This window comes from Hydra viridissima, unplaced genomic scaffold, assembly GCF_058129835.1.
Source record: "Hydra viridissima isolate aposymbiotic clone 2 unplaced genomic scaffold, HvirCarnegie_v1 scaffold_12, whole genome shotgun sequence".
Lineage (NCBI taxonomy): Eukaryota > Metazoa > Cnidaria > Hydrozoa > Anthoathecata > Hydridae > Hydra > Hydra viridissima.
The window spans coordinates 1776966-2024214 of NW_028324311.1; the positions used below are offsets into that span (position 1 = coordinate 1776966).

Sequence of the window (247249 nt, forward strand, 5' to 3'; positions counted from 1 at the left end):
CGTGATACTTCTTGAGAGCTTGAGCGGTAGCGCCTATAAATTAACTGTCTGGATCTACCTGAAGATTTGTCTTTGTCTTTCGGAAAAGAGCTAAAAAATACCAAAGTATGGTGCCTGATGGGCTGGATGGATGAGAAGAGAGAGGAATTCGACCCATACATAGCCGAATTGCGTGGGTCTAAGCGAAGCGAGTTGAAAAAACGTCTTTATAGAGTCCTACAAACCGAACAAATATGCGAGTATGTGCCAGCACTTCCAAGAGGGAAAGTCGCTAGGTCTGTCAATCTTAATTTCTCTTTGATCCCTTCCAAAACGATGGCCTATGTAAGGAACACTACAGGTATAGACCTTCATGATGACGTAGAATGGGACATTGATAATGTGAAAGCTGTTAGTAATGCTATAGTCGGGTACTATAAAAACGTTCACACCTGTAATAATGCGTTTCATATTTCGTAGGCACCTCTCATAAACATTTATTTAACCACGCGATGACGTCTATTTTTATTATAGTAATTAATATATGGTACCAAGTTGGTAATTATTATCTTATTTTTATTTATGGATAATTGCCAACTTATGTCAGATTTAGTATAAATAACGTTGTTTCTTAATGAGAATATATGTAAAAAAGTTATAAAAAAGGTGTTGGAATCGGTCTGCCTTAAATTAGTTGAACAAAAAGAAATATTCACTACAGCACCTGGCTGAGCTAGGTGTAAGCCAAGAAATCATAGACTCTAGCAAAAATGTGATCTCAAAGATAGGCATAACCAGCGTCAACATCGATTGAATAAAAAATTGAGTAACCTTGACTCTCTGACATCTAGCAATAGCCCTTGCGTGAGCACTCTGTCAGACCAAGTCAGCTCGATTAACAATTGAGCGCGTGTCGAAGATCCAAACCCAGGTTCCTAATGGCTCTCGTAGAGGTTAGTCATCCAATTAGACACCCGTGGGTCTCTTATACGGTGGCAAGCAAAAATAATGGAAACAGCTGCGATAAATTTTCAGAACCACTTCTTGAACATTGTGGAGGCTGAGTTTCAGTACCACGACAATCTCAAGGCAGCATATGATCAATCCCATATGTTGTAGCAGTCAACTGTAAACACACGCCTAGGACTGATTAACACAGCCCTCGTATTAGTAGGATTCGCCTGCAATCACGTAGACCTAACTACCAAAATCCAGACCTATCAAAACGCTCTAGGTGTCAATGCTGATGCAAACCTAGTATCATTACTCCCGAAGCCTGTTATCATCTATGTCGTACCAGAAGAGATCATTTTGATCCGTGATTATGCGATGGTCTTATAATCCCTAAGAATTCGTGGACTAGCGGCTTCTTTGATCCAATGATTAACTGGTCTGAGGAGATAAAAAAAATTCAAAAATTGGGTCTTTGCGGATCAATTACGAGAGTCTGTACCCTAGCTCTGGTTGGTCCGTTTAAATTTTTATTTTTTGTTTCGCGCTAGACGAATATATCATTCTATGAGATCCCCAACGACGCCGTATGTGGCAACCGTTGTCTTGCATTCTCACATCATCGCTAAGCGTATAGTAATAAGAGAGTTCGGGTTTTTTTGGAAGACTGAGAATGTCTCATTCGGTGCTCATCATCTTGCGGTAAAGAAGGCTCGTCATTACAAAGTCGTCAAATCGAGACTTGGATGCACTCTCAGCTGCAAGGCGAGCGTTGATGTTATCCAACTTCTCGATGCGTTTCTTTTCATACTCTTGCTGTGCTTAGTAAGAGCCTCCATAAGTTTGTTATGCCATTCAATCTTGTCCTTGGTCTCGTTTCCATAGAGCTTTTTTCCCGCGACTTGAATTTCAGTAAAAGTAGCCCCACTCGCGATGGCGCTAAATATAGCCATCCCAATAGGAGCCGCCATTTTGTATGCTATGTTATTTCTTTTCATACTCTTGCTGTGCTTAGTAAGAGCCTCAATAACTTTGTCATGCCGTTCAATCTCGTCCTTGGTCTCGTTTCCATAGAGCTTTTTTCCCGCGACTTGAATTTCAGTAAAAGTAGTCCCACTCGCGATAGTAAAAGTAGCCCCACCTTCGTTAACTTCTTACTGGCGATCTGCGTGTCTTTTGGCCTTTGTATACTATTTTGGAGAAAAAGATTATATAGGCAGTAAGTAGTAAAAAATTGCTAGGGAAGGCTCTAACGCATGATGAAATCAGCAGGATGGATTTAGAGCAGGTGACCGCTATGTACACGGACCACACGGCGAGGATAGGTGGGAGCGTGGGCGTCGGGCTTAGTTTATAGCAACGTCAACATACATGGGACTAGTCAAGAGATTCTTCCCCGTGGGTGATCACGCAGCCTTTAAAAATGATCTCGATAATAACTCAGTATTACAGCACTTTCTATCTGTTCTTTCGGAAGAAGTATACCATCGCTTCGGTTTAGGAATTGGTCTCTAATGATTTATTCACCCAAACCCTTACTTTTAATGATTGGTATGCAGGTAACCGACGGTTCCTCGTTATTCACTTCCGGAGCACTAGCGATCAACATCTTCATAATTCTAGCTTAAAACTGGGAAACACAGGTAGTGGTATAACTATAAAAATAACTTGTACATCGTCTGGAGAAGCGTCTGTCAATGTTAACGTGTTCATCGTCCTTGACGCTATAACGAAGTTTGATGGGGGTTGCTTCATAGGAGCCGCTTCTTAAGAGACAACGTCTCAGAAGCTAGTGCACTTGCATCACCATTGGGGTCGAACCTTGATAATCTTGGGCGCTAACTCACTGGCTACCCTGCCGCTAACCGCTGTAGGACCCTGGGCGCCAACCCATGTATAAACCTGACGGTTCGTCAAGCCATTGGTCCTATCCCTTAATCACTGAGCCAACCTCAGTTGGTCTAAATAGTCTAACCATTGACTCTAACCCCTATCCGCTAGTCCTATTACAACGGGTCTGAAATCCCAAACCGCTAGCCCTATCTCAGCCGGCCTAGAACCGCGTTTATACATCTACTGTCTGTTATCTAAAACATTTTAAAACCAAAATCTATTGCACTTACATTCATATTCGCTAACAACTTAAAATGAAGAGCAATTACAACTTGCTGTAGAACAAATCAAAAAAAGCAAACTATCACTAAGTAAAGTTTCAGAGATATACAACATACCAAAAGCAACTCTTCACAAGCGCGTGCACAATAAAGTCTAATCACATAGTAGAGGTATTGCAGCCATGCTAAGAACAGTGTTTGAAATCGTTCTTGTTTTAGTACTCAGCCGATTTGGCAGAGCGTATACAATAGTTGGAGGTTAATTGGTATCTTCATAGTCATCTATTTCCACCAAACGGTATACCAAGATAAGAATGGTATCAAGGTTTCATCAAACGATGGTGTCATAAATTAAGCGTCAGAGTAGCAGGCAATATTTCGTCTCTCAGGGTTTCTTCTGGTACCGAAGATAAAATAACAAGTTATTTTATTTCACTTCAAAAACAGTTTATTGTAACTAATGTTAGCAATTACATTTCGTGCAGTTTATAAAATTTTCACGAAAATAGATTTTCAGGCGATCAAGGCAAACAGCATATATTTTGCAGGCGTGGTGCTAAACAGCCTTTAAAATTGGTTAGGAAAAATTAAAAAACTAATTACACAGTTAGTAATTGCGTCCGACCTTCCGATACCATTCTGCCACCATTCGTAATTTACAAATCAATATTACGTCTATACAACAACTGGTAAGTAGGGGGACCATCAAACACCATATTTACAACATCCAAGTCAGATTGAATGGAAAAAAAACAATTTATTCAATGGCTTACCAGAGTGTTCATATCAACAATTAAATTGACATCAGGTAATTAGTTTGGTCAAATTGGTCAAATTTACAACTTGAATAACTTAATTTTTTCAACTATAGGTATTTAAACTTTAGTCGTGAACGGACAAGTCACGCATGTTACTTACGATGTTGTATATATTTGTATTGACAAAACATCAGCTTGGTGTGTGGGGGCTCTACAATATATACAATCAGCTTACGTATGTGGGGCTCTTTCACCCCACTTACGTAAACCATTCAGCTTCGTGTATATTGTCACGTTAAAGGAGTTTGGCGAAACTTACTTGCAGAATTTTATGCAGCTACAAATTTTAATAACTTAACAAATAAAAGTTTCATTCAACTACAAGAAAACGTTCTTTAGCTCCGGTGACACATTTATACAAACACAAATACAAAGTAGATTTCAAATTACTGGACAAAAAACATTAAGAGGTGCAAAAAGTGTCGCAGATTTTTTTGTATGTTAAATTTTTTAAAAAGAATTAGTTTTCATTTTATTTTTAATTAATTTAGCTTGATTTTTTTAATATCTTAGTTAAGTGCAATCAAAATTCAGAGGATAACTGTGATGGTCTGAGGACACTCATCCTCTTACATAGTTGCTACGATAAACCTTAGGGTTTTACAAGGTTGTCTTTAATAACGCAGATTTTATGTGAAGTTGATGTGAAGGCAAATTGCAAAAGTTACTCAATTTCTGGTTTTCAATGAGCTTTTTTTGATGACGCATTTGATAATTAAGAAGCAGGTTTTTTTGAAACTATTTACATTTACATTGAGCAAAACCGTGGGACAACTTTTTCATTTAATAGCGACAAAAAATATTTTTCTGGGTTTGATGAAACTGTTCCAACACTTTATTGCGCGTCTTCAAGTATTGTGGTTGATCTGATTACACATGTAAATGGATTTTTAAAACTTTGATTGATGTTAAATTTACTTCTGCGTTATGCTTTTGGCATGCATTCTTGGTCTTATTGCTTCTGCAAACCAAATTCTTTATTTAAAAGAAAATTCATCAACCTCTTTAAGACCAAATTTTCATTAAACTTAAATTAGCTGCTGAAAGCAGGATGCAGTAAATTGGTGAAGATGGTGTTGCCCTTTCAAAATATAATTACAATAAAAATATACTTTTAAAAGGATCACTTATTACAGACCCTTTTTGTAAAAACACCGTTTCACAGTGGAAAATAAAGGTGTGTTTCGGACCAAAAATCGATAACTTTTTTGTTACTAAAAATAGAGATTTGAAAATTTGCACAAATGTAAAGTAGTATATGACGCTTCTAATGAAATACTTTTTGTAAGAATTTTTTTGTAATACAATATTAAAAATAAATAAATAAAAATCAAAAACTTCAAAATTGGCAGTTTAATAATTTACACTTTAACATAATTCTTTACAAATATATGAAAATATCTTAAAGTTATTAGAAACGACGAAAAGTACATAAAATGCTTACCTACTAATTATAGAAATATTTAAAACAGTTTCTAAAGAACAATTTTTAAATAGTTGTTTTTATGAAATAATGTATAGGTATGTTAAAGGTACTATATCATAACTACATAAGGACTTTTAGTTCCTGAAATCAGTTCGTTGACTTTCAAAAGCTGCAGAGTATCTTCATCAAGTTCTTGCACATTTTTGTTATACGGTTTTCTAATGCTGGTGATGTACGGATCGGAAGTGTACAGAAGGGTATGAAATACATCCTCATTTGTAACTGATCGAGAACATTTTCTGGCATGATGAAGGCGAAATTTTTTATAATCCTTATTACGGGATTCTTGCGCATCTTCTGAAAGTTGACCGATAGGAAGTACTGCAAAATGCTTTATGATATTTTCTCCGTGAAGTAAGATTTTGTGTACTGAAGATGGCATATAGTACCATCCATAATTGGTCACATAGATTCGGGCAGTTTCTACAGCATAACTACCAAAACTTTCAGCATTTATCATAACACCTGAGGAGAGAGCTTGCAGAATTATGTAAAATCGCTTAATCAAATTTTCATCCACTCCAGTGATTTCAGCAGAGCAGCTTGCATTGTAAAAAAATCTTCTAGCAGTATTACCGCCATTGGTATTACCACTTACTTGTCTTGGTTTGTCAATGATCAACCCTAGCTCTTCACGAAAACGTTTCTGCACCAAGATCTTCTTCTCTTGCTTTAGCCGTTTTTTTTCTTCATTTGTGGCTGCCCATGTTTGGAAAGAAAGGTTGTAAGAAATATGTAATATCATTTCCATACAACGAATCCAGGCATGTAATGTAGACAATCCGTATTGATACGAACTTTCATTTTCAGGCCTAGAGGCCACTTTAGTCAAATCGTTCATTTGCCGTGGAGTAGCTCCACATATTGTACATGTAGATCCAGAAGGCGTATCCGTTAATACCTGAGCCACTTTTCCATCTATCATTGTTAGAAAAAGCTCATGTTTTACCTGAACACTTTTACCATTTTTATTAATTATAGACGGCCGCAAAAAGTTTATTTGGCTCTTTATTTCATCTACAACGGCTTTAGTTTTCTCGGGAGTCTCTTTGCAAAACTCTATGCATATAGGTCGACAAAAACGAACTGATGAAGGTGCCGGATTTTGCCAAACAACTGCGCCAGTTACTATATCAATTAGTTTGATAGGCACCAAAGAACTAGTAAACAAATTTGCATCAGAAATAAGTTCAGATTCCTGTGGAAGTTTCTGCTTGTATTGGCTTTGGCCAGAGGAACCATCACAGCCCCATTTACTATATAAAAGTAAATGTTTGAATTCAATACTGTACACGGAATCTATAGTCAAAATTCTAGCTACAGTGTGATCCAATAAATCTTGCAGTTCCAGAATTTTCGCATGTGTGTTCGTAATTTCTATTGCAGAAGATGGTGGGTAGCAGGTCTGTTTAATTTCTTGAATTTTACAATATGGTGGGAATATGGAACAGTTTCGTTCATTTGTCACCTTCCTCATGTACAAATATTGTGCTTTTGTTAAATCTAAGTCAATAAACACGCTGAGTGCTTCTTCATCCGTTAGCATATTTTTCTGGCTTGCGTTTTCCATAAAACTCGATATTAAGTTTTTTTTGTCTTTATCAGCCATCCTTAATGATTCCACAAGTTTTGCTTCTGCTTCTTCTCCTATTGAACGCAACGCCTGAAGATATGTATTAAAGATGTGATCAAATCCATATTCCTTAAGTAACATGGTATTTTTTATTTTTTTGCTGGATTCTGACAAATCTCCATAAGACACGCACGGTCTTCCGCGTTTTTCAAAAGAAGTAGTTGGCGTGGAGTCGGTAATTGCCTCTTCTGAGTTAGGTAAAGGTACACAATATTCAGAATCCAACCAATCACTGTTCTTAGATAAAAAAGCATCCTTTTTCCGTGACGCCTGTATCCATCGTTTATTAAACGACGGAATAATGTGCCTTTGAATATCACTAATGATGAAACACAAGTTGTCCTCAGAAAGTTGATAATTTTCTTTTAAAATTATTGACAGTGACTCAACTGTCCTTCCTCCATCAATATAGGAAAGCAATAATTTACGTTTCGAACACTTAAAAGTTGTCATTTTAACAAGTCACAAAAGTAATGTACATAATATTCAATAGTCAAAAGTGTCGGTTTAATTTCCACTGTGAATTTGTTATACTGATATAAATGTTTCAACTCTTTATATATTGGCAGTGTACATTCACCACAAAATGAGTGTAAAAATACAAGAATGCCATGGTATCAATAAAAAATTGATAATAAATTTAAAAACATATACCAAGCTATTGTTATAAATGAACAAAATTTAAAACCACGATAAAAAGCGGTTTTCTGTTTTTTTTACTTTTATCACTTTTTTCTCGATTATTTCGGAAACCGCACGTTTCTGCAACTGATTCTTATACATGTTTTTAATAAACACCAAGGCTACAATACTATATTAAATTTAAAACGTGGGGAAGCGTGGGTAACTGCCAAAAGTCTCAGTGAACTTGAAGAATATTTTTTTTTTTCATTTATTTTATTGTTCAAATAATTACTCCTAAACTGAACCATTTAAGTAAAAATGTATAATTTTCTTAAAATCTCCATAAGATGAGCTTTTCAAAAATGTATAATACTTTATATTTATTCCTAGAAAGTTTTATAAAAAATTAACTTTTAAAGTGATGAAGCGAACAAGTTTGAAATGAACACCGCAAAAGTAATAAACAATAGGGCTTCAAAACTTTTATTTTTACATAAAATTATGTGAAATTCCTGCATTATAGTAATGATTGACCATTAAACTATTGAATAAAACTGAAATATAATGACAGTAGCGACATTAGTAAAAAACATTTATGATATGCTATTGCTCTACAATTTTCCACTGTGCGTTTGTGTGAATTATGTAAATGTAAAAGTAAGCATGAAGGAAGCATTTTTAAATAAGCGATAAACGTTTAACTGTTTGTAAATAATAAATTCTCAGTTATTTTGAGTTATTTGCAATAGGTAAAGTCGCGCTGATATTAGAAATAAAGTTCACCCTGTGTACTCTTTTGGGGAAACCCCTACAAGGAATTTTTTTTTTTTTTTTTTTTTTTTTTTTTTAATTTTATAAATTTGTTTTCATAATTCAACAAAATGGTTGAAAGTTTTCGAGTGAATCTAGTGACATATTTACATTATGATATGCAGGGGTTCAATTTACATTTATATTTTGTGTTATGTACTACTTACAATGACCTGTGTTTTTTTGTAACATTCTTATTAACTATATTATGATTGATTTTTTACATATATATTATTGTTTTTAGCTGTGCTATTTTAAAATACAAATTCTCATACTCGTATGAGAGTGCTCAATGATATGTACAAATAGGGCAATCATTGCAAATAGTAATTCACTAATAAAATTCAATCTCCTAAATAAGATAAAGAAAAGACAAAAGAAAACTATCAGTGATAAATTAATCATATAATAAAAGTAGAACTTTACAAAAACTTATATAGTAAAACCCATAAAGCAGACTTTTAAAAGAGATAAAATATAGACCAAAAAGTTAACATAATTATTTACATGTTCATGGACATATACACATACACACAAATAAAAAATCATCAGATGTACATAGACAAAAAGAAAAAAGTTATAGAAGTAAAGAATGAAGTTAAATGTAACTTTTTAAGGTAGAAATGATAAATTGTCTTTAAGAGAAGACTATTTGACCTTAGGATAAAATCTGTTTTTAGGGTGTTAGGAAGGGTATATGTGTGTGTGTGTGTGTGTGTGTGTGTGTGTGTGTGTGTGTGTGTGTGTGTGTGTGTGTGTGTGTGTGTGTGTGTGTGTGTGTGTGTGTGTAAAAGTTACTAAAGTGACACTGTTTTAATACCTTTTTTTTTTGTTTTTTTTATAGGACCAAAATAAAGAAAATTTTGAAGTGATGTCTGATCTATTGCTTAGTGATAATAATTATCCTGAAATCTCTAGTGATAATGACTTAATTATAAGCCACGGTAAGAACTTTGATCAGTTTTTAAAAAATATATTTAAAAATTAAAGTGCCTGTCTGTCTAAATAGAGAGAACTCTACCAGTTATCTGTAGCTCTTGTAAAAAGACAATTAAAAGTTCCTTAACTAATTCATACTGGTGATTATTTTTATTCTAATCATTTTTATAGTAAAAAAATATTACTTTCCTTGTTCAATTACCAAATAAGACAAAAGTTTCTTGAAACTAGGAGAAAAAATAGCTTTTATAATTGCACTTCATCAAATCTACTTTCTTTAAGTTATAATGAAGATTTATTGTACTTATGTTAATTATATTTAATGTAATCTACTTAAAATGATTGGTAATTTATTACAAACAAATGAAATAATTAGACTCACTTGGGGTTTCCACTTTTAAAACTTTTTCAATGACTTTAAAGAACTTTACCCACATGATTTAGATAAACTAATTAGATAATATTTTCTTAAGCTAGTTCTTTCTGAAATGATTCACATTACTGCTTTCTTCCCTAAAAATGTGTAACATTACAGTCTGTACAATATAATTTTTTTATACTATATCCATAATACTACATTGTATTATATTATATTTGACTTGTTAAGTTTACCTGTATTTGATGCATATGTGTAAAAAAAAAATCAAATTTTTTGTTTTTTCTCTAATTTTTAAGAAAATTAGTGACCGTTAAAATGCTTTTCCCCAAAAATTTAACCAGTTATTTTCAGTTAACTGTGAAAGAAGTAACACACCAAAGAGCTATCAGTAGCAGATACAAAATAGGCACTTAGTTGTCCATTTTGCAATCAAGTGTATCCAGAAATTTGCCATCCAAATCTATAAGTATTTTATACATAGGTTCAAAACTCCTTTGTCTTTAAACTAATTTGGGTGCAATGAGTGTTCAATGAGTTTTCCTGTATTCAAACTAAGCTTTGAAAGAAAAGAAAAAATGGTGCTTAGCTGGGTTGACAATATATTGTTGTAAATACTGTATATTTTACTAATGAATTATAAGTAACATCTATTTTTACATTTTTCTGTTGCTAGCTCCATCAATATTCTCATCATTAAAGAAGATTTAAATTATTTTTCTTTTGCTTCATTTTTGATCCTGATGTTCTTTTTTCTTTTTTCTTTTTTTATCTCTCTGTACTCTAGTATTATTTTCCACCCCCAAATTATGTAGTTAATTTGTCTCAACATACTTTTATAAATTCAATATCAGTATCAATAGTGGCAACTTCCTGGAAGTCTGTGTTCTTAAATCAATATCAAATGTAATTCTGACTCTTCCATTTCATAATATTCTTTGTCACTGTGAGAAAAAAATTTCAGACTTTATGAAAACCTCAATCATTAGGGTAGTGTTAGTGTGTATTAAATCTGGTTTGCATACTATAGTTTGAAAAATCAAATATATTCAAATATATTTAAGGATTGCAAATAAATATAGTTTAAATATGGTAATGAAAATGAAGTTATTGACTTCATCTTGTTCGTAGGATAGTACATCAAATTCAAAGTCAATATGACAGTACATAAAAAGCATCTAGGATAGTACATCAAATGCAAAGTTAATGCTAGATAAAATATATTTTCATTAAAACTGATATGTTTTTGTACAAGTTTAATTCTGTACCATATAGAATCAAGTTTTCATTTCCTCTGTATTTGATAAAACTTTCATTAAAACATAATTACTCATAAACTTGTAAAACTATGAAATCTAAAAAATTAACTCCGGTTAAAACAGATGGTTTAACAGATTTATTTTAAGATATAGAAGTGTTTTAAAATAACCAACTTGGTTTGCCATAGCTTTTTAATTGATTTACCACCAAATATTTCACTATCAAATACATAATCTGTTTTTTTACCCTATGCGTATGTATTTGTTAGTTAAATTATAAATTTAAAAAGTTAAGTTGGGAGATATCAAATTATTATTTTTCTTTTGTTAAAGAAATTCCTTTTGTTGATCAATATCTTTGATATTCTCTGGGTTTTTACTCAGATTTGATAAAATACTAACTTCAAAATGTATGCACTACCTCAAAACTATCTTAGTTTCTGTAAAATATTACAGGAACACTTTGTAAATTAATATGCAGTATTGTAATTGCATGAAAAAATCAATGTTTAGGGGCAGTTTTCACACCTTAACACATATATATATATATGTTGGTGAAATTTTACTTTGAATAAATACCTTTCAATCCCAATAACAGTACTGTAAATCCATATTATTATTAACAAGAAGTAAACATGTAAAATCACTGCATCATATATATATATATATATATATATATATATATATATATATATATATATATATATATATATATATATATATATATATATATATATTAGGGTGGCCCTTATATGATGATAAAAAATTAAATAAGAGCAATGTTAAGTCTGACCATTTTAAATGGTTCCATTTCATACAAAAAAATTATGTGTAAAGTTTCATAAAAAAATATTAATATTTAGAGGTGGCTCAACGCCATCAAAGTTTTCTCATATACGAATTTTTGATGTCTGTGACAGAATTCAGCACATTTTGCCATCAGTTTCATACAGAAAGTTAATTCTAACTACTAAAAACAGTTCTTAATTACAGAGACAAACACAGAAACAATAGAATACACAAAGTTACACATCTTCACTTAGTTGAACTAGTTAATTGTGAAGTAAGGTGGATTTTTTCACATTCGGAAAGTTTGCCCGGTTCTGTTCGATAACCTGCAGAGCATATTGCAGCTGTTCTTCGCTCTTAAATCGGCCAGACTTTGTTGCATCTTGGATCAAGGCAACTCCTCGTTCTGCATGGTCGTTTGTTACTGCCTGGGATTTCACGATTGCCTCTGCAACCTTGAAGTCATCTCTCCTGTTCCATGATTCAGGATCTTCGGCCAGGAATCCATCTGGCATGCCCAGAATAGAAAACAGGTTTCTGCTTCTTTTTGAGACAAAATCAGGAAGCATCTTTTGTTGTACTGTCGCCAAGTCCACCACGACATGTTTCAAAGGTACTTCTTCTCCTTCCTGTTCTAATGATCTTTTAACAATTTCGCATTTCGTAGTGAAATCCACTTCTGGATCGAAGAGGCTGAAAAGGATCAAATCTTCTGACAGGTACCAAAGACGGCCCGCAAGCTTGCATGATGTTGCGGCACCAATATCTTGATCAGGGTAAGCCTGGAGTTGTTGAATAAGTTGTAGATCATTCCTAGCGGCTTTGTAAGCCAGAGGCGCCAAAAACCAGAATGTGATATAAACCTTTGCAAGAAATATGTTCACACGTAGGAGGCCACGAGACTCTCGCAAGGTCAGCTTAAACTGTGATCGAAACAGCCAAACCTTTATACTGTAAATGGCTTTCGCCATCCATCGAGCTTGATGCATTGACCCAGGCGCTCGAAAATTCTTCCAATCTGTAGGCTTTCTTCCTAAAAAGATGAGCATCAGTTTGAGCAGCTCGCGATAGTCATCTCGTGGCTGATGATCTTGCAGCTGCTGTTCACAGAAAACAATGATTACATGTTTGACTTCGGAGAGTTCAGCTGAGGCAACATCATCCGAAAAGGCATCTTCATAACTTTCCTGGTCAAAGGATGACCACTGTGCTTGAAATCGTTTGAAAACGAGTGTTTCCGGAGCTTTACTGGGTCCCATACAGACACAAAAAGCAGCAGCCAATACCAGTTCCATGATGTGATGTCGACAACCAAAGTGCAGTAGAGGCCGCCCTAGTAGCTGTTCGAGAAGAACGCAAGCGCCAGACAGCCGACCGGTGTTGGAAGAGGTTGTATCGAAACACATACCATGGACAAAGTTTTCCAGCTCCCATTTTCGGATAGCATCATAGACTGCTTTGGCCTTGTCTTGTCCAGTGCCTAAAAAGTAATTTATAGTAGTCTTTATTAAAGTTTGTCTGACATGATTTCACATTCACATTTCATAATAATAAATGATTTCGAAATTTATAAAAACATTTAACTAAAATAAAAGTAGGCATATATATTATACCATTATATATTATACCATTATGTATTACCTGCAGGAATCTTTGGAATATCCAAAAGCTTTGTCTTCCCCATTGTTGTGACAAGAATGGGCAACCTATCCACCTTCTCTGTTCCAGTCAGATCTTGCATCAGCTTGCCATCCCAGTGTACTGTAAGAGCAGTATTTGGCTTGAAATGTTGAATGATTCCGGAGGCAATTTGCTGTCGGTGTTTCCGACGGAGTCGTTGGATGGTTGATCTATTCAAAGCGAGTGATTCAGCGTCTTGTCCAAGAGCCCTCGAAGCCTCAACGATGACCATCATAGCAGCCCTGTCGCTCATTTTATTTCTATCAAGCATAGATGCCAGCTGTGGTGAAACAACACTTTGGCGTCCTCGCTTTCGTGATGAAGAAGAAGGAGTAACAGTACTTGCGCTTAGAACTGGATCCTCATCTTCAGGTTCAGACTGACTTTCTTCTGAATCAGCGCTGCTGCTCTCCAACACAGCTTTATCTAGCAAGGTGTTTTTATCAAGTTGAGATCGATGTACTCTCTTTTGCAATATCTGCTTTCTCTCATTCTGCTTTTTTTGTTGTTGAAGCAAAACCTTATCGATTCCGCCCATGCAGCCAGGTCGTCCCTTTTTTCTTTGAGATTCCAGAAAGACCTTATCTTCTTGATTCTCAATTAGCTCCATGGCGTCAGCATGTGCAATGTTGAACAGTTCTTCTATTGCGGCTGAAAATGCGGTTTCATTTGTTTGTTGAGTCTCGGTCTTGCGGCTCTTGTTTTTCTTTAGACTTTTCCACTCGAAGAATAATTGCTCAAGCTTTTTGATGGAATCTTGATGATGCCTGGTTGGAATTTTAGCTCGAAACCAGAAATCTTCAACTTTCTCAATAGCGTGGGTTGCAGCCTTTCGAATATCCTCTTTCAAAACATTGTGGAGATGTAGAAAGTGACCAAGAACCTGCTTCCCTGATGGCAATTTACTACCTTCAATTCTTTCAGCAGGGCTAACAAGATAAATTTGTGAACGCAATGCCATCTGAAAATGCCAAACAGATTTATACTAATCATCATAATATTATAACATAATATTAAACTATGCAGTTTTTGGCATAAACAAATTACAAAATTACACATGCCATTGACATGCCATGCAATAATACAAAACGAAATCTACAGTCATACAGACTCCCTCATATAATTATATATATAACATAATATATTTTATAATTAAATTGACATACTAACCTTTGCTGATTGCTAATATCTGTGATTATTGATAACTATTAAATAGAAATTTTATTTTGATTAATTAACAAACAACAGTAGAAGAAGAAATTTATAATACAAGATGGCTACAAAGAACTAGCACAAGATTTATTTAAATATTATATAAGATGCCCAATAGGTGCTAATATTAAATTATATTACATGTTTAGTTTTGTTTACTGAAAAAAATGACTGAAGAAAATTATGAATTAATAAAATTACTGAGGAAAATTATAAATTATTTATTTAGATATATTGAAGAACATTTTTTTATGCGTTATTACCTTTATATTTATTATAATTTTATATTTAATTACTTTTTAGATTAGTACATTATTGAAACATGATATCTAGTTCAAGTTATTGATTGAAATATATTTATTCATTTAATATTCAAAATCATTTATTGAAAAGAACCTGAAATTTTTTTTCGCCGATTTTGGTATTCTCACAAAACTAAAGCTTAGTTGAGCCACCTCTAAATATTGTTCAATCCTGCTCATATTTGGCCTGAATTATTTTTTTATATATTGGAACTCATCTGAGGGGTCAGACAATGATATTTTAAAACTTCAAAAATAAGGGCCACCCTAATATATATATATATATATATATATATATATATATATATATATATATATATATATATATATATATATATATATATATATATATATATATATATATATGTATGTATATTAGGGCATCCCGTACTTTTCAAAAAACATATTTTTTCATTATAAAATCTTGGCCCCAAGTATTTTTTTGCCTGAACATATATATATTTTAGTTCAGTTTAAAAAAAGTTGATTTTAAAAAGTCTTCATTTGCAAAAATTGGTCTTTTGTTGACCAAAAATATAACTTAATACAAAAAGAGATTTTTTTGCGGAAACAACCAAAAGCCCGAGAAACTTCTTGATAAAATATCAAACACAAAGGGATGTTTCGGGAATATAAATTATTTTGAATATTTGTTTTAAAGCATTTTTCAATACTTTATTTTACTTTTCAGTCATATTGTCATATAGTCGTGATATAAAATATATAATAAGCAATGAGTGGTATAAAAACAAGAAAAAAAGCAAGCACAGTAATGTCCGACTTAATAGGTAATAAAATTGTTGTGAATATAATATTTTCTATATATTATTAATATTATTTTAGTAATGTTACTAAAATAATATTTGTAATACAAAGATAATATTATATTCACGACAATTATATCATATAATGTTATTAATTTATTTTATTACTATTATCATTAGTATTGAATCATGAATACATTTCCTTCTATAAAGTTTTATCATCAACAACATTATGAACAGTAACCATTTTATCAACAATAATAATAAGAGTAATAATAATAATTAATTAAAAACTATATATAGTATGATAATATTTTATCTCCAGGAATAGTAAGAGACTTTATTCCATCTGAGCTACCAACTCTTGGTGCTGTTCTTCGTAAAGCTATACTGCTCAAAGAGTTGTCAGAAAAGAAGATATATCCATTGGATGATTTGATTAGGGAGACAAGATTGGAAGTTGTTAATCAATGGAAAAAAGCAAATTCAGATTTTTCTTCTCCAGTAATATTTACAGATAAGTCCATTGACAGAAAGATCAAAAAAAGTTATTGTGATGTTCAGGATATTTGCCGAAAAAGATTAACCAAAAAGGAAAAAATTGACAACATAATGGATTCTATGTCACGACTGTTTGATATAACTAAATGTAAATGTGAAATTCTTTACTGTAATGAATCAAGTTGTCTGGGATGTGAGAGAAAAGTTCATATTAACTGTAAATGTGAAAAATCAGCAAGGATTCCCTTGATAGAGTTAGAATTTATTCAATCACAAAGAAACAAAAAGGGGGACAAAGCTCAAGTTATGATAGGATCAAAAGATTATAAAGAGGTTAAAAGGAAGCGAAAAGCAATTGAGCGAAGCAGTAAAAAAGAACATAATCTGAAAAAGTTCAAAAAAAAGAAGATGGTAAATAGTTGCTATTTGAAAAAAACATATGATGAGTTTTTGGAAAATTTTACTGACGAAGAAGAGTGGTCAAACAGTGAGTTAGAGTGTTCTTATAACAAAGAAAGTTCTCATGTACTAGATAAAAGCGAGGATATTAAATTAAAGAGAAATTATATGAAGATACAAAATAGAGCTATTGCTGCAATTAGGTATGAAGTTTCAAACACTGCTGCTGCTGCTATTGCTTCAGGATTTTTAAAAGATTTGGTGGAGGCAAAAATTGTCCCAGAATCAGCTATTTATTTGTTATTAGACAAAAACAAAGTGCATAGAGCCAAAGATAAAGTTATGTCAGAGTGTCAGAAATTGGAGAAAATAGATTTAAAAGTGAAGATATTTCTTGCATTCTTTTTGATGGAAGAAGTGACAAAACAAATGTATTGACATTTAATGATGAAACTAAAAAATTTTATCCTTCAGTTCAAAAGGAAGATCACTATACTTTAACTGATGAATATGGTAAATATCTTCATCATTTAACCAAAGAAGAAATACCCAAAAAATCAAAAATTAAACCTGCTGAACATATTGCAAATAAAATATTTCAGTGGTGTAATTTGCATGGGGTAAAAGATAGCTTAAAATTCATTGGTTGTGATAGCACGGCAACAAATACAGGTCATATTGGAGGTGTTATCCATTATTTAGAAACTAGATTAGAAAGAAAATTAGGATGGCTAATATGTTCTCTTCACACAAATGAACTTTGTATTCGACATTTAATAGAAGAGCTTGATGGTAAGACAACCTCAAAGACAGGATTTTCTGGACCCATTGGGAAGTTGCTTACAAAGATTACTGAAATGGAAAGAAATTACAGTTTTAAGCCAATATCTATAGGTCCTGGTCTAATTGAACTTCCTGAAGAAATAGTAAAAGAGTTATCTTCAGATCAGAAATATGCCTATAAAATATGCCAGACAGTAATTAATGGAACTCTTACTGAAGATTTGGCTAACCAAAAACCAGGTACTTTAGTCCATTCAAGGTGGCTCAATACAGGTTCTTCCTTGCTTTTATTGTGGGTAAGCAAGCATGGGTTAGAGGGGGATGACCTAAAAAATCTAGAGTTAATTGTTAAATTTCTTGTATCAGTTTACTTCCCTATGTGGTTCCAAATTAAAGTGAAGCATAGTTGGATAGAAGGGCCACGACACATCTTGAACCAACTCACCCTAATAAAACTTCAAGATGAACTTGTACAAATGATTATTGAAAAGTGTGTGAGATCTTCTGCATGGAATTCTCATTCCGAAATTCTATTGCAAACATTACTCTGCAGCGAAAATAAAATTGAAAGAGAATTTGCTGTTAATAAAATTCTGGAAATTAGAAAAAATTTGGAAATGGGAAATCTAGCTACCAGAACATACAAGCTTCCTTATTTAAACTTGGATGCAACCATATTAACAGAGCTTATAACATGGGAAGAGGCTTATGAACCCATCTTAACCTGTAAAATGAACATAAGTGAGCTAGAAATGATTGTGGATTGTCCTATGGTAGTTCCGTATTTCCCTGTTCACACACAAGGAGTTGAGAGGGCAGTTAAAGAGGTAAAGGGTTTTTCCTTATACTTAATAATATGTTAATCAATAGAAACTTTCAAAAAATCTTCTTAAAATGTGTTTTTTTTTAAGGTAACTGCAGCTTCTGAAACAGTGTTTGGTTTTGAGAGGCGCGATGGATTTATTCGTGCTAGAGCAGAAAATAGAGCAATAATTCCTCGTGTTAACAGCAAGCAGGACCTCATTATAGTTTAACTTATATTTTTTTATCATTTTTAGTATCTCTGATGTAATATATTAGAAAGATAGAGTTATGAGTTTCATTTCAACTTTAACTTGTGTTCATTTGTGTTTTTGCTTTTATGGTGTAAAACAAGCACTTAAGAAATTTTTTATAGGCAAAGGGGGGGGGGGGGGGGGCATGTGCATTACTTCTAAATTTTAAAACTGTTCTCTATTTACTTTAATAAAAAAATGTTAAAACATAAAAAAAAAAATTTTCACCGTCTATATGGGATGTTCTTAGACATCAAATTTTGAAAAATTAAGGCCTGTTTTTGCAAATGATGCATTTATTCTGGTAAAAAAAATTTTGTATTTTCTTAATGTGTGTACCTAATGGCAAAAAAATCCTTAGGGCCAACTTTTTTAACAAATGTTGAAAAGTACGGGATGCCCTAATGTATATGTATATATATATATTCCACTTAGGTATCAAATTGTTGAATAAGACACAAGTTCAAACAACAAAATTTGACAGTGTCAGTATCAAAAATGTAGTTTACAATGAAGATGAGAATAAGTTCATTCTTTTATTGACCAATCAAGGGCTATGTGTATGTTATGAAGATGATAAAGAACAATTCTACCCATATAATATCATTGATTTCATTTACAACAAGATGTTAAAATGTTACGTTGCTGTTTGCTGTGATTTAAAGATCAGAGTATTTAATTACATTATAGATAATAATTTTTTTCATTCAATTAGTTGCACTTATTATTTACTAACTATTTAATGATTTTTTTAAATGCTAAAAATACTGAAGGTTTTTTTTTTAAAAATATTTTTGTTAGTTTCAAATGTCTTAAAAATTTGTTGTTGATTTTTCGTTGATAGATTTACAATAACAAGCTACAAGAGACATACTCTGCCTCATTTAATGGAGCACTTTATAAGTATTTATATTTTTTGCAGCAATATACTAATTTTAATGATTATAACAATATTTTAGTTGTATTAGCAGCAGTGTAAATAGTTAGAATTGCAGTTCATTTTAGGATTGTAAAGTTAGAGTTAGCTTTGTTTTGTGTATTAAAATAAAGTTGCCCTGTTTTTTGCTTCATTTAATTTATTGCATTCCAGAATTTTATATAACGAGTTTACAAATCAGATACTAACATGTGGAAAAGGTGCTCTCACTGTGAGTATGAGTTTTCTACATTTACCTTTTTAATCAAATTAATCTAAAAATAAAAAATTTATTAATTTGAATATGTATTATAAAAAATTTTTATGCAGATATGGGGTTTTCATTCATCCAATACCGCTCTTGCTCCAGAAAGAGTAATTATAGTGAGTTTCTATATGCATATCCAAATATTTTTCTTACTCCAATATTTTTTTATCAATAATTTTACAAATAAGAAAATAGTTTGTTTTTTTTTGTTTGTTTTTATAAAAGTTCTATATGACAATATTTTTTTGTTTCAAGGTTTAGTTTTCAAAAAAAAAAAAGTAATGTTTTTTTTTTATTTCTTTAAAGTAGTAAAATGAGTTTATACTTTTCACTTTTAGGAAAACATTTTCATGACAGATTTAAAGTGTATACATATTGAAAAAACTTCAAGTCAAAATCAACGCTGCTTTGTTGTTTTTCTTAAAGACATATTTATATATGAGTTGATATCCGGACGACGTTTGCATGTACTTAGACAGCTTCATGAGACAGAAATTACAGAAGTTTTATACATGTGTTTTTTAAAGGTATTAGTACAAGGTCAATTTTAGTTTTACATATCAAATAGTAAACAGATATTATCATAATCATCTGTAATCATCTATAATCATAATTTGTTTTTTAAGAATCCTTTAATTGTTTTGAATTTGATGATTTTAAACTTGATTTTTTTTAAATTTATTAACTTAAAAGCTTCTTGTGACTGGTGCTCTGGATGGCACAATAAAAATTTGGAACGAGGTATGGGCTTTATGCTACACATTTGTTTCACATTCATCTGAAATTATTTCTCTGGAGATGTGTCCTTGTGGTCCTTATATCTTATCAGCATCAAAAGATAAAACTTTGCGTGTGTGGGAAATTGGCTCAAAAGAACAGTTGGATTGTGTAGAAATGAATACTAATATTTTGGGTTTGAAAAAGAAAAACGCAACATGTTTCTATTTATTTGATAGCTGCTGCTATCAGCTATGTGAAGTTAAAACTTTGTATTTACCATTTACGGTTCTTGGGTAGGTTGATTTATTTTGATTTAGATTATAATCATTTATAGTATAAGGAATTCATTAGTTATAGCCTATAAGATGTTATTTGTGATAAGTATTGAATAATTTAGGACTGAAACTCATTTGTTGAAAAGTTCTAACAGTGACATAGTAAGTCTTTCTTGGTGTTTATACTGTCTTGGAAAAGTATTTAGGTAAACTAAGCATTTAGGGAATAAATAGACACTCATTAAAAGTATTAAATAAATTAGATAGAACAAACTTCTTCTTATTTTGTGGTTGCAAGAGTAGCTTAGATACTGCATTCCTTACAAAAGGCACAACTGAACATGGCCTCCCTTTAACTTTATTTATTTTAATTTTTAATTTGGTTAAAATTGAAATCTTCAGTTATTTGTGAAGCGGTTTGATGTTTTGTTTTGAAAGTAGTCTTCACTATGTTCTTATCTTCATGTTGCATCTACTCTTCTACCAAAGGTTCCATCTGTAATCAACCAAATTTGTTAGAACTGCTTAATTTTGTATGGCTACACTAAGTCTATGAATATCAAATTTGCAAGAAGTTTCCTATAAAAATAGCCTATAAAAGTTTATGAATTGATGCACACTTTCACAACAGCCTTATGTTTGTTTAACAATAGTGAGAGGTATTTATTAAGTTACAAAGCTGGTTGGCACTCTATAAAGATTCTAAAGTAACAAGTAGACTTGTGTTTCAATAAAGTCTTTTCAAAGAGTTTTTCATGACACTCTATATTATATAGACTACAGATGTTCAAAACATCTACATAATGAAGCAATAAAGAGTATATAATATATTTTTTATATTCTTTATTGCTTCAAATATGTAGATCTTTTAAACTTATAAAGTAAATGTTTTTGTTTTATAAATATAAGAAACTGAAAAAAGCATTTCAAACTTTTTGGAAAAATTTACATTTAGTTGCATGTTCCTTATTTTTGAAAAAATTTGTGTTTAGTTACATATTCCTTATTGTATCTCTAAAGACAACTCCATACAATTGATATGCTCGAAAAAAGGAGTCATTTTAAACATGTTTAAACCTTCATCTGAACAAGTTATTTCTGATGTTGTTTATGTTATTGAAAAAGGTAACTATTTCTACTTTCTTTTTTATAGTATTATGCACATTCATTAAATATATTATCAATTTTATCTAATATCATCACATTTATCTTATATATCATCACATTCATTTTACATCCTGTAATGATAAAATTGTCTTAAAGACTTTAGTTTTCAAAAACTTGCAGATAAGTTAAATCATAAAGATTCATCAGAAAAATTATATTGGTAAATTAGTTTTAGCTTAAATTATTTTTGAATAAGTGTCCATGAATTAAATTACTTATTTAACCTGTTAATGTTTAACTATAACGTTTTATACATACATACGTACATACATACATACATACATACATACATACATACATACATACATACATACATACATACATACATACATACATACATACATACATACATACATACATACATACATACATACATACATACATACATACATACATACATACATACATACATACATACATACATACATACATACATACATACATACATACATACATACATACATACATACATACATACATACATACATACATACATACATACATACATACATACATATATACATACATGCATACATAAGTACATACATACATACATACATGTATGTATGTATGTATGTATGTATGTATGTATGTATGTATGTATGTATGTATGTATGTATGTATGTATGTATGTATGTATGTATGTATGTATGTATGTATGTATGTATGTATGTATGTGTGTATATGTATATGTATATGTATATATATATATATATATATTGTATCTTTATTAAATTTTAAGATATGATGATATTACTTTTAACAAATGGTGAAGTGTTAAAAGTCTCAACAAAAACAAACCCTTGCACACTTGATCAAGAGTGGAAAAATAATACCTCAAGCATTCATCAAATTAATGTTAATATTGGAAGTGTTGAGAGTCTTAAAGGTTTGAATGTTTCTACTTCTTTTTGAAAATCTGTTTTATTATTTGAGAATAAATTTTTTTTATCTACAATTTTTTTTTTCAACTTGTTCGTCCTATTTTTTACATTTTAAAAAGCTGATCACCTAATTAGGTCCTTTTTTTTTCTTTAATGTTCCTTACCCTGAAATAATGAGAAAATTAACACTTAAATTTGCAAAAATAGAAATCTTCCCATTTCAATGGTTTTTTTTTAAACTACCCACTAAAGTTCTGAATTTAAGGTACTTCAATTACTAAATTGCAATAACTAAAAAATTTACTTGCTACTGTGTGACAAATGGTTTTTATGTTATATATGTAGTTGCAAAGAATGTAATATTGTTTTATTTCTACTTTGAAATAATCTCATGTTTTTTAGATGTAAACAATGCTACTTCAATAACAGTATTCAACCATTCTAATGAGGTATTTTGATTTAAAGTTAAAAACTTTAAAATGCATGCTTTTTGTCTTTATTTTCATCATGTTTACTAGCCATTGGTTCTTGAATAATATTGGCAATTTTGTTTTGTATTTGAAGCATGCATTTAACTTTCTATTAAAAGTTGTTGGTGATGGCTTTATATCATTTTCTATTTATTACAAAAACTATGAGTAAGAATTAACAAAAAAAAAAACTTTTTTAATAGGTATGTTTTGTCATCCGTAATAACAAATAGTTCCTTGTTATCAACCAGATCACTCTTTTTCTTATTTTAGCAGAAATATCCAGAAAGGACTTAAAATGTTTTAATGTTTTTTTATTATTTAATTGTCTCAATCTTATGTCTAGTGTAGCAAAAACTCTTGGCTTTATAACCCTTGGACTTGTTGACACTTTCTCTCATTAGCTTGAACTTAAAAAAAAATTTTGACATTTTTTTAACGTAAAAAAAAACAAAAACATTAATGCTTCCATAGCAAAATCAAAAAATGTGCCAACCCTTTGACGCAACTAACTTATCTTACTTTTTTACTTTTAGTTCCCATTTTTTATAATATATGTTCACTATTGGTTTCTAAAAAATCTTTTTTTTATTTTTCTCTGTTACAGAAGTCAAATAAATGTATGGTTATAGCTGGATGTTCAGATGGATGTATCAGCGTCTTTGATTGTTTAAGCATAAGTGGAACTGAAATATGTGTCTATAAAACGGAGGTTTAATAGTTTTAAGCTTTGTATTTTTTTTACAATGAATTTTAAAAAAATGTGTTATTTGATTCATATTTAGTTGATAAAAAGCTTTTGAATTTTTTGAAAAACTTTTTAGATAATTATATGTAGTTAGTAATATAGTCATTTGTTAAAGAGATTAAATTGAAAAAATTAATTTAGGCGCATACCAGTAAAATCAATCTTATTACTTGCAACGTTGCTCTTAATCAATTGGCCACTTCAAGTCTGGGTAATTAAGAATTGTTAAGCTGATAATTTAAACTTTTAATTTTAACTTTAGCTTGTAATTTTTTATAAAAAGTAGACCTTTTGTCACTTTTAAGATTAAAAAGTCAAAGTTAAAAGTTATTTAGTGCCAAAAATTTTGTTTTAGATAACTCTGTAAAAGTATGGAAAATTTTTCCATTTACTGAAGAAATGTTGTCTCCATTACTTACCTTTCCATTACAATTACCTTGTACCCATTTGGAGTATTGTTGCTATGTTTTGTGTATGGTAAATCAAGATCATAATACATTTGCTCTCAAGATTTATGATATCAAAGATACTTTTCATGGTAAAGTCTTTATATTTTTCAAAAATATCCAATTAATTTCTACTTTCTAATCCCCTCCCCTCTTTTTTTTGTTTAAACAAAGTTTTTAACAAGGTATATTTGTAATAGCGTGTTTTTAAAAGAAGGTGTACTTTCCCTATAAAACTGTTTCTGTTTTTTTGTTTTTGTTTGTTTGTTTGTTTTTGTATATTTTTGTAATCAATATCATGTTGTTTAGAAATTTCTTTCAGAATCTTTATGTAAGCATAGCATGTCTCATGCTCATGTTGATAAAATCACAAGTTTAAGTACAAGTCTAGAGCTTCAATTAATTGCAACAACAAGTCTTGATTGCACTGTGAAGATTTGGAATTGCAGCAATAAGTTAATCAGGCCAGTATTTTAATACAGATTTACATATGTGATAACTTGATAATATTCTGTTAAATTAACTAAAATTCATAAATTATTATTTACTTGGTATTGCTAGAAATTAAATTTCAAGTTTTTTACTCATATTTCTATACCATCAGGATTTTGGAACTAAAAAATTTGGCTAGAAGTTTATGTTTTTGCTCTGAACGAGGGGATCTGCTTTTAGGAATTGAGACAAATCTTTGTTACATCTCACATCGCAGTTGTAAGTTAACAAAACTTATGGTTTAAAAATATGTTTACAAGGATATTTATAAGGATCTTAAAAAGATGATTGTTATTTTCAGATTTGCCAAGCAACTACTTAATCAATATATATGGAATGGATCTCTTAAATAATAAAGCTTTATTATCATCACCTTCTAATCACAATGAACTGGATGACTCAAACAGAGACGATCTCTTTTCTTTCAAGAGAACATTCTTTCCGAGCACCCAATTTGCAGATGACATTCCATTAAATGAAGTTCAATTAAATGCAAAAAAAGAAGATGAGAGAATAAAAGAAGAGGTTTTCTAAAATTTAAAAGCACTTTTAGTTGGCCATTTTTAGTTTAATTTACTTAAATGAATGAAATTCATTCAGTTTCAATTTTGTGAGTTGTTTCAACTTCTGTTATTGTTATGTGATGCCCACCTTTTTTATGTTTTGAGAATTATTGAACTTGAGTGTTACTTAACAACCTAAATTGAAAGAAAAAAAAAAACCTGCGCTTATCTTTCTAATGCTCTTTACAATTTTTCATCCAAATAGGACTAATTTGCTACTTCTGTGCATTTCTAAAAAACCATTTTGAAACAGTTATTTTAAGTAACATTTAACTGTTGAATGTAGAATTGAATGCCCTATTGAATTGGGTTTTAAAATTTAAACACTTAATAAACTTTGTTCCAACTTTGAAGAAAACTTCTCAAATTTCGTTCCAATTTTGATGAAGTTGGAAATGAATTAAATTTAATTACCTAATTTAATTTTATTTAACAAATTGATAATTAAGCTAACAGCACAACAACATCAAATATATCCTCTAAAAAAGGCTATAAGTGTGCTACTCATTTTCACACCGTATCTTTTAATTCAAGACATTTGTTTTAAATTGAAAACAGTTGAATAAATTTTTTCAAGAAATCAGTTTCTGGTATTTTATAACAAAATTTAATTTTTTAATTTTTGGTGGATGTTTTATTTTTTAACTTTTTCAACAGTTTAACCTTTTTTAGGAATACATCCTACTAAAGAGTTTAACTAAAGAACTGCATTTATTGAAAGAAGGTCAAATCGAACCTCGTCATAAACGGATGAAAACAGAGTCTGATAAACATCTTGCTTTTGAAAATTACCTAAATATAATATACAACCACATGGGACACAATTTGAGAGCTCTTATAAAAGAAAGTCTTACTGATCTGTTTTTTGCTGAAAAAAATAATGAACCAAATGACAGAATGAAAGAAAAAAATAATAAAAAAAAGTTACTAGTTGCAAGTTTATGTGCGTGGAGAAGTTTACTAAAGAGAAATGAATGTTCTTGCAAAAAAGGTAACTTTGCGTTTCTTTCAGATAAACTGGCAGATAAAGTCCCAAGAATTGATTTATCTTCTAAAGTCTATCCACTCAATGGAGATGTTGCAAGAAATGTGAACCGCATTGTCATCAGTAATTTTTATAATAATTTTGACTTTAATACTGTTTCCATTGCACCAGATGGTCATATACCAAATTCACCAGTTATGACATTATGTAAAAAAACAAAAAAGTATGTGGATTTCCAAGAAGGAAATATAAACTTAGCAACTGACAAACTTCAAGACGAAGTAGCAATAATTTTTGATAAACAGCTGCTGAAAATTTTTGAGGTTTAAACTTTGTAATAATAATGAAAATTTCCTAAAAATATGTTTCAATACTTGTTTTAAGCACTTCATTTTTTTGCTTTATGCCCTTATTTATGTAATTCAATTAAAGATACTGATACATGTCATTTAGAATATTGTATATTTTAAAAATATTCATTAAATAACCACATACACATTGATTTTAACTACTTTTTGTAGGAGCCAAAAAGTTTGAACACGGCAGAAGTTACATTGAATATTTCTTACGTAAAAGAAGAAAGTGTCCAGAACATTGAGCTTTCTGAGACTCATGCTGAGAGTAATAGAAATAGCTTTCCAGATTTTACTCCTGCAACTTCTTCAGATTTAAAGAAAGTTGAGCTTATAACAAAAGTATCAAAACCAATGCTAAAAAAAAAGAGGTATGTTATAATATCATGAATGTTATGATGTCATCAATGAATCATAAATAATGTTGATAAAAATCCTCAAATCTGTTGTTAAATTAAACAAAAAAAAAAAATTTTAATTTTTTTTTGTGTCAAATTAAAATGTCAAGTTAGTAAAAAATCTTGATATCCATGCTGTTAAACTATGTATAAATATTTTGCCAAATTTTTTGAGAAACTATTTTGTTTGTCAAGTGCTGTATAATACTGACTTGTTGATCCCAGTTATGAGAATTTACATGTCTTAGTTATTGCCATCCTTAAAAGAGACTTGATATTAGGGTCAATATTATGAAAGAATTTTTTTTTTTTTCGAATCTTTGAAACATTTTTTAGTTTTAATTTTTTCTCTTTTGAAGAATTAAATCAAAAGAAGTACAAAAGAAAACACTGTATTCTTTTGTTCCTGCTAAAGTTCATTCTGTCCCTTCGTTTGTGATGCAGTTTAGTGATCATTTGTGGTTCAACATTTGTTTTCCAGATTATGAAAAAAAGGTTAGTTTCATTAGTGTTTTGATTTTTTGAAAGTGTATTTATTATTTATATGAAAAGTTTTTTCAGCTTAATTAAGCTTCAGATTATCTTTTCTGCTTTCTATTTTAAGACTTTTCCAAAGGTTCAGACTGTAGCAGATTTTGTAAGGCTTCTCTTAGAACAAATTACAAAACTAAATGCATTTGAAGTCAAGTCAGATTTATTAAAGGTAACTTTTTTTTTCGTTTTATCTTTTGTTAGATGTGGATATAGATTTACATTCTAAATAAATGCCACATTTAAAGCTTGTCATGGCCATACTTACCAAAAGTTATGTAGTTGTTCTTACTAAAGTAATGTAAAGTTTTTAACCTAAACTAGAAATAAAAGAAAAAAATAGTTTGTTTTTCCAGGAATAATGGTCCATACAAAAGTACCTGACCAAATCTTAAAACTAATTACCTTGAAACCTGAAAAAGTATAATTAAAGAAAATTTTTGGGTTTCATAAATGTAATTTGATTATTTTAGATAATAAAAAAAAAACAGTTTTATTGTGTTGCTTGTTTTTGATACCACTTGTCAGACTTGTAAAATTTAAATTGATTTCTTTAAGCTTTTTGATTGTTTTGATTGATTAAAACTTGCTCGGTTTTTACAATGAAACTGTTTTCATACACTGTTGCAGGCAAAACATCCAAAAATATTATTACAAGATAAAATATTTTGTAATAATGTTTCTGAATGTTTTGCCTGCAAAAGTGATAGATATGAATCATGAAGGCAAGTAGTGGTTTGGATATCTGGCAAAATGGCTATTTTAATGAGTCTATGCTGTACATCAATGTTGTTTCTTGCATATAACTTGGTATGCATTTTTTATGCTGTTGACAAAGCATCTGATGCTCATTAACCCTTTGCACTCCAGCTTAGTAACTCATAGAGTACACCATTAACTCCATCACTATATTAGTTACAAGTACATATCTGTGATGTAGAAGAAAAGTGGAGTCCTTGCAATAAAACAAAACATTTCAAACATTTCTTAGCTATTTTTATATTTTGTAAAGAAAGATTCTAACTTATAAAAGAAAAACAAATTTTAGGACCTAAAATTTCTTAAAGTGTGATATCTTTCGAAACAATTTCACATATACATTCGCAGTTTACCGGGGAAAGTATCACAGTATTCCGAAGTTTCATTTCTTTGGCATTTTTCCTGTCTATTGGAACACACGAGACAATCTCTTTCTTGCCTTTTTGCAATATGTGCAGTCTTTTGGTCCATTCTTGTTTCATGTGTTGAAGTGGAAGGTCTTGATCTTTGCAGAACTCACCTACAAGTTGATCAACTAATCTCTTGATGAACTTCAAATGGGACAGTTGTTTTTTGTTTATTTTTTTTTTTAAACACGTACAAAGTCCATGCATTTATGGCAGACCTCCATTCCCCAAAAGAACATTTTCCTTCAGCACTTATGAGATTTTCTTAGGAAACAGAATGATGATGAGTATTGATCTGCACGATCAACACCACCCATTGAAGCTGTGTAGTTAACAGTTTTTGGCTTTTCCACATTTTGTGGATCACCTACTCTTACAAATCTTGTTTTTGTAATGAACCCAGCGCTATCACTGGTGTTTAACAGCACAACCACCCTTTTATCTTTCCAGGACAATATCATTGTTCTTCCCTTTTTGTAAGCGATTTATTTATTTTCACTGAATTTAGGTTTCTTTATTGGATCAAGTATGCCCTTGCTATTGATTTTTATTGTACCTGTTAGATCCCATTTAATTCATTGTATTTTTTCGGCCAGTACAATACTAGTGTAATATCTATCTGTATACATCCCAGCAAGCACATAACGTTGAAACAACGTTGAAACAACGTTGTAACAACGTTGATCAACGTCGATCAACGTTATTTCAACGTTTTTTCAACGTTGTGTGCTAGCAGGGATATGATAACCTTGTGCATCTGGTACGTTCGACATTAAATTGTTATGCAGATGCAATGAACTTCTAGTACTGACAGGCAATTAAGGTTTTAAAAGATTATTGGAGGTAATACTACAATAATGTAGGAGAATATTATACACATAACTAGTTTCTGAGTCAGCCAAAACCTATATGCGTATGCCCCATTTTGTAGGGTTATTCGGTTTGTAGGTTATAAAACTAATTTTACCTTAGAATTTTATTACCAATTCGTTGAAACATATATCTTGTCCAGGTACAAAATATTCTGCAAATTTTGAATTGATATATTCCATAAAATTACTGACCATGAAATTGTATTCTGATGTCTGTTTGTTGCTGATTTACTGTTTTTAAACAACCGTGTCGCCGTGCTCGCGACAGTGGATTTAATCTTAGCATTTTAATGTCGCAAATACGGCGACAGCGGAGGGCAAAGGGTTAAATTTTTTTATCTGTTTTGTTTGACTGATTCCTATATAATGATAATCATCAGACTCTTCAGTTGATTTTGGCACACCTTTTGGCAGATTATTGTAAATCAATCACAACCTTTCTTTTCAAAATATTAAACCATATCACATGTGCGTGATTTCAGATTTTTTAAAAAGGTTCTTGATTAACTTTCTAAAATTTTTTCTTTCCCTTAAAGTTAAAACAAGTTAAAGTATTTTGATATTATAATGCTGCATAAAGAAATTTATAATATGGTCAGATAATTATACATGGATCATTATGACTTTATTTTTACTATATCGCTTTGATGTTGAATTGTCTGACCATTAACATTTTTTAGGCAATTATACATCTTCAATCAGTTGATCCATTTGATAGCAAGCTAATACATTTAGTTAGCAAGATAGTTAATAGTGAGTTGCTCCCATCCAAAGACATGCCATTTGCAACTTCTGAATGGCTTCTTTTTGGGCAGAATTGCATTCAGCTTCTTATTCTTCTAAATGAGATCACTGATATATTGGTTGCCGAGTTAATTGTGCAATGCATTTTGGGTTCCTCCATCACTCGGTAGTCAAATTATCTTTAAAAGCAGGAGAATTCAGCAAATTTTTAAAACCTTTCTAATTTAACTTGAAATAAAATTTGCTATTTTTTATAAAGGCACAAAATGATGAAGAATTTCCAAAACTTAGGAGTTACAGATCGTTACCATTTTTTTGCTAAAGAGCTTTTAACAGCTTTTGATGTTTCTGTAGGTTTGTATTACTAATTATGCATAACTTTTATAGTACTTATTGTGTAAATTTTATAGTATCTATAGTACAATTATATATAGGGTAATTTTTAATACTATATATAGTATAATTTTTATAGTACTTATGGTATAAATTTTATACTAGGGTTTGGAATACCGGACCAAAAATCAAATACCGGTGTTTCGGTATTGAAAATTTATAATCCCGGGATTCCGGTATTAAACCGTTATTATTAGATTTCCTTTAATAATACAAATGAATGAATAATATAATTAAAAAATGGTTTGGCTTTTAAAAAAAGCTATATTAACTTATATAAAGAATAAAAAAACCAAAAACAAAATTCAGTAAAATATTAGTTATATATTAATCATAAGAAAAGGAAGAAAACATAAATATTTAAGGTTTTACTTTTTCTGCAGTTGGTTGTTGATATAAGATCACAGAAAACGTAGATTGTTAAGCAAATTATCTTCTATCCTTGACCAAATTCTGGTGCAGATTAAGCCAGCTACCGAAAAAGCTCTCTCTCTGATTCTACACTGGTTGGTTGAATACTTAGCAAATAATTATATATTAAAGTTAAGTATTTTCCCCTTATGCCATTTGTCTCAAAAAATGACATTTCTTTTTTTATTGAGCATGTGAGATCTTTTTTATTTCGGTCGATTCCACTCTCAGGTAATCTGGTGCAAATTTTTTTTGATATTGCTATCTCCAACTTTTCTTTTAAAGTCAGAGAAATTTCATTTCTTTGATCAACTTCATTATCATCGACATTGAATATTATATTTGTGTCTATTATATTGTTGGCTGAAGTAGATGTTGTTGCTAAAGGTGCAGCTTCATAATGCAAGTTGGCCACACCCAGACGTTGTATCTGTGAAACGATAACTTTTGCGATTGCAACTTTGGTAATGATCGGAAATAATTCATAGTCTCTATCGGTTTCATCATCGCTCGGATTTTCATTGGAGTCTGCATCGTGTAAATATTGCAAAACACTTGAAATTTCTGTTCATCTTTCAAGAATACGTACTTTTAAAGCTGCTTTCAGTTCATAACTTAATGAACATGGATGGCCAGTTATTGATTTCATCATAAATTGAATAGCAGCATCTGCAGATAATAAAGTTGCATCTTGTCGGCAGATTGCTTCAACTGTAAGCTTAATAGAAAGTAAAACTGAAAGGATATTTGACAACATTTCAAACTCTGCATCTGAAAAAAAAAAAAATAGGTGATTTTAAATCTATTAGACTCTTTTTGATGCAATTTTTTAATTTGACAAAACGTTCTATCATAGACACCAAACTATTCCATTGTGTTTTTGAGTCTAAAACCATAAACAATTCTTTTCCGAACTCTTCTTTTACATATTTTTGTAGGACTTTGTCATTTTTTGTAGGCAAAGAGCAAAATATTTTGACCACTTTTTGAGCTTTTTGAATTAATAGAAACGTTTGCTGATGTACCAGAAAAGAAGAATTATCATCATCGTTTTCAGTGAAGATTATGAGTAAACCATTTTCATTTTCATAATCTTCATCAATTAATTCGTCATCATCTGTGGAATTCTGCTCTTTTTCAAATCTGGGTGTAGGAACTGATGTTATGTTGGCATCTTCTTCATTATACAGACTATCCTCATTATTAGGTTTTTTATAGAGTACGCCGATAACAGCCAACTGAATTCCATGCGCTAAACATAGCTGCTGATGTGCTTCGATTAACCTGCCTACCTTTGTCATAACTGCAGCGCCATCAGTGGTAATACCTACAATATTCTTGATCGAAAGCTTAAAATCACTTAACCTATCGTTGACAAGCTCAACACATTTTTCTGCTGGAATTGTTCCAAAAGCACGAATTAATCCTAGATTCCAAAATTCTTTGTCAGAGTGGACATTAATATTTATGTAACGCTTGTAGAACCTCCATGTGTTTTTATTATTTTCTTACACAGTTTGCATTTAGCACACTGTCCTGCTTTTTTTCTTACAAAATGAAACCATGGTGAATTTTTATCATTTGCTTTGGAATGCTCCTCAAAATCTTGAATATTCATATCGGTATAAAAATACAAATTTTCTAAAAGGTAATAAAATGTATAATTTATAATGTATAATTTAACTTACCGTTTGGAATTTTATATAATATTTTAATTTAACTAAAAATAACCAATACCATATATGATATTGGTATATACACTGTCCTCCAAAACATTAGCAACCAAATAAAATAAAAACATTTTCTACTTTGATTACTTATTACAGCAATTTTGTTTTTTTAATTACGCTTTAAATGAAAAAAATGGTTAATGTTACATATAAGAAAAAAGATTTTAACATAACAAGACAACTTGAAAAAAAATAAACGTGAATTTTTGTTTGTATTGGTATTTTAACGCAAAAACGTGGTCCTCCAAAACATTAGCAACTTTTTTAAAACTACCCTAAAAAATGTTAATATCAATAGTTAATGGCATATCCTTTACTTTTTAGGATCAAGGAACATCTTCTCGGCATAGACTCTACGAGTTTATTAATTTTTTCTTGTGTAATCTCATTCCACGTGGTTTCAATAGCATTATATAGCTCATCGGCGTTTTTGAAGGGTCCTTTGTGTTTTAGGGAGAGTTCAACTTGGTACCATAAATTTTCAATCGGGTTGAGATCAGGTGATTGAGCTGGCCATTTCATTACTTTAATTTGATTTGTTTCAAACCATTCTTTAACGAGTTTAGAGGTGTGTTTGGGGTCGTTGTCTTGTTGAAATGTCCATAAAAGAGGCATATTATTATCAGTATGAGGAACCACTTTTTCCTTGAGAATATCACGATAAACATACTGATCCATAATGCCATTTATTCGGTAAATAGGTCCAACTCCACTAAAACCAGAAAAACAACCCCAAACCATTGCACTTTTTCCACCACCGTGCTTGATTGTTCCTCTTGTGTATTTAGGGTCTAAGCGTTTACCTTTAGGTCTACGTACCTTTAAATTTCCATCAGGACCTTTCAAATTGTACTTTGATTCATCGCTCCAGAGTACTCTATTCCAATCATTTATAGTCCAGTCTCTATGAGAATTTGCAAACTCAATTCTAGCTTTTCTATTCTTCTGAGAAATGAAAGGTTTTTTTGCTGCTCTAAAGCTCAAAAGTCCTGAAAGTTGTAACCGTCTACAAACTGTATTTTGAGACACGGAAAGTTTCAGTTTTTTAATAGTATCATTAGCGCTGTCAAAAGGATTTTTTTTAACATGACGAATAATTTTTCGATCGGTGAAACGACATGTTTTGAGTGGTCTTCCGCCCTTATGTTCTGTTTCTAAAGGACTACCTTTATTAAATCGTTTAATTATTCGACATACAATTGACTTGTTAATTGAGTATTTCGTTGCGATTTCCTTTTGTTTGACTCCTTTCTTGTAATCTTTTACGATACGTTCTCGAAAAGCTAAATTATACTTGTTTCCTGCCATTATAATCCAAAACAGCATACATACGCGATCTAAAATTAATATTGTAATAATTGCAACACTCCGTATTCATCTCTGGACAAAAATTAACAATTAGTTGATTCTCATTGGTTAAGTACTAATAATTACAACACAACAGTTCCCTTGGGCATTATTTTCACACTTGTGCTGCTGATTTTCCGTGAGTTTTTGTGAGTAGTTATAAAAAGTTGCTAATGTTTTGGAGGACCACGTTTTTGCGTTAAAATACCAATAAAAACAAAAAAACAAGTTTATTCATTTTCAAGTGGTCTTATTATGTACAAATCTTTTTTCTTATATGTAATATTAAGCATTTTTTGTATTCAAAGCGTTATTAAAAAAATAAAATTGCTGTAATTAGTATTCAAAGTAGAAAAAAAGCATTTTTTTATTTGGTTGCTAATGTTTTGGAGGACAGTGTATATACCCACATTTAATTTTGTACGACGAATTTTGTTTCTATTTATAAGATCAATTAAAATTTTAAACTTTTTGAGCTTTCGAATGGTGAAATTATTTCGATTACCGAAATAGCGGTATTCGACTTTTTTAATACCGGTATTTTGGCTAATGATATATATTAACTAGATGTCTAACTTCACATAAATTCCGTAAGAAAATGTGAAGCAAATTTTTGAAGGTTGTAAAGCCTGTAGCCTCAGCAAAGAAGAAAAATTTCTAGCGATGTTTTGTTTTATTTTTGCTATTCGTTTTTCCGTAATATCTGTTAACCAATCAGATGCTGGTGGCAAAACAAGTTATTATCCAATCATATGCTGGTGGCAAAAAAAATTTGCTTCACTTTTTTTCGGAAGTTAGACATCTAGTTAATATATATCATTGATTTTGGCAACTATAAATTGTTCCATATACCGGGATTCCGGTATCCGGGATCCCGGTATTCCCAACCCTATTTTTTACTATATATAGTATAAATTTTATATTATATATAGTATAAATTTTATACTATATATAGTATAAACTTTATACTATGTATAGTATAATTGTATATATATAGTATGACTTTTAACCATATATGACTTTTAACTATATAGTTTAAGTGTTATATTACTTATATTGTAAATTTTATTAGACTTATCTGCAGGTAATATATATTGTCACTTTTCGAATGTTTATTTACAGACTTGGTTAAAACATCATTTCTAAATAACTCGTAATTAGTTTATAAAAAATTGTTAAACAGTATTTTCCATGCACAAACTCGAGGCTTTAAATTGCAAAATTAGGTCGTAAATGAGGCTGATCAGCGCAGAAGGGCGTATGAAATGTGTTTTTGTTGGTTAAATGAGTGGAGAGATAATTTCAAAAACCGTGCAAATAATTCAACAAACGAAAAGAAAATAAAGTCAAGGTATACAAAGAGTTTCTAAATTTGTCTAAAGAAATTTTTGAATGTTATAAAATTTACATTATTATTATCAATAAAAAGTAACATCGTTATGATCAATGAGTTATCGTCAATTTGATCAATAAATTAGCATCACGATAAATAATTTATTTTGTTAGGGATACAAGATTGAAATCTGCTTTCCATCAAGTAAAAGTTGGTATAATTCTTTGCTTTTCGGTCAATTATTTTATATAAATTACAACTTAAAATATCTTGATATATTACCAATAATAATGATTGATTTTTAGTATAAATTGAGACTTGAATAAAATGATGGCATTGTAAATTTCTTTGAGACATTAACTTTACAATCATTAAGATTCTAATCTCTCTCTCTCTCCTCTCTCTATTCTAAGAAAGGATTTTCCGCTTAGAAAATCAACTTTTTTTCTCAAGTTGAATCCGTAATGCTGATTTTTTTTTTTTGTGAACTTTGGTTGGCATTTTGCTTGTCAATATCTACAATTGAGTTATGGTTCATCACACAAACAAAGCTAAGTTTACAAACTATTAAAATTTATTATCTAATTTCGAAGTCGGTGGTAACTTTAAAAGACCAAACGCCGATTTTTGGTCGTTATAATCGTCCCACTCATTTTACAATCCCTGTAAAAAATTGGGTCTACATTTTCGGTGCCTAATGTTACAGAAAGAGGGAGAAATGAAAGGAGTGCTGGAGTCGTAAGTGCATCTGTTGACTGAAATCAATTGATTCCACGCCATTCAGTATTAATTAAAAATTGCTCAAACTCAAATTTTCTCGGCCTACACCCATACATAAGATTAAATTAGCTCAAGAACTAAAGTGACTTGATTATTTGAAGCGTCAAACTTTCTCAAACTCGTCTATGGAAATGGTTGAAGTCGATCTTGAATTTTATTGAAAAATTATCTAAAGCGATGAAACTCGTTTCTGGCTTGTAGTCGACAAGCAAACTATGCGCTATTAGACAGCTACAAATTCACATGTGCTTCAATGAGTCGTAGTTTTTCGTTTGTGATGATGGTCGCCACCTAATAGTTACATGGAAATCGCTATTAGGACTTGTTGGGATGTTTTAATGTGTTTTAAACTTGCAATAGAGCCACTCGCAATACAGTTGGTTAAAAAATCGAAATATTGAAGTCAAAATTTGGTTAGCGTGTTATCTCAAGAAATGAACCAGTCAATTGGCCGCCTTACTCAAACGATTTAACACCTCTTTTTTCCTTTGGTTGGCATATACAAATGTCAAGGGATAGAAGAAAAGTGTGAGCCGAAACATTAGATGCACTTTTTTTTTTCCTGTCACCAGAGTTGTCTAAAGCAGTAGAGGTATATAATTAGTAATCCAGACGTGTGTCTAGTAGCAAATGCTGTATTAAAAGATTTAAGCCTTTGGACATCAGAAAGTACTTGCTCCCACAGCTTCGTGGGGGCAGAGAGACTCAAAGAAAAAGAATTTTATAAACATGCTGCATAATTGGTTCAAATTACTTTCGCCTGTAGAAACATTGCAAGAAGAACAGTTTCTTTCCCGATAGTAAATTCATTGGTCATGTCATGCTAGAAATTAATAAAACAAATAACATTCCTATCAAACATCAATAAATTAAATTTGTAGGAAATTCTAACTGTGTTTTGGGAAATATTTTGGGAATAGAGTGATTTAAAATTTATTTAAGATAAAGTTGGAAGGTTAAGACAGTGCTGCAAGCTATGAAAGGAAGACTTGAAAATTGTTAAACTATATTAGTTGTATTGCAAAATATGTCACTGATCCAGAAATATTTTTCTTGCAGGATGAATATTTTTCTTTCTAATGAACTTCTTGCCATTCGTCAGTTTTCCTGTGTAATATGATTGGTGCTCGAGCTCACTCAGTTACAAATAGCATCCATGTGTTTGAAAACTCGACTACCGAGCCTGATTCTGCAGCAGTATATTATATCAACTTGATTGACTGGTCCGTTGCTATTGTAACACCACCACCATTGTTGTCAAGTGTTTCGATTTATGTCTTGAAAAGTTGCAGGTTGATGCCTTCAAATGAATGCCACTTCATTTTCAAACAGTTGAACGTTAAAAAAGCAACAATACCAATAACCAGAGTTGCGGAAGTCACTACATAAATTGGTTTTTCAATGAAAAATATCTTAAAAAATTGAATTATAGAAACTTGAGTGCCAATCAAACTTCTTTTAAGAAAACAAATATTGCTACAGTAACGATCTTATTTTAAAATTTTCGAATAATTCCTGACAATTTCACCAAGTTTTTACCTTTAAAATGAATTGAACATAATTTCCATTTTAGGGTTCTATCGAAAATGTTCACTGCAAAGCTGCTTGTGGCAAACGCGCTTTATTTCGACATTTAATGATTTTTTTTTTTTTTTTTCAAGTACTAAATAATGCAAATTTTAATTGTTTTTGTTTACATCACTTATATTTTATTACATAGAAAACAAAAAGGAAGAGTCTCTCGAATGGTGAGTTTTCAATTTTTATTATTGCTGGATGAGCACCAAATATTAAGAAAAAATAAAGGTTTGAAATCATTTCATCGATATTACGCAATTGATAAATTCGGTGTTTTGGCTCCTATTTCTCATTAGATAAATTATTTGATACACATTTCTTATTGGATAAATTATTTGATACACATTTCTTTACTGGGATGAAAAAAAAAAAGAAGTTGTATTGGTAATAGTTTGTATTTCGTATTTTCGACTTGTGGCACCTACTTTACATCATTTGTTTACAAATATATTATATGCTTATTGGGGTGGTCCATAGAAAAGAAATTTATAAAAGCTCCTGATCTTTTCTAATGTTTCGTTATATGAAAAAACACTCATGCACTGTTGTCGAAAATAGGGATATTGACCTTCGAGCTGACCCGAGAATGAGACCCATATGGGATGATAGTGGACCACTCCCAGAGTCCAGAAATTCAAACTTTGAAATCAGGTTACAATATCCGCCAGAGAAAATTGAATTTTCATATTTTGGGTAAAAATTGACTAGCGCCCAAAGCTAAAACCCACATAAGCTTTAACTTAATTTTATTTTTACTAACAAAGAATTTTAGCTTACCTTCAAAGTTTTAATGCTTTTTCACTTGTAGCTTGAGCTAAAATAATGAGTTTTCCCGAAAAAATGAGATAGTTTTCTTGCACTGATGAAAACATGTGATATCAAAAATATTTGCCTTGCATTGTTTACACACATATGCTAATATATAAATTTTATGGATAATTGATAAACCTTTAAAATATCTATGTACATCAAAGTTTACAATAAAGTGGATTTTAAAATCTAGTATATCTAAACTGATAGGTTTTTAATTGAATATCACTTCATATGACACCTTTTGTGTAAGCTTTTTTGTGAGAAATTTTGTTATAAAGATTTTCTTAAAATTCAAAACTTGATAAAATTTGAAACACTCAAGGAAATTTATTGATTTTTTGTGTGAGTACAGAATTATACCACTGCTAACTTTGTACCAAATTTCAGCTCTCCAGCTTTATTGGTTTTAGACTTGTGTGGGTTTTAGCTTTGGGCGCTAGTCAATTTTCACCCAAAATATGAAAATTCAATTTTCTCTGGCGGATATTGTAACCTGATTTCAAAGTTTGAATTTCTGGACTCTGGGAGTGGTCCACTATCATCCCATATGGGTCTCATTCTTGGGTCAGCTCGAAGGTCAATATCCCTATTTTCGACAACAGTGCATGTTGAAGGTTTAGGTAATTTCGAAGTTTAGAGGTTCCCTCAGACGTCTGTTATGTATGTATGTTATGTTTGTTAGTCATATAGCTAAAGTTTAATTTGCAATTATCTAAATCAGTTGTATAAATTTTTTAAAGTTGAATTAGCTTGTGCAGTATGAATACCATGAGTGGTAAAACGTGATGTTTAAAATAGTAATAAATTGCATTCCAGTATAAAATGACCTCTCGAAGTCAAACAATCAGTTGTATACCTAAAGTCTCTGTTTAAAGCATCACTGCCATCTCTGTCTTCTGTAAGAGCTCTGTAGGTACCGGCACCACAATTTAAGCATCTCTAAGATAACCTTTAAAAAACTATAGAAAGATCTCGATATTTGAAGAGTTGATGGGTATTGCTTTTTTCGATCCTGATGTTGTGATGATAACGTAAAATGGTAGAGGCTTTGCACGATAATAGGCTGCAATCAACACAAAATCTCAACCACACTAATATAAGAACAAGTAATCATGTCAATATACCCTGGAGAATTTAATATCGCTAAATACAATACTTGTCGAGAAGTTAAATATTTATGTGAACTTTCTGACACCCGATCCAAAGACACGGATAAATAGAGAGGATTACGTTGCGTTCTTCATAAATTTATCAATCTGCAAGTGGTAAATGACACAGAAGAGCGTGGGTTAGTGTTAGTCCAGGAATTAAATAAACTTATTGCTGTATGATGAAGAGCATTTTGAGTTTCTCCTTCTTGTTGTTGCTGATCATCTCCTCAAGTATGGGAGTTAATTACAACTGGATAAATGTTTCGGTATTACGTGATACTACATAGTGAATTAATTGGCTTTATTGTTTTTCTATATTTCCAAATCTGCTTCATATTTCTTGCTTATGCTATATTGTAATAGGAAGAAAAGTTGTGGTGATTTTAGAAACTTGTTGAATTATGTAATCTCTTAAAGTATCAAACAGAACAACTTGATGAGCTAGGACCTATAAACTTAAGATAAACAAAAATTAATGCTAAGGACCACCCTAGTAGATATAAGTATTTGTTATTTTTAGATAGTGTTATAATTTTTTTTTTTTTAAATGCTCATCTCTTTTAGAAAATTATCTCAGTGCAACTCCTAAGATCTCAATCTTATCTCCTATTGATGTCATTAACTATTTTTGCGAGGTGAAATTCAAAGAACACCTTAAAATAAAGCAAAAAAAGAAAGCTTCACGAAGAATAAAGATAGAGAGGGCACTTTGGTACTGTTAATTATTTTACTCGTTTTAGTCTTGTCTTTTATTCATATCTTTTGAGAATGTGTATTTCAAGATTTTTATCCATATTCATTAACTCTCACTTCCTTACGAAAGCTGCACTAGTTTTCCTCGCGTCGGTGAAGCGCATTATAGCATATGCCATCCTGATAGGGAGACAACATTTTATCGAGGTTGGTTAATTTTTTTTATCTTTTATGCTCGTTTGTTTGACAGCGAAAAGAATGTGTGCTCACTATTTTTGTTGTTAATATTTTACTAGCCTGTGTGAGCACCATGTGCTCACACAGGCTAGTAAAGCTAAAATAAATAGGAAAAAAATTGTATGATACCGATTTATTGGGCTTTCAACAGTTTTTTCATTCTGTAACTATATCCGGTTTCACGACAAAACCCTTTTAGAGGAATACAAACATTAAAATTGCCATTTAAGTCACCTAGAAATGGGAACTCTTGTTCATGGTCCTTCCATAACTGTATTACACTCACCTAAAAAACAAAACAAATTTTACAGCGTCTTTTTCATTGCCAGTAGCCGAGGAAACCAAAATCTTAATCTTGCACCACCAACTACTTTACTATTTTTTTAATTATTATTTGTATTTGCAAATTTAAGTTAAATAAGTACTTTTCATAAAAAAAAAAGCATTCGAAGTATTCTGTCTAAGCTCCGTTCAAAAAATGAATTTTACTTATATCTTGTTTTTGTCATTGTCATAACACTGCTAAAGTACCCTGCTATTCTGCAATTTATTTTAGATTCGTAGTTTTGAAGCATTCAAATAGGCTCAGCTAGTTACTCATAATCAGCTTGATTGCTCACCCTCTCCAAACCTCGGGAGTGGCAATCAGCATCATTAGTTGGGTGTTGATTAATGATTAATTTGTTAGTTTGATGAAAGTTAGACTTTTTCCAAGCAACACTATAGTGATGGATGGAATAGAATTTGTAAGTTTCATTTTCAGCTCCTTACTTTTGATTTATGAAGTCACAAATACCCAGTGATCAGGTCTCTGTTGTTCTCTCCGCCAAATAAATAATTTGCAAAACTGTCTGTTAATTTCTCCGCCAAATGAACTATTTGCAACACAAACTTTGTGGTGGGTATCTTTTTAGCTGGCCATTCATCAGATAACTTGAAAAATAATAATTAGATTTCACTCAAGAATTCAAAACCATCAGTAGTAGATTTTGTTATGTAAAAACTTGTTGTTTGTTGAAGGAAAACAGGTGTTCTCCTAGTTTTCCTCACGTCGTCGAAATTCCAGTGAGTTACGGACAAGGATTAAAAGCTTTACACGAGAAACAATTAAGAAAACCTTGAAAACGCACTTAGTTTAGTTGATGTTTCAGTGGCGATTGCTGCGTCACTGTCATAATTTGCTATTATGTCAAAAATCTACTAGGTTTCTGTGTAGCATACATTTAACTTTGTCTTTTGATTCGCTGTAACCTCATTCAAAAAAATTGCCAAGTAATTTTTTTAAAATTATTTCCTTTTTTCTTTTCCGTATTTGTTTCTGTTGTTTTCGCTATTTAAATACGCACTTACATAAAAAAAACAACAAAAAACCTTCGCTTCGTTTATATAAAATAGCTCTAAATAAATCTAAAATTATGATTGCATGCTTTTTGTAATTTGAGATTAACAGAAAAATCATAGACTGAATTTAAAACTACTGTTTCTCAAAATCGTCATCATGTTCATCGTCTTTTTTTCCTTCTTTTTCTCGCTCCTCTTTATATCGTTCTTCAGGGTTAAACCCAAGTTGAAAGAATACAAAAAGCTGGAATCTAAAACAGGTGAAAACTTCAGACGCTGAAATAAAATGTCATCTCTTCAATAGGATCAAACATTTAATTTCTAAAGGATTCGAATATCTTTAGGAGGATGAAGATAGTTGTATTTTAAAGCACAGTAGGAATGTGATAACATGCGTACTATTTGCAAGGGGGAGGTGATGGTCAAAGTGACCAATCTGAGGTTTAGAATGCAGCATATTACCACCATGAAATCTAATATACTGAATGTATATAACACTAATATATGAACTATCCTTATATTACCGTATTACATGTAACAATATATACAAACTTAGATTTTTAATACGAGAAAATGTCGGTTTCTTATTTTATTTCAAAAGACAGATAAGTTTATGATTAACTGTCAAAAAAAGAAAAAAAGGAAAAATAAACGGAATGAAAACCATTTCTAAAAAAATGTGCTTTGTTTTTTTTATAAATATGAATGACAATTGATGTTTTGTGAAAAAAAAATTGTGCTCCTTACAAAAAAAAATAAAATCAATCGATTTTTCTTTTTTACTAAACGTTTAAGTTGTAAAAAATCGAACTATAAAAATAGCTGAAAACCTCTATAACGTTTTATAAATTCCATTTTCTCCTTCAACTTATAAAATTAGACCAGCTAGATAAAAAATTCCTAACTGTTAAGTTTTATCGAAATTAACAACTTGTCCACTTAGAAAACAAAATTTCACTAAGGGATATCTAAAAAGAATATTCGGATGACTTTCCGCGAATATTTGGATAATTTTTTTCATTCTAAAAGTATTATTTCTAGAGAGAAAAAAAGTTAGTGAATTCATTTATCATATCATCTAACTACTAAATATTTTGATTCTGTTTTTTTACATCTTTTCTCATGAGGCATGTTTAGATATTAGTGAAAAAAACGTTTCCTCCGCGACCGAGTAACCTTGTATAAAAACGTGATATAAGAAGCTTAAGTTTTGATATTTTTACGGAACTTTCATCTTTTTGTGCTGGTTTTGTTATAGATCTATTATAGTATTTTCATATTCAGCCCGGTTAAATCTAAATATTTTAAACAGTAAAACTGAAAAGCGATTTTTTAAGAGAATTATTCAAAAATTAATTATCTCAGTGCCACTCCTAAGATCTCAGTCTTACCTCCTATTGATATTATTAACTATTTTTGCGAGGTGAAATTCAAAGAACACCTTAAAATAAAGCAAAAAAAAAGCTGGAATAAAAAAAAATATTTTAAATAGGAAAAATAAAGAAACATTTTAAATGATTTTCATGCGACTTGTTTTTTAGCCTTAACTTTTCCGGTTAAAACAGATGTAAAAGTTCAAAGCTTGCTTTTTAACATGAACAGATTAAAGCTGAATCCATTCCAAGAAGAGGATAGTGTAATATCGTCAAATGGAGAGATATCTCCTTCGTTTTGTTCAAAAAAATATTTTCTACCCGTTCAATCTTACGTCAATAACTGTGAAGCAGTTAAAGAAAATCAAACCAATTGTAACGCACCACAGCTCAGAAATCAAATCAATTGTAACGCGCCAGAAATCAGCAAGAATCCAAAAAGTTTTCTACTCTTTAAAAGTTTTTCGAAGATGTAACATTTTTATGTAATTATTCTAATTACAGTAGCCAGTTACGTGTGAAATGACTCGTGATGGTTATACATACATATACATGTATGTGTATCTGTATGTATGTATGTATGTATGTATGTATGTATGTATGTATGTATGTATGTATGTATGTATGTATGTATGTATGTATGTATGTATGTATCTATGTATGTATGTATGTATGTATGTATGTATGTATGTATGCATGCATGCATGCATGCATTTATAAACGGGAAATGACATTATGCAAGTGTTTTTGCTATATGTTTTCATTGTAGGCTTTAAAGCGTTAATAACATTTTCGGAAGTTGAATTTAAGCAAATTTTTTAATCTTTCAACTCAATATTCTCCTTTTTTGAGATTTCTTCCGGGGTGCTGCAGAGGCTTTCGTTAATATTCGGTTGTACGGAGTTTTTTAAAATGACCGAGCATTTGCTTTCGAATACTTCACTGGAAGTATTCGATGAGGCGTTATTCTCGTTTAGTTCTTTTGAAACAAGTTGCTTCTCTCTTTCGCAGATTTCAAATCCGTCGTTTAGTGAACTGTCGCCTTCATAACAGCCGTTTGTGTTTACTCTACTCAAAACAGGGCTCGATTGCGAAAGAAGGATTTCTTTGTACTTTTTGTTCGCATTTATTTCTTCACTATTAATTACTGATGCTATGTCTGCAAACTGGCTAGTTGAGCAAATTATTTTCTGAAGTAAGTGGGCCATAGCTTTTCTTAACTCCCGGTTTCTTCGGAAGTAAATAAATGGGTTTACGGACGCGTTTGCGAATCCGCACAATAGGCAAAAGTAGAGAACGCATAGCTTATCGTGGTTGTGTACGTCAAAATCGTATTGAACGAGTTTACAAATTTCGTCGAAAATCGTGAATACTGTCAACGGTGTCCAAGCAAGAAAATAACATGTTACAATAATTACCATTGACTTTGCGACTTTCCAGTGTCGATCAACAAGCTTTTTGTTTTCGTTACTTAAAGTCCTTTTTAAAGTCTTTTCTTTAACAATCCTCCATGATTTGTAGTAACAAATAATCATTACAGACATCAGTATTGTTGACTCGATAATCACTAGATAATAAAAAACTGAGCTAAAGTTTGTAAACATAAAAATTCCAGTTACAGCCGGATACATCGATACTAAAATGGTTAAAATCTTTATTTTACATGGAGTCATGTAAACTGGATAGTTGTTTAATTTTGATAAGTGCATATATCGATCGTAACTGATTAGCGTCAACATGCTCGCAGATGATCCACACATAGTCGTAGCTGAGTACGTCAGTGATAATGATAGGTAACACTTAGTTTCCTCATTCCATTTATGAACTATAACAGCCACTGAAAGCGGTTGAACAAATACACCAGTTAAAAAATCTGTTACTGATAAAAATACCAAAAAACATACGGATCTCGTTTGAAGTTTCGGATTTAATGCCACAGCTAATATAACCAAACTATTTCCGGCTATTGCTATCAGCGCAGTGGATAGGTTTATCAGTAAAAATGCTGTTTCTTCAGCAACAGTTAACGACGGTGACGTTAAGACATTACAGCGTTGCGTTACGTTCATTTTTAACTTGCGCAACTTTACCGTATAAACTCTGATGAAACCATTTCTTTTATTTGGTCAGTTTATGACCAATCTAATAAGAGTTCATCGCATAATGTTCTCACATAAAAGAAACTATAAGGATATGTAAAGTTCGTTTGGTTTTTCTTTGATTATAAGTTTTGCTGTGGTTGGTTAAAAATGCTCAACGTTAAGTTGTGGTTTGATTTTCACACACAGAAGCTCTTTTTTTCTGAAGGCCGATTTGTTCGAAGATCACATGGCTTTAAAGAATGTTATTTGACACGTATCATAAAAAGAAACAAAAAAAAGAAGTTGAAAGCAGCAAAAACAAAAAATGGATTATTTTTATTTGTATATCAAATTTGTATACGAGTGATAATATTCGTCATTTTATTAACAAAATTCGTGTTAAATCCTGTGTTTATTTTCGAAGATTTGGGGTAAAAAATCTGGTTCATTAAAACTTTTTTAAGTAAATGCGATTATTACTTAAAACAAATTAAAAAGGTTTCTTTGTTTTTATTAAATTTTTTTTAAAGATTTTTCGTTGAAAACATGAGAAACAAAAAATTGACGTCTGTTAAAACAAATCAGGCGGTAGCTGGTTACACTGCCTGAGCTAAATCATTTGCAACGAAGTGAAAATAACATTGTATTGACATTTAGAATTACACTCGAAAAGTAGTTGAATTACAAATGCGCGTTTCTGGCCTAACGCAATTAATGCCCTTTTTAAGTGACAAATTAAAATTATATTTTTTATATTTGCTGAATCGGAACAAAACAACAAGTGTTTTCCTACACGTTGTAAGTAAATGACAATTGAAAAAAAAACAAACAATAAATTAGTAATTAGCATATCAAAAAATAAGAAAAATCAAATTGCTTTAACAATAACTAACAATATAATGATAAAATTTAAAAGATAATAATAAAAGCTAAAAAATAGTAAACATGTACCCAAACTAATAAAGCAGGAAATCTGCTCACGATAATATGGCCTCCAAATTGTGGCAATTAATTTAGGAAATTTTCTTTTTAGATTTAAGTATCTTGGTGAGAACTTTGCTTTTAAGAACCGCGTTTTTCACTGTTTTGAAACTTTTGGTAAGTTCACAATAAATCAACCTCCTATTGAATCTTACTTGACGAAATAATTGAATCAGTGTTTTTTAAAAGGGCTGATTTGACATTTTTTTTAAAATTCACTTTTTTGTGTGTTTTGTGTCCTTCTATGATAGCTTCAACAGTTTATGTTAAAAATGTGTTTAAATTTTATCTTCATACAGAAATAAAGCCACCTGAAAGTTTTTGATTTTTTTTAAAAGGCAAATTTGTTTCAAATATGCCCTTTTTAAAAAAATCACTCTCCAGCTGATTCGTATTTTTAGCCGCAATAAGCGGAAAATATAAACAGTTTCGATTTCGGAATATTCGATTTTTTTTAAAAGGGCCAATTTTTCGAAATTTCATTAATTATTAACAAACGAAATGTTATAACAATTATCAAAGTGTACTAAGATATTACTCTTGCATATATTTTTTAAAAATATATTACACAAATTCTGTATATTTAATATTAAAAGATATAAAGAGTTTTTTTTAGTTTTCTCAAGAACGGGTTTTGAGCAAATCAGCCCTTTTAAAAAACACTGATTCATATATATATATATATATATATATATATATATATATATATATATATATATATATATATATATATATATATATATATATATATATATATATATATATATATATATATATATATATATATATATATATATATATATATATATATATATATATATATATATATATATATATATATATGAAGACTCCACGGGAAGAAACGGCAGGGTCACATTTTAAAAGTTTCGACTTTTTACACTTTCTAGCTTTACTAACCATAATAGCATATTTTGTATTTGAATTCAAATCAAATTAATGATTTGATGCATATTTAAAGTTTTTCTAAATTTTCCTAAAACTTCGAAACTTATAAAGGTTTAAAAGTTTAATAATGATTTATCTCAAAATGAAAAAATGTGACCCTGCCGTTTCTTCCCGTGGAGTCTTCATATATATATATATATATATATATATATATATATATATATATATATATATATATATATATATATATATATATATATATATATATATATATATATATATATATATATATATATATATGTATACGTATACACACACATCAGTTTGATTAAGTTTATAAGTTGCAAAATGATTATTTCTTGTTGAAGTAATAAGCTGGAATAATATAAATCTTTTTTTTTTTTTAATGTTGTTTTATTTTATTCATTTTACTTTTTATTTATTTCATTCTATAATTGACAATATTCTAGTTTATTATTTTAATCATTATCTATTGATTGTAATCATTATTTACAATATTTTATTAAAAACTATTTTCATTATTCAAAAAACAAATAAAAACTTCATAATAAATTTTACCAAAAAAACTCTAAGGTTTGCAACAAATCATTAAATCTTATGTATGACTGAAAAAGCGGCCCATTGGTCCTTGATGATTGTCTAACTTCTTCGCTCATATCTATGAGCTCTTAATGACATAATAAAAACAAATACCATTCAAATTTTTAATTAGCTTTAGATCGCCAATCATCGAAGAATATTTAATCACCTAGTAAAATCCATTTTTCAATTTGCAGAGTTTTTCGAGTCTGTCAGAGATGTCTACAAAACAGCAGCGTCCTGAATGTCGCTCCCAAATTTCAAACCGAACTTAAGAAATTTGTGAATAAACTAATAACGTTGTTTAATAACTTTTTTGTAAAAACGAAACATTTCCTACATTTTTATCCTCAATATTAATATCTACGTTAGAATGCCAAAGAATTATTATTATTGTTATTATTCTTATTATTCTTATTCTTCTTATTATTATTATTCTTCTTCTTATTATTATTATTATTGTTATTATTATTATTATTATTATTATTATTATTCTTCTTCTTCTTCTTCTTCTTCTTCTTCTTCTTCTTCTTATTATTATTATTATTATTATTATTATTATTATTATTTCCTTTTAAGATTTACGACACACTTAAGTTAACTCTTACCATTTATATAAACATTTGGTTGTCAGCTTTGCTATATTATCAGTGTAATAAATTTCTTGCAAATTAAAAACTATTTAAAAATAGTGGGCTGATTACCTAAATAAAATATTCATATAGTCAAACTCTTTTTTTTCTTAAAAACCTAACTTATAAAAAATTACATGAAATTTGTTCTCGAAAATGCCAATCTGGCAAGTCAGTTGGTCAAATTGAAGTAATGGTACAAGCTCAAATTCAAACGAGCCTTATTCCATTCAGGGCTCAATTTGCAAAATATTAAAACACCTTTCTGTAATGCACTCGCAAATTTCTACCAATCAGAAGTTAATCGTAAATCAGAAGTTTATCGTAAATCAGAAGTTTATCGTAAATTTCTTCCAATCAGGAGAAAGAACCAATCAGAAAGAACTTCTGATCAAACCTTAAAAAAAGCTTTCAGAAGGAGATCTTTTAAAAAATTGCGCAACTATTTCTTTTTTTTTACCGGAAATTCTACGAAGAAATAAAATAATAAATGACATGACAATAATCATGTAATCTATGACGTAATGATTTTATAGTGCATCACGCTATAAAATCATATAGTGCATCACACTATAAAATCTTTACGTCACATATTATTTATGAACAAACATTCCACTTCGTCCGTGGTAGTTCAAACTCTGTTAATAAGCGACGTTATCGTGCGCAAGCGCAGTTGGATCATGGAATTTTTTGAACTTTTAAAATGGCTAAGTACCCTCGTTACAAAATGAATTTTTACTTAGCGACCAATTTTTCAAAGTCTTTTAACACTTTTTTTTGAGCGGTAAAACTTAAGAGTCTTTCTACTTTTACTTTTATGAATCTTTTAACTTTTTATTACTTTTAAAGAAACTTAGCACTCAATTTTTTTTCTTGTTCAAATTTTACATTTGACATTGTCCTAAATTGACAACATTTTATTTATATTGTTTGTGAAATAAAAATTGTCCTTATGTAAAAAACTTGACTAAATGTTTCTATTAATTTTAAATAAAATCTTTTCCTTTATATGCAGTTTATTGTTGATTTATTAGCTTAATTTACTTCATGAATATAAACACTACGTAATACATAGTGATAAAGTTTGATGGTTATTCACAAGAACTATCCAAAAACAAACCAATAGCAAGAAACTTCTTACACTTCCGGGTTTTTTTGCAATCCGTCCTTCCTTTTGCTTCATTTTCATGAACAACTTTCATGTATTGATGCAATGGTTCATCAGCTGTTTGGCAATTTTTCAATGGTCCACTCTCTCTTTCTCTCTCTCTCCCTCTCTCTCTCTCTCTCTCTCTCTCTCTCTCTCTCTCTATATATATATATATATATATATATATATATATATATATATATATATATATATATATATATATATATATATATATATATATATATATATATATATAAAACGAAGAAACAACAATTATGTATGTTACTTAAAGTTTCATTTCTTTCTTTCTTTCCTTCATGGCGTCAGAGCACACAACAGCAATTTTGTAATTTTCTAACGGTTTTTATATATTTGATTTGTATTTCATGGTTGATGATTGGCGCTAGGCATGAAACTTTAAATACCATACAAACCATATAAACCTGTAAGAGTAAAGAGTGAGAAGAGAAGTAATTAAAATTTAAAAAAAACACCTAAAAAACTGAACAATTTTTGCTATTGGTTTGTCTAAGCAAACGAATAGCAATCAAACCCAATTCAGAAGGTAAAAAATATCAAAATGTAAAAGAAAAATATATGTATGTATGTGTGTGTGTGTGTGTGTATATTTACAACAAGAAAAAATTAAGTGTTAAGATCTAATAAAAGTGTTAACTACTGTAAGAACTCATCTAAATTTAAAAAGGAAAAAAATTAATTTCTACGCTCAGATAATTATATTATGTGCTTATACTTCGAAAAGCGCAGCTTTAAACTTTTATAATCTAACTTATTTGAATCATTTTCTTATGCAACTAAGATATGCTTATTATGATTTCAGTTTTAGAAAGAGTTTAAAATGTTGATTTATATGGAAACATATATAAATAATCAGTCAACATACTAAAAAAATTTGTTGCTACGGGCCGTAGCCATTATTAAAACTTGATTTCATTTAAGTTACTACTGCGCTTGCGTATAATAATTTGTTGCTTCTGAACGACCGTGCGTCCTGTGCTTTTTTTACAAATTCCTTCCTATTAAAAAAAATATTTTTCGTGTTGTGACAACAAAATACTTCGCAACGACTTAACCCACAACGATTTTTAATTTTAAATGCTGAATTCAGCAAGAAACTATGAGTACAAAGAGCCAATAGAAGTTTTAAAAATTTTTTAAGTAAACAAGTTTTTAAACACATCTTTGTGGTTATCACATTTCAAACAGAAGTGTAACCATATTTATTGAAAAGTTTACAAAATACAACGAGAAATTATGATCATAGAAATAGCACGTTAAACAAAAAAAAAAATAGTGCTGCATTAAAGTCAACATCAAAACATTAAAACTTACATTTAAACTTTGTCGGGTAGCCTTTCCCTCAAATCTTAATATTACTCCCACCGTGTTTTACCGTCTTGAGAATATACAATGAGGTTTTTTTCACATTCATTCCTGACTGGAAGTAATTAAACTTTGATCCATCAGTCCTTAAAACGTTTTTCCAAAAGAAAACATGTTTTTTTAGGAAGATTTTTGCCAACCTTAATTGCTTTAGTCGCTTTTGTTTTGAAACAAATGAGTTTCTTCTTCACTATACACCCTCAAAAGCTGGGACAAATGCTTGATACTGTTCTTCAATTTTGGTTTTTATTTCATTAGAAGTTTAAAAAAAGGATGTTTTTTAGTCATCATAACAATTTAGTGATCAATATAGGTTGAAGTTTTTCTTAGCGGTGGCTTTCGAATTATACAATCAATAGTGTTGTATTTTTTAATATCTACGACAGTTTTAAACCAATTTATGACCAAGAAATGACTACGACAATTTTAAACCAAGAAATGTCCACTATATAACATTAAATTTTTTCTTTTTTTTCACAGAGCGATGATCGTTTTATCCTATGTTCAGTGATTATATGGAAATTAAACGTACATTATAAATAATATTTACAATGCATTATTCTAGTGCTTACTTAAGAATTTCATTCAAATACTCCATTTTTTGATGATAAATGGGATTCTCCACTATTATAGACGAAATACAATATTCGTTCAGGAGAAACCGTAGCTATATGCGAGTTCGTGGTTTTGCCAGTCACTTCAGTCCTTTTAGCCACGTGCTTTTAGATTTAATTTAAACAGCTTCAATAGTTTCAACTTTTGTCTTTTTAAATTTCAAAATAATTAAAAGGAATTTAATTCAGAAATGAAGAAAATAAAAAAAAGATGTAGAGATTTTAAAAGAAAGATTCCACTTAATTTGAGCAATAGCAATCAAAATTTATGCGTGAAGGTTTTTGAAACAAAAAAACTTTAAAAATTCTTCAAAGTTTAGTATTTCCAACCGTGTGTTAAATAGACGCTTTTTCGTAGCAACACTACTAACACTACTAACTACGGCAAAAATAACAAGAAACCAAAAAAAAATTTTGACTTTAAATTGATGACTTTTAGGATCTCGGGAAATATCTCGTTGAAGTTTACGTCAGATACTGTTCTTTAACACTGATTTATCAATGAATTTCATATATACATTGATAAACTTGCTTGTTCGCTTCAACGCAAGAGCCTAAAACATTTTAGGCATATGTAGGAAAGAAATGAAAACAAAAGTGTCTTCGAGAGTAAACCTTGCTTGCATCTTTTAACTATTTATTAAGTTCCGTCTTTTTAAAATTAGCTAATGCTATCTTCTATAAATCTTTGCCTACACTTGCAGTTAAACACCTTTTCATACCAATAGGTTATGTAGAAAACATAGTTTTACATTTACATTGTTTACGATAGATATTTAAATAAATCTATAACATAGATATCACTTTATATTTGATCTCAAAACACTGTCCAATGAGTCAAATCTGGTAAACCTGATTTTGATAAGGTAGTGTAAACTTTTTTGTTATATATGTATTTATATTTACATATAAACATAGTCAAATCATAATCTACTGTCACTAAAATTTGTTAGATTTTTAAAATATATATTGCTTACTAAACAATATAAGTATTTACTTGCTTTCTAAGCAATATAGGTATTTGCTTGTTACTAGGAGAGATAGTAGACCATAGGAATTTAATGGCTGTAGTTGGGGATCTTATTGACTTTTCTGGTGACACTACAACAGTCTGTGGTAAATATCTCTTTTTTTGCTTGCTTTTGTGTGTAAATATATATTTTTCTTAATTTCTTGCTTTTTCAGGCAAAATGGTGTATAATATGATTGATTACATACAATAATATATAGTTTGCATGTTTATGTAGCTAATTCAGTCAACAATGAGAAACATCATTCCTCAAGTGTAATTAGTTCTTCAATGAGGCAAGCTTCCAATCCTTTTTTTTTCACAACAGAACATCACTTGCCAAACCATTATTTTGATAGTATTTTACCCGACAATGATGATGAAAGTCCTCCACCTTTGCCTCCAAAGCGATTCCATAATAAAGGAAAGCCTTCTGATGGTGGTGGTGATGGACAAAGCAGTTCTTTAAATAAGGGTGAGGTTACTTAGTTGTGTCTTTTTTTTACTTTTTGAGGTCACTGATTAACATACAAGTTTCTAATATATAGGAATTTTTTAAATTGATATATAAGTTTTTGTTAGCACTAATATTTCATATGAAGTATGATAAAATTGATACTTTCATTGACATTTCAATCATTTTTAATGGAAGGTTATTACTTAATTAAAATTTCCATAGAGTTGTTTTATTTTTAAAGTTTGAACAGAAAGTGTGTGGTTTTTAATATGAAGAACTTTGAGTATAAGTAATCATTAATATATTTTATGCATGTTTATTCTCTTATGAGAAATCTTTAGTGAAAGTGTCAATCATTAACTAAAATTAAATTTCAGAGTTTTTTAGATTTAAAGGCTGGTTTTGATAATTTTTTTGTTTTTTTTTGTTGTTGTTGTTGTTGTTGTTGCTTATGTTTTAACAATTGATGGGTTTGAAGGTTCTGTGTTAATAGAAGCATTAACTTGTAATTCTCTTTAACATGATGTTTTATACTCTCTTTATATATAGTAATAGAGATGAGGACAGTTATTATCTCCATATTGAGGCCTGTGTTTGTAAGGAAGAAATAAATCCCATAATATGCTTTTAAATTAAGCATATGTGCCAGAGTTCTTGAGCTAAAAAGCCAATTATAAGATATTGAATAACCCAATTTTTACCCTAATGTTTATTATCTTAATATTAATATTGAAGCATGCATGAATCTAATTTGTTTCTTTAGATTTAGCCTTTGTTTTTTCATATTAGCTGTACCTTTAATGTCAGTAGAAAATAATTTGGATGATGGTTTGGAAGTTTTTAATTTTATTTATGAAATAAGTTGATTTTATGATTGAGATCTCAATCATAAAGTCAATTTATTTCATAAGTAAAATTAAAAACTTGCATAACCTTGAATAAATTTAAAAATTTGCATAACCTGGAGTATAGTGCCATAGAAAAGTGTCTAAAACTTGGCAACTATATTATGTTTCAAGCCTGCTTAGTCCCACAAACTTTTTGTTGGTATATCAGAAAAGTATAAACACGGTATCAGTCTTTATATCAGCATTAGAAATCAGTAAAATGTTGCATTGATTTTTTTTTTTTTTTGCATACAGTAGCTTGCAAAAGTTTATAAACACCTAACTTTTTGCCTTTTCACTAAAAATGAATGAAACTTTTAACAATTTTTCCTCTAATGTGACTACATAGTATAGTTTACTCAAAAAAGAACTTGTAATGGAAGGAAGAAATTCAAATTTGATTGAAAACATAATCATGCAAAAATTTATAAACAGTTCTTTGCTCCATTAAAAAATATCAAAATTTTATTAAGAAAAACATATTAATATTAAAATCAATTTACTGGAGATAATAATTAATTTAAATTGAATTTAAAATATAATGGAAAAGTCTAAGGAGTTATCATAAGAAAAGAAAACTTTGATAATAGAGTGCTGTAGAGGAGAAGATTCCTTATGAGCAAATTTCTGAGCTTTATGATGTGACTATATCAGTCAGCATACCAGTTAAGAGATGGTACTTCACTTGAAAACAAGCATCATCCAAGCAGGCCAAAGATAACTACAGAACATCAAGACAATTTTGTTAAGACAATCAAAACAAGATGCCCACAATAGTGCTGTTGAAGTAAATGGCATTTTGAGCAAGAATTATGGTGTTACGTGCAGCATAGATCTACAAACGTTGCCTGAACTACCATAATTTGTTTGGTTGTTACCAAGAAACTATTAAAATTGTTAATAACTGCTTAGTCTGAACAAAATTTGCCAAAAATTGTTTGCATTGGAATTCAAAAGAATGCTTAAAAGTCTTATTTAGTGATGAATCAAAGTTTTGCATGTTTGGTAGCAATGGTATCAAATATGTGAGATGTCTGAATGTTAAAAGATTTGTTCCTTAATATCAAATGCCAACAGTTAATTATGAACGTGGCAATATAATAGTTTGGAGATTTTTCAGTCGTGATTCTATTGGTCCATTTCATTGCATTAAAGGTATAATGGATCAGAATTTGTATTTAGATATAATCAAGAATGTTATGCTGCTACATGGAAAGGACAAAATGCCTCATGGTTGGATTTTCCAGTAAAACAATCCAAAGCACAGTTAAAATTCTATCAAATTTTTTTTAATTTGAAAAAAATTCCACTTTTGGACTGGCCTTCTCAAAGCCTAGATTTAGATCCAATAGAACATCTTTGGAAACATCTTGATTGTCAATTGAAGAGTGAAAAACCAACCAATAAAAATGATTTATTCAAGATGCTTTCAGATTGTTGGGGAAATATCCCCATAGATGTTCTTATCAACTTACTTGACTCTGTACTCCCTTTTTTTCAAGCAATATTAAAATCTAGAAGCTACCCGACAATAGTGATGTGGTGTTTAAAAAAATGTAGAGGAACTAGAGGTTATATCTCTTTTTTGAAATTTTTCATTTGTTTATAAAGTTTTGCAGGATTGTTTTCAATAAAATTTGAGTTTCTACCTTCCAATACAAGTTCTAATTTTTTTGAGTAAATAATGCTATATGGTCATGTTAGAGGAACAATTGTTAAAAGTTTTATTCATTATTAGTAAATAGGCAATAAGATATGACAAAAGACTCAAAAAATTTATCTGTTTATAAACTTTTGCATGCTGCTACTACTTTTGCTACTTTAGAATTATCCTCAACTGCTAGATAAGAAACATAAAGATACTTGTCTTCTACAAAACAGGATGTTCCATATACAAGAATAGCAATTTTGGGGGGTACCAATAAGAGAATTCATTAGCATTGCACAATTTAGTTTAACTTTCTCTTTTTCATCAAGGAAAATACTTTTTTTAAAATTTTTCTTAAGCCTCTGAACCTCAAGGAATACCTAATATTTTAAAGGAGGTATAGAGCTTGTACAGTTTGCTTTCCAACTTTATAATTAGTTCATATCCAATAATTTTTCTGTACTTCTAATATGAATTGGGTTCATATCCAGCCAATTTCTAATATATCATAATGACAAAGCAGTCAAAGAGTTTGTTACTCTTTGTGAGAAACACGTTTATTTTTCCTTTATGCTTTCTGTAATAGAAATATAACTTCAGTACCTGGACCTGGGCAGGGAATTAGGGGTTCAGATATGTCTTAAATATCCCATTTTTTAATGTTCTCCTCTATATTAACAATAAATTTATGTAAGAATAAAAATCTGATTTCCAACAATGAAAGTTTAAAGTGTTTTGTTAGGCTTTTGGTGGCATTTCACTCACTAATTAGTAATAATTACTGGAGAGTCTGGCACTTATTAGTTAAAAAATTAAAGTTATAAAAACTGACTTATGAGAAACTGATGTGAGTTTTTACCAAACTTCAATACCAATGTAATATCCAGTGTCAATTTTTAATCATCTTGGTATACCAATACTGATAAATATTTGTGGGACTTAAAATAAATGAAGGGGAAAAAATGAGTGACACTTGTGGTTTTGAAATGATCAACTTTCAAAACTGTTTATGGTAATTTCTTTCAAAATCAAAATGGCCAGACCTTTTTTTTTTTAACTTAAAATTTAAATCAGGTTAACTCACATTATTGGATTATTTGTTGTTTTTCTTTGTTTAAATGCAGGAAACAGTTTGAAACTGTTTTTTAATGACAGAAATTGTTTTCACATCTGTAAAACTTTGTTATTTTAAAAAATCTGATGGTTGTAAGATAACATGGTTTTTTATGTTTACTTGCAAGTGAATAGAAGTTATAATCTGTAATTTTTTTAGGAAAGTGTTTAAGTTAGTTTCTTAATGGTAATGGCTGTGAAATGGTCAATTGAAAAGATTTAAATATGTATTCTATTAAAATATACAGTTGAAAACTTGTAATTGATGAAAAATTTCAGTTTAAATGAAATTAGAAAAATATGTTCAAAGGTAATTTCAGAATTTCCTAGGACAAAATTTCTTAACAATAGCTACTATTCTGTACTAACAACTTCTATGCTTGCCATTTATCTAATCTAATTTGGTATTAGCTCTTACATTCATTTTCCTATTTTTATTTATAAATTTATTTTGTATTTAAAATATAATGCTAGTTAATTTACAAATAATTACAGTTTTTCTATTTTTCTAAATTTTAATTTCCCAGAATCACCAACATTTCTTCGTGTAAATACGTTTTCACCACCTGTTTCATTGAAAAAGTCCTCAAAGACATTTGAAGGTAGCAAAATTAATACAAAAAGAGAAGCTGAAGAATCAAACTGTTCTGAAAAGAAGAATCATTATCAAAGAAGATGTTTGTTATCATTAAATGAAAGCTTTAACAAAAAGACTTTTAAAAGTCACTCTCTAAATGATTTGAGAATAATGAAGTTTAATGATTCACTTATGCCAATGAGATATTTATCAGCTGAGGATCTGCAGTTTTTATCAGGCAAATCACTTCTCCCTTCTTTAAAACGTACTTCTCTTGCTGGTGGTGTTTCTCAGCTAAATAAACCATCACGACCTCCCCCACCGAAAGCAAATCGGTTCTCGTGTCCTCCATCCAAAAATGTTGGAATTACTCAAGATGAAATTTTCTTTGATAGTGTTATGTTTAAAAAAGCTGAAGAGCGAAATGAGGAAGCAAAAGATTTTTTTAAAACCATGGGTGAGCTACGTTCGCTGTTTATCTACACAGACAAAACAACTAATCCTGGATATATTAAAGCTCCGCAGTGTCAAAATCATGCTTTGGCTGGTGCATTATTTACAATCATGGTGCACTTTAACACAAACTCTCAAGTATTAGTTTGTTTATCATCAATCACAACCAAGGAATTAATTGTAAAAGCTTTTAAGTCTTTTAATGCCAGTTTCGATGAATTGGATGTCATATCAGGTCAGTATCTATTGCAGTTTGCTGGCTATTCAATGTATGCTGAAGATAATGTACCAATATGTGACTATGTTCATGTTCAGGAGTCTCTTAAACTTGACAAGCAGTTAGAGGTGTATCTTGTCCAACAAGATCATGTAAATAAAGAACTTGCCCGTAATGAAAATGATGATAAGGATGATTCTAGAGGAATTCACTTTGATCAATTTTTTAACAATAGTAGATCAATTTGTGTAACTGAAGAAGGTTTATCAGTATTTCTTGAAATGTATAATTCTGAAACTGCACGACTGATTCAGGATGTCACACAGACCTACAAGATGCAGTATTTCCCAGAGCGCTTAATACAGGTAGTAAAAGCTATTTCTACTGCTTTGGGTTGTATTGAATCTCTGCAAGTCCAAGATGCTGTTGCTGAATTGTTGTCAATTAAAGGAGGTTTCCAAATGCATTTAAGTACATCATTACAAAGTAATGAATTTCGGAATCCTCTCTATTTTGATTTAATTCGTTTCGAAAAAGCTTTGCTAAAGTTGACATCTGGTGTATACTCATTAATTGAACTTTATTGCAAATCATTTAATACATCATTTTCTCCACGCTTTTATCGTTTTAAAAGTTCAACACCTAGTTGCTTAGAACGCATTGACCCTCGAACAATAACTGACAATTTTGCTATTCGAATTGTGACTGTTCATCGAATCCCTTCAGATTGGAAATCAGAATTTATCGATTTTGAACTGGAAGCATCCTTATATTACGGGGGTAAATTGTTGTGTCCAAAACAAAAAACTTCGTCCTACAATATTGTGCGTTGTTTCTTTGACCATCTAAAAGTATTTGAACTGATAGAATTTGATATCACTGTTAAACAAATCCCTCGCGAAGCAAAGGTTGCTCTTGCATTATTTGGTTGCAACCAGCCAAAACGAGGCTCAGATGGTAAAACAATGTTAGGTTGGGTATCAGCTAATGTTTATGATTATCAGGGGTTTTTACTATCAGGAAGCAAGTTGCTCGGACTTTTATCAAATGCGGAGTTTAACCCTGTAGCAACTTGTGCTACGAGCAACATCGAACACAATGAGACTGTAATTGTAAAGGTAGATTTTCAAATATACCCCACAGAAGTGATCTTTCCAGAGCCCATAATCTTTGATGAAAGTCTGGTGTATGAGACTCATGATCTTTCCCCAAAGGAAATGGAGTTTATTCAAAAGATCGTAAATAAAGATGTGACCAAACTTTCTAAACAAGAGAGACTTGTAATATGGCGTCATCGCTATAGTTTACTTCAATCTCCAAGTACTCTTATTTATATTCTCTCTTCTGCTCCGAGCTGGGATTCAGAATCTGTTAATGACATTCATGTGGTTTTAGCTGTTTGGGGAAAAGTACCTCCAGAAGAAGCTCTCGTTTTTTTACAAGCTGACTTCCCTGATAAAAAAGTACGTGAAACCGCAGTTTTATGGCTGAATGATTTAACAGATGATGACCTCTATGACTATTTACCGGAACTTGTGCAAGCACTTAAATACGAAGCTTACCATAGATCTGCATTAGCTAGCTTCATTATAAAACGAAGTTTATCCAGTCCACGTCTCGCCCACTTTCTATTTTGGCATTTAAAATATTATATAGGAGATATTCAATTTGGTCAACGTTTTAAAATCGTCCTAAGTGGTCTCTTAGGTGCATGCGGAGAAGCAATGCGAAATGATTTGAGCAAACAAGACAAGCTTGTATGCATGTTAACAGATATAGCGAGCAAAATGAAAGATTGTAAAGTTACATCGAGAAAAACTTTTTTGCAAAACGAACTTGAAAAACTGACCCTTGAAGTGAATACTTGTTTTCGTCTACCTATTGAGCCAACTATTCGAGTTTCAAGCGTAATTTCAGAAGACTCTTCTTATTTTAATAGCAATACGCTGCCCTTAAAAGTAGTTTTTAAAAATGCTGATCCAAAAGGCAATAAAATACCATTGATTTTTAAAGTTGGCGATGATCTTCGCAAAGATCTCGTCACAGTGCTAATGTTCCGGGTCATGAACAAGTTTTGGATAAATGAGGGTTTAGACCTTAAAATGTTATTGTATAAGGTCCTACCAACTGGACCTTCAATAGGATTTATTGAAATGGTTCCCGATGCTTCTACATTCAGGGAAATACATATTGAACACGGTTTGACAGGTTCTTTCAAGGAAGATTCTCTTGCTTTATGGCTGCAAAGATACAATACTTCTGAAGTTGAGTATGCGCAGGCAGTCAAGACATTCACAGCTTCGGCAGCAGCTTATTGTGTGGCTACCTACCTATTAGGAATCGGGGATCGTCATAATGATAACATAATGTTGACAAGAAAGGGACATTTATTTCACATTGACTTCAGTAAGTTTATGGGGGCTGTGCAAATGTTTGGTAGTATAAAAAGAGATCGAGTACCTTTCGTTCTTACCCCGGACATGGCTTACGTGATTAATAACGGTTTGGCACCTACACCAAATTTTCAAAAGTTTATAGAATATTGTTGTAATGCTTTCAACTCTATCAGACGGAAAAAAACATTGATTCTTAATCTATTAGGTTTAATGGTGTATTCTGATATCTCTTATCTTTCGACCAAGGAAGACTTGTCATACATTGAGGATGCCTTACAGCCTCATTTAACTGATGATCAAGCTACAACATTTTTTACTAGACTAATTGAAGGTAGTCTATCATCTCGGTCGACTCAATTGAATTTCTTTATTCATAATGTTGCGCAGATTAAAACTTCAGGTGATACTCTGTTACGAACTTCTCGATCGAATCCTCTATTCTCGTTTTCTAATAAAGTGCACAGTGTTGATGAGGACGGCGTATTTACATCAGCTCGCGTTGTTGACTTTCAAAAGCGTTATTTCCCGGATAAGCACTACGTGTTTGTAATCAATACAATTCGTGAGAATGAGAAGTTTCCATCCTTTATATTTCGACGTTATGAAGATTTCCAGGAGCTTCATTCGAAATTAACTTACGCTTTTAATGTATCTACTGCAATAACCCTTCCTGAGTTACCGCCTAAAGTATTGCTCGGGCGTAGTCAGGTTCGTGAGGTTGCTGCTCGACGTCGCGTCGAATTGGATAAGTATTTAGTTGAGTTGTTTTGCATAGAAGAGGCCTGGCGTTCGAACATTGTTCACACGTTTCTATATAGCTATATAAAAGATAAAGAAGAACAGAGACGATTCACAGATTATGTGTACTTGCTTGAACAAGGACAACACTTGTCTAGAATCGGTGGTAAAGTAAAACTGTCCTTGGTTTACAAGAACGATGCCTTCCATATTCTTGTAAGCCACGTAAAAAACTTAATACCTAGACGCATTGAAGGGGTTATTGATTGTTACGTTAAATGCTACCTCTTGCCAGACCCAATGAAATGCACTAAAAGAAAAACGAAAATATGCAGAAAATCGCTAAACCCAACTTTCAACGATATTCTTGTTTACGATTTTCTTCCATTAGAATTACTAAGCAAACGTATTTTGCAGGTTTCAGTTTGGGAACACGATCCTCTAAATATCAACGAGTTTCTAGGCGGTGTAGATATTTATTTGAGTAATTTAGACTTAAGGAAACCTACTTCAGATTGGTTTATATTAACAAACATAAGTTTAGAAGATTGGTCATAACGAAATTTATTTCACACTTAGATCCTCCTATTCTACCCCTCCCCTGCCCACTTCCACTTCTTTTAGTCCCTTTATAATTCTCTCTTGATAAATTCGTATTATTATTAATCTAAGCCTTCACTTAGTTATTTCAAAAACATATTCTAATTAGTAATTTAGGTATAAACGGTGTTTCAATTTAGCCTGTATACATTTTTTTTAATTTTAGCCTGTATACATTTTTTTTTTAATTACACAAATTATTATGGTTTTATATAAAGGATAAGATTTTTAATCTGTTTCCGATTTTTAAATTGATATTTATTTAATTCACTTAATTTAATTCAAATTTGTAAATAACTCAGCATAGATAAAGGATATTTGTAATTTTTGTAAATAAAGAAATAACTTAATATTTATCTATATGGTTATTTCATTTTATGTCACCAATCGAAGATGAGGCTGTAAGAAAAATTTGACTTTGGTATGTATGATGCAAATAGTTTTTCTTTTTCATTATAAAAAAGCCAAAGAGTTGAAATCACGTTGAAAATACTGAAATTTTAACCGGGTTTATTTGAATGTTTCTTTGAAAAATTTCTTTGAAAAATTCTTATTTCTTAAAATAACTCAGGAATTTTTTTTTCTGCATATTTTTAAAACGCTGTTGAAATATTTGAATTGAGCCAACTTATTTCCAGATTCGAAAGGATCAGGTTCTTTTCAGTAAATCTCGAGCTTAACAATGGAAGATTCTTTGGATAGCGAACAAAATCATTTAATTCGTGTTGTGAGAATTTCTGTGGAATCAGTTCTATGTATCTTTTATCCAGCTGATATCCGTCTAGCATTCCATTTTCTAATTCAATGTTCACAGCATTTATGCCATTAAGTTTCATTTAAATAAGAGTGGCCATCTCATCACTAATAAGTTAGCTGAAGTTAGCTTGAGCAAATTTGGATGTTCAATTTTTAAAGTAAAACCTTGAACTAAATGCTTTATCTTAACCACGTCGTTTAACTAAACTAAGATCAGCTTGTAACACAAATTATGAGTTTTAAAAAAATTGAAATCCCTAATTTGAACACATAAAAACAACGTAGAAATATTTTTATGCATAAAGGAAAGATTTACTTCTTTCGCGTTTAAAAAAAGGCAGTAAATTTACTTTACTAGTAAAGCTTTCCACTCGCTTTTTGAAATATTTTATCCTGCTTCTTCTGCAGCTATCGAAAGTTTTATGCTAAAGAACTTTTTAAAGAGTTTACGCTGCAGAACATCTGGAAAGAAAACATCTAAAAAAGTTATAAAATTTAATGTCTCAATTTGCTTAATGATAAACCGCAACTGATTTTTACAGACATTAAAACATGTCTTTTAGTCTGGTGGCTATGAAGTAGCTACAGTTAGGAGAGGATATCTTACTAAAAAATAGATAAATGAAACTAAATGCGGTAAAATGAAAAAGCATTTTCAATCTGAATCTAATGAAGCAGAAGTTTAGATAACAGAGATAAGATCTAGCGCATTGCGTAAACAAATACCACATGTTAGAAATTTATAGGGCTATTCATTAGATTTTTTATTTACAGAGTCATGGATCAGGAAAATTTAACATGAATTTTTTGGTTTGATATATTGCTTCTTTTTTTTTAAATCCAAAAATTTTGTCTTCAAAAAGAAGCAGCAATAATTAAAATTTTGTCAAGTTAAGGATAAAGTACGATGAAATAACTGATTCAACAATTGCACTTCAGAACATTGGACTATTAGATTTAGTGTCAGATATGTTTGTGATATAGTTATTACGCACGTGAATTTTCGAAAGATAGATTTTGAAACTTTTCCAACTCTCCTCGTACTCAAAAGCTCCTCAATGTTTGAACAAAGTCGATATTTGTTGAAAAGTTAAACTGAGATTTATTTTAGAATCACTATTTGCAATGAATCGTGTTAAAAAGAATATTAACAAAAGTCCTTACATACAGTTTAGTAAAATTTTTACTTACACGAAATAAATTTGTAGATTGCTAAGCTATGAGCATTGAGCCAAATAACTGGGGCAATCGTTATTGATGATTTATAATTTATGAGCTACTTGCCTGTTTCGGCTTGAAACGATATTTTGCCGGTTGTAAAAATCCAAAAAGTCTGAGTGTTAGGGCCACATGTGGTGTTTTGCACTTAGAGTTAGGTCATGAGTATACAACGTCGTGTTTATCCCCACAAGTCACAATGTTATTAATCCCAAAAAAAATAAATTTTTTCTTTTTTTTAAAGACAGCAGCTTTGATATAAAACTAAATACTGAGCAAAGTACAGACTTGAAGGAATTTTACATACTGGTTGGATAAAGAACTTGGTAAGACTATACTACACCTATAACTTTATCTCTCCCTATTTCCAGCTCAAATTGTTTCTTTGTAAATATAACAATACTTTACCTTCATATAAGTAGTCAAAACACAAAAAGGATATACGATGGAAATATTTCTAATATCCAATATTGGATCATTTTATATTAGTTTATCATTTGATGTGTGATGAGCCAGGTCTCAGTATATTCACAATAGAGAGTTTACATTTTTTTAACAAGGCATATACCATCCTCCAAAACTCATTTGCTCTTCATTTATTTACTTTCAAATCTAGACCAACATCATTTTAAGGACCTACTTTTTTTTTCTTATCAGAAAAAATGGAATTTCTACATTGTGAAAATTCCAAGACTTGGCTCATCACACATCTTCAAAGATTTTCTTAATTACTATTTTAAAACTGAAAAATTCTTGGAAATTAACAGAATAAAAAGATCTGACATTTACCTAAAAGTACTAACCTCCACAGTATCATTAAAATGATAGCAAAAAAAAAAAAAATAGAGGAAAAGTTAAACAATTCATAAGCAACTGGTATTAGACTAGAATATCAGTTGCTCATGGATGGTTTAACCTTTCAAATAAAAAAATCAGTCTCAAATAACTATATATCACCGAGTCTAGAAACCTTTTTGAAATAAAGAATCCAAGGTGAGAAAAAAAGAAAACAAAAAAATTTTAGCTGTAAAAAATAAGTTTCACTTCATTGTCTTCAGTAAAAAAAAAGCAAAGTTCTTTTTTTCAACCAATAAAATTTATGACAACAAGATGTAGAACAATATTAGCAAAAATAAAGTCAGCAAATGCACGTTCAGCAGATATTCCTTTGAATTCAGATTTGTTGCGAGGATTAGTCTGAACACGTAGACACACTAAATCGAAAGAAAATAAAAGATTTAAAATATAATTCAAGGTTAGTATTTAGTTAGGCAAGTTTATAAAATAAAAAAATTCAAATACTAAATGTTGTCATGGAATTTAATGAGCTCTTGTAAACTAAGCTACAACTGAGTGATAACTAATGGTACAAAAGCTAAAGTTTGATAAGTGCATTTATAGCCTAGCAAAGATTTCTTTTTAGGAGAGAAAATCTAATAACCTCAGAATTCAGGGAACTATTCACTTACTCTTGTATGAAACCTCAAAGCATAACAAGATAATATATTTATATAAAATATATATATAACATAATTAAGAAACAATTCTATAAAACTAGATCATCTAGCAGAAAACAAACCATTTTCTTTTGCCAGCCCTATTTCTGATTATTTCTGGCACTTAAGGAGATTTAACTACACACATATTTGGATTTCATTTTGGACCTTTTTTTAAAATTTTTATTTGGATTATATCTTAAAGTAAGGTGTTAATCTAAGTAGCTTACATTTGACCTGCCATTTATAAACTTTATTTTGAACTCTGTATCTTCACAGTATTTTCATTCTTAATCGATTTTTTTTTTTTTTTTTAAAGTGACTTTCTCTGAGTAAAAAAATATCTACCAACATTAAATGAAAAAAGCTATGTGCAGTAGTAACAGTTATCTGCAGTGATAACAACGATTTTTGTGTAACTAAGACTTATAATTTTCTTTTTAAATTTTTTTTAGAAAACTAATTAAACAAAAACTAAAATAATTTCTTTCTGAAGCAACTTCCACTTTGATACTTTGAGCTAAAAAAAGCTGTAAAAGAAACTGTTTTAACATTGTAGGTATATACAGTTATCAACAGCAGTTAACTGGCTGATACCTTAACAGCAGTTAACTGGCTGATACTTAGCTAGTTACACCATGCACAACTAATTGTAAGAGAAAAAAATAAAACTTTTTACAAAGTTTTCGACTTACCTCCAAGAACAAAAGTTCCTACACAAGATATAAAACCAGATAAAAAAGAATTGAAAGGAAAAGTACCAACTAAGCAGCAGTAAACGAATTGAATGATTCCTGTTAACAAAACGTAAACTAAAAATGAATCTATAATTTTAAGTTTTTGGGGCGTTTTATCATTGTATGCATCATATAGCTTTCTTAAAACAGTAACCAGATTTGCAGCTGCACTCATTGTTGTGCTTTTTCACTCCCAAATCCTTGAAGTTTCTTGACTTGCGGTATTTACAACCTCTATTTGCCACGTCTGTTACGGTATTCTTTCGAAAACTATAGTTCAACGGTTTGTCATGTATACTACTATTCCGCAAATTCTATTTTCATTAAGTAGACTTTCATAGAGGTTTGGTCGCCTATCGTATATGGAATTTCTCAGGGCAAAAAAAAAAGGTCAAAAAGAGATTTACTTAAATAAATATATAAATAAAAAAATGTAAGCATTTTCAGAAACTCATTAAAAAGATAACCCTGTTGACTATTCTACTAGAAAATAACTTCCGGTATTGTACTTGGGGAGAAAAGGTTAAAACTGTTTATTCTAAAGTTTTTTGGGGAGGGAAGGAGAAAATTATGGGAGAAAAAAAGATCAATGGTTCAACTTTCCCCGCACTAATTTAGGCTTGGAAGTAGGAAAGGGCTGAGGAATCAAAGTAGAATTGCATGCATGGGTTTTTTATTTGCCTTCTATTTTATATTGTTGAGACATTCAACAATCATCTCTGTGTTTACATTACTTTTCATTTTCAATTACTAACGAATTATTTCGTAAACGTACCGAAATAAAAATCTGATACCACTAAAAAAAGATGGGGACAAACCCTTCCCCTTATTTACCTCCTCAGCGGACTGTCAACAAATTACAATAGATTAATGAAAAAAGTATTTTATTAAATAAAATCATCACATTTTCCTTAACTAATTATTCTAGCTCCACCATTATGTTCAATATCGCAAAAAAGAAGTTTTAAAGTCAAAAAATATCATTCAAGAAAAATTAAAACGTTGTCTAAAGTGAAGGGATTGTTGGAAATTTCCTCATTTTATTAAAAAAAGATTTATCTAAATATGCAAAACTCTGCATAAATATACAGAACTCTGTATAAATAAGCCGAACTCTGTAAATATGCAGAATGCTGTATACAAATTGTGAGTAAACATTTTATGATTAGAATAAATTTTATCGAACAGTATCTAAAAAAAAAAGACAAAAAAAAAAAAAAAAACAAAAAAAAAACAAAACAAAAAAAAACAAAACAAAAAAAACAACTTCTTTGTGCAGTTTGAATATTTTTTAAAGACTACGTTTTGTGCGAAGAAAAATCATTGTGTTGGTGAATAAGAAAAAACATTGTGTTGGTGAATAAGCCAATGTTTTTTTGTTTTTTGTTTTCCTTCTTGTAAATGTAAGGAAAAAAAAAAAAACATCAAATTTTCATTAAATATAATAGAGGCCAAGGTTTGATGACGACAGTGTAAATACGATAAAATTCGATAACCATCAGAGAACACCAGAGAATTGTCAGAAACTTAACATTGCAAAACCTTAAAAGAATTTTTAATAACTTGGTTAAATAAGCTCAAATATTTACGTGAAAATAAAATAGTAACTTGATCAGGTTTATATAAGGTTATGATAAGATGTTTGGTTCTATCAGCTGGTAGAACCAAACATCTTATTGGGCAAAGAGTGTAAAAGTTGAATGAAAAAAATAGAAATAAAAACAATAGCTAATTGCCTTATAAGAATATAAACCAGTTGCTTTAGAAAGTTATGATAGAACAGTTTAACGCACGCAATTGAAAACGCTCCCCAAACTTATTGAGGTTTAATCTATTTTGCGATAGTGATGAAATAACCAAGAAATGCAAAAGCAACTGACCACTATTTTGCCCGGATAAAACTAAAATCAGTTTACCACTACTTGACTCAAATAAAACGCAAAGTTTTAGATTTAATAGCCCTTCTTAATCAAAACAAAAAAATAATGCAAAATAATTTTTCTAAAACGCTCACAACGTTTTTGGCTATCCACTAATTACTTATAATAAGAGAATGTTCCAGTAAAATCACTCGTTATTTACAAAGAATGTTGCATAAACCTCTAAAATAACACAATTGTTCACTACAAATCAAAAAATTATGTAAAAACTATGGGAAAAATAGTTTCTTTGTTTGAGAACTTCTTAAAATTACAACTTTCCACCAAAACTCCCAAGCTGATTATAATTTAAGATTTTTTAAAATTAGCCTGGACTAAATTTTACTGAAGTAAAACCTAGCCTGAGAACTTTTTTCTATTATTATAAGCTAACCAAGTTTAAAACAAGCACAAAAAGATTTTTTTGTTTCGTTTGTTGTATTTGGTTGGCTTAAAACCGGGAATAAACGTATATCTTTAATGCAATATAAAGGCTTCTTTCAAAATATTAGGAAGAAAACACAGCGAGTGCATTAAAGACTTAACATACCCTTATAGCTTATACTTACGTATTAGAATTGAAGGTATGTGCTTTAATTAAAAAACAAGTTTAATGTCCTTTTACATGTTTTCTCAGCTCGTTCCACTTTCTGTCCTATTTTGGTTAGAAATTTTTTAACACGTTTTGCAAATCGACATGGTCTTTAAAAACTCTTACTTCAATTTACCTATTTCTTGCTTTGCAATCAGAAGCCAAGTGGGATTCTTTAAACATTTGTATATTTTATAAAGAATTTCTCATTTTTTGAAATTTCACTTTTTTCTCAATATTGTCTTTTAGCCAGAAAGTACTTTAATTTTTCTAAAACTGGTCTACAAGAATGTCTAAATGAAAATTAATGATATTCTCTTTCTACAACCTAAAATCGCTATAAAAGAACATTAATTTTGTCTAATAAAAAATTATCTCTTAAAATATTTTTTTGCTATTTCTATAATTGTTTCTATAGTATAAATCATTGGGCCCAAAATGAACGGAATGCGCTAGTATAAAGTGAAAGCCATTTATTAACTCAAAAACACTCTGTGAAGACAAGCCTTAAATTAAAAACATTCACGTACTAATCGCATGACATTTATTAGTGCATTATTTTTGCACGTGACAATAACTTTAACCAATCATAAACCGTATGAATGGAAGGTGGTCTTTTTCTTCATTTTTTTTTTATATAAGTTTCATCACATAAAGTTCATTAAGTCCCAAAGAAAAGGTTAAAAACTTAGAAACTTTGTGGAGATTTCGTGAAAAACGGTATGCTTTTGTTTGATAAAATTGTAAAGTATGTTTCGATGGATTAGGCTTCTAAAATATTTTTCCCGATTTAACCAACATGTGTATAAGTACTTAAAATGAATGAATTATAAAAATCAATATTCTAACATTTCAGAAAGTAACGAACAATTGTTGTTACACATCTTCCAATAAAAAAAGCTAGAGGCGTTTCAGTGACCAAACTTCTTCGTAATGTAAAACCATTTTTAAATATGCATAAACTGTTTTACTAGGTTAATATCAAAAGTTTTATTAAGAACAAACTCAAACACGTCTTTGATTCAATGATAAAAGACTCAAACACCCCTGTAACAGAATGATGAAAGACTCAAACACTCCTCTAATTTATTTGATTAAAATGTTATCTTACTTTAAACACTTAACCTTTTTGTATTGGGTATAATAATTTATAGTTTTTTTTATTTGTGGGTTTTTAACAGTTATTAACTAAAATATAAAGATACATACTAGTTTAAATTTATGGAAGAAACTAATCAAAGGTTTGTGGCTCCATGGGCATCAGGTGAAAATTTGCGCAAAGTTGAATCTGAAGTGCTTATTCCAAATTTAATGAAGAAAAAAGCAAAAGTGCTTTGTCAAGATTATATGAAGGGTGAATCATCTTATGTACTACATTTAAAAAATATGTAGCATTTTAAATTCCCCTGTAATTATAATTAAAATAAAGATAATGAAAATTACAATTTTTATAATTATGGTAGTTCCAATAGTATGAATCTTAATAAATATTTTTTTTGGATCATAAACTTCGGGCATCAATATTTTGACAAATTCAAAATTCTTAATGCGTGGTTTTTACATTTAAATTAATTTTGAGATCTAAGGAATTTATTTTAGCTTTTGATGCTTGCTCAAAAGGGAGAGTGTTTTCTTTAATTTGGTCTTGCAAAGGTGAACTTGAGGCTCTAAGGAAATGCATTACTAATGAGTATGACCTAATAGAACTTCTCTATTTACATTTTTTATACTGTCTTTCTAAATGTTCTCTTTCCTATTCATATTTTAATCACTAAGGTTTTTGAATTGTCCTAAATGTGTCTAAATAATTTAGATTAGAAAAACCTGAGCTGTATTCTGAAGCAAAATTGGAATATTTAAAAGAACGCGACCAATTTCAACAAGAATATGTAGAGACAGGACATTTAAAAAAACAAAAGAAGAAAGAAGCATTGTTTTAATTAGTTTTTTTTGTAAAGAAATTGAAATTGATAAATAGAAAAGAAAGAAAAAAAAGTAAAAAACAAAGTGAAGAAAAGGTGTAAAATGCTTATTTATCTTTGCTGTAGCTGCTCAATTTAAAGTTTGTCTGTCAGTAATTCATCATTTCTTAGAATTAATACAAAAGTTGTGTAAAATTATATATGTTCTTCAAATAGAAATGTTCTTCAAAATAACTTTAAGGAAATTTATTTAGAAAGATTTTTCTAATAGCAAATCTTTGTCATTTAAATGGCTTTTTTAAAGTTGCTCAAGTATTAGCAGCTTGAAAATTTGCAGTTAAGTAAATGTTTTTTTTAAAAAAATTGCTTTTTTTAAATTATTGTCTATATAAAAATCCAATGCACTTTTAGAATTAGTATGATATAAAAGTAGCTGTTGTAATCAAAGTGGTTAGCTATTCACAATGTTTCTACTGCAACTACTGATGCTTGCTTTTTATTTTCCCATATATCTTCTTACACAAAATGGGTTAAGTTTTTTAGAATATAATAGCATCCAAAGACTTTCAGAATGTTCCAGAGACTTTTATTCAAACCATTACAAAGATGCAAATCATAGTATTTCATTAGTTTGAATTTATTAAGGTGAGCAAACTTAATAATTAAAAATGAAAGTCAATAATTACAAATCCTACTTAGATCAAAAATATCTTTTAGACTTTTAAATATTCATTGAATTTTTAATTTTGTATAATTAAACTAGGTCTAATACATTTTAATTGATAAATAAAGTTAGGGTGCATCAAACCCCTCTGAAAAAGGTTCTATCTCCATAGAGATCCCTTGTCATCCACATATGCAGCACAACTCATCAAAAGTCCTAAAGAGTTTGCATCTCGTGTCCATGAAAAGTGACTGCTAGGCAACATTTGGTCCCCAGGAGAAAGTTCTTGATAGTAAAACTAAAGTTTTGAAAGCAAGAAATGAGACAAAAGAAAATGAACAAGTATTATCTTTTTTTGTAGAATAAATAAAAGCTGCAAGGCTAGAAATGGATTTGGAATAAGGTTGGGTATACCACAATTATTATTATCAGATATAACATTGATATTAAAACTAATTTTGCTAGAATAGACTTATGATTTACATTTCCATGATAACCACTGAATCCCACAATTCTGGTTGATGATACTACTAACTGGTTGCTTTCTGTTGCATATTAGTGTATCAGGCATATTATCAAATTTGAACAATATGCAATCATATTGCTGTAATATTTATCTTATACTTGTCTTTCTATATTATCACAAGAAGATAGTTTTATCAATTATCTTGTAAATTAAATAACTGATTGAACCCCCTGGATCAATTCAACTGAATTTCTTTCAATAGTTTAATAGACTAATATGAAAAAATGATGCTACAGATATGAGCTTTTTTCAAAATTGTGAAATTGTGGAGGTTTGATGCATTCTATTTAAGTATAAAATATTATGAAACTAATAAGTCTCTCGCTTATGCAATGGTAATAAGATGGGCTTCCTTTTTTTTCTTTTTTACCTTTGTTTTTTTTTTTGCTGTTATAAAAATTGAATGTTATTCTTATATAACAAATGTTCAAAAATTTCAAAATATTTTTTTTTTTCCAGCAGAAAAATCCTTTAACAGAAGATGTCATTATTATCAAGAGCGTTATTTTATACTCAAAAGAATCACAAACATTGTAGACTTATACGAAAATCAGTGACTTATTCACAAAGAGTATCATCTGCTAATCGAGTAAGAATCTACAGTCTGATTGCTGCTGGCTCATGTGTAACAATAGGCTATGCAGTATGTGTTGTGTTTGCAGCTGAAGAAGAGCCTCAGAAAAAGAAGCTAGTTATTCTTGGTTCAGGCTGGGGTGCTATGAGTTTGTTAAAATCCCTTCAGCCTGGCTTGTATGACATTTCTGTTGTCTCACCAACTAATTATTTTCTTTTCACTCCACTTTTAACTGGAGTTACAGTTGGAAATGTGCAGTCTAGTAGTATTACTGAACCAATTAGAAAGATTATCACAAAAAGATTTAAGAATTCTGGAAAGTTTTATGAAGCAGAATGCACTATGATAGATGTAGAAAATAAAAAAGTGCTATGCCGCGATAACTCAGGTTAATAAGAAATATTTTTCTAGGTAAATGTTAACATCTCAACATACATAACTATTTATGTTGTTTTCTTAATTTTTTTAATTATTATTTCAACTAATTAGCAAGGATCTTGAAATCTTTTATTATGTTTTGTATTGTGCAATTTTATGTTTTTCAGAATTATCTTCCTAATACATTGTTTTTCATGACAAGTAACTTTAGTCAGCCATTGCAGGAACCTATTTTTTTTTTAGCAATCGTAGAAAATCGTGATTTTTTTTTGGACTTTGATTATCTTGTGGTTGCAGTTGGTGCAGAGACTGCAACATTTAATATTAAAGGTGTAAAAGAAAATACACATTTTTTAAAAACAATTAATGATGCGCATGTTATACATGAACATATAATTGACTTGTTTGAAACTGCAGCAATACCTGGTCAATCAGATGAAGAAGTGCAGCGGCTTTTACATTTTGTTGTGGTTGGAGGTGGACCAACAGGTTTTTATATATGTCATGTGTTGAAAAAATTCTTTTTCCTCTTTACTAAAACCAAATTTTGATTGTGGTATAAAAACTATTATAAACAGAATGTAGTTGTTAAGGAGATGACAAAGGAGTTTAATGCTGAGAAGTTAAATTCCAAACTCATGTTTTTTTTAAGGTATTGAGTTTTCTGCACAGCTTTATGATTTTGTAAAAGAGGACCTCCAAAAGTATTACCCAAAACACCTCATTGAAAAAGCACAAATAACACTTATTGATGGACTAAAGAGGGTTCTAAACACATATTCAGAAGAGGTAAGCGGTTTTAGGAAATGAAAAATCTTATTTTAAGATTTACATTTTAGTAAGACATGCTAGACTAGCAATCATTAAATAATTCTATTGATTTATAAGTTGATATTTAATTTTTTCATGTTTATTCTACTGATTCACATTTAAGGCATTTTATTATCAAGTTTCTTTATATTAGATTTTAATATTTTTCTCCAGATAAGCAATTATACAGAAGATCATTTCCGTAAACAAGGTATTAATGTGGTGACAAGTACCTTTGTAACAGGAATTGAAAAGACTCAAATCAATTTACAACTTGCACAAACTAAAAAAGAGAGTGTGATGCCCTATGGGCTTTGTGTATGGTGTGGTGGCATAGCACCAAGAGATATCACAAAAAAAATCATGGCACAGATTCCAGGCCAAACCAATCGGTAAAGTAACAACTGTTGTTTCTGTTTTTTAAAGTTTATAATGAGATTTCTCTTCTATATTTCTCTTCAACTTTTCCCATCTATTTTTCTCTTCAATTTTTCTCCTAATTTTCTCTTATATTTTTTCTTATATTTTTGTTTTTACATATTTGGAACAGTTTTCTAATATAACTTTACAATTACAATAATTGTTATTTTTTATATATTTTTAAATGATTTGATTACAGAATGGGTTTGTTAACTGATGACCATCTGAGAGTTAAAAACACTTCTAACATATTTGCTTTGGGGGATTGTGCAACAATACAATACACCAAAATGTCAGACCATGTTGAAGCGCTGTATAATGATGCTGGTATTTCAACTGATATGACTTTAGAACAATTTGAAGGTTTCAAAACTGTTTTTTTTTTTTTTTTTTTTTTTTTAATAAACTGCTGACTCAAGATAACAGCCAGAGTTATGCACAATATATCTAAACTAACTGAATGAGATTTGTATCCTTAAAGATTTAAAAACAACAAAAAAGAGAGATAAGTAAGAGTTCTAGACTTGTAGAGTTGTAGTGTTGGTATTATTTTAAATTTCTCAGGGCTTATTGAAAAAGGAATGATGAAGTATCCACATCTTTGCCATCACTTTAAAGAGATCAAAAAGTAAATGATTATGTTTCTTAGAAAACCCATCTCTTGTTAATGTTTTGAATCCTTGTGTTTGTTAAGAATTATCATCGTAGTTTTACCTTTAATTGTTTTATATTTGATTGTAGACTCTATGACTCCAGCGCTGTGGAATTGGAGAACGAAGGGAGCGTATCTTTAAAAGATTTTCGTAAACTTGCTAAGATAGTTGACTCAAAAAAAACTTCACTTCCGCCCACAGCTCAAGTGGCAAATCAAGAAGGAGAGTACTTAGGTAAGTTGTTTAGTGATGCAGTTGATGAAATAAACTTTTACACTTTGCAGTTCTAGTTATTAAAATATCACTAATAAAATTTGAATAACCACCTGGATATTGATTGCAATTAAATCAAAGCAATAAAATGAATTTCTTATTGTTATCTCAGGAAAACTCTTCAGCAACTCCAAAGTGATCGAAGACGAAGAAGCGTTGGTTTCTGCTGATCCTTTTCTCTATAACCACATCGGTTCTTTTGCATACATAGGAGAAAACAGAGCTGTTTTAGAGTTACCCATGATAGGGGATTTTAAAGGTTATTCTGCTTTTTGGATGTGGAGGGGGGTCTATGCAAGTAAATGCATAAGTCTACGCATGCGTTGTTTTGTAATATTTGATTGGATGAAATCTTTTCTGTTCGGACGAGATATTTCTCGTACTTAAAGTAAAAAGTTTCTTTGTAATTTGAAGTTCAAAATTTTTTCGCACTTTTTCTCAGTTCTATATTTTTAATTTTATTCAGTTAAAGAATAATATTCGTTCCAGGACACGTGATAAATTTTATATGTACGGTAAATTGTAAAATATGCATATTGAAGGATATTAAAAATATGTTACGTATATCGGAATGTTTTATTTTCGGGACAAAAGAGTTTTTTTAGTACTCATTTTTTGTGAACAGGTGAAAAAGCAATGTCAAGTTTTAGCCCATTAAAAACATTTTTGAAACATCCCCCTTGCACACTAAAGTTTTAAAAGGTGCGTTTACAGACCCAAAAATGTCACTTTTTGAGTACTCGAACTTAAAAATAACTTAAAAAAAAAAAATTTTGAGTTCTCGAACTTAGAAATAGTTATGTAAAAGTTTTTTTCTGAACTCATATGAATCGCAGTATTTATATTATTTGTGGGAGCAATCAAAAGTTTTGTATTTTAATTATTTTTTATGTCTGAAAATGTCATTTTTAAAAAAAAGTTTTTAAATCTTCAATAAAATTTTTGAAGATTAATTATGCTGTAAATAGATAGTTTTCTAGTTTTAAAAGATATTGAGCCATTAATGAATAAAGAAATATTAACTGGTTTGCCATACACTACAAAATATACAAGCTTCCTGATGTCACAGTCTAAAGACTCGACATTTAAAGGCATTCGCTCAAAAATGAAAGGAGATTTTTTAATAGACTTTTTTTTTGTTTCTGATGGTTTAGTTTAGTCTTCGTGTTTTTCTTTGAAATTAGTTTTCTGTACTTATTCAAAATTTTATGAATTCCTCTAAGAGTTTTCTGATGTTTTTCAGAGTTTGACTAATGTTGAGACTCCAGGTTTGTTGTTGACAGGATAAATTTTTTTTAACACAATTACAATTTATATTATAAATTCGTTCATGATTCCTGTTTCACTTAACGTCATGCTCACCTTCGTTTTGGGAAGTTCGGCAGAGCCTTGCTTCCATTAGGTTTTCAGTTCATCATAATTTTCTGTTAACTCTGGCATAAAGTTCTGTTCGATATAAAATATAAAAAGAATTGTAATCGATACTGGGAAATCTTGCTTTTTTAGCATTCAGTTCTTCATTCATAAAATGTTATAATTGAAAAATTTATAAAATTACAAGTAAAACGTTATTTTTTCTTCGTTTCTTCTCAATTTTAATATCGCTCAAGTAAAAATAATGTTTTTCTAATTAACATAGAAATCAATTATACATTGCATAGTTTTAACTTTTTATTAATGCAGATGGCTAAAGGGGGCTCTGTCATACTTAAAGTTTACATCCTCTGAATGAGCTGAAAGTTTTTTTGCATCCAGTAATCTCAGTCAGTTTCTTATCACCTTTAATCATGTAGATTAACAAACACATTTTCTGCACCAACTCTTACTAAAAACCATCTGCATTTCTGCAGATGGTTTTTAGTAAGAGTTGGCATTTTTTTTGTGATTGACAAACTTTTGATCAAAGTTGAAATATTTTATCTTCAATTGAGCTCTTTTTTATCTTTTCTATAAAAAAAAGTTCGTTTTTTTGTTATTTTTTCAAAAAGTAACAACACCACGCAGCTCCACTCCAAAACCGAGTTTAAAAGTTCAATTACGCTTTTAAAACACAACATTTTATATTTGATGATATTTTTTCTAGGAATGAGTATTTCAGTTGAAATCCCAGTTTCAACCCTCAAAAGGGTTTTTATAGAACGTTTGATTATTATTAGGGTATTAATTCCTTTAGCAATATTTTTTCCAATTTTGTAAGCAAAAAGCTTCCAAATTTATTATTTTTTCTCACGATTTCTTACTTTCTCAACTAGACACTCATTTCCGTCGAGATATTATCCATCAAAGTATATGTGACCAGGTTTTCGGGGGAAGTTTTAGCTTTAGTTTCCTTAACAAAAATCCTTAACTTTTCTGAAGAAAGAGTTGTGTGTGGTAGATTGACAAGGAGTTTGAGTATTAATTCTTTCATTTGATAATGGTTTATAAACGACTTGGAATTTTTGACTGAATAAACTCTAACTGGTAACCATTTTGCATTAATACACTTTGATATTTTCTAGGGATATACATATTTTGATTTTTTATTGGTTGAGAATCTGTCTTAATCCAAACCACTTTTAGAACAGAAATCAGCTCAATAACCAATCAATGCCAATCAGGTTTTATCAAATATAAATCATTAAGACTTTTATAATTATACCAACAAAAACAATCATCGAACATTTCTAAAAATTGTCAAACTTTTCAGTTTTCACTTGCTTTAAAAAATGAAGAAAATTTGATTGTTCACAGTCCTTTTACTTCATTAACTATTTTTTTAACTAGCTGTTTATTTTTCCCCATTACAAGTATCATAAATAAAGATGTTTTATCACCTGACCCACTTACTTTTCTGAACAATAACAACTAGGTAGAAAGTAAATGAAACTAGGAAAAAAAAAATTAAAAAGTGACCCGAAAGTTAAAAGAAGTGACCCGAATGACCAACAAAAGCATAAAATAATTTTTGTTCCACTTGTAAAAAGATAATTAACAATGTAAAAGTTTCCTTTGAACAATTTTTTTTCAACAAAATTAAAAACAATGATTAATTTTGTATAATAATATATACCAGAAATGGTAAATGACATATTTTATGTCTGGGAGGGAACATTTTTAAAATTAGAGCAAAAAGAATAGTATTTTCTTCATCAACGAGTAGGTAACTTACCAATGTTATCTGAAGATCAGATAACATTGGTAAGTTACCTACTCGTTGATATTCTTTTTTAAGTAAGCTATTAATAACCTGTTTAACAAGTTTTTTTTAAATTTAAGTTTGTTAGTAATATGTAAACTAAATGCATAAATAGAACATGTATATTTATATTTGATAGGAAATGCACAATTCATACATCTGCGTGGCATAATCGAATCTAATAAGTAATTGGAGAGCAATCAAGTTCGACCCCCTGCGCCGCTAATCACGTTTTCTATACATAAAAGTTTTTTGAGTTTGATTTTTAGTTCTCTATTTTGCGCACCTCAGCCTTTTATAGGTGTTGGTACTTTAGGTAATATTTTTACTATTCCTAATATTAAGATTCATGCTATTCCGCCTCTAAGGCATTCACTGCTCATAGTCTTGACAGAGCAAAACAAACTTGCAAATAACATAAGCAATAAGTAACCAGTTCTACTAGTTTTTTTAGCTTAAATTTATTTCAAAATAAAAAACATTTTCACGCACTTTGATTTTATTTGATAATTTTTATTTTATATGGCTGTTACTTGAACAGAAAGCTCAATAACAGAGCTAAAGTATCGCCACTTTAACGCGATTATTTGAGTTGACCAGGGCATTGGACGTGATACAATAAATCTCGCAATGAACTTAGCAAAGTTTTATTAATATTACATTACATAACTACGGTATAAAGACTTTAATAAAAAAAAAAAATCAACTTTTCTCTCGAGTGAATTAAAGGGCTCAGAACAAAACTTTGTTAAAACTAATGTCTTAATAATAAATAGAAGGTTTTTATAACTTCTGGATATAATTTTTGAATTCAGCATTTAATTGCCAATAAACTTATGAAGTTTTCATAACCTTAAAAAAATATTTTCGTAATATTTTTAGCATTTGCTTAAGGCGTTGCAGGAGGTAACCAGAGGGTGGGTTAATTCTAATAAAAACGGATTTCTCTTCAGATAGAAAAATACACCCTGTTTTAAACGATTTATTTTTCTACTCTTAATCTACATTTGCTAAGCGTATTAAAACCAAAGTATTTTAGTTCATTCAAACATAATTAAAACATTCAAAAAAACACATTTCTTCGATGTTTTTAACAATCATAAAACTTTTTTGTCAAGTATGATAGAGAGTTCTAGAGAGTTCTAGAGAGTTCTTCACCTGCCAGTTCTGCGAGGAAGTCGACATTTGAAATCCAACTATTGATTTGTTTTTGATTTGGCTCCAAAAAACATCTACTTTATTTTTTACAATTAGATTTTTTTTCGATTGTCGCAAGAAAATAAACCAAGAATCCGAAAATTTGATAAACCTTTGACAGGTGCAGGTCGCTCATAACAACTGTAGGTCGCTCATAACAACTGCAGGTTGCTCTCAACAAGTTTAGGTTGCTTTTAACAAGAAATTTTCGAGATTTAAAGTGTTGCATAAACACTTTAAATCTTCGAGATTTTTAATGAAGATGGTGAAGTCATTTTCGAAAATCTTGACGACGATTTAGATGTAAACAATACGTTTTTTTTGAATGTTTTTTAAAAGTGCGAAATTATTTTTAAAACCAAGGAAAACCTAAAAACATTTCGCATACTCTCAACAAGTTTAAAATTTTTTTTTCTAAAAATTTGATAAAAGTTTATATAGCTTAATAGTTATTCAAAGCACATTCATCTTTATGCAACAATATCGGTCAATTTTTCATTACGTAACCAATACGCAATAACTTTAATAGAGCCTTTATTCATCATAACTTTAAACAATATATTTAAAAAATATGTAAAATTTACAAAAAGTTTTTTCGTAACGGAGAGTCAAGTCATGAATGTACCAAGCTGAATTGTGGTTAGTTTAACTTTATTATGGTCATTTTTTGTGTTTTTGCTTTTTTTTCAATGACACTTTTTTAAATTACACTTGTCAATGTTGTGGCGATAACGATTGTTTGCGGATAAGATTTCTTTATCTCCCTTAACATCAAAATAATATGTTAAGAGAGATAAAACAGCTGATAGAAAATTGTTTTCTTTTTGTATTTTTAATTCCAGTTCGTTTAACATGACGTTATAATGACGCATTTCTTTCTTTGGACATTTCTTTAAAAAATGCATAAGCAATTAAGTTTCAAATAGTTGATTTTCTCCACAATGCCGGTTCTCTGAAAAAAACTATGCAATTTTAATTTCTAAGCTAATGATTGGTATCGATTTTAAAAGAAATAATAGTTTTACTGACATTAATTGATTTGTCTCAAAGTGACTGCAGACTAACGTTTAAAAAGAAAAAGAATTTTTCTCCTCATTATTTGAGAAATAGCGTAAATGTGTCGAATGTATTTTATTTTAAATCCTGTGCAAATGAAATCAATTGGTTTACGCATTAACTTTCCGTTCAAAGTATTTGCTGTAATAGCGGTTTACAGCAGGGCTTCAGTTACAAAGTGCAGGTTTGAGTCTTGGTTCCAACACAAATTAAGCGTTAATGCTTTATTTGTGTTGGAAGCAAGACTCACACCTGCACAGTTAATATCTAAAACTAATTCCTGAAAGGAATTAGTTTTAGATATTAAAATTAATAATTTTATTGTTTTTATAAAATTAATAAAATTTTGCTATTTTTAATATTTAAGCTATTTAATTAATTATTTAGTTAAATAATTTAGATAAAAGTGAAATTTAACTGAAATGGAAGCCGTAGATGCAGTGTGGATTATTTTGAGCGCATTCATCATCTTCACAATGCAAACTGGATTTGCTTTATTAGAGTCAGGTAAAATAAAATTTACATAATCTATTGAGATGCAATTGAGGACGATATTTTTTGAACAATCTAAAGTTTTTAACACATAACGCGTTTTAATGAAATTGCAAGTTTGCTGTGCGAGCTTTACAAATTGAACTTGAAAAGAAAACAATAAAAAATTATATTCACATTCGCTTTATCCGCTTTTGGCTTTTCGTTGCGACTTTTTACTGTATTATGGGAGAAAAAATTGGAGAAACGGACCTTTAGTGACATTAGTTTAATCTCTGACATGATCGCTGATATGAAAATGGTTGGTGACATGCTGATGTTAGTTTTAATTCTACAAGAGCAGTTAATGCTGATGTCAAAACACCCACTTAAACGTTGCTTGAAGTTAGCTTACGCTACCATCCAGCGCTGAAACCGAATAGATACCTACACCGCATGGGTTTCCTGGAAGATTGGTGGAGATGCCTTACAATCCAAATAAAAAGTAACAAAACAAGAGTATATGTATAACAATATATAATGATCCAATGAAGTCATTGCATTTGCATTGAGTCATTGCAGTTATATTGTAATTTATGGAAAAAAAAAAAAAAAAAAAATTTAAGAAGAAAAAGAAAAAAGCATAAATAACAAAACCAAAATCAGCTGTTAAACTAAAAGAGGTCAAAAACGTAAGGAAAAGTTCAGAATAGATAAGTTAAACCCAAAAAAGCAGTTAAATCCTGAGGCTTTTGGGGATTTAAACAAATTTGTTAATAAAATAAATGCATCAACTAAAATAATTCTCTAGTCCCCATTCAAAATTGAATGTGGATTGTGCTGCTCTTGTTTACACTATGTTTATTCGTACTAACTATACTATGTTTATTCTACTAACAATCAATTTAACCTACATAATCTCTGCCTGCATGCTTTTTTAATAAGTTTTTTAAAAAAGTCTTTTAAGATGCGAGCTGATTACCATGTAGCTGATGATAAAAAACAAAAAAAAACTTATTTTAAAAACCAGCTGACTTATACACTCTCAAAGGGTGCTTAAGCTGCTCCTGTTTCATTTCTCGGACACACTTACTAAACTTGGTATCTTAAACCAAGCTTGCACTTTCAGACAAGAAATATATATACCAAAAAGCCACACAGCCAATGTATGCAACAGTAACAAATATCCTCTGGAATAACAGATAATTAGCACAGATATTCTAAAGAGCTTCAACTTCAATTAAAATGTCTTGTTTTCAAGATGCAACAGCATAAAAAAGCAATGTATGATAAAACTCACCAGAATTTAAGAACAGTCTTTAAGAACTTGAAGCAGATGTCAATGACCAAAAGGTAAACAAAGGACCCATTTGTTAAATGTAGAATTTATATACAAAAAAATTTAACAACAATTCACCAAAAAGTAATAAAAAATCTTAAAGTTAAACCTGTATGCTCTCAAATTTTTTAATGACATCACTTCGCAAACAGGGCGATTCATAACCAAGGTTTTTTGTGTTTTTTTCAAAAAATGATTTTTTTTTCTTCTGAAAGTTAGGTTTTTTGCCTGATATTGAGGTTTTTAAGAGACAATAGAAAATCAAAACTATTCTAGTTAATCTGAATGCTTTGAGTTGGTTACCATATTGATTAACTTTGATACACACAAAGCACTTTCATGGCAGGGATACACTGATAACAACTTTATTCATTTCTCATTCATATGTTCATACAATTTTTTAAGATAAATTAAAACCTGTAATATAAAAAATATATTTAAAATGTTGGAAATGTAATGTAATTGACTTTGTGAACAAAGTTTTTTCTAAAATTAATTGTATTGTTTTTAATTAAATGTTTGTATTCCTAAAGGCTAACTTACCGGTTTTGGAAAAAATTCCGGAGTAGAAAATAGTAGAAAAACATTTTAATTAAATATTCGATTTGCTTGTCGGAAGCCGTTGTTACAACACGCAAACAAAAGAAAACGTCTTCAGTTGGCAATAACCTAACACCATCTATCGTGGATACTACAGCAATGAAACGGAAAGTTTTCAACTGATGAGTCGAAGTTTGACTTATTAGGTACTAAAAGGCTTTAATATATTTGAAAAAAGATCGGCAAACTCTAAATTCCAAATGTAAAAGACGCTGCGAGGTAATGTTAGTTTGGAATCTTTTTCATTTGCTGCATCTATAAGCAAATTTTTAAATCTAAAATTGTTTAACAATAAATATTTAAGAAAGTAAGTTAGTAGCAAAATGAGAAGCTCTTATATAAAATAAAACAATTTTTTTTTTAAATGAAGTCAAAAAAGCTAAAACCTTTGCTGCATTAGATGAAAATAGGTTTTAGGTTGTGAACTTGAAGTTTGGCACTAAGAATGCAGAGAAAATCATCATCAAGTGAGAGGACAATTTCCTGGAACCCTAGATAAAGAAAATTAACGGAGCATGGGACAAGCAGGTCAATCCACCAGAGACAAGGCAAAAGCAAAAACCATGGGTCCACCCTTTCCAGAAGCTATAGTTGGAGGCAGTGGCATAGATGGATAGGAAGAAGAAGGAGCAACAATAACAGCAGCACCAGTAGCAGCACCAACAGCGAAAGCAATGATAACTGTTTTGGCAAAAATAACGTCCACAATGTTATTAGAGATGTTGTTCAAGGGTTTATTTTCCAAAAAGACAACTTCTCTAAATATACGTCTAAATTAGGTCTAAATTATTCAAAGACCAAACAGACTCAAAAAGCCCTCAAAACCATAATATTGTCTTGACAGTCACCTGATCTCAATCCTATTAAGATTTTGTAGGATAAGCTAGACAGGAAAGTTTGCACGGGATCTCCAACAAATTTGAAAAGTATCCGGAAGTGTTTGAAAGATAGTATGAATAACATATACATATATATATATATATATATATATATATATATATATATATATATATATATATATATATATATATATATATATATATATATACATATATATACATTTATATATATGTATATATATGTTATTCATGCTAAAGGAAGTCACGTTGATGAAAGCATCTGCAATAATAAGCATAAATAAAAGTATTAATGTTGCTTTTTTAACAAAAAAAAATTAGAACTAACTAGCTTAAATGTTATGCAAACCATTGTTAATGAAACTTATTGTTTCTCATATTTTATCTTTTTATTGTACTGTTCTTTATAGTTTATCTTTTATTAACATTAAAACCTTTGACCTAAATGTTTTTGAATAAAAATTTTAGTTAGTAAGATTTCTAAACTTAATCTGGAAGCGGCACTTCATATGATTCAATTTCGGTGAAACATTTTGCGTAGAACTTTTTTTACAAACTTAAATGAGGGGGGGGGGGGGGGGCCGTTGATTGAAAAAAATTTCTTTTAGCCTAACATATATTTATATATACGAGATAAAAGCACTGAACCATTTTGTTCTTGTTACATTTTTCTCTATCTTTCCCTAAATATTACATATAATAAAAATTTTACAAATGTTTTATCTAATCTTCTTTTACCAACCTTTTGATAATGCTTTATTCTAAAAGCCAGAAATCTGAAAGAAAGTATTTCATATTTACATTAGTGCTGGCTGCAATAGAGAGAAAAAATGTTACGTTTACCTCTTGAATTTTGCTTAGTTTGCTTTCGATTCTAGGATTAGTTTCAATGAAAAGCAAGACAAACATCATGGTGAAAAGTGTGTTGGACGTTTGTTTCGGTGGTATAGCATATTGGTTTATCGGGTATGGAATAAGCTTCGGTCTTGATAAAACTGAGAGCAATCCGTTTTCTGGAGACGGACATTTCCTGACTGATGTCGACGTGAAAACCGAAGGCCAAGTTTACACGAAGTTTTTCTTTCAGTTATCATTCGCATCGGCATCCACGACAATTATTTCAGGTAAGAAAAAGTATAAATCTTTATTGCACCAAAATAAATTATTTAATGTTTTGAAACATTAGAAATGTAAATATTCATGAAAATTAATTAATAGTGCTTTTGAAAAACATTTTTTACGAGGGAACACGTCGCAGATCTATATTTAATAGCAATTACTTTTAGACTATTTTATTTTACGCATGATTGATTTTTATCGTCTTTAATTATAAAATTTTCCAAAAAATCTTCAATAACATCATCACTATTTAGCTCAATGATATATTATATATAATAGATGTCTAACTTGCGGGTTTTTTATTGGACGAAAAGTGAAGCCGCTTTTTTTGTTTACAAATTGAATCCGCCATTTGTAATAAGGGCAAAAGCCGACGTGCGAAATAAAAGTTAAAAATGAGTGTTTTGGCCCGAATTAGAAATGACTTCCACGGCTTCACTTTTCGGATCGAAGTTAGACATCTAGTGCATATAATATATCATTGATTTAGCTTTGTAAATCCGAAAAACAAAGTTAAAGTCAGATCAAAAACGTGTAATGAACAAGGTTTGAATAAGTGTTTTTACAAAAAACTCTTGAGTCTTGTCATTTAATTACGAGTACTTTAAATATCTAGAAATAAGATAAAATTATTACAGCTTAAATAAAATTTGTCTTACGTTCCAATTATGGACGTGAAGGGTCCTCATCTGCACGATGGATATCCATCATATCATATCTTGAGAAAAAATAAAAAATGAGTTTTTATAATCTCTCACTGAAATTTGAACCTGGAAGGTACTAAATTACGAAAAATACTTTACAACAGCACTTTGAAATATCTTTTTAAAGGAAAGTTTATTTTCTTTGTAAAAATTTTTTGAAAATGCTGTTGTAAAATATATTTGTAAAATTGTGACGCATGTTAAATTAAATATATCAAATTAAAATTGTCAAGAATATTAAATTGAATAAAATAATGACGTTACAAAATGAAAATAAAATTATGACGTTAAAAATTCTAATGCAAAGTTTTTCATTAAAAAATTGTGTTTTTAAAATTATGTTTTTAAAATTATGCTTTTAATTCTGCAAATCAAAATTGGCAAATTTTCCTGTTATAAAGCACAAATTATATTTGAACACAAAGATAATTTGTGCTTTAAACTCAAAGTTTTTTAAAACACAAAATCAAATATCTCAAAAGTATCTTAAAGAATAATCTTTTTTTTTTTCGCCTTTTACAATGCCTCGGTATCAATTATATTTTTCCTTCAATGATTTTTGAAAGGTATACCTGTCTAGAATGCTTTATCATTTATAGGTTTACATACCTAGAATGCTACTTCGTTATTTATCAGCAAACGTTTTGCCATATGTTATATACTTTTATAATACAAACTATAGAAATAAATTTAAGAAACTATCGTATTATTGTAACGTCAATGATCTTACGATCATTTCTTTTAACAATTAGTAGAAAAAAATTTTTTTGTCCTAAAAACAAAGAACAACAATATACCACATAATCCCTTTTTCTAAAAACATTTTCCAAGAAACTGGTAACTCATTTTGTCATTCTACTCAGTGTCCAATGAAATTTATGGTCCCATCCATGACTTTCCTGAGCATTTAATATTTTTAGTAAATTACGTAAGCTCAATTTCTTCCTACTAGATTAAGTTTCATTTTACAAGAAAATGAATGGAAAATTCGTTAATAGTTACTGCACCTATATTTATAATCTATTAGAATTAACTAAACAATGTAGTTGACCAGTTAATGTACAGTTTTGAAGCATTTTTATTCTTCGAAGCGTTTAGAAGCATTTTTATTCTTTTATTCATTTTAAACTAAAAATTTTTTGTTTAGTAAATATTTTGAATTTTTTTTTATCAAAAAGAACTCTTTTTTTTTTTAATCTTGGTGGGATTTCACTTTTTTAAATTAATGATCTACCACTCGTCTCTCATGTTAAGAAGCTTAAAAAATGACACACATTTTCTAATCTTATTCCTATTGGATTACACTGAATATTCTAAAGTTGTCTTAAGAAAACGATTTCTGAGCTAATCTCTATTGATTTTGCTATGTCTACTTGTGTTTGCAAAGTACTGTTTCCATTTTGATAAATTGAATAACTTACTTTTCCTGAAACGAAGTTGCGTGATTAAAAAAGATTTTTAAAATTTTTAGGGAGATCACATCCGCTGATATTTTTGAAATTCGTTTGTTCGAACATGCAGGGCATAAAACCAGATTGAAATTTGAATATTTTTTCTACTTTTACATAGATGAATGGTCCATCTTAAATTCTGTTACACAATAGAAATAAAATGGATTTTTTAAACATTACCAGGTGCTGTTGCTGAGCGGATTCATCTCTTTGCCTATATCATTATTGTAGTAGTGAACACAGGCATTATATACGTGTTTCCTGCACATTGGATATGGGATAGAAACGGATGGTTATACAAAAAAGGAGTACACGATTTTGCAGGATCAGGTGTTGTTCATATGGCTGGAGGTGCTGCAGCGCTTATAACAGCTTATATTTTAGGTCCCAGATATGGAAAGTTTAACGAACCTAAAAGATGTTACAAGATGTCCAGTGGAGTAAATGTTATTTTGGGAACGTTTTTTCTTTGGTGGGGTTGGATTGGATTTAACTGTGGATCAACTTTTATTGTAAGTAATGGTAAGTTCTAAATTTATCTTTCTTAAAACATAAATCTATTTTCACTAGTCCAAATTGATACTTAACTAACCAAAGTTAAAAAGAGATTTAGTTTTTGATGCAGTGCTCATCCTTGTTAACTTTGTCATCCAAATAATACCACAAGTTTTCAATTGGATTGATATCCAAACTTTGAGCAGACCAACCCAGCAGCAATTTTTTTACTTGTCTAAAGAGATACTTAAATAACCACAGATCAACACTTGTCATTAATTACTTGCCTATTTTCAATTACAGGTTCGCCATTTTGTTCGCCATTTTTAAAATTATTAATTTAGGTTTTACCTAAATTATCAAATTTAAAAATGGCAGACAATTTAAACTTTGAACTTTTTATGATTTTTAAAAATTTTTCTTTTTCTTACTTTTAACTCAAAAATAATTCAATTTTTTAATCTCATTAACCTCTCATTCTTAATCTTTTAACTTCTGATTTAGCAATAAAAATTGAGATGTCAGGAAATTAAGATAAAAAATATTATTGCAATTCAGCAATTGAAAAGTGACATTTTTTAGGTTCGTGGAAAGTTGCCAGCAAGGTTGCTGTGGTAACAATGAATGGCGCAATGGCTGGTGGAGTGTCTGGTGTTCTTTTTTCAATATCTTTAAAAAAAAAACGAAAGTATATGATTGACCTCTCAGAGCTTGTTTCCGGACTATTAGCTGGTGTAGTCTCCATTACAGCTTGCAGTGATGTCATTAGACCGTGGGAGGGCTTATTTATTGGCTTTTGCGGTGGTTTTATTGCAAATGGAGGTAAACTCTACTTACATAAATGTTTTTATATTAAAAAAATTTTTTTTTTTATTAATTAATTTTAGAATCTTAATAAAACATTTTTTTAAAAGAAAAGAGAACCACAACCATATATTTCATGTAACCTATTATTTCAATGTAATCCATTTTATATTTTAATATTTGGTAAATATTTAACATTCATTTTTATAAATTTCATGGTTTCAAAATTGTTATTTTCATATTCTAGATTAAATGTATAATAATCATTAAATATAATATTTAATGATTATTATACATTTAATAAAATTTGGAGCAATATTTTATATTTTATGCATTTACATAGTATCTGATAAATTTTTAATGCACTAACATACCAATTAAGTTATTATATTTAGTATTAGACATTTAATGAAACTAATTTACGTTATTATAAACTTATTGGATTAATAAAGCATCTGTTACATATTTAATGCACTAACATAGCAATTAAGTTGCTGGAAACAATGAAAATTGATGATCCGGTTGGTGCGTTTGGCGTTCATTATGCAGCAGGATTATGGGCCATGGTTGCTACAGGATTTTTTGCTGATATGGGACCTGGTGAAGAATCAATTAAGGGCGGAGTATTCAGAAAAGGGAACGGAGAACTTCTGGCATACAATGTTGTCGCTATAATTGTTATTTCGGTATGGTCAGGAGGAATAAATGGTATAGTGGTAAGCATACTAAATCTGAAATACATTCTGACAAACCTTTTCTTACTAAATCATTAAAAATCCTAGAGAACATTAAAAAAATAATTTCTTTATTTTAGGACTAGTTCTTTCATTTAAAAATTTTATTTTACTACTTTTCTAGTGGAAAAAATATCTTTCTTTATTGTAGTTTTGGATATTAAAGAAAACAATTGGAGTGAGGATGTCGATCGACGAAGAAATTATAGGTGTCGATAAAATTGAACTAAGCGCCTCAAGTGATTACATAGTAAGATATGAAATTGATGAAAATAAAGAGGGTACATCAAGTCACACTAATAACTTTTCAAGTACAATCAACCCTTTTAAAAAAACAGTAAGAAATGCAGTAGACATTACATCGAGAAAAAAAGATGCAAATACAGAAATGGGAAGAATTAATATTTCTCAATTAAATGAGACCTACTTGTAAAATTAAAAAAAACCACAATTATTTTGAATGCACAATCAAATTTTACCAATTTATCTTTAAATGCTTCTTTTTCAACTAAACTCGTTGTAAACTCTCTTTCCAACACTGTTTAGTATTACTTTATATGTTTGGCCCAATCCAACTTTTACAATAAAAAATCTTTTTGTCAACTATGCCTTCATTTTTATTTTAGAAAATCAATGAAAAAGCCCATTTTTCCCATTGTATTGATGTTCTTGTTTAATTTTCCCTTTTTCTTCTTCTTTTTTTCTTCTTCTTCTTCTTCTTCTTCTTCTATTATAGATAATAATAATAAAAAAAAAATGAAGAAGCTGAAAACCAGCAAATTTAGTTCTACAAATGATGGTATAAGCTTCATTAAAAATCACAAACAACAAGCCGCTTTTGTAGGCCGCTTTTCTTACAAGTGGAATGTTTGCAAACTTTCAGCAAGCACGTTCTTTGTTCAAAACGGTTGCTAAATCAGAAATCACGAGATGGTACAAATTCCTCCTGCAAAAAATGCAAGTCTTATGGAATCCACCATCAATGATCTTTTCAAAACTACAAACTGGTAAATCAGTAAACTATTAACCAAAAGGGGAAACATATCACCAAAATCTTCCAACCAATCACAAGCCAGTTACTAAATCTTGCAACCACTCACAAGCTAGTTACTAAATTAACTATGTTCCTCAAATGGTGCAACAGAACTCTTTTTTATTATTTTTAAAAAGGAAGGGTTCTTTACAAAATCACATGCTACGATCAAAATTTATCTTGTATTTCAAGTTAAATTCATAAATTTAACTTCATCAACTACCTAACTTTTTGAACTACCAAACCTTCAACAAGGTCAGATTGCCATCAATCTTATAAAAACACATGCGTTATTACAACATAAAGACCTACAGCATGCGACAAAATTATTCATACCCTATTATAAAGAACTTCATAGCAAAACAAAAACTAAATTCATAGTAAAAATTTCAATAGAAACTAAATAAAAATTTATAATAAAATAAAATTAATAAAATAAACTATAAATTTGTAAAGTTGTTTCTGAAAAAAATGAAAATTATTTAAAAATTTAGGCATTTGGAAGCGTCGAAAGAATTCATACCTCTCAAATTTTTATTATGTATATTCAAGTTTTTTGTTTTATAGTTAATTAAAGTTTAGTGTGAAGTCCTTGGGGATCTATTACTGCTTGCAAGCGACGAGGAATACTATCAATTACTTATTGTAAATAGTTTTGAGGAATATTATGCCAAGCTGACTCCAAAGTTAAAAAGAGATTTTGTTTATTGATAAAATGCTTATCCCTGTTAACTTTTTCATCCAAATAATACCACAAATTTTCAATTGGATTGATATCCAGACTTTGAACAGACCAATGCAGCAGCTCTGTTTCATCTTCTTCGAAATATACTTTAGCAATCTAACTGGTATATTTTAGATCATTGTCTTGTTGGAAGGTATATTGACCCGGTAATCCTAATTAATTGACGGAGAGCATAAGGTTTTATCGTGAAATATTTACATATGCAGCTCCTGGTAATTTTTCTTCAATTTAAACCTAAGTTTTAACTGAAACAGCCCCAAACAAGTACATTACCACTCCCATGTTTGATAATTGCTTTTATAGTTTTTTTGTCTAAGGGTTTTCCCTTAAAAAACTCTATTGCTAAGTATTTTGAACTGTTTTTGCTTTAACAATTTCATTTTCTTTCACAAGAAGATTAAAAACAATAGCTGCATTAATAACTTATTGCAAGCTGATACCAAAGTTTTTTACAGTATCGGACAAAACATGGTGGACAAACTCAAATTTAGAACAAAAGTTGATCAAAAACTAAAAAAAACTAGTAAAACAATTGAACATATTATTTTTTATGTAGTTTATTATGTTGTTAACAAAACTTAAAGCTTTTGAATCATACTAAAAATCACTAAAAAAGTTTTAAAACACATTTTCCCTAACAAACTACATTTTTCTTTGGACAAAACAAGGTGGACATTCAAAAAATTGACTGAAAATTCAAAAAAATTCAAAAATTAACTTATTATTTTTCAAAAAACTTCAAAAGTTAACTTAATATTTGGTAGGACCTCCTTTACTTTTAATTACTTCTTTCATTCTTCGGGGCATAGACGCAATTAATGAGTCAACAATTCTCATATCAATCTCTCGCCAGGCCTTCTCGATTTGTTCAAATAATTCCTCACTGGTCTTCACATTTGCACGCTCAACCTTATTGTCAATTATTTCCCACAAATTTTCTATGGGATTCAAGTCAGGGCTTTGTGCAGGCCACTCCATTATGGTGATATTCTTGTCCTTGAACCATTGTTTTACAATTTTTGACGTATGTTTGGGATCATTATCCTGTTGAAAAATCCATTTTAGGGGCATCTCCCTTTCAGCATGTGGTAACATAACATCTTCCATTATAAATTTGTAAACAAAGCGGTCCATAATTCCATTAATTTTGTGAATAGGACCAGTTCCTAGTGCTGAGAAACAACCCCAAACTATAGCAGACGTTCCATGCTTAACACTCTTCTTGGTATATTTAGTATTGAATCTGGTGTTCTTTGGTCTCCAGACTCGCTTCTTGCCGTCGCTTCCAAAAAGGTTATATTTTGATTCATCACTAAAAAGTATGTTTTTCCACTGGTCTACAGTCCAATTTTGGTGTGCTTTGGCAAACGCAAGTCTTAGCTTTCTATTTTTAAAGGAAGTTAGCGGTTTCTTGGCAGGCATTCGAGAAAACAGTTTTGCTTCGTTTGCTCTTCGTCGCACAGTGCGATTAGAGATTTGTAGTTCAAGTTTTTCGGTTAATTTTGTGGATGACAAAAATGGATCTTTTTTAAGCTCTTTAACAATTATTCGATCTAGTCTTTGTGATGTTTTTCTTAGAAGTCCGCCCCGATGGTTTGTTTTATAGCAGTCACGAGATCCAAATGATTTGACAGTTTTGCTTACAGTCGATTTAGCTATATTATATTTTCTACAAATTTCAGCTTGACGTTTTCCGCTTTTAAAATCTTTAATAATATTTTCACGTAAAACACTTCCTAATTTGTCGTAAGCCATTTTAAGTTGCAATTTACCCCATATATCACGAGTTAAATCTCTTTTTAGTTTAATTGAAAAAATAATTGGCCAGACGTTCCAAAATCTATTTTATTATTTTAGAGTAATGTTAGGATAAAAGTGAAAACAAAAGAATGCGGTAAATTGAATAAAGACAAAGAAATCTTATAAAAAAAGCTTCGTTTTGATTTGTCCACCTTGTTTTGTCCAAGGAAAAATGTAGTTTGTTGAAAAAAATGTGTTATAAATTTTTTTTGTGATTCTTAGTATGATTCAAACGTTTTAAATTTGGTTAAGAACATAATAAACTATTTAAAAATTAATATGTACAATTGTTTTACTAGTTCTTTTTAGTTTTTGATTAACTTTAGTTCTAAATTTGAGTTTGTCCACCATGTTTTGTCCGATACTGTATGTTTGTATTGGTGGAACAAGCAGCTTATTAATCCAACCTTTATTTAGTCAGAAAAATGTCACTCACCAGCCTTGCGCATAAAGCTCGGCTTAATCAAACAACTGGTGAAGGCTATGGATAAATACAACGCAGCCTTTAAGGATCTAGCAAAAGATCTTCTCGTTATCTAGCACTCTTTTTAACCTGCAAGCCATTTATTCTTTGATACCTTTCCGACGAACATGGCTTGCAGTTTAAAGTCAGATGTAACCAAAGTAATGTGACTCTTAAGGTTTTAATTCGATAAAGTTTTTTAAAGACTTAAAGTTTAATATTTTTTCTAATTAACTCAACATCGGAAATAAGTAAAAAGAAAATAAGAAAAAAAGTACACGTAGTGAAAAAATGCAATTATTCGGCTGCCGGTTTAGAACGAGTGCCATATTGGGGAATAAATCCTAGGAAATCTTAAAAGTTTTGAAAAAAGACGGAGGGGTGATTATTTTCGAGGAAACATACCGTTATTAACCTCAATGTTTAGAAAAAGAAGGGACTTAACTGTGATGAACACTATAAAATCGGCCTGAATACGAAATTAAATTTATTTTTTAATGAATCGACAAATTACAAAATTAAAAACAAGATTTAAAGGAAATGAAAATCAAAGGTAAAATAAGGTTGCATTAACATTTCAATGAGCTCTACCAATATAATTTACCAGATCCTTTCATTTAAACACTAAATACTTCTATGCAACATGAAAAGCGTCTAATTAGTTAGACTGTTATTAATAGATTTTAAAGCATTTTAAATCGAGGCGTGTTAAAAACGTCAACTGGCGATATTGGCCCCATGATGGATTATAAAAAAGTAATTAGATTCAAAAAGTTTATGATAATATTGTTAACTGATATTATCGTTGGCCATTTTTTTTTGGGAAATTTTGAAAATTGGGAAACGTACTAAAACAAGTATAACAAAAATAAAAATAAAAAAAAAAAAAAGAAAAAAAATGCTCTTAAAATTAAATCTCTAAAAATTCTCTAAAAATTAATTGTCTCTCTCCTGTTTTCTCTTTGTTAAGTTTTCTTAATTGAAGTTTTGTATCTTTTATCATTAATACCGATAGTATGACACGCGTTTTTTATATGAACGTTGAATATTCGATCTGTCTGATGATTCTGGATTTGGATATCGTACGTAGGGAAATTCTTTTCGAAACACATCATCGATCGCCTCATTTTCCTCCGCTAATTCTTCCTTTTTAAAGCGTGGAGCGTTTCTTTTGTATCCTAACATTCCAACATGCTCTGGTTGATCTGCGGTTTCGTAATTTTTGTAGGAGGAATCTTTTCGGAGAAGATTTTCACTTAAAAACATAAAATTCAGTTTACGTTTTACAGCCGTGAGAGAAAATAGGAAATAAAAACTGTCACAATAATATTTAAAAAAAACCTCAAAATCAAATAGAAAACTGAAACATTGTCTTGTTGAAGTTTTTATTTTACTTTCTTAAACTTAACAAAAGTTCAGTATTAGCTTTGTGCTTTTCTTTTTTTTTTTTTTTGAAGTATAATTGAGGTCATATTGCGAGGGAACTGTAGATAATACAAAAAAAAAACTAATGTCAAAAAGGGTTTCAGCACCCAGAAGTACATCCAGCTGCTGTTCTATCAACATCGTTATTTGTTGGATTGTGTTATCAATCGAACCAGGAATTTACTATGCATATTATGCTGAAGAAACTTTCATTTAAAAATTGAAAAAGTAAGAAATAATTTTAAGCGTAGGAACACCGTTGACCTAGAAACATGCAAAACTCTATTAAAAAAAAAAAAAAAAAAAAAAAAATGGAAAGCAAACATAATATTTGTTACAAAACATAACTATATATAGCTAAGTATATTTTTATAAAAATATAAAAATAAGCGCAAGTTTTTATATTTAATTGCTCTCTAATAATCAAATAACCTTTCAAAATCATCATTCCCATCGTAATCTAAATTCTCATCGTAATCTTCTTCATAAAATGGTTCGGCAAAAACCTAATAAAAAAAGACGTGACGTTTTATTATTAACTATATCAACTATAATTAAAATGGGTTTCTCCAAGAAGATACACACAAAACATCAGCAAAATGAACACAATAGAACTCACCAACGAAAAGCAAATCGTAACAAAAAACAACGTCCAAGACATTTTTATTGTAAACCAGTTGCTTTAATATACAAGTTGCTTGTAATATACAAACTGTTCTGATTAGCACAAGACGAATTGATCAGATGCGTTTTATCTCATCGCATTAGTTATTACACGTTCATCTGGATAGACCGGAACATTTTAAGCCATTTTAATTTAACTCAATTAAAACTTCAATGGACTCTTTTTTTACAATGATCAAAGTTTCCATTAAAAACTCAATTGAAACATAATTGCATACTTATTAAATGCACGACTTTTTTTTTTTTAAAGAACACTTTTTATTATTAACATATATTAACATATATTAACACTTTATAAGACGGAAGAGCAATTACACCAAACTTGCTTTTATTTCTTTTTAAACTTGAAATTTTAATCATTCCTTAAAAAGAACAAAGGCATTGATGAGGTTACTACCAGAGTAGAGACGTGACAGAGGCGTGTGCAAAGTGACGAGTCGTCTTTTTTCGTTTCGTACAACATTAATTTTGTGTCAAAATGTAAAAGTTTTGCCGACGAAACGTTTTAGACTGTCCGCAAGAAACCCTGAGCAATTAGTAAAAATCAAACCTCATCAGTAGTCATTTATTAAATATTTGGTCAGAAAAAGGTAGTCATAAAACTTTTCACTTTTAACGATAAAAGGCTAATAAAATGCGTAAGAAAGTTTGACAAGTTTTAATACGACCTTAAGACATACTTATATTAACCTTCATTCATTATTTGACAGGGGGAGAGGAGTTGTATTCCTTGGAAAGCCTTTTGTTTAGAATTGTTTGTTTTATGTTTTTTAGGGGTTTTTTGTTAAGCGTTTGTTGGTTTCGTTTGTTGGTTTTTGTTGGTTAACTTCTCGTGTTTCCCTTAACTTTTCCTTAATGTGAGTCTCGCCGAATATTTATTCGCGTATGATTCGCGTATGATTCGTGTATGGTTCGTGTATAGTTCGTGTATGCTTCGACCTTTAACACTTTAGATTAGTGCAAGGCTTTCACAATTATGAAATCATTTTATAGTATTTATATACATCATAATGAAAATAGCAGCGATATACTATTTCCTTATTCGAAATATATATTATACATAAAAACATATATAAATATTTATTATTGTATAAATCATTATTTATAAATGCATTTAACAATAACACTTACTGCTCATCCTTCTTGCCTTTTATGGTAAGTGGTTAGTTTTCCCTAATGTTTGATTTAAAGACTTTTATTTACTAAATATATTTAAAAAATATACTTAGTAATTAAATATATTTTTACGTGGGATCAAATTTTTTTAAAAATTTTTCTCACCTAACACCTTTAAACTTTAAATGTCGACTTTGGATATATTCGGAACAGCTTTATAACCTTATCTTCCTCTCCTAAAGATTGTCTTCAAAATATTCTTTCATTTTCTTTCTCTCTCATAATCTGCTTTCTTCTTTAGTCATTTGCGGTCATTAAAAAAAAAAATGTCATGACATGGCCAACTTAAATAAACGGCCTTCTTTCCTGCTTAAATCGAAAAAAAAAAAGGCTAGTTTTAAAAAAAAGTATATTCTGTTGGATGGACAAGCTTCTTAATATATTTTAATTATTGCGTTGTAAATTTTAAATAAGTAAATCCAGCATAGGAGAAAAACTTTTGCGTTTTCTAAATCTTAACATAAACTAAAACTTATATACTTGGTTGTAGCTTCTTTTTATTATTAGACAGTATTTATGGTTAGTTAAAGCTGTGTTGTTGGTTGTACCTCCAATTATATAGGTGAAGTAGTTTCAGTTTTAGGTTTTCCAAAAGGTAATGATTTAAGAAAGCTATGGGTTACATTTGTAAATAGAAATTTCTGGACTGTCACAAAATCATATGTGATCTGTTTAAAACACTTTGAGAAAAAAATTAATACATAAAGACAAAAACAAAACGATTTCGTTTGCAGCATAACCTGAAGCCTGTTCCTTCAATAACCCTGCTAGCATAGCTCTGCTTCTCTTCTAGTTATATCTGAACCAAGAAAATCACCAATTAAAAGAATATTTCAAGAAGATGATGAGCACAGAAAAAGAAAAGTTGTCTTCTATTCTTGAAGAACTGAAAAGTCACCAAAACAAAAAAAAAAAAAAAAGTAAACTTATTCTTCAAATATTCTTCCTTTGGATTGATGTTGCGGTACACATTACTGCAATTTATCATTTATTGCTGAAGGAATTCCCACTCCTCTCTATGTCACTGTTAGGCAAGCTTAAATCAGGTGAAATAGATTCTATGAAAGTTTTGAAGTTGCTACATGAAAATTGGAGCCTATCTGTGAAATGTATTTGCAGCAATGTGCTGAATATTCTGGTGGCAATGTCATCGGGATTAGTGAGGAAAATGAATGTTTTAGAAGCATTGTCTCTTTTATGGTAGTTGGTTTGAAAGAAAATATCTCCTGTGTTGTCAAAGCAATTCCTATTGTAAAATTGAACAGTGACTGGTTAAATTCTGAAATTCTTAACTTGATTCAATTTTAATAAAAAATAGCTTTAATGTTCGAGGTGTTGTTTGTGACAATCATGCTTCAAATGTTTCTTCTTTTACAAAATTACTTGATACACTTGGTGAAAAAAAAGATGGTTTGTTTATTAATAAACTATCACAAAAAGTTTACTTATTCTTTGACACAGTGCATCTGATTAAAAATATTTGAAACAATTTACTAAATAAAAAAAGATTAACTTTTCCAGAACTTAATTTTCAGCTTTCAAAGATGAAATTCATGTTCAATCAGAAAATATTTCATGAATTATTAGAAAAGGACAGTCTGTTGGATAAAAGTTTAAAAAAGCACCAAATATAGATAACAAAGTTGTCCATCCTGGAAAATGGAAGCAAAAGGTCAGTGTTGCCTTAGGTATCTTCCATGAAACTACAGCAGCAGCAATAATTTCAAATTTTCCCAACCGTTTAGATATTGCATCGTTCCTAACTCTATTCAACAAATGGTGGACAGTTACAAAGTCAAAAAATAAGTTTTCTAATAATTGTCTTGGCAATGCTGCTATTATAAATAACAAACCTGTGTTTTTTCAAGCTATACCTGACTGGTTAAACAAATGGAAAAACACAAAAATTTCAAAATTTGAGAGATATACATTTTCTCCTCACATATCATCAAGACTGCAAAGAACTTTATTACTGATTTTTCAAAGTGATCTCTTAGAAAGAAGATATGGACAATACCGTCAAATGAGCGCTGGCAGAATCCTTGTCAGTTTGAAAGATAATATTTATAGTGAGAGTATAATCCACATAAAAAGTTTGATAAAAGAAGGAATTTACATTTTTGAGAATGATATCGATGCTGATGAAGATATTGAGCATATAAACGAGAGTGATCAGGTCAAGGCCAAGTGCAAACCATGTGAGCAAATCACCCTTGGAAAGACAAAGGGCACCACTTCAAGCATCAGATATCATTTTCAGCATAAGCACCCGGAAGAAAATAAAGCAATTCCAGATAAAAGAAAGAACAAAAAAAGCAAAGAAACTTCTACAAAATTCTAACAACAACGCTGAATTCAAAGACACTAATCGTGGTGAGAAGAGGAAGCATGCAGGAGCTACAAACAAGTGCCTTTCTCGTTCACATGATCAGCTTACAAGAGATATGGCAAAGATGGAATGGTTGGCAACTGATAACCTCCCCTTTAACCATGTCAACACACCTGCTTTTTCCAAGATGACGGGCATCATGTGCAAGAAGTACAACGTGAAACACTCTTCTTGCCAAGTACTTTAAAAGTAGTTTAATTGTAGTGTTAAAAATTGTCATTGACATAAGATTTGAACATATTTAACTCAATTACTGACAATAAGTAATTATAATTTCAACCTATTTAACTCAATTACTGACAATAAGTAATTTTAAAATCACTGACGAAAAAATAACGGTCAGGATTTGTTACTCAGGACACTGATAATCAATGTTTTTAGTTTTAAGTCAACGATTTTTTAAATTCTATTTTAGGTACAAACTACAATTGCTGTACCAAGCCATAAAAGTTAACCTTGGTGAAATCTTGGATGAAGAACTGCCTCACTGCAAGCAAGTGACCCTAACGTTGGATCATTGGACCTCTCGCTCTAATGATACTTATTAAGCGACAACCTTGCACTACATCAATAATAAGTTCAATTAAGAAGGTGGGTTCTGGGTGTCAGTCCCTTTACGATACGCCACACTAGCAAAAACATAGCAGAATACCTCCATAAACTAATCGAGTGTAACGAAGCCTTAAACTCAGTCCAGCGTCGAGTTGCTGTAGTTGACCAGACATACAACATGAAAACTGCACTCTCCCTTTCCTTACAAGTGGAATCACAAAACGAAGGTTCAGTTCAATGTGCAGATCACAAATTGAACACGATTTTCAGCAACTCCATTGAAAAGGCAGATGTCTTGAAGTCTTCTATTGATGCCAGGACGAAAGTCACAACCAAGAAACACCACTCTCCTCTTGCACAGCTGCAGCTTCTTACAGAGTGTGAAGCTAACCATTGTGAGTTAGTTAAGGCTCAGAAAATGATTTAAAGTAGTTACGAAACAAATTAAAATAGTTTAATTATTTTAACAAAAAAGTAACAAAACGAATTTGATTGAAATAAGTACTTAAATACATGGTTATCCCTGCCCCGGTCGCTACCCGTTGGAACAGTCATCAGGTGATGATCTCTGAACTCACACAGCTGCAGGAACCACTGGAGCAGTTGAAACAAAACACTCCCGGATGGAAGAATGTGCCAACTGCTGATGAGTTCAACCTTCTGAAAAAAATACTTATGGTCTTGTCATGCTTCAAGGAGACGTCAGAGAGTCATTCAACGGACAAAAAGGTTTTCACAAAATGCTATTTTACATCAGGTTCCTTAGGCGAAAGATCAAACAGGAAAAGGTTTGTGAGGATCCTGATGATCCGATGGTGGAATGGTGCAATGCTCTCAAAGAGAAACTTGACAAGAGATTCCCTAAGAGAAGCATCAAAACAGAAGTATACGCCATGGAAAACTTGTTTGACCCCCTGTTTATAGGTTCATTTCTAAAAAATGCAAACTTCCAAAAACGATATGAGGACGGGGACTTGATCATCAGCAGTGAAAGGGATGCACTGGTGAAAAAGATTATTGAAGAACACACTTCAATAAAAGCTTACCATCATCGTCTTGACAACAAGAAAAACGATGTTAATGCTAAGCTATAAACCAAGAAAAGTACATTGATGAAATCTTAAGAATTCATTTGGACGAGATGGCTTCCCCAATTGGACCTGAAAATGAGCATCAGCACCCTCCATTGGAAAGAGAATTTAAAAGATACTTTGCCTTCTCAAAAGTTTTCCTAGACGTAATTTTTAATTTGAAATAAAAAAAGATTTTAACTGATAATTTGTTATTAGAAGTACATAATATTTCGTCAATAACTGTTGATGATAGTAAACTCACTCGAGCATAAATATTAGTTATTTACTAAAACTTGTGATAACATGCGCTTGTGCTCGTTTTTAAAATTTATTTTTAAAGTTGTGCAAAATTTTTTTTAAGTTTGACCCTCTGGACTGACGGAGATTAAATGAGAAGCATCTACCGTTGCTTGCTAGTCTGGCACGTGCATTCTTGTGTACTCCAGCCACATCATCAAGCTTAGAGAAGGTTTTTTCACAAGCTGGAATGATAATCATCCAAAAAAGAACAAAATTTAAGCCTGACACTGCCCAGAGACTGGCCTTTGTTCAGCTGAACATCCAGAGGCTTTTGCCTTTGGTATCTCATGTTCCTATTGATGACTCGGAAGAAAAAGAAAATACTTAGGTCTTGGATTTAGAGGATGAGACAGATGATGAAGATTAGTTCTTTCGAAATTTTAAAGACAATTTCAATAAAAGGATAACTGTGCTATGTATGTGTATAACATTCTTTAATAGTACATTAGTAACGAATGAGTTTCTAAAAAGAATTTGAAAGTAGTTATCGTAAAAATCATCAGTTTCGAAATTTTATGACAAATTAACGGAAAAGATCGTATCAATTAGTTGATGGTTTTCGTAGTTTTTCCCGGAAATTTCGAGCAAATTAATTGATTTACATAAGCTATGACGAACCTTTCGAGGAAATTACTTGAAGTTGCGAATTAATTGAATCAGTTACTCATCGAAATTTCAATATTACAATTTAATTGACACCGTTCATAGTTGCGTTTGGTTAATTTTACGGACGCACGTAGTTTTATACTTTAATCGTTACGCTCGCAAATACTTCGTAAGTCTTTTCTCTACTTTTTTTTCAACAGTTAAAATTTCCATTAAATTCAATTAAAACATAATTGCATACTTCTAAAAGCGCGCTTTTTTTTTAAAAGTACATTATTATACTTTTTAAAAGAACATTATTATACTTAATTTGGCAGGAATAATTACACCAAGGTCATTTTTATTTATTTATTTTTTTACTTGCTATTATAATGACTAATTAAAAAGAACAAAGGCATTGTTGAGATTTTTACTAGAGTGGTGACTTGAAGAAAAGTCCATAAAGCGAAATAAGCTGCAGCCTTTTTTGCCGATAGAACGTTTTAGGCTGTCCTTTACATTTTTTTTCAGAAACCCGCAACTAGAAAAAAATCAAACCACATCTGCAGCCATTAACTAAATAAATGATTAAAAAAAAATTAGTCTTAAAAAAGTCTTAAAACTTTTCACATTTACAATAAGAAAATTCATAACGAGGCTGATAACACTTCAGAGATGCGTGTTAAAGTTGAACATACACGAAACTTATCAGGTGTACAGAGTTCTAACACGACTCCATACTTATAGTAAAATTCATAAATCATGTGAAGAGGGTGTATTCCAAGGAGAATGTTTTGTTTAGGCTTGTTTTCTGTATGTTTGCCTGAATGTTTTGTATGTTTTTCTGTATGTTTTGTTTAGGCTTGTTTTCTGTATGTTTGCCTGAATGTTCTGTATGTTTTTCTGAATGTTTTGTTTAGGCTTGTTTTCTGTATGTTTGCCTAGGTTCAAGAGTGTGTTGGTTTTTTTTGAATTGGAATTAATGCGTGTGTCTGTCTCGCCGGCGTTTATTTGCGGATATTAAGCTTTCACAATAAAATCACAATATAAATTATGAAGATATGCAAAATACTGATTCGAAATATATATATTACTTAAAAATATATATAAATATATCTATTTACATATATAGCTATATATAAGTATATAAAATTGCAATTCTTACTGCAAATCCTACTTGTATTTAAAAGTTATTCATTAGTTTTCCCAAATATTTAATTCAAATATATTTTTACACAAAATCAAATCTTACAAAAATATGTTCCCTAATTACACCTTTGAAACCCAAACCTTAAGTTTGGACTTTGGAAACATTCACAACATCTTAATAATCTTCTCTTCCTCTCTTAAATCTCTTCTTCAAAATATTTTCTCATTTTCTTTATCTCTAAAATTCTCCTTTATTTTGAAAAACAATCGAGAGTTCAAGCACTCTCGACCGTTTTTTTAAATGTCAGCAGATGCTTCTTAACAAGACATAGATAATAATTTTTACGTAACATCTTTGTCTAGTGTTTTAATTTTTACCACTGAGCCCATGGTTCTCTGAACAGATTTTGTCAATTATCAAAGATTACCGTTTGTCTCTCTCTCGACTCGTTTAGTAAAAACTGCTCTGGACTTGACATAAACTTGTGAATTTAAAACCTAAAGACAATTTATTGACTGCGGTGAATAATTTGGCTATAAATTGTTGTAAAAGTATTATTTATTGCTAATCATTTTATTTTAACCTTATTATTTTATGTAATATTATCAAGTATTTCGAAAAATCTTGCGCAAGTCTTTCGAAAAATCTTGCTTCTTCATTAAAACACTGTGGTTTGACACCGAAGGCAGGAACAAAAAATTCGCGAGTTACTGTTTCGATAAGTTTGTGAACATGTGGGAGGAAGGAGCAGATGAGGTACCAAGTATGTTGCTGCTCTATTTTCATCAAGAAAAATAGACTGGAATCAGAAATATCTAGGAACGGAAACTATATAAACTTTTTAAAATCTTTTGGACAAATAAAATATTTGAAAATGCTCGTCCCTTTGCTAATTTGTCCTTTTTCACTGCATATGAAAATATGGATACGCAGCTGTTTTGATACACAAAATTTAAAAGATGCCAAATTTTTAGTAAACATTTTAAATTTGCCACACCAATCCTAAAGTAAATAATTAATTGTCAAAGCATTTTATTCGATAAACTGTTGCCATTTTCTTCAAAAACAAAGGAGGACGTCTTCTGTGCATATTTTGAGTGCATCTGTAATCTCATTTTAACAAAATTTCAAATAAACGTTTTTAAAAAATACAAATATTCTTATTGATAAGAACTATCGTTCTTTTCGTACTAATAGTAAACTTTTATACATCTTTATGATCCACATTGAACCTTTCATTAAGTTTTGTACAAGTTTCAGTAAAGTTACGACCAGGTTTTTTATTATACTTTATTTCTTTAACAAGCAAGTTTCTTAGCTGCAAATGCAATGCTATTTTTCACAACTGGCTTTTTTATAGATTTACAATTCTTGTCTGCTGTTCCATCAAACATTTTCATGAATATTCTTTAGACTTAAAGCAATATTTTTAATAACCTTATTCTTTTCTTCAGGTTTGAACGTTCTATTCATTTTTTAATAGATTTAGTTTTAATACTACTTAGATGGTTTAGTTTAAACTCATTCGTTTCAAATCTAGCTTCAACATCTGCGGCAATATCTCCGTAAAAATCATCAGTTTCTATTTCGTATTAAATAAACTGTCTGCATTAGTATGTAGTAGTTCTGCTTTATCTGCATATTTACTCTTCATATAACCATAATCAAAGCAAAATGCGTTCTTTTTAAAATCAAGATAGCATATTGCTAAGTATACTGGTTTATTAAATAACAGTTTTGTTTTTTTCATGTATATACTTTCTAGATTCTTATCAATTACATCACGTTTTGAGTTTGCTCTGGCAGCCAGATTTTTTACTTCACCATTGATTAATCTAATTTTAATTCTGTTTTGAATATTTTTTATGGTTTTTTCAAAAACATTTTTAATTAGCTCAAAAAAGTCCTTTTCAAACACGTTTTAGCTAACACTCCTCGAACCATATACTTTTCTCAAACTTTAATCCTCTTTCATACCATATATTTTATGTAACTTTAGTGTCTTATGATGTACAACTCTTTTATTTTCGTTGTTCAAATTAGGTATTGCTTTATCAACTTTACCTATTCTAAATCTTTCAGGGAAAAAAAAACTAAAACAAGTAGAAAAACTAAAAAACTTGAACGCATGTGTAAATCATGTAGCTCTTTTTGATAATTAGAATTTCTTTCTAAAACACAAGTGTGCTCTTGCTATAAATTCAGTTCATCTTTAGTCATCCTTTCTAACTATCTGTAAGTAATTCATTTAATATCGTGATGGAATAAAGACCATCTTGATTGCATATAGATAGAATATAGATTTGGGTGGTTCATCTTTTATTTCCTTCATCTCCCATATATCTATTATTACATTTTGCATACCTCTTAAGATGCTACAGATCTTCTACCTTTATTATATTTTTCAAACATCTGTAACACATCTTTAAGAGCAGCATCCCAAACTAGTTCAGGAGTGATGCAAAACCCTGCAGGATCCAAACTATACGTATCTTTACACAAATATATAAAACTATCCTCAACGTCACTCAAAAATAAAGCATCCGATTTATTATAAACATAAAAGTCTTACAGTTTTACATTTAAATTCTTTCCCCACTTTTTGATCATGTTTAGAATCTTCACCGCGAATAAAACTTAAAAATTATCCCAGAAAATGCTTCTTTTAGAGTAGCATTTTTTGGAATAATTTTCAAGTTTTATTCAATATTAATCAAAATCTCGTTTTCGTAAAAGTAGATCAAATTGTTTACATTCATAGAGTTTTGCAGCAACTTTAAAACTTTTTTTATGAAGGTTTTTTAGAAGACACTGCGAGCTAGCTGGCATAAAACTGAAACTATCAGTTAACTTTAGTTATGTTAGTTAGACATTCTTTTTTACTTATGATAGTTAAAACATAAAACTTCTGTTATATGAAATATAAAATTCATGTTGTTTAGTGCTCTGCAAATTGCTCCTTTGGTACTATAAAACATTTTTTCTTAATTTCATCCAAGACTCTTTTCTATTTGCTTTTGCTTTGCACCAAGACAATTTGAATGCTAATAACTTCTTTCTAACTTTATTGATAAGTAATACTTTTTTTTCTTAATCTATAATTTTACGCATATTCTGTCTTATCTTTTCCCTGATCCTTCTATAATTTGTCAATTTACTTACCACAAAGCAAACTCTTCTTGCGAAAAAAAGCTATCACTAAAGGCCTTTGAAACAATATCGCTAAAAGTGCTCAACATTGCCTCAGCTAATATTTTTATCTTTTCATGTTTCTTAGTCTTTTTAATAACCCTTTTATTAATAAAATCACCTATAATACTCAGAAAATCTAAGCTTTCAATAGGTACTACACACTGGTATACTGCAGCAATAATAGATAATACTCAAACACCAGCAGCACCTAATTTCATAGGTATTCATACACATTGTGTTATAGATATACATATAGAGATGCATGTGTATATGCTGCATCAGTATCACTAATTCCATTTGAAATTTATAATATTTCTTAGTTGTAGAAAAAGGCTGGAGCTGGCCAGCCCTCTTTTTTAACGATGCACTTATCATAAAAGTTCGACCATCGAATGGCAAATGGTTAAAAGTTCGACCATCGAATTTTTAAACATTTGCCATAGAATAATGACCCAATTATCAACCATTTTAGCAACCATAAAGACACGGCCGACCTGAATTCTATGAGCGAATTTTCTTAAACAATTTTATTATTAAAACTTAAAAATAACAGCTTTCTTTTCAGCATAAAATTAGTATACATTTAATGATTTTTTTAAATTAGCGTGTGTAGAGCAGATCCTAATAAAGGGTTGGTTAGGGTTAAATTCGGGCTAGCCCGAAATCGAAATTAAAATTATAGTTTGAGTGGTTTTTTTTATTACATTAATTGAGCTATTTTTACGGATTTTATTAGGTAATTGTATGCAAAACTTATGTAGAGGAGAGTTTTTTAGTGTAAGAGAACATGTAGAATTGAACCGTTGTGTTCGAGAAAGTTGCATGGTTAGAAAATAGATTTGCTTCAAAGATTTTTGTCCGTTCATATAACTTCTAAGTATTGATAGACATTAATCATTGTGATCACTTCTATTTTTGATGAATTATTAAATATAATAATGTTATAATCCTATAATAGCAGCAAAATATTAAAAATGGCTTCAAATATTGAAAGAAGAAAACGTCGTAACCAACTTGATATTTTTATTTCAAGAATAAGAGATAATACAACAATGTAAATAGGTAGCTAACAATCTTAATAATTAAAAAAGTATCAAGGTAATGTTATAAAGCAATTACAGTATAAGGTAAGTATGGGTATTAAGGCCCGGGGGGTAATAAGGCCCACTAATCCAAAGTTAGGGAAAAAATAAATTGTGAAACTTTTTTTCGACATTAAAATATTAGAGTTATCTGGTTTTATCACTGGCAGCAAAAAAAAATCAGCATTTCTTTACCGCGCATTCGACAAAGGTGGGCCTTAATACCCATACTTACCTTATTGTTGCTTTTATCTCATGCTATTTACAGACTGTCAGACAAGAATCTAACTGGCTTTTTTTATCTAAATTTTTGTAACTTTATAAAAAAACTTTTTGTCAAATATATTAACTTTAGAAGAATCTTCAAATTATATGACGTAGGTTGAGCCTGTTACAGAAGAGAAGAATATTGAAATTGGTGAAGATAACTTTGCACGAAAGCAATGAAGGTAAATTAGGATTTCCTTTGTTTAATCTAAATTATTAATTTTTGACACTATTACTCTCCAAACACACTCTACAAAAAAATTGCTGTAATTTTTTTTACAAAATACACTTAGTCAAACTAATTGAACAAACTCATAAATTGCTGTACCTTACAGTGCTAAAAGGCCTACTTAAAAAAAAATTGTTTTTTTCAGGTGAAGTTCCATTAAGAGAAAATCATGAAAGTAAAGAAGAATGCAAGTGTCATTTTTTCATCTCCTTATATAAAGCTGCTATATTTCTGTTTGAGTTTGAGTGAAAACAAAAATCGAATGTCTAAGTCTCCTGTCCCAAATGTAAGTTATTAACAATATCATATTACTTTAATATGATTTTATTCATACATAAATGTATGTTATCAATTGCTAATTTTGATCATTAAAGTAAATGTCATTTTCATTTAATTCTTGTCTGATTGCATGAGAAGATCTCTTAATTTATCTGATGTAAGTAAAAGTTGCTTTTTTGCTGTTTATTGTGATGAGATGATTTATTTGTTCTATATGAATGTGTTTTGTAGCTACATTTTTTTTTAAAGGTTTCCATTTTTCAACTACCTGTATCACCTATCCAGCCAATTGAAAGTTTTTTGAAAATTGGGATCGTTATATATTTTTAGGTACAAAAAAAGTTTGGTTGTGTTTTTTAACTTTTTGATTATTTCTTATAGGTTTCAAGCGTTTCACAGTCAAATATTCAGTCCACAGTCAAATATTCAGTCAATTGTATGCTTTAAACTATTTATTGTTCATGTATAGGTTTTCTTCTAACCTTATCTACATTTATAGTAATACTATTTATATCTAGTTATGTAAGGCTACCATGCTCTAAAAGCTTTAGACGAAGCAGTTATTTAACAAAAATTTTTGGCACATAAAATGAACGGCAGTAGTATTATATTTTAAGTAGTATCCCAATTAACAATAGTACATGGGTCATATATCGGACCCATGTGGGGTGTTTTATGGGCCCTATGTAGGAATCCTATATTTGACCCATAAAAATTTGTCCGCGGTTTATCAACGGGTCCTATATGGGCTAGTCCATATAGTTAGCCCATATTGGATCCAACAAACTCCTATGTTTTTATTTTATTTTTCTTAACAGAGTTTTTCATGGTTTGCCCATATTGGACCCAACAAACTCCTCTTTTCTTTTATTTACTTTGAGCCAAACATAATTTTTTATGGTTACCCCATATTGGACCCAATAAACTCCTATTTTTTTTTATTAACTGTGACCTATATGGCGCATTCGATGGTAGGCCCATATTGGACCCAATAAACTCCTTTTTTTTGGGACCTATATGAAACTTTAGTTTGTCAATCCATATGGATTCCAATATATATTGGTATCAATAAACTACTATGTTAAATATTTAACTTGACCTATAGGTCAAGTTAAATATTTAACAACTAAACTCTTACGTTCTCATATATACATATACATATATATATCTATATATATTAGATAAAAACAATAAATAATATGTTGAGAATAATATATATTTCCTATCAATATAAATATTATATTATACAAAAAAAAGTATGAATAAATTAGAGCTTGTTAGACTGTTTTCTTGCTTCGCCACGCTTAGTTCTATTACCATCTCGATCGCGAGGACCAATAAGCCATTTTTCAAGGGACATTTCGAAATCTTTCATCGTGCATGTCGACGTCAGGTTGTTAAGCTTTAAGGCTTCTATAAAAAATGATACATTTCCAGTAGTTAAAGAATCTTAAATACACAATATTCTCATCGTCTTTGAAAATCTGAACCAGGGCCGGATTAAGCCTTTTTAGTGCCCAAGGCACAAACCCACATCGGTGCCCCCTTCTGCCCGGGGCCCCTGATTTTTCGCTGACTGTGACCGCTGGTATGTTCAATATTATGCAAAGAAAACAGTTGTTAACAAATATATTTGTAGTTTGTACTACTATCACTCATATAAAAACTTCCAATAAAGTATTTCTGAATTAAAATTAATAGTTAATAAACTGAACACGCTTCAATTTGGGATCTGAAATTGAAAAAAGTATGCAAAAAGGTGTAAATAAAAATGATTAAACAATGTAAAACGAAAATGTAATTTACATAAAAATTAAAAAATAATACAAAATAAGGCTAAAAAACAACAAGCTTAAGGTGTAAGCTCCTATAAATAATTCCTTAATATTAGAATCAATAAAAATGATAAAACAAATGATAAAGCGGCTTTAATAATAGTTTCACGTTGTTAATAAAAAAAATATCCTCAAGTGAAGTCGTTAAAGCGCAAAAAAAAAGTCATTAAAGCGCGAAAAAAATAATTAGTTTAAAAAAAAGCTAAATAGAAAAAACCGGCTCATTCATAGCTTAACTTTTAAGCATTCAAGATTTTACCCAACTTGAATGTGAATTTTTATTATAAAGTATTTCTTCATTTTCATAGCACTTGTTCTATTTACAGTTGTTTCTGGACTTAAATTTGTTAAAAAAAAATATTTCTTGAGGACTTGTGGTGCCACCAAACGCTTGGTGCCCGAGGCAAATGTCTTGTTTGCCTAATGGTTAATCCTGGCCTGATCTGAACCATAAGGGTTTTTACTAAACATAACAATAGAGTTCACAATTTTTAAAGCTAAACAAACAAAATTTACATATGCTCAATTGTATTTAATATCTGGCAAAATAGCAGAGAAATATTACCAAAATTTATTTAAAACTATGAATACTCACTATAAATCACTTGAAATAGCTCAGAACCCTTTAACACTTTTTTTGACTGCCCTCGCTGACAATTAAATTGCAGAGCTAAGTTATTGTTAAACAACTGCTGCATCATACGGCGAACAGCTTCGTCGACTTTTCTCCCTCCGATACCGGCTTGAAAGTTAACCTGCAAAACATTTAATCAAACACATTAAGATAATCTAAAAAAGGTTTTTTTAAACAATATAAAAATTAAAAATTTATTATATAGTAGCAAAAATGCATATACAGTTTGTATGAATGATAAATGATATTTACTAAACACCAGAATACTGATATTGCAATCTTAAAATACGATAGACTAAAAATATTATGCTAAAATTAACAAAGCTTAAAGTTCACTATAAAATAGGAAAGAAATATAGATAAGTAGTTGCTTCTACTCATTTATATTGCTTTCCTATTTTATATTGAACTGTAAATTAAACTAATATCTAGGTCATAAGTATTATCTTACAATTATGTTTGCAATATTGATATCTTTTAGCTTCATTTTAATTGCATCAAAAGCTTCCATGGTGTCCATCGGAAATATTATCCCGTCTGGTAAACGTGAAGCCTGCACCATTTTATTCCCTTGACTAAGGATAGCATTTAGCATATTGGTGTGGATAGTCTGGGTTTGCTGAATATCCACACACACTTTCAGTAACTGTACCACCAATCCATGCATTGTTTGATCTTGGTAAAGTGTAAATAATTACTTACATTATCACATATATAGTCTTTTAATCTGAAAAAAACAAAGTAATCAACAACCAATAATCACTTACTAGATATATTACTGCAAGATAATGCACTCTCAATCACTTACTAGATATATTACTGCAAGATAATGCACTCCCAATTTTGTACTGTAAAACATCTAAAATAGTGTTAACTGTACTATAATGCCATAAATCATAAATAATAAAAATCAAATTACTAACAGCTGATTCAGCTTGAGATCAAATACATTAAAAAATATGCAAGGTAGACATCCTTATGAGTTTTTTAAATTATGTAACTCACCAATATTTGAATCTGGTGATGTCGTTGTTACCGTCTTTGACATACAACCTGTTGACGTGTTTGAAAAACGAGTACACTGGGTTGGTGTCATCAATGCTGCTATGTCAAGAGATGAAAATGGTGTTTCATAAGATATAGGCATAATTGGTAAAGTTGTTATTAATGTTGGTGAACTTGACGCCGTAACAGAAAATGGCACAGAAAACAAAGGGGGAAGAATTTGAGTTGTGGCACTAAGTTGAGTTTTCCCAGCTAATTTTTTTTTCTTAAGAGGGAAATAATTAATGTCATTTTCAAATTCCATTTCAGATTCAAAATCTGATGAAATTTTTCTAGTTGCAATCCTAAACAATAAATGTAATTATCACCAAATGTTTTCTAAAATAGTTTAAAAACATTTGAAATTATTCAATTAAAAACTATTACTTACATGGAGTAGGTGGAATTAATACTTACATGGAGTATTAGTTCCACCCACTCCATGTAAGTACTAACTTTAAATTAGTTAAAAATTAATACTTACACAAGCTGGGTGGAACTAATAAATAGAAATAAATGTGATATTAAAAGAATTGAAATAAAGTTAAATTTTGAAAAAGCACAGAAAAAAAAAAAAAAAAAAAAAATGAACGAAAATACCCGATAGCGCGAAAATTTCGGTTCGAGGATCGGGTTTATTACCTGATTTCGGGTAATTTTATTGTCCGAATTATCGGGTAATTTTATTACCCGATTTTCGGGTAACGAAATCGTGTAATAAAACTACCCGTTAATCGGGTACTTCTACGGGTAATACTTGGTTAGTTTAAATCGGGTAATACCCGACCCGGAGGCTTGGATATCGGGTAACTAACATTTTTTTTTGTTCCGTTTGCCCACATTGGTCCCATAAATAAACCAACTATCAAACACACTTATGACCTATATAAGTCAGTCTATAATAGGCCTTATGTGGACTTGCCCACTTCTAAATTTATATATGGGAAGCCCATATTAAAACCAGACCAGTCCCGTAAAGTTGTGCTCACTATTTGTTAATTGTGTTTGCCCATATTGGTCCCGCAAAAAAACCAAACATCAGACACACTTAGGATCGAAGTGAGGTTGACTACAATCGGCTCTAGGTGGGCTTGCTTACGGGGTAACTGATCTTTTTTTAGTAAACATGAATAAGCGAGAAGGAGGGTTGACTGTCTATGAGCACATATCATGGGTGTTCAACAAATTTCTGGCGCATGACTTACAGCAGAAGATTAATAGATCTGAAACATATGGGAAGCAGAAGTTTTTTGATAGCCTGGAAAATCAGCTCAAAAGTGAGTGTAATCTACATCTACTGCGAAAAATTGTACAAACATGAATCCGTCAAAAGTCAAAAGTTTGACTCATGGTGTTTGACTTGAGACAATAAAATGAAGTAAAGCAATCAACATCTTTTTTAATTGAAGATATTTATATTGTCAATAGGACAATATCAAACAACACCATCTCTAATACATGTGAATCTATTTAATTAGATGTAACTATAGTAATTGATTATATAGCTAAAGATTTAAATTAGTATTTATTTACATATTTTTTCTCCTTTTTTTATAACTATTTAAATAATTATAGCTTCAACTCCTTTCTTATTCCCTGGCACCACTTCTAAAGAGATAGAATTGAAAGTAGCACGATTTTTTAAAAACGCCAGAGATCGCTCTGGTGTTTTTAAAAAATCGTGCTGAATGCGGCGCTGGAAGAAAAATCGTGTTGAATGCGGCGCTAGAAGAAAAAGACGCTTGAAGTTTTGATTGAGGAAGAGAATAAAAACGAAGACAATGAAGGAAATGAAGACGACAGTGAAAACAAAAGTCCTTGACAAAAAAAGCGAAAGATTTAGAAATAACTTTTATAATTAAAGATATCATATAATGATGATTTACATAAATATTATTATATAAACTATGTTTAGCTATACTACTCATTCAGGATGAATAGTAAAACATGGTTTTTTTTTTTTTTGAGGTTGCCCTAAAGGGACCCTGAAGTTTTTTTTCAGGCGGGGCATACAATTCAACCATTTGTTTGCGATTACAAAAGAATTCTCAAACTTTTACATTTCAACCATGTGAGCAACCACAAAGACATAGGTACAACTTAAGTATTTTAAACCTTTTTAAAATGGTATGGTAATTCCAACAGAATCATCAAAATTTTTATTTTAACCATATAAGCAACCATAAAGACACGGATAAAATTTAACCATGTATTTGTGATTGCAACAGCATTATCAGGTTTTATGTTGTGAATGAACCTCTCAGCAATGAATTGATTATCGATTATCGGTTATCGACTTGCAACCATCAACAAGTGGCTCACTTTTAAGCATTGCAATTACTAAAAAATTAAAAAGAAAAAATCACTTGAATAATTTTCGTTTTATAGATAGTGAAAAAGGAATTTTCGAGATGTAAATAGACTAAAAAAACAGATTACTTCATGTTAGATGAGAAAGAAATGAGGTCTTGTACTCCTTGTTGGACTTCTTCAGTAGCATTTTCCTAGTGTACCAACAAGATTAAAACTTATAACATCACCTACATGAAGATGATATGTGCTATCGAAAGTGATGAGACTTTTACTAGTGATATGCCATACTTCGTCATTCACTAAGTTCAGCAACTCTACTTGCATTTTTGTTATCATTTTCCACACCCATTCCTAACATTGTATCTGTTGTCATCATCGGATAAACATCAAGTAAAAAGAATTTTAAAAATTCTTTTTCTTTATAATCATAATCAGCAGATTAAAATCTTGCTCATTTAATTATTTTCATACAACTCTACTACATATTGCTATTACAGGTTTATGTTTATTACTAATGTGTCGCTTATTTTGATCTTGTTGAACTTTTCCTAATGAGCTTAAATTTTCCTTTACTGTAGTCAAAGCTTTAAGCTCATTAAAATCCTAAATGATTTGTTTATCGTTGCTTTTAACGGAACTTTTACTTTGTCCAAAGTTGTCTACTTGCATTTTTATTCTGCAAGAAATCATTCAGCGACTCAAAAATTTTTAATCCTCACGTAGATTAAATCTAAATGAATATTTTTTTCCCTCTAAGATGAAACACGTTTTCAAACCCGCATCAATGCTTTCCATTTGCTACTTTACAAGTTTTATCTATAATGTTAAATCCATGTGGCTTCCTCCTTTTACATATCTTTCTAAACTCAAGGATTTGTATGTCTTGACTAACATGATTATAATTGATGTGTCATACACTTTATGGATCATGAGGAAATAGATAAATGAAAGTTAAATTCTCATGTATCGTTTGTTTTGGAAGTTTAAAATATTTTGTGCAAGGTAGATACAGTCCACAATAATTATGTTTTCCACGAGTGTAATAATCCTTACTCTTATTTTGTTTCTCTAACAACCCATCTTCAAAAAAGACAAGACTTATTTTCTGATAATAACTATCCAGGACCTGGAACATCAGAACCTGACTCTAAAAAACTACATTTACAACTCCACAGTTGTTAACTTTCTTTCGCTGTTGCCTCACCTGCATGAACTGTAACACTATATAGACTATTGCTTTATTGTTCTCTAAAAATGTTGATATCCTTTCCTTTGGTAACTTTTCTTCGAAGACTTTCTTTACGGTGCGATACTCTGGCTGATAAAGACTTTTTCCAAAAACCATGAGTCTATTATAATCAAGTCATCATGCACAAATGAGTAGATTAAGTAGTAGTGCTCTCCAACCACATACAGATTTACCAACAAATAGACCTCATATACTTCTAGTTAATAAATGATTTATTTGCAGCTTATTTAGAGACTCATTCCATGAATATTCATTGATGTTCATTTAGTAAAAAAAATTTATAACATTTAGATAAATGTTAATAAAGGTTGGTGAAACTGTGTTGGATAATAAACCCATATCTATTTGATAACAGAAGCGGTATGCAATTTATTAATCAAAAACCTTAAAGATGTATTCCTATGAATGACATTACCAAAAAAGCCAAGAAATGTAGAGTGTGGTGTTCTTAACTTGAATTCTGGTAGGAATAGTGAAACACCTTGGGTAGCTTGGTATAAAGCACCCTCCTCCAGAGCTGCAAAGATACTAGCTGTAATATAATATGTTAGAACCCAGAACAAATACAAAGTAATGATCAAGTATTTTTGTGGACCTTAGCGTAAACACATTTTAAAATAGATGGGAGGAATGGGCATGTTAAATATAATCGGAAGAATTACTTAGCAATAGAAACTTGATTTAGCAATGTTTGTATAGAAAAAAAAAAAAAAAAATGCCGAAGAGTAGTAACAAGCTTGTTTCAAAGTGTTAATGACTGAAGAAGATTAAATTCTGTGTTAAAATGAGATAATTAACCACAATACAACGTCTACTGATAAATTAAAGGAGCTTGTTTTAAACTAAACTAAAAGGAATAAAAAATTTTCATAATGAGTCTTTAGAATGTTAGAATAAATATCTAGAATAACTAGAATATTCAAAAAAGCTAATGGCGACGATTTTAGGTTTTAAGACGACATTGATGTTTCTTTTGTAGATAATTTCTTTGATAATGTTGATAAGAAATGCCGAAATTAAAATTAATTGTTTTAAAAGTGTAATTCGTGATTTACAATGTCAAGGATTAACAAAGATTTCTATCGAAAATGAAAACTCTCTATTTAGTTATTTTGTTGTTAATTCATTAGTAAACGTAATAAATCGCAGCAAGTTCAAAAAGTCAACCAGCGATATTGGCGCCACACTTGATTACAAAAGTAATTAGCTTTATCAAATTACTGATGTTATGAACTTTTCGGCGATACATAAATATCATAGTAAGGAGATTGTTTTTGAAATGAATCGTCTCTCTCCCATTTTTCCTTTGGCATGTCTTCAATAAAGCGCCAATCTTTACTAAACACTTCATCATTATCCTCACTTCCCTCCGACAAGTCTTCCTTGTTAAAGTGTTGAATATTTCTCTTGCGTTGTACTCCTGGATTTGGATATCCTATGTAGGGCGGTTCTTTTCGAAACACTTCATCGTTATCCCCATTTTTCTCCGACAAGTCTTCCTTGTTAAAGCGTTGAATATTTCTCTTGCGTTGTACTCCTGGATTTGGATATCCGATGTAGGGCGGTTCTTTTCGAAACACTTCATCGTTCACCTCATTTTCCTCCAATAAATTGTTAAAGCTTTGACTGTTTCTTTTGGCTGAATATACCGGAGTTGGGTAGCCTATATAGGGCAAATCTTCTCGGAGCAGATTTTTACTTAAAAAAGTATAAAACGAAGTTAGTTAAGTCACTTTTTATAGTTATGAGAGAAAAAGGGATATAAAAAATGTTACAAAAAGTTTAACAGAAACCACAAAATCAAAAAGAAAACTGAGGCAATTCGTTGTCTTGTTGAACCACTTCCTCCCACTTAAAATCTATAAGCGGTGAGGTTGCCATTAAATAAACGTGTTCTGTTAAGTTAGATGAAATCTTGAATTAAACAAAAGTTTAGTGTCTGGTCCTTTTTAAAGTTTTAAAAATTATAATCGAGGTAATACCCAGTAAGCACACTACGTTGAAACAACGTTGAAATAACGTTGATCAACGTTGATCAACGTTTTTTCAACGTTGTTTCAACGTCGTGTGCCCGCTGGGTATTTTTCGGGAACTACGTAAAAAAACTAAAGTCAGATAGGATTTAAGCTTACAAAAGAACATTAGATTTAGCTGTATTAGTTTTCCCGACATAATTTTTTGTTAGACTGTTATTAGTCAAAACAGACGTTTTCTAGGCTTTTTTTGTTTTTTTGTTTGTTACAAATAAAAAATTTAAAAAGAAAAACATAATTTTAAACGCTGACGTCAACATAAAAACTGACTTTAAAACATGAAAAAATACAGAAACGAAAAAAAAAAAAAATTGATCATAAAATGCAGCTGTAAACACCTAAGTTTATTTATATGCAAATATAAAAATAAGCGTACGTTTATACAGCTATTTTCTCATCATAAACCAACTTACTTTTCAAAATCATCTATATTCTCATCGTAATCCTCTTCATAAAGTGGTTTGGCTATAACCTAATGTTAAACGAATAGGTAAGATGAAAGTTTTATTATTTACCAATAAAGTAAAAGGGTTGTAACAGTAAAGTTTACAAAAAAGAACTCACCAATGAAAAGCAAAATACAGCAAAGAGCCACGTCCAAGACATTTTTATTGCAAAGTGGTTGTTGTAATTTGTAAATTGTTCCTTGTCGGTTCGTTAGGAATTAATTACTAGATTATTCTTTCTTTCCCATTGAAAAAATTACACGTCCAACTGGTTGGAAACCGGTTTATTTTAAACTTTTTTGGTTTGACTTAGTAAAAACATTTTTCATCTGATGCCTTTTTTTATGTTTTTTTTTTTTTTTAAATCTTTTTTTACAACGATCAAAGTTTCCGTTAAATTGAACAGAAACGCAATTGCATTGCTGCTCTTGGGCGCCTTTTTTTTGCAAAAGAATATTTTTATACTTTTGCTTATCTTGACTGAAAAATAATTACACAAAGCTTATTTTGTCATGTTATAAAACATATTTTAACTGCGATGATATTCAAACTGCTTTTCTTAATTTTTTTTGTCTAATCAAATATTTTTTAACTCATGCAATTCAGTTTTTTTTTATGTATCACTGTCAAGTTTCTCAAAATATATTTGGTTGAGCCAAAGACAAACTATGCTACTCTAGAGTTGTTAGTGGGTTAAGAAAATTGAACCCAACCCAACCCAACCCACTGCCACATGAACCCAACCCAACCCATGGGTTGACCCACGGAGTGCATGCAAACATGTATAATTATACCGTTAAATTGGCGACATTTTAATACATTCTAGCCTATACAACCATATTAGATACAAATAATATGTTGTTACTCAGTTACTGTTACTATATGGATTAGTAAGCAAACTAACAAAGAACAGCTTTAACATAAATGAGCACTATATTAGTGAAACATGTCATTTCGCATTCCCCAGCGTACTAATTCGATAGCTTCTACGTTAGCCGGTGATAGTTGCGACCTTGTGTCTGTAATGGAGTGCCCAACAGAAGAAAAGTCTCTTTCTGACTGCGCAGAGCTTGCTGATATGCAGTATAGTCTGCGAGATGTTGCTGCTAGAATGGGATAATCGGCTGCGTTGTCCTTCCAGAAGGTTACGGGATTCTTGCACGCAGCAGTAACACGAAGACTCTTGTAGCTGGACAGTTCATGTTGGCAAGTCTCCTGTAGCACTGTTGCTTCATTATGTAATTGCGCGTCTTGCGTCTGTGGCCGATCTCGCGTTGACTGCATTGTTCGCAGCTCATCAAACGGGTCCGTTCTTCTCTTCTTTGCTGGCGCTTCCAATTGGAGTTGGACACCTTGTTCCATCAATTCTTCTGCTGCTGCTTTCCTGGCAATTTGAGTAGCAGCGGGCTGCATTTCAGCCAGAAGCCACTGATGGACGTCATTGAGCAAGTCACGCTTAAATCTTTTGTCAGCCGCCGTCACATTAGGTATAAATGCAAAATTTCTGAAAGAGGGATCTAGGAAACAAGATAGCCAATGCATTGCTTTAATAGATGTCCAAAACTTTAAATCTAAGTATTTAATGAGTTTTTGCCGAAATGCTGCTGCTGTTGTCAATCCTGGTGCAGGTTGAAGCCGCTTAATCAGTAGGTAGTAAGACGGAACTACTAGCTGCATAGTTGGTTCAGTAACCTTCTCCATACCTTCAAATATATCTTTTATGCCGTCAGTCACATCACGAATTTCGACGGTTGGCTTTAATAAAACTGCGTCATTCGATAGCAAATCCGTTAAATCTTAAGCGCAAATAATGAAATAAACATAACGGTGAAACGGCGAAAATACAATGAAAATGCAGCTAAGGCGTGGGTTATCAGTGGGTTATACTTCCTCAACCCAACCCAACCCAACCCAACCCAACCCAACCCAACCCAACCCAACCCAACCCAACCCAACCCATGGGCTAACCCAACCCACTAACAACTCTGTGCTACTCTATTGATAAACTACGATTTGCCACCGAAATAAGGAAAAAGATATTTGCGAGTTGCTGTTAGGGACCTGAAAGTGACATAAACATGAGAAAATAAGGTTTTATAATTGTATATATATATATATATATACAATTATAAATCAAGTTTCGGAAAATCAAAAACGTTTTTCAAGAAAAAATAGCAAACGATATAAAATCTATACGAACCTCGAAAAAAACTTTAACTCTAGCCGACAAAACATGTACAAACTACCCTAAGAACAATACAACCATCTCCTGACTAATGCAATTACTTCCACGTATAAAAAGGCGGACCCTAAACTCAAAGATTAAGTAAATAAACAAGGTAAACAAATCCTAATTAACCATGATGTATACAATAAAATCGAAATTAACGGTACTGCAGATTGTTTCATAACTCTAAAAAACCATAAAGAGAACTTCCTAGATAATCCACTTATCAATCCTGCTAAAAATGAGATTGGAAGAATTTCAAAATCTATTTTATCCAACATCAATTCCAAGCTAAGAAAGAAACTACTTTTGAACCAATGGCAAAACACTCAAAATGTTATACATTGGTTTCAAACCATAAATAAAAAGCAATTCTGTAAGTTCTTAGTCTTTGATATTAATGATTTTTATCCATCAATTAATGAAAACCTACTAAAAAACGCATTAACTTTTGCAGAGCAACATCTAACAATAAATAGCGAACAAAAGAGATTTATACACCATTTATGCAAGGAAATCATTATTATTTAGCAATGGAACTGCTTGGATTAAGAAAAAGGGAGGATTATTTGACGTCACCATGGGGGCCCATGATTGCGCGGAGATTTGCAAATAAGTGGGGATTTTTATTTTGCATCAAATCTCGCAGTTTTATGATAAAAGCAATTTCGGTATATTGAGATGATGGATTAGCTATGTTTAGGAACAAAAGTGGTCAGGAAATGGAGAGAATAAAGAAACATTTTGTACAAACTTTTAAAAATAATAATCTTCTTATCTCTATTAAATGTAATTTGAAAATAGTCAACTATCTCGATCTAACACTAAATCTTAACGATGGTTCTTTTCAACCATATCGCAAACCAGATAATATACTGAATTATATAAATACTAGTTCTAATCATCCACCGAGTGTAATAAAAAGTATTCCTAAAACTAATGAATTAAGATTATCAGCAGCATTGTCAAGTGAAGCGATTTTTAAAGAAAGTATTCCTCCTTATCAAGAAGCCTTGAAAAAATCGGGTTACAATTGCGAACTTGCGTACCATCCAAGTATAAAATCAACAAACGGCAACCATAAACGTAAGATAATTTGGTATAATCCTCCTTTCAGTGCAAATGTTGTTACAAAAATAGGTAAATGTTTTTTGAGCCTCATTGACCTCCACTTCCCAGTTAACCACAGGCTTCGTAAAATATTTAATAGAAACACAATCAAAATTAGTTATTCTTGCATGCCAAATATAAAATCCATTATTAACTCTCACAGCAAAAACATTTTGCAAAATGAGGCAAAAACTAATGAAATGAAATGCAACTGCACTGACAAATTGAAATGTCCAATGAACAACCGTTGCCTTTCCAACAACATCGTTTATCAGGCCACCGTATATTCGAACAATACGGAATGTAAAGAAAAAGTGTATATAGGACTTAGCGAAACATCTTTCAAAGCTCGGTATGCTAACCACTTAAAATCCTTTAATGCAGTTAGGTACAAGAACGATACAGAGCTATCAAAGGAGGTATGGAAATTAAAAGAAAAAAACTTCACACCTTTTATCAGATGGAAAATTATTAAAAAGTGCAAACCATACAACCCAGCATCAAGAGTTTGTAACCTTTGTTTGAACGAGAAGTTTCAAACTTTGATGTACAAAGGAGATAACCTACTTAATACAAGGAGTGAAATGGTCTCGAAGTGCAGGCACAAGAATAAGCTCCTTATTTCCTCATTTGATACCGAAGATTGATCCTGGCTGGTTCACTTTACGTTTACGTCACATTATACTTTTAAGATTTTGTTTCCATGGAGTCATTAGAACTCACGCCACCGTAATTATAAATGTAATTTTAACGTTTAATTTTTAATTTTGTAATATATGGCTGATGATTGCCGTTAGGCATGAAACTTAAAGTTCCATAATAAAAGCTTTTTTCTTTATCGTTTTTAATTATAATTATAAATCGTTCTGTTTTGAAATTTATATATAATCAAAATAAATTTCCGAAACATCGAGCACTTTTCAACGAACAAGAATTTTGTATTATTTTAATACAACACTACATCAAACGATATATATGTATATATTTATATGTATACACACTACCGGGAAATTGAGACCAGTGATGAGAAAACAGTAATTCTATTAAAAATCAATTAAATCTATCAGTTATATTTTCGTCTTTTTTTTTTTTTTCGATCTCAGTGAATGAATAAGCTACAAATAGAAGCTGAAATATACTTTATTTAGCTTTCTTCAAAATATTTCTAAACAAATAGAAAATTTAACAAACATTAAAAAGTTAAATTATAAGGTCTTTATTATTTTACACAAGTTTCAAACTTTGCGTTTATCAAAATAACCGCCACGTTTCTTCATTACTGCTTCACATTTCTTGGCATACGAAAAATTAATTTGTTTAAAGTTTCCATGGTTACAGCTTTCCAAGCCTTTTGCAGTAACTCCCATAAATGTTCCTAAGATTTTACATGGAATTTCTTCACATACCGGTCTATTTCATCCCAAAGAAGCTCAATGGGATTGAGGTCTGGTGACTAAGTAGGCCAGTCCATTAAACTAAGGGTTTTTTCTTGTACTAGTTGATTAAGATAAATTGTACAAAGTTTAGATTTGTGCTTTGGGTCATTATCTTGCATAAAAGCAGGCTGGCGTCGAACCACCATTCGATAAGCAGATGGAACGGCATGATTCTCCAAAATTTCTCTATATTGCTCCTTTTTCATAATTCCACGAACTCTGATCAAATCTTTTATTTTGTGACCTGCAAAACAACCCCATACCATTATTGAACCTCCTCCATGCTTAACAGTAGGCACAATGCACTGCGGAATGTAAAATTCATTCTGGTGCCGGCGTAAGAATATTCTTCTCTTGTTCCCAAATAATTCAAATTTGGACTCATCGCTTCATACTACTGTTTTCCATTGACTTATTGTCCAGTTGGCATGTTTGCGAACCCATTGTAGTCGTTTCACCTTGTTTGCTTTCCTTAGCAACGGTTTTTTGGCAGCTACATGCCCCCTAAGTCCAGCTTTCATCAAACGGTTTCTTATTGTCCGGACGCAAACAAGTTTTTCAGCAGTTTTATTGTATTCTCTAATTATTTGTGGAGCTGTTAATTTTCTGTTTGACATAGACAATCTCGTTATACGACGGTCACCATGCTCATCTATCTTTCTAGGCTGTCCAGTCGTGGTAAGTCACAATATTGACCAGTTTCCTTTAAACGCTTGATTGTATTGTGAACTCCAATATTTGATATTTTCATTCTTTTGGCAATTTTTCTTTCTGAAACCCCTTCTTCATCAAGTAAAACAATGCGAACTCTCTGTTCAAAGCTTAATTCTCGAACTGGAGCCCTTTTAGTATGACAAAATAGAAACTAAAAAAAAACAGTTCAAATAATGCAATATTTGTATATTCATTTGCAAGTCATTATATACATTATATTGGATCTACATAAAGTATCTACAAGAAGCTACCAATGAGAAAAACTATATTCAATATCAATTACAAGTCATTAATCAAAATTAAGTAACAGTTAAAAATAATACTTGTATTGTCTTTTATGCTGTAAGAACTCGTCACATACACTTTTGTTTACTTTTGTTTGCATAAGCAAATTTTTGGGTGCAAAAATGCTCATACCTATTCTATCCACTCATTTATTGTGCTCTACCCCCCTACCTGTAACTTGAACTCCTTTCAGAAAAATATATATATCGATATTTTTTCAGATAAATATTATCAAAGAAAGTTAAAGGTTCTAAACTGCCAACACAGAGACAAGTATTGTTATGCTTTTTATCAAACCTAAAAGATTTGCACTGGAATGAAGCGTTATTAGCAACTATAGAAAATGTGCTCTTACATAATCAGAAAGCCAATATCCCAACTCTAGAAGGCAGAAACAATATTGGTAGAGTAAGCAAAGATTACTATGAAAAAGGAATTCATTAGTTTGATGAAATTGAAAGATTATAGAAGACAAGAGGAAGAACCTAGAATAATAAAATTTAAATCAGAATTGAATTTGACAATAACATTTTATAAGAACACAGTACTAAAGGACATGGCTGCTAAGAAAAAAGGGATAACTAAAGTTGAACAAGATGCCATTGATGTTGATATTGAATTTATGAAAAGCATGTTGAATGACAGAGTAGCTACGTTGGATAAATTAGTCACAGAAAAGACCAAAAAGCGAATAGAAAGACAAAACATCATCTGGAGCGAGAAGAAATAAACCCGTGTAAACGTACTTTTGAAATGATAAATCTTGAACCAGACACTAGCTCTTGTGAGGATGAAAATATTGAAGAAGTTGCCACCATAGCACAAAGTAGGAAACACAGAAGATTAGTTAAATGTGGCATAGATATCTTTGTTCCTCATGATATATTGAAAAACCCTGATCTTGTTTCATGCAGTAACATGAAACAAGATCAGGGTTTTTCAATATATCATGTATATATTGAAAAACCCTGATCTTGTTTCATGTTACTGCATGAAACAAGATCAGGGTTTTTCAATATATACATGATATATTGAAAAACCCTAACAACATCTCATCAACCAAACTTAGTGCAATTGTGTATTCCCTTGTAGCATCATATGGCAGTGACCTTTACAAGCTAAGTCTAAATGCAAGGACAGCCCACCAGTATAGAACCGCCATTGTACCTGAAATAAGTTTTAAGATCAAAGAAAATTGGATGCCATCGTCGAATATATGAATAAAGGTTTTACATCTACACTGTAGACATGCATTTTCAGGAAAGAGAACTGCTGCATGTGTGTCTTTACAGAAGGAATTAGATCGTGCCCTATTCTGGTTTCCTTGTCGAAGGTATGTGGGTAAATTACTTTTGAGTCATTGCTAGGAAATCCAAATATTTTGATCTTTCAAAAGTGAGTCTAATAGAATATACCATTAGTGTTACCTTCAATCAATGAAGAGACACATAATAGTAAAAATCTTCTTTAAAATGTTGGGATGAGTGAACTAACTCTTTATATTTTTAACTTACAAGCTAACATTTATTTACTTTCTTTTTCACTTTTCTTGGTTGAAAAAACATTTCCCTCAACCATTATCAGATGAACAAGCGAAGTATCATTACCCTAATATGATGTTTATAAAAGAAGAACGCCAGCAAGAGATGGCTTATTTTTTTTTGTGAATCTATAATACAATCTTTCACACAAGGTTACTACAAAGAGCTGGTTCAGCTTTTTTTTTTATAATAACTAAGGGATCTGTACCAAAGAACTCCAAGATGCGCTATCCTGGTGCCCTTCACAAAGCAAGATGGATGAGTAAACTCCTTTATACTCTAAAGATTGTGCTTCTGTCTGGAAAGATCAAAGAACATTTTCAAAAAGCTGAAATTGTTACTAGCAACCAAATAAGAAAATTGGAACGATTTTTTGTGTCCGCAGTTTTAGTATATGTGCAGTGGTGGGTTGTTTCTCCTGTACCAGCTAGTGCACTAGTTAATGACTTGATTTTAGTGGAAAACCTGGTAAAATTTGCTGAGCATGACTCAACTCTAGTTCAAAATGCTTTTATGGCATTCAGTCAGCACACTTGATACTTAGCTGAGGAGTTGATTTCATTGGCTCTGTTCTCTTCTATGGTAGCAGTAGAAACTAAAAAGGAAATGAGGAAATCCATTCTTTTCTATGAAAAGACTTCTGTCACAAAGAGAGTTGGACTTAACTTTGAGGGATATGGCAAGCCCTATCTTCCTCCTACAATAGAATATGGTACTCCTTTAATTGACCTAATTGGGCCGAATTCACTCAGAGTTTTTAGCATTTTTGGTATGCCCTATAAATTCCTCTATGCTCCAGCACATGATTGGATTAATAGGGAAGACTATCAAAACATGAAGCTGATTGTCGACAAACTTAAGGAAGTAAATGAGGCAGCAGAGTGTGGTTTAAAGGTGTGCCATGACTTTCTAGGTGTAACTAGGGATGAGAAGCACTTTCAAGATGTTCTCCAAGTAGTAGAATCTGATAGACAACGGAATAATCAGCGAAAGCAATTTTTGCAAAAAATAAGAAATCAAGGTTTCTAGTCCAGAAAAACAAGTAATTTCTTTAGACAATTATACCTTAATACGCCATGTAAAAAAACTTTTTCATATCATCTTGTACTTTGTATAGCTGTATTTAATATAAAAAAACTGTTTTTATTTTCTAAACTCCACCATGGTATTAGAGCGTAGTGAAAATAGTGATTTTTAGGCTGAATTCTGTATTTTAAATTTAACGGTGCTCATTTAATTGTGGATTAATCTTAAAAAAAACATTATATATCTTATTTTTATGACTAAATAAAATACCAAAATTATGAACAGCATCATACGACCAAGTTGGGGCAACTGTCACACCCTAATATATATATATATATATATATAGGTTTGTTTATGTGATTGTCTATTTGCAGCTAGAGCTTCACTACGAGGCTGTTTTTCAGGGCTACTGACTTTTTCAAACTAAATTTTTTAATTAAGTCTATCAACAATATTTTATGGTATTTTTTAAACTCATTAATTATGATCATGACCATGATCATCATGATCATGACCATGATCATCATGATCATGACCATGATCATCATGATCATGACCATGATCATCATGATCATGACCATGATCATCATGATCATGACCATGATCATCATGATCATGACCATGATCATCATGATCATGACCATGATCATCATGATCATGACTATGATCATGATTAACATAATAAGATTTTACTTAAAAGCGTTGATGATGATGATGATCATCATCATTATCATTAAATCAATTTCTGTTGAAAAGTTTATTTTATATATTTGATTGTATAAAATATTTTTTAGTACTAAGCACCGTGGATCCTTTGGATTAAGTGCTTAAAATTTGTTTTTCTTGTGTACTTCAACAACTTTGGTTAATATATAATGTTGTATTGTGAAGATCTTTATAATACTTAATAAACTCTTCACCTGCTTATTGGCTTCATCTAATATTATATCAAAGCAAGTTCTATCATTTTTAAAAAATTTTAAACTTGTATTGTGGGAAGCGTTTTTTTGTTTTTAATATCATCATCTTCATAACACCTCTTTACTTCTTTCTTAGATACTCTGTCAGATTTTCTGTAGTTTCTCTTATATATTTAATCAGCTCATTTACAATTAATTTTCTTCTACATCTTCTAGTTCATCAAATATTTTTCAACTTGCAATATTTTCTCTTTCATATTACATCTATAACAATCCACATCAGGATTTCCAGATGCATTTCCTATTTAAGAAAAACTTATATATAGGTTCCAATTTACATCACCCTACTTTTCTAGGCTGTTTAGATAATGTATCTTAGAGATAAAAATCTCTGTTTTTTATCTTTAGATTTATAGTTACTTTATAAGATCAATCTTAGATAGAAGTTTGTTATCTAATAAAAGTTCACCAACTTTTTATTTCATTTTATCTTAATTTTTATAATCTTATTTCCATCTAAAATTGACATTAAACAATTCATGAAAAGAGTCTCTAAACAAATGTAAAAATAATCCATTTTTACTAAGAAGAACTGGAGATCTAATTGTTAACAAATCGCGATGTGGTAAGACAGCACTACTACTTAATCAACTCATTAATCAGGATGGCTTATAATTGACTCATGGGAGTGTTAGATAATAAAGAAAGCCTCGAAAAAAAAGTTACTAAAGGAAACAATATCAAGATTCTATGAAAAAAATGAAGCAATCGTGCAAATTCCTTTCTTCACTGATTGAGACTTTAGCAAAGCAAATTAAGCAACTATGGGATGATGAATGTAGTTTTATGAGTGAAGGTTAGATGATCAAGACCCTTGAGGAATTATTACAGAAAATAAAGGTCTTGTCATTTTTGACAATGTGTTACAAAAGAAATAAAATATAGGTGAAGCTTACTATACTAATCGAAGACATATCAATGTGGATTGGATCTACTTTGCAAGGAACAATTTTAAACTTCCCAGATGAACGATTCACGAGAGACACAAAAAGCATTAATCATATCTATTATGATTATGTCAGCCAAGACATTCCAATCGTTGAGTTTAAAAAGTTATGCAATGTGACACTCTGGAAACCACGTGCATTTGGTTGTTATAGTAAAGTAACAAATAGAAAATAAAGATGCGGATTTTACATTCCGCTATCTTGATTTTGTGAGCAATAGCACTCTAAGTTTAAAGCTTGGTGAGTGGGCGAGCCACGCTTGGCGAAGTGCACAAAGAGCTTCGTTCCATGACTATTTAGAGTTAAATATTTTTGTTATATAAAATATTTAAAAAATTTTAATGATATTAAGCGTACGTATACTAACTCCATCACTTTCACACGATTTATTTTGTTATGTTTAAAGACAACTGAACCTTTACATTCTTTACAAAGGTATTTAGCTGTAAATAAAACCCTTTTCAAGCCTCGTTTCTATCCACATTCAAACAGTTTCTTATTTGTTAATATTATGCTTGTCTTTTGTTGATAGTGAATAACTCCTTACTTATTCTATTAGCATCTTGAGCATTTTCTTTCCATTTTATTACACAAATACTTTTTTTAATGATTTTTTTTCAAATCTGACGATTCGCAAAATGGCACATATAGCGCTACAATTATAGAAACTTTACCATGTGCTGATGCTGGCTGAATGGTTACCATTTAGAAGTTATTAAGTTCTGTTGCATATACCAAAAACGGATGAAACCATGTCTTATTGGTTGATCACATGGTTAATATTGACTATTTCATATTGAGATATACTCCTGGTCAACTTAAGCCATGGCTAAATGGTTGATTACATGGTTGAAAAGGGCTGAGCTAGATCCAACTTTGGAAAGATGATTCAACAAAGATTGCCACAATTTAATCATGTGTTAATAATTGATTATATGGTCAAACTTATATGGCTAAAATGTACACGTAAAATTCAAAATCTTTAATCACAAGTCTAACCATGATATTAATTCGTCACAATGTAAAAAATGAGCTCAGTCAGCTCCGTCTTGTAAAAACGGTCCAAAATGTTAAACCACTATTTAACCAAATGTTAATGGTTTGTTTATGGAGTGAAAAATAGGATGAGCCACCTCCCGTTCTTTCTAACAACTTCAATATTAGTACTTTTTTTCTTCTTTAAGTTTAAGAACTGCTATCACACAATAGACATTTAAAAAAATTGAACTATTTAGTTAATCTCATTAAATAAAGTTTTTCCATTAAATTGAGAGACGAACTGTAAGTTTGGTAAAATGCACTTTGATGGTTTGATATTTTACTCAAAATTTGAAACATAACTTTTTATTTGACGCTCTCGTTATTTTGAGGAGGGAGAAAAGTTAAAAAACAGCGAGAAGACACACATACAAAAACTTATTCGATAAAACGTTATGAAAAAAAAAAAAAAATTTAAAACAACGATTAAGAAAAGACGCTGTTTAATTCGTCTCAGATCTCATTTAACACTCATCAAAATACTACACCTTTCGCATTTCCTTTCTCATGTTTCCCTGATGATTCAGCCGTCATCTATCAGTTAATCAAGTAAACATAAAGTCAAACCAAGTTGCATTCGAGCGAATAATATTTTTACGAACTCAATTCAACTTCTTAAGTTCCCTCAACTTTTAAAACTATAACTGCCAAATCAGTATTTATTACAAACTCTGGATTATTTTTTTCTTTTATCTTTCCCTCTTTGGTATTTTTATATAAGTTCTTCATTTCGAAGGAATGAAGAACTTATTTTTTTAAGATGTAATCTGTCACTGTCATTTTTTTTGTCATTTTTTAAAGATATAATGTGAACTGTTTTTTTTAGGTTATGTTATGTGTCACACCACATTCTGCGTATAATTTTTGCATATATTCAAAGAAAAGCATTACAATTTAAAACATAAACAATGAGCTGAAATTAGCTGTATTCACACGAAAAGAGAAGTTAAACCACCTCATCCAAATGACCATTTTATCTGATGGGACATGTTACTCTTTGTTACTTAAAACTAGGTAAAAAAAAAGTATATGATTTAAAAAACTCAATCTTGAAAATTGAAAATATTTTATTAAGGATGTTTTTCATATGGCAACAAAGTAAACGTCATGATAAAGAATACGATGAACATTTGCTTTAGTGGAGTATTACAATGGTTTATTGTATAGAATCACTTTTAATAATGACTATGGGGATTCTTTATTCGATGAATGTAACTTTGTCACTGACGTAAGCGTCAAATGAGTAGGTCAAGTTTGCTTTTGAAATGAATTATCTCTCCCTTTTCTCTTCGGCGTGATTTCTAAATTAAATGGTGCTCCTGGATTTAATGATTCTTTTCGAAGCATATTATAACTCCGTTCTCTTTTCCCTGATATATTTGCTGCGTTTAAAAGATGAATATTTCTCTCGCTACAAATCGGAACTTTTTAACTGTGGTAATGCTCTTACGAAAACAAACTGTATTCTAAGTTTAACAATATGAAACGATTTAAAAAAACACAATACCTCGGAAAACTGAACCATTCACATGATTGAATTCTTTCCGTAAAAAACTGCCCAATTGAGATTGTTGATAAAAGACGATACTGTATTTCAATAATATAGAAAATATAGTTTTAATAATATAATTTTTCAATAATATAGTTTTTAGTAATATAGAAAAACCGCTGACGTCAGCAAATTTTACAACAAATTAAAGTATAACTTTGGAACTGATTAAAATTTTAAAGAAATAGTATTATAATTAAAAACTGGTTCATCATATTTCACGGTTGACAGATTTTTCTGCTTTGTTATTTACCTTTTTACTTAATGGGTTTCTCTTTGACAAAACAATTGTTACAAAGTTAAGCTTAATCAGAAACAACGCGTAATTCCTGTTATGAGCGTAAACATACTGCTTCAATCTTAAATTTTTCCTCAGCAATTCTATATTAGTTTTTCTTTTTTTTTTTTTTTCTTTTTAAATATTTAAGCTTGATCCTAGGTGTAGAGTAAAATCAGTAGTTGTTTTTATTTTAATACTACACTAAAACTATTTGAAAATTCAAGGACGTTTTTCAATATACTATGTAGATGGATAATCTAATGGCTTAGACATCCATGAAATTGTCCTTCTAACTTCTTAATGAAAAATAAGGATTTGTCTTGATCATTTTCCATTAATCACGTTCCATCTTTAGTTTCGTATATAAACAAACCCGTTTTGTTGCTTTTTTCTCTAATCTTTTACATGTTTCAAATATTTCAATATGCTTTCGTTTTTGTGAGGGGTGGTGTTTTCTTTAAACAGTTTCTTTCTTCAAGGTTTTGTGCTGCGTTTAGGTTGTTGGGTTTTTACTGTTGGATTTGTTTCAATTTACCGTTAGTGTATGTGTCGTCAATTAATAATCTCGTATAGTGTGATTCGTGTATGCTTTATATATCGTCCGTGTGTGGTTTATATCGTATTTGTATCGTGTAGTTGTAACCTCGTTAATTTCTAACACTTTAGATCATCGTAAAGCTTTAACATCAAAATTTTAATGCAAATACTGACGATATACTAAATGATAATCGTTCTAAACTTTTAAAATACTTAACAAATATTCCTAAATGTTTAACTCAAATATGTTTTTTAAATTCATTGCAACTACAATTAATAGCATGCAATCAAGGCCCTTTCAAAAATTTCTTAACGCTTTTGGAACTCGTGCTCAAAGTGACAACTTTTTTTTAACTATCCTCAACATCCTTTTTCATGCAAATATACATGCGTGTCAACCATCTCGCACATTTTACCGTTTGATAAAAAGTTCGAGTTGGTCAAAAAATTTTAAATCTTAGTTTTAGGTTTCTTTCTTTTTTCTCAAATTTTAGAGTTCTTTTCCTAAGTTTCACTGTTTTTTTGTGAAGAGGAATTCTCTTTCAGCAATCCAAAAGGATAATCAGCTGGTATATAATATTCATTTTGGACAATGGGTTTTTTTTGAAACCATTGCAACAAGTCTCTAATCATTGATGGAAAATTTTATTGGTAAAATTTTTTCTTCAGGCTCGCAATACCTTAAAAAAGTGGTGAGTACGTTTAATATTCAAAGCATTTTATTTATAAAGAGATTTTGCTATTTCATCTTCAAATGGAACTTTTTTTGTAAAATAATGATGTAAAGAACAATAAATGAACCTCAGAATATCTATTGATAAAAACTTTTAGAACTATTAGAAAAACTATTAGGAAACGATTTTCTTTCATAGGATTGATAAAATGAGTAAAATTCAGATATTAGCTAGTTTCGTATATTAGATAGTTTCTGATATTACTTAGATTCAGGTAAAAGCTAGATTCAGATATAAGATTCAGATATAAGATTCAGATACAAGAATCAGATATAAGACTCAGATATAAAACTTAGATATAAGATTCAGATATAAGACTCAGATATAAGATTCAGATATAAGATTAAGATATAAGATTCAGATATAAGATTCAGATATAAGATTCAGATATAAGATTCAGATATAAGATTCAGATATAAGATTCAGATATAAGATTCAAATATAAGATTCAGATACAAGAATCAGATATAAGATTCAGATACAAGATTCAGATATAAGATTCAGATATAAGATTCAGATATAAGATTCAGACAAATCCAGCTGAAAAGTAAAAATACTTACTTTTAATAAAACGGCAACAAGTTTAAATCATTGGTTGTTTAAGTTTCTATTTCTTTGTATTTTTACAAATCAATGGTTTCACCAAACAGTTTAGTTATTTGTTAGATTTTCCCCTCTCATACTTTACCTTTAAATTTTCAGAAATTTAAATTATAGACAAAAAAGAAACCCACTAAATCAATTGGCACTTATAAGTTTCTTTTTTTAATTTTTGATATTTCTTTTTTAAATAATTATAAACATGAAAACACCGCTAAATTAAAAAGTATGTATTTAACAAGGGTGAACGAACTTCTTAAGATTTGATGATAAAAGAGGCAGGTATTCTTGATTGAAGCTTAAATTTTATTTTAAAAAATGTGAGAAATTAAATTCATGTATAATGTTGACGTCATTACATGACGCTGACGTCATTGCATGACGCCGCAATTAAAGTTGTCTTCGATAATATATATTAAGGCTATCTTATCGCTAGGCACAGTAAAAAACCAGGGATAATAGGACGGTGTTGTGCAAAACTAGACCACGCACATTTTTTGCATTTCGGGAAAAACTCTCTTAAAATTTCAAAACTATTTTAAGAACCTTATGATGCTTTCCTCCAGTGAATAAAAATAGAAATGATTGAATGCCCAAGAAGTACACAAGTATTTGTTCCTTTTTAATTTGAATTTAGTGTTTCATATTCTAATTTGTGAGAAGTGTTGGGAATTATTATATTGCTCAATCTACATGGTTTATTCCTATATAAAGGTTTACTCAATTGGAAAAACTGTTGAAGTTGAATAGAGATCTGAGCAGTTACTTGCCTGTTTTATTATCATCTTTATCATGTAACGCATTAAAAATGAAAAAAAATTGTCCTTAAGCAAACTTTGCGTCATATTGAGGTAATTGTGTTTCACAATTTACAGATATTATTTTGAGTTTCCATTGTTTCGGTATTCAAAAACATATTTTTTGAACAGTAATCAAAAATTACTTGTAAAAAAGAAGGGCGTATAAATGTTATTATTATTGTTAGAATAACACGGGTTTTTTTATTCGAACGCTGATAATTTCATTTTGCTGAACTTGGGTAGACTATGTAGGGTGATTCTTTTTGAAACACATCATGATAGCTTCTTTTTCCCGAATTTGGATAGACTATGTAGGGTGATTCTTTTTGAAACGCATCATGATAGCTTCTTTTTCCCGAATTTGGATAGACTATGTAGGGTGATTCTTTTTGAAACTCATCATTGTTGTCCTCATTTTCCTCCATGAAGTTTTTCTTTTTTAAGGGTTGAAAATTTCTTTTTGGAGCATTGTACTCTGTGTCGGACGATTCTTTTCGGAGCACAGTTTTACTTAGAAAAATAAAAAGAAAATAAAACGCAGTTTACATTTTATTATCGAGAGAGAAAAAAAGGAACAAGAAATCTTTTAAAAAGTGTTACAACGACTTATTAATCCAATGGAAAACTGAAGCAATTTATTGTCTTGTTAAAATGAATTGGTTTTGAAGAAAACGTTGTCCTTTTAAAGGAGTCAGTCCGGATGATCAGATCCTGGGGTTTAATTGAATATACCTAAGTTTACTTATATGCAAATATAAAAATAAGCGTACTTTTATATAATTATTTTCTAATTATAAACAAACTTACCTTTCCAAATCATCTACATTCTCATCGTAATCCTCTTCATAAAGTGGTTTGGCAATAACCTAATGTTGAACAAATAATTACGATAAATATGCAAAATTTTATTATTTACCTATAATGTAAAAGGGTTATTATAACAGAAAAGTTTACACAAGTAAACTCACCAACGAAAACAAAATTCCAACGAAAAGCAATGCCCAAGACATTGTTATTGTAAAACAGCTGCTATAATATATACACTGTTATTATCGGCAAGTTACGAATTAACTAATTGCTTATTATTTTGTCCCATTGGTTATTACAAGAAACCGGTATATTTTAAGCAATTTTGATTGGACAATTTTGATTGGACAACTTTTCATGTCATTTCATTATTCTTTTAAGTCTTTTTTTACAACGGTTAAAGTTTCCATTAAATTCAATAGAAACTTAATTGCTACTTGCTAATGCACGCCATTTTTAACGAAAGAACATTTATATATCTTTGCTTATCTCGACTGAAGAATAATTACACAAAGCTTATTTTGTCATGTTATAAAACATTATGCTTTAATTGCGGTGAATAATTAGACTACAAACTGCTTTTCTTAAAATTTATTTGTCTAATCAAATATATTTTTAACCCTTGCCATTCAGTTTTAACATTCAATATTTTCTCGCCACCGTGAAATATAAACAATTTCACTGTTAAATTAGTTCTCAATGTAAAACAGGTATAATAAGCTCTTGAACATCACCTTCTTTTGTGCTAGTAATTAACTTTTATGATAAACCCTTAATTACGTTTAAAAATTCCTTTGAAGAGCCAATTAAAAAAGATATTATCTTAAGGTAAATAGTTGTTTTAAATAGATTTCTGTGAGAAACCTTTTCATCATAGCTTTGTTTTAAAGTTTTGAACAAACAAAAGATCAGTGTAATGAGTTTTAAACTTGTTTCTTCTTACAGGTTTCATAAAACAATGTTTTCAGGAGAAACGCCTTGTCAAGTTTACATTTGATTACAATAATCATTACTTTTAGCATATATGCCAAATTTTCCAAAATTTCCCTACAACATTTAATCAATTTTAACAGGGTTCGCAATGATGCTTCTACCATACGTGAATCTGTGAATTTTGTTAGATTTGTATAGTTTGCAAGAAATGCGTGAGAATAACTACCTCCTCTTTATCCGAACAGAGTACCTTTGTCTTACGATTATTTAAGAAAACATCGCAGCAATATTAATTATAATATTACCGCGTTGGTTTCCTTTTGTTGTTGACACCTAGAGATTATCATGAATGTTAAATCGCCTTTTACCATATAAACAACCATTAACACGATATAATAGTTATTATGCTTTTTGAATGTGGGGAATTATTTAGACTTTCCCTGAGACACTAAAGAGTCACTTTTTAAACTTGATAATATATTTTATATCTCACTGCGAATCAATACATTTTACAAAATACACTCTCTTTTTATACATTCTTAAAATCGCGTCATTTTCACACATTTTATGCATTAACAATTAAATACCTTAACTCCTACACTCATTAGCATCTACAAAATATTAACACCTTCAAACACGCCTTCACACAAACACACCTTCGAACACGCCTTCACAAACAATTAATTACATCTTGAAGACTTATTCACGACACCCTCCCCCGAATAAAGCTGGGACTTTGGCTTTAATCAGCTATCTCCCATCTCGTTTTCCATGATGTAATTGATCTTTTGTCTTGCATCCAATTTCGCCAGTCTCGTTTCTCTTTTCAAGATATCCTCTTCAGCTCTAGTTTCCAATTTCTTGTTCGATTCGATTCCGCTTCCTGCCTCACAATCCATTTCTAAGTCACACACCAACTGAATTGGTCGTTCAATTACATAACTATTTCCCAAGCGTATTTTAAAACCACGAACAACTCCATCTTTCCCTTTAATGGTGTTTTCAATTCGACCAATGTTGAGAAGTGCCTTGTCCTTCACATCGTCTTTAATGAGAACCATGCTTCTGACACCTGGGAGTTTTGCATTATCTCTCTTTTCCTTTGCTTATTGTCGTTCTTCCATTGCGTGCACGTACTCGTTCATCCATCTTTTCCTTAAGTGATTCTTACAATTTTTCACAAACTTGACTCTCCGGAGTGCACAATCACCCCTTGTTATTAAATCGATATCTTCTTCAAGCAAAATTGCAGGTCTCCCCCTCATTAATACATTTGGCGTCAATACTTGATTATCGAATTGGTCACCTTGGTAACATAGTGGCCTATTGTATATAGCGCATTCCACATCCAACAATACTTCTTCCAATTCAAAGAAGCTTAGGATGCCCTTACCGATTGTTTTTGACAAACTTTTCTTCATTATTCCAATTAATCTTTCAAACAAAGCTCCCCACCACGGGGCCCTTGACAAATTAAACCTCCGTTTTATGGCTTGGGTAGCAATATAGTTTACGAGATTTTCATCTTTCGTTAGTGTTAGTTACCACTTCCCTGTTGCCACAAATGTCTTTGCGTTATCACTAATCATCATTTGTGGAGATCCTTTTCTTGCAACAAACTCCTTTAAAATTCTCTGAAATTCTCCTGCCGATAGATCATGACAAAGTCTAAGGTAGACAGCTCTTGTATATGCGCATGTAAACAGCGTAACATAACATTTTTCAATCAACTTTTGTGGCGTTTTATATTTTAGCGGACCAGCAAAATCAACACCTGTAACCGTAAACGGTTCGATATCTTAAGTTCTAAAGCGTGGTAACATTGCTCTCGTTGGCGGTAAAAGCGGCTTCACTCTATATCTCTTACATAGATTGCATTCAGGAATGACCTTTTTTACGGCAACTCTCAAATTCGGTATCCAAAATTTTTCTCTTATGCTACTCATGGTATCTCCTACTCCCCCGTGTAACGTTTTTGCGTGAAAAGTCTCTGGGTATAACCTGATATTTGTACCAAAAGGATTCCAACTACTGTTAGTTGGAATCCTTTTGGTACAAATATCGGATTATACCCAGAGACTTTTCCATGACATCTCCAAAGCTGTTTCTCATCCTGTTTAAGTTCCACATCGGACTTTATTGCAACAGCTTCTTGTAGTAACTTAATGTTCATTAACTCCGCTTCCATCATCTCCTCAGCTTTTAGCGGTCTTGTTACTTTTACTTCATTTCGAAAATTGTATATAAACCTTTTTATAAAGGATGATATTCTTATAATCTTCCAATACTTGTGTTTTCTTAATATTTCTTTAAATATATGATGTCCCTTTATTTCTTCTGTTGCCATACTAACCTTCTCTTTCACACTAATAGTTTCACATGATGCGTACGGCGTTTCGATTATTTCTGGTTGGATTGGCCAATTTTCTTTGTGTTTCAACCATATAGGTCCATTTAGCCACAAGCTTGATAATTTATCAGGACTCACTCCTCTTGTTCCAAGGTCACTTGGGTTTTCTTTTGTTGGGACAGATAGCCATTTTACTCCTCCATTCAATAAGATCTGCTGAACTCGGTTCCTGACAAACTGTGACCAACTGCCCCTTTCTTTTAACCAGTAAAGTACCGCAGTACTATCAACCCAATGATATACTTCAATGACATTATACTTGGTTAATGTCTTCCTAACATGATTCATTAACTTGCTCAAGGTGTGCACTGCTACCAGCTCAAGTCTTGGAATACTAAGATCCCTCGGTGCAATCCGAGCTTTTGCTACAAATAAGTTGCTGGTTTTCGAATGTTGATGTCTCACTGCAACGTAGATCCATACACTTACTGCTGATTTACTTGCGTCTGAAAATCCATGGAGCTCCATTTCAATGATTCTTCCAGACACGACACTCCGCGGAATTGAAATAGTTCTCTTGATGTTTATTGCCTTGATCCAGGTTTTCCATTCTTCTGAAAGTTCATTTGGAATTTGTTGATCCCAACCGAGTTTTAACAAGCATATTCGACTGTATAGTAATTTTCCAATGATTAATACAGGTGCACTAAATCCCAATATGTCAAAGACACTGTTGAGAGCTGATAACATTTTCCTTTTTGTTATTAGTCCTTTATTTCCGATAGTGATGTATGCAGTATAGTCAATTGGTAGTTGATCCGATTCTTTGTTCCAAGGAATCCCAAGTGTTTTTGTTGATTTAGCCTCAGCGTCGCTTTCCAGATTGCTGACGTTGCTATGCCATATGTGCAGCTGGAAACCAGCTTCCATTAAGATTTGGGTTGATTCATTTTTAAACCTGATAAGTTCTTCTTCTGTTTCTCCACCTGCATGTATATCATCGACATAAGTATCTTCTTCCAAAGCAAGCACCGTTTTTTGATAAATGTCCTTGTATTTTGATATATGCTTTTTAATGGTAGCACCAAGAATGTAAGGGCTTGAACTTGAACCAAAAATCACCCTTGTAAATCGTAACTCCGTTAATTCCATTTTCTTTAAGTCCTTATACCAAATTAATCGTTGTGCGTCTCTATCCATTTCGTGAATTCTAATTTGTAGAAACACCTTCTTCACATCAGCTAAAATGCAGAGTTTACTTATCCGATTTCGTATGATTATGTCGAATATTAAGGGTTGCAGCGATGGTCCCACTTCTAGACAATCGTTTAATGAAGATGATTGAGCGTCTTTTCTTGCTGAGCAATCATAAACAATTCTCATTTTCGTTGACTTGGCATTTTCTTTAATAACCGCTTGATGAGGAACGTAGTGAATAATTTCTCCCGTAGGTTTTTCTGGTACCATTTCCAATATTCCCTCATTGATCTGTTCCATCATTATATCATTATACTGCTCTAGTTTTTTAAGTTTTTTCAACCGAATCGTCACACTTTCCAATCTCTTAAGAGCCAGATTTCTGTTGTTTGGCAGTTTAACAACACCCATTTTCCACGGCATTCTGGTTTCATAATACTCCTTCCTCAGTTTGATGCAGTTTTTCGCTAAAGTCTTGACGGAACATTGACTCGCTGCTTGTGTCTGATAATCCAAGTACTTCTAAACTACACATTTGCTCGAACTCATCACGACCAGTTTTCAATAAAAAACTTTTCTCAATACCAGAACTCAATTGTGTTCGTCTCCCAGAAAGAGTCCATCCAAACATAGTTAGTTTGGCTCCTGGATCTTTATCCGGATTTTTTCCGAGAACTACCGGTTCCGTGGATTTTATTCGCTGATAATCAGCAGCACCGAGTATGATGTGAACAGGTTGAAGTTCGTCACTCCCTTCATCATCGCTAAATTTCAGTCTCCTTAGTTTTGCAAAATGCTTCTTAACATCCTTGATCATCGGATTAGGTAAAAAGGTGAGTGTTTCTTTTTCAGCGTTGGTGCATTCGACTTTGATGCTAAATTCCGGTATTGTTGTTGATTCTAGCGTAACGTTATATATTTCCACACGCTTGTCCACCGTTCCATAGAGCTGTTCAATACTTTTATATTCCTTTCGTGTAGGTTTCAGCTTTAGTTTCGTTATCAAGTTTGTACATATATAGGAACTTCCAGCACCCATATCCAACATTATCCTTGCTTTTTCACCGTTTACTTTTGCAATCACTGTTAGGTGAATAGTTGTACTTGCATTAAGCACCGCTCCCATGGTTTCTTTTTTATTTTCCATTTTACCGTCCATTGTTGCGTTCCAATCTTGACAAATGGACGTGTGATGTTTTCTGTTGCACTTTCTGTATCCTCTTGATTTACAATTTACCGCCGAGTGTCCGTAACCAACGCAGTTGTAACATAATCTTTTGCTTGTTAAAATCTCCCTGCGTCTTGCAACAGCACTTTTGTACAATCCTCGCTTTTGTGATTTTGTAATCCACAGTAGATACATCCATGCTTGCCACTAGTTGCCATGATTTCTTTGTCATAAAGACCGCCATTGTACTGTTTGAATGTAGTGCTTCGATGTTCATAAGACCTTGACTGCACGTTTGTGTTCTTTTTATTGCCCTTTGTTTGTTCGTCGCTTGGGTTAAAAGCTGAGTTCGACGGATTCCTTTCAATGTACTTTTGCAACTTTTCGACAAGTTACTGCAGTCCCCATTCTTCCCATCCATCATCGTTTTGTGTGAATATTTCACAAACTGGTCCAAGTTTATCCATCAATAAACACACGAATGATTGAGCCGTTTGAAGTTTCTGCATAGTTTTCAATGTTCGTACAGTTCTCGCAAGCTTGTTGTAAAAGTCGTGAACTTCTTTGATTTTGTGCGTGCTGCGAATAGCCGTCAATCCTTCCAAATCTTTAATCAATGCTTTGTGAACTCAAATATCTTTTCTGTAAGTTTCTTGTAGTATGCGTTTAGCTTCATCGTATCCCTCCAACGAATGTGGTAAACCAAGTATGTCCTCTCTGGGCTTTCCTTCGACGAGTTCTAGTAAGTAGTTGAATTTGCTGATTTTGATATGTTTGAGTTGTTGACTTCTACGGTGAATTGATTCCAAAATCGCAACCAGTCTTTATTATCGCCATTAAATTTTGTGATTGTGTACTTTTGTAGCTTGACGGATTGTTGAGTAGCTTCGTTTTCGTTTCCAAGAGATTTGCGCAATGTTTCTTTCATTTTTAGTTTCTTTAAATACCATTCTTCTTCGCTTTGAAGTTTTCTTAATGAGGCTTGCTCTGCTTCTTTTTGAATCGTTAACTGCTGTTCCATGATTTGTTTTTCATACTCGAATTTTCTGATGCATTCGTTTTTGTTTATTGAATCCAATTTGTCCACCATTTTGTTTTTGATTTCAATTGCTACTTCTACTTCCAATACTGGTTTCGAAAGCCATTCTTCTACCAAATCGATGTTTTCGCCGTCGTCAAGCATTTTTCTGGTCAGCTCATCCTTTGCCATTTCAAATCTTCCCAATAAATTTGTTATTTTGTCCAACGCCAAGATTATGCTGGATTTGTCGCCATTAATCGTGTTGCGTTCCATGCCTTTAATGTTCATTCTTAACATGCTGATTTCTCTCTGGTAAGTTTTATGCATTAACAATTAAATACCTTAACTCCTACACTGATTAGCATCTACAAAATATTAACACCTTCAAACACGCCTTCACACAAACACACATTCGAGCACGCCTTCACACACCTTCAATTACGTCTTGAAGACTTATTCACGACATGAATCATCTTTACAAGGAGGGAACTAGCTGAGCCGATTTCAACCATATAATCAACCATTGTAGAACTATAAGCGTCATGATTCGAAAAGCTAGACTTTAAACCTGCAATTTGATAAAGTTTCTGTTAAATAATAAAATATAAAGAAAGTTCTCAATGAGCAAGAAGAATAAGAAATAGGTGATTTATTATCTTTCTTAAGCTACTTATCACTTACTTGCTCCAAAGTAAGGCGGAAAACGCTAGTAACGTTGAATATCAAAAAAATCTTTATCATCCATCTAAAAGTCGAATGAATCTTGATAACCAATTTACCAAAGACTTTGCTTTGGATTTTCTAAATATCTTTATTTTTCTCAATATCTATCTACCAAAGTCCTAATTATATCCTGTGTTGTCTTTTGCATTTCTTTGTCATAAAATATTCCAACATTTCATCGTTATAATCTTAAATGTTTCTGCTCTGTAGATACTTTAATTACTTTTTTAGTCCATCTAGCTCTACAGACCTTTACAAGACCTAGCTCAATAGTTCTTTTTGAAGGTTTCTTCTTGCTTATTTTTACTTTATCACTAACTGAAAGTTTTGGTTTTGCTTTTTACTCTGATATTTAAAATTTTTCTATATATAAGCTTTTTATACTATATTTTCACTCGTCTTTCAACTAGCTTCAACAGGTATCATCTTTATCAAAGAATGAACTGAAATACTGCGTTCGTTGACAAGATCACCCAAAACGTCTATAAATGCGTGAGTGAAATTGGCGCTAATGTAGTTTCACATCTTTTCATTTATTGTACAATTCTATATTTCTACCACACTATTTTTTTTCATCTTCTGTAGAGCTCAGAAAGACTTTGAAGATCTTCATTACAAATATCTTTACCTTTATTACAAAAGTCTTTACTTTGTACATCTTTATTACAAAAGTGATAACCTTTATCAACTCAAGTTATATGCCTTTGCTACTGTGTTACCAGTTTTATCATTTAGAGAAATCAACCGGATATATGGAAGAAATACCAATAAATGCTAATAAATATTTTATGCTTTAATTTTGGAAAAGCTTACATATGAATAAGATCAACAGCCCATATTTGATCTATACATTTCTTTTAGCATATCTTCTCTTTACTTGTTTTTGTAATTCACTAGCCATTTGAAAAAGATTTAGCTCCTTTGCAAACATAGTACTACGCACTGCATTATTTATTTTTTCTTTTTTTTTTTGTTTTTGTTTTTCGAAGAATCATATATATTCGATAGTTCTTCTCCACTCGATAATCCCTGTCCAAACTTCAACTTTGCTCCAAAAATCTTTTCAACAATAGATTTATCCAACTTTTCAATTAACGTAAGATTATCAATATTATTCATATCTTCCTATATTTGTTTATTGTATACGTTACTGCGAGTTGATAACTTGTAAATAATAGTTTTTTTAGCCATAGTAGAGTTCAACTCCGTGGCTCCTTTGGAGCTATCTGCTGAAAGCAAAGCCATTCTTTTTCAAATCAAGTTTTTATTCTTCCCCATATTTTACATCTTTGCCTTTTCATGTTATGACCATTTCTAAAAAGGATATATTCTTCACCATCAGACTCAGTTACTTTTTTCACAGTGTTGCAATACATTTTTATTAAAAGTATATATTTTTTTTACGATTAACACTTTCAGCACGATTGAGCGATGAACTGAACTTATTAATATCTATATGCCATTGTTTGTAAACCATCATCCGAAAAAACCATACTTTTATTATATTGTGAGGGCAACTTTTATAATAAATGATTAATGTTGTTTGTACTATAATGACGTAAAGGATTAGGGAGGTTTGGGCTCTAGGTTTATGTGGAAAAGTAAATGTGGAGGTTGGGATTTAGGGTGGCGGCGTAAGGATTATTGGTTAGCGAATGGGTGAGTTTAATCGTTAAAAGGTTAAGGTTTTGTAGCCGTCCTTAGTATATTCTATTATGCAATATAATTCAATAAAATTTCCATTAGTGTGTAATGGTTAGTACTCTTTTGTTCATTACATTTATGTAATAAAAATAATATTCTCTTACTCTATTTGTAATATTCGATACCTTTTTTAACTCTTCTTTATTTAAAACTTCTCGTGATTCTTCTTTAATCGATACTTCTTCTGATTTCTATTTAATTTTCTACTTCTTCAGGTTATCAAAATTTTCTACTTTTTTTCTCTGTTTTTCACTTATAAAACTTTTTGTTTTGTCACAATATTTGTTTATCACAAAAGTTCTCTAATCAAAATTCTTCTTGGAAACTTTATTAAAAATTATCTTTTGCTTCTCTTTAAAATTTTGTCTTCCTTTTTTCGTTCTCCAGTTCTTCTCCCAACCGTCAGTGCCTTTTCTTTTCTTTTTTTGAGCTTATTTAGATTTTGCTTGTTTTTTTGCAGATGCAATACCTTTTCATTTATTTACATGGCAGTTTTATCATTCTTCTTGTTAACGTCTTTTGTAGCATTGTTACGACCTTGAAATTATTTGACTGTCGCCTAAATTGAATAATGTATTTTTCAAAGTCGAGCAAATATGACTAATACGCTTTTAAAATCGATTTAGTCAACTAAAAGTCGATTTAGCTAAAATATTTGAATAAAAAATTTAATTATAATCATGTACTTTGATGCTACTTGACTATTATTTTTTAGATGCTATGAAACAAATAGAACTTGGAGAGAGTAAACAAAAAACAAGGTGATATGTAATACTGTTATAATAACACATACTGTTGTTATATCGAAAGAACTTTCTTTGTTCATTTTTTCATAATTCATCTTTTCTATTAGATGAATTTAAATCGAATAAACAAGCGAAATCACAATCACAAAATAAAGAATATAAAAAACACAGATGGGCAATTTTTATCATTTTTCACAACAATTAAAGCAAAAAATTAACAAAAAATTTGATAAAAAACAGTGGCGGAGATTGGTGGGGGCAGACGGGGCGGCTAAAAATTTTTCGGGGTGGTAGATTTATAAAGCTTTTTCGCATCCTTAACTGAGTACCATAAAACATTACTTTACATTTTGTTTTAAAAAACATTAACTGGTTACAATAATCAGAAAAAGGAAACATTAATGAAGTGGTGCTACTTACAGTAAGCTTAGAATTAAGTTTATGTCATACAGCAAATAAGGTTCAATGGTCAGATATTTTGGTTGACTTAAAAATACCGCTATGAATGATATTCTTACGCATGTAAAGTTAATCATTTAACACAAGCTAGGTGGAAAAAAGTCAATTCAATGAATCAATTAGGAGATATTCCCATGATATTTCTGACACTCCCTGAGAAAAATTCCGAATATTAGTTAGTGAACTTGCTTTTAAGTGCTGAATTATTAGCGCTTAAGTGACACTTTAAGATAAACATATTTTTGTAATCAAGTCAGTTGCAATTATGCAGTGTAGCAATAGTTAAAGAAAATTTACTAAAAGTAATAATTATAACTGTTGCGATGAATTTTACTTTAGAGGGTATGTACTTTGTCATTTATGGGAAAATTAAATCAATTAAGTGGCATAACTAGTGTCCTGCAGATTTTAAAAACACTATATAAAAATTGCAATTTAATTTTCGTTTTTTAATTTTCAAAGCATGTAGCTAATTTTATTCACGATATATCCAGGCTAATTTTTTTTACATAGAGTAACCACACCCCTAATGTGTTTAGATACAAAAATTTGGCTGCCCAGGTCTGCTCGTTTAATTTTTGGATAATTTTTTTCAGACAGAGGGTATTCTATTACTAAATTGGAATTATTTGAAAACAAAAAAAATACAATTAAAAATTACAAGCATATTGACTTAATTTTTAAAAGAATGGAATGCAGCCAATATAATAATTAATAACTTTTTAAATAAAAATTAAAGTTGGTTTGAGGGCAATAATTTAGAATGTAAGATAAGTTTACATCGGCCTGGTGCTTCTACGACATATGAAGAAAGTCAACCTCAAGTTTGGCCCAAAAAATACTTTGAAAACTCCTTCTACAAAAACCAAAAGACGTAGAGTAGTAGACTTAGCGTAATTACGGAGTGCCCGTGAATTAACCACAGCTGCTAAAATAGCACATCGTATATTGGGTCAAATAAGCATAGCTACTTCTATTAGAAAAAGTACAGAAACACTCAAGCGAAGAAAATCTTTTGATGTAATTTGTGGCGGCAGACAGTTGAGTAGCGATGAGGCATTAGCTTATCATGTAGATTCCAAGTGTACTAGTCACTCTTATAAACAAACAAGAAAGTGGTCTCTGAGAGTTGGACTCGAAGTATTTCTGACTTACCATTGTTTATGTAAATCCAAAACGCCGTGTTACCCAAAAGTGGACTATTTCTGTCTCAGAAACGCGGGCTGAAATTAAATTTTAAGCTATAATGAATAAAAAAACTGAATAGTTAATGGAAAAATAAAATCTATTACTTACGATGAAAAGTATACAATCCGTTAACAGACACGCGTTCAACACAAAAGTTTTATATTTGTGGTGATGCTCCAAAAATTATGAATGGTGAATTAAAAAGCACGGCTGATAAAAAAAGAAAATTATAGTTTTGATCCGTCTACCTTGCATACTTGGATCAATACCTTTGAATTAGGGTTGAGCTTTTACCGGGTTTTAAATTTACCGGTAAATTGGTAAAAATAAAGGAGTTTACTGGTAAATGGTAAAAAAATGGTAAATTTTAAAAAATAGAAATTCTTATGAAACGACATGCTTTTTTGACTCTTTAATTTAATTTAGACATAGCTATGAATAAAACACAAAAACTTCAATTTTTAGTATTTATTTTTCAACAAAAAATGGGCTTTAAGGAAGCACAAAGTGTCAAGTAGGTCATCACTCATTCTGGATCGAATTTTTGTGACAAACAGTCCAGCAGCAGAAAATGCTCTCTCCAATTCAACACTTGTCGGAGGGATAGTTTTCAGAGCATTGAATAACAGCTCAAGATTTGCAGTTCTTTTGCTGGTGGCTTCAAAGACCATCATTTCTTTTGAAATGGCCTTAAACTCATCATTTGAGTTATGTCTCTGCTTTTTGGCTAAATGTTCGATGGCCTCTTCCAACTCTTCCTGGAGAGAAAGTTGTTCTTCAGCTTCTTTTCGTCCTTTGCCTCTCTCTACTTGATCCAGGATTTCAATATCTTTTGTGGGGAAAAGCCTTGAAAGCAACGACTTTGCAGTTTTCTGAAGAACAGTTTTAGAAGGCATGTTGAAAATTTCATGCTCTTCAATTTTGTGAAGGCAGTTAGGGATGGAGAAATATTCGTACAGACTGACCAAGTTGCTTTGTCTCCTCTCTGTAAATTGCTTTAAGATAGCATCTTTCAATCTGATGCAAAGGCAGGATTTTTTCTGATTCAATTTATTGATCAGAAACTTAAACATTCCCTCTGCTGGCAACAGGGTGGCATATTTCCTGTAAAGAGCTTCAGCTCCCAATTTGACTGGTTCAAGGGCATCAACAATGTCGGTCAAGATGTCCAAGGTTCCACTGTTTGTTCTTCTGGTGAATGTTGATGTTGAGAAATCTTCTGTTTTTCAGGGATGTGTACTCATCCAGAGTGATGGAAAAACGTTCTCCGGTCAAAAACAATGAGTTTAGTTGATTTTTCAACTTAGCTTTTACACTGACAGATTAGTTTTTCACCAGCTGAATGGCTTTTGTGTGGTTTTTTTGGGAAATCGTAGCCTTTTTCTGTCATTGCCGACCGAATGAATGTGCTTTTGGTTAAAGCATTAAAACTAAATCCGTCCAAGGCTGCTAGTTTTGAAAGAACTTCACTAATTGACTCCTTCTGAAAAAATGTTGAGATTTTGGGGCACTGTTTTGGCTGCAGGTTTTCTTGTTTCTTTCTTGTCCTAGGGCTTTTTTATCCCATGTTTTTGACCAAGATGGTACCACATTCCTTTTGTAGATCCTGTTAACTGAGTTTTGTTCCCACATATCCTGCAAACACTTTCAGAGCAATCTTTTTCATTATGTTTTCAGGCTCCAGACATTTTTTTATGAAAACTGTAATTATTTTATGTGTGTCAGTTGACTGAATAAAAATGGTTGAATAAAATTGAATAAAAAATGAATAAAAAAAAGAAACACTAACACTTTCTTTTAATTCATAAGATGCATCAAGTGGCATCAGAAGTCATTTGTAATGGAAAAATTAATTAAAAAGTTCAAAATTTGTTTGTTTTGATATGAATATTTAATTAAAATGGCAGAACAAACTTAAAACGCTTTTTTCTTAATTTTTACCATTTACCATCAAAGTTTACCGGTAAATTGGTAAAAAAAATTTACCGGTAAAATGGTAAAAAAATGGTAAAAGCTCAACCCTAATTTGAATGCTTGCTGCACATTAGCTACCGCTTGGAGATATAAAAGTAGCAAGCTAGTAGCAATGAGGATAAATGTCATATCAGACAACTTTCGATGCAATAGTCAAAAGTTTTAAAAGCAAATGGAGCTTATTGTAGACAAACCGAAACCTCGTTAAGGCAATAAAAATGATGGGACACAGCTCGCAGGTTTTGACGATACAGGTGGCAGGTTTTTTCCAAATCCAAAAATTAGCGGAGAGGTTGCAGGGCGCCGAATAAATTAAATAATTTAGTCTTAAACCTTCTGGCCATGACATTGATTGCGTCAAACTTTAAAAATTTTGTTCCGAAACTAGAACGTTTTATTGAGATTTGCATTCGTGGTATTGTATGCCTGTTACATTGAACGAAATTTTAATGTATATTATTAAAATTATAAAGTCTTGTATTCTTCCAATCGGTCAGTTCTTGGAAAAATATTTCAAATAATGAGTCTTATGAAGATTCGGAGGAGTAAAGTTATGAGTCTTCTGATAACTGAATATTACTTTTATAGTATAATTTTATGTATCCTTGTCTTTTAAATATATTTTTTATTTTGTAGTTCACTTTTTTTATTATAACAGTTGTCGCTGCGCTGGGAATAGATTGTGACCGAGAAGGTTTGCGCAATACCTCCGCAAAAAAAAAAAAAAAAAGACTTCTGAGATATTAAACCCTAGGTAATTATTCAATAAAACAACAAACTTTTATTTATTTCAACAATTTATAACTGGAACAATCGAGTTTGTAAAGAAAAAGCTTATGTCCAGCTTACTAGTATAAGACGATTTGGATTGGCTTGATCTTTATAAATAATTTATCTTTACAACATAAACTGTTTATAAAGATATCTCTTTACTAATTGGTCAGAATCATAATAATATTAAAGATTGATAAAATTAAATCAAGTGAAAAAATAGAAATAAGGATTTAGAATGACTACCCGACTAAATCGACTTTTTGTCGATTAATAAGAAACTCTTACTCGATTAAATCGACTATTCGATTTTTAAGAGTCGACTAGTTTCGACAATCGTTCGTCGACTTTTAGTCTATTTAGTCGAAGTCGATAACAACAATTGTCTTTTGCCAGTTGTTTTTAACTGTTCTTCTTTCTGTTATATCATTTACTTACGTGATAGGTTGATGAATAATCGAGTATAAGTCTTTGCCCAGTCGCTGTATTTAACTTTTCCTTCGCTTTTATGTCTTTTCCCTTTTTTTTCTTTCTTTTTTTAATTTTCTTCATTCCGCTTTATCACTTATTTATATGACAGTTTGTACGTGTCGTAGTCTCCTTGTATACGGCTTATTTTTAATTTAGTTCTCCCTCCTCTAAATGTTGAAACATAAAGCCAATTAACTTATTTCTTCAGTTTATACTTCATGTTTATGACTATGAATCACATCCGTAGATCTCATTATAATTTACTTATCTAACAAGCAGTTTTCAAGTTTTCCAAAATGATAATTTTTTCCACAACTGGCTTTGCAATAAATTTACACTTTTTCAAAATTTTTTTACAAAAAAATATTTTCAGCACTTTGCTCCGAGTCACTTACAGAGTGCTTCATAATAACTTTATTCCAGATCCTTTTGGCTTCCTGTTTAATTTTTCAATATCAATAGTTTTCTACATACAACTTCCATCAGTCAAGGCATAAATATCTGTTAAACGATTCGTTGAGTCAACATAATTTTCCAAAATACTATTCGTTTTTCCTGTAGGAGTAGATGTAAAATGACAGTTTGAACTCACCATTAAAATCTCTGAGCTTGCCCCAGCTCACCTTAGAGCCTGCAGATTGTCATACATTCCGCTCTATTCTTAGTTCCTCTGAGAAACTACTCTGAGATGGGCTGTGGAGACCTGATGTAGCTGAAGTAGCCTTCAGATTTAGGTCCAGCTGTTAGGGGCTGAGACCTATAGCTCGGCAACCTTCTACTCTATCCATAGGTCAGCGCTCTTGAACCTGATGCACTCGGCCAGGCTTGCGACAGGATTGACGGTGGGTTGGCGGTCAAGACTAAAAGCGCGCTGTATGTTTTTTCTATTTAGAGATTATATTTATATTAGGATACAGGCCTTAAAACATGGACCACACCGTAACGCAAGAACTCAAGAGTTTGCTCAGAGAGAAAATAAAACCAGCTCTAATAACAAGGCCAGTCCAGTCTTACAGGCTCATGCTGAGATAATACCTAATCAGATACTTAAGACTCTGGCTCAGACGAATAGCAGAAAAGATTTGATCAAGTGGTTCAGAGAGTCTGGATGGGACTAGGATGGGTCTATGGGAGAGGCACCTGAAAATCCACAAGTCTTTAGCATCTACAAGGATAAGAAGTTCTTCTAGTACTATAGAGCCATTCGTGAAGTGTTTCAAAAGGAGCTAGAGGAGGGAATCTCGGTCAACCTTGCAGTTAAACTGGAAAAAGACAGCTTTACTGTCGGTAGTCTCTGTGGTAATGAAGGCGTAGAGACTGTTAGGAAAAACGTTTACCCGAGGAGTGACACGACACCAATACTAAATAAAAACGATATCGAGGATATGCTCGTGAGATTGAGGGAAAAGATCATGGAGCGGCTGGAAACGTACGAGATCGAAGGATCTGGCTGGAGACTCGCTAGCTATGAATTACTGGACATTGGCACTGTCGAGTATCACCCACTCCGCAGTTCTAGCTACATCAAGACACCATCTCACATTTCAAAGCGCTCTGTCATCAACGTGAGGAATAGAGATAGTAGGTGCTTCTGGTAGGCCATCCTATCCGCAAAATATCCAGCGGGGTCCAACGCTTAACGCACGACTTAATACAATCGACATCCTGAAAAAAGCTCAACTCGTCTCTTATAGAAGCTTGTTCCATGTAGCTACTGCTATAAAGGGTTGACAGCACTAGGCAAACTAAGGGACCCTTTTTGTACCGTGTTGAGATAACAGTGGAGCATTTGCTGGATAGCCTACGAGTGGAACTGGCCGAAATGATTAGGATATTCGAAAGCCGGGGCAGAACGATGAGATGGAAAGATCGTTAATTCTATGGGAGAAGAGGTTAACTGCTTCATCTGCAAGAAACCCCTGGATGGTGAAAAGGTTCCTAACTACCGCGATACGAGTGGTAAACACTACGGAGCAGCCTATGACCGATGTGGGACTAAAAACTATGAGACCGAGCCCAAGAAAGCAAAGCTCCCGGTTGTTCAATAACCTGAAGGAATACGACGGGTATATCATCATGCAAGCTCTAGGAAAAAATGCAAAAATGGAAAACGAAGAAATGTCTGCATTCTCTAACAACATGGGAAAGTACATACCATCCTTCATAGACTCTATGCAGTTTCTCATTTTCTTACTCGAATAGTTATCGAATGGTCTGGTGCCCGTGGATCTTAGGATCACGAGTGAAGGTCTTACGGGAGCTAAACAAAATTTGTTCAGGTGCAAGGGAGTCTAACTCTATGAGTACGTTGACAGCTTTGACCGGTTCTATGCGACCTGTCTGCCACTCAAAGAGGCATTCTACTCTAAGCTGAGCAAGAGCGAGATAAAGGATGATGAATAAATCCAAGCGCATGTCTGAAACAAGCTAAGATGTAAAAACTTAGGTGACTATAACAATGTCAACCTGAGTAATGATGTAACACTGTTGGCAGACGCCATAAATACAGGAATTTTTCGGAGAAGCACAATGGTGTTGACCCAACCTACTACTTTACTTCTGCAGGGATGGCGTGTGTTGTCATGCTGAAAAAGAGTAGGGTCGTGATCGAGCTACTCACCAACATCAATATGCATCTGTTCTTTAAAAAGGGCTTCTGTTAAGGTACTTCCATCGTCTCGAAATTGTTTGCCAAAGCGAACATCCCAGAGTGTCCAGACTATGATGCCTCTAAGCCCAACAGCTACATATCTTATCTGGACGCCAACAACCAATATAGCTAAACCATGATGCAGCTGCTGCAAGTAGGCGGGTTCGAGTGGACCCAGCAGTAGTTGGCAAGCTCAGCAATTACCAGAAAAATTTGCTAAAGAGGTTTAAGTGTGGATACAAAGGGTGTCGCAAGCTTGTCCCTTGCCTTTGGCATAAGGAACGCCATGTTGTGCACTATCGTAACCTCAAGCGCTGCCAATCGCTTGGGATGGTGGTGACAAAAAGAGGATACGTTCGAACGAGCGAGACGAACCACTTGCATATTGAACAACATATTCGATGGTGATCTGATGGCCATCCCGAGCACATAAACTAAGCTGAAGCTAAACAGGCCATTGTAAATTGGAAAAGCTGTACTCAACTTGTCGAAGCACATAATGTATTATTTCAGATACGGAAAGATCAAAGCCAAGTTGGTGCAGCTCCTGTACACAAATACTGATAGTCTGATATTCGAGGTTGAGACTGATGATATCTATAAAATATGTGGGAGAAATCCAATCTCTATGGCTTCAGCGACTATTCAGAGGATCACCCATGTTTCGACTAAAAAAACAATGTTGTAGGCAAGTTTAAAGGCGATTGTTACGGTTGTCCCATCCGTCAATTCGTTGAGCTAAGACCTAAGATGTACTCAAACTTCTACGTGGGTAGAGACAGGAAACAAGATAATAAACGAGAACTTAAGGGGATCAGCAAGACTGTGATCATCAAGAAAATACGGTTGGGATCCTTTCTAGAGTCCCTAAAAGACCAAAGTGTGACGAGACTCGCGCAGGTCACAATCCGGAGTGAAGAGCATCAAATAGGCGCCTATGAGCATGAGAAGATCTCACTCAACCCAAACAACATCAAAAATGGATAAAACCAGGCGATGTCAAGACCCATTCCAACGCCCACCCGTATAACTCTTCACAGCGAAGCGTCTAGTTGTTCCATCAGTAAGACTAAAATGAGCGGGTTGCCCTTCCTGTCTCTGGGGTGATTCATAGACCATACAGGGTTGTAGCACGGCGATGTGCAGATAACGCACGAGTGAACAAGAAGATAATATTAGTTCCTCAAGAACAACAACCTTATTAGCTGGTTGTGAGGGTGTCTGAGAGATCTTCACAGTCTTAATGGCGTCTTTGGGTTTCAAAACTAACAATCTGGTTGGTTCATTATTGAGAGAGACTAACACTGATAGATGTGAACTTAACAACTCAGTCGATTTTTCCGAAGAGCGATGCTCCGCCAACAACATCTCTTTAGCGTACTGCGCGCCAAATACTCTCTCAGCAAGAGTGCAATTGAAACGCTAGACCATCCCTTGTTCGCGATGGTTTTCGGTGGCTGCTACCCGAACTTGTACACCGTGCTTCTTGGGGATATGGGTTGTAACCCCCAAAAACTCGCGACTGGAATATATCTGAAGCCGGTGTGGCCATGTAAGCGGACCGCGCTTGTATATGTGAGTGATAGCATCTGCAACTTCTACTGCGGTCTTTCTAGTGAGTGGCTCCGCTTCTTTTTACTGGCTCGCCACATTGACAACCACCAGAGTATATTTGTACGTGCACCTGCCAACTTTGTCATGTGGCAGATATAGCAAGTCCTCTCGGTGGACCGCATTAAGTTTGCTCTCTCCAACCATAGGTCTAGATATGTTATGAGGCGCTGGCAAGTACATTTTCTAATTGACCTACTTACTTAACAATTGCCCTGTAACCTTCTCAAAAACCTTCGCAGCTGCTGCGAGTTTCTTAATGATAGGCATACCGCGCCAGTACCCTTTTGAGCTATAATACACTAAACATAGTCTCTTATCTATTGAGAGAACATGATTTGCCAGATAAGACTCCAACGAAAAGTCGGTGATGGGTGGCTCCGGAAAAGTGAGATGCACAGAGCTCGCATGGTCAGGCTAGACTAACCACTCGCTCTGGCGATTCCCCAAGAGACTGTTAGTGGTGCACTCTCAAATATTGATCGAGCTGACTCGGTCTGCCTTGCAGATACCCGTCTCATTCTCTTCACCGCGACAATCACTTTAATCAAAGCTATAGCAGCCAATACCATCTACGCTTGTATAAAACTCAAAGTTAGCGCAGTTAGAGTAGCTATCACTATCACTACGACCACAGGATGGAGAAGCGACTTTTGTCAATTTCTTCTTCTTTGCTTTGATCTTCTGCTCCACAATATATTTGCGAACCAGATCACAACTCTTGCTAGAATCAAGAAAATCCTAGCGAGCACCAAACTAAGCTAAGTTTCTTTGAAACTGATTAAGCGCATTAGTACTGGTGTGCACGATATCATTGCGAGAGACGATCGCCCCACGAACAGCTCTGACTTTGTCAATATCCCATTCTGCTTCAACATTAAGATCTATGACTGTCTTGTCCTTTATGTGAGAGGTTGTTCTTAACGGAATCGATGAGAAATTGTGATTTACGGGCCTCACGGCTTTATCTTTGTAAAGAAAAGGCACGTACTCACATATGTTTCGATGCTACAGCTGGTACGATGCTACTAAAATGATTTTTCTATAGGCTGCGCTCCGACCCTCGTAATCCAGCAACATATTGGTCAAAGATCTCTCTACTTATAAGGACCAAGTCTAACAGTTCACCTGGTGAGGTGTTTTTCAGCTTTTCTCCGAAAGATTTTGCCATGTACACTGCAAGCTACCTCACTATATACAATTAGTAAAATTTAATCTCGAGGTCAGCGCGATGCTTAGTATTCTAGGAAGATTGTCTTACACAAATAATGCAAACTTGATAACACCACACTCTGATCCTATGTCGTACCACACATTGTAATCCTGATTCGCAGCTATGCGAATATCATTATCTCTAGGAGTATGTGGGTTAGTAGGCACTTAACCTGATTTTACTTCCTTTATTATCTTTGGCTATAACTAATACCAGAAAAAATGAAGAACGTTTTTAAAGTAAGATTATTTTTTAAATTTGGATAATTGGTTCCCGAGCTATGATGATTAATGTGCTGCCCATAAATAATGCTTGATTTAGGTCGAAATTTGTGGAGTTTTTTAAAAGGATTTATGGCTCCGAACTTAAAAGTAATACCAACTTTTCAAATGACATTGACGAGAAGAGATACAGTTGAGGAAAAATAATAGAGTATTCTCATTTCTTTTTTTTTTTAAACAAAGGAATCAATGCATTCAATTAACCAAACTGCTTTATGATGAAGTTAACTCAGAGGTTGTTTTTCCCTTTTGGGAGTGTATTGGTCAATACCTACAAAATCACGGTAAAAGTAATAAAAATTGACTTTAGTTACGGAAAAAGAGTTTTTAAGTTGTAAGAGTGAACTAATTCATATAAGTTTATAAAAATCTAGAAACTATATGGTTACCTCTACTTGGGGTAATTGGGCTAAGAGCAACAAAATCTCTGTAAAAAGCATCGAGAAACTTTTATTAAAAAATATTACTTTTTTCATACTACAAGAGTAAACAAATTCATATAACTATACAAAAACTCTAAAAATATGAAAGAATCCTAGGGCTCGTTTTCACTTTTTGGGCGATTGGTTCAAATAAAATACAGTTTGCGCAAAAGCTATAAAAGCAATTAGTTAAAAAACAAAAAGAATTACAAGAAAATATATAAAAAATCCTAATTTCGACTTTCCCATTTAAGGCTATTGGGTCAAAAGCATTAAAATTTCTGCGGAATCCATAAAGAAATACTTTAGTTGAAAAATAAGAGCTTTTTCAATCTTTAAAGCAATTTTTGAGCTTACCGTTAAACAGTGGGTTGACAGAACCAAAATTGTACAACAATGTAAAGTTTTTTTTCCCCTTTCTTTGTGTCTAGAATATCACAAACTTCATCCAGTATTTTTGTTTAAGAACTTGAAGTTGATGCAACATACCTGGAGGCCACTTCTGATAATCCTAATGATAGCATTCTACCGCTTTTGGTAGTGAACTAAAAGTTTTGATAATGCCTGTAATATTCGATTGTTTTATCTCCATAAACAGTTTCCTGTGTCTTTCTCAATACTCACATTTCCTCTGCTTCCTGTGTCTTTCTCAAATCTCACATTTCCTCTGCTTCCTAAAGCTATGCAAGAATTAAAGCCTCTGAAATATATCTAGATCTGGCACCTACTGAGGCAAGTTTTGAAATTCCTTTTTTTGCAAGTTTTTATTAAACATTTTTAATAACATCATTTACCTTGTTCATACTAACATTAAATGATAACAGCTCCATCATAACTTCTCGAATACTATTTTAATATTTTTCTCTTTCAAATTTTATAATTTCATCATCTTACAACAATTCCAAAAAAACCCATTTAAATGAATGTTTTCTTTGTTTAGCGCTTCAACTTTTGTTCTTTCAGCTCTTTGACTTCTGACTTTATAAAAGAGAGATTTTCAATTGAAGTAGATGAAATTTTGTCCTTCGTTTTATTTAAGTTGTTCTTCACACGGCTTAGTCTCTTTTTTCTCGGCATAAGATTTCAACTTTTGTATTACTATTTTATAGCGTTTGATTTAGTTTAATGAATTCCATATTTAAAGTTTGAGATTGTTTTTCAAATCGCGCTTTTAATGTATCAGTTTGTTTTTCTTGTTTTTTTCAGCTTTATATCTAGATAAACAATCTTCTTGTTTTTAATTTTCGAATTTTGTTTGATTTATTCTTTAGTTCCAATGCAGTAAACTATTTTCAAGGAGTCAGCAGGTTTTTGTTTGTTTTTGTATATAGTGATTAACACTTCGTGGCTTGTCTTATAAATTCTAATTTCTCTTGATTGCTGATTTTTACAGCTTACAAGTTTTGAGATGTAGGTCTTTTAAAAGATTTTTTTCTTCTTCAGATGATGTTGATTGTAAAGAGGTTGAACATTTTTTTCAGATAATGATGATATAAAACTATAAAGCAAAATTTCTTTTTCCTTTTCGTAGTTGGCAACCTAACTTTTTGAACCACGTTTTATTTTCGAAAACAAAGTAAGGTCACATCTCGTAATTTGAAAACTCTTAAAAAATTGTTGTCAAAAAAACTCTGCACATATTGGCAAAACTTTGTCTCTTAAACTTGGATCCAAATAAAAAAATCTCTATTCTGCATTTCAAACAGTTAGATATCAAAAATTAACTATATATCAAATTTAAATTAACCCATTAACAGTTCTGTATTTTTTTAAATTACGGTCGCTGTTTTATTTTTTAAAGAGATCTCTGAATGTCCCGTGTTTATTCAAAATCTTCATTTTTTTTATATTTCGCTTCTAACGTGAGATACCATCCAGCGAGTCCTCAGGCGACTGCGGCGACGAATCCGTAGTCTCTCGTCCTCTCAAAATCGTTTAGCGTAAACTAATCTGTTAATTCTATTTTGTTTAAGAAGATTGATAAATTCTTCGTCGAACTCCTCTTCGTCGAACTCCGCGATGACGCTGAATGTAACCATCCCAATAGCTGCCGCCAAGCTCACAAGCGCTATGAGTTTTAACATCGATATTTCAATTGAAGGGAGAGTGGCTGGCAGGAATTCATTTCTTATTGATAAACATCTGCCGAGCCAACTCATCGAACATCTAGTAGCCGATCAGCTTCCCGGCGTCTCGCATATCAAACTGCAGCTCAGTCCTCGAGACTAACTTGGTTGTCATCAAGTCGTGGCCAGGGCTCCAATGCCAACCACAGCGCTGTGATAAACAACTTCAGCTACTGTTTCTTAAAGTCAGTTGCGAGGGTAGACATTTTGCAAGCAAAGATACAGCTACCATTACCAATATGACCGCGACTTTAATTGGAAGCTGGTGACTTATAAAGACCAGTCTAGACCCATATTAGCGCGCACCTCATCTTTCTTACCAAATATTGCCCCAAACTCGAGGCATTGTCTGATCGAGTTGTCTGTCTGTTCTATACAGAACCCGAGTTCAATCAAGCAATTTATCGTAAGGGTGAAGTCCTCTATAAACTTATACACACCACTGCTGTCATTGTTTCTCAAAATTTCAGCGAAGCGATACAGATCAGTCATGGTGGGGACAGTGGTTTGCACGCGTTAACTGCAACCATGATTTTTATAAAAACTCTAGAAAAAATTGTCTGATTGGTGGTCATCATTTTAGAAATGTTGGTCACCACTAATTTGAATGCTAAAAACGATAGAAGGTCATCTTCTTCACGTAGGCACGAGGAACACAGGTAAGACAGAGCTCTACCTCCGCCTGCTTGATCTACGGCCGGTCGCCATCAAAAGTCTGATATGCCAGACACTAGAATGGAACTAGTTTGACCTCAACTGTAGGCAGATGTTCGAAAAATAGTTTCTTGTAGTAAAGTCAAAAGTCATATAGCAACTCGGCATTCGGAAAACCGCTAAGGTTCTTTTTGATACGATGGCCGAAGAAGAGTGCTTCTTCGTCAGCAACGATTGCATCACCGAAAAGGAAACAGATTCCCAAATGCTAGCACTCTGCAAGGTTGCGATGAGAGACGCCTAATCATGTTTAGCCTGTGGATTATCGGACAGAGATACACAGCAGACACAAAGCTTATGAGGGACCAAATGCATCCCGTGGCGATCCTCCCCTTGAAAGACAGGAGCTCATTCATTCAGATAATCGATGAGAATAGGGATGGCATGTACTTGTCTAAAGTTGATGAGATCCAATCGCACCTCTCATCGAGACGATATGCCGCTAAACTGATATTCGTCCATGGTGATGGGGGTGTCGAGCTGCTATGATTTTGTATATCATCCGATGAAAAATTTCATAAATCGCACGGTGCACATAAGCAAAACACAAAGGTGATGTCACGTTAAAGGATTTTATACCGATATACTTAATTATAAAAAAAGTAATTGCAGCTTTTTTTAAAAACACCTTATATCCATTGGAATTACAATTAAGAAGATTTACATTCGAATAAATTATTTAATTACAAAAAAAAAATAATAAAAACTTTGTTTTATTATTTTTACTGGAAGCAAATTTTGTAAAGATGACAAAAACAAAATCATGTCATTAAACTTTATTTGCCCAAACTATTTTAAAATAGGAACCAATCCAGTGAGTACACGATACTTTCCGCACTAAAACTCTGTTGATTAGTTAAAACTAAAGTATGGTAGCATTCTCAGCACTATTCAGCTATTGACTTGTTCAAGCAATTTAAAACATTCAGATTAATACAAAAAACGACTGGAATGACATTAGGAGACGTCAGCAGCTTGATAAGAAAGTGCAGTAGTGCATACATACATACATAGATACAAACATACATACATACATACACACATACATACATACATACATACATACATACATACATACATACATACATACATACATACATACATACATACATACATACATACATACATACATACATACATACATACATACATACATACATACATACATACATACATACATACATACATACATACATACATACATACATACATACATACATACATACATACATACATACATACATACATACATACATACATACATACATACATACATACATACATACATACATACATACATACATACATACATACATACATACATACATACATACATACATACATACATACATACATACATACATACATACATACATACATACATACATACATACATACATACATACATACATACATACATACATACATACATACATACATACATACATACATACATACATACATACATACATACATACAAACATACATACTCTTCGTATTTTTTGAAAACGCCCTTATTAAAAGAAGAGAAAAGAATTTTTTGAAAACAATCTTTAGGAAACCATGAAGAGAGTTTTTAGAGATTAAGAATCTTTCTTAACTTGACATTTTAGGGTTATGGTGTTAAAAGAGAATACTTTCATAGTAAGATTTTATTTCACTAAAAAACGCTTCGGAAAACTAGTTAGTTACTTTAAAAAAACAAAGAAGAACAAGCAGTTATATATGTAATAACATATATATATATATATATATACATATATACATATATATATACATATATATATATATATATAACATATGCTTCGAATTAGGAGAAAGCATATCGTTAGTATTTGCATTATGATATTTTTGTGAAAGCCTTACGCTAATCTAAAGTGTTAGAGGTCAGCGAGTCTACAATTTACACGAACTATAAACGAACTTTACGTCTCCCACTCTAGTAACAACCTCACCAATGCCTTTTTGTTCTTATTAAGTAGTGATTTAAATAGCAAATTAAAAAACAAAAGTTTATAGCAAGCTTTGTGTAATTATTCTTCTGTCTAGTTTAGCGAAAGTATAAAAACATTCTTTTGAGAGCACTCCTTCGACTTGTACACAATGTCTCAATTAAATCAAATGGTCCATATGATCTTTATAAAAAACGAGTCTTTTAAAGCTTTTGTTGTGTTGAATTTAAATGGCTTGAAATATACCGGTTCTCAACCTGATGAACGTGTACTAACCAATATGATAAAAGGACACAACTGATTGTTTCCATGTGCCAATAAAAACAGTTTGTATATTAAGGCAACTGGTTTACGATTAAAATGTCTTGGAAGTTGCTTTTTTTTACAATTTGCTTTTCGTTGGTGAGTATTGAGTAAACTTTACTGTTATTTTGTGTGTGCTATGTGAGAAAAACTCATTTAATCATTATCGAAGTTTTATCGATTTTATAGCAGGATTTCGTTTAACACTAGGTTATTGCCAAACCTCTTTATGAAGAAGATTACGATGACTTTTTCGATGATTTCGAAAGGTAAATGATTCTAGATTTTATTTAACTTAACACACCATATTTTTTGTAACCATATTTTTTAATTAAAACTCATTACAGATACATTTTTAAAGTGGGAACGTTTCAACCTAAAAATAAATTGCTTCAGTATCTTATTTGATAAAGTGGTTTTTAAATTATTTATATATGATTTCTTGTTTCCTTTTTTCTCTAACGACTATAAAATGTAAACTGCGTTTTAATTTTTGAAGTGAAAATCTACTCCGAAAAAAATCACCCAACATAAGCTACACGAATCCAGGAACACCAGTTTCAGACGTACAATTAATAAGAAATTTTCAACGCTTAAACAAGAATGACTTCTTGAAGGAAAATGAGGAGAACAATGATGTGTCTCAGAAAGAATCGCCCTACATAAGCTACACGAATCCAGGAACACCAGTGTCAGACGTACAATTAATAAGAAATTTTCAACGCTTAAACAAGAATGACTTCTTGAAGGAAAATGAGGAGAACAATGATGTGTCTCGGAAAGAATCGCCCTACATAAGCTACACGAATCCAGGAACACCAGTTTCAGTACAATCAAAATGAACTTCTCAACGCTTTAACAAAAAAAACTTCTTGGAGAAAAATGAAGAGAACGATGATGAGTTTTGAAAAGAATCACCCTACAAAACGTATACGTATCCAGGAACAGCATATTCATATTTACAATCAGAAAGAAATTTTCAACGCTTTAACAAGAAAAACTTCTTGGAGGAGAATGAAGATCTGTTTCGAAAAGATGACGATGTGTTTCGAAAAGAATTTCCCTACATAGTCCATCCAAATACAGGAAAAAGAAACTATCAGCGTTCTTATTGAAAATTTGTGCCATATTAACTTTTTCTCTTATTTGGTTGCTTGGTAACGTTATGAATAACATTTAAACACAGCTTTTACTTACTAGTAAATTTTGATTATTGTTCAAAAAATATGTTTTCAAATACCGAAGTAATGGAAACTCAAAATAATATCTGTAACTTGTGAAACACAATAATCTTCTTATACCTCAACATGACGCAGTCTGCTTTAAGACAATTTTTTTCATTTCTAATGCGCTAGATGGTAAAGTTGATAATCAAACAGCTTAGTAACTGCTCAGAACTCTATTCAACTTTAACAGTTTATCTAATTGATCAAGCCTGTCTGAAAATATAAAGAAATAAACCATGTCGATAAAGCAATATCATAATTCCCAAACACTTCTCATTAATGAGAATTTAAAACACTTAAACCAACGTATAAAAGAACAAATAATTGTGTACTTCTTGGCACTCAATCGTTTCTGTTTTTATTCACTGTATAAGATTTAGATTAATGTTAAGCTTACTCATTTGTGCAGATATGTAGTGACTTTAGGAAAAAACTCTTAGATGTGAGGAAAATACAGTTGAATCCCGTTAACTCAAACCCTGGATAAGTCGGACTTTTATTGAGTCGGACGGAATTTCAATTCCCCTTGAATATTCTCTATCAACTTACTGTAAAATCATCCGCTTAAGTCGTACCCTGGTTAAGTCGGACCATTCGCAAACTCGTACTGTTTTTTGGGGTCCCTTCGGCAAAAATCTTCGCTTAACTAGGACTTTTATTTTGAATATGCAAATAAGTGCGTGTAATAACAAAACTTCCAATACTTCAATCTAAATTCCAAACTTTAAACGCTCGAAAATAATACACTTTTGCGTCAAATATATATAAACATAGGTAAACATTTTTACGGAGAGCTTTCGATTTACTTAAGCTTCGATTAAATTCTATTTATTAATAACTATTATATTAAAAATTTAAAAATATCAATTAAAATTCAAAACTACGAACTTTCGAAAATTAATTTCTTTTGCGTCATTTCAAATAGCTTTGAATGCTTCAAAGCTGTTTGAAAAAGAATTGTGCGAGTCACTGAAACAAACATCAATTTCAGACTTTTTTCGTTTGCTGTATAAATTATGTATACAAAAGTATATATTTCACATAAGATTAATTTGTTCAATATATATGTACATAATATTTATATATCGAGGAACATTCGATAAATCTCGAAATCTCAATAAGTCGGACATTTTCACTTATTGAGATTTCGAGACTTATCGAATCTATTGAGATTTCGAGACTTATCGACTTAATGAGAGCTTTGCTTAATTCGAGCATTCGCTAAGTTGGACAAAAAATATATGCTTGAGTCTTCATGCGTTAATTTTCAGCCGCAGAAGCAGTTTTTAGTCTATAAGTGGCTGAATTTTCAGCCGCATAAGATTTAATCAAAATATATACCCCTTTAGAGTCCGAGTTAACGGGATTCTACTGTATACATTTTAAAAGTTGTTTGGCTGTTTAAAGAAAGAATTACTCGTATTACTCTGTTTTGAAGTGAAGTGACTTTAGAAAAACACGGTATTATAAATTATTGTGGGGCACCAATGTACCATTACAAAGAAAAACTAGAAAAAATGTTTTTAAAATGTTTTCAGTAAAGTCTTTATGTTTTTGTTTTCGAACTATACTAATTTTATGCCTCTTGCGATTTTTCTGATAAACTGTTTGGTTTTAAAAACACCAAATAAAGTTAATAACTTTTTTACGACGGGAGTTAGAAAAAAATTGATCCACCCCCGGTCAAGGTGTTTCTATATATCTTATAACCACTAAGTCTTTTGCTGCCTTAATATTTGTGAAAACAAGTAATCGTGACGTTAATCGTAGTTATGTTTCACTAATTATTATTTCTTATTAGCATGGGAAATCATTGAGGGAGATTCTTTGATGAGAAAATTGCAAAATAAATATATATATATATATATATATATATATATATATATATATATATATATATATATATATATATATATATATATATATATATATATGGAATTGTTTGCAAAACCCAAACACCTATTATAGTCAAGCATTTCTACTGAACCCACTTCGTAACTTTTTACATTTTTAATCAATTGACTCAAATGGACGACATTTTTAACCAGTTGAACAAACCAGGACTAATGTAGATAGTAATTATGTAAATTGAAAATTGTTGTCCTGCACTTATATCATAAGGGTTTGATAGAATCCAGTGGTTCTAAATCACTCAATTAGAGTGGAAAATATAGAAAGATATTCAGCAGAGCGTGGTCAGATAATTGCGAGTATAAAAATTACGGTTTATAAAAACAGCTAGAGCTTCTCAGTCATTCAAGACTCGCAAACTTATTGAGTTATTATGTGTTATGTATTATAAAACTGACATGCAACATACAAGGGATTTTGGGATTTGAAATATTTTAGGCTTCTTCATCCCAATGATTTTAAAAAAATAAAAGAACACAACGACATGAATGTCTGCCTATAATGCTACCTTTAATTAGACTAAGTCTAGATTCTTACAGACGTTTATGATAAGATCAAATGGACGGTGTTATGCATAACTAAACCATACCTTTCATTTTTTCGATTGTTAAGTTATTGAAGCCGTTATATTGCTTTTCGTAAGTTCTACATTTTGCAATAATAGATTATCGTGAAATAATAAATGAATTGGTGATCGGTTATAAGTGAACAGTTTTAAAGTTCAAAACAGCATGTTGCAAAAATTAAAACCCAACAGGTTCATATAACCACAAAACCAGAGCAAACAATATTTAATTTGCAAAATAAAACCAAAATACCGTTGGGTTTTTCTTTTGTTAAAATTGAAATGTTCTTTTAAACGTTTCACACTGTCAAGATTAACTATATCAAATTTCAAGTGCGTTTTTCACGAAATGCTAAAAATGCGTGTGGTCTAGTTTTGTACAACACTGTTATTCCTGGCTTCTTACAGGGGTTTCTGATAAGATGGCATTATTATCGAAAGCGGCTTTAATTGCGGCGTCATGCAACAAATACAATAATTTCATTTCTCACATTTTTATGATTTAAAATTTTATTTACACTTCAATCAAGATTATCTCCCTCAGATATCATTAAGTCTAAAAAGGTTAGTTTCAGCTATTCTTAATCCATATTTTTTTAATTTTGCGGTGCATTCAACTTTTAGCGCATCAGTAGAAAGTTTTGTAATTTTATGATGAAGAAGCCAAAAATTTTTCCAAAATTTAAATAGTTTCCATTGATTCAGTTGTTTTCTTTATGTTTAAATTTTAAAAACTTCTAAAAACTTAAATATGTGAAGGGGAAATCGGCCAAATACCTAAACTTTTGGCAAAACCATTTATTTGTATAAAAAGCAAAGATATTGAAGCTTAAACTAAAAATGATTTAAAAGGGTTGCCTTTTGATAAAAGTAAGTATTTTTAGTTTTCAGCTGGGTTTGTCTAAATTCTGAACCTACCTAGTATATGAATCGAACTACTATCAGAATTTATCTAACATATATGAGTTAATAATTATTATTAAAAAGTCTGATGTTCCTTCCGCTCGTCTACACTAAACCCCCAATAATGCAAATAATGCAAGGAAATTCCGCCCACACAATATGTATCTATAAGACCAGAATCTACCTAATATCTGAAACAATCTAAATTCTGAACCTACCTAAATATGAATATATATAAGTAGGTTCAGAATTTCTAGATATATGCCTGATTATGAATCGAGCTAATATAAGAAGTTGTCTAATATACGTATCTTACTCAAGAGCAGAATCAACGTAATATCTAAAACAATATTGTATATGAACTCACCTGATATCTCAATCAAATGAATAAAAAAACAAGAATTTCAATTAAACTAGTTTCAACAATAGAGATTCTGAGGTCCCTTAATTGTTCTTTACTACTTTCCACAAAAATCCCGTTTGTTGAAGATGAAATAGTTGACTTTCAACATTTTGAAATGAGAGAACCATGAAAAAACAATAAAGATCAGAAAAGACGTAGAAAAGATGACTCGTTAACCCATCTTATAGATAAACGATAAAGCGAAAAGAATTAAGTTAAAAGCAACCATCAGAAAATAGGTACACAAGATTACTCGTCGACCTTTCATATAAATAAATGATAAAGTTAAAAGAATTAAGTAAAAATAACAACTACGAACAGACTTACACACGGAGACTTATTCAATCTGCCATGTTAATAAATGATTTAGTGAAAAAAGAAATGTTAAAAACAACGACCGGAAAAGACGTAAACACAATGATTCATCAACCTGTAACGTAAACGATGAAATGGAAACAAGAAATGTTAAATAAAAAACAACTGACACAAGACGTAAAGATTAAGACTCATAAAGGATAAAACGGAAAAAAGAAAAGTAAAAAAAAAAACAACTGCGGAAAAGAAATAAACACGAAGACTCATCAACCGGCCATATCAATAATTGATAAAAAGGTATCGCAGCGGAAAACAACCAAAAACTAATAGCGTTTCAAAAAGAGTTTTTTACGGAGAGGAGAAAAGGGAGATGGATTGAAGGAAGAAGACGCAGTTTGAAAGAGACCTAAAAAATAAGTTTTAGAAAGTTTTTCATCATAATTTTAGAGAGAGAGAAGTTTTGTAAATGAAAAATATTTGAATAAACAAGAAGTTTGGAGAGTGAATAAAAGAGAAAAAGAAGTAGAGAGTTAAATAGAAATCAGAAGAAATATTAATTAAAGAAAAATAACCAGATGTCTCAAATATAGATGAGATCCTCGTGTAGAAAAAGAAATACAAATAGACAAATAGAGGAGCAATCGATAAAAATAGTATCGAGCACTACAATCAGAGTAAGAGAATATTATTTGTATTTATATAAAAGTAATGAATAAAAGGGAGCTAACCTTAACACACTAATAAAACGTTTTTTAGGGTATATTGAATAATAGAATATACTGAGGATGGCAAACACAATCTTAATCCTTTTACACATAATACATTACCCATACACCTCTAAACCCTAAATTTTAAGAAAATTATAAACCGACAAACAGTTAAGCTGTTTAACAAATCATCCTAGTGGGCATTTATCGTCCACACGATATCCGTAAGACGTCCGTAAGACGTCCGTAAGACGTCCGTAAGACGTCCGTAAGACGTCCGTAAGACGTCCGTAAGACGTCCGTAAGACGTCCGTAAGACGTCCGTAAGACGTCCGTAAGACGTAAGTGCGCACGATGCATGCCCTCTGGGATATAAATCATTTAAATATTATGGTTCAAAGTAACAGACTTCATACTAATGGTTTAACAGAAACGTTACTCAATTTGTAAACTAACTGAAAAAAAAAGTTAGAGCTATATAAGAAATACTAAGTCATACTGAGAACATTCAGTATGACTCAGTATTTTATTAAAGTTTTAAATTTTAGGATTTGTGTGGTACACAGTAAGTACCAGTTACCAACAACAACAACTATATTTTCCAATGGGAGTCGTATTCAGTTCATTTACACATTATGACTAAACCTTTAAAACAGATCAAAAATGATTTCCTTTACTTTGGAAACTTTTATTAACTTAACTTGTAAATATGCAATAACAGGTGATGAGGATGAGATACAATATATATATATAATAATATTTCAGTTTTTTAAGATTATTTTAGTTTTTAATTTAATAACGTTTAGGCTAAGCGCACAACTGTTCCTCCTGAGTTTTGGGTTACTGTTGATAAACATATTGGTTATTCTCAGTCATTTTACTATCGAACAGATGTAAAATCAGAGATTGTTAACTATTCTATGTCCTTAGAGGATGCTGAAAACAGGTTTGTATTACAACAGTTATTTATATAAACATTAGCAAAAATGTCATAAGTATTTGTGTTACTAACAAAAAATGGTTACAAAAATAGTTGGGGCGAAATCTTCCCAGGGAACCACATTCACATCCAACATGGAAACTGAGGTCAGTGCAGAGCTTGAAGGTATTGGCATGAAAACCAAAGTTCCGCCTCTTGTTGATGCAGCATTTTCGTCAAGCTCTGATTATCAGACTAATGAAGAATTTTTTACCAAAAATAAAGGTTTTTTTTTTCATGAAATTTTGATTTAAAACATTTTGTATTACTGTTATTACAATTATTATTAATATTAATATTATTACTATTATTATCATAACTATTATTATATATAATTGATATAACTTTTTAATCTATATTTTAATTTAGATATAACTTTTCAATCTTCATTTTTTAGAAACTTCAAAAAGAATATTTAGCAAGATTTTGTTATTCTTTTGTTAAATAGATTGTCAATCGATGTTGGGTTTTTCAGAAGAAATATTTGGGGTGTGGCTGTAAAGAGCTAAAAGGATCTTTTAATATTTCTTGATCTTTTGTAACAGCAGCGTGACAATCTCTGTTTTTCATGTCTGAGAGAATATTTTTAATCATTCATTTCAAAGAATTGTTTTGGATTTTACACTTTACAGTTAATACATAACCATATATAAAGCAAGAGCGAATCACCCTATACGGGAATACCAGTTGACGAAACACAAACACTAACGGTTAATGATAACAAATCCAACCATAAACACCCAACAACCTAAACACAGCACAAAACTCCTGAGAAAAAACTGCTCTTCACAAAAAACGAAAGCATATTAAAATGTTTGAAAAATATAATAATAAAAAAAAAAAGGAAATGGGTTTGTTTATATTCGGAACTAAAGAGGAGCGCGGTTAATGGAAAAAGATCACGATAAGTCATGGTGTTCCAAAACAGTTTAAACAGATGAAACAGCTTTCCAGTTTGGAAGACATTTTTATAGATATCTAAGGCATAAGATTTCCATCAGGATATTGATATTGGATATTGAAAAAGTCATTTGAAAAAAATAACTTATAATATTATTGTATCGTAAACAGGGATTAAAGTAGAGAAGGAAAGAAGCTCGAACTGTACAAAATGTTTAAAGAGTGGGTTCAAAACATTGCGGAACTGCATCTATAAATGCCTAGATATTGTATTTATTATAAATAAAGTACTAAAAAAAATGGAGGAGGGATCTAAATTAGAGATTTTTATGGACGCCTCTTATGTTAAATGCTTATATCAGGAAATGGTATTTTAAGATGAGTTACTTTCTGGTTTACAAGAGGAAATGTATCAAAATAATTACTTAATAATTATTTGAAATAATACATATTTCTTGAGTACAATAGTATATATTATGAAAGTATTCTGATCATTTTGAAACATTTTAGGAATTTCCAAAAAGATTTTATTTCAGTTGATTTTTTTTTCTTTCTACATGGTGTTTCCTCGTAATCTCCTGATCGTCTAGCTACATTCAACCATCCTTTTGCATACTTTTTTGCATAGCTGTTTTACTGATACTTGTTTTGCTCAAGTATCAGTAAAACAACTATCATCATCAATGCTGATAAACTTTAATTATAGATGTTTTACTGATAACATGCTTTGTACATCTGTGCAGATGATATTCATAATTGTAAAACCCCTTTCACATTCTGCATTGTTCACAGGTACAATCATTGATGAAAATACACAAGTTTCAATCTTGGCAATCTGAATTGCTCCAAAGTTAAATAATCGTTATCATTAAAATAACGATTAAAGCGACGAAGTTCCTACTTTGTTAAACAAAATCATCAACCAGATATTTGCATAATCCATTTAGCAAAGTTTCCAAAGTTTCTTGGGAAATTTGTATCTGATTTTGTTCACATGTTGCCATGATTATGGTTCAAAGCACTGGGTTGATTGGGTTAAGATTTGCTTCCATCAACAGATTCTATGCGTGACTTAAAACTTCTTACCATCTGCTGACAGAAGGTGGCTTGATTTATTAAAGGTTGATTTCTACCTTCTGATATACTCAAATCTTGTAAAAAACCGTTTTCGATGACCAGTTTGACCTCATAAACTTAAAGTAATGAAAACTGCTTTTACGAGTATGAAATTTTTTAGTTGATTTGAGTTCTTCTAATGCGTCTTACATTAATGCCTAATTTTTAAAAAGTTATACGTTTGAAAGTGTCTGTGCAAGGCCTTTAAATTTAGATTTCTCCTTTAAGTCACCCGTTGAATCAATTGATGCATTTATGAAATGTAAATGCCAAGCTTTAAAGTTTTGCAAAACGGCATTTACTTGTGCAAAATGATGAGGCAACCACCGTGAATTAAGAACTCGGCCGATCATAAGAAGACAAAATTCCACCTCAACTGCTGCTGCTGCTGAAAGCTCTTTTTTTGTTTTTTGATGACTGACCGCTGTACAAAGCATATAGAGTATCCATAAAACACTTAAAATGGTTCATCACCACGCATACTTTAACCACATCACTAACAGCCAGTTCAAGACGATAATTCAAGGAATGACAACCGACTTGCCGAGAAAACTTCTGTTTCAATCGTGCAAAGACGTCAGTTTTTGATCCAGTTATAAAGGAGGCACCATCACTGCAAATTCCTATTAAATTTTCCGATAAAAATGAATCCACTGCAAAATCTTAGTAAACTGTCCAATAAATTGGTTAGAATACTGAATGGACCAGGGGAATTACAGGATGTGGTATAATTCTTTCTTCTTCATTTGCTCATTTACAGAATTAATTATATCTACACAAACAACGTTTGCGTATAACACTCTGCCAGCATTAACACTATTAAACTTCTATATATCAATAAGCTCAGGGTGGTCGGTGTAGGGTCTGCTGTTTTTAGCAATATAGTATACCGTTCTTAAAACGAAATCAGGTAGCATAATCAATGATGGTAGCATTATCAATGATGGAATAAGGAGTAATCTTCCATTAGAAAAAAAAAACGCTTAGAAAGGGTGCTCCAAAGTTCGATACAGAGCTGTTTAGTAGACTAAAAATGCCCCACAAGAGTATTAAATAGTAGAGCATAGAGCAAGCAAATAAGCTTATTAAATAATCTGAGGTAATCAAAATGGCCATGGGCTCAGACCTGCAACTTGGTAAGGGTTATGTTCTATCATAAACCGACAACCTTATGCCTAAAGCGCTCGGCAAGGGTTGCGAGTAGCTTTAGAAGCGTATTTCATACATCGACAATATATATTTTTTTTAATATTTGAGATTATATATGGCATAAATAGTAAGCATCAAACATGGACAGCGCCGTAGTGCAAGAACGAAAGAGCTTGCTCTGAGAGAAAATAATAACTTTTGACAATTACCTGGATGCCTTCAAGAGACAGGTGGCTTCATCAACTAACCAAAAAAGTGAGCCTGAGAATGTTCTTACAACCGGTCAGACACACGAATGTCTAGATCAGAAACTCAACAAGAAAGAATGTGAGTTAATAGGATTGACACCTGGGGAGTTGCCATCGAACGATCGAAAAGATCAGCCTGATAAGAAGCTTAGCAACGTCAGTTTTTAGGATTGATAACAAAAGATTTGCTATAAGCCAATCAAAAAAATGAGACTGAACAAAACGATCAGTAATACGAGTCTTTAGATCAGATGCTAAGTAAGGAAGAAGGTGGTAAAGGTGGTAGCACCTCATCCAATGCTGACCCTATGCTCCTCAGGGCTTGGGTAAGTCGCTCTTATGTATACTCGACATTCTATTAGAAGTCAGTGCATCCTATAAGTAATGGCAAAAGCTGCTATAAGTCTTTAGAACCGCTTCTTGATTTTTGTAGAGGCTGAGTTTCAGCGTCGCGAAGATCTGAAGACAGGATACGACCAATCCCATGCATTGTAGCAGTAATCCGTAACCATGCGTCTAAGGCAGATTAAAACATATCAGTATCTGTAGAGTAGCCTGGAAATCATATCGATCTAGCTATCACAACCCAGACCTACCTACTTGCACTAGTTACCAGTGCTAATAGAAGCCTAACATCACCACTCCATGAGCCCGTGTTCATATATGTAGTCCCCAATCGAGATCATCCTGATCCTCGAATTTAAGTTGGTCTCATCATCTCTAGGAATTTGTGAACTGGCAGCTTCCATGATCCGATAACAAAATGACCTGAAAGAGTAAAAAAAATTCGAAAAAATAGGGTTTTAAGGAACAGTCGCGAGGATTTTGCGCCTGTCAGGAAAATCTTTTGCCTCGCTCGTCTATATTTCGTTTTTAGATTTCGCACCTCTATGTTTTACACTTGATGTGAAGTACCATCCAGAAATTACATTGGAAACTGAGGCTGAGACGACGTAACCGTAGTGTCGCATCCTCTCACCATTGGTAAGCGTATAAAAGCCTGATAACATGGTTTTTCAGAAAGATGGAGAAGCTCTTGGTCGGGCTCCACTCTTCTGGCACTTATCATCTTGCGAAAGAGACGGCTCGGCATTAAATATTCATTGAGTCAAGACTTGGATGTACCCTCAGCTGAAAGGCGAGCGCTGAGTTTATCAAGGTTCTCCGCGCGCTTCATTGCGTAGTCTTGCTGCGCCTTAAAAAGGTTCTATTGAAACCTACTGCACTAGCAATGACGCTGAATATAGCAATCCCAATATCTGCCGCCGATTTGGCAAGCGATTTGACTTTTAACATCGATACTTCAATTGCAGAATAAGAGGCTGGCATGAATCCATTTTTTATTGACCAACATCTGCCGAGCCAACTCATTTAACATCAAGAAGCCGATGAACTTCCCGGTGTCTCACATATCAAACCGCAGCTCAGTCCTCGACAATAACTTGGTTTTCACCTTGCCGTGCCCAGGGCTCCGAAGCAAACCACTGTTCTGTGATACACAACTTCAGCTACTACTTTAACCTAATCAGGTGGGGGGGGGGGGAGGGGGATTGGGTAGACCTTTTGAAAGCAAAAATATAGCTACTATTGCCGATACATCACGACATCCTTTGAAACCCAGTGACTTAAAAAGACCAATCTAGACCAATATTGGCGCGTATCTCACCTTTCTTTCTAAATATTGTCCCAAATTGAGGCATTGTCTAATTGAGATGTCTGTCTGTTCTTTACAAAACCCGACTTTAAGCAAGTGTTTTATCGGGAGGGTGTAATCCTCTATAAACTTGTACACACCACTGCTCTCATTGTTTCTCAAAATTTCAGCCAAGCGACAAAGGTCAGTCATGCTGGGGACAGGGGTGTTCCGCGCTTTCGCTGCAACTATAACTTTTATACTAACTCAAGCAAAATTGTCTATTTAGCGGTCATCATTTTAGAAATGATGGTCACGACTAATTGGAATGGTAAACCTGAGAGAAGGTCGTCGTCTTTTTCAAGGTGCGGCGAACAAAAGTAAGACAGAGCTCTGCATCAGTCTGCTTGATCAATGGCCGGTCGTCATTAAAAGTCTGAAATGCCTCATGCTGCAATGGAACGAGTTTTACCTCAACTCCAAGCTAATGTTCAAAAAATAGTTTCTTGTAATAGTATCAAATGTCATAGAGCACCTCGGTATCTGGAAAACCGTTTAGGTTCTTTCCGATAAGATGGCCTAAGAAGAGTGCATCTTCTTAATCGACGATTACATTACGGAATAGGAAACAGACTCCCGAACGTTTCCAATCTGCAAGATTGCGATAAGCGGGCGCCACATCAAATTTACCCGGTGGATTATCGCGCAGAGATACATAGCAGTCACAAGGCTTGCGAGAGACCAGGGCATGCCGTGGCGATACTCCCCTTGAAAGACAGGAGCTCCGTCATTCAGATAACCGATGAGACTAGGGATAATATGGACTTGTCTAAAGTTGATGAGATCCAATCGCACCTCACATTGAGACGATATGCCGCTACACTAATATTCGCCGGTGGTGATGGGGGTGTCGAGCTGCTATAATTTTGTATGTCATCCCATGGTTTTTGCTGAAGACATGTATTCAGGCTTGACGCATGTAATAATTTGTAGGAAGAACCTATACAGACATATCTTAAAGTCGATACTGGTGGAGATTTTAAAAGAGCTTCTTGGCGATGGCTCGGATTCAGCAACCGTGGTTAGCTCAAAGCCATGCAAAGACAGCTCTGTTGAGAACTCTCGCAGTCGGTTGGCGGCTGCTTTTAGCAGTGGAAACAGTAAAAAACTGCTCGGGAGGAAACTAACGCATGGCACTACTTGGAAATGCCGATTCTGGCGCATCGATACCTTTCCTATACTTAAGGTTGATACCTTGCCAAAATCCGCAATGAAGTAATAAAATTCTTGTCAGGTTCAAATCTTGTCAGGTTCAATCTTCAAATCTTTCGATCTATAAATTCAGATGTTCGCAAACAGCGAGGTGTTTTTTCAATATAACTAAAGACGTTAACGCTAATTTCCGGATTAATCTTTTCAAATTTATCGATTTTATGGTAATCAACAGGAAATTTAATTCCATCCCAATTGAGCTCTTCAGATTTTAGAATCAAGTCTTCATCAATTCATTCGTTGTCTCTATTTTTCAGATTCAGAGCTCTGGTGACAGACCATTTGAAGCACTGATCGTCATTGTTTTCCATGTTAATGATCGCCTTTTTGTTTTTCAAGTCAGGAGGTAAATCAATATAGGATCTGCCGCTGAGAGGCACGTAATCAATAAAGTTAATATCTATTTTTAAAATCTTAGACATTTTGCAATTGGATCCCAACTTATTGTATTTGGCACTATTTTCCAAGACTTTTTTTTCCATTTCACCCATTAACGTTCTTAAATTCGTAGCCGCTAGTATAATTTCAGAGTTGGATGAGAAACTAGCTAATCGAGAAGCTTCTTCACCAGTTAAAATGCTTACACATTTCATTTCGCATGTTAGAATAATTCTTACCTTTGTATTCCTTTCTCCTTTCATAACATTGATAGCAGACTCTCTAGCCAAATTAAAAAGGTCGGCAAGGTCTTGATATCGAGAAGAAGGCTCGTAAGAAAATTGCCTAACAGCACGCTCCACGGCATGCTCAGTCATGTTAAATTTTATTGTAAAAGGTCTTGGAGTTGGAACCGGACTTGGAGCTGGAACAGGATAAGGAGCAGGAACCGGTTTACCAAATACGACGCCTTTGAGAGACTTTATCGTTTTTTTCAACTCCATTTCTCACGCTGCTCACTGTACTCTTCACCGTTGTTGGAACGTATGGATAAATGACAGTAAGCACTTGGTTAAAACCGTTGGAGACAGTTGTTGCTATTCTTGAAAACAACCCAGGACGCGGTGCTGGAACCGGCCTAGGTGTAATAACTTTCTTCGAGTCTTTAAAAGACTCATTAATAAGAAATGTTTCATCTCTTGTCACCCAATTTTGCAATAGATCAGGTCCGAATGAAATTAAGTTGTTAGAAACAGGACGAGGCGCAGGCACCGGCCTAGGAGCAGGAACCGGTCTTGGTGTTGGAACCGGTCAAACAGGTCTAGGCGCAGGCACCGGCCTTGAAACTGGACTTTGAGCTATCGAACAGGGAGCAGGCAAAGGTCTCGCCTCAGGCGTCCGTCTACGAGCTACAGGATGAGGACCAATGACAGGTTTTGTTGTTCTTATGGCTTCAACGAGCTGTTCCCTGGTCATTTTTGAAAAACCTTTTATCGCCCGGTCTCTAGCTTGACTTTTCAATGTTGTCATTGAGACTTTTTTTTCTTTAGATGCTTTATCTGGCATCTTATTAAGAGAAGGAAAAAAAATTTTATTGCTTTCAATAATTCCCTCTTTTGTGATTAAATTCTTTGAAGCTTAATCACCCATTTTATTAAGGGAAAGAAAATTTTTTTCGGTGCTTTCAACTTTTCGCTCTTTGGCGATTAATTTTTTTGAAGATAGAGAACTCATTTTAATTGCGCTGTGATTTTATTTAAGTCAATTCAATTTTTTTTATTTCTTGGCACACTTTCAGCATATTTTCTTCTTTGAACCGTTTTTTCAATTTTCCCGTGAAAAGAATTAAAAAAATTAAGCAGCAAGATAATTGGCAAAAATTTCGCTTATTGAATCGTATACATGCGCTTGACCCATTTCATCAAATCTAATCGTGTAATTCCTTCCCCAGTCATCACGTGCAATAAATTCTTATCTAGCAGCATGAATCTCTTTGTTTTCATAAAACACATGCGCGCGACCCATATCATCAAATTCAATCACATACTTCCTTTCTATCTTTTTATTAAGGAAAGAAAATTAATTTAGCTCAATTCAATTTTTTTATTTTAGCAACTTTTTCAATTCTTCAAAAAGGCTTTTAGGCAGCAGGAGCGCAAAATCTTCCCATCCAACGAGATGAAGCTAATTTTTGAAGTACTTCCCACTCTTCTGCGATGATATCATTTTCCGACTTATCTTCCAGCAAAGCGTCTGACGAATCTCTTTCCATCCGCCTTCTCATTTCTTCCACCTCTCTTTCTATTTCTTCATCGTCTTCAGAATCTGATGAATCATAATCAATGTCATCCTCTGTATCGAGGATTTGAAATTGTAAATCATACGCCAGCACACAATCCTGATCGCCTGATCTGTATGTGACGGTGATAAGGTCTTCACCCCTTAAGTTTTTATGAATAACGACCCTTTTGCCATCTTTTAAAAAATAACGATGACCGAATTCGTCCATGAAATAATCTTTAATTACAAATTCGTTGTCAACAGAGTCGTGAATGACGAGACACTTTTTTCCAGTTTGGTCAAAGTAAAATTCATCGCCAAGCTCTTCCAAATTAATTTTACTCCTAACGAATCCGTCGAGCATTTCCACATACTGATGGCCCTATTCGTTAGCACGAACGACATACCTATTTCCAAATTCATCCTTACGAATCAAAACCCTTTTTCTAAATGAGTCTAATTCATAGGGTAAAGCAAATCCTTCGCGACTTATCCAAAGTTGTTCACCAGAGGGGGTGGTGTAATATCTTCCGAATCTACTCATCTTTTTTAATTTTTGCCAAGAAATTTCTTAACCCGAATTCAATTTTTTTAACTCTTTCAATTCTTCAAAAAGAATTAAAAGCTCCCAGTAATATCCGAATGAATAGCATTAAACATTTTTAAAGCTTTAGACCAATAATGATATTGTACAAGACCTTTTGGACTTAATAATCCTACTTCATAAAAATGATGCAAAACAGTAACTGTTTCTAAAATTGGAAACACCTTTGCAAAAGGCATTCCTTTAAACATTTTTTTAATAGCGATTTTTAGCTCTTTTGGAAGTTTTTCAACATCGTTAAAGAATGCAAGTAATTTTGCTGATTTCGTTTTTTAAGAAGTTGGATCATCGTCAAGAGCATTAAAAAGATCACTCCCTTTAAACCATTCCATCTTTTATTAAGGAAAGAAAAAATTAAAGTCAGTGCAATTTTTTAACATGTTTAAAGTTAAAAAATCAATTTTGCTGCTTTTTACGTTTTTTAAGCTTTTCAGAATTTAAAAATTCAATTTTAACTCCATCATCTACTTTTCCATCTCGACGCTCTAAATATCTCCATCCACGGCCAGTCCCTGTCATCGCTTTATAAAGAGACTTGTATTCAATCACCTCACCTGTTTTAATGTTGGTCATTCTCACAGTGATGGGCTTTTTTCTAACTGAACGAAGCCAGTCCCATTTTGGATCATCATTCTTTTCTTTTGGTTCATGTATTCTTGGTCGACCCACCGGCCTGTATTCTTTTACACTTTCCAAAAGCGAATCTTTACTGATCAAATCATTTTCAACCGCGAGCATCATCAATCCCATTAAATTGTTTGAGGTTTTTGTTACTCCATTTTCCCTCAACAAATTTTTCAAATACGATGTTGTATACCTCATTTTATTAAGGGAAGAAAATTTTTTAAGCCAATTCAATTTTTTTTAAAGAAGTTAATAAATAGCAGTCATGGCAGTTCCATCTGAAACAAATCTAAGCATCTTGTTGGAAATAACCACTGTAAAAATAACGGTATTTGAAATAGTCGCTGTTCGAAATTTAAGGTTTACCACCAATTCAGCTGTTTCTGACGCCACTCTTTCCTTTTGCTTGCTGATATCAACAAAGAACAAGGGATACAATTTTATATACTCAAACAAGGTCAACCCTGATTGACAAACAAGTTCATTAGTGCCGTAAAATTTTTCATCAAAAGAGAACGCATCCGCATAAGCCAAGACCACTTTCTTTTCTCCAAAATTCAAGTCGTAATTATAATTTGGATACTTTATTCCGTTAACGGTCACGTAAAAATTGGTAACATCACAATGGTCAAATATAGACGGATTGACAGTTTGACTAGAAGATCTGTTCGTCTAAAATCCAAACACGATAAATTTTGGAATGCTTTTATCCGTGATTCTTCCAAGCGACTAGGTAAATTCTGTTTGTCCAACTGGAATAAGCTGTCTTTCGCATTTGTTCGATTTATAAGGTACTTGAATAGAAATCTTTTTACCCATTAAATTCATGAAATCAATCTTTCTTGAAACATCTAATTCAACGCGAGGCATATAAAGTCTGAATTTTTTAAGATCAATCATCCCTGCACTAACGCTCTCCGCTCTGTAAATCGCATCATCGCATTCTTTCTTTGTAAAGGTGATGGTATGTCTGAACCCATAAACAACTTTGTCATAGGTTTCGCAAAATCCAAAAATGTGCTTCAACGGAATTTTAAACGAAAAAGCTCCAACGGATGTAGTGTCTGCAAACAAATGGTCTCGTCTAACTTTAAATCCTGAATTTTTAACAAGATTTAAATAAACCACATTTGCTTCAAACCATCTGTAATCTGAAATCCATAAGGATATTTCAACATTCCAAGAATGGTGGTGGCTTGACCTGGATGAATAACTCTTTCCACTTGCTCTCCTGACAAATCAAATGTCACGTCGTTAAACAAATACATTAAAGCATTGTTCACCAAGGCGATCTTGTCTGTAGCTTCGTAAAAGGTTCCATCACTCTTTTTCAACACTCCTTCAATGGAATGTAAGCCTCTGATGGCACTGTTTGAATCGATTGACAGTTAATCTCAAAAGTTCGTTCCTGAAGAATTTAAATCAAGATCGGTTGGAAGGTACTCAAAAAAATCCACTTTTTCAATACCAATATCATACTCTGGACTCTCAGTAACTATTAATCGGTCGGTTCTTATCATTTTTTATTATAGAAAATATTTTTTTAAATTCATTTTACGCAAGACGGAGGAGGCACGCGGAGAAGGCACGCACGCGCGCCCGAAGGGCGCGCTCCCACTTGCGCTTTAGCGCAAGTCCCTCTGAAAAATTAGTTTTTTCAGACCCACTTAATATCATGTCTGAAGGACATGATATGAAGTTCCCCACGCACGCCCTCTGAAAAAATCTGAAAAATGAGTTTTTTCAGAGAACACTTGCCCTTTCGCGCAAGTCCACTTCATATCATGTCTGAAAGACAAGATATGAAGTTCCCCACGCACGCCCGAAGGGCGTGTCTCCCACTCTCACTTTAGCGAAAGTCCGGGGCAGCAACAGAAGTTCCGAAGTTCCGAATACTTTAAGCAATTTTCATGCAGCTTCCCATTTTAACCAGGTCTTGGATTCGGATGGCGTTCTTTTTCGACATTTTCTTGCTTTGAATGGATGAACCAGTCTTTAATTTCTCAATGGTCTTTTTACCTTTATCAATGGCTACGTCTTTAGCAGCGGAGATGGCAGAAAAAGCTAACTCTGTACCAGCAGATTTCGCAGCTGTAATCGCTTCTCGTCCAATTTCGCTTTTTGAAGCATTTTTAAGCAAATTCACTGTTGCTTTTGTCATGCTTGAAGCAGCTGCTCTTTTTATAAAATTTTTAATCGTGTCTACAATACCACCTCCTCCGATAACGTTCTTTTTCACATATCTCCGATTATTACAAATAAGCATTTTTAAACAAAACAATTTTTTTTAAATAATTTTATCAATAGTCTTTATTAACGATTTATATTCCTCTTTATTAATCTCCCCTTGTCTCAACAGCTCGTCGCAAATGGCAACAGCCTCATTTCTCGAACCTGTATTTCTAGCATGCCAGGCAGCAATACTCAATTCAAGAAAATAAGCCTTTCCACCAACGCATTCGGATCGCTGGGTAGAATGATCACTCCACGACCTTTTTTGCCTTTTTCAATACGCATCATTTTTTCCCAAATAGGAGCAATAAGTTGCTGATACTTGGTCTCCTTGAAGCTTTTGGTTTATGCGGCTGTGAATCAGATCTTATAGCATCACTGTCCATTAAAATATTTTCATAATTTTTCAAATCTTCATCAGTATACTCGTTCGGTATTTCAAATTTAGTCATCAGCTCCCAAAGACCTTTTGTTCCTTCATACCTTTCTCCACCTACAATAATGTCATCTCCATCCATTTCAACCTCCATTTTACCAATGTACATTTTATCTCCAACTTTTTTCACTTCAAAAGGCATTTTCTTTTCATTTTTGATCAGCTTTTTATTGATGATCTTTTCGTTGCTTTCGATGATCGGCTGAAACAGCTTGCTCAAATCAGCTTTAAAATTAGCATCTGAAATGTTGTCGCTGATGCTGTTTTGATAAATTTTATTTCTTCTCGCCAACACCTCTTTCACAATCTCATCCCGTTTATTCGGGTCTTGTATTTTAAAGAAAAGCATCTTTTTAAAATACGTGCAAAAAAAAATCATAAATTGGTTTTTACGATTATGTTGATCCTTTTTTAAATAAGTTGTTAAACGTTTGAATTGTGTCTTCTCGTCCTTTTCGGATCAAGTTTTCTTTGGTGACTTCATCAATACCTATTTTGGTTTTGGTTCGTATTTCTTCCATCATGGTTTTAAACTTTTGAAGCTCGTCAAGAACCAACTGAAACTCTGAATCGCTTATTTTTCCATCCATCAACGCTTTGGAAATGTGCTCGCTGATCGTATTCAATTTAGACTCGGCTAACACTTTTATCTTTTCATGCTTTTCCGCTTTTAACGCTAACTTTTTATTCACTTGACCTCCGACAATTGATAAAAAACCCATGCCAATAGCCACACCTTCACACGCAATCGCTGCTGGACTGGCAATAATAGTTGATAAAAGACCTATTCCAGTCGCACCCAGAGCTATGCATAAGGCTTGCATCGTATTGTCCACATTCGAAATGACCCTAAAAACGTGATGGTACTTTTTACTCAAATGAATTCTCTTTTTCCTCTCGTTGTCCATCTCTTTCTGAATCTCATCTATCTTCTGAAGCCGGTAAACCTGTCCTTCTTCTTCTGCAGGGGCCGTTGGAAGAACAGGATAAAGTTTTTCATTCAATGTTTCCATTTTTATTAAGAAAAAATTATTTTAAATCAATGTAATTAATCTTACAAAGTTTTTCGTCTTTTTTAACAATCACGTCCTGTTTGCTGTTGCTATTCACGTCCATAATGACATCATCTACAGACTCTGAAATAATAACTTCGTTTTTTCTATAATTCAATTGCTCAGTAATTTTATTCATTAATGTCACCACTGCAACACCTTTCTCCAAATTCAGTCCGATGGATAAAGATATCGTTGTATGGGAGAGAGCAGCAAATTTGATGTCTTTCTGAGCAAAAATCTCATTCTGTCCGTTCGTGTTGTAATAAGTACGATGATCCAACGTTTTCGTAGACACAATAATGTTACTCGGTCTTCTTTCCTCCAACTCTCTAATCCTCTCTTCCAAATATCTTAATTGCAAATCTAAACTGTGAACTTCTGCTGCTGCAAAATTTCTAAAAAACTTGTGAGGAGCATGCATATTAACATATTAAAAAATAAATTTTTAGACCATTTTTGCAAACTGACCAATTCATTATTGTTCACCCATGAATTAAACGAGTCCGGGTATCCAAACCATTTGACCAGTGATCTGCTCTTGGTTTTGCGAATGATTTTTTCAATTCTAAATATGTTCTGATGTGTCTTTTGCATCTCCTGCTCATAAAAAGTGCCTTGAATTTCCTCACCGTTAGCATCAGCAATTTTATACGTAGGAGGATCCATCTCGGCGTATACCCTTTTTCAAAATTAGACTTCTTTTTAGTAATCCGCACTCAATCACCCATAGAGAATTTAGGTTGTTTTCTTTCTGCTTGTACCTTTCCATTCAGATTCCACCAGACCATAGTTTTATTCTTTTCTTCGCTGGCTTTAACTGGAGTCATTTTGATATAAGAGTGTCTTGTGTTGTTATAATTTTTCACCATCTCATCTAAAACGTCAATGTATTTATTGGTGCTGTTAGCTGAAAAATATTTAAACATTCTTTCTTTCATTGTTCTGTTCCATCGCTCAACAGCACAACTTTTTTCCTCATTTTTAGTGGAATACAATTGCACACCCAGCGCTCTCACATCCCTCTTGTAAAATTCTTTTCCTTTGTCCACCCACAATTTGATGCACTTTCTTTCTTCGAAAATCTTTTTTAACGCTTCAGCCACTTCAAAGCCTGTTTTTCTTTTTAATGGAACGATCCATCCATACTTTGAAAACACATCAATCACCATAAGCAAATTTTTTACGCCGTTGTTGAATTTGGAAAACGATTGCATGTCAACCAAATCTGCTGCCCATATTTCATCAATGTCGTTCACAATCACCTTTCTTCTTTTAAAATGATGAATGACCGGTTTATAAAGCTCTTCCGCAAGCTGATCCGTCCATTTCAAATCACTCACACCTAATCCAAATTTAGCTTTGGCTTTAATCACTGGAGCAATGAGCTTTCTTTCGTTGATTTCTTTTTCAGTGGGGTTAGGTATAGAATCCATCTCCTCAAGCATTAACTGATCTGCTAAATTCCTATTCTCTTTGTCATTAAAATATTTATAAGCCAAATCATGGTGATACGCTGCATTATCCACTCGGTCCACCGGCTTGCTCCTTTCTTGATACATACCTGTTGAAGTCAGTCTCTTATCCAAATTCGTACCAGGACCTGCAAAGTTCATCCTCGGAATGTGCATTTCTCCTGGAAACTTAGCCCATGGAAGCTTGATTTTACTCGACAGCTTATTAATCGATTCCACCAAATCACCTCCTTTTGCTGGCAAAGATGATCCCTTGAGCGCATGCGTAGAATCAAAACTGCATTTAGTCGTTCCGCAAGAGTCGCAAGTCCCTTTCAACATATTTAAATTATTTTTTGTCTTTTCATTTTTCAAGTGAATGGTTTCAGTTTCTCTTTTGCATTTAACACAATACATTTTAACATATATAAAAAAAGTTTTAATATAAAAAATGGAATTTACTAAACTGTCTTGGAATATAGGAAAAACCAAAGAAAACAACAACAAGCTTTTACCAAGAAGCATTCGAGGAATCATCGTTGGAAAATCTGGCTGCGGAAAAACAACGTTGCTACTCAATTTGCTGCTCAAGCCTGGATGGCTGGATTACAACCACTTGCAAGTCTTTGCCAAATCCCTTTTTCAACCTGAATACAAAATAATCAAAAGCTCCTTCGAGAAGAAACTGCCTAAAGAAATCATTCTCCAATTGTTCAAAGAAGAAATAGTACAAGAAGAAATAGAAAAATTGAATTTAAACCCTGAAGATGTTATTGACGACCTTTCAAAAAATATTCAAACAACGAGAATATAGAGTGCCAATTTTTCGAAAATGAAGAAGACGTACCTGAACCTCAAAATCTCGATTCAACCAAAAACAATTTAATGATCTTTGACGACTTAAAAGGAGAAAAGCAAGAAAAGTGCGAAAAATATTACACTAGAGGAAGACATTCTAATGCAGATTGCTTTTACCTCTCTCAAAATTATTTCTTACTCCCTAGACAAACCCTCCGAGAAAATGCAAACTTTATTTGCCTCTTTCCTCAAGACTATAAAAACGTTGAGCACCTCTACAGAGATCATGCTGCTGTGGACATGTCTATAAAAGAATTTAAAAAGTTTTGCACACATTGCTGGTCTCAACCACACGGATTTGCCGTCATTGATTTGTCCTCCAAAAAGAACCAGGGAAAATATCGAAGCGGGTTTGACGATTTTTTATTTTTCTAAAAAACAATTTAAAAAATAATTCTTATTTAAAAAATGCCTGGTATTATAATCGATGTAGATGGAAAATCAAGTGTTATCACAACTGAGTTTTTAGACAAAATCGTTTTTGACGAAGGTAAAAGTTACGAAATGGCTTTTCTCGGGCTTGAGACTTATAACAGCATTCCAAATGTAAACAGTAAAAAAAATTCTTTCAAATGCAGCATGAACAATGGAGCTAATTGGGAAAACGTTATCATTCCTGATGGAAGCTATGACATTAAAGACATCAACGAGTATTTGCAAAAGTCTATTTCTTTTACTATAAAAACAGCTCAACGCGGGAGTTATATTATTGCGAATAAAATTAATTACTCTCAAAACAACCTTTAAATTGGAATCAATCTTAATACTTTAAAATCAACCATTAAACTTGGCTTGAATTATTTGATTGACTTTAACGTGGAGAACAGCATCGCTTCAGTTTTAGGGTTTACTAAAAGAAAATTAAATTCCAATTCTGAATACGAGTCTGATGATGTTGTTAGAATTTCAAGCATTAACACCATCAGAATTGTTAACAACCTTATCGGATCGTCCTATATTAATGGAACCCAATTAAATTGCATTTACTCCAAATGTTAGTCCAGGTTTTAAAATCATTGAGAGGCCAATGCATTTTATTTATCTTCCTGTTAAACTGTTCGAAATTTCAACAATTGTTACTCTTATCATTGATCAAAATGGAAATTTGGTTGATTTTCGTGGAGAGGATGTTACAATACGATATCATATTCGAGAAGTGAAATAAATAATTTTTTTTATCTATTAAAAATGAGCAATTATCAAAACATCAAACTTAACATCTCACAAGGACAGGTTGATAAAATTAAAAAAGCAATGCATGATAAAACTGATGCTAGCATTAAACTCACTCATCAAGACATGGACGGTGAACATATTCTCGCTGTCACTAACGCGCAATCGAACAAAATTAAAAAAGCATACAGCAATCGAAAAGGTGTCACTCTTAAACTCAGCAAAAGACAAATCGCATACAACTCTAAAGTGGAAGGAGGATTCATTGGAGCTCTTTTACCTTTATTAGGAATGATTGGAAGCACTCTAGCCACAAATGTTGTTCCTGCTCTTGCCACTGGTCTTCTTTCAGGTGTTGGCGCCTCTGCCGGATCAGCTATGGTTGATAAAATCGCAGGACGTGGTGTGGTTTACTTGAGCAAAAATGGTAATGGAATGAAGTTGAAGACTGTAAGTGGAAACGGATTGTTTATAACTCCATGGACTAAAAATGCTCATGGTGATGGACTCTTCATTAAAAATGGAAAAGGATATAAATATGCTGGTTCTGGTTTGCTGCTTGGACCTAATTCACCCTTTTCAAGCATCCCCTTCTAGGAGCTATTCTATAAAACTTCTCTCATCTTTTTCAAGAACTTAGATAAACTTTTAAACAAATTTAAAAAATGATCGACTTTCAATGGATTGATGTACAAGGAATTATTTTACCTAATGAAGCTCTAACCAACTTTCAATTGATAAAGGCTGCTAAACGATTAAAATTTAAAAGCTTTCTATGTGTTTTTATGAGAGATGATTGGCCGAAAAAGCCAAAAAGAAAAGAATGTGGGATTATCAACGCGGGAGATTCAAGCACAGGAGCGTTTCATTGGGTTTGTTGGTTCAAAGACGGCGATAAGAAATATAGTTTCGATTCTTAGGAACAGCCTCCTCTTGTTGAACTGGTTGATTATTTGAAAAGCCCCGTTTATTATAACAGCGAAAGGGTTCAGTTTGGTGATACTTCTTACTGCGGTCACTTGTGTCTTTATGTCTTGAAAAAATTGAATGAAGGTCTTGACTTTCAAAACATTATTAACACCTTGTAGTAAAATTTTTAAAAACTTTATTTTTTAAAAATAACAAACCAACAAACTAACAAACTAACAAAATAAACAAAAAGAACTCAAAGCCAAAAAAAAATGGATAGAATGACCGTAGGCAGGTAGGCAGGTAGGCAGGCAAATAAAAAAACAGACCTTGTCCTGAGCCCTGCTTTAAATTAATGGAGTACGATCAAGTCTTTGGTCTAAAATAAGACGCCATCTTGGAAAATTTTAAAGATTTGAACCTGACAAGAATTTTATTACTTCATTGCGGATTTTGGCAAGGTATCAACCTTAAGTATAGGAAAGGTATCAATGCGCCAGAATCGGCATTTCCTAGTAGTCATGATGATGTTATTAAGATGGATCCTCAGGAGGTGACTGCCGTTTAGACGAAATATACCGCAAGGATAGACAGGAGCTTGGGTGACGGGCTCAACAAAATAACAACGTCGGCATACACAGGTCTTCTCAAGTGATTCTTTCCCGTGGGTAATCATATTGCCCTGAAAAATGACCTCCATAATAACACAGTACTGAAGCATGCTATCTTTGTTATTTTGGGAGAAGTATACTACCGTTTCGGTTTGGGTGCAGCTCACGGCTTATTTAATAACAGGCCTGTTTTGCTTGTTTTCAAATTTTGAGAGCGGTTTATTTTAAAAACCTTTTAGAATAAGATAACATTTTTTAATCGATTACTAAAAAAAAAACCCTTTTTTTTAAAAATATAAATGATTTCTTTTCAAATTTCACAAACCCTACAACTTCACAAAACATATTTACATACATTAATATTTCTCCTCCGCTATGATCATTTTTGTGACAATTTAAGTACTTTTAAAGCTGGTTCTTTTGTCGATCGAGGTGAGTAAAGCTTGCTATACTTGTTAAATGATATGTTAGATAGTATTTTTCCATGAAACTTATCTATGTTTTCAAATCCATAAAATCCTGCTATCATATTGTTATATTTATAAAACTAGTCCTACAAACTGATGACATGATGCGATGAAAAAATACATAGCAATCAATCACCCATTGACACATATTGTCCTCCAGGTATCTTCAAGCCTCCTCTAGAATAGAACTATGTATCATATTCATCTACATCATTTCTACTGATGTATCCTGCAATATAAACTAAAGCCATTTTTACAGACTTAGACAAGACTAACTCCATATTTGAAAGATTTTGAAACACATTGAAGGTATTGTCATCATTGAGCAAAAATCCACATTTCAAGCAAGCATGTTCACAGCTTGTTTGAATTCGATCAAAATCTGTGTTTAAATCAAGGAGAAGCTTTGTTTTCTTAATGTTTCCTTTTTGTAAAACTTGTTGAACATTAATAAAATATGTTCCACCAGAACCTTGACGTAGCTTACTAAACATTTTTTCAATGGGATCACTGGAAAAACTCTTAGACATACATATTCGTGTGAAGTGCTTACGAGATGCTTAGTTAACTGAACCAGTTCTCTACTCGTCTATGCAAGAGCAAGAGCAGCATCTTTGGTAAGTTGTTTTACTCTTTGTCTTTGTTTTTTAGGAACCATTTTTTCTTTTGAACTTGATGTTGAGCCCTCTTGAGTATGTTGTTTTAACTCGTCCAGCGTGGTCTGTTCTTTGTGATCAACACTTTGTTGTAAAAATGAACTCAGATGAACTTGGCTTGCCTATTGAGGCTGAGGATTCGATAAATATACATGATAAAGAAACCGACGGTCACCTTAAAACAAAAGGCTAGGAAAAACAACAGTCACCCTAAAACAAAAGGCTGAGAAAACATCGAGAAAAAGAATGTGAGGAAGTAGCGCTTTAATTGCAGCTTTATCATAGACCCCTGCAATACAGCGCTTGCAATAGGAGCCGTAGCTCTCACCTCCTTCATTGTGTAATCACTAAATCAACAGAAAGAGCTTGATATAATAGTCGAATCCCTTTCCCCGGTTTACTTGTCGCAGTTGCCAGTCCTAGACTCCCAGCAACAAGAACAAGCGACGAACGTGGTTGAGCGAGCGTATTGCGGTAGCAATCAGTGTGTACGTCAAATCGAGATTATCAGCTGCAACTAGAGTTTCGAGTTTTCTATCGATCTCGCTGCCGGAATTTTTTTTCACGTCCGTATCAATAGTGTAGAGATAGACCAGATACTTTTCTTCGACAGTCTTAAACACTTCGACAGTAAATTCTCCATTATTGATGGCGGTGTTTTGGCTTTCCTGGAGGGAGTTCACTGCTGCACAAGATTGGTTATATAAATTGTGATAACTCTTAGAAGAAAACTTGAAGCACTTTTTGATGCTGTTGAGCAGACTCGATGATATGCCACATGTTGCGCCAACACACGTAAGCGCAATCTCAAGAATAGAGCCGATTCCAGACGCTAGGAGACTAGATGTGATGGCACCTGTCAGCAGACCAGTCTTATTAGAGATAGTGACCCAGACCATTAGTCTTTAGGCGGTGTCTTTTTTATTTTTCGATAACAATCGGTAATCTCCAGAGAGCTTTTCTATTTAATATATCCACTAGAGGACCATCTGGAATATCAGGGCAGACTATCCGTAGCTGGTAGTGTGGTCAGTGTCGACTCTGAGATCACGAATGGTGCGGATGGTGGTATGGAAGATACGCTCAAGAGAATTGCCAATATCGGGTATAGCCTCTCTCTGGACATTAATGTCAGACATTATGATGCGATTCTTCTCCAAATTGATCTGTGACGTTTGAGGCTATACCATCCAAGTTCTGAAAAAAAAGGTGCTTCAAATAAATGAAATATGCCCTTTTAAATAGCCAATAACTTTGTTTCACAAGAAATTTTTGCTGTTGTGCTAAGTTACTTGACAATGTGTAAATAAAAGTGCAAAAGTTAAAGCATTAAGCAAAGAAAATATTCATTTATGTGGTTTTTTTGGAATTGTTGTAACATGATGAAATTGTTAAATTTGAAAGAGAATAATATTCAAATAGTATTCGAAAAGTTATGATGGAGCTGTTATCATTTAAAATATGTTTGAACAAGGTCAATAAAATTATAAAAATTGTTTAACAGAAACTTGCAAAAAAAGGAATTTCAGATCTAGATATATTTCAGAAGTTTTAATTCTTCCATAGCTTTAAGAACCAGAGGAAAGATATTATGGAGAAAGGCATAGGAAACTGTTTTCATGGAGATGAAACAACCAAATATTACAGACATTATCAAAACTTTCAGTTCACTACCAAAATGGGTGGAATACTATCATTTCGACTATTAGAAACGGCCTCCGGGTATGCTGCATCAACTTCGATTTCTTTAACAGTAATACCGGATAAAGTTTGTGATATTTTAGACACACGAAGAAGGGGAAAAAAAACTTTACATAGTTAATTTGTTTGCTTAAGACAACTATGTCAGATTTAGGTCCTGTCTACCCAATGTTTAACAGTTAGCTCAAAGAAATGTGGGGGCTTTTTACCAAAAGTCATAGAATATTGGGGTAGTTAAAAAAATTGAACAAAAAACTGACTTTAAGGATATGTAAAACAAGCTATATCTTTTAACAAACTTCGCAGACAGAAAACAGTTTTGGATTTTAAACTTTTGAACCTGGTGCTGCAAGACAGATACGCACGGAATGTAAAGCATTCCATATACGAGGTAGTGATGAAGCTAGTGTGACAAGATATTTTAATTCTTTTCTTATTTGGAATGGTGAAGTCAAGTGTAAGTTTGCTCCTTTTATAGTTAATAGATTTAGTATTTTGCTTTAAAATGGGGTTGCACTGCATTATCATTCTGAGTCTATTTAAGAATGTTTGTGTCAATCGCTAAAACCTAACAATATACTAAAGGCAGTTGATTGTTATTTTAGATTCTACTGTTTACATGCAAACAAAGAGAATTCTATCATATTTCTTTAATGATAATCATATTTATTGTTAAAATTTTACTTTTAGGAACATACGAACACTACGAAATGCTTTAAAGATTGAAAAAGCTCTTGTTTTTCAACTAAACTAGTTCTTCATTGATTCTGCAGACATTATATTGCTTTTTACCCAATTGCCCTAAATGGAAAAATTGAACCCAGTGATTTTTACATATTTTCTTATATTTCATCTTGTTTTTTAACTAGATTCTTATATGGAATATGCACAAACTGTATTTTTTTTTAACCAATTGCCCAAAATTCGGAAATGAGCCCTAGGAATTTAACATACTTTTAGAACTTTTGTATATTTATATGAATTTGGTTGGTCCTGTTGTATGAAAAAAGTAATAATTTTTTAAAAAAAAATTTTTAATGATTTTTAAAGAGGTTTTGTTGCTCTTGGCACAATTACCCCAAATAGGGCTAACGATATACTTTCTAGATTTTTATAAACATATATGAATTAGTTTACTCTAACAGCTTAAAAAGCTCTTTTTCCTTAAGTCAATTTTTATTACTTTTACCGTGATTTTTGAACCATTTGCCTCAAAAGGGAGAAACAACCTCTCAGCCAACTATACCACAAAAACAACTTGCATAATTGAATGCATTGATGGCTTTGTTTAAAAAAAAAATAGAATGAATATACTCTATTATTTGTGCTAAACTGTCTTTTCGTCGATGTGTATAGAAAAGTAAATGATATATTTAGGTGCATAGTCCTCACACTGGTCCTTTAAACCTATTATTTTCGATTTTTTTTTTATCTCTTAAACCATTTTGTTATCGGATCATGGAAGCTGCTAGTTCACTAATTCCTAGACATGATGAGACCAATGTAGAGTCGTGGATCAGGATGATATCCTTAGCCAACACGTCGGTGAACACAGGCTCATGGAGTGGTGATGTTAGGCTTGCATCAGCACTGAAAACCAGAGCGATTCGGTTGGCATGGGTTGCGACAGCTAGCTCGACATGTTTTCCAGGCTTTTCTACTAATATTAATATGTTTTGATCAGCTCTGGACGCGTTGTTACGGCTTACTGCTATTGTCCATGGGATTGGTCGTATCCTGCCTTTAGATCTTCACAACGCTGAAAATCTGCCACCGCAACGTTCAAGAAGCCGTTCTGAAGATTTATCACTGCAGTGGCCATTACTTTTTCTTCCTAAGACTTCAACGCTGCACTGACTTCTGATAGAATGTCAAGTTTACATACGAGCGACTTACCCAAGCCCTAAGGAGCATTGGGTCAGCATTTGATGAGGTGCTACCACCTTTAACGTATAATTAATCAGCGACTTTCAGGCGAAGAAAGTTTCTCTTCTCTTTAATTGTGGAAGCTACCACGATGGAATCTGATGATGTTTACCGTGCTGCAAAGAGTCATCTCAGCCGCAGAAATTTTATGAAGAGTTATCAAAAGTATTACATACTTCAAGAGGCTTTCTACAATCTTATAGATATCCTGAAGACGATTGACCAAGACCACTGGGCTTTCAAGGGTGCCTCCATCGGCCCTCAAAATTTTAATTAGAAAAAAAAGTTTTCCAAAGCATACAGTGAGGTGACTTGACAATGACCTTCGAAGAAAAGCTCAAAAAAACCCCAACAGGTGAACTGTTAGACCTGATCCATACGAATACACAAGAATTCGATCTATATAATGCATGAGTAAAAAAATCGAAACGAGTCCTATTTAAAAACCGTCTGAGTCCTATTTAAAAAACATCTTTATACTGAATGGGATACTGATAAGACCAGAGTTGTAAGAGAAGTACTAGTTTCTTGAAATGACAACGTGCACACCTACACTAAAGCGCTGCATCAGTTTTGCAGACACCTAGTTAAGACTGGTGTTAGCCAGGAAAATCTTGATGCTTGCTAGAAGAGTTATCTGGTTCAAAAGCAGTGAGTGAGGTCACTGCCACAAGTGTTAGTCTCCCTCAATGACTTGTCGACCAGATTGTTAGATGTTGAGCCAAAAGATACCATCAATACGGTAAAGGTCTAACACATACCCGCACAACCAGCTGGGAGAATTGTTGGTCTCAAGGAGCCCATAATATCTCTTGGCGCTCTCGTGCATTATCTATATGCACAAGATGAGCTTGAAGGTGGGCATCGTCGTGCTACCAATCCTATCTGGCCTAAAATACACACACTATAGATTCAGTCCAGAGACGTAAGGGTCAGCCCGCCCTTTTTAGCCTCACCGATGGGCCAGCCAGACGCTTCGCCCGTGAAGAGCTTTATATAGTTCCGAATGGGACAGAGTTACAACCTAAAGGCTCACTCAACGCACAGTGGGTGGCCGTAGGTGTGGGTTACAATCACGTTAGACTTTTATATAGAAATTTATTCATCTTTTGGTGTTATTCGGGTTAGGAGATGTCTTCACTTGCTCGTATACACCAATCTGATGCCCCTAACTCCGGATTGTAACTTGTGAATTTTTCATTTCTTTTTTGGTTTCAAGACTCTTTTTGTATGATTCATGTTTGAGTTCCTCTTCTACCACAGTCTTGCTAATCCCTATCGCCTTCTTGGTATTTTTTCCAGCGTCTCGAACTGAATAATTTGTTGGTCTTAGCCCTACGAAATCATAGATGCTTCGGCCCTTACATTCATTCTTGAACTTACCTGCAATCATTTTGTTTTGTTAATTGTGGCAGAAATTGTTCATAGGGCATTCACTTAAGTCGTAATGATATGAACTATTGTGCATATTTTCGTAGATACCGTCTGTTTCAACCTCAAACATTGAGCGGTCCGAGTCAGCGTACAGCAGCTGTGACTTAAAGCCATCTTTAGCTTTTTTCTGATTGTACCAGAAGTCATACATTAGACTTTTCGTCAGATCTAGTACGGCTTGTCCTACATAGATTGGTCTGTTTTGCTTAAGAACAGTTTTTCTACTGTGAATAGCTGCCAGATCATCAGTGAATATCCTGAGCGTTGGTATGCTATGTCGGCGACTAGCTTTCGCTCTAGATTCATCTGTCTGATTTGAACAACATCAACACGCACACTTTTCCTGATATTCTCATAAGCTTTTCCGAATACGCTGTTGTTCATCAACTTGAAAAAGTCCTTTTCAAAGTTAGAACTGGCTTTTTTTCTCAATTCGGTGTTCATATTGATGTAATCAGCCATCTATTGCTCTGATCAAACTTTACAGCCTTTTGGATCTGTGTTACCACCATACCTAACAAAAAGCTTTTCCTAGGACATCATTTAGTTCTGGCTGGACCTATTCAAACCCACCGACTAGTAGCTGTTGCATCATACCCAAACCATAGAGGTTGTTGCCATCCACATGTGCTATGTAATTGTTAGCCATTGAGGCGTTATAGTCCCGACAACCCGGATTGTTCGCCCTTGTTAACCTTTTAGATACCATGGAGATACCACCTTGGAGACCTTTCTCGAAGAACAAATGTATAATGATATAGGTGAGGAGCTCGAGCTCACCTCCAGATGTTTTAAGAGCGACGACCTACGACATACCAGATGAGCTGAAATAGCTTGCCGGATCAAGATTGCAATTGTTCATTAATGTTTTCCTGAGTTTCTCAAAATTATCTGCCAATAGTGTGATATTAGTCATCAGGTTGACACAGTAATAGTCACTAAAGTTTTTACATCCAAGCGTTCTCAAAACCATTTAGGCGTGCGCATAACCTCCATCTTTTATCCCACTATTTCTAAGCTTAGAAAAGAATGCCTACTTTGATGGTATACAAGTTTCTTTCAATCTGTCAAAGTTGTCAACATACTCATTAGGAAAGACACCTTTTGCCGTAGAAGACTAAATTCAGCTTTTGTAAGAAACTTTTCTCGTAATCCTAAGCTCCCTAATCCTCAGATTCTTAGATAATGAAAAGAGTGATGAGTTTATGAACTGCATAGAATTGATTAAGTTTAGCTTCTCTACAGAGAAAGACATATATTTTTAAATGTTGTTGGGGATGCAGGTTATTTTATGGTTTTCCATATCTTTAGCTAAAGCCTGCATGATTATTTGCCCATCGTAGCTTCTCAGTTTGTGGAGTACAACAGGAAACTTTGAGTTTTTACGCTCACCCTCGATCTTTATAGAGCTACCTTTTAAATAGGCTGCTCCCCTATACCTACCACTGATGTTGGTATCGCGAGGAACATTGTTATCCACTAGAGGTTTATCACGTAAAAAGCATTTTTCCTCTTTACCATAGAAATCCTGTTCTCGAAGGCTAATCGACTTATTAACCTTACTCCTCTATCTCCTTCTCAAGACGTTTACTAATTTTGACTCCATGGCTGACATCAGTTCAATTAGGAATAACTTAAGCTTAGGTCTTTGTAGTTAGGCGGTTTTATAATTCATAACTTCGCTTATTACTCTTCCTCGTTTAGCATCTGATCTAAAGACTCGTATTACTGATCGTTTTGTTCAATCTCATTTTTTTGATTTGCTAATAGCAAATCCGTTGTTATCAATCCTAATAACTCAAGCTCTTCCTTGCTAAGCTTCTTATAAAGCTGATCATTTTGATCGGTTGATTGCAACTCTCCAGGTGTCAATCCTTGGTAAGCTTCTGAACTAGAGATTCGTGTCCACGACCGGTTGTAAGACATGCTTAGGCTTATTTTTTTGTTGGTTGATGAAGTACCTGTTTCTTGAAGGCTTCCAGGTACTCGTCAAAAGTTATTATTTTCTCTCTGAGCACGCTCTTTAGCTCTTGCACTACGGCGCTGTCCATGTTTGATGCTTACTATTTATGCCATATATAATCTCTAATAGTAAAAAAAGATTTCATCGATGTATAAAATAAGCCACTCGCAAGCCTCGCCGAGCGCTTTAGGGATAAGGTTGTCGACTTATGATAGAACATAACCCTTACCAAGTTGCAGGTCTGACCTCATGGCCGTTTAGATGACCTCAGATTACTTAATAAGTCTATTACCTCTATGCTCTGTGATTTAATACCCTTTCTGGGGCTTTTTTAGTCTGTTAAATAGCTTTATCACGAACATCGGAGCACCCTTTCTAAGAGTTTTTTCATATGGAAGCTTTGTCTTTAATAAACCATTGACTATGCTATTGATATAGACACCAATGAATGCGTTTTTAGAATGACATTCTATATTGCTAAAAACAGCAGACCTTACACTTACCACCCTGAGCTTATTGATATACAGAAGTTAAATAGTTTTAATGCTGGCAGAGTGTTACACGCAAACGTTGTTTGTGTAGATATAATTTATTCTGTAAATGAGCAAATGAAAAAAAAAGTGTTATACCAGACCCTGTAATTTTCCATTCAGTATTCTTACCGATTTATCGGAAAATTTACTAGAACTTTGCTATAATTGTGCCTCCTTTATAACTGGATTAAATACTGACGTCTTTGCACAATTGAAACAGAAGTTTCCTCGGCAATTCGGTTGTCATTCCTTGAATTATCGTCTTGAACTGGCTGTTAGTGACGTGGTTAAAGTATGCGTGGTGATGAACCATTTTAAGTGATTTATGGATACTCTATATGCTTTGTATAGCGCTCAGTCATCAAAAAACAAAGGAGAACTTTGAGCAGCATCAATTGAGTTGGAAGTTCGTCTTCTTATGATCGGCCGAGTTCTCAATTCACGGTGGTTTGCCTCATCATTTCGAACGGTAAAGGCCTTTTTGCACAACTTTAAAGCTTTGCATTTACATTTCATAAATGCATAAATTGATTCAACAGGTCACTTAAAGGAGAGATCTAAATTTAAAGGCCTTGCACAGACACTTTCAAGCGTATAACTTTTTTAAAAATCAGGCATTAATATTACGCATTAGAAGAACTCAAATCAACTTCAGAGTTTCTTCAATTAAAAAATGTCATACTCGCAAATTTACTTCACAATATCCCAAAATTTTTGAAGTCAAACTGGACATTGAAAACGGTATTTTTTATATGTGAATATATCAGAAAGCAAAAATCAACCTTTAAATAATCAAGCCACCTTCTATTAGCGGATGGTTAGAAGTTTTAAGTCACGCATAGAATCTGTTCATGAAACGCAAATCTTAACTTAATCAATCCAATTTTTCATCAATGATTATACCTGTAAGCAATGCAAAAAGTGAAAGGGGTTTTTCAATCATGAAAATCATCTGTTTAGATGTATGTAGCATATTATCACTAAAACATCTATCATCGCTAATGTTTATCATCATTCAAGGTCCTCCACCAAAAGAATTCTAGCCTAATGAGTATGCAAAAGAATGGTTAAATGTAGGTAGACGATCAGCAGGTTACGAGGAAGGACCATGTAGAATGGAATCGAAATCAACTGAAACAAAACCTCTCTGAAAATTCTATAGTGTTTTAAAAAATCAGGAAACTGTCACAATATTGATAACCATGTGTTTTGACCAACTCACATTTTATCGGTTGATAAAATTTTGTGTCGGTCAAGTAAACTAAAACTTGAGTTTAAAATTTCTTTCTTTTTCCCCACTAAAACTTTGGAATTCATATCCTAAGTTTCACTTTTTTTTAATTGAAGACAAATTGTCTTCCAGAAAACCGATAGGAAATTATTGGAAAAACCGATAGAAAATTATTACGGTTTATAATTTTCTAAATATTAAGGGTTTAGAGGTGTATGGGTAATGTATTATGTGTAAAAGGATTAAGATTGTGTTTGCCGTCCTCAGTATACTCTATTATTCAATATACCCTAAAAAACGTTTTATTAGTGTGCAAAGGTTAGCACCCTTTTATTCATTACTTTTATATAAATACAAATAATATTCTCTTACTCTGATTGTAGTGCTCGATACTATTTTTATCGATTGCTCCTCTATTTGTCTATTTGTATTTCTTTTTCTACACGAGGATCTCATCTATATTTGAGACATCTGGTTATTTTTCTTTAATCAATATTTCTTCTGATTTCTATTTAACTCTCTACTTCTTTTTCTCTTTTATGCACTCTCCAAACTTCTTGTTTATTCAAATATTTTTCATTTACAAAACTTCTCTCTCTCTAAAATTATGCTGAAAAACTTTCTAAAACTTATTTTTTAGGTCTCTTTCAAACTGCGTCTTCTTCCTTCAATCCATCTCCCTTTTCTCCTCTCCGTAAAAAACTCTTTTTGAACTCTATTAGTTTTTGGTTGTTTTCCGTTGCGATACCTTTTTATCAATTATTGATATGGCCGGTTGATGAGTCTTCGTGTTTATTTCTTTTCCGCAGTTGTTTTTTTTTTTACTTTTCTTTTTTCCGTTTTATCCTTTATGAGTCTTACTCTTTACGTCATGTGTCAGTTGTTTTTTATTTAACATTTCTTGTTTCCATTTCATCGTTTACGTTACAGGTTGATGAATCATTGTGTTTACGTCTTTTCCGGTCGTTGTTTTTAACATTTCTTTTTTCACTAAATCATTTATTAACATGGCAGATTGAATAAGTCTCCGTGTGTAAGTCTGTTCGTAGTTGTTATTTTTACTTAATTCTTTTAACTTTATCATTTATTTATATGAAAGGTCGACGAGTAATCTTGTGTACCTATTTTCTGATGGTTTCTTTTAACTTAATTCTTTTCGCTTTATCGTTTATCTATAAGATGGGTTAACGAGTCATCTTTTCAGATCTTTATTGTTTTTTCATGGTTCTCCCATTTCAAAATATTGAAAGTCAACTATTTCATCTTCAACAAACGGAACTTTTGTGGAAAGTAGTAAAGAATAATTAATGGACCTCAGAATCTCTATTGTTGAAACTATTGTAGTTGAAAATCTTGTTTTTATAATGGGATTGAGATATCAGATGAGTTCATATACAAGATTGTTTCAGATATTAGGTAGATTCAGATCTTTTTTTGATACATATTGTGAGGGCGGAATTTTGTTGCATTATTTGCATTGTTGCGGGATTTAGTGTAGACGCGCGACAGGAATATCATACTTTTTAATAACAATTATTAACTCATATATGTTAGATAAATTCTGATAGTAGTTCGATTCATATACTAGGTAGGTTCAGATTTTAGACAAACCCAGCTGAAAACTAAAAATACTTACTTTTATCAAAAGGCAACCCTTTTAAATCATTTTTAGTTTAAGCTTCAATATCTTTGCTTTTTATACAAATAAATGGTTTTGCCAAAAGTTTAGGTATTTGGCCGATTTCCCCTTTACATGTTGTTTTTTTAAGTTTTCAGTAGTTTTAAATTTTAGATATAAAGAAACCAACTGAATCCACGGTCGTTTAGACTTTAGAAATAAATGGAAAGTTATTATACGCAAGCGCACTAGAGTTAAAAATAATTTAAAACTTTTAAAATGGCTACGGATGCAAAACTTATCATTGACAACGAGTAACTTGTTTAATTTTAGATAATTAAATAGGTTTTTAACTATTTTTTAAATGAAATTATTTTGAAAATAACTTGCAGCTGTACGAAAAAATTTTTCAAATAAAATACAAGACCTCTGAATGTGAATAATATCTACTTTCAGCTAAAACAACTTTAGTGTTTTTGTTTACAATTTTTAAACCTTTTTTAAAATATTTTTGAGCGTAGATATTTTTTAATTTAAATTTATTCAGCAAGATGAACCTTTTATCTTTTTTGTATTTTTTGCTTATATGAGGATTCAATTTTTTTTTGCAGGGTTAAAAGAAAATCTTAATCATTAAACTTTTGTAACCTGTTGCTATGGTACTCTTTTTCGATGTTACTATATATATATAGTATAAACACTTATCTATTTTTTTTTAAACCCTCTGAAGGAGTTAAACAGACTGTCAAAGAACAAAAAACTAGATAAATGTTTGACTCTTTTATTACTGCCCTCTTCTTTAAGAATATTGAGCACTCTATTTGTAAAATACACTAACATTGTTAGTGTATTCGACAAATAGAGTGCTCAATATTCTTAAAGAAGAGAGCATAATATTGTTATATGTTAGTAACATAATATTGTATGATTATTGTTAGTAACATAATATTGTATAAATTATGAATATATATATATATATATATATATATATATATATATATATATATATATATATATATATATATATATATATATATATATATATATATATATATATATATATATTCATAATTTATATACATAAAAAATATATATATATTATGTATATATACATAATTTATGTATATATACATAATATGTTATGTATATATACATAATTTATATACATAAAAAATATATATATATATTTGAGGCAGTGGCCTTATTCTTCACAAAAATATTAATTAACAAGTTACATTCAGATTATAATAATGTAAACTGAGGTCTAGCTTTATTTGTATCTTTGTAACATTTATAACATATAGAAAGAGCGCTCCGGTAGGAGCAGGTAAAATCCTTATTTTTTTAAATTCTGTAACCGTTTGCATAGCAGTATATTGGTTAAGGTATTTTACCTAAACATGCATATTGGTTAAGGTATTTTACCTAAACATGCACTGATTTTAAATTATCATTTTTGGATTTTTTCTTGTTTCGGAACCTTAAACCTTCAAACCTTTTTTGAGTGGCGCTCAAAAAATGTCTTTGGCCCACTACATGACGACTTGACCCTTTATTTATTTATGCCTAGAAACTAAATAATGGAAGAAGAAAGCGTGTTAGAATAGGTTTCCATTTAGTACAGAGACAAAGGGCAGTTAATGTTTTTCTTGAAAGCACATTGTTTATTGTACAATAACATTTTTTGCACATTTTTGGAGGATGGACAAATTCCAAATCTGTCATTTCAACATGAAACAGCTTCTCTAATTTTACTTTAAGAATTTCTCCTATAAAATAATGCTTTTTACCAAGTAACTGTCCACAAATTCTGCAAAGGAGTTTAATATTTTTGTTGTGAAGTTCCATTTTATCTTATATTAGACTATTTAAAAAATGGTATATATATACAGTTATATAATTTTTCTTTTTTTACAAATCCTAGTAATTCATTCATATTTATCAACCAATTCCTATATATTTATTATCTTTTCGAAATCTCTTTCTCTATTTCTCTTTATTTATATATATATATATATATATATATATATATATATATATATATATATATATATATATATATATATATATATATATATATATATATATATATATATATATATATATATATATATATATATATATATATATATATATATATATATAGCCACATCGGAAAAGAGTACCATAGCAACAGGTTACAAAAAGTTAACGATTAAGATTTTATTTTAACCCTGCAAAAAAAATTGAATCCTCATATAAGCAAAAAATGCAAAAAAGATAAAAGGTTCATCTTGCTGAATAAATAAAAATTTAAAAATTTCTACGCTCAAAATTTTTTTAAAAAAGGTTTAAAGATTATAAACAAAAACAGTAAAAGTAGCTTTAGCTGAAAGTAGATTTTATTCACATTCAGAGGTTTTGTATTTTATTTAAAACATTTCTTAGTACAGGTGAAAGTTATTTTCACAATAATTTCATTTAAAAAATAGTTAAAAGCCTATTTAATTATCTAAAGTTAAACAAGTTACTCGTTGTCAATGATAAGTTTTGCATCCGTAGCCATTTTAAAAATTTTAAATTATTTTTAACTCTACTGCGCATGCGTAAAATAACTTTCCTCTTACAAACGACCGTGAATCAATTGAAACTTTTCAGCTTTTCAGAAATTTACAAAACTTTCGATTGATACACAAAAAGTTGAAGACACCGCAAAATTTAAAAATTTGGATTTAGCATAGCTGAAACTAACTTTTTAAGACTTAATGATATCAGAGGGAGATAATCTTGATTGAAGTGTTAATAAAATTTTAAATCATAAAAATGTGAGAAATTAAATTATTGTATTTGTTGCATGACGCCGCAATTAAAGATGCTTTCAATAATAATGCCATCTTATCAGAAACCCCTGTAAGAAGCCGAAAATAACAGTGTTGTACAAAACTAGACCACACGCATTTTAAGCATTTCGTGAAAAACGCACTTGAAATTTGATAATGTAATAATGCAATTTTGACAGTGTGAAACGTTTAAAAGAACATTTCAACTTTAACAAAAACAAACGCTACGATATTTTGGTTTTATTTTGCATATTAAATATTGTTCGGTCTGGTTTTGTGGTTCTGTGAACTTTTGTTGGATTTCAATTTCCGCTGTTTTGAACTTCAGAACAGTTAGTTTATTACTAATCAAATGTTTATCACTGATCACCTGTTTATTACTGATCACCTGATCAATCAGTGTGATCGACTGCAATAAACATCGGTAATAAGTTGACAATAAGTTAACAATAAACCGATCAGTCTAATCATCAGATACTAATCACCAGTTTTTTTGCAATCTATTTTGCAAAATGTAGAACTCACGAAAAGCAATATAAAGGCTTAATTAATTTAACAATGAAAAAAATGAAAAGAAAGCTCATGTAGTTTAGTTTTCCATAACACCGTCCATTTGATCTTATCAGAAACGTCTGTAAGTATCTTGACTTATCTAATCCAATTAAAGTTAGTATTATAAGCAGAAATGCCTGTCGTTAAGTTCTTTTACTTTTTAAAAATCGTTGACAGAAGCATACAAAATCCCGAACATCTAAACACATAAAAGTAACTTTTATAAAATGTTGCATTTCAGTTTTATAATATATAGTACAAAATAATTCAATTAATTTGCGAGTCTTGAGTGACTAAGTAGCGCTGGCTGTTTTTGTAAACCGTAATGGTTTGTTCTTCTGGTTTTAAATGATGTCCATTTGAGTCGATTGATATAAAATGTAAAAAATAGCGACCTAGGTTCAGTAGAAATACTTTGCTGTAATACGTGTTAGGGTTTTGCAAACAATCCCATATCCATATATTTATTTTGCAATTTTCGCATCAAAGAATCTCCCTTCAATAATGTCCCATCCTAATAAGCAGTTATGATAAGAAAGACATAACTACGTCACGATTACTTGTTTTCACAAACATTAAGGCCGCAAAAGGTTTAGAGGTGATAAGATATATAGAAACACCCTGACCGGGAGGAGGGGTGGATAATTTTTTTTCTAACTGCAGTTATAAAAAAGTAGTTAACCTTTTTTTTGCAGTTCATAAAAAGCAAACAATGTTTTTAAAACCAATAAATTTTTCAGAAAAATCACAAGGGGCATAAAATTAATAAAGTTCGAAAATGAAAACATAAAGCTTATGCTAAAAACTTGTTTTAAAACTTTTTCTAGTTTTTCTTTGTAATGGTGTATTGGTGCCCCATTATAATCTATAATACCGTGTTTTTCTAAAGTCACTTCACTTCAAAACAGAGTAATACGAGTAATTCTTTCTTTAAACAGCCAAGCAACTCCCTAAAGTCACTCTATATCTGCATATTTGATTAAGCTTAACATCTTTCTAAACCTCATAATAAATAGAAATAGGTTGAATGCCAAGAAGAACACAAGTATTTGTTCTTTTATATGTTGGTTTAAGCGTTTAAAGTTCTAATTAATAAAAAGTGTTTGGGAATTATTATATTGCTTTATTTACATGGTTAATTCCTCTATATTTTTAGACAGGTTTGCTCAATTAGATAAGCTGTTGAAGTTTAATAGAGATCTGAGCAGTTACTAAGCTGTTTCATTATTATCTTTTTTTTTTTATCGCATTAAAAATGAAAAAAAAACGTCTTAACCTAACTTTGCGTCAATATTGAGGTATAAGAAGGTTATTGTGTCTTACAAGTTACAGATATTATTTTGAGTTTCCATTTCTTCGGTATTTGAAATGATATTTTATGAGCAATACTCAAAAAACTACAAATAATAAAAATAAACTATGTATAAATGTTTTTAATAACGTTAGAATGACGCGGGTTTTCCATACGAACGCTGATAATTTCTTTTATTATATTTAGTTAGGTAGACTATGTAGGGTAATTTTTTTCGAAACACATCATGATAGTTTCTTTTTCCTGAACTTGGGTAGGGTAATTCTCTTCGAAACACATCGTCCTCCTCATTTTCCTCCATGATATTTTTTTTGTTAAAGCGTTGAAAATTTCTTTTTGATTTCACTTCGGGAGCTATTGTTCCTTCAACCGGGTAGCCTATGTAGGGTGATTTTTTTTGAAGCACATCATCGTTCTCCTCATTTTCTTCCATAAAGTCTTTCTTGTTAAAGCGTTGAAAATTTCTTTTTGGTTGCACTTCGGGAGCTATTGTTCCTTCAACCGGGTAGCCTATGTAGGGTGATTTTTTTTGAAGCACATCATCGTTCTCCTCATTTTCTTCCATAAAGTCTTTCTTGTTAAAGCGTTGAAAATTTCTTTTTGGTTGCACTTTGGGAGCTATTGTTCCTTCAACCGGGTAGCCTATGTAGGGTGATTTTTTTTGAAGCACATCATCGTTCTCCTCATTTTCTTCCATAAAGTCTTTCTTGTTAAAGCGTTGAAAACTTCTTTTTGGTTGCACTTCGGGAGCTATTGTTCCTTCAACCGGGTAGCCTATGTAGGGTGATTTTTTTTGAAGCACATCATCGTTCTCCTCATTTTCTTCCATAAAGTCTTTCTTGTTAAAGCGTTGAAAATTTCTTTTTGGTTGCACTTTGGGAGCTATTGTTCCTTCAACCGGGTAGCCTATGTAGGGTGATTTTTTTTGAAGCACATCATCGTTCTCCTCATTTTCTTCCATAAAGTCTTTCTTGTTAAAGCGTTGAAAACTTCTTTTTGGTTGCACTTCGGGAGCTATTGTTCCTTCAACCGGGTAGCCTATGTAGGGTGATTTTTTTTGAAGCACATCATCGTTCTCCTCATTTTCTTCCATAAAGTCTTTCTTGTTAAAGCGTTGAAAATTTCTTTTTGGTTGCACTTTGGGAGCTATTGTTCCTTCAACCGGGTAGCCTATGTAGGGTGATTTTTTTTGAAGCACATCATCGTTCTCCTCATTTTCTTCCATAAAGTCTTTCTTGTTAAAGCGTTGAAAATTTCTTTTTGGTTGCACTTCGGGAGCTATTGTTCCTTCAACCGGGTAGCCTATGTAGGGTGATTTTTTTTGAAGCACATCATCGTTTTCCTCATTTTCTTCCATAAAGTCTTTCTTGTTAAAGCGTTGAAAATTTCTTTTTGGTTGCACTTTGGGAGCTATTGTTCCTTCAACCGGGTAGCCTATGTAGGGTGATTTTTTTTGAAGCACATCATCGTTCTCCTCATTTTCTTCCATAAAGTCTTTCTTGTTAAAGCGTTGAAAACTTCTTTTTGGTTGCACTTCGGGAGCTATTGTTCCTTCAACCGGGTAGCCTATGTAGGGTGATTTTTTTTGAAGCACATCATCGTTCTCCTCATTTTCTTCCATAAAGTCTTTCTTGTTAAAGCGTTGAAAATTTCTTTTTGATTGCACTTCGGGAGCTATTGTTCCTTCAACCGAGTAGCCTATGTAGGGTGATTTTTTTCGGAGTAGATGTTCACTTAAAAAAATTAAGACGAAGTTTACATTTTATAGTCGTATGAGGAAAAAAGAAACAATAAATCTTATATAAATGTTATAAAAACTTCTTTACAAATAAGAAACTGAAGCAATTTATTTTCAGGTTAAACTGTTCCCACTTTTAAAAATGTATCTGTGATGAAGCTGTAATTAAAAAACATGTGTAATGAAGCTGTAATTAAAAAAACATGTTAAGTTAAATAAAATCAAGAATCAAGCAAAAGTTTAGTTGTTTTTTTTATTTTTGTTGTTGTTGTTTTAACTAAAATAGCGCTCATATTGAGAGAGAACAATTCGAAGAATTCGAAGTAATATTTGGTTAGTGCACCCTAAAGTTCGTTAAATCCAGCTGCATTAATTGTCATAACAATATTTTGTTCGCCGGTATTGAAAAGAATTTATTGTAAAATATAACTCCATTTACTTGAGTTTGTTTTTATGCAAACATACAGATGAGCAAATACAGTTTTTAGTTATGTTCTTTTTAACAAACAATTTACCTTTCGAAATCATCCAAAAACTCATCGTAATCTTCTTCATATAGTGGTTTGGCAATAACCTGATGTTAAACGAAATCTTGTAATAAAATCGATAAAATTCGATATTTAACGATTATGTGAGTTTCTCTCACATAGCACACACAAATAGCTATAAAGTTTACACAATAGAACTCACCAACGAAAAGCAAATCGTAACAAAAAGCAACTTCAAAGACATTTTAATTGTAAACCAGTTGCTTTAATATACAAACTGTTCTTATTGGCACATGGAAATATCCACTAGTGCTTCCTTTTATCATTTTGGTTATTACAAGTTCATCTGGTTGAAAACCGGTATATTTTAAGCTATTTTAATTCGACACAACAAAAGCTTTAGAAGACTTCTTTTTTATGAAGATCAAAGTATCTATTTGATTTAATCGAGACATTGTGTACAAGTCGAAGGAGTGCTCTTTCATAAAAGAGTAATTTTATACTTTCGCTAATCTAACAGAAGAATAATTACACAAAGCTTGCTATAATCTTTTGTTTTTAACTTGCTTTTTAAATCACCTCTTTATAAAAACAAAAAAGCATTGGTCAGGCTGTTACTTGAGTGGGAGACGTAAGATTCGTCTATAGTTCGTGTAAATTGTAATCTCGTTGACCTCTAACACTTTTGATTACCGTGAGGCTTTCACAGAAAAATCATAATGCAACAATTAACGATATGCTTTCTTCTAACTCGAAATATATATTGTATAAAAATAGATATAGATGTATATTATTATATATTTAATTATATTTAAAAATATATAACAATAATACTTACCGCTTGTCCTTCTTGTTTTTTAAAGTAAATAATTAGTTTTCTTAAGCGTTTTTTATGAAATTAAATCTTAAGATGAAATTATTCTCTTTTAACACCTTAACCCTGGCCTAAAATCTCAAGTTTAGAAATATTCACAATATCTTAAAACTCTCCTCATGGTCTCCTAAAGTTCGTTTTCAAAATATTCTCTTCTTTTCTTTTAACAGGGTCTTTTTCAAAAAATACTATGAGTATTTATGTATGTATGTATGTATGTATGTATGTATGTATGTATGTATGTATGTATGTATGTATGTATGTATGTATGTATGTATGTATGTATGTATGTATGTATGTATGTATGTATGTATGTATGTATGTATGTATGTATGTATGTATGTATGTATGTATGTATGTATGTATGTATGTATGTATGTATGTATGTAAGTATGTATGTATGTATGTATGTATGTATGTATGTATGTATGTATGTATGTATGTATGTATGTATGTATGTATGTATGTATGTATGTATGTATGTATGTATGTATGTATGTATGTATGTATGTATGTATGTATGTATGTATGTATGTATGTATGTATGTATGTATGTGTCTATGTACTACTGCACTTCTTTATCAAGCTGCTGACGTCTCCTATTGTCATTCCAGTCGTTTTTTGTATTAATCTGAATGTTTTAAATTGCTTGAACAAGTCAATAGCTGAATAGTGCTGAGAATGCTACCATACTTTAGTTTTAACTAAGTATCAGAGTTTTAGTGCGGAAAGTATCGTGTACTCACTGGATTGGTACCTATTTTACGATACCCACTCTTGCGATGCCGATACCGAATTGGCATCGGCCCCGGTAGTACGGAATGTTCCGATATCAACTTCAGAATACCGTTGATGGTATCGCACATACGAAACCTCCGAGACTCTGATGCTTAGCTTTAATTCCCATTCTTGATACCATCAATTATAAAGCAAATATCTTTGAAATTTATCAGTCGATTATTAGCGGTTACTTATAAGTTTGTTACATACACACTTTGAATTACTAATGACTTTTTTTTTAAATTTGTTTGAAACTTTGTTTATTTTAGGACGGTTTTCTTTCGTGAAGATTTTAACATTGCTTCAGGATTCCTTAAAATTTTATGGGCAAATAAAGTTTATTATCATAATTTGGTTTTTGTCAACTGAAATCTTTACAAAATTTTTCTTCCAGAAAAATAATAAAACTAAGTTTTTATAAAAACTTTTTTTTTTTACTGAATAACTTCAGAAAATTTCAAAATAAATTTTGGCTCGCCAAATTTTATTTTTTTTTTGCAATGAAATATTTTATTCGGATGTTAATCTCTTTAACTGAATTCTAATTGATTTTATGTGTTTTTAAAAAAAGCTGCAATTACATTTTTCTAATTATGTATATCGGTATAACATCCTTTAACATGCCATCATCTTTTTTTTTTGCTATTGCGCACCGCGCGATATATGAAATTTTTACTGAAACAAAACCAAAACAAAACAAAAAATAGTTCAAGTGATGGAAATCAAACTTAATGAGCTTTTGAAATAGCTTTTGCGCACCATCTTTGATATCTATCATCATCACTGGATTACCGAAGTGAAGAAATGAGTCTTTACTTTCAGCCATTATTTAAAACCAATATTATAAATTGAAGATATATTGACCATTTATTGTAAAAATGTAAAAGATTTCATAACAAGTAGTGACCATAAGAATTACTTCTTAACAATAATAGATATTTTAATTGCTTGAAACTTAAAAAAAATTATCGCGAAAAACTTTTTTGCTCCATTCGATAAAACTAGCAGAATTATAAAACTACTTTCTCTTTGCATTTGCTGTTTTTGGACCAGAAGGCACCGGCATTGAAATATGAATGATACAGAAATTAAAAATCCGTTCGGAGGCGAAGAAGAAGAGGAGGCTGTAGATGCGGTTTGGATAATTATGTGCGCCTTCATCACATTTACTATGCATACGGGGTTCGCTTTATTAGAGTCAGGTATTTGTAGTATATTTGTAACACTGAACATTATTTAAAGTTAAAATTCAATTTGAGGAACCATTTATCCATTTCCGTGAATTTCGGTTTTTTTATTTGCTAATTCACATAACAAAATGTTTCTCACGGTTAAACCACAAAATAACATAAAGCAAATGAGAGCGAAATTAAATACACACTTCTCAATCTCCTTTTCGTCTACGTTGACTACGTTCGTTTTGTTTTCAGTAGCGAAACTTTTTCGCTCCTTTTTTTAAATGGAAAAAGTTTCTAATTAGCACGTGTTAAATCCTCTCTTTCAAATCGAGTTTCAACTCTGTGCACGTTTCTGCCATTTTATTTAAATATTTCAATTATGGTTTATATTATCGAATGACAATTTGAATGATGATAACCTCGCTAGTGAAAGCAATTTCGTTGATCACATGATCCCAAGTTTCAATTTGATTGATCAAGTTTCCACTTCTTTTTTTCTTATAGAAAACTGTTGTTGCTTTTAGGTTCGTTTCATGTTCCGTAGCTAAAGCGCTTCTAATAACCGGTAATAACTTTTTTTCAAAGTATCAGATGGTAAGGGGCACTTCTTGCATATCGCTCTCACTCGTGTAGACAAGAGGTCTATTATTTGTAAAAAATTCCCGTCACAAAACGTCACTTCTTCAAATGTGAAGAAATCTTTTATAGATAAAGCTCTTGTTTCATTATACTTCTTAACAACAACATTTTTATTCGTAAAACTTAAATGCTTAAAAATCATAAGTTAAATTGCTAGCAGGTGTTACTCTGCATACCAGGAATTTTTTTAGTACCTCCAAAGAATTAACTCTTGATAAGATGACGTCTTAAAAGATTATTTTACGAGTCAGTTCAAGACGAGCGGCGTGACGAGATGCACCAGTCAAGATAAATTGTAAAATTCAGAGACTATTTTTCAAATTATTTTTTTATGTTAAAGGTCTAAAAACAAATCTAAACCATTAAAAACACATGAAAAACAAAAAAAAAGCACACAATATCCCAGCAAATCGAGAGTTGGGGGTTAGGGCTCCCTAAAAACCTTACGGTTACTAAATTGATGTTTAAAATAGTTTCTTTGCATTGTTTTAAAATTCCAAAGCCATTTTTACAAATTAACTTTTTGCGTGCCGTTTCATAGAATTTTTTATAATCGCTTTTGTTTGTTTGCAAAGTTTTTTTTAGCAACTAATTTATTACGCATTTGCTAAAGGGATTGTCTGTAAATGCGTAATAAAAACATGGTTTTCCTTCGAGATAATCCATCCGGTCTCAGCGCTCCAACTGCTTCAGCGATTTATTAATTTTTTTTTCTTTATCTCACTTCTTTCCAATATGTTCAGCACGACGATAAGTGATAACAATCCCAGCACCCCTCTGCAAAATAAATGTGTAGCTTTAGACTGTGTTGATTATTTCCTTTTTGGGTTGTTAAACTCTTTCTCTTTTAAAAAATCTCGCAACCAGATGTGACGCGTCAACTAAAAGTCTTTTATTAATCTTAAATGAATTTATAGCATTATAAATAAATAAGACGTGCAACGTAATTGTCCTATTAAGTTTATTATTCCAAAGACGTCAATAAAGATTTTTTTTAAAAAAAACAAATGTTCAATGCATAAGCATTTTTTTTTAATGGTAACTATTAAGGGTCTGCGTATCCTTTCGTTTCCATATCGTTATCATATTGATATAATATCGGAAAAAAAAGTGTTATCGGAATGGTTACGAAGTAAAACTGTTATAAAAATTTTACCCGGTATTCTAGTCAGTTTAAGTCTCGGTATATACCGGAACTCTCGTCATTCCGGTGAATTTTTTCCGATGATTTTCTTTCCGATGATTTCTTTCCGATGATTTTGTCTGTTATCATATCAGAATAATAACGATATGGAAATGAAATGATAAGCAGACCTTTAGTAACTATGCAACAATTTGGTTTTCTGGAACCCTCTCGATCACTCTAGTGATTTTATATTTTTTAAAAATGTGTCATTTATTTATAGTAGGGGAGACCGGGCCAAGTTGGCTTCAGGGCTAAGTTTACACGCTATTCTAACTTTAGAACTTTCCACCAGAAGTTTCCAATGTTACCATGGAACCTTCCTACTTAACTATTTCATTTTCCGGTTTTTCCGATTTAGTGTCAGGGTAATTAGCGTATGCGCATAAAACTTAGAGCGATTCTTGTGTTTTTTTCTGCAAGCCTTTACAAGTTTTGTAACTTTTGTTACTAAATTATGTGTTTTAAAAAAAGAAAAGGAATCTGCAAAGAATGAAAAGTTATATGGCAAAGGAAAAAAAAAATTAATAAATTTAAAAGTTCGATGAATAAAAAACCAACTAGAAAAATGAGTTATAATGGAAAAAAAGTCTAAATTATGAAATTTGACTATGATAATGACGAATGATTTTGTTTGGCTTGTGTTGGAATCTTTTCTAAGAGTAAACTTGGGCAAAAATGATTTCATTGTATTAAAAGTCGCCTTTGGGTTCACGAGTTCCGCATCGTAGGAGCAACAGCAATGGTGATGGTGAGCAGTGTAGCTGTTGCTATTGATATTATGCAACAATGAAATTAATTAGCTTCAAAATTTTGTTTTGATATTATTTTTTTCCTTGATATATCTTTTCTTTTAAATATTGTATTGGTTTAAGGGGGGAAAAAGGATTAGGCTAAAAAGTGAGGTTCGATGAAGTATCAACAGTAATCAAAAGATTTTATAAAAACGATGCGCTAGAAAAAGATGCCTAATGTTGCTAAACATTTCTCCTTTTTTTTGGCGTGCCAACTTACTTCGAGGGTAAATACAGCTTATCCCGACACGAGGTACGCTGCAGATTTTTCTTTCTCTTTTAAATGTCCATTTTTTGGCCACAAACTATTTTTTATAAGATTCTTAGTTGCCAAGCATATTCTTATAAACTGCGGTTTGATATTTTCAAAAAAATGCACAGAGCTAAAAAACTGAAACTGTAGTTAACGAGAATCGGTCTTCCCTACCACAATTTCCTATCACAATTTTATCATTACTTTCGATTTTTTAGTTTCTTTAGTCAGTTAATACTAGCATTTTGGTTTTGATTGGAAACGTAATCTCTCACTATTTTGTTTTTCTTTAAAATTTATGACACCCGTTGATTCAACTTTCTAAGGCCTCCAAAGTCTGTAGAAATCGTTTCCTGATATACTATCTCACTGCTCTATTAGACAGTTTAACGAAGGTTGTATTGACATGAGGTTAAGTAATGACACTCCCACTGACACTCTTCAGAACCTTTATTTGACAATTTGTGATCCTAACACTAACGTAGATACAGCAGGACTTTTTTCAGGACCCTAATCATAATTTCATGGTTTGAACATATTCAGTAAATCTAAATAAAAAATATTTGAAGTATAATGATAATTAGTCTAACTATGTTTAATGTCTTGTTTCACAATTGGACAGTAAATCACTAAAACTGATATAGCGTTGACAATCACATTTAAACTATCGCCCAATAGTTTGATTTGTAGGAAAAAACTCGTTTTTTAGCTATTTTTTTATTCAGACCAAAGCCTAATTGCTCTTTTAATTTTTCAATCTTTTAATTTAAAGAAATAAGAAAGAATCCTTAAATATTTTCCAATGGTTTAACAATTAAATTTAAAAATTTAAAAAAACTCAAATTGATTTAAGTGAGTTTATATATTTCTTGCAATCTAAATATCGCTAAAAGTTTTTATCTTTCATAAAAATGCAGGAAACGGTCAAAATCTTGTAAATTTAAGCATTTTTTTTTTTACATACACTTACACTTGATTTTCCAGTTGTAGTAAGGTTTAAGCTTTGAGACTTGGCAGTTATGTGTTAACACATGAAATAAATAGAATAAAAATAAAAAATCCATGAAAAACAATCACATTTAGCTTTTGAGATATTGTTATTTTTTTTGCATTTTTTCAAAGGGTAAGAGCAATGGAAAAAACGTTCATTTTAGTTCTAAAAATCAGTAACATTGAAGTTAATAACTTTTTGATAAAGGAATAAATGTATAATTATTCGAAAATTAAAAGTGGGGACTTTAATACCAGCGTCAAATACGTAGCAAAGCTAATACAGTTTTGTATTTTTTTTTTTTTTTTCTTCTTCTTCTTTAAGTTAAGAGATTCGTACCACTCAATATTCATTTTAAAAAATAGATGCATTTAGTTAATCCAGTAAAATAGGGTTTCCAACCATTTAATAGGATTTCCATAAAATGGTAATGAACTCTAAATTTGGTAAAATATATTTTGATTGGATAAAATATTTTACTCAAAACTTGAAACAGAGTTATTTGTTTTGACGCTCTCTAATTTTAAAATCACTTTTACAATAAACATACGTAAAAAAAAGCGCAACAATTTTATCACTTTCTTAAGCATTATTTTTCATATCATGAGGTTCTAAATTGTTTAATATTTCTTCATTGATACCTTCATCGATACATCGATACATCGAATGTTCATTTGTTTCACTAAAACTAATAATGAATCCTAACTTGCATGTGTAACTTTTAAAACTGACCCTACCAACTCAGTATTCATTACAAACTCTGAACCAGTATCTTCTTTTCTCTTCCCCTCTTTTGTAGTTTTACATAAGCTCTTAATTTCTTTGAAACCCTGTGTTTTTTTCAAAAATAAAATATTGAAAGTGGCGTGACTCATTAAATGATTTATCATGCTGAAAATAGATGAAGTCACACGATAAGAGTTATTAAACCACATACCCCATTTTAACCCATTATTACTAAAACTAGGTAAAAAAAATAGCAAATGATTTTTATGACTCAATCTCCAAACTTTATAATTGTGTTATTTAGGATTAGTATCAGATAGGAACAAAGTAAATTTAATGATGAAGAATATGATAAACGTGTGCATTGGTGGAGTTGTTTATTGGTTTTTTGGTTACGGAATTAGTTTCGGTCGAAATCAAAACAAAGGTAATTCATTTTCCGGAGAAGGCAACTTTATCACTGATGTAAGCGTCGTGAGTGAAGGTCACGTGTATACTAAATTTTTTTTTCAATCGTCGTTTGCTTCAGCATCCACTGCAATTATTTCAGGTAAATTGAATTTTTCAGGTAAATTTTCCAAAATAAAGAATTTTTTTTTTCAAACAAATAAAATTAGTTTAAAAAGATAAAAATTTGAAAAAGTGCAACTTTTAAACTTGGATTTAAATGATTTAAATAAAATGGTTACAAAAAAAAAATTATGTAAAGACTTTTATATCTAAATAAAGATTTATAGCATCAATTTACAACTTGACTATGATTATGTAAACTTAAAATACATAGTAATAATTTTCTCGAAAAACACAAACATGTTGACCGGAAACACATTGCACTTAAAAATATATTCGGTTTTAATATGATAAGTTCTGAATATGAATAGGATAGGGGGGGGGGGCTAGTTGAGCAATTTTTACTAAATAGGGTAGGGGGAGGGGGCTAGTTCAGCAATTTTTACTTAATCTAATAGATCTTTGAACGGTGCGTCGGATTTACATAATTTCTTCTTGATTTGAAAAAAAAACTTTATCTGCAAAAAATTGCTTTAGAAAAAAAGCGTTTTTCGATTTGTTTGAGAAAATATTTCCTGACGTTTACCGAACAGCTCAACCCTACCCCAGCGGGGGGTAAGTTAAGCAGCTGTGTAGGGTAAGTTGAAAATAAAGTTAGTAAATTTTTATTTCTGAATTTTTGAGTTATATATTTTATTGATTGAGTGATATTTAAGTAAAAATATTTTTAAAAGAAGCAAATATTTTATAGTTTAAAATCACATTTACATATTTTTTTTTTAAAAAAAAGGGGTTCAGATATTATTTAAATTGTTAAGAGTATTTAATAATGATTAAATTAAAAGTGTTTACGGACCTTAAAATGTTTACCCAGCGAATTTTGTTTCTCCGTATCCGATAATGCTTTTTTAATAATTTTATTAATTTTTTTCAAACCTGCTCTACTTACACCGACTAGGAGACAGAAAAGTTAGGTTATAAAAAGAGCTATAATACTTAGTGAAAAATGGCTTAGTATAATCGAAAGTCAAATAAATGGGTAAAATATCAACACTTAAGTGATGCCAGATAAATGTTTTTTTAAGAACCTAAGAGAAAAATAGCAAAAAAAAATTTTTTTTCTTTTTTGGTCCAAAATTGAAAGAGTCCTCGAGCAACTCACTTGACCGTGGTCCAACAACCATTTGATGCTGATTGTATTACCGTTATGTATACTATCTTTCATCCATAAGATGTTTTGTCATTTGATGCATAGTTTTTGAAATATTTTATATGTCCAACTTGCCCTTATGCTCAACTAGCCCCGCCCTATCCTACATTAAATTCATGATAGCCATTCAAAAGTTATTTAAAGAACTAAATGTATGATTAATTTTTGACTTGATTAGACTGCCAAATCTATCGCAGTTTTTTCTGGACTCTATAAATTTTTATTAGAGATGGGCCGATTCCAAAAAATACAGATTTCGATTCCGATTCTCAGTTGCTATTCCGATTCTTTACCGATTCCGATTCTTTTGTGATTTTTATTATTTTAATTTAACTGATAGTGCTTATAGTTAATTTAGTACTTACACGGACTTTAAAAATAAAAACATTAAAGTCAGTTATATGTACAAGTGAAACAGGGCTAATAACACCGAGGCTCTATGGAGCACGCCCTCCCCACTCCTTTTTATCGAAAACTTTTTTCTTTTTTTTAAATTGACCTCGAAAATGAGGGGTTTTTTACAAAATATTGGAGTGTGCCCTTCCCCCTCCCCTACTTTAAAAACCGTGTTGGCCTTGTGAAATAATAGCAACTTAACTAATATCATGTTAATAAATAACAAAAATATAGTGAATGTTTGCATAACCTTATTATTAATGACAAGAAATAAATAATATATTTGTAAGTAACGGATTGTGATCAGATAAACAGAATGTTGTATGAAGGTTTTTGTTCAAAAACACAAGTATTTGCACTCGTTCCGGAGTTTACCGGCTTCTTTTCTGGTCGCAGATAAGAAAATTTCCGTAGTCCTTGATGCAATCAAGTGGCATGTTAACTGCATTTATTATTGGGATAACTTCTGAAGTGGTTACTTTTGATAATTTTGCAGTGAGCGTGATGTTTTCAAAAACTTTTAAAGCAGCAACGAGAGAAACCAAATTGTCCGATTTTTCGGTTGACAATTCTTTGTTTTGTCGAGCAGCTTTTGGGAAATGTGGCGTTACTAACAGAATCGCATCTTTTTGTTCAATTAAACGGTTTAGCATGTGGAAGGTGCTATTCCATCTAGTTGCCTCATCTTGAATGATGCTGTGTTTAGGAAGTCCCAAAATCTCTAGAGATTGTCTCAAAAGTTTGTACAATTTAACCGAACAATTTAAGTGTCCTACTTTACTTCTACATGTAGCAGTTAGTAAAGAAATGCGTTCATTGTCTAGACAGCCATCTTTTACAACCAACTGAAGTGTATGGGCAAGACAAGGAATGTTTGAAAACTTCTCTACTTCCATAGCAGAGACAATATTTCTGGCATTATCTCTTACTACATCGTTGAGTTTTTCAAGTAGCCCCAACGCTCAAGTGATTCATTCATAAATTTAACAAGATTATCTGCAGTGTGGAGCTCCTAAGGAAAAGGTACCACGTAAAGACAAATGTGAATTTGTTTCATATCTTCTGTGAGGAAATGTCAACACATTGTCTGCAAATGTAGGCTCATGTAATCAACATAAGCTGTGGAGCTCCACATGTTGGTAGTTATATTAACATGATCAGCTTTCTTTGCCAAAAAACGAATTTTACTTGATACCTTCTAATAAGTGTTAGGAATTTCAATAGTCTAGAAATGTTTTCTTCTTAGAATTGTATATCTTGGCTCCAAAAACTGCAGTAACCTTTTGAAACCAGGATTTTCTACTATACTAACAGGTTGGTTATCTGTGCATATCATTTCTGCAATAAGCCTTTTAATTTTTATTGACTTCGGATCTGTAGATGTGAAAGGCCTGGTTTTGCAAACACTTGGTGTATTGTCTGTTGTTTAAGAAATGAAGATCTAGGCTTCATTTTTATAGAACTAAGTGTAGAAGAAGAGCTTCTAGTATTAATCTCCACATCCTCAGACTTAGGCCCGAGACTTGTGAATACGGATGTGAGTGTAGTAGATCGAGGTTCCCTTGCCATGGTTTTAGGAGTATCACAAGCAGGGTTAGGATTGGATTTAGAAGATGGTCCTGCAGTAGAGCTATCCGCGCATATATCAAAATCGATAATACTAACTTTATCCTGTTTCTGATTTTTGATATCCGATTTATGAAAAGCATTTAAATGCTTTAGCATGTTCGATGTTGTGTATGACTGAAAAGTTCTGCCACCACCCCTGGATATAACTGTTTTTCAAAAGCTGCATATTGCAGAGTTAGTGTCATTTAAATCGATCGCAAAATAGTCCCATACCTCACTTTTCTTACGTTTTGGCATGATAATGATAGTATATTCTGAAATAAAAACAGCATCTGTAATAATAAAAAATGATAATACAAACAATGATAATTATAATAAAACAAGCAAATAAGATTATTATAATAGTACTTGTCACCGGTTTAAATATCAATTGAAATTTTGTGGCAGTATTTTGTGTATTTGCAACGTTTACTTTTGTTAAGGTTTTCCTTCACAGTTTACTTAACTTCAGCAAACATATAAAACGCAACAAAGAAAATTTAAAGTTAATTAAACGAAAGAAAATCACAACGGCAAAGAGTGAATATTTTATTTCAATTATCAAGGGATAGAGAGCCTATATACTCAGAGAGCGGGCATACGTGTGATCGTACGCTAGTTTGGCAAAAACATGGCCGCCGTTTTCCGTATGTCCGCTCTCTGAGTATATAGGCTCTCTATCAAGGGAGTGTTAATAAAAGAAGTGAAGTCGTTAAAAAGTCATTTTAGAAAGAATCGGAATTGTTAAAAAAGGTGGAGAGTTGCGATTCTTACGATTTCTTGAGAATCGGGAGAATTGGAATCGGAATCGACTTATCTCTAATTTTTATTAATATTGATTTAAACAATATAATATATATTATATTAATATATATATATATATATTAACAAAAATATATAATATATTATATTACTATTAAGTTAAAAAAAGACCTGAAAGGTTTTCACTGGTCGCATAATGAGTATTAGGTGCTATTTTATGGAAGTTCAAGCCTCTTGTAACATATACGTAATGGGTTGAGTAGAAATTTAGGAGTGGATAGAATGTAGAATAAATTTTGAAAAATGATCTAAGAGATATTACGTGTTTTTGTTACAAAGCCTCCTGGCGAATTCCAATTAGAAATTTAAAACAAAAAATAGAAAAATTTATTTTCACCAATAGGTATTTGCACCTACAACTCTGTTTGAGGTACGCATTTTTTAAGTTGTTTCATTCAGTTTTTTTTAAGCTTGTTTTATTTAATTTTTTTTCAGGCGCCATTGCAGAGCGTATACATTTATTTTCCTACATTGTAATTATTATTGCAAATACTGGGTTGATATACGAGTTTCCTGCGCATTGGGTTTGGGATAGCAATGGATGGTTATTCAAGAGAGGTGTGCATGATTTTGCTGGATCGGCCGTTATACATATGGCAGGAGGTGCTGCTGCATTTACAATTGCTTACATTTTGGGACCACAGCAGGGCAAGTTCATTGAACCAAAACAATCTTTTAAGATATCTGACCCAATAAACGTTATAACAGGAACTTTTTTTTTATGGTGGGGTTGGCTCGGGTTTAACTGTGGCTCAACGTTCGCAGTGAGTAACGGTATGTTATATTAACTAAGGTTACGTAATACCAAGCGTAAATCTGCAATTACATTGAAAGGCTTATTTAAAACCATTAAAATTGTTATTCGTTTATTTTTACTTTCCTAAGTATAGGATCCTGGAAATTAGCTAGTAAGGTGGCAGTTGTGACGATGAACGGAGCTATTGCTGGAGGAGCATCCGGGCTATTACTTTCTTTTGCATTAAGAAACAAACGTAACTATATGATAAATGTTGCAGAGCTGTCGCATGGTATATTGGGAGGCGTTGTTTCAATAACAGCATGTTGCGATGTCATCAGGCCATGGGAGGGTTTACTTATTGGTTTTATTGGTGGATTTATAGCCAATGGAGGTAAATTGATTTAAAAACATAACTTTTGGTGTTGTTAACTCAGTTCAGAATTTAGTTTAAAACATGGTACAAAAAATATAGATATTGGCGCTTTTTTATAACTTGTAAGTGTTAACACTCCTTACTTGAAGCTATAAATTTTGATTTTTTTTTTCCAAGTTTGTGCTACTCGCCATTGTTATATTATATAAGTATAAACAGTTTTATACGCTTTTATATAATTACGAAAAATAGCCAAAAGAACTTTGCATACCTTAATATCTTTATTTGCACATCAATTATATAAAGGTTTATTATTAATTCTATTTACTTTTCTTTTATCTTTTGTTTTTCTGTTCTTTTAATCTTTTGCTCTTTCGGTCTTTTGGTCTTTTGTTTATATCTTTACTTTATAAGAGTATTGTGATAAGCACTTTTTTTATTTCTTTTTGAGCTGTAAAAAGCTTAGAACTGTTAAAAATTGATGACCCACTTGGTGCGTTTGGAGTCCATTATGCTTCAGGGTTTTGGGCAATGTTTGCAACTGGTTTATTTGCCGATACAGAATCAAAAATGGGAGGTATATTTAGAATAGGAAACGGCAATCTGCTTGCATACAACATTGTTACTGCGGCACTTGTGTCATTATGGTCTGGTGGACTAAATGCTTTCGTAGTGAGATGTTGAGCTGTTTTCAATCATATGTTCAAATTTTGCTTTCATTTTTTGTAAAAAGTGCTTTTCTTTTAATACATGCAAATTTTTCGAGAATATTGTCCATAATTTATTGCATCATTTAAATTAAGTGAACTTTTTTATAGATTTGGATTTTAAAGAAAACAATTGGAATAAGAATGTCTACAGAAAAGGAACAACTCGGTTGCGATGCGGTTGAGTTAAACATAATTGAAGAAAAGCACGACAAGACGGTTCAATTTTTTTACAAAAGCGTAACGATGGGTAATGAACACAATCCTTCCCCTGATTCAAACTAGTGTTTAATAAGTTTATGCTCAGTTTAAAAGTTTAAAACCTCAGTTTAAAACCTTTAAAAATGTAACCTTTTTGAATATGATGAATTGCTAATTGTTTTATAATTTTTTGCTCAGTATAAAAGTAGCATTAAAATTGTAACCTTTTTGAAAATAAAAAAGTGGTTTTAAAATTTTAGATTACAACTAGAATAATTTAAATCTGATGACGTTTATTGAACTAATCACTCAAATGCTATTATGCAACAATAACCATATTTACTTCACTCCGGCTAGGCCACTGTCATAGATTATGCCTAGTATAGTTCAATATTATAAAGGCGTTAAAGATAATGACTTAGTTGTTTGCTGTTTTATTTACTAATAAAGTAGATCAAATAAAATAAATCTATAGAGTGAAGTCTAACTTTATATTAAATGTGAAAGCAGTGATAAATGTATGTGATGCTTGTTAGGGTTTGATTGTGTTACAGGTTTTATGTTTGTTTTATGTTGTTAGGTGTTTATGTTTCTGTTATTTTAACTTGCCCGCAATGTGTGTGTCCGAATATGGTTCGTTTGTTTTCTATGTGTAGTTCGTGGATTATTTATGTGATTCGTTAACTTCTAACACTTTAGGTCAAGGTAGAGCTTTAGCAATTAAAAATTTTAATGCAAGCAATAAAGTAGTACCAGTTCTTAAATTAAAGCATATATTTATATATTTAGAAACACTAAATTTTTTTCAGTTTTTTTATGTATAACTTTTCACAAACTTTCTTAAATCAGCTTAAATTTTTACCAAATGTTCCTAATATTAAATCAATTCACAATGCAAACCACAAAAGTGCTAAATTATAACGGTTAATTGAAAAGTAACTTTTATTTGAAAAGGTTTCCGTGCAAAAGTTTAGAAACAACTGAATTTTGATAAAACTTTATTTCGAAAGTTATAAACCTTTTCTTTTTTTCAATAAGACAGTTTCAATAAGACGGTTTGTATTTGGTGGCATATCAATTTCCATTCAAAAAAGTATCATAGCAAGGAGGTATCGAGTCAACTAAATTAATGATAACTTCCTTAAGAATGTTGTTCCAAAATTCTTTAATCAAAGTAAATATATGGTTTTTTTTGGTTGGTTTTCTACTTACTAATTAGAGGTCGATGAACTGCAAAAATATGCTCAAAAGGATAAAGATTTGGGCTCTGTGAGGCTCCTTGAAACTCTGTGACGATTCAAGAACTTTTCTTATTTGTGATTTCAAATAATCCTTAACAAATCCGGCACAAGCTTTGGGTCATCATCTTATTGTAAGATCTATTTGCGAGTTAAATGATAATTAAATAGTTAATGCTTTTGATTAAATTGTGTACTAACATTTAATGGAACGTGCTGACAAAGCAGAATAAAAAAAAGTTAAATAATTTTTTTATAAAGCAAACTGTTTGGTTTACACCGAAGAAAAAGAGACCAATTGTTTGGCGGTCAAGATTATGTATATCTCAAGCCATGCCACAACGGTCTTTTAATCTATAAAAAATTTTTCTTTATCTGCTTAAAGAGCATAGTCAATCTTCAACACACCAACTAAAATGCAAAGTGTAAAGTTTTGGCTTTTCTTAATTCAATAAGCCGATAAAATACAAAAAATCTTTCTCTGCATTTTCTTGTTATGAGAAGCCATTTTAACTAGAATAAGTCTCTTCTGGTGAAATTCAGTTCCATATTTAAATATTTTCTACGCTGTTTGTAATAATACAAATGTGTTACTTTGAACAATTCAATCTAAAAATTGAAAAGCACTTTTTAAAATAATGCCTTTTATTGTTTCTTAGCATTTTAATGTAAATACTAGACCATTTATATTCAAATGTAACGAAGCACATCTGTTTGAGCGTCTTGGAAATTTTTAATTTCTTTTTAAAGCTGTGTAAAAATATTTTTCTAAATTAAACTTTCTTAATTTATACAATTTATCAGCTTAAAGTTTCAACTTGAATGAAAAATATTGAAAAAATAATTTGGGCACAGATTAGAAAAAAAAGTCATAATCCTTGCTTTCAATAATTCATAATTTCAATATTCATATAACTTAATGAAAAAAGCTACCAGAATCTAATTTAGATTTAAAGAATATCATTGTCATTAAAAATTCTGATTCATATTTTTTAAAGTTTTTGTCAATTTCTTTAAAATCTGATTGAATGAACCGCGAATTACGACTTTAAAGTACTCCAGGAGTTCTTGAAGTTGTTTCTTTCTTGAAGATTTTCTAAAATGAAACTGACGCTTCACTTCGGAATCTTTAAACATAACACCGGTATGAAGACATTTTGATGGTGATGAACATGATGTAGCATCAATGATTTCAAGACTTGTGTCAATTTCCCAGCTTCAAAGTGTAGCTGATGTTTTCTGAGAGTTAATGCACTGTTGTGCTGGAATTAGATCTAATGTTCCTGTGTACGATAAGATCATCTTCTTTACACTGTGTAATCAATAGTTTTGAATAGAGGAAGTTAGATGTTATGAATTACATTTCATTTTTTTATTTGTGAAAGTCATAACATTGCATGTTAATTCTCTTGGTACAAGTCGGAAATCGATAGTTATAAAATTTAGGAAAATTCTCTTTTATTTTTTTCATACTTTCAAGCTTAAATAACTCCATAACCTAGGGTTGCAAAAGTCAGCTCGATGTTTAATGATAAATTGACTTCTTTCCAAGAATGAAGGTGAAAGGATCTTAGAAAGATCTATTGAAGGATCTTAACAAGAGTTACTCTGTTAAAACGTTTTGAATAAGATTAAAAACGAAAAAAAAACCAGCAGTAAGTATTATTGCTGTATATTTTATGAATCAGGAAAAAGCATATAGTGTTTCTTTGCATTAAAACTTTATTGCTATATTTTTTTTAATCTTAAGTTTCAGTAGTCATTGAGTCTACCATTAGTAGCCATCGAGTTTACCATTATACGAGCCATACACAAAGTATTCACGATCCATGCATAAATACTGATTCACACAGTACACAGTTACATTCACCCTAAGATACTCCCACACACTGAAGGAAACATACATCCACACACTGAAGGAGTCATACCTTAGCAACAACCCTCACTATTCACTAGCTCACTTCTGTTGAAAAGTTTGGAAGTTGTTGGATTTTTCTTAACTTTGAGTAGAATTCTATTTTTCTTTTAATTTATATTTCTATTACCAAAATTTAAAAATGCCTGTTAAAATACAAAGATAAAAAAAACTCAACATAAATAATCTAATTACATTAAAATTTATTTTGGTCATTACGTCCACCTTGTGCCTTGACAACTGGAATGCATAGTTTTGGCTTTTCATTTTCATAGGGGTTTACTTTAATGTCATATACTCAACACCCAATAGACCTACAAAAAACAATCGTCACTAAAGATATTTTCATACTTTATTCACTCGCAAAGTGAATTCTTATATAGTAAGCTGTAAATCGCCCCCATGGCTAGCAGTACAATAAAACAATCCTCAGATGATTGATTTCGGCGCAACTGCGGTTTCCTTATTTTTGACTATGACAAGGTACACCCTTTTGGGGGGAAGCTTCAATTATTTTGCGGTAAGTATACTTTTCCTGGTATGATGTGTAGTATAACTTCAACGCGTCAATATATCTTTATTGTAAAATTCTGAAACGTCAAAATCATATTGGAAAATTATTTAAAAAAACAAAAACTCAAACGAGATGTTTCACATAAAATTTCAAAATTTTCTAGCAAATGCAAAAATAGCGATAATATGCAATGATCACTTAACTATTGCCATGTTATATGAAGTGGGCATGACAAGTATTCAGAATAAAGATTGAATCGTCGTATTGAGCTGTGCACTGTCACAAACTGACTCCATTGATCACAAACCAAAAACAATCAACAAACAGCACCAGTAAACGGTAATTTTTATCTGGTATAAAACAAACTCTAACAAGTATGACAAATACAAATTGGTTTTCATTTTTTGTATTGGTCTTATGTATGTTAAGTTCACAATTAGCAAGGGGTTTAAAGACTTTTTAAACAATTAGCAAGGGGTTTATGTTACAAAACTTACGTTACGTATTTATGTTACAAAACATACTTTACGTATTTAAGCGAGCTTTTTCGAACTGAACGAAAAAAAAAATAATCAAAATCGATGCTGAAATAGTAAAATAATTTTGTCTTATTTATCAAAAATCTAAGATTTTTTGATTTTCTTTTATAATCACGAAGACTTTTTACAGATTTTTTTTAACTGTGAACATAAATTAATTCTAAAATTATTTTTATGCTTTCACGAAATTCGTAGCATTTACCAAGGCGTAAATTTTGTAACATAGACAAACATTGACATTGATTAGCTGAATAGCCAATCAATGTCAATGATTGTCTAGGTTTTAAAAAAAAAACTTCTGAAGCAATCGAATATCATTAATAGTTGCAAGCAACTGAAATAATTCATAGAAATTTAACTATGAACCTTTTTTTTGTTGTTTAGCATAGTTTGATTGTTCATTACACAACGCTCTACAATTAAATCAGATGTTAAAATGCAGAGTGAAATTTACGCAGGTTGCTACTACACAGAGCTGCGTTTGATAAGAAATCTCTGCTAAAGTCTTTTCAAAGGAAAGCTTTATATTGACAAGAAAACTTAATAAGTATTTTACCTTAAGGTCACAACATACTAGCCAATTATGGTTGGAGTACTTGATTGCATCAATCAATGTTTTTATGTTCTTGTAGCTTTCTGTCGGCTGAACTGAATGTCCATTAGTTACAGATGCCATTTTATTGTCAATGTGTAGAAGCACTGCCTTTAGGCTTCTGTTAGAGGAATCAATAAAGAACCTCTATTTTCTTAGTTGGTAAGGAACGCCAAGTGCCTCTATTAAGCCTTTTACATCATTGCAATATGCCAATGAGCAAGAAGAATCAACTTCAAAGAACCATCGAAACTTTTCTTCTCTGTTTCTATACCAATAGAAGGTAGTTTCTTTGCAGAGGAGATTGCTCTCACTAAGACGGGAACCAAGTAGTTGTGCATTCTCTTTAGAAAGACCAAGATCTCTGGTCAAGTCATTTAATTGACTTTGAGTGAGTGATCTTGGCAAATTCATGCTAGACGTTGGCTCATATGTCACAGGTATCTGTGTCCACTTTTACACCTTCAATATCCTCTTCTTGTTCGCCTTTCTCAAGTGGAGAAGAAACTGGAACTCCTGGACCATGTGGTACTGGCTTAATGGCAGAAGGAATATCAGGATAAACCACCATGTGTTTTTTTTTTTATTGATACCTGAAAAAACTCACATATTTATTTTAAGATTTTGATCCACTTTTCTTTACAATTTAAAGAATTTTCTTGTTGAATTTAAACACAATTTTTATAAACAATTCAAACTTCATTAGACTATAATAAAAGAAAATATACTTTTGGATTAGTTGAATATTGTTCTTTTAAAAAATTATCTTACCTTGAAGATTGGTCATACAAAAATAGCAGTCTGTAGTATGGTCCTTGCCTTCTCTCCATACCATCGGTATACCAAATGACATACAGTCTGCTGTGCCCTCATTCCAGCGCCTTAAGGCTACGACACAGGCTTTGCAGCATATATGTTCGGCAAAGCTTTTGTCTTGATTGCCAAGCTTTATTCCGAAATATTCACTGTAAAGGGACTTAACTAACGTAGTTATGGTGCATTGCTGATCACTAAAAATTACCTTTCCACACACATAGCAGATTCTGTCGGGACTGTTTTTTTACATTTTCTATTCATTTTTATGAAATAAATTTAATTTATCTCATATATTAGCCTGTAAAAAAAATGACAATGATAAATAAAACTTTATAAATATACTTTAGACTGTTTATAGATATATTAATGTGTATTAATATATCTATAAACAGGGAATTGCAATAAAATGGACACTCAGCTGTTATATCCGGTATAGAACCCTAAGTCCGTATCTTAAAAGCTAGACCTGATTGACAAATTTGAATCCTAGATTCGGATTTAGAAGGCAAAGTTCATTGAGAATCACCTAAGGACATTTTTGACGCAGACCAGTGTTATTTTTTCAAAACAATCATTTCCGTAGTCTCACTTACCCAAAAACCTCGCAAATAAAAAGCGACATTCAGGCTAATTTCTTTTTAAAGTAATTTTAACGAGGCTTAACGAGATTTAACGAAGATTAACGTATATGAAACAGTAGTTTACTTATTTTACGAATAAACTCTTATCAATCAATGAGATGGTCGGATTGACTTAAAATTTGTTTTGTTGGCAAAAGGAAGGAAATTCTTAAGAGCAATAAATCTCTTTTTTGAGTTGACTCATTTAAATGTATTTGTTTGACTCCATTTTTTCAAGATATAGAAAAGATAAGGTAAGTTACATGGGGAGCTTGTTATATTCTGAAGTAAATCTTCACTATAAATAATTACAAATTCATATAAGAAAAATCAAGACCGAAAAATAAAAAATTATTCAGGTGCAATTAAGACATAAATTTAAAATTTCTACAAGAAAAATTTATGCTGAAAGATAAACGCTAGTGCACTTTTGCACCCCCTTTTTACAGGGATGACTATGAAAGATCTTCGCTTGAAACGAAGAAAAATTGTTTTGCATCTATTTTGTATTTTAATGTAACGCAAGGTACTCTAACTTCATTGAAAAGAAAAAAAGAAAAAAGAAGAAGTGAACCGTAACGTTTACATTCGTTATTTTCTCAACATTATATCAAGCAACATTAACATGTATTTTTCACGGGCGCGGCAATTAAAATGTCCAATAGGACTTTAATAAACACAAAACATTCTTATGCATATTAGAAGCACTTAAATATGTAATTGATAAAATAATTGATAAGAGCTTAAGCAGTTTAACAAAAGAAGAAAAGTGTTAAATCAAAACAAACCTATTAAATAAGATCTTTTTGAATAAAAAATCTTTAAATGATTTTTTTTTTTAATTTTACTATGAGGGTCTTAGAAACCAAAAATTTATTAAGTTTTGTCTTCTTTGACTCTAATTAGAGCAAAAATTTAGTTTGAGGCAAGAATATTCCTGCGTATGCCAAAACTTTTATTTTCAAAGATGTAGACAAGATACATTTACAAAGACCAAAATAAATGATTACAGAATTATAAATGCCTAATGAAATAGTAAATAAAATTTGATGTTTTTGAATTTTTTTTGTTTTAAAACATCACAATTAATAATTCGCACTTTTTTTTAAATTCAATAAAAACCAGCCCCGGTAACTGTTATTGACGAATTGGTTTTTAAATTATAGAAATTAAATTGAAAAAACGGCTAACATTTATACTTTGGGAGGATTTCTATTTTTCTTTAAGTTTAAGTTAGAGTACCTTGTGTAACACAAAATAAAAAATGTAAACAAATTTCATTTTAATGACAATCTTTCATTATCTTCAATTTAAAAAATGCCGAAAAATGAAAGTTAAATAAAAAATCTACAGCCATTAACATATATATATATATATATATATATATATATATATATATATATATATATATATATATATATATATATATATATATATATATATATATACCTTACCAGTAAAATTAAGATAAATAGAAAACTAGGTTTAAAAAGATATACTTTGATCTTTAATAAAATATTGCCAGTCAGTTAAGCAAAAATAATTTTCCCACGAATAAACTAAAAAAAAAAAAAACAATGTGCAAGTACAGTTAAGCTATAGTGTATGGCAAAAATCAAAATGACTGCAAAATTGGCACCAACTCTTTGTTTCGACGTCTGTAATTTATGAATTAATTTATCTGTTAACCTTTTTAATAAATTTAACAAATAAAAATCTTTTAGCTGTAAAGTAATTATATAATTGTTTTTGATTGAAGTATGTCAAAACTTATTTTGGCTTGCTGTTCCACAAGGTGGTAAACAAGACTTGAAAGGATAAGGCTTGCAAGGTCAGGGTACACGTGCTCCAAACGCGTGACTTTAATTCTTTCTTAAAAGAAGCGCATGTTTTCAAACTAGTGACTAAATTGAATTTCGTTCACGTGAAGAAAAATAATTATCAACGCATTTAACATACAATTCCGTAATTAACCATTTTATTGTGGCATTGTATTTGTGATGTTTTAATAGCAGCTGACTTGTGAGTTACTTGTAAAAATTTACACAACACAACAACAACAATGACCGCAAAAGAAATACATAATACTCTTAAAGCCGGTTTTTATGTGAATAATGTTGATGAGAGAAATATGTCCACCCTAAAAATACGAAGAACAAATCATATTATTTTTATGATAATGCCATTTGAATAATTGAACATTTACTCTGAGTAATCATTTTTTCTACACGAGAAATTTTAGTACAAACATAATATTTTTTTGTTTAGCAATAAGCTAAACTTTTTAAAACATTATGAACGTAATTTTTATTTGCTGCTAGTCAATATTACTTAATAGTTGTACATGATTGCTGTAATAGTTAACAAATGGAATCATAAAAAAAAAATGTTTTTAATTGGAGTTTAATTAAACTTAAGTGCGTGTTTCAATTTCATTTGGAAAGCGCAGTTTTTTTATGCAATTCGGAAACAATCTGTGATTTATGTAAGATGATGAGGTATTTTCAAATTTAAATTACTAAGACCACATGTTCTCTGACATTATTAAGCAGATTATGAAACTTTTTATTAAAAAAAAAATTCAATTTTTAGCTTTAATAACAAAAGCGATTGAATTGAATTTTCAAAGGCGCATTGAGCAAATTACACGAGCACGATTTAATTACGTGCAAATCGACAAGCGTGTTAGGTATAAAGGTGACACATGTTATTCACGTGTAATTCCCGCTCCCTAAAAATTGTGTATAAAATCTTGTAAAAAAATGTAAAAGCAATCTAAATGCAAAGAACATCTTAGATAAAAAGCCTTGCCTGTTTGAAACTTATTCGTCGGCATGCAGAAACTGCAATTAAATACTAATGGAGATCTCATTGATAACCACGGCAGATGGTTCCCTATGAAATCCCCATTAAATATGAATATTATAAATATTAAATAAACTTTTGTGAATTTATATTTATAACTTGTTCAACGCGTAAATTTAATTTTTATTTTAACAGTCGGTTACTTTTCATTAAAATTACAGAGAAAAACACTATGAGCAATATTACAACCAAGTTGAGTGGATTTGGCGGAGATATTGGGAGCGAGCCCGTTGATACTGTGTGGCTGATATTGTGCACCTTCATCATTTTAACAATGCAGACTGGTTTTGGTTTGTTTGAGTCAGGTATCTCAGTCAAATAAATTTAAATTAATATTTATATGACATCACTTTTAAGTTAATTCTTTTGAGCTTTTTTTTAAAGATCAGAAAAAAAAATTCAAACCGAAATATCTTTGATTTGATTAGGGTTTGTGTCATCAAAAAATCAGGCAAACGCTATGATAAAAATCTTAACTGATGTCAGCTTAGGAGGCGCTGCATATTGGTTCGTTGGATATGGATTCAGTTTCGGACCTAACACAAAAAGTACGAACGATATGTCCGGAGAAGGACATTTTATTACAGATGTGAACCTTGAAAATGAAGCTTACGTCTACACTAAGTTTTTTTTTCAGCTATCTTTTGCAACAACATCGACAACAATTATTTCCGGTAAGTAAAAGTAAAGTAATCTAGTAAATGAAAGTAAAGTAATCGAGTAAATCTGAATAGTCTTAAGTCAAAGTTTCTGCTTTAGGTGCTGTCGCAGAGCGTATATACCTTCTTCCTTACATGATTATAGCCATTATAAATACTGGTTTGATATATGTTTTTCCTGCACATTGGATGTGGGATACGAACGGGTGGCTTTATAAAAAGGGTGCTCACGATTTAGCAGGATCCGTAGTGGTTCACATTGCAGGTGGAGCTGCAGCGTTAGCAGCTGCAATCATACTTGGACCAAGAGAAGGGAAATTTAGTGAGCCTAAAAAGTCCTTCCGCATGTCAAGTCCATCAAATGTCATTTTAGGGACACTTTTTTTGTGGTGGGGTTGGGTCGGATTTAACTGCGGATCAACATTTATTGTATCCAACGGTAACTAAACAACTTTGTAATCTTTGCTTTTAAGCATGTAAAATGTCTTTGTTATGAAAACTTGGCTTTACCCTTACAAAAGTTTCACATAATTATTGATTTATCTGTAGGTACATGGAGAGTTGCTAGTAAGGTTGCAGTTACCACTATGAATGGTGCAATCGCTGGAGGAGCATCTGGTGTACTTCTGTCAATTGCTCTAAAGTTAAAGCGGAAGTACCTGGTTGATGTTTCTGATATTGTGACTGGAATTCTAGGTGGTCTTGTAGCTGTAACAGCTTCCGCTGATGTAATCAGGCCTTATGAAGGTTTGATAATCGGTTTTGTAGGAGGTGCTGTTGGTAACGGAGGTAATTGAGTCTTTAGATATTTTTTTATGAATTGGGTAATTGAGTCTACTTTTCAATGAATTAAGTTGATTAAAAGCCAAAGTTTTTTTGACTTTTAACAAGCTGCAGAAACATAAATGTATCTTTAAAAAAAATCCCTTTTAGCTACAAGACTTGTAGAGTTATTGAAAATTGACGATCCAGTTGGGGCAGTAGGTGTTCACTACTTCGCTGGAGCATGGGGGATGTTCGCAACAGGTTTCTTCGCTGATATGGGATTTAATGGTGGAAATAGTAAATTAGGTGGAGTTTTTAGACATGGCGATGGTACACTTTTGGCGTATAATATCGTTGCAATTATAGTTGTATCATTATGGTCTGGGGGAATTAACGCCGTTGTTGTGAGTACTTCTTTTATTTCTTAAACAGATATATCTAGCTAAATATCCGAATCCCATTTGAAAAGCACTTCAAAATGGGGCTTTATTATTTGATATAACTTTCAAGAATATAATTATAGTTATGGGTGTAGTTAATTATTGAGGTATATTAATTTATTTTGATATACTTTTTATGCTTACTATTTTTAGATTTTAGTTCTGAAATACACAATGGGTATTAAAATGACACCTGATGAACAACTTCGGGGTACAGATGCCCTTGAGCACAACATTACAAATGATGATGAGTGTCCGAAAGATGATTCTCCCGATGTCAAGAAACACACCCGACCTAGTGAAAACAACCTAGGACATGTTAATGTTGTTCTTTACAGAAACAACGGAAACGATGTTGAGATTGGTAGCATCAAAGAAACTGATTTTTCCAAGTGAAAAATCACGAAGAAGTTGAACCTGCTTTATTCTATTAGCTGTGGCTTATTTGCTTGTCAAGCGTTTCAATTGCTGTTCTTTTCTGATTAAAACATGAATTTTAATCGTTAAGCCAAAGTTCTTTTTTCATAAACTGTTTATGAAAAAAGAACTTTAACTTTAAAAACGTTTTTAATCTTTTTTAATCATGTTAAAAAGAAATCCGTGTCATATGAATCAGAAGCTTTAAAATGTAGATAATTTTTTTAAATTTCGCTGTCGCATACTTTGACTTTTATTTTCTGTTAATATGTACAGTTGTAAATATGTGTAAATTATTATTATGCAGTTAGTTTTTTAACATTGGGAAATTTTGTTTTATTTTGAAGTCCTTGATTTATTTTCACATGAGTAAATACATTTCCAACACGTTTTTAGCTCAAATCAACGAACTGAAAAGAGTTTTTGAACTATATTAGTGTTGTAAATCGTTGAACTGGTTAAATCTCCATTTTTATTTTATTTTATTTTTGCTGAGTTAATCTTGTTTCCATTTTATGATACCCAAGAATCATTTACACGTTAAATATATATTATATCAGAATTAATATGCTTACTTGTTTTCTTGTGGATTAAATGGAGGCACCTCTGCAAGCCCACATGTTGCTCCCCATTCTTAAATTTATTTTTATGGAATAATTTTTTTCATCGAAATTGGAAAACTTGGCAATTTTAATGATTCCCATTTCGCTTTACGTGGGAAAATGTTTATGTTTACTTTTACGGTTATCGGTGAAGTTGTCATTATCCTTATAAACGTTTTTCAAAATACGTTGATAACATCTTAGTTTTATCTCGGATTAATTCCACTTCAAATTATTCAGTCAAATTTTATTCACTCAAATTATTCGCTGAACTTCTAGCCAACGCTTTTAATAAAACTAATTCAAAAGCTTGATTTTGCAGCACTTGTGAATACAAATCTATGATTTCAATTAGCAGCAAGAAAAAAACTATGCATTTATTTTACTAATAAAATGATCTGATGAATGAGGAGGAATGTTCTCTTTTCAAATTTTTATTTCTCATAAATGTTAGTAAATAGCACCTCTGGCTTTTCTGCCCTTTTCCCTTCTCTTAAATTGAAAAAACCTAAAGAAAGTTAATGGTTAGGGTTAAGGTTAAGGCGGAAGTTGGTTTCTAACGTGACTAGTAAACAATACACGAAACATCGATGTAAGCAGTAATCAACTGTATTAAATCATTTCATTTAAGCATCGGCATTTTGATTCCGGTATTTGACATTCATCATTGATTAGAAATAAACCGAGTTCAAAGTAATTTATATATTTGGGCAAACAATGTTGTGAAATTAAAAGAGAAAGAAAAATTTGCAATACTTCTTATATCTAATTTTATTTTGTTTCAACCTCATGAAACGAAATCGCATAAAGAATGCGAGGAGATGTTAAACTCTCGAGACATTGCGAAGAATCGCTACAAAACTATAACTGAAATTACTATTTAACTGTCAAAGTTTTAAATAAAAAAAAAAAAATATGCAAAAAAATAAACATTTCTTACCAAAAGATTTGCTGTTTTAAACTGTATATAAGCAAATATATTTAAATGGATAAATTAGAATTTAAAGACGCTTTTTCATGCGGTAAAAAAGGTAAAAAAAAAAAATTTTTAAAAAAACAGATTTACATACTTTTATTCTCAAACTCAATAATATAGTTCCAAATGTTTATCGCTCTGCCATTTTTATCGTTTTGCAATTTGATCAGTTCTGACAACGAGACGCAATCGCCAATCAACAGATATCTTTTACGTCAAAAATTGAGGCCTCTAGGCTAGATTTGAAGCCTCGTAAGATTTAATAATTTTTTCAGATTGACCAACTGATATTTTTTTTCTAAATCTGTAATTAAAGTCCTGACTATGAGGTTTAATTCTTGGTTTGGGCTCTATGACTATAATATTTCCTAACAAATCCTGTTGGCTTTTAATAATGATAAACTATATCACAAGTTCGACACGTCTTGTACCCATCAGGTCTTCTAGGATTTACAATTGGTTGTCCTTAAACCTTTGAGCATACATTTTGTAAGGTTAGAGCCAGTCATAAAGCATAAATTTTTATTTATCTGTAACCACTGACCAGAAACTTAAATGGTTATACGTCTAAAACCTTTGATATAATTGTGAATTCGACAGGAATAATAACGAAGTAAACCCTGTAACACATTTTTTGGGCTCAAATGTTAATGTTTTCTCTTATATTAATACTAAATCTAACAAACCATTAGTCATTAAATCAGGATATTAGAAAAAAAAGTTGTCATTGCAGTGAGAAAGTAGTCAAACCAGTACGAAGTCAAGATGCTAATGACAGCCATCTTTATTTCAACTTTAACTCTGAATATGAAAACCCATTGTCCACAGGGTCCACAGGGTCCACAGTTACTTAGAATCTCAATCAGATAATAAAAAAGTTACCGTCTGACAGTGTAATTTCTTTTGCAAATAATCAAACTGTAAATCAGTGGGTTTATCTAAAAGTCGAAGGAGAAAACGGGTGAGACCCAATGTTGAAAAACATCAGAAACAATGAAAAATATACGATGAAATTGCAGTGCAATTGTAACAGAAGTGCCATGAAAAGTTTGACGAAGACAGATTCGCTATTCACCATCTGTTCTTGGAAACAGATTACAATACCAGAAGTTACTATCTACAAAGCCATATTCGTTTTAAACTAAAAAGTCGATCACCGTCCTCCAAGTGCCAATAGTGACTGAAGCTTTAATAGATTTTTTTTTCTTTATAAAGCAAATGAAAAATACATTTTAGATAAAATGATTATGTTAACAATAATGAAAACTCTTTGGGTAAATTGACATCAACATCACACAAAAGAGGAACCATGAACCAATTAGCAAGATTTTAAAAGAAACTTGGAAGCCCATTAAGAATAAATAAGATCACACTATTCTGCAATTAGTCATTACCGCAGGGAACACGCAACAAACAGGGTGTATCTGCCTTCTGAATTTAGAATTTCTGGAATGCACAAAGACTTTTTTGAGCATTTAACTCCAAATCAGTGGTATGTAACGAAAGTTACTGGAAAGTGGTTACAGTTATGAATATTAGCTTTTTAAAACTGAGATAAGATATTAAATTATGAATACTTTATGGTAAGCATGAACAGGACAGCCAGAATACAGATCTCTGTATAAGGTGCTCCAATTGGAAAGCTCCGATTGGAAATTATCTCGCTCCAAAATATGCTCCTCATGATAAGAATCACATTTGGTTTTTGGCTGACAAGAATCACATTTGGTTTTTGTTTTGGGTTAAAAACAGTTGTTTTTAAACAACGTTTGTTTGAGAATTTTGCACTACTGGGAAATCAGAGTCAGATACATCCCGATGCTTGAGAAATGTGACAAGAACCAAGTGCTGGTCGTAATGCTGAAGATCTAGCCTTAACTTTCGTGAAATCCATCAACTCCAGTGGCTATCAATTGTAACATTTAACTACTGTAAATAACAAAAATAAATTGGACGATGTACAGATTTTTGACTTTTGTTGTGAATCACCCAAGTTGGTCAGTTGGTCCTGATAGGATAACACTTAAATAGTCAGAATAAAGATCTTAATAAGCGCTGATAATTTTAAGCAAATGCTGAAAAATCAATGAAAAAGAATGGGAATTTGAATGATTTTAAGGCCTTGGAAGTACTATGATGTACTGAAAAGCATTATTTAACCAACTTTCTTACTCTGAGGTTGAATCTTTAAACAAGAAGATAGCTGAGCAGGTCCTCAAGGGAGTTATGCTCTCCAACTGAACAACTGTAAGAGGTGTATGCAACCCAAAAAAAGTTTATATAATCTCAAAGTTGAGCCTGCTTTTGCTACCGAACATTCATACATTCTTGATGACAGAGTCGGAAAATAAATAGAATACTTATTGGCTTCCTAATTGAAGTAATTGCCAAACTGTTCATTCTAACAAAAATTCAATGTAATTAATTACACTCCTGTGCCAATTGAATTTTGGGCGTGTGAACAGAAGACTTTTATTATCTAGCAGCTCCTGAAACGGTTTAACTTTTAGACTATTCATACAGTCACATCAGCATTTTACTTATTAAGTGACGTCAGTGCTTTTATAACGATACATGATGCACATACAATCCATTTTTATTTGCAATATTTGCCCAATGAAATAACATTGACCATCTGCCTATTGTATTTAGGAATAAATATCTGAATCAAAAATTTTGGTTGTGAAAAAAACTTTGACAAGTTATTTAAAAAAAATTTAACTGCGCTGAGCTTGCGACCATTCCTAGGATTTAACTCCCATTCTTGATGATATCATGACGAATCCAATAGCTTTGAAAATTATTGGTTGGTATTTAGCGGTTTCTCATAATTTGATAACAAAATTTTTTGGATTACTGCTTAAGAATCTTTTATCACGCTGAAAACTTTAATGTTCAGATAATTATCTTTCGTGGAGATTTTTTACACTCCTTAAGTTTTTTTTTAATTTTGTTTGAAACTTTGTTTATTTTAGGATGTATTTATTTTACATGTTTTCTATCGTCAACATTTTAACATTTTTCAGAATTCGTTAATATATTCGGCAAATAAAAATTAAACAATAATAATAAACAATGAAGATAATAAATTAATAATAAAAACAAAAATAATATTTTATTACCAGAAATCTTAATTAAATTTTCTTTCAGAAAAATCATAAACGTTTTTATCAAAAACATTTTTTTTCCCCCCTAAATAGCTTGCCAATGTTTACTTTTCACAATTGAGTTTTTTGTTCGGATATTTATCTCTTTAACTCTGTATGCGATAGTTGACACTGTATCATGAACTTCCAATTATTACAACTTCAAATTATTATCACGATTTCCAATTATTACATAAACTTAGCACTAGAATGGTTTTGTTAAATCGTTAATTAAATTTCATTTGGTAATGCATGCTCGTTTCAAGTATGTTGCATGGGTGTATTCTTACTAGAAGCCTTACACAATTTATGTTAAATTCTTAAGTAGGTGACTTGCTTCTTAATTCCATTGTAAAGTTCCATATATAATATTATTGTCGTAAAAGAAGGCAAGTACCGTTTAGTGGCATCCAGTTTGTGTTTTTTACTCATAATGGGTTCTATTTATTAAGATATCGAATGAATTAATGCGTAGGTACTGATAAGCAGAGGACACATTCAATGCTTTTTTTCAAAATTGATTATACCTAGACTTCAGTGCTTCCTTTTGATAAGGGAGCGGTTTAATCATTTTAATGTTTTTTTGTTGAGTTTATGTGGTCTAAAACTCAAGGTGTAAAGAAAAGGCTCAAAAAGTAAAATGAGCAACAAAGTGGCAGATTATAGGGATGATTGGATGGTTCCAAGATCAACAAAATAGAGGCAATAAGTAGATTATTAACTCCCAAGAAATGCCTGATTCTATCAGCAAACATTCTAATTGATCAAAAAAAGTTAAACAGTTTCAACAAGATGATTCCTGCCCACTCATTTCGCACAAAGCTTGGATGGAAAAAGCTGAAACAAATTTGGTATCCTCCTGACGACAGCTGGAAGCTCAATAGCTGGAGGGACAACGAATAAACCTAGGTCGGAATAACTTCCAAAAGGAGCATGATATTTGATATTTGGGGAAGATTTCCAATCAAAATTTTCAATAATCATGTAAAATCTATGCACTAGAAATGCAGAGTTTGCAAAAAAAAAAAAAAAAGAAATTGGAGGATATTTGAATTAACGGTTTTGGCGTTTATTTATAGTGCATCAATTTTCTTTTATCGCGGCATTGTTTTTTTTATTTACTAATTATTGATTAATGTTTTTATTTTGAGCTCAAGATTTATTTAAGAACAATTTTTAGTTTTAAATAAGCTTTCCAAAAAAAATCTTATGCACCAATTTATTTTTTTAAACCATTATATACTTAGCATACATATAACGCTTCAGAAACTTGCAGGTTTCATCATCAAACTATTGCATTCAAAGTTTACTTGCCACATTGTTTAAATCATACTCTCGAACTAAAATTTGGCAACCTTTTTCAACTTGTTGAATATTTAAAAATTGAAACTACATTTTTACAACTTAAGTTTGCATCAAAGATGCAACTCCACATTTATTATGCCTGGAAGGCAGGTGGAGCTAAAATTTTATTCTCTCAACTTTTTTGCGTGATTTACATGGAAAATTGAGTCTAGGAATGTGTGTAGGTGTGTATGTGTGTACTACGTAATAAAATTGGATGGATAACACTTTTGCTTTAAGGCATTTCCCAGCCCCCAAAGCTTTGTTTTCATGAAGCTTTATTTAAAATAGATTGTGTTTACACTTGCACACTACACCAAAAGACTCTCTCTAACTGAAGCTTAAAACAAAATATTCCAACAACAAACTTTCCACATGTATGAAACTATTTTAGGTTTGCCTTTTTTCCTTGCCCGTTCATTTGCAAGTTCAGCAAAATTATATAAATTTAAATAAATTTTCTTTTATCTCAAAAATGTTTATATGTTACCTGTTACTAATACTTACAGTCTTTTTTGGACTTTTTTTAGGTAAGTTTAGAGAGTAATTAGGCAATTTAGGTTATTATAATTTAGGCAACTATGCAGAGTATTGAGTGAAAATTTTCTTTCCCAGTTAAAATACATTTTAAATCTTAAAGACATTTTTTTAATTAGTAATTTAAACTAAAACAGCTACCTTTATTGAGCTCTTTCAAGCAGCAGGTCTGACGTATTAATTTAACATCCTGTATACTGTTGGCTCCTCCCGCTTTGATTTGTAAATTACTTGTATCGTTTTTTAAAATCGCTAAATTTTCTTTAATTTGAAGTCACGAAACTTGTGTTTTTTGCTGGGTCGGAGATAGTTAAAGCAAATTGTACTTCTTTAAGCGTTTTCAGAGTTGTTGGTCATTTAGGTTCTTGTATAATCATAGCTTGTTTTTATATATAGTTTTTGTTTTGCTACGTGTTAGTAGAACTAATAGCTATTAGCCAAATGAGATGCGTTCAAGAATTAGTTTCCTCCGTCGCAAAATATGAAAGCTTAATTTTTCTATTGCAGATATAAGAGTAAATCTGGAGGCGTATCTAGGGTGAGTCAAATGACAATACCTTTTTTTTGAAAAAAAAAGAACTTTACACTCCATCACAAGTTGTATCTAATACTTGATATGTCATTGGATGTTAATTGCATGTCATAACATTCTAAAAGGGAAGAAAAAATTTGGCTTTAAATAGATCATTTATTGTAATTTATATTGGAATTTAAGCTGAAATTTATTTTGAACTTTACTTTGAAATTTTTGTTATTTTTAAATCGGCAAATTTATCAATGTCAATATCTGATGGTATTCACACTTGGTCGGTTGCGATGAGTATTTTTCATAAAATTCAGATCTAGAAATTAACAAAATTTAAAAATTTCCCTTGCTTTACGATGCGGGTGTCTACGAAGAACTGTAAGAACCTTGTCAAAAGGTTCTTACATCTACTGTGTTTGAAAATAATCCAAGAAGAAACATTGCTAAGACGCAGAAAGTTCTTTTGTTAAGAAATACCTCTGGTTTTATTGTTTATATAAACTAAATTGATAAGTTAAATAGCAACACTAATGAATGCTTGCTGAAATTAGTTTAACGTTTTCGTCTCGAGTTACCCCTCTGATGTCCCAAATATACCCAAATATAAGATATAAAGACTTAAAGATGTGCAGAAAAGACTCCTTAAAAAATTGTTGTAGACTAATGTTGTATTGTTGTAGACTAAATGTTGTAGAATGAAGCGTGAAGCGTCTACTATATTTTTCAAATACCACCATAAACTCTTTCAGAAGAGTTGTGACAGAAAAAGAAAGTCACATTTTGAGATATAAGAGCTTTTTAAAAGATGTTTTTTTGTGTAGAAGGCTAAATTTTTTATATTTTTTTGTTCGCCACATCTCAAATTTTTTGGAAAATTTTGTTGAAATCTCTTTTCTCATTTATTTTCATTTTTTTATGATTTTATGAATATGGTAAAAATGTCAACGTTTTTCAAAAAATCATGTTAATAAACTTATGGCAATATTTTTTGTTTGCTTTTGATATTACTTTTCTTTGCCGAAGGGGTAAAATTAAAAAAAAAAAAAGTAAAAAAGAAATGAGTATGATCAGACTTGAAGGTAAATGTACAGACCAGATGGACGTTAAGATAATTTAAGATAAATAAGATTAAAAAGGTTCACCATAATTTGGGCAATTTTTACTTTAACGAATTAAGAATAATTAACCCTTAAGATAATTGATCAAATATTTCTCTTCTTGGTGTCCCTCAAATAATACCATCTTGCTTGAAGTTAAAGTTACGCAAATTTATTGTATTTTGGTCAATTTATAAATAATTACTTAACCAAATTTAAAAAAATGATTAAAATATCAATTAACTGTGTAAAGCATAATATGACATGATATAATAATATAAAATAATTTTACACAACGTAGCTTTTGTGGTCTATTGAGAAATCAGTATTCAACATAAAATGCTGAAAAAATTTCACCTTGAAACAGAAGAAATTTTGAAATAAACTTTATAATCAGTTTCTTCTCAAACAATTACTTCGTAAATATATCTTTTTTAAATATATGTAAAAGACAGATGTTCTCCGTAAACTTCATTGTTAATATTATTAGTAAGTAGTAATACTATCCTCCATAAACAAAAGGGCGACGAGTTCAGGAAAGAAAGGCATATTTGGGCACCTACTTACAGTAGGTGCCCAAAAAGTTTTTCATGTAATTGCTTAAAAAAAAGTAATCTTCATTACTTGGCTGATAAGATTGGCTAAAGTATGAGGTGGTGTATATTGTTTCATACATCACGGTGATGGGATTTCTTAGATCAAGAAAAATCTTAGGCTTAGATTTTGATTCTTGAAGCACAGTAAAATAACCCAGAAACAGATTTTGCGATAATTTATAACGTCTAACACTCATCATACTCAGATTCAATTAAAGTTCGCACTGTAAAAAAAAAATCTCAAACTGGAAAGTTTCAGAAATTTTGAATAGAAAAAAATGCATTACTAAAAAAAATGCATTGTCTAACAAAACCTTAAAAATCTTTTAAATAAAAATCAAAAAAATAAGAAAACTTACATCAAATAGTTCACCAAGTTGAAAAATCAAACTTAGGATAAATAATTCAGTTCGAGGTAAAAGCAAGCAGTAAGTGTCTCTTTCTAAAATCATCTTGGCATCATCGCCTCAGGTATTTTTTATTAATGATGGTAAATTTCTTGTTTATCATACCATTTACCAGAATGATGCAATAGCAAACCATTTTTACTACTATTGCATCAGCCTTGAAAGGGGTTTGTTTTGGAGCTTTTTCTGATTTGATAATTTTTTTTTTAATGTGGAAGGATATCATTAACTCCTTATTGTTCAAAGTATTCGAGCATATAATTGATAAGGGAATATGAAAGCCTATGACGTCAATAGAGGTAATTCAGTTTTAAGAGAATCTCAAAGACAACGCATTAGGACACGTTTTCAGCGAACAGGCAAACAGAACATTCGAGATTTTTAATTTAATCAAAATAATGCATTTCGTGATGTTTTCATGACAAATTTATGAATGAGCATTAAAAGCTAAATTTGAAAACCTGAAAAACTTGGATCGAACGTGTTTATATATTTTTCAAGATTTTTTTAAATTTTGGCAATCCCATAAAAGGACTCCAGCTTTTGCGCAGCTAAAGATAGAATGGGATAGGCCATCATTCTTTTATTTCTGCTAAGTCAGTCGATACGAGGGAGAGTTTTTCAGAATGTGACCAGATCAAAGTTCTGAATTCGTTAAAAATTTTAAGTTATATTGGACAAGTTGGAAACAGCTCATAAAAAAAAGTTAAATCGCTTTTTACGTCATTTAAAGACGAAAAAACAAAGAGAATATAAACATTTTACGATTTTTTTAAGCCATCATTTTTTTTTTTTTTAACACACCTTTTTTTAGCACACCTTGTTTTAACGCGTCATTTTTATTTTAACATACTATTTTATAAAATTACTAAACTTCAAGCGAGGCTTTTTTGTAGCACTGTTTCCATCTGCACCCTTTTTACTTTTATTTTAAAACAGCAGATAGTTTATAAAAATTACGCTGCATTAAAGAAATATGCAAAAGCTCTTCTTAAAACATAAGCAGACTGTATGAGCTGAAAGTATGCAATATCCTTTGCTTCATGCACAAAAGCAAATCTTAATATCCTTCTCTTTTCCATCGTCAATGAAAGTATAAACCTAACTGTGAATTAAATTTTAATTGATTCTTCATGTGAAACTAAGCTTGAGCAGTTGAAATGAGAGTTAAATTTACTTGCCATGATGTCATATCTAAAACAAAATAAATTAAAAATTAAATCTTTTCTTGTTTTGAAAATAAAAAAAAGTTTTCGAGTATGAAAATCTAATCGCTCATTTAATCATACATTTCTGAATTTTCTTTCGTTTTTATTGCTCATTTGTTGTAAGAGTGTTGTGATAACATACTAATGTATAGAAATTTGTTGTGAGAATGTACACGATTGTTTATTTATATGAAATCATAAAATTGTTATATTAAGGAATAGAACGAAAAATAAATAATAAAACTATAATATTTTATTTTTATAAGAAGTTGAATTTTTCAATTTATACATTATCTCGCATGCTATACCTATTTTTACAACTTGTGTTATAAGTAAAGCCTTATAATCTGATATATGAGTTTATAAAATTCATATATCAGATTATTAGATAGGTAGTGCAATATTTTGCAGACAGCACATGATAAAAATGCGCTTGTATTGAGAAGCAAAAATGATTCTGGACAACCTATAGGGAAACAATACTGCTATAATTTTGCAGTTGCAGATTACAAAGTAAATAAAGGTAATATTTTTTAGGGAATCAAAAATAGACATTTACAAATAAGCTACAAAACTACAAAATAATACAATATATACATATATTACCCTCCTAATAAGAAATAAGTGGTCTTATATAAGGTCTGCTCAGGATTTATGAGACAAGATAATGTCGGTTACAGACAAACAATCAAATGCAAAATACAATCAACAATTCTTGCAGTATCAGTTTTAAATAAAAGTTTGTATCGGCAAAGGAAATCCTAGGGCAAATCTTTATACACCACTGTCAGGTGTAAAAAAAAATCATCCAAGTTTATAGCTTGTCCAATAAAATTGTTGGGAGCTTGTTATTTTTGCGGTCTGATGCGTTATGAACTTGAAGTCCACCTTCCAACAATTGTGAGAGCGGGATCGATGTGACGGTGAAATTCCGATGTGATGGTGAAATTTGCTCCGGCCTTTTACAGCATCTCCCATTTTCGCACTTGATGATTTGAAGAAAATACAGACTTGTTTGCAAATGATGAGGCAAAGTTTTAGTGAAGGTAATGGATGAAAATAAATGTTATAAAGCATCAAATCAATGATGCTGGTAACAACAAAAAAAATTATTAAATATTTAAAAGCCCCATTACTGCCCCATATTTGCCTATCAAGTCACTTAACCTTTTTGAATATCTGATAACAGCATCTCTTCTTTTTCATGACCTGCCGAGAGCATTCAACTCGAATTTGATTAGGTTTCTTTGACATGTGATATTGTATATGTTTTTGAAGGTGAAGACCAGAGGCCAATCAGGGGTCGAAGTGGGTTAGCTCCAATTACATAAACTTTTAGTAAATTATCCTCATTTGACACCAGTATCAACATGCTAGAAACTTGAGTATGCTTCTTAGTTACTTATCTTAAGCAACAAACGTCTTGGGCACTCTTTTAAAATCCATGGTTTCTCCCCAGGCCCTAAATGAAAAAAGATTCCCGGGGTTGGGTTGCGAGGTCTTACAACCATGATCATATGCACCATTAATTTTATTACAGTAATTAATAAAGGTAATTCTAATAATTAGGTCCAATACACCGTGAAGCATTAGTTTTATTACAATAATTAATAAAGGTAATCCTAATAACTAAATTTCAATCAAAAAATAATGACAAAGCCCTTTTTTAACAATTATTTTCTTTTTTTTTTTAAAGGACATGGACTGGGCTACTAATATACTCACATGGCGTCTGGATTAGGTTAATAAACTATTCTAAATATTTTTTCAGAATTGCAATCTAATAAACTTTTCTCAAGCCGATATATTTTAGAATAAAATCTATCATTTGAAGCAACCCAACTTTTTTCTTCAATGAAGTTTTTATTGTGAAGAAATTTAATTTGAATTTTGAATTTAATCATTCTTAAAAATTCAACCCATTAACGCCCTCGTTTGAATTTCGAAATTTAGATGCAAGGGGAAAATATCGGAACTGAAAGAGAAAAAGTTATTGCAATTTTAAAAAACCTCAACGGTTAAAAATATATTTGTTCCATTTTTGGAACATTGGCAAAAGTCAAGTAAACAAAATTTTTATGTCAAAACATTCAATGATTAATTTAGCGTGCAAAACATTGCAATGAGCTCAAATTACCTATATATTTGTTGTAGCTAGTAATTGCGTCAGGTTGTGGTGTTTAAATATAGCTTGAAATTATCGGAGTTTCTTCTTCTATTTTGAATGAACTTTTAACTCTCCCGCAACCAATTCTTCTTTTCCGCTATTGTTTTCATCTGCTGCACCTCCGACATCATCTGGAGGATTTTTGAATTAACCATTCTGTAGACTAAAAATAAAGTATTAAATAAAAATAAATGCAGTAAAATCTTTTTAATTCGAATCTCCTGAATTCGAAAACCTCCATAATTCGATTAAATGTTAAGTTACTGTGGATTGTGCTTAAGAAACTCGTAAGTTTCAGCTTCTATAATTCGAATCTCTATAATTTGAAAATCTCCACAATTCGAATGGATTTTTTAGACCCGTCAGTAAGATTCTCTCTGCAAGTCGAACTTTTTAATTTCTGACGTGTAAAAGTCTCGTTAACCATTAAGTTCATTTTTCAAATTTCAAAAGTTTTGGTATATTTATTCTAAAATATAATTTTTTTGAAAAACAATGAGCGTGAATTATTTTCTTCTGTTTAAAAAAAAAATCATTTCATCAAAGAGACTGCATAAAGAAAACAATTTAAAGCTGAAATACGATGCTCAACAGGAATTGGAGAAAGGAAAAACAAATAAAGAGGCTTCGAAAATCTTTGATATTCCACCAAACACTCTTTCAACCTGGAAAAAGATTAAAGATAAAATATTTGACGCTTTTCGTCAAGGAAATTTAACTAAACGGGTATAAGTTGGTTATAAACTTGAAGTCCACCTTCCACAAACCATTTAAGTACAGCTTTGTTGAATTATACGTATTATCATTCAACAAAGCTGTACTTAAATGGTTCGAACGAATGAGAGCTGATAACGTCCCAAATAATGGTTTGCTGGTTAAAGAAAAAGCTTTATATTTTGCGAAAGAGTTAAGCTTCGAAAAGTTTCAAGTTGAGGATGGATGGCTAAACAAATTTAAGAACTAGTAAGTTGATTTTTTATTTTCTTTTATCCAATTTTTATGATTAATGACTTTACAGTATATGATTATTTTACAGCTTTTTCTTTAGTTGCTTTAATAAAATAAAAAATTTTTTTTCCAGAATTAGACATTCTGGAAACCAGCAAAGACGTCGAAGTTACATTCAAACGAACCTACAAATTACGTCAGAGAAATTATAATTTTTTTTGTAGGTATGGTATATCTTTCAAAACCATTTCTGGAGAGGCAAACTCGGTTAACTATCAAATGATCGCTCGAAACCACACTGCCAACAATTCTCTCTCGAAACTATGAAACCCACTTGAATTTATGTTTATTATTGGAAAATCGAAGTCTCCGAGATGTTTTTAAGGTATGAAAAACATTTCTTGCCGCTGTCTAACCAAAAAAGTTGGATATCGACAGAATTATTTGAAGAGTAGGTTAAAGAAACTGACCTAAAGTTGAGTTTTAGAAAAAAAAAAATTGCTTCAATTAAAGATAATTGTTCTACCCATCCTAACTTGTAGAAACTTGATTGGGTGGAGCTCATCTTTCTTCCACCGAATACAACTTCGATGACCCAACCTATGGTTCAAGGAATTATCCGATCTCTTAAAGCCAAATATCGCTCACTAGCAGTGAAAAAGTATTTTGCTGCCTTGGAAAAAGAGAACAAGATACTTAAGTTTTCTATCTTAATTGCTATATTTATGCTAACAAAAGCAAGGAATTCCATTCCAGTTCTTTCATTTACAATTTTTTTCAGGAAATCAGGAACATTATTAGAAGCAGTAAAAAGCATATAAATAATAATAACGATCCTTTCTGTGGTTTAGATGTAGAGAAGACTGTATTGGAAAACTTAAGAGAGAATCTTGAACTGTTAAAAGCAAAACTCGATGCAGATTTAACCTCACGGCCGACAAGTTAGCAGAAATAGATTTCGATGTTTGAATTGCCATCAAATAATCAGATGAGGACATTATTGCAGAAGTTTCTGGACGTGATGCTATTGAACTCGAAGAATCTGATGATGAGTGCGTTGATGTTTCTGAGAAAAACCAAGTTTGAACGAAGTGATGCATGCTATTACTGTACTCGAGAATTACAGTCTTTATTTTAATTTGGAGATGATTTGACGAAAGCTCTTAAAGATAAATTGTGTCATTGACATGAATTTACAAGCTCATAAAAGACAAACTACAATTACTGACTTTTTTTTTTGAAAATGTAAAAGTTTAAAACACATAATCTATATTGCATTTAGGCCTAAGAATCACTGTTTGTTTGTCGTTCTTTTTGTTTTGTTTTTTTTGTTTGTTTTTTTTTCATTTATATTCGTTACTTTGACTAGAATATTTGAGAAAAAGTCAACTTTCTATTATTCAAAAATCTCTCTCTTCTAGCTTTTATTTTTACCCATAAAACTCGAAAGATTGTACTGAATAGACGTTGTATGTTCGAACGATGTAGGGATGTTTATATTCCAAACATTTTAGATAAGGATGTTTATATTCCAAACAGTTTTTGTAAAAAAGTTATTCACAAAAATTTTCTTAAAAGAAAATTGCTAAAAAAATAAAAGGACACAAATTTATAAGCGTATTTGTGTTAAATTCAAAAACGAAATGTTTTTTTTATTTTGTGTTTGGTTGTTGCAAAGCCTTTGATGATATGATTTAATCATATGATGATACAGCTATTCACGAAAGATACAGCTATTCACGATTGCAGAATTTTCAAATCTAATCTTCGGTTTTTCTTATATAAAAATCTAACGGAAATAGATATCAAAATAATTATTTTTCCAATTTGGTAAATAGGTTATTTGTTAATAGAATAAAAAAAAGTAGGTTTTGACTCATTGCCGTTTACTCAGAAATTTCATACTTAACATTTCTGAATATTGCGTTAGGAAAACTATCAAAACCTGGGAACTTACCAAGGACGTCTCCGACATGCCGCGTACTGGGAGACTATCCAAACTCAGCAACCGTGACAAAAATGGTATATTCAGAATGAGCAGAGAAAACCCCAGACTCAGCTACAAAAAGCTAGCACAAATCTTCAATGAGTCAAAAAATAATCCAAAAGTTAGCAGAGAGCTTGTGAGACGAACATTGTCGGACAAAGGTGTTGGAACGTACATAGCTGCTAAAAAACCTATTCTTTCAATCACGGATAAACGTAAACGACGAGTGTGGTCCAAAGAAAGGCTGGACTGGTCTGTAGAACAGTGGGCAAAAGTTATTTGGAGTGATGAAGCTAACTTTCAAGTTGTAAACCGCAAGGGAAGAATCTATGTCAAAAGATTTGCAACTGAGAAATATTCAGACAGGTTTTTGCAACATCGTCGACAAGGCGGTGGAGGTTCGGTTGGCATCTGGGGATGTTTTTCTCACAAAGGTATAGGTTTCTGTGAGCTGTATGAAGGCCGAATTAATCAATACTCCTACAAGAACACATTCGAAACGTGTTTAGTTCCATCAATCAGACACTTGTATGGCAGAAGCAAGCAATTCATCTTTCAACAAGACGGGGCTTCAGCTTATACAGGACACTCAAAGAATATTTTTTGAAAAAAAAGTTCAATGTGATGCCCTGGTGCCCTAGATCACCAGATCTCAACCCAATCCAAAATATTTGGTCTTGGATCGACAATCAACTGACATACCATAAAATTCAATCAACTCAGCATTTAAAGCAACTTTTGAATGAGTACTGGCTGAAGGTACCTCGCGTGATGTGCATGAAATTAGTTGAATCAATGCATAAACGAGTTTATCTTTGCTATAAAAACAAAGGAGGACACTTCAAATATTAATTTTTCTTTTTTTTTTTTCATTTTTTGTTCGAATGTTGCAATTCGTTTAAACTTTTGTGCTTCTTATTTTTCCTATGAGATTTTTTGTAATTGTTTTTTTCTAACTAAATATTAAAATTTTTATAATATGTTGATACTCATTTTAAAGCTAATTACTTTTTCTTTAATAAATAAAAAAAATTAAGTCGATATCATTTTACAGTTTTTCTTCATTAAACAAAAACCAAACATACTTGATAAAAATTCTGCAATCATTTAAACTTTCGTGAATAGCTGTATAAGGGAAGAAAATCCGCCATCCAAATTTGTGTTCTCGACGTGGTTCATACGCTTATTCATTGTTTCATTCTTAATGATGTATTTGTGTTGCTTTGCTTCGAAAATATTCAAAATGTCTTTAAAATACTATATTCACTGAAATAAAATAAAGGTACTATCACTTTCATTTTTCTCTCACTGAACATATGATCAACTACTTAAGCAAAGGGCGGTCAAATACTGAAAAAAAAATTTTTATACGGTCAATTACTAACATAAAATCATGCTTAAAAAAACAGCTACCAAAGCATGAAGATATCATTTTACAGTTTTTCTTTATTAAACAAAAACCAAACGTACTTGATAAAAATTCTGCAATCGTTTAAACTTTCGTGAATAGCTGTATAAAGCCATTGATGGTACCGTCTCTATTTAAGTTTTTCATCAAATCGTGTTCAAATGCAGAGAAGAGCAAGATTAATGTTATTTTTTTTATTATTGCGAAAGAGAGTTCTTCACAATCAGAACCCTAATGCTCAAGAAAATCCGAAGTTTTATCCAAGCATTCGGGAAAACAGTAGTTCAATTTTTTTGATGTCAATATTTTTTCGATTGGTTTTACTTGATTTCTATCCATGTTTAGTATTTCAAAGGACATTATGATTTCATTCGTGAAATCCGCTTCCAAATCACAATCTGCTGCATGAGATAATCTGGATCTTCACGAAAATATTTTACGTCTGACATGCCTTTGGATTCTGTCAAGAAACATCTGTTTGAAAGTATTTGATAATTTTTTTTTTTCTTCTTTTAGTCTCCTGTAAAAGCCTATCAGCAATAACAAAAAAATGATTTGTGTTTTAAAGTTTTCTGGTTGACAAAACTGCATCTGTCAGTGACTTTACCTTCATCAAAGAACTTGCGCGTTTCATCACTCTAGTTTTTCTATAATCGCAAGTTCTTTCCCCTGTTCTTCTAAAGAATCAAACGAATCGCGCATAGTTTCAAAACGAGTTACTAATGAGCTTAAAGGATTTAAAGCCCTTTATATTTCAATACCAGTTTCTTGGAGTGCCTTGCTGATGACGTTAACTTTACTTAAAATAGCACTCTATAGTTTGCATAATAGCAGTGTCCAGTCGATTGAGTGACCTAATAAGTTAAGGTGTTCATCAAATAAATTTGCTTTTTGCATGACAATCGCTGATATTTCAACAAATCCAGTCATACAGAAAATTTCCTTTGTAATCTCTTTTGATTAAAATTGCCTTAAAAAAATTTTTCATCAGTGTCTTAAGATTTTAATTTCTTTTCATAGCCCCACGAGGACTACGAATGATAGATTAAAGTGCTTCATGGATAGCTCGCCCCTAATATGGTGAAAGAAGAACAATCTCTTTGCCTTAAGTTGCCAACACCTTCTAAGGTTTTATTGAGATTTCCAATTCGAGTCTTACTTTTTTATTTACACATTTAAAAAGATAAAAAAACAACATCACGCTTAACTTTTCATTTACACTGATTGGGGAAAAAGACAATGGTCATTGACATTTGCCTATAACAAAGTTGGAAAATAGTTTCATTAAGAGAGCTATTAGGACGTTTAAATGCATGACATGTCCTTTTTTTAGATTTTCGAAACCATTAGTTTAATTGATGTCTAATTATTGCAATCAACATTTTTGAACTTTTTTTGTTATAGGTTAACGACTAATAAACCTGTGTAAAAAAAAGT

At 31.5% G+C, this 247249-nt stretch overlaps 18 protein-coding genes, 3 long non-coding RNA genes and 2 pseudogenes across 51 annotated transcripts; 10 read left to right on the forward strand and 13 right to left on the reverse strand.

Annotated features, from left to right (window-relative positions):
• Positions 1-8467: 8467 nt before the first annotated feature.
• LOC145194028 (uncharacterized) lies at positions 8468-46126 on the forward strand. 7 transcript variants are annotated; one of them, XM_090068063.1, is made up of 30 exons: positions 8468-8542; positions 9260-9359; positions 18910-19145; positions 19319-19377; positions 19565-19622; positions 19721-19774; positions 19997-20185; positions 20352-20671; positions 20776-20815; positions 21646-21778; positions 22563-22709; positions 23107-23153; positions 23782-23886; positions 24064-24133; positions 24278-24460; positions 24691-24832; positions 24973-25079; positions 25162-25385; positions 26096-26731; positions 26930-27132; positions 27519-27654; positions 27764-27862; positions 30409-30638; positions 30732-30822; positions 35580-35704; positions 35860-35896; positions 38187-38214; positions 40573-40720; positions 40832-40908; positions 43821-46126. In XM_090068063.1, the coding sequence occupies exons 2-30, from the start codon at positions 9287-9289 to the stop codon at positions 44126-44128; spliced, it is 4305 nt and encodes a 1434-aa protein (XP_089924189.1). In that variant the 5' UTR covers positions 8468-8542; positions 9260-9286; the 3' UTR covers positions 44129-46126. The 7 variants fall into 7 exon arrangements, 5 of the variants coding, with proteins under 5 accessions (XP_089924189.1, XP_089924191.1, XP_089924190.1 ...); XR_016445400.1 differs by lacking the exon at positions 43821-46126 and having other exon boundaries at positions 35860-35900; positions 40832-40850; XM_090068064.1 differs by lacking the exons at positions 8468-8542; positions 18910-19145 and having other exon boundaries at positions 9258-9359.
• LOC145181683 (uncharacterized) lies at positions 11972-15249 on the reverse strand. The gene is made up of 3 exons (XM_090069865.1): positions 14629-15249; positions 13420-14419; positions 11972-13258 (listed from the first exon to the last, which is right to left on the reverse strand). Exons 2-3 carry the CDS (start codon positions 14417-14419, stop codon positions 12042-12044), a joined length of 2217 nt encoding a protein of 738 aa, XP_089925991.1. The 5' UTR covers positions 14629-15249; the 3' UTR covers positions 11972-12041.
• LOC149880695 (uncharacterized) lies at positions 16207-18282 on the forward strand (annotated as a pseudogene).
• Positions 43049-45721, reverse strand: LOC145194029 (adenosine receptor A1-like). The gene has a single exon (XM_080071606.2). The coding sequence runs from the start codon at positions 45719-45721 to the stop codon at positions 44471-44473; it is 1251 nt and encodes a 416-aa protein (XP_079927732.2). The 3' UTR covers positions 43049-44470.
• Positions 46127-52720: 6594 nt separating the features above from the next.
• On the forward strand, positions 52721-62475 carry LOC145193684 (phosphatidylinositol 4-phosphate 3-kinase C2 domain-containing subunit alpha-like). The gene is made up of 4 exons (XM_090068376.1): positions 52721-52886; positions 53056-53136; positions 53268-53504; positions 57662-62475. The coding sequence occupies exons 2-4, from the start codon at positions 53082-53084 to the stop codon at positions 62071-62073; spliced, it is 4704 nt and encodes a 1567-aa protein (XP_089924502.1). The 5' UTR covers positions 52721-52886; positions 53056-53081; the 3' UTR covers positions 62074-62475.
• Positions 62476-64432: 1957 nt separating this feature from the next.
• Positions 64433-66596, reverse strand: LOC145194209 (dolichyl-diphosphooligosaccharide--protein glycosyltransferase subunit dad1-like). Its single transcript, XM_080071838.2, has 2 exons — positions 66281-66596; positions 64433-65303 (listed from the first exon to the last, which is right to left on the reverse strand). Exons 1-2 carry the CDS (start codon positions 66495-66497, stop codon positions 65173-65175), a joined length of 348 nt encoding a protein of 115 aa, XP_079927964.2. The 5' UTR covers positions 66498-66596; the 3' UTR covers positions 64433-65172.
• A 2210-nt stretch (positions 66597-68806) lies between these two features.
• Positions 68807-75617, forward strand: LOC145194030 (uncharacterized). Of its 13 annotated transcripts, none has more exons than XM_090068377.1 (10): positions 69485-69553; positions 71167-71400; positions 72405-72907; positions 73141-73386; positions 73550-73686; positions 73882-74099; positions 74327-74490; positions 74692-74755; positions 74869-75014; positions 75166-75617. In XM_090068377.1, exons 3-10 carry the CDS (start codon positions 72427-72429, stop codon positions 75438-75440), a joined length of 1731 nt encoding a protein of 576 aa, XP_089924503.1. In that variant the 5' UTR covers positions 69485-69553; positions 71167-71400; positions 72405-72426; the 3' UTR covers positions 75441-75617. The 13 variants fall into 13 exon arrangements, 11 of the variants coding, with proteins under 11 accessions (XP_089924507.1, XP_079927734.2, XP_089924505.1 ...); XM_090068378.1 differs by having other exon boundaries at positions 69492-69553; positions 72408-72907; XM_090068383.1 differs by having other exon boundaries at positions 69498-69553; positions 71592-72930.
• A 4332-nt stretch (positions 75618-79949) lies between these two features.
• On the forward strand, positions 79950-89536 carry LOC145193672 (putative ammonium transporter 3). Of its 3 annotated transcripts, XM_090069861.1 has the most exons (7): positions 79950-80067; positions 80885-80991; positions 84630-84875; positions 87209-87547; positions 88103-88342; positions 88808-89040; positions 89210-89536. In XM_090069861.1, the coding sequence occupies exons 2-7, from the start codon at positions 80907-80909 to the stop codon at positions 89489-89491; spliced, it is 1425 nt and encodes a 474-aa protein (XP_089925987.1). In that variant the 5' UTR covers positions 79950-80067; positions 80885-80906; the 3' UTR covers positions 89492-89536. The 3 variants fall into 3 exon arrangements, with proteins under 3 accessions (XP_089925987.1, XP_089925989.1, XP_089925988.1); XM_090069863.1 differs by lacking the exons at positions 88808-89040; positions 89210-89536 and having other exon boundaries at positions 87209-87537; positions 88103-88276; XM_090069862.1 differs by lacking the exons at positions 79950-80067; positions 80885-80991; positions 84630-84875 and having other exon boundaries at positions 87422-87537.
• Positions 84350-86269, reverse strand: LOC149880696 (uncharacterized). Its single transcript, XR_016446049.1, has 2 exons — positions 86184-86269; positions 84350-85588 (listed from the first exon to the last, which is right to left on the reverse strand). It is a non-coding gene; the product is annotated as an uncharacterized LOC149880696 (long non-coding RNA).
• A 4378-nt stretch (positions 89537-93914) lies between the features above and the next one.
• LOC149880697 (uncharacterized) lies at positions 93915-95299 on the reverse strand. Its single transcript, XM_090067783.1, has 3 exons — positions 95144-95299; positions 94957-95030; positions 93915-94354 (listed from the first exon to the last, which is right to left on the reverse strand). Exons 1-3 carry the CDS (start codon positions 95183-95185, stop codon positions 94102-94104), a joined length of 369 nt encoding a protein of 122 aa, XP_089923909.1. The 5' UTR covers positions 95186-95299; the 3' UTR covers positions 93915-94101.
• A 6143-nt stretch (positions 95300-101442) lies between these two features.
• On the forward strand, positions 101443-107485 carry LOC149880698 (uncharacterized). Its single transcript, XR_016445446.1, has 3 exons — positions 101443-101473; positions 107063-107156; positions 107349-107485. It is a non-coding gene; the product is annotated as an uncharacterized LOC149880698 (long non-coding RNA).
• Positions 107486-108709: 1224 nt separating this feature from the next.
• On the reverse strand, positions 108710-113699 carry LOC149880699 (uncharacterized). 5 transcript variants are annotated; one of them, XM_090069850.1, is made up of 6 exons: positions 113435-113699; positions 110957-113335; positions 110760-110810; positions 110403-110626; positions 109913-110072; positions 108710-108895 (listed from the first exon to the last, which is right to left on the reverse strand). In XM_090069850.1, the coding sequence occupies exons 2-6, from the start codon at positions 111258-111260 to the stop codon at positions 108750-108752; spliced, it is 885 nt and encodes a 294-aa protein (XP_089925976.1). In that variant the 5' UTR covers positions 111261-113335; positions 113435-113699; the 3' UTR covers positions 108710-108749. The 5 variants fall into 5 exon arrangements, 4 of the variants coding, with proteins under 4 accessions (XP_089925976.1, XP_089925978.1, XP_089925977.1 ...); XM_090069851.1 differs by lacking the exon at positions 108710-108895 and adding an exon at positions 108922-109780; XR_016446035.1 differs by lacking the exon at positions 108710-108895 and having other exon boundaries at positions 110053-110072; positions 110403-110678.
• A 1960-nt stretch (positions 113700-115659) lies between these two features.
• LOC149880700 (uncharacterized) lies at positions 115660-119662 on the reverse strand. Its single transcript, XM_090069692.1, has 5 exons — positions 119237-119662; positions 119031-119097; positions 117155-117712; positions 117004-117062; positions 115660-116255 (listed from the first exon to the last, which is right to left on the reverse strand). The coding sequence occupies exons 3-5, from the start codon at positions 117194-117196 to the stop codon at positions 115784-115786; spliced, it is 573 nt and encodes a 190-aa protein (XP_089925818.1). The 5' UTR covers positions 117197-117712; positions 119031-119097; positions 119237-119662; the 3' UTR covers positions 115660-115783.
• A 13203-nt stretch (positions 119663-132865) lies between these two features.
• LOC149880701 (uncharacterized) lies at positions 132866-135084 on the reverse strand. Its single transcript, XM_090069030.1, has 3 exons — positions 133809-135084; positions 133648-133706; positions 132866-133350 (listed from the first exon to the last, which is right to left on the reverse strand). Exons 1-3 carry the CDS (start codon positions 133848-133850, stop codon positions 133062-133064), a joined length of 390 nt encoding a protein of 129 aa, XP_089925156.1. The 5' UTR covers positions 133851-135084; the 3' UTR covers positions 132866-133061.
• A 1450-nt stretch (positions 135085-136534) lies between these two features.
• LOC145194702 (uncharacterized) lies at positions 136535-138550 on the reverse strand. Its single transcript, XM_080072374.2, has one exon. The coding sequence runs from the start codon at positions 138548-138550 to the stop codon at positions 136535-136537; it is 2016 nt and encodes a 671-aa protein (XP_079928500.2).
• A 20977-nt stretch (positions 138551-159527) lies between these two features.
• LOC149880702 (uncharacterized) lies at positions 159528-161214 on the forward strand. The gene is made up of 3 exons (XM_090069263.1): positions 159528-159723; positions 159835-159893; positions 160124-161214. The coding sequence occupies exons 1-3, from the start codon at positions 159682-159684 to the stop codon at positions 160464-160466; spliced, it is 444 nt and encodes a 147-aa protein (XP_089925389.1). The 5' UTR covers positions 159528-159681; the 3' UTR covers positions 160467-161214.
• A 40085-nt stretch (positions 161215-201299) lies between these two features.
• LOC149880703 (uncharacterized) lies at positions 201300-203855 on the reverse strand. Its single transcript, XM_090068499.1, has 3 exons — positions 203702-203855; positions 203527-203585; positions 201300-203006 (listed from the first exon to the last, which is right to left on the reverse strand). Exons 1-3 carry the CDS (start codon positions 203741-203743, stop codon positions 201404-201406), a joined length of 1704 nt encoding a protein of 567 aa, XP_089924625.1. The 5' UTR covers positions 203744-203855; the 3' UTR covers positions 201300-201403.
• Positions 203856-206049: 2194 nt separating this feature from the next.
• Positions 206050-217765, forward strand: LOC145194513 (putative ammonium transporter 3). The gene is made up of 6 exons (XM_090068291.1): positions 206050-206355; positions 211222-211467; positions 215899-216237; positions 216354-216593; positions 217027-217247; positions 217394-217765. Exons 1-6 carry the CDS (start codon positions 206226-206228, stop codon positions 217565-217567), a joined length of 1350 nt encoding a protein of 449 aa, XP_089924417.1. The 5' UTR covers positions 206050-206225; the 3' UTR covers positions 217568-217765.
• Positions 213316-213929, reverse strand: LOC149880704 (zinc finger BED domain-containing protein 4-like). Its single transcript, XM_090068292.1, has one exon. It carries the CDS (start codon positions 213927-213929, stop codon positions 213405-213407), a length of 525 nt encoding a protein of 174 aa, XP_089924418.1. The 3' UTR covers positions 213316-213404.
• On the reverse strand, positions 213316-214758 carry LOC149880705 (uncharacterized). Its single transcript, XM_090068293.1, has one exon. It carries the CDS (start codon positions 214756-214758, stop codon positions 214393-214395), a length of 366 nt encoding a protein of 121 aa, XP_089924419.1. The 3' UTR covers positions 213316-214392.
• A 2973-nt stretch (positions 217766-220738) lies between the features above and the next one.
• On the reverse strand, positions 220739-238296 carry LOC149880706 (uncharacterized). Of its 7 annotated transcripts, none has more exons than XR_016445466.1 (6): positions 238047-238296; positions 235610-236118; positions 223053-223395; positions 222246-222874; positions 221354-221500; positions 220739-221226 (listed from the first exon to the last, which is right to left on the reverse strand). It is a non-coding gene; the product is annotated as an uncharacterized LOC149880706 (long non-coding RNA). The 7 variants fall into 7 exon arrangements; XR_016445464.1 differs by having other exon boundaries at positions 221354-221702; XR_016445463.1 differs by having other exon boundaries at positions 221354-222102.
• On the forward strand, positions 226697-229276 carry LOC145193908 (putative ammonium transporter 3). Its single transcript, XM_080071446.2, has 6 exons — positions 226697-226887; positions 227011-227256; positions 227342-227680; positions 227791-228030; positions 228175-228410; positions 228600-229276. Exons 1-6 carry the CDS (start codon positions 226755-226757, stop codon positions 228840-228842), a joined length of 1437 nt encoding a protein of 478 aa, XP_079927572.2. The 5' UTR covers positions 226697-226754; the 3' UTR covers positions 228843-229276.
• A 3832-nt stretch (positions 238297-242128) lies between the features above and the next one.
• On the forward strand, positions 242129-243693 carry LOC149880707 (uncharacterized; annotated as a pseudogene).
• Positions 243694-247249: the final 3556 nt, after the last annotated feature.

What these genes read in the sequence shown, in the direction of transcription:
- LOC145194028 (XM_090068063.1), top strand. Translation starts at nt 9,287, where the DNA reads ATGTCTGATCTATTGCTTAGTGATAATAATTATCCTGAAATCTCTAGT. An exon ending in GTGGAAAAGGTGCTCTCACT is followed by an intron (nt 19,623 to 19,720) that starts GTGAGTATGAGT and finishes ATTTTTATGCAG; the next exon opens with ATATGGGGTTTTCATTCATC. An exon ending in TAACAGCTTTTGATGTTTCT is followed by an intron (nt 30,823 to 35,579) that starts GTAGGTTTGTAT and finishes TTGCAAAATTAG; the next exon opens with GTCGTAAATGAGGCTGATCA.
- LOC145181683 (XM_090069865.1), bottom strand. Translation starts at nt 14,419, where the DNA reads ATGGCATTGCGTTCACAAATTTATCTTGTTAGCCCTGCTGAAAGAATT. An exon ending in TATTCCAAAGATTCCTGCAG is followed by an intron (nt 13,259 to 13,419) that starts GTAATACATAAT and finishes ATTACTTTTTAG; the next exon opens with GCACTGGACAAGACAAGGCC.
- LOC145194029 (XM_080071606.2), bottom strand. Translation starts at nt 45,721, where the DNA reads ATGAACGTAACGCAACGCTGTAATGTCTTAACGTCACCGTCGTTAACT.
- LOC145193684 (XM_090068376.1), top strand. Translation starts at nt 53,082, where the DNA reads ATGGCTGTAGTTGGGGATCTTATTGACTTTTCTGGTGACACTACAACA. An exon ending in TGACACTACAACAGTCTGTG is followed by an intron (nt 53,137 to 53,267) that starts GTAAATATCTCT and finishes ATGTTTATGTAG; the next exon opens with CTAATTCAGTCAACAATGAG. An exon ending in AAGCAGTTCTTTAAATAAGG is followed by an intron (nt 53,505 to 57,661) that starts GTGAGGTTACTT and finishes TTAATTTCCCAG; the next exon opens with AATCACCAACATTTCTTCGT.
- LOC145194209 (XM_080071838.2), bottom strand. Translation starts at nt 66,497, where the DNA reads ATGAGTGCAGCTGCAAATCTGGTTACTGTTTTAAGAAAGCTATATGAT. An exon ending in AGGAACTTTTGTTCTTGGAG is followed by an intron (nt 65,304 to 66,280) that starts GTAAGTCGAAAA and finishes CTTTCGATTTAG; the next exon opens with TGTGTCTACGTGTTCAGACT.
- LOC145194030 (XM_090068381.1), top strand. Translation starts at nt 72,427, where the DNA reads ATGTCATTATTATCAAGAGCGTTATTTTATACTCAAAAGAATCACAAA. An exon ending in GGTTGGAGGTGGACCAACAG is followed by an intron (nt 73,387 to 73,549) that starts GTTTTTATATAT and finishes GTTTTTTTTAAG; the next exon opens with GTATTGAGTTTTCTGCACAG. An exon ending in ATTCCAGGCCAAACCAATCG is followed by an intron (nt 74,100 to 74,326) that starts GTAAAGTAACAA and finishes ATTTGATTACAG; the next exon opens with AATGGGTTTGTTAACTGATG.
- LOC145193672 (XM_090069861.1), top strand. Translation starts at nt 80,907, where the DNA reads ATGGAAGCCGTAGATGCAGTGTGGATTATTTTGAGCGCATTCATCATC. An exon ending in ATCCACGACAATTATTTCAG is followed by an intron (nt 84,876 to 87,208) that starts GTAAGAAAAAGT and finishes AAACATTACCAG; the next exon opens with GTGCTGTTGCTGAGCGGATT. An exon ending in GAGGAATAAATGGTATAGTG is followed by an intron (nt 89,041 to 89,209) that starts GTAAGCATACTA and finishes TCTTTATTGTAG; the next exon opens with TTTTGGATATTAAAGAAAAC.
- LOC149880697 (XM_090067783.1), bottom strand. Translation starts at nt 95,185, where the DNA reads ATGTCTTGGACGTTGTTTTTTGTTACGATTTGCTTTTCGTTG. An exon ending in TTACGATTTGCTTTTCGTTG is followed by an intron (nt 95,031 to 95,143) that starts GTGAGTTCTATT and finishes TTTTTTTATTAG; the next exon opens with GTTTTTGCCGAACCATTTTA. An exon ending in GGGAATGATGATTTTGAAAG is followed by an intron (nt 94,355 to 94,956) that starts GTTATTTGATTA and finishes TATGTTTTTAAG; the next exon opens with TGAAAATCTTCTCCGAAAAG.
- LOC149880699 (XM_090069850.1), bottom strand. Translation starts at nt 111,260, where the DNA reads ATGGAATTTGAAAATGACATTAATTATTTCCCTCTTAAGAAAAAAAAA. An exon ending in ATCTTGCAGTAATATATCTA is followed by an intron (nt 110,627 to 110,759) that starts GTAAGTGATTGA and finishes CACTTTACCAAG; the next exon opens with ATCAAACAATGCATGGATTG. An exon ending in GCTATTTCAAGTGATTTATA is followed by an intron (nt 108,896 to 109,912) that starts GTGAGTATTCAT and finishes CATTTTTTATAG; the next exon opens with AAGCCTTAAAGCTTAACAAC.
- LOC149880700 (XM_090069692.1), bottom strand. Translation starts at nt 117,196, where the DNA reads ATGTCTTGGACGTGGCTCTTTGCTGTATTTTGCTTTTCATTG. An exon ending in CTGTATTTTGCTTTTCATTG is followed by an intron (nt 117,063 to 117,154) that starts GTGAGTTCTTTT and finishes GTTTAACATTAG; the next exon opens with GTTATAGCCAAACCACTTTA. An exon ending in AATATAGATGATTTTGAAAA is followed by an intron (nt 116,256 to 117,003) that starts GTAAGTTGGTTT and finishes TACTTTTTTAAG; the next exon opens with TAAAAATCTGCTCCGAGAAG.
- LOC149880701 (XM_090069030.1), bottom strand. Translation starts at nt 133,850, where the DNA reads ATGTCTTGGGCATTGCTTTTCGTTGGAATTTTGTTTTCGTTG. An exon ending in TTGGAATTTTGTTTTCGTTG is followed by an intron (nt 133,707 to 133,808) that starts GTGAGTTTACTT and finishes GTTCAACATTAG; the next exon opens with GTTATTGCCAAACCACTTTA. An exon ending in AATGTAGATGATTTGGAAAG is followed by an intron (nt 133,351 to 133,647) that starts GTAAGTTTGTTT and finishes TATTTTTCTAAG; the next exon opens with TAAAACTGTGCTCCGAAAAG.
- LOC145194702 (XM_080072374.2), bottom strand. Translation starts at nt 138,550, where the DNA reads ATGCCGTGGAAAATGGGTGTTGTTAAACTGCCAAACAACAGAAATCTG.
- LOC149880702 (XM_090069263.1), top strand. Translation starts at nt 159,682, where the DNA reads ATGTCTTGGAAGTTGCTTTTTTTTACAATTTGCTTTTCGTTG. An exon ending in TTACAATTTGCTTTTCGTTG is followed by an intron (nt 159,724 to 159,834) that starts GTGAGTATTGAG and finishes GTTTAACACTAG; the next exon opens with GTTATTGCCAAACCTCTTTA. An exon ending in TTTTTCGATGATTTCGAAAG is followed by an intron (nt 159,894 to 160,123) that starts GTAAATGATTCT and finishes TAATTTTTGAAG; the next exon opens with TGAAAATCTACTCCGAAAAA.
- LOC149880703 (XM_090068499.1), bottom strand. Translation starts at nt 203,743, where the DNA reads ATGTCTTTGAAGTTGCTTTTTGTTACGATTTGCTTTTCGTTG. An exon ending in TTACGATTTGCTTTTCGTTG is followed by an intron (nt 203,586 to 203,701) that starts GTGAGTTCTATT and finishes GTTTAACATCAG; the next exon opens with GTTATTGCCAAACCACTATA. An exon ending in TTTTTGGATGATTTCGAAAG is followed by an intron (nt 203,007 to 203,526) that starts GTAAATTGTTTG and finishes AATTTTTTTAAG; the next exon opens with TGAACATCTACTCCGAAAAA.
- LOC145194513 (XM_090068291.1), top strand. Translation starts at nt 206,226, where the DNA reads ATGAATGATACAGAAATTAAAAATCCGTTCGGAGGCGAAGAAGAAGAG. An exon ending in GTTCGCTTTATTAGAGTCAG is followed by an intron (nt 206,356 to 211,221) that starts GTATTTGTAGTA and finishes TGTGTTATTTAG; the next exon opens with GATTAGTATCAGATAGGAAC. An exon ending in TGGATTTATAGCCAATGGAG is followed by an intron (nt 216,594 to 217,026) that starts GTAAATTGATTT and finishes TTTCTTTTTGAG; the next exon opens with CTGTAAAAAGCTTAGAACTG.
- LOC149880704 (XM_090068292.1), bottom strand. Translation starts at nt 213,929, where the DNA reads ATGGAAGTAGAGAAGTTTTCAAACATTCCTTGTCTTGCCCATACACTT.
- LOC149880705 (XM_090068293.1), bottom strand. Translation starts at nt 214,758, where the DNA reads ATGCTAAAGCATTTAAATGCTTTTCATAAATCGGATATCAAAAATCAG.
- LOC145193908 (XM_080071446.2), top strand. Translation starts at nt 226,755, where the DNA reads ATGAGCAATATTACAACCAAGTTGAGTGGATTTGGCGGAGATATTGGG. An exon ending in ATCGACAACAATTATTTCCG is followed by an intron (nt 227,257 to 227,341) that starts GTAAGTAAAAGT and finishes TTTCTGCTTTAG; the next exon opens with GTGCTGTCGCAGAGCGTATA. An exon ending in AGGTGCTGTTGGTAACGGAG is followed by an intron (nt 228,031 to 228,174) that starts GTAATTGAGTCT and finishes AATCCCTTTTAG; the next exon opens with CTACAAGACTTGTAGAGTTA.